Source organism: Lathamus discolor, chromosome 9, assembly GCF_037157495.1.
Source record: "Lathamus discolor isolate bLatDis1 chromosome 9, bLatDis1.hap1, whole genome shotgun sequence".
Lineage (NCBI taxonomy): Eukaryota > Metazoa > Chordata > Aves > Psittaciformes > Psittacidae > Lathamus > Lathamus discolor.
In genome coordinates this window covers 21,655,652-21,889,108 of record NC_088892.1, presented here as the reverse complement: position 1 = coordinate 21,889,108, position 233,457 = coordinate 21,655,652, and the positions used below count along the sequence as shown (strand labels likewise).

Here is a 233,457-nt window from a genome sequence, read left to right as displayed (position 1 = left end):
CTTCCTCCTTTGTACCCTGGCCCTGCACACAGGCACATGTAAACAAGCCCTGCTGAACCCTTGAACCAGGGACTGAAGTTCAACAATTGCTGCTTCTGTTTACTGGCAATCACAGAAACAGCGCTGCAAGAATGACTGGCGCTGCCGTCGTTTCACTGTAACCGTTGAGTCACAGAAGCAACTGGGTTGGAAAAGACTTTTAAGATCATCCAATCCGACTGTTCACCAGCACTGCCAAGGCTACCACTAACCCATGGCACTGAGGGCCTCGTCTACACGGCGTGTGAACACTTCCAGGAGCAGTATAATGTCACTTCAAGGCTTTGCTTACGGAAGCCTTGCTCCCTGCCTGGTGTGGTCTCAGTGCCTGTGCCCCATGGGTGCAGATGCTTCACAGGCATCTCTGTCCTGCTGCAGTGTCTGTGTGTCCACAGTGCCATCTGCCCCGTGGCAGTGTAACGGCCTGGTGGCAGCATCATTTAAAACCAGCAGTTTACATTTCAACATGCTCCTCTGTTATTTCTCTCTTTGCCACTTCGGGGAAGGACGGAGTGAAACAACAGCAAAGCTGCCAGCTTCACCCCCTTGCTCTCAAGCTTTTGTCAGCAGAACGCCATGTGTGTGTGTCAGGAAGAAAAGACCATTCCTATTCCATTTGTTTCCCAGCAAAAGCATGCCAACAGCAAAGCTCAGCCACGCTGCCCTGCCAGGCCCTTCTCATAAGAACACGACGCTGGTGCCGCTCTGAGCTTCCCAAAAGCAGGAGAAAGTCACATTAACCCAGCCAGGCCCGGTCCAGCTGCGATGGAGAGGGTGCCGCTGCGGGAGGGATGCATCCCCGCCTGCATGGGAAACGGGCCCACGCCATGCCCAAGGGCAGAGCTGGAGCTGGCTTTAACTTTACAAAGCCTCCAGAGGCAACTCCAGCCATGCCGATGGGAAGGGGTGTAGGGATCTCAGCCACCCTGCCCTCCGCTGGGGCCGCTCACTCCGGGCTGGTGAGACGAGCCAGGCCAGAAGTTCTCATGAAGTTATAAAGTGTCCTGAGAGAGAATAATCCTCTAGGATCTGGCCCTGCAGTGTATGACTGAGTTCTGGTTTTCAAAGCGCTACCTCACCCTCCCCGCCTTTATTTGAAGAGACAATGTGAATTTTAAAGAGAACTCAGCAGGGAGCACTGCATTTCTTATTCCAAAGCGAGAGAGAAAACGAGAGTGAGAAAGTCTGCGGGGTTAGAGGCAGCTCGCCATTTGTTGTTCCTCATAATCCCATACCTCGGCGGGATTTAAGGAACCTCCTGAAAAACACGGAGGGTTTTGTCCGGTGCTTGATCAAGTCGCTCAATCAAAGGCTGCAGCGAGACAATGGCTCTGCCTGAAATTTTTCATGAGAAAACTCCTTTCTCTTTCCCTTTCAAGGAGCAGCAAAGTCGCCCCGCTCAGAAGAAGAGATTTGTTTCTCTTCTGCAGCATTTGTGCACATCTGGCAGGAGCTCCCCAGCCCCCTCGCCCCAAACCACTCGAGCGATTCCCCTTCCCCGCTCCTCTCCCTTTCCCAGGGGGAAAGCAGAGGGAAAAACCTTGAGATCAGTTTTAAATGGATGCTGAGGGTTGGGTTTTTTCATGGCGAAAACTTCTGACACACACACATGCACACACACACCCCCGAGCTCTCATCTCCCCATCAGTAGTTCTGCCCCCACACTCCGAGTTTCTTTTCCAGCCATGGATGCATGGGATGCTCCCATGCCCCCATCTCCCCTACCTGGCAGGGAGCCGAGCTCACGCTTCCTGCAGGGCTTTTGGCTCACAAAGTCATCTGCGAGTCTCCTCTGTGCTTTTAGGGGGACCCCCAATGTGTCCCTGTCACCATTGTGGGCACCCCTGGGCTGGGCAGAGCCGCTGCTGGCCCGGGCACAGGGGACAGGGACAAGGTGATACCACCCCATAGCGCCGGCACGGAGCCTCCTCCTGCAGATGCCCTGGCATCTTGGCATTTCGAGTTTCCGGCATCTCATTCAATGGAAAAACTGCGGCTCTGCCAGCTTTTGGGAGAGAGGGAAGGGTAGGGAAGGAGAAAGCAGAGGAGACCCGGCTCCTCCGCTGGTCCTTTGCACCTTCCCCCCTGTGCCACCTCTCCTCCCCAGCACAGACCTCTGGCCACGCTGCTCCTGCCAGAGCCTTTGTCCACACATGAAGTTGTGTCAGTTTAATTAAAACCACTGTCAATCCGCTCTAGAGGAAATGGGACAAACCCAGTGAGTCCCCACTGGTGATGCGCCAGCTTCCAGTACAAATCACAAGTCATTCCCACCTGCGTGCGGCGAGCTGGGTGGGTTTTAACTCCAATTGGTGAAGTGGGGCTGTCCCTTGGCAGCAGAGGGGAGCCCCAAGCCCAGCAGAGGCACTGATTACATCTGAAAACCCTGCTGGAGCCTCACCAGGGCTTAAACTTTGGTTCTGATTTAATTCTGGCCCTGGCCACGGGTCTGCCACAGCCCTGCGGCATTCCCAGCCGTCTGTCAGGGAATTTACGGTGGGGGGGTAGTACTTGGATAAAGATTCCCTTTAGGAAAACCTGGCTGAATGCGGTCCTTGGGCTGGCTATCCTTAAGGGTGATTAAATCCTACACTCTGGCAGGAGAGCCTGGGCCGCAAGGAGGTTACAAAGTGCTGAAAGGGAGCTGGACGGGCGTCTTCCCAGCTCCAGCTCATCAGCAGGAGACGGCTCGTTGTAAACCCCAGCCAGGCGCGTTCCCCATCCTGCGGCAGCGCGGTCGGGCTGGAACCAGGGAGGCTGCAGTGGAAACAGGCTCCTTTGATAAAACCCCAGATCCCACAGGTCGGGGGTGTGTTTAATGCGGGACATCTGGCACGAGGATGGGGGATCTGCCAAATGAGGCTGTGACTCTGGGTTTTAAATGTCAATGGCCTGATATTTGCGGGTGAGCAGAGCCGATGTTTCAGCGTTGGCTGACGGCTCCATTTATTTTTACCACTTATTTTTACCCGGGGGCCCATTCACCCCATCCAGTGAACAGAACCCCCGGGGCTGCTCGGCTGGTTCGTTAACTGGGCTTAGCTCCTTGTTGTCTTCTGCAGTGCTGTGCCCGCTGAAGCAAGATGCTGAGAGGACAAGGGGAGCAAGCTGGATGTGCAACAAGGGAGCCACGCAGCTTCCCATGTCCAAACCGGCTTGCAGTGCCCGGGGCTTGCTGTGCAGAGCTCGAGACCATCTCCATTTTAGGGAACACAAGCTCTTGCCTCTCCCGCAGCAGGACAAGATGTGGTCCCAGCTCTGTCCCCAAACACCGCAGGGAGGAGACGTGGGCACACAGAGCTGCGGAGGGGACAGGAATGCGCTCATTCTCGCAGGCTCTCGTGCCTGTGCTTCCCGGCTCTGGCAGAAGGGACCCCGTGGCAGGCAGATGGCTCTGATGCGCAGCGCACTCACACCCAGCGGGTAGAAATATTCCCCAACAGATTCCAGGCAAGTGAACATCAGTCTCCATTGCTCCAGAGCCGGCAACGGCTTCCTCTTCACTCCCTCACTGCAGCTCTGCAGAGAAGGTCCCTGGGCTACCTCTTCCCCAGTGGCCACCACATGTTCCCTGGACCAGCACTGGCATCCTGGATCCCCACCGGCTCACCCACGTCCCTTCCCACAGCCCAGCATCCCTGGGGATGTGTCACTATCTTCCCTACCCCAGGTGGCCACACACCTGGATGTCAGCAAGGAAGCTGGACAACAGGATGGGACCCAGGCCTTTGTTGGTCTGAATTACAGCCACGGTGCTTAATCCATAGAATCCCAGACTGGTTTGTGTTGGAAGGGGACATTAAAGCTCATCCAGCTCCAGCCCCCTGCCATGGGCAGGAACACCTCACGCTTGTCCATGTTGTCCAAGGCTCTGCCCAACCTGGCCTTGAACACTGCCAGGGATGGAGCATTCCCCACTTCTTTGGGCAAAGTCCCACTTAGAGCCAGTGTTCCCCCTTCTCTCTCTCAACCCGTTTTGCCTCCCGTGTCCTGGTTGGTGCTGAAGGAATGAGCCAGTTCTGCTGCCCTCCGTTAATGGAACCCTCAAGGGCTGATGCGCATCCCTGCTGGAGCGAGGCAGATGTCTGCGCATGAAGTGCTTGCTGGACCGGTGCCCAGGTAGAAGCGCTTTGAGGACATTGAAAGGCCCTGGATGAAGCAGTGGCTGCAGCAGTGAGGGTGCTGGAGCTGCCCCTAGCAACCTCACACTGATCTTTATAAGAAGCCAGCTTTGACCTCTCTGCTGACCATCACGGTGCGGCTCCATCCCTGGACAAGCAGAGCTTGACCCGGAGCACAGCACCAATGCTGCTGGTGGAAACAAGGCTCCTGCTCGATGAGCAACTGCCATAGTAGGGATGGACAGCATCAGAGGGGACTGGGATGGTCTTGCTGACAGCTGAGAGCAACGGGGTCTGTTCTCCTCTGGCTGCGCTCCGTGGGTTTTTAGCTGGGTGTTCAGGTATACCCAGATATTACTCATTTTAAGCAGTGCCAGCTGGCTGCATCACCTGCTGCTCTGAGCGTGCCTCTCCCTATCTCCTTCCCATGGTACGAGATTATATCCTGCTTCTCCAGACAGCACTTGGGGTTGTTCCCCTCTGCCCCAGCTCTACAGGGACCGAGGCCACACAGCCAGAGCCACACACAGGGCCATGTCCAGCCATGCTGTGCCGTGCCAGCCGCACGTGCCGAGCCCTGAGCTCTGCCAAGAGCAGGGTCTGTTTTCTCCATGGACAGGAGATAGGAGAAAAAACCCCAACGAGCTTGACTGGTGGCCAGGGAGGTTTAGGTTAGCCACTGAGAAATGCTTTTGTGCAACAAGATCCCGAATCAGTAGCTGGGACAGGCTGCGGAGCCTTGATGGAGGAGGGATTCGGAGAGCAGAGAGAGGACAGCTCGAGGTCAGTGCTGCTGGGCCAGGGCCAGGGTTCTGAAGCTTTTTCCAGTCCTAATCTCTGCAGCTCCAGGGTTTTGTGACCCCCTCGGCTGGGGAATGAGCTTATCCATGGACTGGGAGCATTCCCATTAGCGGGCAAGACCAACCCAAGTGCAGGCAGAGGGTGTGGGCTGGCCACAGCCCAGCTCACAGCACCCACAAACCTCTTTGTGCAGGGCTTCGGTATCAATAAAATAGCGATGAATAAAATAAAATAATGGGTTTTTTTTTTTTGTTCCCCCACGCCCTCGCTGTGTTTAAAGGCTGTTTCAAAAGGGTTTGTAAACACGGAGTGGAAACCGTGTGTACTTACCCGGGTGAAAGGAAACAAAACCTGCTCAATGCCCCCGGCAGCAGCAGGAGGTGTGGGCAGTGCACACCCCGCTCATGGGCTGGAATTGCTGGTGCAGCTTCTCTCCTGACAGTGCCATGCTGAAAACAAAGGCCAGGAAGGAACAGCCCAGAGGAACAGGGCACAGGATGGGTGCCTGTCCTGCTGCTTGAGGAGGGCTCATCAGGCTTTGCCTTGGATCACAAAGTCATTGCTTGCATCCCCATCCCAGGTGTGATGCTCATCAGTGTGATTCCTGAAGGGTGCAACCCTGCCCATTGTCCCAGACCCTAAATGGCAGAAGCAGGACACCATCCATCCCGCAGCAGGGATGCGCTGCATGGTCAGGCACCATCCATCCCACAGAAGGGATGCGCTGCATGGTCAGGCACCATCCATCCCGCAGCAGGGATACACTGCAGGGTCAGGCACCATCCATCCCACAACAGGGATGCACTGCAGGGTCAGGCACCATCCATCCCACAGCAGGGATGTGCTGCAGGGTCAGGCACCATCCATCCCACAACAGGGATGCACTGCAGGGTCAGGCACCATCCATCCCACAACAGGGATGCACTGCAGGGTCAGGCACCATCCATCCCACAACAGGGATGCATTGCATGGTCAGGCACCATCCATCCCACAGCAAGGATGCATTGCATGGTCAGGCACCATCCATCCCACAGCAGGGATGTGCTGCATGGTCAGGCACCATCCATCCCACAGCAGGGATGCACTGAAGGGTCAGGCACCATCCATCCCACAGCAGGGATGCGCTGCATGGTCAGGCACCATCCATCCCACAGCAGGGATGCATTGCATGGTCAGGCACCATCCATCCCACAGCAGGGATGTGCTGCATGGTCAGGCACCATCCATCCCACAGCAGGGATGCATTGCATGGTCAGGCACCATCCATCCCACAGCAGGGATGCGCTGCATGGTCAGGCACCATCCATCCCGCAGCAGGGATGTGCTGCAGGGTCAGGCACCATCCATCCCGCAGCAGGGATGTGCTGCAGGGCTGGGTACCACTCCACCACGAGGAGCACAGGCAACCCTTGCCTATTTTCCCCCCAAAGAGCAAACACTGCCCGTGGGGCCAGGGCAGAGCACACGCTGCCGCACATTCATGGTTGTACCAGTGCTGCTTACAACCCTCCTTTTTAATCTCCTTTCTCCATTCCCCTCCACTCTTGCCCCTCACCCCCCATGGTTTAAAGTTCTCAGATGAAAATATGCAAGTTGTGACTTGCGGGTAGCGAGCAGGGGCTTAGGAGAAGAGTGGGGAGGAAGGAAAAGAAAGAGCGATCCGCTCCAAGTGCCAGCGATTGTTTTTATCCTTTCCAGATGAAGGGAAAAGATCCTGTTATTTGCTCGGCATAAAGTTCCAGGTTTTCAGGGATGAAATCTGAGCGCAACGTGTCAACAGCCTGTGTGAGAGCCGGGTGGATGGCGGCCTTTGTGCTCCCAAACACCAGCGGGGCCAGCGCGCTCGGCTGCAGGGGGAAAAAGGCTCCATTCTCACACTCTGAAGTGGTGGCATTAGATATCAGCAAGATAATGGGCCCAGGGCCTAGCCCTGTTCCTGCTCCCAACTGAACGGCCCCAGGCTGCTGCCTTTGATGTGCTCATTTATTTGCCTTTTCTTTTCACAGATGATATTTCTAACCGATATTGCGGTTTGGTCATAGATTGGGGGAAAAAGGGGGTGGGGGAAATAGAAGCCCTGTTATTGTAATAGCTGATCTGGAGGGAAGAAAAGAAAATCAAACAGAGCACCACCAGCAGCAGAATCAGGCATTCGTTACCCTACAGGTCCCTATTCCCTGCCGGGATGCAGTGATCCCGCATCCCACATCAGCCCGGGCAAACCTTGTGGCTGTTTGGTGCCAGGGGCTGGGCAGTCCCTGGCTCTGAGGCATTTGCACTTGAATCCCAGGGGAAAGGAGGAAGATCCGGGGTCAGGGAGGTGGGCAGTGGCGAGATGCATCCCGGGTGATTGATGTGCAGGACGGTGAGGGGCGTCCTGGCCATGGGGCTGGGAGCGTGTCCCACATGAGGTGGGATGGTGGAGCAGCCCCTGCCCCTTTGATGTGCTGCCCCAGTGAAGGTCCAACGCTCTCCTAACAATGGAAATCCGGGTTGGGAGTGTCCATGGCCTCCAGCCACAGCCAGGGCAAGATGGGATGAAAGTAAAACTGGGGGGAAGAAAAGAAAGGAGGAGAGTAAAGGACTTTTCTTGCTCCCTCTTTCTACTTCCCAGAGCACACGTGGGAGCAGTGCTCAGGATTCCCAGTGCAGAACCCCCCAGGATAAGCAGCGCAGGGCTGGGCACAGCCCCACATCCCCTTCCCCTGGGGAGTAACTTGGGGGGATGATGGGTGTGCAAACCAGGAGCCACACAGCCCTTCACTGGGGGACCGGGCATCCCACTGCCTGTTACAGCCAAGCTTTGCACCCGCGTGGCTCCAGCTTGGTCTGAAATGGCAGGTTCAGGGATCATAGAACCATAGGTTTGGTTGGAAGGGGCCTTAAAGCTCATGCAGTGCTCAGCTCTTGCTGCCGAGCTTTCCCAATGCTTCATCCAAGAGCCCAGCACTTGAAACTGTTGTCTCAGCTCTTTAGAGTTGAGGGCTTTTTTGCCCAAGTTCCAGAGCTGCAGTGGGAAAACTGAAGGCTCACCCCCGAACCACGCGGAGCCAGACGGCAGGAATGGAACTCCAAATACTGCTTCATTTAAACATTCTTTTACATGCAATCTGGTTTCCAAGGCTGCCTCGGAGCCTCATCCCCCAGCTCATACAGTGCTGGGATGACGATACCGCACTTAGAGTGACACGGGCTCCTAGGGATGCTTTATTGCAGGCAGCTTCACCAGCCCCCCCATCCTGCCACAGTACCCCCCAAGGCTTGGAGCAATGTTTTCCTGGGAAAGGAGCCCTCCAGGAGCGCAGTGTTGGGGCTGGGGATGCTCAGTGTTGGGATGTACCTGGGCAGGGTCCCGCGGAAGGGAGGAGGCTGATGGGCGCTGAAGAATCATGGAATAGAATGGATGGAGAGCCACAAACTGCGTGGATGCCTCGGCCGAACACTGCCCAGGGACAAGCAGAGCGGTGGTGGAGATCCCCTGGAAAGGGCAGAGCAGGTTTGGCTGGGCTGACATGGGAAGCATCCCCTCATCCAGGCACCCTCTCAAGAGCACGCTGGCCATGGCTTGCTCTGACCTTGCTTTGCATCCCAGGTAGCAGCATTTTATTGCTCAAGCTTTGCCCCTGCTTGTGCAGCTGGATCGCCTTTGGGTTTCATCGGGAGAATGGGAACAAGGGGGGGTCAGGAGCGAGTCCCAGCCAGGCACTCCCTGCAAACCATCAGCACGACCATCCCACGCTGTCAGGAGCAGGATCAAGAGCAAACAGCAGAGCATTAACCAAAATGCCATGTGAGGCTGCGTAAAAGAGGTGGGAAAAGCCATCTAAACAGCAGCCGGGAATCCACTCACCCCGAAGTCAGCAGACAGAGGAACATGAGGACGCTGAGTTACTCATTTAGAGGCTGGATTAGCAGGTCAGTGCCACAATGACCAGGGGCTTCTGCCAGGCAGTTGCCAGAGGAGCAGTCTGGCAGCCCAACAGGCAATGGCATCCATCAGTGCCCTTAAAAGTAACTCAATTACCGGTATCTCACCTGAACCGATCGTTCCTTGAAGGCTGTAAAACAAGTTTCAGACAAACAGCACAGGAACCACACCAGGGCTTGAGTGAATCCTAGAATCCCGGCCTGGTTTGGGTTGAAGGGACCTTAAAGCTCATCCAGTTCCAGCCCCTGCCATGGGCAGGGACACCTTCCACTGGAGCAGCTTGCTCCACAGAGGGCAGCTCAGGGTCCCCTCCTTCCCTCAATGCTCACCCCCTGCTAGCATCCTATGCCAAGACCGGCCAGCACCCTCCTGGGACACCAGCTCATGCCACCTGCAGCAGCCACTGACATCTCCCCCATGCCTGCCCCCTGCACCAGGGGATGAGCCAGTCCCTGACTCCAGTGGCTTCTGTTTGTCCCTGGGAAAAGGCACGGATTGTTTGTGGTGAGCTCCTCGAGCCTCATGACAGCAACAGCATGAGGGGAAGCAGATCTGCAGTATTTTGCTGTTGAGCATCACCACAGAGCTGGAGCCGGGGCTGGAGAGCAGAGGTTCCCCCCTTCCTCGTTGTTTTTATCCTTTTTAATCTTTTTTTTCCTTTTTCTTTGTTTTTATTTTTTTTTGTTTTTTGTTTTTTTAATCTTTCTTTTCCCCTCTTCTTTTCCCCTTGTTTTCTAAACACTGCATTTCTTTGCAGTCACACATTTGCTGTCTGCAGGGCGGTTTCAATCAACGCACCACAGCTCATATAACCCTAAATAAAGCAGCATGCAAATCCCATCCCCACGTCCGCAGCCCGCAGCCATGCAGTGTTTAAAGGGTGCAAGATCCATGTCTCTATTTAGTCTTTCACCAGCAGACATGTAGCTGCTAAACGTTTGTCTCCAAGCTGCAGCACTGGGTTAGCCCTCACAGCCTGGCTCATTGCTCTGCCTGAGCACCACGGGGCAAAGAAACCCCTCTTTGCTGATGAAGTTTCTCCTTCCCAGAGCATCACAGAATCACAGAGTGGTTTGGGTTGGAATGGGCAGGACCTTGCCTTTGGCCTTGTTGAACTCCACGAGGTTCACAAGGTCCCACCTCTCCAGCCTGTCCTGGTCCCTCCGGCTCCCATCCCTTCCCTCCAGTACATCAACTGCACCACACAACACCGAGGCTGGTGCTACCAGTGTGACCGCTCCTCTCCTCTTGTCTTCCTGCTTCACCACCCTCGCCAGGAGCAGAACAGCCAAGAGCTGCCTGGTCCATGTTCAGCACAGTAAAACCTGACCTGGAGCAAGGGCCCTGCTGGAAGCAAGACAAGATCACACCTTGGTACCTTGGTGGGCTGGCAGCAGCATCCCTCTGCTCTGACATGGTCATGGGAGGCCATGCACAGCAAAGCTGGCATCATCGTGGAGGAGTGTCTGTGCTGGCTGCCGCACTTGGGAGACATTTATCACACACACAGTGACAGGCAATAGCGGCGACTCACGCCACGGGTCTGGCAGCCTGGGGCAAATCCTGGTTCCTTCTGCAGGTTTCAGCTCAGCACTAGGAGTCACTTACGCCGCCATCCTCCCTTGACTTCTTCTTTTCCAGAAAACACTGGGTTTCCTTCCAATGGGAACAAATATACACCCAATCCCGGGAATTTTGCTCGATGGAATCCAGATGACAAGTTCTCAGAAAACACTGTCAGCTGCTGAGATTCAGCTTCAAGAGACATCATCCAACGTTAACCATAAACAACAGGGGCAACAAAATGTCTGGCAGATCTTGAAGTGACACGAGATGCCTGTGCTCCGCAACAAACCCATTTCACACCACAGGAAAGGTCACCACTTTAATCCACTTTGGGGTGGAATGTACACAAACGTCACTCTCCTCAACATCTGTAGTTAAAGAGCCTCTTGCTTTGCTATCCAGCCCATGTTTATTCTCCTGTTTGCTAACGTGGTGAATGGCAATATAATATGACACTGAAGGGATACAGCCTGCTACACGCAGGCCTTGGACTTCTTTTTGGTGATGTGCCTGCAGAGGGCTGGATGGAGAGGGTGCTTGTGCTGCTGGATCCGGCACTGATTTCCTCCCTGGATGTGCAGCATCTCTTGAGAGCTGAAATAACAACAGCAAAGAGGACAGTGAAAGCAAACAGAACCAACTGGCAGAGATCCCCAAACGTGTTGATTCACTGCAAGCAGTTGCTGAGGTCCCTGCTGGGCTCCTACGAGGGAGGAGACAGCCTCTATCCTGGGAGGTCGAGCCCAGGTCAGTACCTTCGTCCCTGTGAGGGTGCTGAGGCGCTGGCACAGGGTGCCCAGAGAAGCTGTGGCTGCCCCATCCCTGGCAGTGCTCAAGGCCAGGTTGGACACAGGGGCTTGGAGCAAGCTGCTCCAGTGGAAGGGGTCCCTGCCAGGGGCAGGGGTAGGAGCTGGAGGAGCTTTAAGCTCCCTTCCATCCCACATCATTCCATGACTCTGCTATGGAACAGTCTGGTTTCCAACACAGGTATGTGCTGGAGCAGTTGGCAGAAGTCTTCTATGGCCTTGCGACCACCGAGGAGTATCTTGAAATAACCCTGAATAGTCCCTAACGGGACCCTTCCTTTCTCACCCAGTGCTCTCAGGTCCCACCCCCAGCTCCCACCCCATTCCCATCAGGAATCATTTCTGTTTCCTCTCCAAACCCTTGGGCCGCAGGGCTGGCACAGGCTTCAAGAGGAGCCTCGCCAGAACAGCTTCACAGGGATGGTGTTAGCCCTTGGGAAGGGCTGTGGGATGCGGTGCTTTGCAGCCCAGAGGCACGGATGCGTCCTCCAGATCCTGGCGTGCTCTCAGCAGAACAACACCAAGATATTTATTTGCAGTAGACAATGGCTGACCAAATAAACTCCATTTGATTAATGCCCACTGCTTCTCGGGGCTTTTTCTTTGAAGGCAGTAAATTCACTGCCTGTGTAAACACGCCAGGGCTGCTCCATCTCCCTGTATCCAGCTCCCATCTACCTCACCTCCAGGGAATGTCCTTCAGTGACATTCAACAAGCTTATTTAGGGAGTTGTTTGTGGGTTTGGGTTGGGGGTTTCCCCTCACTTCTACTTCTTAGTGAGGTCTCCCATGAGCAGGAGCTGAACCAATCCCACTTGTCCTCACGTGAGAGTTTCACCAGGTCCCTAATAGAAACCCCAAATTCCATTGCTGAGAACCAGTGACCACCCTCCAATGGGACGGTTTCACCTCATTGCCCTCTGGCTGCGCATTTCATCCCCCCCTACACCTCCACAGCTGACTCCTTGCTAAGGGAACTAATAATGCACGAGGAGGGTTGCTGTTCTCACTGATCCCCAGCTGAGTGCCCCTCAGCTATGGACCTCGAATGGATAAATCCCTGGGTTTCTGAGAGCAGACACCTCCGGGTGTACGGTGCATGAGCTGGTGAAGCTTTAGCAGCATTTGTCAGTCATTAAGCTGCTGCCCTGCTGGAAAGGTTATGGAAACTCCCACCAAGGCACCCAAGTGTTTGGGGACCAAACACTGTTTCTGAGATGCTTTAGCTGGGGTGAGCTGGGTACCCTGCTGCGAAGGACACGTCCAGTGGACTTGGCCATGGCCGGACCCATCACCAGCTACGTGCTGTGAGGCTGGAAGGAGGCACCTCAGCAGCACGTGTGGCTGTTTCAAGCATTTTGAGGTCTTTGTGTGGTTTCCTGTATTCTGCTTGAGGGACTTAGACATCATCCCACAGCTGGTCCCCACCAGCAGCCTTACCTCGTGCCCCATCTGCCACCGCCTGCAGCACGGCTGTGAAGGTCTCACCATGGATCAGCAGCTGATGAGGAAGCAGGGCAGGAGGCAGGGCAAGGTGACACCTTCTCCCCTCCTGACACAGCAGCCCCCAGTGCCACCACATCAGGACCCTGGCCTGTGCCCCAACCCCATGCCCTCCAAGCCTGGGGAGCAGCCAGGAGCTGCCCTCTGGGTTGGTGGCATCCCCCTTGCCATTCCCATAGCTCAGCGCACGCCGGTTTGACTCAAGAGCAAACCAAACCACCAGAGAGCACAGGATTACACATATTCCTCTTATGCAAACCCTCAGGAGCACCCTGTGTCCAGCTGAAGTGTTTGCAGATGCAGCTGGTGCTCTCAGCATCCTCCATGCAGGGGGCACTTAGATTCACTTGGAAGCCCCAGTGAACCCAGACCCACATCCCTGCTGGGTGCCCGCTCCAGAGTGCCTGAGGCTTTGCTCATGGAGACGAACGAGCAGCTCTGAAAACCTCCCTGAAAAACAACCTCCAGACACTGGATTTCACTTCCCAAAACAGCACAAGCCACCAGCACCAGCTGTTCCCAGCAGCTGGTGAGTGCGCTCCGATGACACCATTCCAGCACTAAACTATTAGTCAATTGATTAATGAACTGGGACTTCCCATCCAACAACAATATTTTGGGTTTAAACTCTAATTTGATGCATAGTTAGTACAGAAATACATTACACACGCTAAGCGCATGTTTGCATCTCATCCCCAGCCTCAGACGCGGGGAAAGGGGCTGCCCTCAGCACCTTTTCAAGGCTGCTTGCAAACGCACCCAGAGATGCAGCGGCTTTGATGCTGCTTAGCCCCACCTGCACGTGGGATGTGGACAGTGGTGGCAGGCTCCTGTCACCCCACTGCTGCCAATGGAGCTTAGGGAGAGCTGCAGCTCTGGCCAGGAAGCAGCAAGGTTAACCAGTACAGGCTTAACCGCCTGAGACTGCAGAAGACTGGAAACCTTCCCCAGGTCACTGGGCCTTTGGGCAGCGCCAGCACAAGGTGCCAATGCCAGGAGGCACCGCCAGGACACGGTGCTGGCAGCCAGGCTCTGCACAGGGACACTAGGGGACCAGAGTCACTGACAGCTCAGGACCAACTCTGGGTTTCACTGCAGGGCTTGAAACCAGCTAAAAAAGGGTTTTTCCAAGTTTGTTTTTCTTCTCCAGATGTGCCTCCATGACGGAACCCCTCTATTCAGCTGCTTTTCCCTGGCTGGGAGGAGTAAATATCCACTGGCAGAAAACCAGGCAGGTATTAACACTGGTGATAGCCTCGCTGGCCAGACGTGGCCACTGCCAGTGCTGGAGCCACAGCACCACATCATCATAGTGCTGGGAGTACAACCATGACACTGCTCCGGCACCTTCCATCCCGCACCACCTAGACCCATAGAAACACTTTATCGTATAGAGGATATGTATCTCATGACCAATACGCATGCTAATATATACCACTACTGCTGCTATTACTGCTACTACTGTTAGAAAAGAAAACTTCAGACAATCTTGCCTGTGTTAGTGTTCAACCTGCGAGCCCTGGGGCAAGGCTCCAGGGACACATGTCCAGGGAAGGCGACAGTGCCCCTGTTCCGATGGAGACATCCCATGGCAATGCAGATCACACTAAGCAGAGGTGGTGCAGAGAAACAAGCAGGGAACAACTATTCCTTATTTCTCCTGACATGGGAATGAAACACTGCCCAAGCTGAACGCCAGCTTTATTCTATCTTGGTGGCCACGACATCCCTTGCCAAACCCTTGTTAAAACATGCGCACAAACCCACTGCAGGGTAAAATTCAGCAGCTGTTTTTACCAGTTATAATGCCTTATGTTATAAGCATGGCAGGTAACAAATTCAAAAGCTGGGTTTTTTGTGATCTCTTATCATAAGTCTCCAACAAGCATAGCTTTGTTAAACAGCATGTCTGTGCAATGGGAAACAGGGCTCAGCACGCCACAGAGGGGTCTCTGCTGAGAAGCATCAGCATCACTCTGTGGTGATGCGGTCAGGCTTTGTGAGACACACAGCAAGGCACACACCATCACCCTAAGAGAGAATGAAAGCACGCTGGCCTGAACAGCCAGTGCCACCATCTCATCCTGCTGCTTATCTAGGGCGGCAGCAGCACACTGAGTATTTCCAACACAGAGGAGAGAATGTCCTTGCGATGGTACCTGGTGAGGCAGAGGGAGCATATAATCTCCCAACAAACCCGGCATCCTGCTCCCACCTCCAGAGGGATGAAAGGAAAATGATCAGAAGGGAAGAAGTGATGGAAATTCAAGTGGTGCTAATAAAATATTCCCTTTGGTGGAGCAGAGGCTCATGGGCACAGCCAGCTGTGGTGCAGAGCGCAGGGTTGATGGGGAGAGCAGGGCCTGAGAGACAGAGGGGATTGCAGTTTGGTCTGCGAACATATAAAATACAAATACACATCTACATCCATAGAACCACAGAATCAGCCGGGTTGGAAAAGACCTTTAAGATCATCAGGACTGCCCAGTCCACCACTCAACCATGTCACTAAGGGCCTCATCCATCCATGCCTCAACACCCCCAGCACTCACCCCAGTGCAGGTAGGATATGAGGGCTCTGAGACCCAGACGCCATCCAGCTCTCTGACCATTAACCAGCAGGTCATGCCGAGGCTTAGCCCAGATCCTCTCCTCTCCATCAGGAGCAGTGACTTGGAAGTGAAGGTCCCCGTGCAGAGGAGTGGGGTGAGCAGCCAGCTCTCCCTCTGCCGCAGCTCCTGAAGCACCTCACACAGTCCCAACCCTTTCAATCAGGGACAACCGGATCAGCCCCACCACTCAGACTGAGCAAAGCTTCTGCTCTCCAAACAACCCGATTGTGTGGTTTGGATTCACCTGCTTTCTCTTGAACACAAAATGGCTTTTAACAAGGTCTGAGACACACACATGCCTAAAGCATGCGTGTGTGTGTATGTGTGTGCACGCCTGCAGGTACACACTGTGGCTTAAGATACTGTGGATATAATCACCCTAGTAAAGGCAGCATCTTAAACAGAAATACGCAACCATTTTGGCCAGGAAACAAACCAAACCCTCCCTGGCCCTAGCCCATCCTTTTAATGAAACTAAGCCAAGCCTCAAGCCTCTCCATGGTGCCCCTGAGCCGGGCACTGCTGGCTTTTCAGGGCTGCCTGCTCCAGGAACAAGGCAGAGCATCACCTTGCACACATAGGAGGCTACTTCCAGCGCACCCTTTATAGAGCAATCAATCTTTATTTTGGAGATAGCTTAAGTAAAGTAACATGCAAAGAAACACATGAGTAAGAGTCTCATCTGCCTCGGGCTTCTGCAAATCCTTTTCTTTTCCTCCCTTGCAGCACAATGAGTTGGATGCTGTTATTCATCCCTGTAAAGCGCTGCGTGTACCTCCATGCCGTCTGTCCTTTGGCTGGAGCTCTGTTTGCAGGTTTCCCGTGGGAAAGGAGGTGCTCCTCTTCTGCAGAGCACAACCAGGGCATTGCACGGGCCACGGGGATGCTGGTGGGGACTGAAGGGCTTCGCAGGACCTGGCTGGGATGCGAGCAGCAAAATCACCTGCAAGTTGCCACAATGCAGGTGGGCTTGGTGCCCATGGGAGCGCATCTCCCCGACAATCCCGGTGCACCACAACTCCTCATCTGCAGCATCTTTCTTCCTGCCGCACGTCTGACTCTCTCTCTGCCCTGTCTTCACCTGCCCTCTGTGTTGTGTGCCTGGCCAGGTTCCTAGCGGTGAGCCTCAAAACTGGAGTTAATACAAAACCTGCTTGAACTGCAGACAAAAACTGTATTAAGTCAAGTAGGATCAGGGGTCTGATACTTGCTGAGAGCATTTCATAAACTGTAGGTGTTCTAAGCCCCACACACATTCAAATGACTCAAGATGAGATACGGTCTGTGACTGAACAGCAAGGGAGACCTCAGTCTTCCACACGTGTGAGGAACAAACCTTCTTATATTAAACAGGGTTATCTTTAAAAAGCACTGTTACGCATTTACTCGTTTACCAGGAACAAACCCCTTTTAGCTGTGGGTTTTTTTTTGTGGGAAGATACCAGATTCCTTTATAAAACCCACTCAAGTCATTTGCTCTGTCTTTGGAAATGTGCATATATTCCAGAAGAGGTTCCACATGTCTTCCTCATTAAGAAAAGGGACACGGAGCAATGCCACCAGCACTGCTCACAGCTTGTGGCCCAGCAGCAGCAGGAGCAGGGTGATGGCAGCAGCAGGCCCGGGGCAGGGGGCTGCATTCCTGGGGTCACTGTTGGAGACTGTGGCACCACCTTTGCTTTGCTGATTTAGAAGCTGCTTGTTTGCAGAGGTGTCGTCCATATCCAGGTCATACGCCAGCTCTGGAGGAAAAGCAGAGAGCTGGTTAGTGTTAGTCACATCCCAACACAGGGCACATTCAGCTCCCACCAATGCCCAAGTCCCCAGGACAGCAGGAGTGAGGAAATCCAGGCGAGCCCACATAGTTCCCCCAAACCCAGAGCCAGCCGCAGGGCTTGCTCACCAAACATCTCCTGGTTGGAGGACGTGAGGAGCTCTGCATTTCTGCGGTCTTAGTGAAGGGTGTGCAAACTATGCTCCTTGCAGCACTTACGACACATCCATCCCATCCCTGTCCACCCCATCAAAGCACTGGAGAGTGTGGAATGCGAATGGATCACGCACCCGAGGCATGCTGGTGTTGCAACACGGGGACTTTGAGGTGAAGCACGAGAGCTCCAACCCAAAAAACATGCCCAGTATAAAGGTTATGATAGCCCTGGCAGAGGAGCATGGCATTCGTGGTCACAGTCACCCTGGTCTCCCAGGGACAGGGAGGGATAAAATAGTCCAGAGAGACCATGTGGAAAGGCAAGAAACCAGCAATTACCAGGGCCAAGAACAAAAAGCTCAAGTTGTTTCAACATCCATTAGCCAGATCCACCTGAGGCATTTGTACCAGCCAAGCATCTGGACTGACTGGGTGTCCCCATGCTTCACTCAAGGCAATGGGTCCCTCACTCCCCTTCTCATGCTGCTGCAGCCTCCCTCTGGGGGCCAGGTTTCTCTCCTGGATGGGACTCATTTAAGCCAGTTCATCTCATCCTCAGAGCCTGGCCTTTGCAAGTGGAGGAAGCCAGTGGTTTCCATCAGCAGATACCCTGGCCCAAGCCTTTCAGAAGCCCCCATGGATCAGCAGCATACTCATAGGTTTGGATCATCCCACCCCACCCCTGAGAAAGCATCCAAAAGGCTGAACAAACACTCTAGCTGAAGAACGCCACGTCAATCCAACGAGCAGCACTGCCAAGGCAAACAGGCAGTATTTCTTCATCAAAAATACCCAACCATTGCAAAACAAAGGCAGAAGGATGGTAGCGTGACAAGTGAGCCAGCCCAGGCCATCACAGAGGGTCGGAACTGCTTGAATGGGAGCAGACATCCACACACACAAAGGGCCAGGGGCCAGCGGAACCCGCCTGGCTCCTCCAGGAGATTCCCAGAGAATCTGTGATTCCCCTTCTCCACGGCCTTCCTGATTTTCTTCTGAAGAGTACAGATGTGCTGCTGTGCTCAGAGCTGCACAGCCATGGGCACAGCAGAAGGTGCCACCCTGAGAGGGATGCTCCAGGAGGCCACCACTGCCTGTCCCGTCCTGCTTTCCACGCACAGAAAGAACACGTCCCTCCGGCACACAGGATGCTCAGGCTCTGGGGCAGTTTGGGAGCAGCCTGGCTGCGCCGTTTTGTTTCCCCGAGCTCGTTTCTGCGGAATAAGTGATTCTGAGTTAATAAAAATCACAGCAGATTATTCCACAGTTGGTTGGCTTACACCAGACCCCTCAGCTCATACAAGGTCCCATCAGGGCAATGATGCCTGCCCTGGTGTGCTTTGGAAAGTGTTTCTACACCCTCCACACCTAAAACCTTAAAGATGCTCCAGGGGGTCACCCTACCATCAGGCTTCCAGGCCAGCACTCTGCAGCCCATCAGCAGAGCTTTTAGGGCAGAATAGTCTCTTATCAGACATCCTGGCAAACCTAGGGAACTCCACAGGAACCCAGTTACTCCTCTTGCCTTCGGTTTAGAAAAGAAAGTTGAAACAAATGAGTGTTTCAGCAAGGTCCTTAAGAGCACAAAGGGGTTTGCCGTTCCCATTTAAGTCTCATTCTGCAATGTAATTTATGAGATGGGAGCTCCTGCTCAGTTTGCAATGCAGCAGCTTGGTTGTGCTGGAAACGTCCAGCCAAGGTGTCCCAAACAGACTGCTTCAAGCACCATCTTTTACCTGGGAATATTTCAGATTCTGAGGTTTCACCTGAACTCGAGTAAGGGCAATGTTTAAAATCACGGCATTCCACCCACATGGGAACGGTGATTCTCTCATTCATCCTCTTCGACCAAACTGAAGAGAACAGAAACCCTCTTGTCATCAATGATGTGAGAGCCAGTTCCCTAGCCTCATTTAACTGCTTCAGAAGTTTAGTGCTTGGGTGTGCCATTTGTTGTCAGTGTTCCTGCCATTGTACTTTCAGTCTTGATGGATTTAGCCATACATCTTTCATTTTGTATTAATAATGGATCCCTAACTATTGCAAATCCCTTTCACTTCACTCCTAATGACCCTTGGTACACTGCAGGAAAGGAAAATAAGCCTCTAACAGACCCAAGGCAGAGACAAGCAGGCCCAGGCAATAGCGATATTACAAATATGTAACAGTAATAATCGTATCTCAAGCCCAGGAATCCAAATTTGCAATTGTTCCTAACCAGCTACTTCTTGAGAAGGTTCCATTACAGTTTCCAGCCTTCCTTAGCATCCCTGGTTAGTCCGGGTCGCTCCTGCATCCCTGCACATCGTGCTCCCATAGCCCTGGCACCACAGATGGAGCTGCAGGACGGGGTGGTGTGGTCATGGAAGCTAACCTCCCACGAACAACATTTCAGTCACTTCCACCCAAACCTCTGCCTTTGCACTGCATTAAAGGTCTCCACTGCTCCAGCTCTGCTGTTCCACTTAATTTACAGCAGTTTCTACTACAAAGTGACCCTTTTGCCTGCAAAGGCTTTTTCATGGGGAGGGGGGGGATAACTAGAATAATCTGTTTCTGTTTATAATCGCTCGGAGTCCAGAGGGTATTCCCAACAAGCTGCACTAATTACACAGTCAATCTGCACTCCTTCTGGCCCCTCTTGTCCTCTGGGCTGCGGATTAGATAATCCCCTTAAAATAATAGTCAATCATTAGCTCTGCTTTTCTCCCCCTTCCTCACGGAGCAGAGCGTGCCGGGCCGCTTCCCGGACTCCTTACACAGCTGGTGAAAGGTCTCCAGCCGAACACAAGCCGGTCCCTCCGGAAGCATCTTTTGTAACAAAAGCCCCCCTAACACAAAGCTGCTGCGCTGGGCTCCCAGGACAGCAAAAGCTTCAATGGTCTCGCAGCGTGGAGGACAAAACCTGCCGCCAGCTCCGCAGCACACACTTCCCACATCCGCGAGGTAAAGCGGCAGCGTTCCTCCATGGATTAGGACTAGAATGCAGCACAGTGACTCTGCAAAAGCTTATTGGGCAGCGATCATTAAAAGCAAGCTTTGGAGATGGACGAAGTGGGGGGAAGTTGGATTTGAGTTGATTTATTAAGGTATAGAATCGTGGAATGGTTTGGGTTGGAAGGAACCTTAAAGCTCTTCCAGCTCCAACCCCTGCCACGGGCAGGGACCCCTTCCACTGGAGCAGCTTGCTCCAAGCCCCTGTGTCCAACCTGGCCTTGAGCACTGCCAGGGATGGGGCAGCCACAGCTTCTCTGGGCACCCTGTGCCAGCGCCTCAGCACCCTCACAGGGAAGAGCTTCTGCCTAAGAGCTCAGCTCAGTCTCCCCTCGGGCAGGTTCAAGCTATGAGAGTCCCACAGCAGCTGGTGAAGAAGCAGCCGGGAGGACGAGCACCACACACAGGCTGGGTTAGGGCAGCATCCCCGTGCCAAAGCCACTGCTGCCTCCTCAAACACCCCTTCTCACCCCTAAAAGGACAACACGGTCTTCAGCAAAGAACTGCCAGCAAATGCCCCTCTGGCAGCAAATGACCTCCGAGAGGACAGTGCCTGGCTCCTGCAGGCTGGCTCGGCTGCTGCCCAGAGCCAGGGAATGGCATCTGGGCTGCACGCCTGCCAAGGCAGATGGCTCCAGCAATGGCCCCAATATAGTAACAGCGTCATAATGGATGGCCAAGCATGAAAACCACTTTGCCATGTCATTTGATAGCTCTGCCAGTGCCCCATGCAGCAGCAGGGTGCGATGGGATCCCCCCCAGGTGAAACTATCGTGCTCAGCAGTGTGTGCTCACCAAACCAGGCTGCCGAGCAGGCCAAAGCGCTTGGGGGGACGTGGTGATGGCCCTTGTTTGCAGATGATGGATACTCTGTGGTTGAAGGGACAAGGGACTGGATTGTTTCCAATCAGCACAAAACACATGGAGCAGAAATGTCAGGGACAAGCAGGGCAGCTTGGGAAGCTCCGGCAGCTCTCGTGGTCAGTTGTGAACATCTGCCTGCATCTGTCCTTCAGGACTGCTCTAGGGAAGCACACACTGCATCCCCAACGAGAATTACAACCTCCGGGGAGTGTTGCTTTATTTAGTTGTAGGCAGCAAGCCTCAGCAGTGCGGGGAACAAGCTGCCAGTGGATGCAGTAGACTCTGGCTGTCTCCAAAGCAAGGCTGGATTTCTTAAAGGGAGAGATGTTTGAGTCAAGGCCAAACCATTGAGTCATTACAAGGGAAAGCATAAGAGCCTGTGACTCCAGAGACCCTGGCTCCCAGCCCTCTCCACCTCTACAGCACCGACCACTTCTTTCTTACAGGGGTTTACACCTGAAGGCTGGAACACTCCGATTTCATCCCAAACTCTTCCTGTTGGAACACCAAGCTCCCTGCCTACCTCAGCCTCCAGTTACCCAGCTTTCTCACACAAACAGCTCATACTCCAAACACACTCTGCCTCCCCAAAGACAACATCGGAACCCATCCACGGCGTTACACAGCCCCGATACAGCTGGGATCCCCAACTCTCTGCTTCGCCAAAACACCTTAAACACTTCCAAAGAGCCGAGCAGGGCTTCATCTCACCAGGGAGGTTTTGCCCTTCGGCTTATTACCACTAGAAACCTGGAGCACCAACAGGTTTGCCAGTTGTGTTCTTGCACAACCAGCTACAACAGCCCAGCCGTAGGTGCGGCCGCGACGGCGTGCAATTAAAGCCCTGAGCCGGGGCTGGCCACAGTGCTTGTGTTGGCACGGCTGCAAGATCACCATGATGGATGCGCAGCATGTGCATGGTCTTGTGCCTCTCCACCTCCTCCACAGCAATTTAAGAGGTGTGGCTCTTGGCAAGATGGATTTGGAAAGAAACAGAAGAAAAAACTCCAGATCAACAGCATCGTCCTGCTGCCGCTGGCAGCGTGGCCAAGGGAGCCTGGCACAGCGCGGCAGCAAGAGGTAAAACCAACTTCCTGGGCAGAATCCCAAGGGAATTGGGTCTGGGATTGCTAATTTGCAAACCAAGACCTTTCCCCGCCCTGCTTGCCTTTTTGGCACTGCCGGCCCACAGCCTGCGAACAGTGTTTGCCATTGACCTGAGGCCATCAGGCACCACCACAAAACCAGCACCAATTTGGGAGAAGTTCCCCAGGATTGAAGCAATTTGGAGGGCAGAAACCAGGTTCATTTGGGGGACCGAGTCATGCACATGGAGAGGTGAGGAAGCTCCATCTCAGCCCCGTGCCAAGGGTACAACCGGGTGCTGCTCGGGGTACGCGAGCTCTGGGAGGCAGCTTGTACACGCACCCGGGCTCCCCAACCTCCAGCACCACCACTGAAGTCTCAACCACAGACACCCGCAAGCTTGCGATGGCGAAAAGAGACAAAACACCCCCAAACCCCCAACACTTCACACGGTACAGGCAGAGGGGGTGCACCATGACCCGTGGTAGAACAACTACTCCTCTACCCCACCTTGGCCAGAGGCTGGTGGCGAGGAAGGGCTATCATTTATAACGTGGGCCTATATCTACTTTGAAAACATACTCATTAAATTCCTCTTTGCTCCTTGGTGTGCTCTAGGTTTACCCTGAAGAGATCCTGGCGTCTGCAATTGCATTAATCATCTTCCCTTTGGCAGCAAGTGAAAGAGTTTCTGAGCCGTGCTCGCAGAGAGGAGCCACAGAAGTGCGTTTAGCAAAACACGCTCATGTAATCTATTAAAAATTAACAAATCTCATTAGCATTATTAATTGGACGCACTGGAGTCCTTGTGCTTTGATGATGAAGCAGCATGTCCCGGTCTGATATCCAGCTGGACTGTCCAGAAATAGAGCTGCTGCATCAAGGAACTTTGAGAGATGCACTGGAAAAGTGTGAGCTAAACATGGACAGCCAACAGCATCTATGGAGGTAGGAGTCAAGAGGAAAACTGGAAACAGGAGAGTATGAATGGAAGTGAAGTATCAAGCAATATTCCTGCAGATCCCCCATGTACCTCAGCCCACCCAGATGTGGAGTCACTTTCTCCCTCTTTGGAGACCCTAAAGATCTAAACCCACAAAGCGATCCCTTCTGATCACTCTGCTATCACCTGAGACATCTCAGGACAGTCTTCATTTTGGGAGGTAACATTCCCAGTGATAGCAGAGTGGAATCAAATGGAATCATAGAATAGTTCGGGTTGGAAAGGACCTCAAGATCATCCAGTTCCAACCCCCCTGCCATGGGCAGGGACACCTCACACTAAACCATCCCACCCAAGGCTTCATCCAACCTGGCCTTGAACACTGCCAGGGATGGAGCACTCACAACCTCCCTGAGCAACCCATTCCAGTGCCTCAGCACCCTCACAGGAAAGAATTTCCTCCTTAGATCCAATCTAAACTTCCCCTGTTTCAGTTTGAACCCGTTACCCCTTGTCCTGTCACTACAGCCCCTGACGAAGAGTCCCTCCCCAGCATCCCTAGAGGCCCCCTTCAGGTACTGGAAGCTGCTCTGAGGTCTCCACGCAGCCTTCTCTTCTCCAGGCTGAACAGCCCCAACTTCCTCAGCCTGTCTTCATACGGGAGGTGCTCCAGTCCCCTGAGCATCCTCGTGGCCTCCTCTGGACTTGTTCCAGCAGTTCCATGTCCCTTTTATGTTGAGGACACCAGAACTGCACACAATGCTCCAGGTGAGGTCTCACAAGAGCAGAGCAGAGGGGCAGGATCACCTCCTTCGCCCTGCTGGTCACGCTCCTTTTGATGCAGCTCAGGATACGGTTGGTTTCTGGGCTGCGAGCGCACACTGCAGCCGGCTCATGTTCATTTTCTCATCGACCAGCACCCCCAAGTCCTTCTCTGCAGGGCCGCTCTGAATCTCTTCTTTGCCCAATCTGTAGCTGTGAAATGTTTCATCTATTTCCTCTAATGACAGAAAACAGCATCATCACATCAAACGGAAGTGTTCTCCTTCATATTTGCTCCCCTAAAAGCTCTCTGGATATGACCAGGACAGGCATCTAAGAAGCAGTCCTAAGGGGAACAGCAATGGTCCCTGCCTTCCAGATGCCAGCTGCTAAAAGCAGCCCTCAAGGCAAAGGGTATTTCTCAATGCTTGACTAGAAAACTCATGGTGGCACTCAGGAACATCTGACATCTTCCTTCATGACTCACTGTGTGCAGAAACCAGGCTTGAACATGGAGAACAGGGTCTGTGGCCTTCGTGCTTCAAGTAGGCAACCAGGACTTTGTGCAATGCCTGTGCTCAGATGTCCCTGGACTTCCATCGCTGACTTGTGCTTGTACAGAAGAAACGAAACCAAAGGCAGCTGGCGCTTTGCTCCCTGAGCACCCACGTGAACAGTGCCTCCAGGAGTGTTTGTGCTGTTTCACTGCCTGGGATCACTGGTGTGGATGGAGAGCAAAGCTCCCCATGCCAGGGGAAAAGAGCAGGGCGTTGAAGTGAGGCAGCTGCCAATGGAAGGGAGCCGAGAGGCTCCAGCACCGGTGGCTTTTTAACTGAGTTAAGCTGCTAGAATAAATAAAGAAATAAACCAAACCCTGGCCCTGCATTTAGCCAATATTAAAGTGACTTGAGCCTATAAAAATGGGGTAATGCAGGAGGCCCTGGGAAACATCACCATACCCGACTTTCTACTTTATATAGCAAAAGAAGGGCTGGATGCCTAGGCTGGAACTTAACAGCTTCAGGTCATGTTCCCTGTGCTGGAAGGAGCCCCAGGAACAGCCGCTGTATCCTGAAACCAGGACCTGGCTTTGTCACGCCTTCTGCAGGGCTGCAGAGAGAGACCTGAATTAAACCCAGCTGCAAAACCAGGGCTCATCCCTGCTCCCTGCCTCCCACCCGGACTGAGGGCAAGCCTGGTGCCAAAGCTCGGGTGGAACAGTGGTGCTGAATGCTAGAGCTGGATGGCAGTGGCAGCTCCAGTGGGAAACCTGGTATCATCCCAGCTGAGAGCAGTGACAGAAGGAGGTGGCAAGACAAGAATGCTCCGAGGTCCAAGTCCACGAACACCTCCACCTCCATCCTAGCGTCTCATTCTCGGCTCACTCTCAGGAATGTCACAATCATAGTGGAAAATCAGAATAAAAAGGCTACGTAATCCAGTTTGTAAATCCCTTGAAAAATACAAAATCCTCTCTAAAACGGATTACAGAGATTAGAGATAAAAGAGTTTCCTGGAAATCAAGAACTGCATTTCAGCCTCCCTCCCCTCCCAACCTCCCATCAAAAAGAGATGAGCTTGTGCCCCACCACCGCCACCACCCCACTCCTCCCTGGCCATCACCACAGCCTCAGGGCACAACAGAAGCTCCCTCCAGACCCTGATTCTGCCCTAAGCACTATTTGGGGGTATTATCTGCTGCATGGACCAGAGCCTATGAGCAACATGCACTGGTGGCAGGAAATCAGCCTGCACCAGCAAGCTGCTCCTGCAAGCTTTGTGCTCCATCCCTTTTCCAGATGGGCTCTGCGGGACCATGCGGTCAGGAGCTGCACTCGACCCTGTGGGTGCCCCACAGAAAAACATTGTCTGAAATCAGGGTGGGCTCCTAAAAATCAATTCACTTGGCTGTGCCAATGGTGACAACGTTATCAATGGGAAAATGGTCAACCACTCACGTGCTGATGGTATCAAAACGTTTAGCAGCCACGGCATTATTATTCGGAGAGATTAGAATCAGTGTTTGGTTTAATATTTGACTCAAGTATCCACAGTCAATGGTGGCAGGAGAATTTTCTGTTGGGAATTGTTATTTCGTGGGAGTTTTTGTGCTGGAACAGGAGAAAAAAGGAGGGTTGCAATATTAGCATTCCCAGCAGAGCACACATTCAAGTTCCTGACCTGTTATTGCTCAAGGCCTTCTGCAGCTGCAGATGCCTGTTTCGAGCTACGGTTAGGTCACTTTGAATGATGCTCATAGAATAAGGATCAAAACACTCAGAGCTTGATCAAAAGGACATTTTATGAACGCTGCAGCCCGAGTTAAGTGCTGATGTGAATACTCACATTTGCCCTTATATTAGCTTAGCTCAGTTCTAATAAAATTAACACCCTTTTAACTAATGCACTCAATTTTTGTTTCATGGGGTTGTGCCTTATGGCTTTGAAAACAAATCCCCCAAACCTCTGCATCGCTCTGGGAATGTTGTGTTGGGATCTGGAAATCAACTTTATAATGACGTAAAGGGGGGGGGGGGGGGCTGCTGCTTTTTATCATTGCTCCGCTTGCTCTAACCTGAATTTACCCACCAAAAGGTTGGGGTTTCCCCACACACACAAAAGAAGGTAACACAGTCGGACTCCCTCTTTTCCCTGTAGGAATTACTACCTGTAAATAAACAGCTAAACCCCAAACTACAAGCACCAGCAGCATCAATGCTCCTTTGAAAAGAGACAAGAGGGAAAACAAAGCAGGGGAAAATCCCATCTCTTTTCTGCATTTCACTCGCACATTAGAGGCAAAACGAACTCACCAGTGCAGGGCAGGGGACATCTCGGTGGTGCAATACAGCCGCTGAACTGCTCTTTAGAGATATTCATCTCAAAAGGCAGAACAGAAAGAACATTTCCCCCCCCCCCCTTATTTATTTATCTTTTTTCCTCGTGTGGAAACACCTTTGCTGAAAAGCACATTGAGATTGTAATTATGGGAAGGCCTCATCTGGTAGATGTGTAAACTCAGCTATGGGCTTGAATTACTGGAATTAGCAAGGCTAATTTAATGTCACTGTTCAAAATAGCTTCGATCTGGAATTTCTTAATGGCCTTAGGAGAAGGAGCCTTTATGCATACTGCAATCTCGGCTTCATTCTTAGCCTAAATTCCTTCTCATAGATTTTGTGAATGCCCTGTTTTGTAGCCAACACAAACTCTGTCCAGTAAAATAATGTAAGGACCCCGAATGAAAAGAGATTAGCTGTTCCCTGCTCCTGTTATTTTAAAGCAGAAATAACTTTGGCTTCTACTGATTCATAGACAAAGCTTGAAATGCAAAGCATGCTCAACTCCAGATTCAGCATGAAAAGGACCTTAAAATATTCCCGAGTGCAAGTAATGGACTTATTAGAGGGATGAAAAGAGGCACTTTTCACAGAACCCCAAGCTCTTTAGTCCTGTCATATCAATAATCTTGCTTAAGAATTTCGTTCTATTTACATTTCTTTCCCTTCCAAACGTCCTGCCTGGCTCCTATGGAATAAAGCATTGATGCTTTGAAAGTGTTAATTTATTGCTGTTACTGCTCGGTGGCAAGTGGTGTAAAACGCCTGCAGATCCCCCCAGAGCGTGAGCACGGCGGCAGGGCGGCGTGTGACGGGGAACGACTCCTGCACTTCCACACCTGATGCCTGAGAAACGAGGAGGGGATTTGAAAGCCTTGCTTGAAAGCATCTTCTTGAAACCAGGACAGTTGATGGTGCTGGAACTCACCGTACCTGCAATCTGTTTGCTTCTCCTTTGTTTTTAACACCCACCAAATCAGTGCTGACAGTGAGAAAACAAGCTTTAGAGCTATCACAAGGGAAATCTGCCTGGCTCTCCTTAAGCTGCCAAAATATACCCTTTGTTGGGGTTATTTTTTTTACCCAGTTTGCTTAGTCTTTGCAGGATGGTTTAATGTAAAACCAGCACTAAGCAACTAGTGGCGATTTCCCCTCTTTGTTTGAAGAAATGGCGGAAAAAGAAAGGTATTTCAGGAAGAAAGTACAAAAGCCTGTGTAGGAACACCAGGAAAGCAGATGGAGATGTCCCCTTCTTAAGGACAGAGGTCAGCTCTATGTCCCTGGGACAGTCTGCATGGGGAGCATGGAGAGAATAGAAGATGTGTTGGACTCAGAACCGACAGAGACCAAAAGACCCCAGAACACTGGGGTAGGATGAGCAGCCATCCCAGGATGGCCACACACAGCCCATGGTACCAGCTAGTGATGATTTTCACACACCCAGCTGTGTGGTTTTGCTCTGGAAAGGCAAAGCACGGCGCCTGCCTTGCACCCAAGGGGCTCAAAGCACACTGCAGGCATTAATTATATCCTCTGCTTTGCAGATTAATTAAGCACCGAAGCCTCACAGTCCCTGAGCATAGCCTCCATTCACTTAGTAGCTAACACTGAGCTGAGGTTTCAGTGAGGCTTCATGAGCACTGATGGGTGAGCTGGGACAAGCACCTGACTGCCCCAAGCTGCTCCACAGCAGTGGCCTTCTCCTCCTTGGATGCTTTTAATTCCCCCAGACACGTCCCAGCAAGTTCCCCTGTGAAGCCATCAAGGTTTTCCTCTGAAAATGCTCTTTATGGCGAGACACAGGCCACGAAAACCAGACACACCAGGGAGCAGGGAGGGTGAGGAACAGTCCTGCCCCACAGCCATCTTCCAGTACACCCTCTCAACTTCTATTCCTAAGGACACCTCAAGAGGTCTCTGCCATTAGTGGTCATTTTTCCCAATGATGACCTTGACAGCCCTGATGAGAATCCCGCATCCATGTGCCGAGAAGCTCCTTAAATCATCCTTGCTTTTTCCTCATGTGCCACAACCTTGGTTTCTCCAGAGGCCTCTCTTGCGATGCTCCAGCACAGCAGCAAACCCCCCTCTGAACCCGTTTTGCTCCATTCAGGCTTGCTGGATGCCTTCATGTTCTTGTAGAAGTTGGTTGAGCCATTTGCCCTGGCCACAGGTACCAAGCAAGGATGGGTTTAGACGAGCCTGCCAACCCCCAAACATCTGACGCTGTCTCTTTAGCAAAAGTAGCCTGGATGAAGTAGGTGACAAGTGCATAAAAAACCATGATACCCGTGCAAGGCAAAGGGGGATTGCCAAAACCCGGTCACTGTACTGCAGCTGCAGCCTGGGAAACCCATTAGGGCCACATGGGGTGTCAGGTTGTGTGTAACGTGAGTGCTGGCAGCCCCGCAGTGCAGCCAGGCAGAAAGTGGGTCCATAGAGACCAGAGTTTCTCAGCACGAACCTGCCTTTGCCTCCCAAAACCTGCGAGGAGCAGGTGAATGGGCACAGCCATACTGAGGCACCCTGGAGCCTGAAAGCCTGAGCTGCAGGTCAAGACAGAGACAGCATCCCCCTGTGCATCCCATCCTGCGATGGGATGCAGTGGGGGGATGCCCAGGTAGGGATTCCTTGGAGCAGGGCTTGCTATAGGGGGTGCATCGGTTTGCTTTTGCTTTAGGGTTAGTGCAATCCTCCAGGGTAGATTTCAATGGGATGGAAGTGATTTCAGAACCTCTGGGCAATCCCACACCATGGCCACAGTTACCTCATATCCTACGGGAGCTGGTTAAGCATTTGTACAGACTGGTTTCTGCTCCTTAATGCACACAACTGGTCAGGGTTAGTCTTACTGCTACTGGTAACTGAAGTCACTCTCAAACCTCCTGCTTTACAACGCAAGCACAGTTCTTTTGGTTCAATGTGTGGAAATACCTCCTTGCTATGTCCTTATTTTGGGACTCCAACTTTTTGTTCATACACAGAGCCCTTTTTCCTTTATCCCCCACCCCCCATTTTCTAATGAGTTCTGGCGGTAGGAAGTTGTTTGTAAATCACACAAGTCTTTGTTTTACTGGAAACATCTGCTTTAACACATTTGTCTCGAAAAAAACACTGCTTTTTTAAACAAAGGTATTAAGCTGCAATGTAAATTGGGCACATCTGTTTATGAGTCACTGCAACAGCACTGCCTCCAGTGCACCAGATCACACGGATCTCCAGGGGCCTGATCCGGCAGAAATTGGAAACCTCCAGCCCGCTCTGTTCCCTTTCCCAGCGTTGCTCTTCCGAGAGCGTTGCTGCCTGATTTCGTACATGAAGGCCACTAAGTACGACAGACCCAGTTCATGTCTGGTAATGGCATTAAGAGCCTGGCCCAGCAGAAACTGAAGTATCAGCACGATGCTTCGCTGGTGCCCAAGCCTACAGGAACCCAAGGACTGAGTTGAGTGCAGTTGTTTGTGTGAAGGATGAAGCTCTTCCCTGTGAGGGTGCTGAGGCGCTGGCACAGGGTGCCCAGAGAAGCTGTGGCTGCCCCATCCCTGGCAGTGCTCAAGGCCAGGTTGGACACAGGGGCTTGGAGCAAGCTGCTCCAGTGGAAGGGGTCCCTGCCCATGGCAGGGGCTGGAGCTGGAGGAGCTTTGAGGTCCCTTCAACCCCAACCAGGCTGGGGTTCTGTGATTCTATGTGTGGGAGACATTTGTAGCTGGGGACTCCAGCACCGGTCCTACCTTTGCCCATGGTGCCACTCCACCCTTGCCACCTTCAGCAACTCAGTGCTGCCATTAAAAGCATTTAGAGAAGCAAATTAGAGGGAAAGACATTGCTGAGGTGCCAGGATCAAAACCTGACCCAGCAGCTGGCTATTCAGTCACTGAAACACAAGGGCCAGCAGACCTGGGGCACTGGTCTAAGGCACAGCAGAAACCATTCACCTTTGTTTTCCGAGAGGCTGGAGAGCATCCCCCAAACCTTCTGGGGTAAATAAAGCAAATGAGGGGTGGGAAAGGGGAAGCAAACCAGAAAGGAGGTGCCCGGAGAGGGCAGAATCAGGACCTCCATCCCTACAAGAGCTGCAAGACCTCAACTGCCCTGGACACCTGCACCCCCCAGTATAAAGCTTTCTGACTGCCATCAGAACCAGGCAAGGAAAGTCCCACCAGAGATCTCAGCCTCCCCTCGGGCAGGTTCAAGCCATTCCCCTTGGCCTGTCCCTACAGGCCCTTGTCCCAGGCCCCTCTCCAGCTTTCCTGCAGCCCCTTTAGGCACTGGAGCTGCTCTCAGGTCTCCCCTTCAGGAGCCTTCTCTTGTCCAGGCTGCCCCAGCCCAGCTCTCTCAGCCTGGCTCCAGAGCAGAGCTGCTCCAGCCCTCGCAGCAGCTCCGTGGTCTCCTCTGGACCTTGACCCTTTTTTCATCTTTGCAACAGAAGAAATGAAGCTGCAAGTGCCAGGAAGGGAAATGGAAGGCGACAGCAGCACAGCAGATGCTCCCTGACAAGTGAGAGCACGAGTGGGGAAGTTTCCCTTTAGAGGGAAGGGGAGTGGAGATTGTTTCAGATAGAAATGCATTCGTGCACATTCCCTGCACTTGCCTTAACAGATGATTTATGTGGTCAACGGAAGAGGAAGAGCTCTTGCAGGCTGCTTTCTGCAGCCACTTTGGGGAGCACACAACTTCTTTCCCTTTGGCTGCAACGATCTCCAGAGCACCAGAAGAGGATGAGCAGCCGGCGCAGTTATCGGGGAGGCAGAGGATATTACTCAGACTCTGATAATAACCACCAGCTCCCACCTGCCAACTGCAGCCTGCCTAACACAGAGGAGTCCGAAAACAGGCTGCAGCAGATGTCTGCCTCCCCATACAGGAAGCATCTCCAGTATCCATGGGACACAAGCAACTCCAAAATAGCTCCGAGTCCAACAATTTTACACAGACTCAAGATACTGAATTAAAACAGGAAGGAGGGAGGAAAAAAAGGGGGGGTGGGGGAAGAGAGAGAAAAAGGATGTGTATCACATTGCAGGTATAATTACAGCTTAGGAATTCTGCTGGGACTGCTGCACTGGGCTGAGATGGTGACAGAGGCCCTGGCAGTGTGTCCAGCTGAGGTCCCATGGCAGCCAGCAGTACCTGCCCCACAGTACATACATCCCTGCACACAGAATCCCAGCCTGGTTTGGGTTGGAAGGGACCTCAAAGCTCCTCCAGCTCCAACCCCTGCCACGGGCAGGGACCCCTTCCACTGGAGCAGCTTGCTCCAAGCCCCTGTGTTCAACCTGGCCTTGAGCACTGCCAGGGATGGGGCAGCCACAGCTTCTCTGGGCACCCTGTGCCAGCGCCTCAGCACCCTCACAGGGAAGAGCTGCCCCATGTCTCATGTCTAACTAACACCTAACGTCACGGCGTATAACCCCCAAGGGGACAGCCAGTCAAGGGATGCAGCAGCATCCTGGGTACGCAGCCATGCACAGGGTCTTTCAGCATCCGAGAGTCAGACCCAATGTAGTGCTTTGGGCCCTGGCTCCTGGCTGCTTGGAGATAGGATACAAAGAAAGGCTCTTGGAGGAAGGAAGGTGTGGAAAGAAAAGGCACTGCCAGGTTTGCATTCAAGATTGCAGTGGGTGCAGACCCAGCATGCCACGAGAGGGAAAGGCAGAGCATCGTCACAGGTCCTGCAGGAAGCAGAATGCAGGAAAAGCAGGAGCAGACAGCAAGAGGTTGTTGAAGATCCCTAAATGTCACTGAAGGCATTTTCTGAACCAAGAGAAGCTGGTCAAGATGCCAGATTTCCATTCCCGCAGAAAAGGGGGAATGTGCTACTGCTCCAAAGCTGAACAAAGGCAAAACCCATCCAGATTTTGTGCTGGTTTTGACAATAAGGCAAGTGAACATACCACTGCAACAAAGTCAAATCAATCCACTTGCATTTCGTCTTTTCCTGTGATATAACTAAACCCATAATCTGAAACAGACTTTCAGACCAGAAGCCGTGCTGGAGCGAAGCTGACGGCGTTACCTTGTGGCACGGGCAGTCAGGCTGTAGCTCCATTTTCCCACTGCAGGAGTAGGGAAAGATGTCTTAATTGAGTTCCAAAACAAAACAGGCCCATCCAAAAGCCCAGCGGCCTTCATTGCATCCCAGATCCAGCAGAGAGGAGTTCGGCAGAACGAAGTCTTCCCATCAGAAAGTTTCCAACCTGCCTTAAACGGTTGGGCTGGAGCACATCATGTACCAAGGCTGAGAAAAGTGGGGCTGCTCAGCCTGGAGAAGAGAAGCTGCGTGGAGACCTCAGAGCAGCTTTCAGTATTTGAAGGGGGCTCCAAGGATGCTGGAGAGGGGCTCTTCATCAGGGACTGTAGCGTTAGGACAGGGGGTGATGGGTTCAAACTGAAACAGGGGAAGTTTAGGTTAGATCTAAGGCAGAAGCTCTTCCCTGGGAGGGTGCTGAGGCGCTGGCACAGGGTGCCCAGAGAAGCTGTGGCTGCCCCATCCCTGGCAGTGCTCAAGGCCCCAGGATGGATGATGAAGGCAGCGCACAGCCCCCCAGCAGCCACTGCTTGGGAAGGAGGACACTTCCCCTGCCGCTCTCAGCCACACAAGGGGTCAGGGATCGGCTGAGCTCCTCCTGGGAATGGGGGAGGCAGCGCTCCATGGACACATCTGGTTCAGTTCATGTTACTGTGGCAGATGTGCGCACACAGGTCAGGGCTAATGCGCCACAGTCGAGGAGAGCTTCTGCCTGCCGGGTGATGAATCCCTTTCTGGAGCACACAGAGCAGTGTTGACTCAGTAACCGATCGTGTCCTGGTAATACACTGACTGATGAGTGATCTGCAGGCCAGAGCCAAACACACACTATTTTCACTTCCAAAGCAAGGGGTGGGGAGCAGAGAGACAGAAATGTGGATTAAAAACACTGAGTCCTGAGAGATGTCTCCGGAGGAGCATCCTTCTCCCTCTTTCCGATAACCTTCTGGCAAGGGCTAAAAAGACAGACTGCTTTCTGTACAGGTCTGTGTTTCCTTCTGCTGGAGACCATCACCCACCAGCACTGGGCTCCAGGATCAGGCCTGTGCACAAATCCAGCATGGTCTCTTCGTTAATGTCATTTTGAGACCTTCATCTCAGATGAGAGTCTCTTCCTCCAACAAGGCTACAACCCATGGCTTTCCAGGGAGCACCACTGTCTGCAAAGATGCAGACATCTTCCAGGTATTAAGTCACAGCCTCATTTAATCAGGCTTGAGGAGTGTATAGACACATATGCTTATACTGATGGAAACATGTAAAAACTCATTTTCAAGACTGCAGTGCCGCTGTCTGCAGCAAGAAGGAACCTGTTGGATCCTGGGCAAGGAGATTGCTGTTCTGTAAGAGCTCTCATTCAACCACATCTAAGTAAACACCAGCTCCCCAGAGCCTTTGGTTGGGGACATAATGCAATGCTGTAACTCGCCCTGCCAGGTCATTGCCACAATGTCCTGCGTAAAAACAAACATATTGGTTCACATTTGAACAGGGGAATGGAGAGGGCAGGAGTTTTAAGGCAGCACCGGAGAACTTCAGCGTTTCCCATCTGCTTTCCTTTAGGGTTCAAGAGTGCTCTGAGAGTTGTACCCAGCAGTATTCCAGGGAGTGTTGGCTTCCATGGTTCACCTAAACACCATCTTTTCTTTTGGACATCTCCTTCAGGGCAAGATGCTGGATGGTAACAGAGCAGGCGCAGTTGAGATCCCAGCCCACTTTCAGTGAGACAGGGCCACTTGGTCCAATGTCAGCTGTGCCTGTTATTCACTTAGTTCTATTTCCCCAAACCACTTTTTGGGCAGACACATGTCAAGCTCCTCCTGAGCCAAGCTGTGTTAAATGGTCCTTGATGGACCTTAGTTCGGTGATTTTGTCTTCTTGGGTCTTTGCATGTAACCTTTGGGTGTACTCACTGTGTGATGTTCCTCCTGTTCAATCCTTGCCGTTACCCATAGCCAAATGCCCAGCATCACGGTGGTGTGTGCCAAAGGATCCCGATCTTGCTGACCCCAATCTGGTGTTCAGCTGGTGGCTGTGGTTTCTCAGTAGTACCACTGAGCAGCAGCTCAGTTATAGTGCTGGCCTGTGTCTGCTGCCCTTTAGTGGTGCCCAGGTGGTCTAAGACACCTGAAGTATAAGCAGATATAGAACCCCAGACTGGTTTGGGTTGGGAGGGGTCTTAAAGCTCATCCAGCTCCAACCCCTGCCACGAGCAGGGACCCCTTCCACTGGAGCAGCTTGCTCCAAGCCCCCGTGTCCAACCTGGCCTTGAGCACTGCCAGGGATGGGGCAGCCACAGCTTCTCTGGTGCCCTGTGGCAGTGGATGGTGTCCCTGTGATGTTTTAGAGCCGAGTGCTGGCACACCAACACCAGTGCTGGGCACATGCTCCAGGGCCAGAACCCTCTCCTGCAAGGCTGAGCAGGGCTGCACCCTACAGCCTCATTTATTACATCCCCGTAATCGCTCTTATCAGCTTACCTGCAGTCAGGTATTAGTAAAAGCCAAGCCACTCATGAAAGGGGCACCCTCTCCTATGGGAAAAGTCAATCAACACGTTATATTGTTATCAGGCTCACAGACAAACCTCTCTTTGTACAACAACCTGCACAGATAGGATGCCCTGACTATCAGTGTAAGGTTATCTTGTTGGTCCATTAGCTAGTAGCACCTGGGCTGCTCCTGTCTGAAATATTTCTTTATTGTGATCCCTTAAAAAGAAACCCAGTTCAACTATTTTGTCACTCACAACAAGAAAAGAAAAGCAGGTTTGTAGCCAAGCCGGGAATTGTGTTTCCCAGCTTTGGAAGAATTCCTGTGTTTTCAGGCACTGAAACCAGATCGATCATCCTTTAAAGATAACTGTGACTATCACTGCTGCAACTGGGCAGATTTTTGCATGCTTGAAATTGGTTTGATGCATTCAGTCGTGTAAAATGCTGCACTTGGTGACAATTGAAAGCTGCATCAGCTCCCAAATTACACTGTTAAAAGGATCTCCTTCATGCACAAACTATTATTCAAACTCACAGCCCGACTAGAGGGTAAACCCTTTGCCAGCAGACTGGCATTAGAAACATCTGGGACTGATAGAAGTCCCAGATTCTCAAAGGAGCAGAAGCATCATTCTGTCTGACCTTCAGTGTGCCTCCAACCCCTCAACCTCATCCAGTCACCCTATGCTGAGCCCAAGAACCAGCCTCATCTGCACTGATCTTGGCTTCCAAAAAGAGGACTGAGGCCAATGTCTGCTCACACTGGGAATGTGATGCATATGACTTACGGAGATGAGGATACCTGGGATTTACACGCCCTCCAATGATCCTGCTTTATAAGAACTTGCACATCATTCTTTGCTTTGGGTCAGAATGGACCCTAAACATCCCAGATACAAATTGCTCAGAGGGACCTGAATCTGCAGCCTTTGAGCACAACACTGGAAAAGCTGCTAAAAACAATGAAAAATGGAAACCAGAAAACTAGGAGCATGGGATTAACATGCCCAGTGGCTTTCCTTGCTGATTTCATAGATGGGGGTTGCATATGAGTAGCTTCTCTCAAAGTGCAAACATTAGAATAGATAAATGCCAGTTCTTCAGCTGGGGATTTACAGCAAGCCACAGCACAGAAGTTACAAGAACCCCTCACAATGTATGCATTATGTGCAGTGCGAGGCCTGGAAGAGCCACAGCAGCACAGACAGCAGCTGAGGGATGCTGGGAACCAGCTCATCTCTGAAAGGCACGATAATCTCCCAGTCTGTCAATAAAGAAACACTAGATCATTTTTGCTGACGTCAAAAGTGAATTAATGAACTTGCCACTCAATTAAGAGCTCCATCCCACTGCTTCATGTGACCCCCTCTCCATCTTTTAGCTTGTATTTGGTCAGTAACAAAGAATTCTTGACTTCTGACCAAATCTTCATTAAAAGGAGACGTTTCAACAAACACAGACACTTGAAACAGAAACACAGGAATCAAGTTATTGCGTGGTTTTAGTTGGTACGATTCCATCTCTTCCGTCGGGATAAACTAGCTGACATTTGGCCTTGTCATTTTTCACCCTGGGACAGGATGACTGTCTTGTAAAACAGCATGTTTCTGCTATCCCTGCTTCAGTCAAGCATTCCAAACACCCTCTTTGGAAACAAACATGAAGAGTCAAATATAAAAGGCACTGCTACAAAAATGAGAGTTTAAAGTCCCAAAGCTTTTAGTAAAACAGGAAAAAACCAATGGAAAGATGCTGCATCAAACCGACACAAGAGCCAAGCACAGGGCACCGCTGCTGAAGGCTGGGCAGAGCCACACGCAATAGATATTGATCGTTTCCAGCAGGACAAACCAAGCCTGCAGGCTGGGCAGTGGAAGGCACGCAGCCACATGGCCTCGAGCCAGCCAAATCCACTCGGGAATGAGGGGAAGGACATTTTCCACCTGCGGAAGGGGTGTTTGGGAAGTCAAGCAGGTATTTGAGAGCATCTCTCTCAGCAGCCAGAGCAACATCCCCACACCAGCACTACATGGAGCAGAGCACTGTCAGGAGATGGCCTGAAGCTATCTGCAGAGAACTGATCACCGTGATAAAGAGTGGGAAGACACAATCTTGTAAACGCTTTAACTGCTGTTGGTCTGTCCTCCAGCACATGCACAGAGTGAGCCCCAGCATACCCCAATCCCTGTCTCTACAGGCCCTTGCCCAAAGCCCCTCTCCGGGTTTCCTGCAGCCCCTTTAGGCACTGGAGCTGCTCTCAGGTCTTCCCTTCAGGAGCCTTCTCTTCTCCAGGCTGCCCCAGCCCAGCTCTCTCAGCCTGGCTCCAGAGCAGAGCTGCTCCAGCCCTCGCAGCATCCCCATGGCCTCCTCTGGCCTCACTCCAACAGCTCCACATCCCTCTTGGAGGCCTCGGAGCTGAATGGAGTACAGTAGAGGGGGGTCTCTCCAGATCTCCTGTGCTCATCTTGACTTTCCAGCAGCACCTGGGCATGGCTGGGCTGCTGGGAGGCAGCACAGAATCCCAGCCTACCCATCACACGGGCAGGGTGCAGAAAACCCAGGGCTGTCCCTGGGGCTGTAACTACAAACTCCTTCTCTCCCTTAGAAATAACCAAGGGCGAGCAGAAAGGCAAAGCCAAGTGCAGGTTATACAGCAGCAGCAGCCAGGCAGGGGAGCTGTTTTACACACACAAACTTGCAGCAAAATCTTTATGTATCGCACACATCTATCTTTACATATCTCATGGGATGAGGCCAACTTCCCTTCCCAGGACAAGCTATTTCTACTTAATTCTGCCAAATCCATCTGTTCCCAAGACAATTGTTACTGCCTAACACAGATATGTTGGAAGGGTAAATCTTCCCCTTGTCCTCCCAACTCCCCCCGGGTTGCTGACTGCTCGCAACATTCCCTGGGTGATGCTCCAGTCACTGAAAGGATTCTTTTCCTCCTAGCAAAGTCTGTGCGATGCCCAGGAGCACAGCATCCCCTCACAGGTGAGCTGGACCACATCACCTTTGCAACCCGCCCCCCAAAAAGCCTGCATCTCCTCACCCCAGTGCCTGCTAGAGCCATCCACCCAGCACAGGAGCCTCTCCAGCTTCATTTATAGCCTTCCTGGCAATAAGCTCGATGGTTGTAAGTGTCATCTGAGTGAAAACAGAGCTGAGCTAATTCATGGGTGGTTGGCTGAGGTGGCAGGGAAGTGCCAGCCACCCACGGCTCTTTGCTTTGGGTGCCCGATGCAGGACAACCAACATGGAATACATTTGCACTGATTCATAATTTGTGGGGGGAAAACGCTCTCATTTCTTCCCAGGCATGATTTGCCATCGGTATGGCAAAACTATCTCTGTGTGGATGGATGGACACAGCTCTATTTTTAGAGCTGCAGGGTCCGGGTGCTCCATTGACCAACAGGATGTGCCCTTCTCTGAGCTGGGAGGTTTGCAGTCCTGTCCCCCCCCGTCCCCCCCCCTTATAACAAACATTATCTGCCTTCAAAATCCTTAACACTTTGCAGATGTGACAAACAACAAAAGACCTATCAGAAAAAAAAGCCTGCCATCTCCATGTTCCCCACTGGGGCAATGTAATAATGAATTTATTAGCATATAGGGCTCACCACCATATGTTTATAGTCACTGACAAACTTGGGACTTGACAGTTTACAAGTATGTTTAAATCATTAAAGTTTAAGTTGACTGTCCAGTTATTGCAAGCTCATTAGAAATGGGAAACAAAGGTTACATTTGATACCGCAGGCGATAAATCACAACTAGGCTGTGTTCGAGACTGACTTTTTCCTTTCTTTTGCTCTTTTTCATCTCTGCATTTTCAAGACCTTTGAGGGGACATCTCAGCGAGGCCAGGACGGAGCAGCTGCTCGCAGTTAGCACCTACACCAGGGAGCAGGAGCAATGCCCACTGCATCCAAGAGACGTAAAGACCTCAGAGGTGGCCAACACCAACCAGACTCAGTGCCACCTCAATGCACACACCTCTCCCCCTCACCAGGGGACCACCAAGTCCATCTGCAAGGCTTGGGAAACCCTTGGGACATCTCCCCGTCACAGGACCAAGCTGAACAAAGCCTCTAAGAACAGGATAGCAAAGCACCCAAACTGTGTTCCCCAACTGCAAACCTCTTAGGGTTGGCAGAGACACTCAAACACGCTCAGAGGGGGCTTGGGGGTTTCACCACTGCACTATGACACATTCATCCGGTGATGTTCCTGCCTTAACACTGCAGAGCATCCAGTATGGATAAACCCAGGGAAGCAGCCACTCAATCCCAGCCACTCCCAGTCCTTGCTGCCTCTATTACTGGGTAAGTACCTTGGGAAAGAGAGAGATAAAGCCACACTAAATGTAAAAGTTCATTTTGCAAACTCTTTCCAGATTTCCCAGCCTGGCATCCTTTCAAACCAGCATGCTAGCCTAAAATTTAGACTATGTGGGAAGGGGAGGGGGGAGCTGTGGGGTGGTTTCTGGTCCCTTTTATTTCGTGCTACGACATGATATGATGGGAAAAAAATTAATTGAAAACTACCCTTTTAAAGTAAAAAGAGACCTCATCCTCAAAAATGTTCAAAGTGAATATTTCCACACCATCAGCAACTTTTCCCGGGCTGGTTTCCAACATAAAACTTGAGCAGATTCACAGTTTATATCCAATACCAACCGAACAGGATTCTGTCACTGTCAGATCAGCTTTGCCTTGCTGCTCTAAAGCAAGACATGAAAACAGAGCCTTATGGCATGGGCAAGTGAGGAAGCACCACAAAGTCTCCCTGGCTGCCTCCGTGGCGCAGCTCTTGTCCTCTGAGGCCAGGCAGTGCCTAGAAGCTGTGTTGGACAAACCTCCTGCTCTCAGGAGCCTGAAAAGGAGCACAGGATCCTGCCAGGAACACAACGCCCCAAAGGCACTGCTGCTTTCAAGTTAATATTTACCCACCCATAGTAAACACCCTCCCAGCAGAGCGGCACAGGGAGAGCAAGTCCTCTTTCCTTACTACATGCTCACATACTGCAGTGACAAGAGAGGTCTAAATGGCCAGACAGGCCGGTTGGTGAGGAGATCAATACAGTGATTAAATGAGGCTACAGAGACAGAAAAAGCAGGAGGGATAACAGACCCGGCTTCAGAGATCACCGAGGGTATTATAGACAAGGCTGTAAGAGGAATCAGAAACACATTTAAAACAGCAGAAAGGTGTGACACAGAGATCATGGAAAATGAAACACGTTATCTGTGCTCTCGACTCGGGATGCTGTGGATCACCTGTATCTCTTTAACATACACTTTGATATTTAGCTTTTGGATGAAAGAAAGTACATTTTATCCTTCTCTGAATTCGATATTTCTGTTTCAGACATGGATTGGAGGGCTTAAAAAGTATTTTCTTTCCCTTACCCAATATTTGAATCTATGTATTTGATATACTTTACATAATGTGTAAATAATCTTCGATATGAAACTGGCATTTAATATTTCGCCTCTCACTTCATTAAGGATATTTTAATTATCCCAGACCAATAGAAGGGAGTTTATAAACATCTGTGCTTCGTTTAAGAGCCCAAATTTGCCTCTTAAACTTCAAAGCTGTAAAGCTGATTTTATCCAGGTTCAGTTGTCTGGTCTCTTGAAGAGCACAGTGTAGCAGCATTAATTGGGCCAGGCCTCCCCCCGCAGACCCACGTCCAGCAGACCCCGCTCATCCATGATGGACACAGCCTCTCACAGCCTGGGCTTGCTCATGGGAGCAAGATGCTGCTGCTGCTGCGATTCCCAGAGCCAGGAGGATGGTGGCAGTGGCTGGTGGGTCAGGGAGAAGGCACACACCAAGAGCACGTGTGACTGCCCAAGTCACAACCAGTCCTTCGCTTTCTCCTCCTGATGGGTGACCACAGATTACCTTTCTAATAGTGTAGCCATAGAATAATAGAGCCACACAATGGTTTATGTTGGAAGGGACCTTAAAGCTCATCCAGCTCCAACCCCTACCACAGGCAGGGACCCCTTCCACTGGAGCAGCTTGCTCCAAGCCCCTGTGTCCAACCTGGCCTTGAACACTGCCAAGTACCTAAATCTGTAAAACGAGCCTTTGTTATCTGTAAAAAATGACCACAGGTTTCTAAAGCCTGGATCTGAAACAGCCATGGCTGCAGTCAAACAATCCTTACACCTTTCTGATGCCCTCCAGAAAGACGAAAAGCTCATCTCTAAGCCCATGAGGGAGGGCAGCCATGGGAAGGAGAGAAGATGGTTCATAGGTTTGCAACCTGTCTCAAACCCTCTGCCATGGGGTGCTCTAAACACAGCCCTGCAAAACCAACCTGCAAAAGCAGCAGCATTTGCTCTCCAGCACAACACTGGGCATCAACAGCCTCTGGGCCGTGGCATCGGTGGTGGGTACACTGAGCATATCCCCGAGAGCAGCTCCCTGCACCATCACCGAGACCTACAACCCACAGCGGGGCAGCCACTGCAGGACCACCATCCCCATCACCTGCTAAGAACCGGAGCTGGTTCCTCACTCGCAGCTCTCCATCCCCAGAGCCTCCGCCACAGTCATCTTCATCATCGCAGTCGCCACTCTCCTCCTCCTCCTCCTTCTCCGGGGTTTTGCTTGGAGCTTTTCGGCGGGGCAAAGCCATCCCTTTGAGCAGCTGAAAGACAAGAGGTGCCACAGTCATTCAACAGCCTCCATCCACCTCCCCTCCCGCTTCATCCCAGGGATTGGGGGACAAGAGGGGGCCAGTGGAGCCAGAACAGTGGGATAGGACCCCATGCTGCTCCACACACCAAAGCACTGATGAGCTCAGGTTCATTCACAAAGTTGCACACAAAACCACAATGGAAGAAACAAAAGGAGGAGGAAAATCCACACTGAATAACTCTGCCTTTTGGTTTCTGCTCTGCAAGCACTGCATGAGCTGGAGCGCCTCTACCAGCCTACGAGACCGCAGCACTGGAGCTGGCTACAAAACACATGTCCAAAGATAGGCCAGATGGGGCAAAACACAGTGCCAAGAGGAAACACGGGTGGGAGCACCCCACGCTGCCCCTTCACGGCATCCAGAGGGATTAGGCACGTTTTAAGGCATCGGCTCCCTCTTCCCGCTGCCTTTTCCCATTTCGCCGTTGCTGAAAGCAGGCAGCTATTTCATCATAAACCCAGCTCCACTTGGAAAAGCGTGAGTCAGGCAGTTAATATATGCCGAAAATGTCTCTCACTACCCCTCTGCTATTAAAAACCTGCTCGAATTTAATCCCAGCATGGAACAAAACCTAAATAATGAAAAGGATAAGGAAGAGCAGATATTGCAAAATGGGAGCTTTCCGCATAGTGCAGGGGTTAGGGAGCTCCATCTCTTGCAGCAATACCCGTGCCTTCCAAGGCATTTTTTAATATCTGGAATCTAGGTTATATTTTTAAACTATTAGCCTCAGAAAAGGGTTTCTCCAGTCTTTAGCTGCTGAAGTTTATACAGCCTCAGAGGAATGCTTTCGGCATCTGGCTCGCCCTGTCCACGGCAATGTCCACATACCTCAGTGTTTATATTAGAGGAGCATAACGTAATGAAAACCAAATGGCTGGATGTGAGACCCCTTTGGGTTCCCTGCCCGCAGCAAACAATGTGGCAAACTCCTCCTTGGCATGCGCGACAACCGTGCTGGGTCCTGCGCCCGTGGCAGGGAGCAAAATGCAGCTCAGCTCCCCAAAACTCAGAGGGCCACAAGGATGAGCAGGGGCTGGAGCAGCTCCCGTATGGGGACAGGCTGAGAACATTGGGGCTGTTCAGCCTGGAGAAACTGCTTGGAGACCTCAGAGCAGCTTCCAGTGTCTGAAGGGGCCTACGGGGCTGTTGTAGAGGGACTCTTCATCAGGGACTGTAGTGATAGGACAAGGGGTAGCGGGTTCAAACTGAAACAGGGGAAGTTCAGGTTGGAGATAAGGAGGAAGCTCTTCCCTGTTCACAGCACCAGTTCAGACTCATTGCCCCATTGCACCACTGCTCTAAAACCAAGCCTGTCATGGTGGAAGGGGACCACAGCCGGTCAGCAGCAGGATGCTCTGCAAGATGCTCGCTCCTCTGTATCCAAGGCATGAAGCAAGCCAGCCTGGACCCCACTGTGCAGCTCAGCAGCACAACTTTCATTCCATACCCAAAGCAGCAGAACAACTTTCTGGCAGAGAGAATTAAGCTTTGGGATATTTTCAGCTTTAATAAACTCAGCGGGTGGTGAGGGAAAATCAGGATTTTTCAATTGTGTGTTCTCCAGCATTAAAGTTACTGAGCATTTCTTGTGGTCCTACTTTTTTCTTGGCATGCCGTAAATTAGCAGCTTCGTTTCTCCCCCTTTGTAGAAACAATAAAACAGGAACTGTCTGAGAAATGCCGCACGGGCCCCGACTTGGGATGGAGTGAACGTGACATCCCCGTGCCATGTTGCCCCTTCCTTTTCCAGGACAAGGCTCCATCCTTGGCCACATGCTCCCCGGCTACTGACAACCACAGGGAGGTTCAGTTGGCTCTAGGAGAAGTGAAGCCTGTGACACAAAACCTACCGGCACCATTAGCAGGAGACCTGGTGTGTGGTGCAAATCCCACCCTGCTCTGGTGGTGCTTCCAGACCCAGGAATGCTGTTGGATGCCTCAACTCTGGCTGCAGCAGCAGCCACAGTCCTGCACATTGACCATTATACAACCTCCCTGATGGTCTGCGCGCTTTATGGAATGATGTTTGGTGGACTGAACATAGATTGCCCATCCTTAAATAGCAAGCAGAGCTGACTGTACCCTAACATTACCGTTTATTCATGTCCTGTGGTTTAAAGCCTATGGTAAGAGGCAGGAAAATACATAGTCTGGTGATCACTAAAGTAGTATGCAACAGAGAGATAACTTTAACTTAATCACAGTTCATCCAGCCATAAGAATTTACAGTTGTATCTTCTACTCTTTGCTAAACCATAATGGCAAAAATACACTGTAAGGTACCCGATGTAAACTACAGCACTAATTGTGGGAGTTCGAGTACGCGCGCGCATCTCTGAGGTGTCTGCAGGGCATTCGTCTCCCATCTCCACAACCGCTATAGTAAGAAACTTCCTTTGCTCCTGACTACAAGCTCCAACGGCTCGGCCCCGCTATTTTATGTTTGCATAAAATCATGGATCCCAGCCTGGTTTGGGTTGGAAGGGACCTTAAAGCTCCTCCAGCTCCAACCCCTGCCACGGGCAGGGACCCCTTCCACTGGAGCAGCTTGCTCCAAGCCCCTGTGTCCAACCTGGCCTTGAGCACTGCAGGGATGGGGCAGCCACAGCTTCTCTGGGCACCCTGTGCCAGCGCCTCAGCACCCTCACAGGGAAGAGCTTCTGCCTAAGAGCTCAGCTCAGTCTCCCCTCGGGCAGGTTCAAGCCATTCCCCTTGGCCTGTCCCTACAGGCCCTTGCCCAAAGCCCCTCTCCAGGTTTCTTTAGCCCTTTAGGCACTGGAGCTGCTTCAAGGTCTCTCTTATAGGTTTTATTTCCACCCAGGTAGGGTGGGCAGTGCCACAGTACCTCTGCTGCCACATCAGCCATCAAGGCATCAGTCCGAGGGACCCCAGGCAGCCCTGGCTGGTGTCCACAGCCATCTGTGTTGCTTGGCTTGTCCTGTGGTCTCCCTACAGCTTAAACCCCAGGCAGACAGGAACGGTGCGTGGAGCCTTTCTGCAAGGGAAACCCCCTAGGGCATCCCAGCATGATTTACACCATTATTCATAACCATACAGTCACCAGACAAAAACAGATGCAGCAACGTGGGGGGATGACTCAGCTGGATTTGGACGGGCCACTGTACGTTGAAATCTTTATCACTCCTCATTCTTTACAACCACTTTGCTCCGAGCTCACCATCCCACCAGCCACCTGGTCTTGTTTTCCCAATTTCAACGTAAACAGTGAGAGCTGCAACACACTTTTCATCATTAATCTCCTGTCTCTGAAAAGAAACCAACGTTGTGTTCCTTGGACTGTCGTACAGGAGCTGTTTTCTCATTCCGGAGGCTACACCCATGGTATTGCAAATATCAGTGTGAGCAAGACCCAAAACTGAGCCCACAAATTCAGATTGAATATCCACAGTGAGCTACAAGCACTGCGCTCCTTTAGGGCAGAAATCCTCCTTTTCAACATACTCAAAAGTAAAGTTACTTTTCAACATACTCGAAGTAAAGAGAACAGGCAAACTGATTATTAAAGGGGAACAGAAGACTTCTAGAAAAGCATCTAATTCCTGCATGAGTTTAGGGGAGGAGGCTGAGTGATATTTGTAATCCTTTGGTGGACAGAGCTGTCGTTTAATTTAGCTTGCCTGACTGAAAGAATTTAACAAGAAGTGTTCCATAGAGTTTTGCTGAAATTCCTCGCATGTTTTTAGTAAGCCCCTGGAATACGATCAAACCTAAAAAGCTGGAGAGGCTGGAGACTGAACTTGAAGCTAAAATAATAGTCAATATGCTTAATAACCAAATATTCCCACCCAGCAGAAAAAGTGCCTTAGTGCAGAAACTCCCCTGGATCCGCAGCCGTGGGTCCATGCGCTGTTTGGCATCTTGCAGGGATGCTGAGCTGGGCTGCAAGGCTGAGTTGGGAGCTCAACCCAGCCGTAAAACCCAGTCCCTGGCTCTGCTAGAAACCCCCCAAAACTCAACCAAACTCACCACAAGGACTGTCCACAACACTTGGGATGCCTTTCTTCAGGAGCCCGGGCAAGAGGGAGTTTGAGAGGAGCAAAGGTGATATTTCCCTTGCTTCACACAAGCCGCGTGCTCCGGCCACATGCTTCCAGGTACCTGACGCTGAACCCCACTGGTTCCTGACAGGTCAGGTTTTTCTATTCTAAATTCCATCCTGCTGAAAACATTGGGTTTGGGGGAGAAAAACCTTGGCTCTTATGGGCAATCCTGACCTTGAAATCTGCAACACTGAGTAATTTATGGGTGGCTTTTAAATGAGGGCAGTATCATGGGAGATGTGCAGATTTTCACACGATGCTGTTGCCTGTTAACAGCTCATTACACTGTACAGAAGTATATTCCCATTATGAAATACAGCTGGGGCTGGTTTGCTCACAGAGGTCATTATCTGATCACAGGCAAGAACGGGGGGAAAGGAGCCCACTGGAAAAGCTGAAGTTGGGGACTCTGTGCAAACTCATGTGTTTTGAATTTTGTGGCCTGATCACGCACAAGCATGCAACAGCAGAATCGATTCTCTCCACTTCCTCTGCTCATGAGCCCTGGAAATAGCGTGGAAAAAGTTATCTTTTACTAGCAAATACTTTATTATTTAAGCAGCCCTTATAATAGGACTCACTGGTGCTGTCTGCTTCCCTATCACCCAGCTCTCGTTGATGCTGCCTCTGGACAGGGGCCTTGGTGCACAGGACCATGCCCTGGCAGAAACTCTCTGCAACATCAACAGCACCATTACCATGTACTTCTTTCCAAGCTCCAGAGAACTTTCCCCTTCTTGAACAGCCACAATTACAACGCCTATTACAGAAAAACTCAATGTTCCTGGCACCAAGCATCAAACACCATTTGAAAACGAGTTGATTTGAGACTTCTAAAAGTAGCTGTAAATAGCAGGAGCTGTACTTCTCCCTCTACACACGTGTGCCCTTTCCTCCCTGCCCTTCTGACCACTACATTAGCCCAAGGACAGAAGAGCCCATTTTGGCACAAGGACACCCATATTGTGGTTTCCTTAACAGCCCTTCCACTTGGATGCACCTTGGCAGCACAAGACGTGGCAGAGAAGAAACCTGTTCCTAATTGTACTCTGGTTTCAAGCTCAGCACAACAAGGAGTGATCGCTAATCAGATGTTAATAAAGTAGGAGCAGGCTTTGGAGCTGGAAAAGTCATTTCAGTGCTTGGAAAAACAACAAATTGGGCACGTCAGCTGTTTTATCAGCTGCTCTAAAGGCAAATCCTGCACGTCCCTTGTGCTGAGGCTTGAGACATCGCAGGTTTTGTACTGCTGAAGCTGCACTCGTCAGACCAAGCCCCAGGTAGCACCTTCTACCTTCTATGGGCAAGGAATCACCCAAGGATGTGCTCTCCATGCACCAGACTGGGGTCACTCCTGCTCTGGGGCTCCACAACAGCCCATGCCAAAGGGTGCCCAAAGGGGTGAACCATGGAACCCCAGACAGATTTGTGTTGGAAGGGACCTCAAAGCTCCTCCAGCTCCAGCCCCTGCCACGGGCAGGGACCCCTTCCACTGGAGCAGCTTGCTCCAAGCCCCTGTGTCCAGCCTGGCCTTGAGCACTGCCAGGGATGGGGCAGCCACAGCTTCTCTGGGCACCCTGTGCCAGCGCCTCAGCACCCTCACAGGGAAGAGCTTCTGCCTAAGAGCTCAGCTCAGTCTCCCCTCGGGCAGGTTCAAGCTATTCCCCTTGGCCTGTCCCTACAGGCCCTTGCCCAAAGCCCCTCTCCAGGTTTCCTGCAGCCCCTTTAGGCACTGGAGCTGCTCTTGGCACTCATAAGACCATCTCCTGGAGCAGGAAAAGCCCTTCCTGTGCATCTCTCGGGGCCTAGCAGCACAGCAGGACCCCCTTTGCTTCTTCACAAGCTCCAGCCAGCGGAGATGCTCTCAGCTGCCTGTAAATCAGTTTTCCTGGTCGCTCTCCGGATAGCACAAAGAAGCTGGTGACAGCAGTGAATTATTGGCCCAAGGGTGGCCCTACTTCAGGGATCATCAGCTTAATTCCAGATTAGCTATCAAAACTGACACCATCCCAGTGGGTAAAGGAAGACAGATAAAGACCCCTCAGTGCTGGCCGTAATTAAAACAGGCCTGCCCTGGCCAGTAAATCTCCCTCAGCAGCAGAAGGGGCTGCCAGGCCGTTATGAATCGCTCTGCTTTGGCGACAGGAGGCCGATGCCCGGGACAGGATGTGGATGTGGACACAGAGGTTAAGCCCTCCCTGGCACGGCGCAGGCAGAGGGATGGCTCCTGTTGCTGTCCCCAGGCAGGGCAGTGTCACTTCCCCGACCCGAACAAATGCTCATTCATCACAGGGCACATGCGAAAAAGAGATGACTCAGGCTTTGGGATCAGCTCCTTCACCTTAGAGCCAGTTCCTTCCCCTTCCACCCCGCAGCTATTTCTGGCTTGGTTTTGTGCCGTGGTAGGAAGGAACAGGCCGGGGTGGGTGCCAAGCAGGGCTGGGGACCTGGGCAGCCCCCATCTGCTTCTGGCTCATCCCCTGAGCCCCACAGCCAGGCTGATGCTGGAGAAACGCTGCTGGTCCCTGAGCTGCTACAGCTCCTTCTCGTCCTTTGCATTTCTGAGACCAAACTATCACCAGTCCTTCAGCATCTCTGCCTACACCACCATCCACCTCCATCAAACACAGGCACCCCTCAAACGCCAAAACCAGTGAAACCCATCACTGATTAAACCACTAAACCAAGAAAGTCACCGGGAGAGCTGTCCCCACCAGGCACATCCATGCTGTTGATGGCGGAAAAGGCATTGCAAAGATGCTCCCTTCCTTGCTACCTGCAAGGCCTGTCTGCCTTGACCCCTTTCCACCCCATTTCCTCACTGGCATTGTACCCCTGCTCCTTCTCCCCACAGTTTCTCAGTCACCTACCAGCAGCCCCAGCTGCTTTCTCTTCTCCTTTCCGCCCGCTTTGCGTCACCAGACAGGAGAACCTGGACCTATCTCTCCACTTGCCAAGCAGCCACCCCTGAGGTGTTGGCAGATGGGTGAAGGAGGGGTGTGGGAGCCTACACGGGCCAGGACCCATCACTGCTGTTACCCATATTTTCCATATTTTGTTTCGTTACGTTGGAGCAGAGCCCTGCTCTGCCATCCAAACACCGCTCAGGAAGGCCCAAAGCGCACGTCACCGGAAGATAAAACGTGAGACAGCAAGCAAAACAGGAGCACAAGGAACACGAAGACAACACGGGTAGAGGTGGAGCGATCAACCACCTCACTGCCACCCCATCCTTCAGGCATCTGAGCAGGGATGGCCTAGAAAGAAGGTGTCTAGGAGGACATGTAAGCATCATAGAACGGTTTGGGTTGGAAAGGACCTTAAAGCTCGTCCAGCCCCTGTGTCCAACCTGGCCTTGAGCACTGCCAGGGATGGGGCAGCCACAGCTCCTCTGGGCACCCTGTGCCTGCGCCTCAGCACCCTCTCACACCACCTCGAGCCATCTATTAAGAAAGCCCCACAGCCCAGCGTGCCCAGGGAACGCAGCAGCGAGTGGGTCCCCGCAGCCTCCTGCCTCAGCCCATCCCGTGTTGGAGCCTTGGGACACTTCCTCTTGGCTCAGGCTCCGGCACACGTGGCCACTCGCCGGCTGTCAGCGGCGGCTGCCTGCGAGACAAACATCTTGGCCTTGGCACCAGGTAGCAAGCAGCGAGCCGAGGGCTGGGCAGGAAGGATCTTTCTCCCCGCTTCTCCTTCTGCCGCACAAATGAGAGGTAAATCCATCCCCACCACTTCCCTCCTTCCCTAAGAGCCCCCAGCAGAGAGGGACTTCTCCAGCCATGTCTTCTTGTGAGCCTTCCACAGAGGTTCCTGCCCGAGCAGCAGCGCCCATCACTCTGCGCTCTCAGGGCTGCTCTTTCTCCCTTTAATTCCACATTCACTTCACCCCAAGACACTGGGATCCCAAACAGCAGCGTCAAGCACTTCTGCTGAGTGTCCCCAGCTCCACGGAGCTGTCACAGGGGCCTGAACAACTGCCTCATAAAGCCAGTCACCCCTTATCAGACAAGACAAACCCAGTGCCAGGCTGATTACTGAGACCGATATCACCAGGGACTTCAATCAGGCAGGAGGAGGCAAACACCCCCCAGACCTGTCCGCCAGGAAGGGGTGAGCAGTCCGTGAGGACCCATGGCCACCTCACCAGGGCAGGTTGTACCCAGCTGAGCCCTGGATGTTCTCCATGGGAGCTGAGGGGTGCCAGAGGCTTCCAGCATCCCGTGGCCACCTCTGCCACCCAACAGCCGCTGCTCATTCCTGCATGGAGAACAGATCCAGGGTCTGATCTGCAGGCAGGATGAGACTGGTGCTGCTGGGGAGGGTGCCCAGCTGGAGCAGGGAGAGCTGAGCCCCAGGCTCTGCTGTCGCAAGTATTTATGCACTTTAAACAGGCATCCAGCTGCAACAGGTCAGACCAGGAGCAATCCTGGAATAGGGTCTCTCCAGCTCCATGGTCCCTAATGTCCAGCTGATGGCTGGGCTGGCTCCTGGGCAAGGTCAAAGCTTTTCTCTGCATTCAGAGTGGCTGCTGCCTGCTAAAACCCAAACAGGAGAGACTTCAGCTTCCCAGACACAGCTTTCCCAGGGGCAATACTGGCACCTAGGAGGGATCTACAAACCGGATAAGGAAATGCTCAGCCTCCGGCACGGGCACTGCTCATACACCGGGGTAAACCCCATCACCGACACACACTGCATCCCACAGAAACAGACCCTTCAACCTCAGCTCTCCAGAGCTGGAGGCAGGAGGAGCCCTGCCCGGCGCGGTTCTCCCACACGGATCCACAGCCACCAACTGAGCAGCTGAAGCTGCTCGGGGTTTAAATTAGGTTTGAAGCTGGTGACTTTACACCCTCCCCCAGTGCGAGCCAACACTCCCGGAGGAAGCCCTGAAACACACCTGCAAGAGTCTCACCCTCAGCGTGTAGGAGCTGCACATAAAGGTCAGCAAACTCCTTCCCCGCTCGTAGGCAGGAGGCATTCGAGGGGTCCTGCCAAAAAAGACAACTTCCTGCCCATCACAGTGTTTCTTGATGGCTCCAGTACCCGTCCTCTGCCTCCTGCCTCCCACCTCCACTGCTGACTGTGCTTCACCAGACAGCATCTTCTCACACGCGTCCTCAGAAAGGCCGGCCGAGCACATTTGCTGCTTTTAAACATTGCTCCTTTACAATGCAGCGCAGTGAGGCCACAGGCAATAAATACTGCGGCAACCGAACCTTCCCCGTCTGCTCGCAGCTTTATACGCTGCAATGGCCATCTCTCGCAGCACGTGCTCCAACGGCACGAGCGCTAAAACACAGGTCAGCCTTTGGAATCAGTCATGTCAAAACCAAGCTAAGAAGTTTGATGACCTGCAGCATTACCTGAGAGACTCCTCCTGAGCCATGAGGGTTATTTACAGCGGCCCCAATGCAGTCAAAGCAGTGTCACTGCGTGGGGACCAGGTTTGCCAGCAGAAACCTGCCTGATTCCAGCCATCTGCTTCGTCAGCAGGTGCAACACGAGGAGGGAGATGACAAATTATTCACTGCCTAAAACGGACAAAACCTCTTGCACCTTCTGGCAGCAGCACAGCGGGGATGAAAGCTGCAGCGCCTGCATTGCCCACTGCCTCCACGGAGACGGGACAGAGCAGCAGGAGAGGGACCAGAGGCAGCCTCGGCTCCTCACCAAGCCAAGCCAGTGCTTCCTAAACATGGACAACCCTTTCCCAGAGCAGGGCTGCTCAGTCGCTTGTAGGGCACAGAACCCCAGCCTGGTTTGTGTTGGAAGGGACCTCAAAGCTCCTCCAGCTCCAGCCCCTGCCACGGGCAGGGACCCCTTCCACTGGAGCAGCTTGCTCCAAGCCCCTGTGTCCAACCTGGCCTTGAGCACTGCCAGGGATGGGGCAGCCACAGCTTCTCTGGGCACCCTGTGCCAGCGCCTCAGCACCCTCCCAGGGAACAGCTTCTGCCTAAGAGCTCAGCTCAGTCTCCCCTCGGGCAGGTTCAAGCTATTCCCCTTGGCCTGTCCCTACAGGCCCTTGTCCAAAGCCCCTCTCCAGGTTTCTTTAGCCCAGACGGCTAATGTCTTTCTGCACACAGTAGTAAGACACCTTACAGTGCCCTCTCCATCAAAGGGATGCCAAAACAGTGAGTGCTTTCCATTCCTTCAATACAAGATATACACAAACCCATAGCAGGCTGAGCAGCCACGATCTGGAAGGGCTCCTCCACTACCTATGCCCAGCTGGTGTTGGGGACTAGATACACATTATTGCCTCTGGGAGAAGAAAATCCCATAAGTGAACCTTGTTTTTACTGCAGACAGAATGGTTTGAAGTGGCAGAATTGCACTGGAGAAATGCCCAGGTCCAACCTTCCCAGCACATGGAGCAGCAAGGGATGGAGTGGGAATCTCGCAGGCATCCCAGCAATGCTCCCAAAGCAAAGCTTGGGAAGGCAACACTAACATCTGGCTGGAGCTGGCCCTCCCTGCCCACAGCAGGTTCCAGCACTGCTTTTTCCTCCCTTCCCCTGAGAACATCATCCCTGTGCTGCTGCACCAGCCTGGAATCATAAGGAACATTATCACTGTTAACCAGGCTTCTTCTCAAGAACAAAAGCAATCAGATTTCTCCTGTGGCCAAGAAGCCCACAGGTTACCTGCCAGGCCTGCTCTGGAGGATGGAGATCAGCTCCCTGAATCCCAGTCCCCTCCCAGTCTGGACCACACGTGATGTAAGTCAAATTTCAGAGCGAAAATCCACATGAATGAGAAACCTGTCAACGACCCCACTAACGCCAGGGATGGCCGCATGGCTTTTACTGGCACCATCAGGGAGGACGCCTCCCTCGGACATCTACTGATGGAGTTACCAGCCTCAATCACAGCAGATGTGATTAACAAGGCCCAGAGTAACTGTAATTAACTGTTAACTTGGCATCAACAGCTCCACTTACACCGTGTTTTGCCGCACAAGGATTCCTCCAGGTTTGTTTCCTCCACAACAGGATAAACTCCAGCGCCGGTACAGGATGTCTGGTGTTTGTTTTAAAGCACCGCTGTGCATCAGCTGCACGTTTTGAACACAAGAGCCAATGAATCCCCTTTAAAGGTAGGGGTTTTCCCAGCTGATTTCCACGGCATTGTTTGGAGTCTGCTCCCTGCAGGACACACCTGAGGCATCTGAATCCCTGCTGGCTCTGAAGCCACGGGGGCAAAGTTGAATCCCTTCTCCTGCACAAGACCGCAGGAACCAGGGAATTCCAGGGAAGGAGAGGGTCAGGCAAGACCATAAGGTAAAACAGGCGAGAAACTTGAGCCCAGCTTACAGCTCTGTTTGAAAACACACACGCAAACACGCTGGGTCCAGTTAATCTCTGGCTGTCAAAGAAACCCCATTGTGGGTGACCTGCAGGTACCGTGCTCCCACAGCAACCCCAACAAAGCCGGCGCGTTTGCAGATATGGTCCTGACGGGCGATAGCTGGCATGGGCACACTTACAGCACTGGGTGCAGTTCCGATGTCCTCAACGTAAGAACATGGAGCTGTTGGAGCGAGTCCAGGGAAGGCCAGGAGGATGATCAGGGGCTGGAGCAGCTCCCATATGGAGACAGGCTGAGAACACTGGGGCTGTTCAGCCTGGAGAAGAGCAGCTGCCAGTGTCTAATGGGGTTACAAGGATGCTGGAGAGGGGCTCTTCATCAGGGACTGTAGCGACAGGACAAGGGGTGATGGGTTCAAACTGAAACAGGGGAGGTTCAGGTTAGACCTAAGGCAGAAGCTCTTCCCTGTGAGGGTGCTGAGGCGCTGGCACAGGGTGCCCAGAGAAGCTGTGGCTGCCCCATCCCTGGCAGTGCTCAAGGCCAGGTTGGACACAGGGGCTTGGAGCAAGCTGCTCCAGTGGAAGGGGTCCCTGCCCGTGGCAGGGGTTGGAGCTGGAGGAGCTTTAAGGTCCCTTCAACCCAAACCATTCTATAGTTCAATGATTCTAAGAAGGAAGGAGAAGGTTGGGTTTAAAAAGCAACCTGACAGTCAGATATGTTCAAATTTCATGATGTTCCTGTTACAGAGGGTCACATTCCCCCTGCTTTAACCAGCCTGGCAAAATCCTGGAATTGCCACTTGCACACGGAGTGGGAGAGCATTTACCTGGCGTGTTACCGAGAGCTGAGGCATGGCTCAAAAGAATGAAGGAGTTAATCTTTAAATACCAGGCCTAGACTTGGTGGAGCTATAGATTATTTGGTGTAGTAAAAGAAGAATTAGCTGATCCATTCCAAAATGCATTTATCATTAAACTGAAACTCTTCTGTCATTTTAGTTAATAGCCTTAGTAAGAAATAATTGCAATGTCTGGTTGCTTTCAACAGCGTGTGGTTTTAATATTCTAATTGTTACAAACTGTTTAATAATGTTCACAAAAGGCGTTTCCAAGTAGTTATTGTCTTTACGAACATTTCTTTTGAGGACCTGATGAATTCTATTGCACCTCTGCAGCACTCCAGACATCGCAGTGTTAGCTGACTGCATTTCAAAGGGGGAAAATAACAAAAAGCAACTTGTTTTGGTGCAACGGAGGGGTTGTATTTTCAAGCGTTAAGTGTTGTGCATCACTTGGTTTAACAATCTGGCAGCTTGTGCATTTTTCCCATTATGATGCTGCTTCATCTGGTCGGGAAGCTGAAATACAGTGGGAGCAATAAAGCTCACAGAGCCTAGCAGGGCACAGAGGAACAGTATCCCACCAAATCCCTCAAAGTCACGGAGCTTGCTGAAGGGGAAATACAGGCCTGAAAACCCCCCAGCTCCCCGGGGTCTCCCATAATGAACTTAACAGTTTCCCCTGCTTTGAGCTGCCTGGGACAGGGTCTGGTGAAGCAGCTCCTGGGGACCCCATATCTCCCCCTTGGGAGCTGCCCCGTGCCCAGAGAGCAGCGGCTGCAGTGCTGGGGCAGCCCATTCCCAGGTTCCCTGTGTGCCATGAGTGGGATCCGGATCCCACCCTGAGCATCACCGCCCGTGGTGGGGTTTAACCCCCATGGCCGGTCCCTGATGCTCCATCACCCTCTATTTAGAGCAGAGGAGCTGCGAGCGGCTGAGGCACAAGGGCACCGCGCTGTTCCCAGCCCTATCTTGTTTAGATTTGATTCCATCAAGTTGTGGCCTTTTGGCCTTTTTCCAAATTAACTTCTGGGTGACCTCCAGCCTGCCCTCTCCCAGCGGCCAGGCCGCAGGGAAACAGCCCATTAAACCTACAAACAAATATAGGACACATGGGTTGATCAAACCAGCTCCAAGCGCCTATTTAAACACCAGGGCTTGCTTCTCTGTAAGCTTCCAGTCTAGTTTGTCCTTGGGCATTTGCACCTCTGGGCCTCCTTTGTCTTTTCTGCTTCCTTGCCGCTAAAGCTCCGTGGTTTATGCCTTGTAAAAGGTCTAAGTTTTGTTCTCATCCCCCTGTAAACCCCACAAAGAAGGACACGAGGCTCTTTCACACAGGGCTCACCACAGGACCCGGGTCTTTACACCAAGCACGTGAAGAAAGGCAGCGAGATCCTGCTTGGGGAACAGCTGTAATGCTCCAAGAAATTGTGTGCTCCCCTTATTTCCAAGGAAATAAATCAAATGGGGTTTCTCAGGGTCTGTGAAGGCACATTGCCTGGATTCCAATCCCCAAAGGGGTGTTTTTTTTCAAGAGCTTATATGGTAGTTAGATTTCTGGCTAGAGAATATGCAATATGATAAAAACACAGTCCCTATACGGGGCAATAAATTACAGATTGTTTGATGTGGAAACCAAGGAACTGTCAAACTCCAGTGTATCTGAAATATTCTAAATGAGCCCTTAACTCGAGTGTCTGGAAATGTACAATATGTTTCCAGGCCCTTCAATCCTGTAAAGATACATCTCCCCCAGTTAAACTTCCTTTTATGGATCTTATTGCTCATTTTTCATGGGGTTTTCCCCCTGTCTTTTCTTCCAAAAGTGCCCTCTTCCTCCTAGAGATGGTCCTGTGATAAATACCAGCATTTATCTAAGCACAAAAAGGGATTGGAACCGGGCACAGGCTTAAACAGGTAAGGACAGGGTAAAGCATCTGCTGTGAGCAGAGCCCCATAGCACTGCAGAGAGCACACGAGTCAGCTTGGGGTGCAGAGAGACAGGAAGGAGGACCAAGGGGGTGACATTGGCTGATTTGGTACCCGCGGTCTCTATCCCTGCTGTATCCTCACACCAGCATCACTCAGGTCTGCTCTCCAGCGCCTTTCTTGGAGGAGGAGGATCAATAGAAGGTCACCCATGTGGGAGGGCACCCAGGACATGCATATGTCTCCAATCTCCATGTATATGTTAAAACCTGAAGCTCATCCCCATCTGACAGCCATTCAAATGCCCCTGTGGCGGGGAGAAATTCAAATGACCAGAGGAAACAGCTCACCTTGCGCACTGCTTTTTGCCTACAGATGCTACTGAGTCGCAGTAAAACCTGAGCAAGACCTTGTCCTGATACCAAATGACCTTTCAGTTTCAATACAGTTTCACGCGTAGGATGAGTGAAAACCCTTCTAGCTAGAAACAGACCCCATCCACTCTGGGAAATAAAAGTCAGGAACCGATTCCAACTCATTTTCCTGGAGGTGACCCCTGGCCTCCCAGCTGAGATAACAACGTTAATATTTATGGATGGGCTGCTCATGCCTCTGGGCAGACAGCAAAAATAACTTAACCCCAAACTTGGTGGGCATCTAGCAGAAGTTATAAAGGAAATTAAACCAATAACCCTTATTTCCAATATAGCATGAAAAATAGCACCAGCCACAGCCACACGTTCGGGTGAAACAGAAATAGGCTGGGGCCTTGATAAGGTGAGGGGGACCCATCCTGAAAGCCCTGTCTTGGGACAGCACTACTCGTGCTTTACTCATTCATTTACTTTAGCTTGATGAAAGATGCTTGAACCAAACTAATACAATCTGGCACATTTTTCCTTCCCTTTCTCTCTGGATTAGGTTTTCTATGCTGCAGAAGCTCAATGAGAATCCATCATGGATGTGCGCCCTTACCCGGGTTCAGTTGGAGGAGACATGAACTAACAAGTGAGAGCAGGATTTCCACACAGAACGTATTTGCCAGGCTCAAGTGAGCTCAAAACCATGGCGTGCTGCTAAAAGAGCACACACTTTTCATCAGTATGAGCAGCCAGCAATAAATTGAAGCCAAATCACTGGCAAATTACAGGCATTAGCAAAAACTTACAAGTAAAAGCTATGGAACCCTACAAAAACCTCACCACCTAGCATGGGTCCTGAGCCTACCCAGAGCCGCAGAACCCAAGCTGCATCTCCAACACCACACACTGGGAGGAAGTCATCACATGGTCCTAGGTTCATAATTCACTGGTAGTCCCACAGGGGATCCAGTTTACAGCTCTGAGCACCGCAAACACTTGAAAGGATGGCTCTTTCCTCCTAAAGATTCTGGATGTTTGAAAGCCCTTTGGGTTGAGCTTGGTGGATGAGGAGATTCTCACCCTTTCCCAGCCTGGAGTCCCCGCTGCTTCCCAGATCTGACGCCAGCACCTGAAAAACACAACTGCAATCCAGCCAGAGCTGCTGCTCCTTCCACATTTCCTACTATTCAGTGTTCAAGATGCATTCCAGATGTGGAGGAGAGCACAAAACTTCAGTAGGCCAAGAAAATGAGTGTGATGCTGAGCTCTGACACCCAAATCCCAGCTCTGCAGTTACTTTCCCAGTGAATAAGCCACTCACCACGGCCCGCAGACCCTCCGCAGGAATAGCTGGGTTCATAACTAGTGCTCACAAATTAGTTTCTCCTGATTTTATTCTCACCTCTCCCTCCTTCTCCAACACAACTTCACAGGAGGGTTTGATACCTTCCAGACTCCCATTTATGCTGTTTAAACCGAAAGAACTCACCTGCCCCCCCCTATAACACGTTCTAATCTGATGCTGCACACCGAGGAGGGGAAGCACTGGGAAAGGCCATGACCGAGTTGACCATGTTCACCCCTTACCACTGTTTTTCTCCGAGCAGCAGCTGACACTCTGCTGCTGCAAACAGCTGAGTTCAGCCCGGCACTGTTTACCCAGGGTCTCTCTCATTCCACAGATCTCCACTCCTCAGCAGCCTGAACTGTTCAGCAAAGACCTAACTTGACCCAATCTGGCAGCCAGCATTTCACAACCACTTTATGTCAGCAGTTTCAAGTACACTAATAACCGTGTTTTGTTCAGTGCGACTTTCTCACTGTGAACGGCAAAATATCATTATCACCTGCAGGTTGAAGCCTGCCCTCTACCCCATTTAATAGGGAGCTGATGATGCTTTTTTCTCCCCCCCCCTCCCCGTAACAATCATGGGCTGTTGGCAGATGGCACAGCTTGGCACAGGGAGGCACAGCAGGATGCGCTGCCCACATCGGCTCCTGCATGTCGGGGTGCTCCCAAGGACCCCGCATCCCTGGCTGCATCCCGCTCCCAGACAGTGCCTAATGAGGCGTGCCTGTGTCGGAGGGCACGGGGGTTAAACTGGGAATTGCTGTGAAAACAGTCCCTGGCAGTGGTGGAGCAGGAAAGCAGAGGTTAGCAGAAAAGTCGCTAAGCCAGCAACTCGGAGCGAGCAGCACTCGCAGCCCACCCGGCCGGGGAGCTAAGCTGGGCTTAACCCTGGAACCCATCACTGCCCAAAGCCTTGTGCTGGAGCAGCCCTCAACAAGGTCCCCACCAGTCAGAGCTCTCTTGGAGAGCCTAGGCAGCGCAGCTGTATTAACAGCCAGCGTTACCACCCCTGTATTTGCCCTGCGAGGTCCCAGTGCTGTGTACCTGGGAAGCAGAGAGGTCCAAGCTAGCAGCCCATGAAAACATTCCCTCTCTGAGTTACTCCTCGACGCAGAGAGCACAGCAGAGCCCAGAGGCAGACCAGAGCTCGGCTGGCTCTCTGCAGAGAGCTCTGGGAGGGTAACGATTGCAAGCTGAACGCTGCACCGAGGTGCCACCTAACCCCTTGGCAGCAGCAAGCCTTGTTCACAGGCTTAATGTGGCCTGGCACAATGGGGAGAGACAAGATGCTGCTTGTCCCAGCAGGGATGCCAGGTCTGAGACGGTGGGAAAGAAGCAGCGGGAAGAGTCTAATGCAGCTCTGCCATATCCCCACTCGACATAACTTGTCCCAGCAGTGACTGGGAGTGGATGCCCAGGGAGATAGAGCAAAGAAATGGGTAACCCTCCCAGGAGTACCAAAGGGGACTCCTCCAACCAGAGGAGACACGGAGCACAGGCCACACAAACCCTGCCGGCGTGCATGCATCAGGACCTGCCACTGCTGGCAGCCTGGAACAGTGCAGGGCTGAGGTGGCCCCACTTCATACCCTGCTGCTGAGGATGGAGATGCCTCAGTGCCCCGCGTTGTCTGACCCAGTGGAAGGACAAAGTGATTTGGAAACCACCCAGTCTGGAGCCGTCGCTGTTGGCACAACAAACCTGGTTGATGTGTTTCAGCTTGTCAATAATCTGGCTGATCACCGGCTCGGGACCTTTCATCTTCACCTCAGGATTGCCAGGCTGAGCTTTTGCTCCGTTCTTTGTGATCTGGGGACTGTACCTGTGGGAGGGAGGACAAAGGAAGCCACGATGTGATGGGCTAATATAGAGGAGATGTTTAAAATTCAGTGCAAACAAAAGAAATCCCAAGATAAGCACCAGCCGCGTCCAAAGCAGAGAGCACAAGACAGTTAATAATGACAAAGAAAAGGCAGAAGATTCCCATAAACATTCCTGCTCTGCCTTCGCAAAGCAGCGAGATGATGTACTTGTATCACTTGAGGACAATGAAGTCCTTTCCAGTCCATTAGTAACCAAGGAAGATGTTAAACAGTATACAAGAGGGATAAATATTTTCACATAACTTGCACCCAAGAGTCCTAAAAAAGCTGGCTCAGAAATCCTGGCTTGCTCATGTTTGTTTAAAACGAATCTTGGCAGACCCAGAGACTCCAGTACAAGAGCTGGAGTGTTGTGCCCACAGCCAAAAACTGAGTGGGATGACCCAGTTAACTCCAGCTAATTAACATAACATTTCCCCCCCCCCTTGCAAAGCGATGCCTGGCACTGATGTGTGATTTCAATAATAAAGAATTAAAGCATCAGAATATAATTAATGCTGTCAACATTGCTAATGGAAAATAGGTGTTGTCAAACAATCCTGATTTCAGCCTTTGATGAGATCCAGCCTTGGGGATCAAAGTAATTGCTTAGGCAGAACGTACCTTGACTTTGGTACAGTGCTGGGCTCTGCACAACCTGGTATCTCCATTTACAGGGGTACTGTGCAAGCCAGGAAAGCACCCGGACAGCAGGTAAGGGGCTGGAGGTCTCAGATGCAGCTCTCCAAGGCAGCCAAGCCTGTGCTCAGCTTTCTCATCAGCAATTGGGAAAGAAGCATAAATTCAATGCCGCAAAATGTATGGAATGGCAAAGTTTATCAGAGCGATGGAAGTGAGGAGGAGAGGAGGGGTTGCTGCATGCTTGCCTGTGAAGGAATGTGCTTCTCCGCTCAGTATCTGGGTGGATACTGGATCCTGGCTCATGATGCTCGGGATGTGAAACAAGCACATCCACACCAAGCTCCAGCTCAGCTCCAGGACCAGAGCAAGCGGCTGCCACCACTGCACAGCGGCACAGCAGCGGCACAGAGCACACCAGTGCTATCTTGAGCTGTGGGTTAATGGTATTCACTGCAGCCCCAGGGATGGGCCACGGCACTTTAAAGCACAAAACAAGTCCTCATCTGCAAGAGCTGACAGTCCGGGCACGTGCTGCCAAACCACAGCACAGCCTATGAAAGGGAGATCACCCAGACAACGCCAGTTCATCTCCTACATCTCATGTCTGTATGGAACTTCCAGCCCCAGTGACTGCCTCCCTGTGTGCCAGCTCCCTGCTCCCCTGCCCACTAATACTTCATCCCCACACTGCTGGGCAAGCTCGGATGGTGACATCCATTTCACACAGGCTTTGGGGAGGAAGTGGGAATTAAAGGAGGGGAGGGAGATGGGGAAGGATGGTGAGGCCAGCTATGGGAAGATGCTTTGGTGGTAAGAACAGCAAGAGGCACAGACCATGGAGCCACAATGGCTTTGGGGCACATTGAGGGTTTGGAGGATACACAGGGGGTTGGCCCCACTTAAACTGAATTAGGAATTCAGGCTTAGCACAGCCTGGTTTGTGTTGGAAGGGATCTTAAAGCTCATCCAGTTCCAACCCCCTGCCATGGGCAGGGACACCTTGCACTGGAGCAGCTTGCTCCAAGCCCCATCCAACCTGGAGTGACAAAGAAGGATGGGAGAAAGGAAGTGTTTGTGCCCCTAACAGAGAGGCATGCACCTATACCTATTCCTGTTTCCGAACATAAGGAACTTGTCCAGGTACAGGAGAAGCATTGCTGCAAAGCAGAGACATCACCTTGAGTCTCCCAAGCCCCACCAGCCCCTCAGCACCAGGGCAGCTGCCTGCAGTCCCCCCCTTGCTGCAGCACAGTACTCAGGCACAGCACACCAACTCCAGCAGCTCTGTTCTCCCCCAGACACCTCTCCCCAGGCTGGGGCCTCCCTGTTAGGACTCAACATTGTGCAAAACACACACTTGAAAACACATTTGTAACAGTTGTGATACCCCGGGAAGCACAAATCACAGCTCTACCTGCGGCACAGAGCTCCCGGCTCACAGAAGCACATGCACACACTGTTAGAGACTTGTTGTAGGCTGACAACAAAGTGACTGGGAGAAGTGGGGCCAGGGAGTGCCCGGCTGGATGCTAGCCTGCAGCAGCCCATGCCCACAGAATCACAGAACCATCGGGGTTGGAGGGACCTCGAGATCATCCCATCCAACCCCTGCCAAGGCAGGGCCACCCAGAGCAGGGAACATGTCCATGGTGGGCTTGGGGTGGCTCCAGAGAGAGAGACTCCACAATCCCCCTGAGCAGCCTGTGCCAGTGCTCTGACACACTCAGTGCAAAGAAGTTCTTCCTCGTGATGAGGAGAAACTTGTGGTGTTTTAGTTCATGGCCATTGCTCCTCATCCTGTTGCTGGGCACCGCAGAAGAGTCTGGCACCATCCTCCTGGTACCCACCTTTGAGATACTGATCTGCATGGATGGGATCCCCTCAGTCTGCTCTGCCCCACACTAACCAGGCCCAGCTCCCACCATCTCTCCTCATGAGAGATGCTCCAGGCCCCTGAGCATCCCTGCAGCCGCCGCTGGACCGTCTCCCTGCCCAGCCGGCCTGGCTGGGGGACCACATGCTCAGAGCGCCATCTCGTGGGCAGACGCTGCTACTGCACGCACAGACCCCTCCCGGCTCTGCGAATGCTCGGGCTTCACTTACAGCCGGGAAATAAGGCACCGGGAGCAGAGCATTAAACCTGCTGCTTGCTTGTCACAGTCCCTCAACGCCACCGCCACAACCTGATGAACACATCTGGCCACTGGACATAAAACAGCCGCAAGACGCATGACTTCAGATGCCAAAGGAATCGCCAGTTTTGGTGTCACTGCGAATTTAACACGGGACGCTGATAGAACGTGAGTGCATTGCCCAAAAGTCTCCTGTGGTTTGAGAGATTTAACTAGCACAGGGTTATAAAAAGCAGAACCAGTCCCATTTGGTGCACACTTAAATGAATACGATCTCTCTCCTAAATTGAGTTCCATAGCAACTCAATAGCTTGGGTTCGAGTGGGCAAAACCCCTTCTGAAATCCATGCAACGACTGCCAGAGAGGGTTTCTGTAGCCTGTGCAGTGTTGTACAGGAGGAAGGAACACAGAAGTACTCCGTAACTATGTGTCCACATAAAACTGCTCCCCAGGAGGGTGGTGAGGACCTCAGATCACCCTCCCCAGGGGGACAAGTCTACCAGAGAAACCTGAAAGCATCCGCAGAGGATCTCTCCCTAAACCAGAGATGCTGGAGCAGCAGAGTGCCACCGCTTGGACCTCCCCACTGGCCAGGTCCCAGGGTACATACTCAGCCCAAAATGAACCATTTGCACCATTACACCAGTCTGGTGAAGCAGCGAGGCAGTGGGCACTGCAAGCTGCACATCTCCAAGCACGAAAAGGAAGAAGAAGATGCTTCAGATACACTGTGTCTGAATAGCCAGACATGCTCCAGTGTAGCTTGGGTGCTCCACGACACCCCTGTGCTACTAAGCTGAGGTGTCCTGGTGTGCTCAGTACCAGGGGGACACCAGCTCCCACTGGGCTGTGCCGTCCTTTGCCCCAGCACCAGGGCCCGGTGACATGCATTCAGGCATGGGATGCAGCCAGCCAAAGGGTTAAAGGCTTTGAAACGCAGCTTCAGTGAGGGAAGGGCATTCCTGAAATGCCAGAAAAGCTGGAAAAGGCAGCTGGCACCCCTCCCTGCAGCCCGGGCCAAGCAGCCAGCCCTTAACATGGCAGAGAGCTGCCTTTGCAGCCCCCATGGAGCTGGAGGATAGGGGTTCCTAGGGCAGCTCCCATGCAAGCTCCCCTGTGTCCCACCAAGCTGCTGCACGGCTGATGGGCTAGCAGGTCCCATTGCAATGCAAAGCCAAAGTGTCACCTTCCTCCCACCAGCCACAGTGCAGACAAGGAGAAACCTCAGAGCCATCTCGAGCTGCTTTCAACGTATGCCAACGAAACAGCCCCTTCCACGGGACACTTGTGCCACTCCACAAAGCCCATCACATACCTCTGCCATGGTGATAATCAGCACTGAATAGCAAATGTGCGCAGTGGTTCAAGCCCACCCCATGGTCCCGGGGGGTCCCTGCACCAAAGGGGTATCAATGTTGTAACATGAGCATGGTCTGGCTTCCACTTCATAAGCAAAGCCCAAAATACATCCCTCTTTGACGTGTCCTGACGTCAGCCAGCAGCATCCCCCTGCCTGGGCTCCCTGGGTACGGGCTCTTGTTGGGGACGTGGTATTTTCCACAGACAAATGTCACCTTGTAAAATGTGCTGATGAGCAGCCCCGGCTAAAAATGGCTTTAAAAGACAACCACCTGGTGAAAACACCAGTGATCCTCTGCGGAACAGCACAACTACAGAGCCTTCCTGCTCCTTCTCACCCATAAATGCCCAAGTCTGCAGGCAAACGAAGGGATTTTCTCCTTCTTTCCTCACCCCCATCCACAAATGTTTGGTCGTTCCAGCTCTCTCCAGGCTTTCATTTCAGAGCAAGGAAGACAAGATGACAAATGCTATTTAAATAGGTGGCAATGAATGTAAAACGCGTGTTCATCCTACTCGGCCACGCTAGGCTCAGGGGTGAGTTATGGCAATGCCTGACGTGTGATTTAGAGAAAGTAATCCTGCAAGTCAAACAGAAAGAATTACACCTTTTAGAAGCAGGAAAGTAAGTTTGTCATTCAAATCACAATTAATTCAGGCTTGCCTTCCAGTTGCAAAGTATTTACTCAAATGCAGCTCTATGGTTTAACCAGCGCAGTATCCCTTGCAGGCTCTTCCTCTACTATCTCTTCACTGAATGATAGTTGGTTGAGGGATAGTTGATGGGGGACAAATACAACAGAGACTGCTACAAGACAGGACTGCAATACAAGAGGTTTCGTCGCACAGGATTTAATAACTGAGGATGAGAGAACAGAATTTGCAGCACCTGCAATCCTCTGAAGCCACCCTGAATCTCAAGACAAGGCTTACTACAGGCCATGCAGGCTGGCGACCCTGAGTCCTCAGCACACAGGAGGAATAAAGAGGTGTAAAAGGGGAGACAGGAAATAAAAGTTTCTCCTATACACTGCTGGCACAAGCCTAATCATATCTCCAGCCACTTTCATGGGTCTGTGAAGCTGGGTGCAGTGGAGATGCCCACATTTCATTCTCTGGCCTTGCTGCCTTCTGGTTTAGTGGGACAACCTTAATGTCACATCAGTGGTACAAGCAGCAGGAGCCAAAAGGCTGCGAGAGCTGCTTCCAACACGCTCATCCCACCCCACAGACAGCAGTGAGCCCATAAGCCACCAAGAAGAGCTGATAACTTCTGTTCCTAGCCTGCAACACGCGCTCGGTTGCTTGCTCTCAGTGGGTGCTTGCGGGCAATTTACACCACATGAAGCAGCTGCTTCAAAAGCAACCAGGAAGATCCAAGGCTCTCAGTGGGGAACACTCTCACCTAAGGAAAAAGGAGCTCTTTGCTGCTGGATTTCCAAACAGCAACACCTCACAGCCTGGTCTCACCATCAGGAGAGCTCTCTGAGGTCCTGCTGCATCAGGTCCCTGCCGAAGGGAAGTGCTGCCTCTCCCCAGCCACCCTACGCAATGCAGCTGCACAGTGTGCTGCAGATGCTGGCTTGGGTATAGAAGTGAAGTCTCAGGTAACCTGGTTCTGGGAGATGGGGCTTGAAGAAGGAACAGCAAAAACTGGCATCTTCATAGCAAAACAATGCGAGTTTGCAGGACGAAAGGACAGCCTCAAGTCTTTCTCCATTCAACTTCAGGTGAGTAAAGCTCAAGACAAACAGATTATGGAAAAATGGGCCAAACCTGAGACCAAAAGCAGGATGAATAGAGGAAGATTCATGACCTTCCATTCTGAAATACTCCGGAAACAATTCTGGCCACTGAATTCGCCACTATCCTTTCATTCCAGCTTACATTTGCTACAGAGCTTGGGAGGTTACACAGCCTCTTTGGGGACACCGCTGTATCAGATATTCCTCAGCGCTGCCAGAAATAACCAAACCCTTCATGAGCTAAAGGGTTATCGCTGGCATGGAATTGCCTTTGTTCCAACTACAGAACCGCATTTTTCTCCCTTGCTTCCGATTGTGCTTTCATTGTTTATGAGTTGTATGATTAAAACACACCCCGGTACAACGGCAACAGCAGGGAAACCCGATGCTTCAGACTCAAAGAGGAGAATCTGGCAAGGTGCTAAAACGATATTGATTTGGACCCGGTGTAAAGCAAACAAGAGTTATGCTGGTGACTTAGAGCGATGCACAAGTTTGTCTTGAGCAATTTGGAAATGGCAGTATCTAAAGCTTAATGTGCTTACAGGTTTTGCAGTGGGCAAACGTTGCTGCTCTGTTCAGAACAGCTTGAAAGGAGTGTTCTCATGTAAGCAGATGATTAAAGTCTGAGAATCTAGATTTTAAGAGGCTCTTAGTATTAAATGCTGCAAACCCCTGATATTATATATAAGGCTCAAATCACCTTTGAGATTCAGATGCCTAACTCCCATAGAAACCGAGTTGGGTACCTCAACACACGCTTGACTTAGCTGTACTCTTTAAATGAGCTAATTTTCAGTCAGAACTTCAGTGGTAAGAATCACCCTCTGGTTTTTTCTCTGAGCAAGGATAAGAGAGGCTGGAGAACATCATCTCAGCATCCAACACCACGAACGCAGGTGGGAGGACGGGGCAATATGACAGAGGTAAGGAAGAGCCCTCTCTTAGGCAGGTTGAGCCCTCCCTTAAGCTGTTGCACATCCTACACATCCAGCCCTCTGCTACCTCAGGGAGGTGCCTGTCGATTGATGAAGCCCAGGAAAGCTGCAAAGACGTGTTCAGGGATGCACAGAGGGAGAGCCAGCAGGTCTGTCCCCAGCTACCACAAACACCCAAAGCACTATGACCCCTCCTAGTGCTCACAGAAGCAGCTCTTCACTGGTGGTGGAATGTGCAGTGTGTGGCTTTTGCTATGAACCTTTGTGGCGTCCCATAAGAGCGCAGTGTGTTTTTTCACCCTTTGAAAAGTGTGAAAAGCAGGAATGCGTTGCCTTTTGTTTTTTCTTCCCACTTCGGCTTATGTTCTTCAACCACACAGCACCAACACAGCAAAACACACAGGCACTGCTCTGCATGACGCGGAAAATAGACCTTCCTCGTACAGGTGCCACTGTTTGCAAGTGGTTATTTCAAGGCACCATGTCCTAAACCCGCAGAAGGGATGGTGATCAAACTATTAATCCCCAGAGCAAACCTCAGGGAGGATGAACTCTTAGAATCATAGAATCATAGAATAGTTGGGGTCAGAAAGGACCTCAAGATCATCCAGTTCCAACCCCCTGCCATGGGCAGGGGCACCTCACGCTAAACTCTTGCCATTAGATGGTCCAACAAGCCAGCTGCATCGCACTGGAGTTCCAGATGAACATGTCCCATGAGGGCAGAGGGAGTTCAGGGTGCGGAGGAAATGAAGGATGGATCAAGGCTCAAACTGGGAAATGAGACCCATCAAAAGGCTGATAACAAAGCCCTGGAATACACAGGACGGTAAACACCAATTCAGAGGAACCACAAGAGGAGCACAGGGTTCAGAAGGGACTGTTTGTGTCGGACAGCAGGATACACACTGTCAGCGTTCTCTTGCACTTGAGCGCACTGGCAAAGGGCTGTGAAGTTGCTATTCCAGGCTTGATTGAACATGTTACAGGAAAAGGGCTTGGAATAACAAAGTTTGTTGTGACAGAGGGGTCAGGACACAGCTAAACCAGGAGGACTCCTCTCGAAGTTAATTAACACTCAGGTACAGCATTAAAGATGTGAGAGGTGAACAGACAAACCCTCCAGGAGCACCACCAAAGCCCAGACATGCCCATATGGATGCTCACACCGAGCTCACTGACACAGCAACGCCCAGGCAGTTTTATCCATCATCTGAGCAGCACCAGACATGGAAGCACATGGAAACACAGCATCCACCCAACCATTGCTCTCCCCTGGTCTCCACCTGATGCTGCAAGGCTTCCAGCAGCTTCCTAATCTATCCCTAGGGTGGGCACCTCCTGTTGCTGTAGGAATCATAAGGTGTCTCCCTCAAGCCCCAGCTGCCACCCCACAGGGACATGAGTGGTCTTAGATCTGCCAATGGATACCCCAGAGCACACAAGGTGCAGCTGAGGCAACTCAATCCTGTCCTGAGGCGAAACGTACCCAGCCACAGCAACCGTGCAGGGCAGGTCAAGTGCAAGGCACGAGTGTTTCCTCCAGTCCAGCCTTTCAGTCAGGAAGCTCCGATGTGCAAAAGCCAATACCCAACAAAGCAAAGGGGGAAACATCGAGATACGAAGTGGATTTCACATGCACAAAACCTAGAAAATCAGACCCTTCTTTCTGTGGCACGTGTGGAACAACGACCTGCTCTGAAATTAAAGCCAGATATTCAAAACCCACCAAGTTTCTTGCAGGAAGCGGCACGATGGAGCTCTGTGACCACCAAGTGCGCATCAGAATTGCTATAGGCATGCCAGAAACGCTCCCGCACGGTGCTCATTCTCAGAGCAGCTTGTGACAGGGTTCCTCCACAGCAAGCAGCTGCTTGGCTCCCTCTTGGGGAAAACACTGACATCAAGAAGCTGGTGGTTACCGTTACCTTACATGATCCCGGTTTCCAGGAATACTCCCAGACTCTCTGAAGGAGCCGTCACACTGGGAAGTCTGAACATGTGAAGCAGGCAGGTTTGGCTCCACGTGAAGCAGTGCAATGGCTCTAGAGGCCAGTTTAACTGCTTGTTTGCTTCTGTTTGAGATGGTCTGCAATCGGGTTCTGGTAGAGGAGCTCCAAGCCCCTGTGTCCAACCTGGCCTTGAGCACTGCCAGGGATGGGGCAGCCACAGCTTCTCTGGGCACCCTGTGCCAGCGCCTCAGCACCCTCACAGGGAAGAGCTTCTGCCTAAGAGCTCAGCTCAGTCTCCCCTTGGGCAGGTTCAAGCCATTCCCCTTGGCCTGTCCCTACAGGCCCTTGTCCCAAGCCCCTCTCCAGGTTTCCTGCAGCCCCTTTAGGCACTGGAGCTGCTCTAAGTCTCCCCATCAGGAGCCTTCTCTTCTCCAGGCTGCCCCAGCCCAGCTCTCCCAGCCTGGCTCCAGAGCAGAGCTGCTCCAGCCCTCAACTTAATCCTCCACTTAAAGGGCCTGAAATCTTGGTGCTCCCTTCATGCACACACACTCCATCCTCTCCCTGCCTCTCCTCTCCATGCACTGTTGCACCTATGTGACCTGCTGCATTGTGCCACCAATACCACTGTACTGCAGCAGGGACCTCAGAGACATCTTATCCTGTTAGGCTTAGGACTGTGGACTGTCCACCGGCATTCTCAGCAGAAAGCTGTAGGTATATGTCATCTAAAGCTATGGTTAACCTGCAAGTAACTCTGAACTTATGTTTGTAGGAAGGTCTGGACTCCTTTTTCCATTGCTGCCACTTCACCCAGTTGTGGCATCAGCAGGACCTGGACCAGACACTGGTCATGGCCCCAGTGAACTGTCCTGACCAAAGACCTCATCCTACATCCTCCCCTGCAGTGTTCATAGCACTGCTTAAGAAGTTGTAATTAATCAGTGAGACAATATTGAACTAATCTTGTTTTTTCCAACTGAACTTCTCTCTTCGGAATAGAAACTCCAGATTTCCCAGGTATGAGTACAGCTAGAGGACACAGTTTTCCTTAGGCAAAGTGAGTGAATTCTATCAACTGTGTGATTTTAGATGCTTGTGCAATTTTGTTTCAAACTATAGCTTGATGCTCTTCTAGTCCCTTTGGTGTTCTAGGTCAGTACTGTACATACAGGTTAATTACCACCTGAGGGTACTGAGCAATTAGGCATAATTAATATCTTAACATTGCACCACTTCCTGATCTTACTGCTATTCCTTCCCTTCTGCAAACTGCTTAATAGCAAAAGATGATCTGCAAAAGTGAGGGTGATTAGAGCAGATTTATGTATTATCCTAAAAAAACACTCCCAAGTTCTATTTCCACATTCTTTAACATTCCCAAGGGGCATTTTTTTGCAAGAAAAACTTTCATTTCTATTAACACTTCCTTCCTCCTTATGCTATGAATGCTGTGTTTGCCTCAGTGGTCCTGACATCTAGCACAGAGCTACAGCCAAGGAAAATCCCAATAAGATGGTTTTCCTTCTCAAAAACCCAACAAGTGGTCTTCACTGTCACTCCCTGGATGGCGCAGGGATGTTCCTGCACGGAGCCAGGTTGGAGACATCCCCATCCCAATGTAATGCACGGTGGCAGTGACCCCATCACTACCCTTCACACCACAGCGCACCCTCCTGCTGCCCTCCTCTCTCTGGCTCACTGCTACCAACCCACCCCAATCCAACCCAGGCACTGCTGCAGGGTTTCCAGAGCAGAGTGCAGCAAGCTCAGTGGAGGGCAGCACACAACCACTTCTCTCCATGCAGCCTGCGCATCCGTCTGCGCTGCGGCACAGGTGGGTACCAGCTCTGCAATGGGGTTTTTAAGGGAAGGAGCAGTGTCCTGGTCACTGCCTGGTTAGCATAAGACAAGCAATGCAGTGGAAGGGAGATGGGATTCACCTCTCCACGACTTCTTGTCCGTTCCAGCAAAGAGTGTCGTTCTGCACAGCAGAGCTGTGGCTGCAGATGTACTCTGGCAAACTGCTGTAGAAACTGCCGTGGGACTTCAGCTTCATGATGAGCTCCCTGGAAGAAAGGGGGAAAAAATGGTGCTCAGCTAAAAGAGGAAAAGAGGGAAAGCCTCTTTTATGGTGCACTTTATCCACACAAACATAGCATGAAAGCAGTGGGTGCAAACAAGCCATGAAGCACTGGTCTTATTTCTGATCTCAAGCAGCATTTGGCGTTCTCCCCTGATGTCATTCGGTCAAGGGCTGAATCCCTGCTTCTTAGGGCAAAACTGGCTGTGACGGGAGGCAGCAGAACCTCGGCCCAACCATGCAGCACACCAGAGCCACATACACCCTCTGTGCCCTCACTGCACCTAGGGAAAGGTGCCCCTGGCTCAGCCCATGGGGTGCACCTGAGCAGCAAGTGCCCAGGCTGCCAGCAGTCCTCTCTGCTCTCTAGGAAGCAATGGAGGCCCTTCAGGAAGGGACAGCCTTGTCACTCTGCCTGCCTGACATCAGCCATTCAACACCCCTGCAAGGGCAGGAGACATTTCTGGTGGCAGAGCAGAGATGCTCAGCACAGACCTGTACAGACAGGTCATGCTGGGTTTCAAGTTGCGCTGTCGAAGGACCTCTGTCCCCTGCAGGTCCCCTTCAGTGCAGAGATGCTGACCCCAGGGACTCCCACAGCCACCAGGAAGGGGACAGGGGCTACAGGGGTGGGATGTGCCCATCCACCGCCCAGGTCAGTCCCCTCTGGGGCACTCAGTAGCTGTCACTGGGAAATACTGGCAGATTCAAGTAGGTAAATGGCAGGAAAAGATGATCATGAGAACAGCAGGGACTGGAGGGAGTAAGACTTGGCCTCACGGCCTCCTGGCTTGGGCTCAGCACATTTTCTCCTTTGGCAAGTGCTTATTTCTTGGCCTCCTTCCTCTCTGGGGGTGATGATGAGGGAGCAACACCTCTTGCTGGCAGCACTGTCAGGGGCATCCCCTGGGTGCCCGCAGCGGTAGGGCTCCATGCACTGCCAGCTGTGGGAGGCTGCTGTCAGACAGAGCAAGCTCGGGCAGGCTGGGACCAAGAGGAGGCGCCCAGCTCCCTCCATCCCTCGACCCCTCTCTTTGCTTGGGGATGCCGGGGGGTCCCCTCTCCATCCAGCCGAGGCCCCCGGCTGCCAGCTGGTGGCAGGCGAAACAAGGAGAAGCAGCGCAGCAAAGGCAGCCGGTGCTGCTCGGCTCTGCCCCTCCGCTAAGAGCAGCCTGCGGGATGAGCCAAAGCACGTCCAGGGGCTGGGAGCTCAGCCCACAACCCCCTGCATGGACCGGAGGGGTGCTTCAGGCATTCCCCTCCTGCATGAACCATCCCCCGCTGCATCTCCTGCACTGAGCTTACAGCGGGCCAACCAACACCGCTTTGAAAGCCAAACTGAGGCAAGACCTGGGTCTTCAGTTATGCCAAACACTGACCAGGACAAGTCTTACCCTGCCCATCAAATGCAGCTCTTTGCATCCTAGGCACTGCTTTGCTCCCTGCCCCACAGACCCCAGCAGTGCTGCGGAGAACTTCCCTTGGAGCAGAGCTCCCCACCGGGCAGGGAGGGGAAGGAAAGGGGGCAATTCCTCTGTACCTGCAAGTCTGAGCTCACAGAATTCATTGCAGCAGGTTTCATTGGACTTCCCGGTCTCAAAGGACATCTCTGGCAGAGCCTGGGCTGTGTAACCCTCCAACGTGTTGAGACAACAGAGGAATGCAGGCCCCAGTGCTGTATCTTGTGGGAAGTGCAGCAAGAATGTGGCCCTGTTACTCTTTAAAGAGAAATCCATCCAACTCAATCTACCCCCGGCTCCGAAACTTGCCAAGCCTGGTTCTCTTCCACAGGGATTTTCCTTGTACTCAACCAGCAGGAAAGGCACCGCACACTTCTGGGTGTGCTTCCAGATCCAGGGGGGAGATGCTTTTCCCTGGCACACCAATGTGAGCTCACTGAACTACAGCTTCCATTTACAGAGGGCAGGAGTAGAGGGTGCAGCGCCAGCAGTGGAGGCACCTGCTTCACTTGGGGAACAGTCAGGAAAAGGCTGTTAACATCCCTGAACTACTGTGTCCGGCTGCACAAGGAAGCAAAATGAGTCCTCCTTGCCTACACCCTCAGTGTTACACACAGCATTTCAGCCTCAAGTGACCATTTCCACCTGTAACTACACCTAAGAGCATCTCTAACACTGAAGCGCCCAAGAAACCCAGAGAAGGCATTCGCTGGGTGAACCTGGGTGCAGAAATGCAGAAGGCAGTTTTGCAGGTTAAAACCAGACACACTGGGTGAGAAACCACATGGAGACACCTCGCTGCACTTCGGAGCCAGCCACAGAGCAGCGCTGGTGCTCAGAGCCAAAACCAGCGGCAGGGTTATAGGTAAGGGAAATAAGGAGCTTTTCCATCTGCTTCCCCAGGGCCACGCTGTACGGTGACCGCTCCTGCAGGCCGTGCAGGCACCGTGCGCAGCCCCGGCGCTCACCTCCTCCTGCTCGACAAAGTTTCCTCTTGCTCGATGCGAGTCGGCTTCAGGACTTTGCTGTCGACGAACAGGTCCCCGGGGTAAGGAGCTGCTCGGTACTGCCTCTGCTGAGCGTGGCCGCAGAGCCGGCTGAGCTGGAACACACAGACACGGCAGCATGAGGGAGGGATGGGACCAGGAGCACTGCGGGAGCACTGAGCTGGGCACTGGTGCCTGCCTGTGAACCGCTCTGTCGTCCCATCATCCCCATCTCTCACAAGCATCTGAAGGCAAACTGCTGCCCTAAGGACAGAATGCCACTGTTGTACAAATACCATGTGGGAGGGAAGGCAGGAAACTTCAGGCAAGATTTCTGCGCATCAAAGTGCCCCTGTGGCCATCGAAGCCCATAGCAGGACATTACTACATGTGAGATGATTCCGAACCCAGGTAGGATTAAAATGTAGACTTCCAAGTTGCAGGCATGACCACGCAAACCTCCCTGTGTCAGATTAAACCCATGCTGGCAGGTGCTGAAGGTGTTCCCTGATCATCCCTGGCTGAAAGCCACAGCATCTCAAGACTCTGTGCTCCACCTCCCTAGCCAGGCTTTTAGGTAACACTGAAGGTAAATCCTTAGACCCTTAGAGTGGGCTCCCAGGTGCCCAGGGACAAGCATCATACATATCATCATCAATGAAAAACCATCAGGGCCCAAAACACAGCAGTGTGGCTACAGCTGAGTCATAGCATGGGAGGTCTTGATTAACAGGGCTGTGTTAATGACACAAATTAGCTCATTAGCATAGAGATGATGGTGATAGTGAGGCAGTGGTGAGGGAAGCGATCCGAAACAACTCATTACAGCTCTCCTGCATGGCACTGTCCCGAGACTCAGCCAGCAGCACCATGGTTGCCGCTGCAGTCCCTGTTGCACGTGGATTTACAGCAGTTTCCTTCCAACTGCACCCCGTCCACCCCCCCCCGAGGCACTGCTAACACTCAGAGACTCACCTTTAGAACCTCCCTGTGCTGTTCTGCAGGGCTCAGCGTGCTGGGTTCTGACTGCCAGGACCACAGACACCGCAGCTAACAGCAACCCCACTTTCCTTGAGCCTCATCCCATGCCCATGTCCAGGCTTGGGACAACCACGTACCCATAAAATACCTGTTCCTTGAAGCACCTCATTTATCTTCACACCACACTGAGCCAAGACAGCTAGCTAAACTCCAGGTAGCTGCATACCGGAGGCTAAAAGCACACTCGCTGCCCAAAGCTGCAAGCATCTGATGTGTAAAGAGAAGAGATTAATTCTGTTCTATTACATCTTGCATTTGAGTGGGCAAATGAATTAGTAATGTCACCTCTTTCATTATCGAGAGCAGCCCAGTTTGTTTGCTCAGGCTGCTGTCCACCAAAGAGTAAAACAGAAACCTCCTGGGAGCTGGGCGCTGCCACTTCTGGTCCATGGTGCGGTGGGAAGAGATGCTGCCACCGGTCCTTTCTGCCCCTGCAGCTCCCTCTGCCGAAGCTCCTGTAGCTGCCCGGGGAGCAGTTTCTGTAGCATCTTACCTCTTTTTGTCTCCACTGCCCTCCCTTGGCTGTGTTTCCTCTCCACCTTGCCAAACCAAGTCTTGCAGAAGAATGCATCTGCCCTACTGCCTTCCCTGAGTCATGCAGCAGGCTTGAAAACAGGAAGGGCATGAGAAAAATGCTACATTTTGGGCTGTTTTCTTTGCCTTTGGGGTTTTCCTATCATCCCTCATTCCCAGGTAGTCCCCTGATGCGGGCAGTCAGGACTAGGAGGAAATTACAGGGCAGCAGGAGAGCTGGACAAGGGCATTTGGGATACCCAAGACTCCACTGCTGCAGAATGGGCCCACACATTCCATGCTCTGTGCTGGCTGGTGTGCATGGGCTGTAGTGGGCAGATCAGCAGGAGACTGTGAGGATGCCCAGGGGTCTGTGGACCTTCCCCCTCGAAGATGCCCACGGAGAGATCACAGATGAGACCTGCCGTGAAGCCACCCTGCGGAGGCACAAGGTACACAGAGCTACAGGACGGCGAGCGCAGAAGCAGCAGTGCCACAAGAGCGTCATCGCTGCAACCACGCTCTGCACGGGCACGAGAAGCAGAGGAGAGGTGGGAAAAGGTCAGATAGTTTAAGCTGCCATTTGTGATGACTCCCTTTGGTTCTCCCCAGCTCTGTGAAAAGCCCCCCCTCCCCTTCCCAAAGCCTGCCTTTCAGCTGGTGAAGCCTATTGAACCCCAAGAGAAGAGCCAGTCCAGGATCAAGGATGCTGAGATGCACTGAATGAGTGGGGAGGGCCGGAGCAACAGTAGGGACAATGGCACCCCCCAGAGTGTGCTTCCAACAGCAAAGCAGCCGGGCAGACCAGAGCTGCCTCGTCTCCAGAAGGAATTACAGCCCCTCTGCTCCCAGCTCCAGCAAGGAGTGATGCAGCTCAGCCGCACCCTCACAGCCCTGCACGGCCTCTGGGTACCACAGGCTCCTGCAAGGGATGAAACCATAAACAGGCTGCCATGGGTCAGCAGCTGAAATCTGACGGTGGAAAGTTTGAGGAGAGCATCCAACTTTTCACTAACTTATCTATTGAAGGACCAAGTAAACTTTTCAGGAACAAAACCCAACCGTGCAGCCCATCTTGCAAAGTCACGGTGAAAGCGATTGTCACATTTTAGTCAAACAACAACCCGGCTGCGATGTGAACTTTAACTAAAGTGAGAACAGGCAGCAGTAACAGATTGCAGCTCATTTGCAGGGCCGGCGTGGCGTGTGCTCTGCGAGGGGAGAGAAGGATTTCACAAACCATCTGCCAAAGTCTGCTCAGCCACAAGTGGTCCGAGGACAACAGCTCAGAAACCCTGTTTCAGTCTTTCCCCCCTTTCTGAGTCCCTGCTGCAACACATGAACCCAATTTCCCAGTCTCCTCCTATTTTAAAGCAAGCTCTAAGTTTAACAAAGTCCACAAAAATGCCCCTGTGGGGCAGACAGAGAAGGATGACACAAGCCTCAGAGCTTGGGAAGGAAAAGGTGTGATGCTGCTGCGGTTTAATCCCAGCTGACAACTAAGTACCACACAGCCATTCGCTCCACCTGCCCCTCCATGGGATGGGAGAATTGGAAAGAGATAAAAGCCAGGGTTGAGGTAATACTGATTTCATGATTGAAATAAATTAAAATATAATAATAGTAACCGTAATATTAATAGTTGTAATGAAAAGGGAAACAACAAAAAAAGAGGAATAAACTCCTCCAAAACCAAGTAATACACAGTACAGTTGCTCAGCACACACTGACTGATACCCAGCCTAACCTGAGCAGCGATCGGTACCTCGCAGCCAACTTCCCCCAGTTTCTAGACTGAGCATGACATTCCCTGGTATGGAATATCCCTTTGGCTAGTCCTGGCTGTGCTTCCTCCCAGCTTCTTGTGCCCTTCATCACCAACAGAGCATAGGAAAACAAGAAGCCCTTGATCAGGGTAAGTGCTACTGAGCAACAACTATACCACCAGTGTGTTACCAGTGCTATTCAGCCAAATATAAAGCCAAACACAGCACTGCACCAGCTATGAGGGCATTAACTCTATCCCAGCCAAAACCAGGACTGAGTTACTGCTAAGCAGCAGTTTACTCAGTAAACTCAGTTACTACTGAACAGTAGAATGTGGTTGCCTCCTGCCACGCAAGCGTAAGTGTGAACTTCAAAGCAAATCCACAGAATGGCACCACTGGCTCCTCTCCTCGGGCTCCGTACGCTATCAGTGGAATCCTAAATAGACGTAAGTCCTTATCTAAAGTATACTCAGTGCAAGAGTCTCTTATTTCATGCCACACACCCAGTCCCAGAACCTGCTGCAGTCTGAAACATCAGGCCACAGAAAGAGGAATAAATCAACCAAACGGCAGCGTGGGTTCAGGCAATGGGGATTGAGGGTTTGCTTGCTTTTAAGAGAATCTGCCAGTCACCGATAAACCCCCGCGAGGGGACACAAGCAAAACCCCCCAAAGCCCTGAGCTACAAACACCAATACTGTAACAGCCGAAGCACCATTTCCCTGCCCCAGCTCATTAACAAACCACTAATTAGCCAGTTTCATCAGCCTCCTCCTTGCAAGTGCGACCCAGGCCATGAGGGGAATGTTTTGCCTCCTGCCAACCACTCCAGTTCTTTATTCCAGGCGCAGGGAAAGCCCATGCCCACAGGTCAGCAGAGCTCCTCGGGGATCTAGCAGCTCCCTGGCCAGCAATCCTTATGTCCCCATGCCCGAAGGGGAAGCAGCTGGTTCCTGATGCCCTTGGGAGCTGCAGGCCGTGGAATGGCTCCGCTTTAGTGGGAACATTGATTTGAGAGGAGCACAGGGATGACACTAATGGAGTAGCACTATCAGCCTGCTTTAATGCTTCCCCATTAATTTAAAGTAAGAGGTGCCAGAGGACTGCATGGAGCTTGTTTGGGACCATGTGGAAATGACACAACATGAGCAGCAGGGACCAGATCAGCCACCACGGCAGCTTCCAGCCGGCTCAGCTCCAAGGGTAAAGCACAACAATGGTCCATGTAGGTGCCTGCAAGCCAACAAACTGGGACCACTGGGCTAGGGTTAAACTACAAGGCCAGGTTGGACAGGGCTTGGAGCAAGCTGCTCTAGTGGAAGGTGTCCCTGCCTGTGGTAGGGGTTGGAGCTGGATGAGCTTTAAGGTCCTGTCAACCCAAACCAATCTGGGATTCTAAATCATGTCAGGAGAGTACTGACCGCAGCAGCAGGTTCTGGGCAAAGCATTACAGCCTCAGTGCAGCTGATGGAGGGCAAAACCCCCATAAGCACCCCCAACCCAGCTACATCAGGATGGGATCATTACCAGCACAGGGGCCACCAGCTGAACCCACTCCACTGCCCACGCACGGGGCAAAAACCTCTCACTTTGCACATTAGCAAGCAAATCCAGGGGGAAAAAACTGGAGAGCAGCACACGTGTGATCCTCAGCACCAATCTGGGCATCGCTTTGAAGAGTAAGAGCGTTTTCAAGGTAATTTTCCAGAAGATTTACAAAACCAGCTAATCAACTTCCCCTCGGAAGAGAAGAGAATGCATTAGACACCGCTGAATACCTGCTGCTGACGCCTCTCATCCAGTCCCTGAGCTCCGCTCTGCTTTAATGGAGAGCTTGCTTCATCCGACCTTTGCTTAAACTTTACATGGAGTTTCCATTTGTCTCCTCTGTGCACTCTTCTGCTTATGGATTCAGTCTCCAGGAAGACACAGTATTTCTTTCCCCTCGAGGGGATAGCTTCATTTTTGAAGATTTCCTCCTGCAATCTTCTCTGCTCTCTGGAGTTCCCAGATGTCATTTTACACCTATTCCCGAGTTTCCTTTGGGAGAAGCTGCACATGAAACTGAAAAGCGATTAGCTCTTCTAATTGATTTGAACACAGCCTCTGAAAGGTGATTTGCTATGGTATGCACAGAAGAGACAGCCTCAGACCTCAAGAAAACCTGCTGCCTTCAACTGGTGCCCACGAAACCCTGAGCATCGTTCTGCAACGGAGCCCAGTTTGACCAGTAAGACTCAGCAACACAGCTGCCTGCATTGGTGCTTCTTCCCCAGTTCTTGCAACAACCTACTCTGCCACACATCGTGCATGTTATTAGCATTATAAAGAACACACTTGCACCCTGTTTATCTTCAAAGTAACCATAAAAGGGAACTTACAGTCTATTACTGCTATAGAAACCCGCTTAATTAAATTCTAAAGGGCTTAAACCAAAACTATACATTGAGATGATGTGGGATAGAACATAAACTTTTTAATAGGAGTAACCAAGCACATTCACCATCTCTACAGGTGTAATAAAAATGCTAATCTATGGTAATGTTTAGACTGTGGTTAATGTTTCGTCGTGTTAATTTCCCCAGGGCTTTTATTAGGGATTTAAACCTGCCACAGTGGCCCAGGGATGGCACTGCCTTCCACAGCATCACGCCACGCTCCCCAGCCAGAGCTGACAAACAGAGGCGAAGCAGCACTTAGCTGGGACCAACATTCCTATTATGTGCTTGTAATCATTATATACATTTTGTCAGGAAGATGGCAAAGAGACAATTCCCCACTCCCTCACTCTTCTCACAGCAGAAAATATGATTACGGGCATAAAAAGGCATTTACAAGCCTTTATTTTCAGAAGCACATCATTATTAACTAAGCGATGATTGCGCTGGTTCCAGGCACTCGAGCAGAAGGAACAAACTGAGCATGGTGACACAGATGTCTCCTACATACATTTCACTGAAATTCCTCATTAATGGAGTACTCGGTGTTATTAATCAGCTCTATAGGATTCCAGCCTCCATTATTCAGACATCACCTTGGAGGATTACATAGGAGACAACATCTTCACTCACTCACTCACTCAGGCGGAGCAGCAGGAAGCACGGGAAGTGACCTCCTCCTCTCCATGCCCAGGAGAAGAGGCTTTAATAATGCATCACCTTTAAATAATGCAACGCTGTAACGTGTAAAATGCACACAGACACTAATGCTTAAAATAACAGAGTCCCTGTCACACCAGTGCCCGCGGTGACACCCCCCACGTGCTGCCAACACACGCTTCACATGCTCAGGAGCAGTGGCCCCACCACGTTATGATGAAGGCCATCACCACCAGGTCTTCAAACTCCTCCACATCACAAAGGCATTAAGGAAGCGTTTTTAGAAGGAAATATAACCTCATTTTTATAGCCCGTCCTTCACGTAGAGCATCACAAGATGCTGCAGCATCAGAGCAGAAACACGGGGCCCAGGAAGCACCAATAGGTGCCCCTTCCCTGGCCCCATTTCTTCTCTGCAAAGACAGCTCTGACCACCAACAGAGAAAACAAGAGAGGGCTCAAGACTTGATGGAAGAGGGACTTTTTACAGTCTTGTAGAGACAGGAGAAGGGGAAATGGCTTTAAGTTGAAAGAGGGGAGATTTAGTTCAGACACTACGAAGCTCTTCCCTGTGAGGGTGCTGAGGCGCTGGCACAGGGTGCCCAGAGAAGCTGTGGCTGCCCCATCCCTGGCAGTGCTCAAGGCCAGGTTGGACACAGGGGCTTGGAGCAAGCTGCTCCAGTGGAAGGGGTCCCTGCCCGTGGCAGGGGGCTGGAATTAGGTGATCTTTGTATCCCTTCCAACCCAAACCACTCTATAATATATTTCTATGAAGAGAAGCAAAGGAGTTTTGAAGGGCTTGAACCCTTGATGCTAACTGCTGAAGCTGGATGATCCCCACATGCATCTCCCCCTACTGCATCAGGGTTCAAATAGCTTAAATCAGACTGCAGTTCCACCACTGCTCCCGTTAGGAAATGCCACCCTGTCCCCAGGAGGACCTGCTGCCTGGTGCTCCATACATGTGCTACAGCATCCAAGGTACCTCCAACACTGCATCCGACCACATCCTGACCCCTGTGCAGACCCAGCTTCTCCCAGAGCAGGATGCCCTTTCCTCAAAGGAGCCGTGACCTCAGCTTGAGCGGAGCCCTTTCAAACCTACATAAAATAATGCAAACAAGATGTTGTTTCTTCCTGGCATTCCCAGCATGCAGCGTTTCACCCACTGAAGAAAGCTGCTTTGTGTTTGAGCAAAAGGCTGTTTATTGTTATTTATAGGTAGAGAGGAAGTCAGACTAAATGAGCACAGTTGTTCTTTCTGCTTTTATAATCCACGACATATAATTACAGCACAACTTTTCAAGTCAGTGTTTCCCTCCAGTGTTTTGTTAATCCGTATTTAACGCTAAACGTGGTATTTCAGGTATGATGCTCTCACCTCAGCCACACACCTCAGGGCAGGAGGCTGGTGCCCCAGCCATGGCCCAGACCAGCTAACTGGGACAGGCAGGAAAAGAGCATTTGCTTCATTTTCAGCAGTTTGCCCAGGCAGAGACGTTTCCTGGATCACTAACGCACCCATTCTGGTTTTAAAATAGATCTGCACAATAGATACAGACAGAAACAATAGAAAGAGCCAATAGAAACAGCTCGAGCTGTTTCTCAGACAAGCAAACTCAAGGCTTTGTTCTTGGAAGGAGTCATCAGCCTTGCCTAAAGGTGACAACAGAGCCAAAGGGAAGATGCAGGAGCAAAATCCAGAGAAAAGCAGGAACACGATAGACTGACCAAAGCCAGGGTGATGAGTGACAGTACCTGGAGCCAGGCTAACGGGGAAGCTCCAAGTCCCCAGCGTTCTGTGTGGCTGATGTGGGAGCATGGCAGAGGCTGCTCCTGATCCGGGCTGCTGCTGTGTCTTCTGCACCGTGATTCCCCACAGAGGCTGAAGATATTCCAAACTCGACTCAGTTATTGCGACACGAGCACCAAATCACTCAGCTTGCCAGAAGATGCTGCGAGGGCTGGAGCAGCTCTGCTCTGGAGCCAGGCTGGGAGAGCTGGGCTGGGGCAGCCTGGACAAGAGAAGGCTCCTGAAGGGGAGACCTGAGAGCAGCTCCAGTGCCTAAAGGGGCTGCAGGGAACCTGGAGAGGGGCTTGGGACAAGGGCCTGTAGGGACAGGCCAAGGGGAATGGCTTGAACCTGCCCGAGGGGAGACTGAGCTGAGCCCTTAGGCAGAAGCTCTTCCCTGTGAGGAAAGAGGCTTGGGCCAAGCTGGGCTCCGGGCAGGCACCCGGTGCTTGTTCTTCTCTTCCCTGGTTAATGGGTTTCCTTCACTGATCTCTGTGGGGTTTAATATTGCTCCATGTTTGTGCCTCCGGCGCTACAGAAAGGAACAATCCCAGGGAAAGGAATCCCCAACAGCTTAATTTGCAGAGGAAAAGCAGATACCTGCCACCAGCATGGGACGGGAGCCAGCAAAGCCGGAGACAGGGCCTGTAATAGGTTATTTAACAGCAGCTGTGTCAGCTGGGTTGCAAATGTGGTCAATACCTACCAGTCCAGGTTCCCCCCTGAAGCCATCAGCAGAGATTCATTCATTCTTTGAGAAATACATCCTTTAATAATGAAAATACATCCTTTAATAATGAAAACGTTACTGCCTGACTTTCTTCTTGTCGTTTTTTTTAAGCCAAACCCATTCAATTTTAGAAGTATAAAGCCATTAGGATGTGTCAAGCAGCAATTAGCTACTGTACACTGTTTATTCTTGAGTATAATCTGTGAGTAGAAGGGCAATATTCTTAGAAACGCAGCATTAACTTGTTCCTCAATGACTTTAATGCGGCTCTTTTGAAATTGCTGCTCATAAAATCTCAGGGAAAAAGAATTTCCTGATGATACCCCATCTCCTCAATTAGTTCTCTATCAGCAATCCAATAGCAAGCGTAGTATTTATTTAAGAGAGAGCACACAAGGCTATAACTTTAAAACAAGCAGGTAAAAGCAATGCCTGGCTTGCAACCTCTCAGGTATATGCAGATTTGCAGATTTATACTTCAATAAATGCTTGTACTGAAACCATCCCGAAGGCTTTTACACCGCTAATAGCATTTTCCCACTATAAAATGCCATCCCCACTTCCTGTGCTGAATGGAAAACCCTGGCAACCCCATAGGGTTTGGTACCTGAAATCCCTCCCCACTTGCCTGTCCCTTACAAATGACCACAACCCTACTTATTTTAACCTCCCCATAGGAATAACACGCACTCCCCACCAGAAGCACACTTCAGCTCCCTCCATCCACCTTGCCCTTTCCAAAGCCCAGTTTCCGCTGAAGAGATAGTGCTGCAGGCACCAAACTCACCAAACCGTTTGAATGGGTTTTAAGCCACTGAATATCCTCACAGCGGAAAAAATTACAAGTGGGGTTTTTTGCCACAGCATCCTCTGGTGAGGTTCTCCCCATGGGAATGCCGTGGGCTTCCCCGAGCAGAGCTGAAACTAGAGGTGTAATAGCTGTTATGAACAGGAAGTGGTAAAAATACCCCCACACAGCAGAGAAGACCAGCTTGCTCCAAGCCCCTGTGTCCAACCTGGCCTTGAGCACTGCCAGGGATGGAGCAGCCACAGCTTCTCTGGGCACCCTGCAAAGTCTGCTCTGAAGGTACCAGATGCTCAGTGCTACTTGCCCCTGACAGTCAGTCCTACCCTAATCCAGTTAAAGGTCAGCACCAAGATCATTTACCCAAAACACAGCAGACAAGGTAAAACCACTCCCGTTAGATTTTTGCTCATGATAAAGGAATTACATTTTTCCCAGAGACAAATCAGGCTTATTGAGAATGTAAATCATTCTTTTCTGCAAAGACAGAAACATCTGCAGGGCTTTTCCACCCGCTTTGTTGAACCACTTGTTCATACACGCACTGTGGTTGGTACAATTGAATTAAAGAATGATTTACAGCATTAGATGAGCTTCTGCTTGATTGAGAATAGCTTTATCATGGCAATTGCTCTGCACTTTTAACCTCGTTACAATGCTGTATTATCTGCCTGATAAATATATTAACGTGACTCATTCAACAATAGGCTGTTTGCAGACAGCAAGGAAATTAATTCCAATTTATCACAACACCTTTCTTAATGCTGTCAAAGTGAGTACTAGGATTTGATTATGAGAAGTGAATTCCAATAAACTGATATGCAACAATTCCAAAAGGAGGGGAGGGGGAGCACTACATTAGAGGAAAAACAAAAAAATTACTATTTTTAATGCCTTTGTATATGTATTTTTGTGCATCTTCTGGACTTTCCACTAACCTTGCAAGCTGGAAGTTGGGCATTGCCGCAGCTTCCTGAAGAGAAACATCTTGCACCAAAACCTTGAGGTAGGAAGCGCTACTGAAGTGCTGTCTGGCTCCTGACCAGCAATGGGAACTGCATGAAGCAAGGCTGGAGATACTCTGGTCATTTGTCAGCATCTTCTGGGCAAACCCTTCTGTGCCCATCTCCTGTGAGCTCCTGGTGCTGGTCAGAGCCATCCCAGCCTCCGCTCCCTGGTTTTGGGGCTGTCTCTTGAGGAGGAGACAGAGGATGGATCACAGAATCCCAGCCTCGTTTGTGTTGGAAGGGACCTCAAAGCTCCTCCAGCTCCAACCCCTGCCACGGGCAGGGACCCCTTCCACTGGAGCAGCTTGCTCCAAGCCCCTGTGTCCAACCTGGCCTTGAGCACTGCCAGGGATGGGGCAGCCACAGCTTCTCTGGGCACCCTGTGCCAGTGCCTCAGCACCCTCCCAGGGAAGAGCTTCTGCCTTATCCCCAACCTGAACCTCCCCTATTTCAGTTTGAACCCATCACCCCTTGTCCTGTCACTGCAGTCCCTGATGAAAAGCCCCTCTCCAGCATCCTTGTAGCCCCCTTCAGACACTGAAAGCTGCTCTGACTTAAATACCAGCACAGGCAGCTGAGGTGTCTACAGAAATCCCTGCTCTCTGGTGCTCTGGAGAGTGGCAGCATGAAGTTTATTTGTGCACTGATACAGATCAGTAGGTGCAATCCAAGAGCTAATAAGCTTTAGGAAGACATCACTCACAGCACATCGGTCACCCCCAAATTACCCTCAGTAACCACCAGGCCCCCTCACGCTCTCCAGGTCGGTGGCTAAGAGCATCATCCCTACCACCGCGGAGAGCGCGGAAAGAGAATGAGGTGGGGAAATTGATTGTGTTTCAGAGATGCCTCTGCACAAAGCGCTGCTGAATCCCCACTGCCACAGCTTGCTTTTTCCTTTTTCCTCCTTTTTTTTTTCCTCCTTGTTCCTTTCTAAACAGAAATAACTCTGCCAAAGTAGCTGTAGGCTATCAGCACAGCTTCCTGCAGCCAGCCTGCTCCAATGAGTCTCTAGCAGAATAACGCAGTTAGCAGCAAACTTCACCCTCCAAGAGCAGGGGCTGAGCCCTCAGGGGGTTATTAGTGGAGCAACACAAGAGGTAGGGATGGGAAAGGCCACTGGTTCATTCTGCAGTAACACAAAGAGGTCAAGAGGACTGCTTGAGAGGTCTGCTGGCAGCAAGGGGGGCATCGCTGCAGCGGATGGGGTTGGACTGGATGATCTCCAGAGGTCCCTTCCAACCCCAGTGATTCTGTGGTGCTGTGAAAACCTGCCTCAATTGCTCGTTGTAATCTTTTTCCTTCAGTTAAGTGTGTTTGTAGGGGTGCATCTTTCACGCCTGGTACCTCGAAGCCACTTTACAATAAGATGTAGAAATGATGTAATTCACAGCACACAGGCAGCGAATTCAGAATGAAGCAAAACGCTCGTTGCAACCCACCACTGATCCTCTCCAGCGCAAAACAAGATGCCTCTGCTCCACCTGGGCAGCTCTGGGCACTATTGCTGCTTTGCAGAGGGCTGCTTTTAAGTTTCTGGTTTGTTCTTGGCTCATTCATCAGCATTGCTAATAGGAGAGTTAGTGCTAGTTTTAAGGCAGCAACACTCATGGGGGTTACTGTCACTGGGAGTAAACTCAGCGTGGTTAAGATGAAGGATGCCCGGCAAATGACCCCGGATGGAGGTCGTAGTGGAAACTGCAGTCACGGATAATGAGGCCAAAAGAGGGCTCAGCTTAAAAAGCATAAAGAGATGAATATTGGACTTAGCAAGGAGAAAACTCTGCAGGAAAGGAAATGGGCCAGAATATATTTTGCTAATAAGACATCTGTGTTAATCGAGGTTGCAGAGGCTGCAGCAATCAGAACAGCGACTGAGGAAGCTATGTCCATGGGGCTGCTACTCGGAGGTTTTAGCTCTGCTGAAAGATGTGTGGCCAGTTTAAGAGCGAATCCCAGAGGCAGCTCCCTGATTCTCCAATAAGTGCGGAGGGCAATGGCTTGTCTGCAGGGACAGTCTGGACCAAGCTGAGTAAAAGGAAAGGAGGTTCATGGCACGGATGTAGCTTCTCTGCAGGCTCCTCGGGAGGCTCAGCCCTGACTTAAAACCTCCTGTTTCTGCCATGCATCAGTTGGTGGCATCTTTCAGGTGACCCAAATCTGGATCTCAGCAAGGACCCTGAGTATGAGGCTGGTTTAACTATGAAGGAGTTTCAGCCGCAAAGCTCAGCTGCAAACAGCCCCTAGCAAATGGGCTGTGCCCCATTCCCAAGGGACAGCACCTCTCCCGCGGCTCCTGAAGCAGCAGAAGCCTCCACATACCCAGAGGGAATTTTCCAATGCTGTGATCTTTGGTTCAGCCTGAAACTCGTGTTTTTTCCACTTAAATCCAATCCGTTTCAAGACCTCACCTTATATCCTTGATCATTACAATTTGTTACTAAGTGAGACAGTTTGAAGTTTCAAAGCCCAGTGCCCAAGGAACAGACACCCCATGTACAGCCCCTCCTGCAATGCACACAGCCTGGACCGGATGGCACGGTCATCAGCTCTCTCCTCTCCAAAATATCCCATGTCCAGCAGCCAAATCCAGCTGCGATGGGAGCCAGGAAAAAGATGAGAAATGAGGAAGAAGAAAAGATGCTCTGTGCAGTGACAGAAGCTGCATAAGGTGGTCAGGCATTGGAGCAGGCTGCCCAGGGCAGGGCTGCAGTCACCGTCCCTGCAAGTGCTCACACACCGTGGAGACAAGGCCTCAGTGCCATGGGTCAGTGGTGGCCTTGGCAGTGCTGGGGGGTGGTTGGACCGGATACTCTTAAAGGTCTTTTCCAACCGGGTTGATTCGATGTTTCACTATTGCAGAGCTGTGCACCCTCATTTCCAACTGGTAAGACCACATCCCTCACCACCACCTCCACCAGCTCTTCCTAATAATGCCAGGGCCTGTTGGAACCAAATATCTTTTTAAATGCTTGGGAGCCCATTGAACAACGAATCAGCTCCTCCCCTGAAACTAGGCAGAGGCCAAGGCACAGTACATGCAAGCAGGTACACAGAACCAGTCATTACATCTCCATGAGATCTTTGGGCTTGCTCTGACTTCAGCTCAGAAAAGATGCAAGACATCCCACCACGTGCGACCTGCGAACCAACACATGATGTGAAGTGAGATAAAGCCAGGCTCAGTGGGCCATGTATGAGATTCCCTCCCAGAAGATGCAGTAGCCTCAAAAGCTCTTTCTAAGCTGCACAGCAGGGATGAAGTTGCCACCAGCTGAGTGATCTGCCTCTAACTGAAGCCTATGAAAGGATTCGTGTGAGCTTCATTGCAAAGCTGGCTTGGGCATTAAAGGCAGTGTCAAAGGATGCCCCCCTTGCTGCTGTGTGTATGTGCAGGGAGGAGGGGAAGCTGTTAGCAGCTACCTTCTACTTTTCATTTAACAAACAGAAAGCATCACTGCAAATTGCATTGCAATGGCACAAGGAGCTAGAGGACAGAGCACGTCCAGTTGAAGTGACAGAGGGAGAACAAAAGAGGAGAGGACAATATAAAAGTTTACAGGCAGAAGCAAAATCAAATGCTATTTCAAATGAAACCCATGTTGATATTCAATGCCAGAGGCAAGGGGTGGTCCAGAGCATCCATGCCAAAAGCGCCTTCCAAAAACGAGACGCAGGCCCTTAATTTGCTCCTCTGTAATTCAACATTAAACCAAAGATTCAAGGCCAGCAGCATCATGCTGGATCAAAACTGTTGAGACTGGGTTGCAAAACTGCAGGCATGAAGAATTTACGCCCTTATTCTTTCAGCGCCAGCCAAGCTGCCAACAGCATGGGGGTTTCTATATGAAAATCAACACCTCATAGCTCAGTGCCTTGCCGTGTGCTTCCCAACTGCCAGAAAATCTTTACTATCTGAAACCTCTTCAGACAACTAACCATGATACAGCTGAGGTGCTTTCATCACCTTGCTGATACTGTCCTTGGTGAGCAGGTTGGTTGTTTTCTGCCTGTAGCAGGAACAGGGGCTTGCTTTAACCTCTGCCTTCTCAGGCACGTTCCATCACCTCTCACAGAATGGTTAACAAAAGGAGATGCTAAACGCACCTTGGGATAACTGCGAGTGGGTCTGAGCTTACTGAACACCAAATCCTCCCCCTGTTTTTCTAGCTCTAAGTGAAAAATTGAGCTGGCTACCAGTAAGCAATAGAGAACAGCCTGAGGGTTAAACTTGGCCAATAAAGAAACTGAGAACACAGAGGCTGTACACCCAGCCCAGGAGTGACGCCAACAGAAAGCAACCTGCATCAAAAATAGAGAGAAAACGACCCCGGTGTCTCAAAGGGAACGACTTCTTGAACAGCGCTGGAGTTTCAAAGCTTTCCTCACAAGTCTCTAACACAGAAAGAAATCCATTAGCAGGCAGGAAAAGCTCACTGGAGCTCCCTGCTGCTGTAACCCACCAGGCAAAGCAGCCTCCAGGTGAGCCAGCTCCAAAAGCAGCTCCCGGGCAGCATCCAAGGAAAACCACCCTTGCACGGCTGTGCTCACAAATGCACTGAGTCACTGTCTATGGTGACAGTGACATCTTCATCCCTGGGTGCTAAAAGTCCTTTCACCTACCTGTTCTTGATTTGCAGCCTTGTGCGTCTGCTGGTACTGCAAATTCCTATACACTAGTTTGCAACAGAGCAAATTGCTCCTCTCTGTGGAGCTATAACAACCTGTGCCAGCGCCTCACCACCCTCTCAGGGAAGAAATAATGCCTGAGAGCTCATCTCAATCTCCCTTTTCAGCTTGAAGCAGGCATAGCAGTGCCCTGACTGGGGATTACTGGCAGGAGAAGGAAATCACTGCATTCATGTGCTCAAGGCCAGGTTGGATGGAGCTTGGAGCAAGCTGCTCCAGTGGAAGGGGTCCCTGCCCGTGGCAGGGGTTGGAGCTGGATGAGCTTTAAGGTCCCTTCCAACCCAAACCATCCTATGATTGTATGATTCCCAGACACATCAGCTCCACAGCATCTTCTGTGCCTGACCCTACACTAACACACAGAGGCCCTGCCAAGGAGAAAATCTTGGTGTTCAAGGCAACTTTAACTCCATGTCCCAGTGCAAACACACCACAGCTAAAGGGCAGGAGAAATCCTGCCACCCGCATCCGAAGGGCTGGGCACGCAGGACAAAGAGGTTAATGCAGCCAGTATCCACACCCCTCTCTCTGATGAGTCACGCTTGCAGCGCATCCTCCTCCCCACATGCAATACATGGTACAGCCTCACCACAAGCCACCCACCTGTTTCGGTTCGTGTCTCACCATGCTGTGAGCTGCTGGTGGGTCCCACTCTGCTGGGATGCGTTCAAAACCTTGATGGGTTACAGGGGTGGAAAAGAGCGTTAAGGGAAAGATACTTACTTGCATAAATAACCCTGCTGCCTTCACACCTCAATTCTGTAACCTTTCCAAATACATCTATAGAGCTGGCTCAAGGTACAGAGCTCGACCTGTTCAGTGGATGAGGAACTGATGATGGTAACACCCAGAGCTGGGCTCAACAGCTCGATGGCCAAGTGGAGGGGATGGTGAGGCCCAGGGTGCCCAGAGAAGCTGTGGCTGCCCCATCCCTGGCAGTGTTGAACACAGGGGCTTGGAGCAAGCTGCTCCAGTGGAAGGGGTCCCTGTCCGTGGCAGGGGTTGGAGCTGGAGGAGCTTTGAGGTCCCTTCCAACCCAAACCAGGCTGGGATCTCTGATTCTAACCCCAGAGGAGATCAACTATTGGCTACGTAAGACACCCAGATCTATTGTCTCTCTTGCACTTCCAACAGCAGATAAAGCACTAACTTCAAGAGGGGTGGGATTGAATATTTGATGAAGTTTATGTGTAGCGCATCCCTCCGACTGTCTCTGTGCTAGAGAGCATGAACAGACTGACTGAAATCACTCTCCTCTGCATTCAGGATTAAAATAGCCACAAGAGGTGGATGTACCAGGCACATTTTCAACCAGAAAAAAGACAGTAGATAGGAAAATTAACAGAGATACAGCCCTAGACAGAAATTTCCCCACTCTGCCCTGAGACTCAGCCTCCCCAGTGAAGTGTTTTAACAGCACATTTTAGGGATAAGGATTTTAAACAAAGTGAAGAAATAATAAAGCTCTAACACACCCCATCCATCCCTGGCAAATCGGCTGTTAAAGCAGGGCTTGGGATGGGAACTGCCTGCTGACATCGTAGTGAATTCACTCTTCCACATTGCTGTGTACGGAGCAGCACAGCACCAGCGCAGGCTGACACTGAGACGCACGCCTGCAGGCCCACAGCATCCAAAAGCAGATCAACTTTGACTCCTCATTGCTGGGACTGCAGAGCTCCTCAGAAACCTACCTGGGGGCCCTGCAACACCTCTGCAGCTCAACTCGCCTGCCCTTGGCAGCCAGGTCTGCTGCAAGCTATAGAAGGGGTCCATGTCCCTATTCAAATGCCTGCACCCAGTCTGGGGTGGGTGACAGGGGACGGAGGAGCAGCCACTTGGAGGAAGGATGCTTGGTCAGGTAATGCACCTGAGGGCCTGAAATACCAGGAGGGAAAACTACTGCCACAGAAGTGCCACCAGCGCTGTGAGAAACCAAAGCAGCCCGTAGGACAGGCAAGGACAGTCGTGTTGCTGTTCAGGCTGTAATCACTGTGGGCACGGGAGAGAAGTTTTCCATAATTCCAGAGGATTTTAATGACAATTAAATAACCTGTCATTAGCCTTAATAACATACAAGTGCATTGAACTTTGCCTACAGAAGCAGTGGTGGCCAAGGTCAGTAATAACAGAGGTTGATATGAGGAGCCAGCACAAGAGCAAAATCCCACATTTTCAAAGACAACTCTCGTGACATTTTAGACTTTGATGTGACGATGATGTCTAAAACCAATCATATTTACAGGATAACAGTAAATACAACTGTTTGCTACTGATAGAGTCTTTGAAACCCAATATGTGCTGATAAGATTAACGGAGAAACTTCCATTCCAGCACAGCTAAAGAGTAAACCTGTATTTTGGCCCTCACAGGCAGAGATGCTCACTCCAGATCCCAGGTGCAGACCAGCCATCAGCATCAGGCATCTGCGGGGCTGGAGCTCAGGCTGTCAGCACTGCCGGTGCTGTCTTAGTTCTCTATGAACAGCTCAGACCTTCACTCATAGAAGTTGCTCTGGGCTCAGATTTGACAGAAGAGCCTCAGCTGAGCAGCATAGCGTTTGAAAAGTAAGCCTGAAAAACCCAGTGGCCATTTTCTTTCAGTGCCAATTGCCAGACAATTGGCTGGCTTGGCTTAGAATTTCTGTTCCTCTACACTTCTATAACTAAAAACTGCCTTAGAGCAAATAAAAGAATCACTAAGTATTAAATAACTGAGAGGAGTTACGTTTAGCTGAGTACCTACCTCTATAGGGCAGTAATGAATCCAAACAGCTCTATAAGTAGGAAAGCACTGAGTGGTTTTGCAATGCTCAGCGATTTCTTATTTTAAAGGAAGTCAATGTTCTGCTTTGGCAGAGGAAGGGCAGATGATGGCTCTACTGCCATGGCTTGTGTTGACCTCAGAGGCACTCCAGCTACTTGTTCTCCCACAAACACCTTCTCCATAGGCAGATCAAGGTCTCAGTATTCAATAATATAACTGATAGTCATGTTCCTTTACTGTGTCCATGGACATCTTTAATAAAAAGGAGGAAAAACACTTCTCCTTTGAGGACTGTACACCAATGAACATGGGTCTACTTGCAAAACTTGCCATACAGCGTGTAAGGGTTCTGCTCTGCCTTAGCACCTACAAAGCAGAGCAGGTTTGCTGGTGCATAGCATCCTGGATGCTTTTGCTCATAGCTGAATATGTCAGCTGCTCTTTGAGATCAAATAGGCTCACACTACAAGCAGAAATAGGTTTTGTTTCTTATTGCCTTGGAAGTCCCAACTGGGCTTAGAGCTGAGCTGGGTGTTCTCTCTTGCATACATCATTATCACACCTTTAACATGCCTTCTCCATCTCACCTGACCTCAAGCTAAACCTACAGTTACATCTCTGCTCCTCTGCTGTTCCAGAGAGGGTTGGCAGGTTCTGACTGATAGGGGAAGGTCCTGCCCTGGCTCCATGGCAGCAGAAGTTAAGCCCAGAAGAGCCACCACCCTTGGACCCTATCAGCTGGTCCTGGGGACATGAGAGATGCTCGGCAGGCTGCTGTGAGGCAGGGGTTTCCTGCGGGGAGGGGCTGAGGCCTGCAGGCTGGAAGCAGTGTCCTGCTCTATACCCTGGAGCCTCACGTGCTGCCCATGAGTCCTGCCTGCACGCTGCGGTGGTATGCCTCAGCCCGTCACCAAGCAGAGGTGGCACACAAGATGACACAGGAGCGTGCTGCTGGCTGAATGGCACACAACACAAAATCCATAAGCTGATGCTCCCATGGTCCTTCTCCTCTGACCGCCCCAGGCCCCACAAACCCCAGTTTCAAATGCTACCAGAAGTTTTTGAGAGGTGGGGAAGGAGAGAGGAGCTGGTAATGGGAGCATTTAGGGTTTGTTGGCTGGAGGAAAGGGGGAGGTTGGCTTCAACACGTAGAGCTTGTGGTACACAACAGCCCTGTTGTGGCAGCAATGGAACTACTCACAGTTGTGGAGAGCTTTCCTTCATTCTTCTGCACGTAGATGATTGCATCCCGTACCAAGGAGAACAGGTTCAGGAGGACATGCTCCATGTCATAGATGCCATGCATGCCTTTGGTCAGCCCCTCCAGAGCCCTGATGTACTCTCTCCAGTGGTTATCGATCTCTATGACACCCGCCAAGCATCCTTGCATCACCACGGCACAGTAGCTGGCACAGGGCTTGGCCAGCAGCAGCCCCTGGCAGTGTGAGCAGTACCACATCTTCAGCAGCGCTCGGCCACAGTCCTTGCTGAACTTCAGGTGGTCAGTGGTGTTGATCACCTCAATCCCCAGGTTGAGAGCCTGCAGAAAGGCTCGGGTGGCCTGCAGCGACTTGGACACCTGCGTCATTATCATCTTTGGGTAGTTCCCAAAGACTTTGAGGTCTCTCCGGGCTGCCCGCAGGCACTCAGCCATCTCCACGGAGGGCTCGGGGAAGCCGGGATTCAGCAAGTGAGAGTAAACCAGAGGAAATAAACTGTCAAAGAACTCATTGACCATGTCATTGACACTGAGGTCAGAGCCCAGGATGTACAGAGAGACATCGGTAAAAAGTTCTCCAACAAACTTCAGAGCTCTGGGCCCCATGCTCTGGTAGTGGCTCCGAAACATGCTGTTGGTGAAGTTCCTTGCGTGCCGCACTACAATCTCAAAGGCTTCTGCAAAACACAACAGAAAAGGAACGAGTTATGAAGAGATGAGCTCAGACACAGGGATTGCTGCTGCAAAGGCTGGTCCCATCCTGCCCACTTTGTGCCACACACTGGCTGGCAGCCGTGCCTGCTGCAAACCCATCTTCAGGGGAAACCCATGTGTTCTTTAACACCAGCTCCATTTCTAATGGCAAAACTCTCTGATCCAGTTAGCATTTCAGCTTTTAAAGGAAATATTGATCCCACCAAAGGGATAGACGGCAATTTCTTTCTCCCTCCCTTACACATTGATTTGATATTAACAGGAATCCTATCTCCAGACTTAATTTAAGACACAGATAAATGGCTGACAAAGTGACCAATGTTTAAAATCAGGAAACAGTAAATGCTGACGTTCCATTATGAAAAGGAAAATATTTATAGGAGTGTAATCGCACCCAGGATATTTGGACTCTACCCCCAGCACCAGCCCTGCACGAAGTGTCCTCAAAGCCATTTGAAAAGCCCCTGAAGCCCTGAATCCATCAGGCTCACTTCAGCTGAACATCCGAAGTTGCATCTGCCCTGGGACATGTGCTGCTCCGTGGTCCAAAGTGATGCTGAGGACCAGAGATGCAGCGTGAATGCCCAGCCAGGACCACTTTCACACAGCAGGTTGTGCCACACTGCCCCATGAAGCTCGTGTTTTACACAGGGACCATCAGTTTGCTAGGAAAAGCCAGGCTGCATTTTCCCCTCTCCACCTTCAAAGACTTGAGGACGTTCTGCCTATTCCTCCTGCACGGAGCAAACAGGAATGCCTCCAGCAGCAGCAGTTACTCCCTTGATTACAGCCCTTCTCATCAGGCTTCCAAAATATCAATACCCATATGTGTAAAGACAACATCTCAGGGGAGACCTTATAACCATCTTATAGCAGCCTTCCAGTACCTAAAGGAGCTACAGGAAACCTGGAGAGGGGCTTTGGGCAAGGGCCTGTAGGGACAGGCCAAGGGGAATGGCTTGAACCTGCCCGAGGGGAGACTGAGCTGAGCTCTTAGGCAGAAGCTCTTCCCTGTGAGGGTGCTGAGGCGCTGGCACAGGGTGCCCAGAGAAGCTGTGGCTGCCCCATCCCTGGCAGTGCTCAAGGCCAGGTTGGACACAGGGGCTTGGAGCAAGCTGCTCCAGTGGAAGGGGTCCCTGCCCGTGGCAGGGGCTGGAGCTGGAGGAGCTTTGAGGTCCCTTCCAACACAAACCAGGCTGGGACTCTGAACATACCGACACCGCCCCCCAGTTTGGGGAAGCCACCAGTGCAAACCAAAGTCTTTCTCTCTACCAGCCTGTGTCCCCCTCTCCAGGGTTCTTAGCTAACATGCTAAGAACAATGAAGAGCCTCTGAGCTGACGGGTCACTGACACCCAGCCACGTAACAGTTCCCAATTGGGTCACTCTGGAAACACACATCCAGGCTCAACTTGCATGGAGATCACCATGGTCAATAATTCAAGGGAAAGCTTAATTTTTAAACCCCTCAGTGTTATCTTTCCCATTTGTTACACTGGGGATGCAGCTGAGCATCTCCAAGGGGGCTCAGTACTAACACCAGTTTGAGCAACACCAGGCCTTGCTGCTTGCCCTGCAGGACCACTCACGTTCCTCAAACACTTCTGAATCCATCACATCTCCAGGATTTCCAGCTTTTGCTTCCTGGTGCATTCTATGCAGGAGAGACAGGGACTCAAGCTGTTTGCAGCCCTTACACCAGCATGCAGAAGGCTGTGGTGTAAGTGGTGAGACAATAGAACAGGGTGCCAAGAGAGGTGGTAAATGCTCCATCCCTGGCAGTGCTTAAGGCCAGGTTGGACAGAGCCTTGGGCAACGTAGTCTAGTGCGAGGCATCCCTTCCCCTGGTAGGGGGTTGGAACTGGATGATCTTAAGGTCCTTTCCAACCTAAACCATTCCATGATTCTATGAAGCCGGGATCAAAGCACAGCTATACTTTTGCCAACAGTCTCCATCCCATCTGGTGCCTGTAACCTCCCAGGCGTGCCACTGAAGCATTTTGCCCACAGCACCCAACACCCACACCAGGACTGGCCCAGAGCAACCATCTGCATTCCCAGACGGAGCAGCCCTTCGCACCAGCACAGACTGAGGGATGCAGCAGAGCAAGGACAGAGCCCTCCCTCCACGCCTGCCTGAGCAGCACAGCAGACACCTCACTCCTCACTCCCTACAGAGCACTGCAGATCTCTCCATCAGTGCCTGACACACACGAGGGCGATGTGCAGCACAGCAAGTTCTGCTTGCACTGCTATTAAAAGTTTTAGAACAACAAAAAAAGTCTCTTTAAATAGGGCACATGGATAACGAAACTTTCCCCTCCTTTATCCTCAAGAGCCCCAGAACAGCTTTCACCTCAAAGCGCACAAAGAACTTTTTGGACCAGTGTTTTGCTGCCAGCCCCGCAGCCGGTGCCAGAATTGTCATGCTGTGCTTCACCGTTCGCCTTTAACCTCCTCTCTCTTAGTTCCCTTAGAAAATGTGATCCCTCTTCCCTTCCCTCGCTCCTCTGTGCTCTGCAAGCTCCCCTCGGAGCCAAGAGACTCTTTGCTGATTAGAAAACCAGTCCAAGCTCCTGTGTAAACCTCCTACAGCGAGGAACGCTTCAGAAAGGAGCCGAGAACAGTGGCACAGCCCAGGAGCGTGCACACAGAGTCCCACTGCTTCAGAGGTCACGGCATGCACATCATTTTTATCATCATCACTGGCTAAGTGTGTCTATTTTATGTGCCTTGGAGCTTTGGCATATACCCATTAGAGAGTGCAACAGGCACCATAAAAGCACATGAAGCCTCCCTCTGCCCTATTAATACATGCAAGAAATAATAAAACTCAGGAAATAAAAGGAGGATCTCGTACATCCAAACCCTCTCGCACCCAACTGCCCCATGGCTGCTGCATCTGAAATGCTCCCTGCAAAGGGCTGGCTGCAAGAGCATTCAAGCCTCAGCAGCAGAAGTGACCCATGGCCAGACCCTGAGTGCTTCAAAGAGGAGGAAACTGTGTGGGTCTGTCCCCTGTGCTCCCATGAGTGAGTCTTGAGTGGAGATGGAGGGAACAGCCAGTTACAAAGCACCACTGGCTTCTGATCCCCCACAGCATCCCACAGCCTGGATCTGCTGCTGGTAAATCCTGCCCTTCTCCTAACATGGCACTACTGAAACACCTGTTTCTGGAGGACAACTGAAGCCTTTCTTTGTTCTATTATTAATTTCCTCTTTTCATTTCAAGGATCATTTCAAAAGCTGCAATTTAAGAGCATCTGGTTCTCAGGTCTGACTGAAGCAGAGTAAATACCTTCATAGCGCTGATGAAAGAGATCATCCAGTGGATGATCAAAGCTCCTCCAGATCCAACCCCTGCCAAGGCAGGGACCCCTTCCACTGGAGCAGCTTGCTCCAAGCCCCTGTGTCCAACCTGGCCTTGAGCACTGCCAGGGATGGGGCAGCCACAGCTTCTCTGGGCACCCTGTGCCAGCGCCTCAGCACCCTCACAGGGAAGAGCTTCTGCCTAAGAGCTCATCTCAGTCTCCCCTGTTTCATCTGGAAGCAGGCAAAGCAGTGCCCTGAGTGGGGATTACCGGCAGGAAAAGGAAATCACTGCATTCAAGTGTTCAAGTGAAGTGCTCAAGGCCACGTTGGACACAGGGGCTTGGAGCAAGCTGCTCCAGTGGAAGGGGTCCCTGCTCGTGGCAGGGGTTGGAACTGGAGGAGCTTTAAGGGCCCTTCCAACACAAACCAGTCTATTTTTCTGCCCCTTTTCTAAAGCTAGGCAGTTATCTCCCCACATTTAAAACCTTATCTTGACCACATAAAGATAAGCTTTTAAAGTGGAAGAACTACAACATGTTTGTTATTCCATTAGTAAAGACAAGGCTCAGTTTTATCTTTTGGATGCCAGCCAGGCAAGTCATCATAGACAAGTCTGCAGCATCACCATGCTGTTGCTACCTCCCTATAAAAGCTTCAAGGCCATCTCCTCCAGGACCTTATGGCAGAGTGGCAAACGCTCCCAAACTATCCCGAACTGTAAAACAAACAAGCTGATTTCCATGCAGCAGCTCTCCCTTGAGCTCAGCGTGGATCCCTGCATCCAGCTGAATTCCACCCTCCGTGCATGATGCATTTTGTGATTCACTGCACCCGTCCCAGGGTGCTGCTGCTCCCATGTGCCCCGGGCTGCAACATTATACACAGCACTGCCCTGTGCTGCGCTTGAGACCAGTTCCAAACCTCAGGAGCTCTACACAACAAAACACACTTTGAATGCCTTTTAGGTGTGAATGTGCCTCTTCTGCCCCAATAAGTCTCATCTATGGATGCAACTGCTCCAGGGCAGCAAATGAAGCAGCTCCTGGAGATCAGTGGATTTGCTGCAATTCCTCTCCTTGTGTCCCTGGTCTGCTCCCAGGACTTCTTCCCTGGAGGGTCCCTACTCACAGGACCTGGCACCAAACTCTCTGTGCAAGAAGGCATAGCAATAACCACAGGAGCTGGAGAGCCTCTGGCCTGGTCAGACCTCTCCTGTGAGCAATTCCTGCTCTCTGGCACTTCCCTGCCGATGGCCTATCGATGCAAATCCCTCTCCCTTCACTCCTTAGGACACAAATCACATCAGCAAAGAACCAGGCACTGGAATCCCTCAGCCCATGGGAATTATTTCCATCCTGAGGCAACAGCATGGGTCTGCAGGCAGGGCAGGGGGAGAGCTCCTCAGTTAATCTGGTCCTAACACAACTGCTGCATCCCCTTCAGGCTTTCTACATCTGTACAAGTGCCACTCAAACCATGCTCAGGCCCTCAGGAAAGAACCCACCAGTGCTCCCAGATGGGAATTCGAACGGTCCTCAAGGAAACGCGACAAGGTTGGGGTTGTGTAAAAAGCCTTATCTGACACAGCAATAGCTGCAGCCCCGCTTGGAGCCAGCTGAGGAGCCATCAGCATCCCCCTGCGAGTGAGCTCGGAAGGGGAAACGCTTCTTTAACAGCTCAATGAATCAGACAGCTTCAGACTCATCACAGCAGCCCCTGCTCCTGCAAGACACAAAAGGGCTCACCAAGAGACAAGTGTTTGCAGGAAGGGGCTGGCTGCCACAGGCGCTGCTGCTGAGCGGAGCCGCGGGTTGTTTTTCAAACAGCAGGTAATATTCATCTCCAGTCTTGGGAAGGTTTGCCATATATTGAGCAGAGAGGGAACGAAATCCGAGAGGTTTTCCCTTGGCAGCAACAAAAGCAGACTCCGGATTTGTTCTGTTTTGATTTACACAATACTGCAAGACTTCAGCAACATTATCAGGACACAAAAGCTCTTCTAAACAGCATAATTACTGTTGTCTGAGGATTACAAACCCCATCAGCTGGTGCCACTGCTGTTCTTACAGGGGTTTGCTCTGAGCACGTTTGGGTTGAGAGCTTAGGAAATGCTTTTTTTTTGCCCCAACTATGACAGAGCTTTTTGAATTACTTTTACAATATTGTCACTATTAAAGTTATGGACTCATAAGCTCGGGAGCTTATGAGATTCGCTTCGAAGTGTTAGCAATAAAAATTAGAGCAATTCAGTTACCCTCTTCTGCATTTTAAGCCGTCAAGGTTTGCACTTTGTACCTTTGCTCTATTAGACCAAGGGAGGAAAGGTCTCAGTCCAACCTTTAAATGAGAGGGGGCTCCTTCTCTTCCCAGCTCCATGCCCAACTCTCTCGCTCCCATGGGAGTTAGGTTCCAAAGGCAGTGCTGCTCACCAAAGCCAAACCATTATGTTCCTGTCAGAGAAGCATCTTTTCCTCATTAGCTGTGCCTATCAAAATACCAAGCTCCAAAGCCATTCTTTTTTAATTGTTCAGCTTATTTAGTGCCCTGTCACTTTGAAACACACTCCCTGAGGTTTCTAATAAAAACGCTGTATTCTGCATCTCATCATACCCACTTCCAAACACCCCAAAACCACAGTTACATCCTAGGTAACAGTCCGACTGCTGAGCAATTAGTCACACTGTGCTTCACCCATGTATTATTTACATCCCATGCACAAAACCTTTGCTAATGCAGACAGCAGAGCCCAGTACCACAAGCTGCTGCAAGCCAGAAGCAAGCAGACAAGAAACACTGTTCCTGCAGCTCTTCAGCTCCAACCAGTCCCAGCCTGGACCAGCCCTGCCTGGAGGGGGTCTCATGCAGCATCCACAGCTCACAGCAGCAAAAGACAGGGTCAGGGATGCTGGAGCACAGGGAAGGAGCTTTTCTTTTGCTAGGCACCAGGATGCCTTGAGAGATTCCCTGGGGGCACTCAGAAGTACATAGTCTAGCAGAAGGTGTCAGGTTAGAACTGGTCCTTCCCAATGCAAACCACTCTATGGCTCTGTGAGCACACATTTCAGTGGTGAAACCTACACTCTAAGTGAAATTTCCAAGAAACCCCCAAACGTCCCACAGCAAACACCCCTCAGGAATGACTCTGGAGGAAAATCTCTTCCGGAACTTCGTGCTTGAGCACATGGCTGTGGTGCTTGTGATGAAATATGGGTTGCACTCCTGTTGTGCGATTTGCTTTCCCTGAGCATCAAGGGATACTCTGCTTCGTGCCGTGACAGATGTGTGAATGTAGAAGAGATTCCTGAAAATTTCATGAGGACGAAGCTAAAAATGCAAACAGAGCTGGAACAAATGGTGGATGACGAGGATTCCTTCTCAAAATCAAGGGGAAGGTGAGGAATAAGGGCCCAGACAAGCACATTCAAACCAAGCCCTGGGAGCACAAGTGGGAAAAGCAGAGACAGAAGGAGGCAAGAGGCTCCTGCAGCGAAAAGGTAGCTGTGTCGTGCTGGTAACCTGTTACCAGGATAGATAAACCCCTCCTCATGCACCCCATCCTAGTGCTGAAGCCCACGTAAGGGTTGGGGTTCAAATCCAGGCAAACGGGAGAGCAGGGAATAAACTGCTGTTCCACAGGGCAGAGGCTGATGGGATGAGAGTGATGTTTCCAAATGCTTCCAAACCCTTGGGAAAGGAGCATCCCTGCCCTGGGTAACCAAGCAGGCAGGGGTACGTCAGACCCAGGTATTTTACCACTGCAAAGCCACATCTGGGGTTATTCTGGGTTGGTTTTACTTTGAAACAGAAAAATAAAGAGAGGAGACGCAGGGAAAGCAGCACTGGGTCACCTCCCAGCCACGTTGTACTCATTGGAGGCTCCAGCATCAACCTGAGAGGGTTATAAAGATATCAGAAAAGCCACATGCCTCTTGAAAGATGACTGATGAGCCACAGTTCAAGCAGAGAGCAAGTGAGTCCATGCGCTCTCTCCCATATCTAGAGGCCAAGCGTTTCTAGCCACCAGGACACCAGTTTGGAGATCGCCTCTGGTTATGTTCAAGGAAAAGTTAGAAGCAGGTTCTGAAAACAACGCACGTTGAGCAAATTCCTTTATTCATCAGAATAAATGAGGACGAAGCCTCTTGGTGAGTACTCAAACACCACAAAACCCAAAGTCTTTGGAAGTGCATTGGTCTCAGTAGCTTTAGAGCAAGGCAGCCCTGGGTGGGTTTTCCAGGCTCCCTTTCATTCCAGAGGGCTTTTATCAGCCTGTTAAGCCTCCAACAAAGGGGAGCAGACTATTTATTTGAGAAGCAAATTCCTTCCTCTGTAATCTCCCCCAGCCAAATTCCCTTTAAAGTTATCTGAGTGTCTGATGAAAAGCAAAAGGCAGAAGATCAGCTCTTGATCCCTAGAGTAACAGGAAGGACTTGCACTTATTTAAGGGCATCTGTTGGCTGGTTTTAAGTCACTTCAGCCCCTTTATTTCTGATTTCAGGCTCCCTGGAACTTGGGAAGGATAGGGATTTCCAACACGGGAATCAGACTGTGCATCATCTCAGTAGCACAAGTGCAACCGGCTCTTCCAGTGCTCCCCAGGAACATCCGACTCCTTGAGCATCTTGCTCAGCACAGGGCAGGGCACCCAACGCACATCCTGCCTGAGACATCACAGGACACCATACGCACACCAGCACCACCACGACGGGGCTCAGGACACCCCAGACACACAAACCCGAGGCACTGATTTCATCCATACAAAAAAAAGGACCTACCCATGGTCCCTGTTTCCAGACTTGGCACTTCCCAAAAACTGGACTCGTTTCTTCCTTCCTTCTCTGTGGTATCTGGAGCAGAGCTCCCAAAAACAGAAGCTGTTTCGCTGGTTTATATTGTCTTCTTTGCCCAGTTGTAGGTGGTTTGTTCATTTGAAGGTGGTTTGTTGGGGGTTTTGGTTGGGTTTGTTGTGGAGTTTATGTGCTTGGTTGGTAGGGAGGCTTGGCCGGTTGGCTTTGGGGGATTTGGTGGTTTTCTGTTTGTTTGCTGAGGGGGTTTGGTTGGTTGTGGGGGGTTGGTTGGGGTGGGGTTTAATGGGTTTTCTTTGGTTGGTTTTGGTTTAGTCCTTTGATGCATGAACACGTCCCTGCTTATGGAAGAAGCAGAAGATGAGACACCACATCCTGGTGGCACCAGCTGAGCCTGTGGCTGGACCGCAACCAGCATCATCCCACGTGGCTCCTGCATCCTGCTTCCCCTGGCTCAAAGCCCCGTGCTGGTTAACACTCATTTCAAAAGGAAGATGTTTCATTGTCTCCTTACTCCCCCTGTATAAGCGAGGCAGCATTGGAACAGAAGCACAAGATGATCATCTGGTGTTCAAGAGCCAAGCGCACAGCCAGCGCTGCCAGGAATCGAACCGCGGCTCCACCGCCTGCTCCAGAAGGGCTTTCCTTCAGGAACGTGAATAATCCCCTGCAAAGTAATGGCACTGTTCATCTCTGCAGAGTTCCTCACAGGCTTAAATCCCTGCTGAATGGGGCAGGCACGTGCTCAGCTGCGCTGCTGGTGCAGTAGAATTCAACTTGTTCTTTTCCTAAAGAGGAATACGGAGATGGATCGATAGTTACCAAAAGCTTGATGGCAGCTGGTTGTCTCGGCAATAGAGCAGCCAGAGCTCAGGCCTGGTTTAACACATCATCTCCAGATCAATAGAGCTTTAGATTTATAACTAATGATAACAAAAGGAGCAAGGACAAATATGTTCGGGGAAAAAAGGAACACTTTCTCCAAAGGGTCCTTTCAGTGTAATCCTTGCAAAGACTGTATTTCAAAGACTGGAAACCAACACATAGTGTGTTATCTAAGGAAGCTGATGATTCAGCTTCATCATTACAATGTGCCAGCTCCCCTATTCTGCAGCTCTCCACACGTAAGCATGTGGACCTCTTGGTAGCATTTGTGTTAGCTTCTCCCAACTCCAGAACCATAGAATGGTTTCGGTTGTAAAGGACATTAAGATCATCCAGGTCTAACGCCCTGCCACGGGCAGGGACCCCTTCCACTGGAGCAGCTTGCTCCAAGCCCCTGTGTCCAACCTGGCCTTGAGCACTGCCAGGGATGGGGCAGCCACAGCTTCTCTGGGCACCCTGTGCCAGCGCCTCAGCACCCTCCCAGGGAAGAGCTTCTGCCTTAGATCTAATCTGAACTTCCTCTGTTTCAGTCTGAACCCATCACCCCTTGTCCTATCACTACAGTCCCTGATACAGAGCCCTTCTCCAGCTCTGTAGCCCCCTTCAGACACTGGAAACTGCTCTGAGGTCTCCACGCAGCTTCTCTTATCCAGGCTGAACAGCCCCAGTGCTCTCAGCCTGTCTCCATACGGGAGGTGCTCCAGCCCTGATCACCCTCATGTCCTCCTCTGGACTTGGACAGCTCCATGTCCTTCTTATGCTGAGGACACCAGAACTGCACACAGTGCTGCAAGTGGGGTCTCATGAGGGCAGAGTAGAGGGGCAGGGTCACCTTTTTCCATAGAAAAGCTACCACCAGAGACTCCTGAACCTGACCACTTCCACACAAGCCACTTCCTTATTGCAAATGTCATGTTTATTATGGAGCCTTCCCCAGGGTGAAGAAACACTGGTCAGAAAGGATTCTAAATCCTATCTCCTGACAATTTTCCAATGACTGTGCGTGTTAAAGTGATGCCACCACAAATAGGCTGCAAGAGGTATGCTGGAAAATCTATTAACTCACTGTAAATCTGTTCAAGTTGGGAATTCATGCCTTGCAGAATTTCACCATCAGTCCTGAGAATTAGTTTATTGCTGGACAGGGAGGGAAGAGCCCGTGAGGGTCATTTCAAAGACATACAGCACCATGGCCTGTCTGAAAAGGCTCCAGTCCAGGTATTTAATGAGGTAGTGAGGCTTTGGGTAAGTGTTTGCTTCCCTTTCTAGAGACACGCTGCTGATAAGAAAAGGCACCACCTTTTCCTAAACCTTCCCATTGCTTCTCCTCCCTTCTCCAGTCTCTCTCCTTTGACAGTGGAAGCACTGACACATGGGAGAGGTTACAACAACCTGGGTACAACTACTCACTTGCTTTGGGAATCAACACCTGATATTTCTTTATCTATGGGGGAAAAAACCTCAGTGGGGAAAGAGCTCAAGGCTCAAACACAGAGATCTCACTGCCGCAAGCCCCCCACAGCTCCTGCCAGGAGCATTACCCCATTTGTCTATCAAAATACATTCTCCTATTTGAAGTAAACAGCATTATTCTACACGTCTTCAAAGTTTTCAGCTTTTCACACAAGCCCCAAGCACGCTCCTGACCTGAAGGACCCCACAACAGCCTCACCCTGAGCCAGGCCAGAAAGGGCAAAGCACCAGGGCAGTTTTGTCCCAGGTCGTGGGTACTTGGCCACCCTTCATCTACAGGTGCCCTAGGCCCCTTTGGTGATACCCCCCCCTCCATCCGTCAGCTAACAGAGGGACCTTTGCAGGCAGGGAAAGAGCTGGGGCGAGCAGAGGAGCAAAGATGCTCTGCAACATACCCCCCCCCACAAAAGCCTTCTTGGAAAACACGCTTGACCACACATTGCAACACTCCCCATGTGCTTTTCCATTACAAACCACTTCAGAGATTCCCTTCTTCAGGAATCTGTCTTCAGAGCAGATGAAATCAGCCAAACCATCAGCATCCCCAGCACAGAGAAGGGCTGCTCAGCAGCAGTTGGAGGATCAGTCGAAGGCAGAGCTAAACTGCTGCCAGTGCTCAGATGGACGGACTCGCTCTGCTGCTGACCCTGCTCCCAAACACGGTCCATTCACTGCAACAGACTTTGGGAAAGCTCCTCCTGACTTCCAGAAGCAGTGGCTCAAAACAGGTCCATACGGACACAAACACAGCCCCTCCGTGAAGCACAAAGCATTCCTTCCATTTTCCCTTGCCCCTCCACTCTTGCTAAGCCTGAGTTTGCACTGCATCCCCTCCCTGGTACCGATTTGACGGCATTTTACATGCCCAAGAAGCCTGAAAGTGCAGTAAAACCACAGTGACAAAACCAAAACTGGCAATGGAAAAAGCAGCTCCTGCCCAGGGTGGATGTTAAGAGCTGTCTGGAGCAGAAGCCATTAAGGTTTGCAAACACAGAGCTCTCTGCTGACTCTCCCCAGACAGCAGTCCCCCGCCTCAGGCCAGACAAAGAGGCCACATACACCAGGGCTGCAGAATCTCCCCATAAACACTCTCATTTGAAGCCAGTTTAACTGGGAAAAGGTCAGGACCAGTAACAGCACAACATGTGTTACCGGTTAAACAAAGTTAGCAGCTATCAGTTAAACAAAGAGCACTTAGACACAAACCAAATCAAAGATCCTCTGTGTTCAGGCACCCAGCTGCATCTCCGATACCCTCCTAAGCCTCTGTGTTACGCGTGCTGTCTCCATGAAGTCTGCATTAAGGTTTTAATTGCACATGAATGAACCAGCCAGGTAGACTCAGCTTAAAAACGTGGGTAACAATATAAAAGGCTGAAAGTGGCATCGACATCTCCGCTGCTCAGAGCAACTGCTGTGCTCCTGACTCCCTGTCATCAGGTACCACCTGAATTATTGCCCAGTTTCTATATCCAGCCCACAGACTATCTCAAACAGAGATATCGATGAAGCAGAGCTTTATTGAGAGCGCTTGCTCTTTGCAGGGTGAATGTTTCCATAGGACATCATCTTCGGTGTGTAAATACCATCTGGCGTCAGAGTGGCGTATTCCCCACTCCAATAGGTGATATCGGTAGCAAAGTTCCCCCTTGGACAAAGGCTGACTCTATTCCCAAGCACTGGAATTGCTCTCACGTCTTGCCCAATCTGTTGTTTCCCTGACTCTCCAGCTCTGGACAGGGTTTGCAGTTAAAAACCAAACCAATTCAGCCCTTGCTGCTGTGGGAAAAAGCTTGAAGCTGTGACCTGTAGCGCTGGGAGAGGAGAAAAGCGAAGGAAGGCAAACCTCACAATGCATCATTTTTCCCACTTCCCAGTTTTAATGCCGATCACATTGTTCCTAGGGTTTAATCAGGATTTTGGAATGCCCTGAGGTTGTGGGAACTAGAAGCCACATGCTTCCACTCAGAAGAGACAGCAAAACACGCTGCAAAAGCATCTTTCCTATGAAGACACACTCGTGTTTTACCCTCATCTTTACCTCCCTGCCAAGACAACAACTCACCAGCCTCCCAGAGGCTTACCAGCGTGAGATATGGGGAAGAGCCACAAAACCTGCATTTTATCCTCCTTTTCTTTCCCAAACATCAGGGCGACCCCATGCTGATTTGGGGGGGTCCCAGCCTTCACTTTTGTATAGTACCAAACCCCCCCCCTCAGTGTTAAAGCATGGGGAGCTCACTCTTCCCTGCTTCCCAGGCTGATGGACTATTTACCCCCCAGCCATAACAAGCAGCATCTAAGGCCAAGATGGGATTTCAAACAGCCCCTAAACCACAAATGATTCCTCCCAGATGCAGCGCTGGAAACTCCAACGCGTTTCCCCCGCAGGCTGAGCAGCACCGGAGCCGAGAACCCACCATTCCCAGCACTGGGATGTGGATGGTTCCCCCCAGAGCAGCAAGATCCCAGCTAGGAAAGGAAAAATCAAGAGAAAAAGCTCATTTTGTTCCATCCTGAATGAATTATTAGCTACAGTGCCTGTCCTAAACAAAGCTTCTCTGCTGGGCAAAGCCGCAGGAAAGCGATGAAAAGTGGACATGGAAAAAAGGAGTTAGGAAGAGGGAGGTCTGTCTTTAGCAATGCTACTGCATTCATCTGCAAGCAGCAGGAAAAGAAAGGGCAAAAGGAAAAAGAATTCCAGGAGATGTCGAGCTTTGTTATTCCTCCTTGAGCTTTGCTGCTGCAGATTTGACAGCAGAAAATGGGGAGTTAAAGCTGAAAATCCCTCATGTATGCACAGTTATTCCAACCCCACCGAGCCATTACACTGCGGTGTCATCCCCACACAAACACCCCGGGCAGGGAGGTGTAGCTGTAGCGTAAGCAGAGCCAGCCCAGGCCTCGCATGGAATATATATCACAGCAATTCACTTCCACACATAACCATCAAATACCTGATTTCATGAAGAGAGAGGTCAGTGACACTCACTGGAGAAGGTGCGCATTCCTAAAGGTACTTTGACATGGATTTGACCGCACACACTCCTCCAACAGCAATACAAGGGAGAAAGGGTCTGGCTTAAATCACCAGCCAGGCAAACCCCATGCCATGTGTGGAGGGCATCTGCAGCCATCACCCCATGCCACATGCAGAGCGGTCTCGGCATGGATGGGGTGCATCCATGGGATTTCTTTGTGCTGAGGCTGGATGGCAAAGCCCAAAACTATTTGCAAGTTTAGCTTTTGGTGCTTTTATAAGCCACACAAATAGAGCATCGCTTCCAGTCCTCACCGAGTTTGGTGGAAGGGGACCGGGGGTCATCACCGCTGGTTTCTTATGTGTCTGCTCCCAAAGCTTTTCTGCCCACCAAGAAAGTGAACTAGACAGTGACACGAGGCTGCAGAGCATTCCAGCCTTATTTCCAGGAAAAGGCTCATGAACAGGTTCATCCTGAAACTGTGGGGATAAGAACATGCCTCATATTCTGGTTTCATGTTCACAGAGACCCCACCTGTGACGTCCCAAGTAGGTGGTAGGAAAAGCAAGCAAGCAGAGGCTGAACCGCTTCTCACCCTTTGCATTCCTGTGCAAACCCACTCCTGCAGCACTCCACTGCTTCCAGCCCAGGCTTCCAGCTGTAAAAACCCTGTCTGCAGAGAGAATTAGGCTGGATTTATTGCAAACACCTCCTCTGGACACTCATAAAGCAATCTGAGAGCACCTAATGGATTTAGGATTTAGTTAAACTAGTGCAACACAGTAAGAAGATGAAGAGTGTGGTCAATCACAGGCAATTGAGTTAGAGCATCCCAGAAAAGCTGCCAGTCATCGGCAGGTCCAAAAGTAATAACCAAGCAGGGAAAAGGGGAGCAGAAGCGCAGGGCAGAGGAGGGGGCTTCCTCCAGCAGAGCCTGGGGAAAATCTCTAAGGAGCTGCACCGGGCATCACAGGGTCACAGAGCTGCCCTCACCCTCCTGCTAACAGCACCCTGCCAGCCCCATGCATCCCTTGGGAAGGCTGGAGAGAGACCACGTCTCCCACGTGCAAACCACTACCAAGGCCAGATTGGACACAGGGGCTTGGAGGAACATGCTCTAATGGAAGGTGCCCCTGCCCAGTGCCTTGCCACCCTCACAGGGAAGAGCTTCTGCCTCATATCTAGCCTGAACCTCCCCCATTAAAGTTTAAACCCACCGCCCTTTGTCCTATCACTATCAATCACGCTCCTTCTTGCACCATTTGTTTCTGAGCAAACACTAATAACCTGCCTCTTTAATGCACTGCAACTGCGCATCTTCATTCAAACCAGTCCTATTCCATTTCTATTAGCTCGTACCGATAACATCTCAGAAGCCATCCATATTCCTCAGCCTCAGACTAATTATTTCTCATACATTTTTCACTGTGAGGCTTCTCCCACACCCTTCCAGATCCACACGAGAACACAAGTATCCAAACACCTTGCCTGTTGGAATTCCACAATACCAGCCCTGCTTCTTGCTTCGGTTTGGCTCAAACGTGGTGATGCTGCCAGGCCTGGACGCCGCCAGCAGTGCCTCCCTTCCTGTACAGTCTGCTTTATTGACAATTCAATCATGTCAGGTTTGCACCAGCAGCCACACTGATTTGATCAGCCATCATTGGATTTACAATATATAAATGACGGCACTGTATCTGGCCCGTGTTGCCAACAGCTGCCCGGGATCGATTTATATTCTACTAGCAAGGAAGAGAAATTGCAGCACGATGTAGTGCTACAGCCTCAGATCAATAGCAATTTTTTTCTTAACGACACGAAGGCCAAGATAAGGACAGCATAAGTCAAAGGCAGACAGAGCAAATTTGCCCGATATCCCTTTCAGTTCCAGAGGTACATACGCGGGATATGTAACATTAAAGCTGAGGGGAACATTAGCAAAACACTTTGACTTACAGCCGCCTTACAAGGTTGCCCAACGTCCCCACTGTCCCTGGGAACTGTGATGGGCAACATGGGGCTGCCTGGCCTCAGTGCCTGCAGGCTGCGGCTCTCCAGAGCCTGCAAGAGCAATGCCGATGGTGAGGGACCCTGGTTGGGACTAACAGCAGCAGTTGTGGTTACTGATGTCTGCCCCATGGGCACAGCTTTGGTGGTACCCAGTGCACTGACACAAATATAAGGATGGGGAAAAAACCCAGCAAATAGCATTTGAGGCTTCTCCTAGCTCTTCTCTTCAGGTTTAACCCTTCTCTTTTGATGGCCCAGAGGCAGTGATAACGGTGTGCAGTGCCATCCCCCACCCCTTGGCAAATGATGCACCTACCCCCAGGCATCATCCCAAAGTGACCACTATGAGGGTGGTGGGACACTGGTACAGGTTGCCTAAAGAAGCTGTGGCTGCCCCATCCCTGGCAGTGCTCAAGGCCAGGTTGGACACAGGGGCTTGGAGCAACCTGCTCCAGTGGAAGGGGTCCCTGCCCGTGGCAGGGGTTGGAGCTGGAGGAGCTTTGAGGTCCCTTCCACCCAAACCACTCTGGGATTCTATGATGGGCACGGATGAAGGAGTGAAGGTATGCACTTGTTTAGATCCTGCTCCCCACTCTCTACCCAACCAACCTGACCCCGTATCAAAGACGGCATGTTTAGCCTGGCAGAAAGGGAAGCCCACCTGATGATGTGCTCCTGTCCCAGCAGAGCTGCACCACAGCTCAGCCACGCTTCCAGCACCAGAGAAAGCACCAGCAGGATCTGGGCATTCGGAGATAACACATCTCTTTCTTAAGGTCCAGCCCATCACTAACAGAAAACTCCAAATTATTCCAGTAGTGCCAACATCTCATAAATCCAGCTGCTCCTTAATGAGAAATCATTTATGAGTGAGCCCTTTCCTCCTTAACTCTTCTGCAAGCCACAGGAACAGACACTTCCCAGCCCGAACCCTCCCTGCTCAGGCAGCTTCAATTCCCATTCCTAAGTGGCAGCTGGAAAGCAGGGCTCTCGTGATTTATACCTCTTCTGTACTCCAAGCTTGGATAATTACAACTTCTGTGTGCCTCATGATTAATCTATTTGCACTGGGTGAATTACAAACCCAAACACATTTGGAAATGAAAACTCACATGCTGGCTCCAGTACAGGCAACGTGACAGGGCAATGGGGGACCAAGTATGAATGGTCCCCAGGCTGCAGCCGGAAACAACGGTGCCTGAGCTCATCCCTGACATCACATTTGGGAAAGGCAGTTCTAAGTTCTCTCCCTCCTCATTTCTTTTCTGGAGGCAGAAAAGGGCAAAAGCACTTAGATAGTTATTAATTTATATGACCTTGCTGTGTATGCGTTCCTCGTCTCTTTAACATGCATTTAAAGCAGCTGGTGGAAAAGCACCTTTTAAGCAAGGTATGCACACATCACACAGGAACAGAAGTCACGTTTTTAAAGAAATAAGTGGGAAGGAAACCAAAGGCCTGCTGATGATTACTCCCATAGGATGAAATGCCTCTCTCCTAACTGGTGTAGGCTTTTGCGTGTTGTGAGCTTGCCCACAGTGCTGACCAGTGCTGAAGACAGGACCAGCTTCTGGCCACAGAGCCTGGTGTTGACCAGCCCTGAGGCACTTCAGTTCCATGGAATCCCAGCCTGGTTTGGGTTGAAGGGACCTCAAAGCTCCTCCAGCTCCAGCCCCTGCCACGGGCAGGGACCCCTTCCACTGGAGCAGCTTGCTCCAAGCCCCTGTGTCCAACCTGGCCTTGAGCACTGCCAGGGATGGGGCAGCCACAGCTTCTCTGGGCACCCTGTGCCAGCGCCTCAGCACCCTCCCAGGGAAGAGCTTCTGCCTAAGAGCTCAGCTCAGTCTCCCCTCGGGCAGGTTCAAGCCATTCCCCTTGGCCTGTCCCTGCAGGCCCTTGTCCCATGCCCCTCTCCAGGTTCCCTGCAGCCCCTTTAGGTATTGGAAGGCTGCTATAATCTCGCCATAGCACACACAGCATTTGGACTAACAGTGGCGTTTTTCCTCCCCCTCATTTCAAGATCATTACAACCCATCCTATAAATCAGAGTGTCCTTTAAGTGCAATTACTCTGGAAACAAATGCCATGCAGTGGTGAAACTTCTCATTTGACTGTGGCCACGTTCCAAGAACGACTGTAAAATGTTACTTCCACTCCCAAAACCAAACAGTGATTTAATTGCCTCAAAGGACGAGACAATTCCCAATTCTGCCGGGAGATTACTGCTCTGGAATAAATATTTATTGATAGCCACATTCCCTCCTACTTAGTCATTTACTTTCTTCAAAATATGCACATTTTAAAAGGGGTTTACTTTTCTCCTGCATCATAAAAAATGCAGGCTGCATTTCCCATTCATGAGGGTTTCATTTTTAATCTGCCATCTCACACAGGTTTGGCCGCATCTGCGGGGGGGAAGGCAGGAGGAAAAGAAAACTTGGTTTTTAGAAGGAAGATTGAGAGGGATTGAAATAAACTTGGTCTCCTCATCGTGCTTGCCTCAGAGAACCCCACAAGTCCTTGTGGCAGCAGGTAAGTGAATACCTCCCTACCCAGCCTTGGGTACCCACACTCTGTCTCCAGTCCTGGGACAGCTCTGGGCTAGCAAAGGAGCAACTAAGGTGGGTTGAGATGCCTTCAACAAAGAGGTGAGGACAAAAGCAGAGGAAGAGCAGCAATGTGTACACTGGGTATAGGGCAGAGGAGAGGAAGGGAAAGACCAATACCTGCTCTAGTGGAAGGTGTCCCTGCCCATGGCAGGGGGTTGGAACTGAATGAGCTTTAAGGTCCCTTCCAACACAAACCATTCCATGAATCCATGGCCAGCATCAGGAACCATGTGCTGTTTGCTCATCCTCCACCTTTTCTGGGTAAAGACATAACCCCACAGCCCCAGCCCTCATCTCTGCTGCTGCACAGCACTGTTAACTGTGACCTGTGATTGTTTCCTCTGCTTTGAGCAGGAAGGGAACCAGGAACTTCTATACAAGGTTATTAATTTCTGTCTTGTAATCCCAACTGAATGCAAAGAGCTCAGCAAAGCAATGCGCAAAGCAACAAGCACACCCCAGCTGAGCCCCCCCCCCCCCCCAGGTATGAGGAGAGAGGAGACCTGCCTCTCATTGCATCCCTTGCAGGATAAAGCATGAGGAGCCTTCCCTCCTTGTGTACACACTCCCCTCTGCTCGCAGCTCAAGAGCGTAACTCTTAACTCAGGCTCAGAGATGAAGAGTGAAGCAGATACTGCACAGAAGTGGCGGTGGTTACTTGTGGAGATCCTTCCTGCAGCTGATGAACTAGAACTGTTCCCACTGTGTGCTCTCCTGCTGCACTGACACAGCAGGCGTCTTCCTGCTTTTCCTACATTTCCTCCAAATCCTAAGCGGATGGGTTTGCTGGGCAGTTACAGTCACCCAACTCCGCCACATTAGAAGCAACAGGAACTGTAGCCCAGCCCCAGAACCCACCTTGTCCTTTATAAGGCTTCTTTCAACAGACCTCCAGGATCTACCTCTGATACCAACAGGCAAGTGATGCAAGCCAGCATGGCTGTCCCAGGCATCCACAGGGAAGAGTTATTCCAAAAGAAAACAGGTTTTCTCCATTCAAAACAACATAAAATCCCCAAAATAGGAATACAGCTCATTCAGTCCAATAAACCCCATGTGCTGAGTTACACCAGTACCTGCAAGTTCCCACTGACGAAGCCTCTCCACTGTATTGCCACACTTCAGATTTGTTTTCCTATTAGGAATGAAAGGATCTGGGGCTAGAGCAGGAGTTTGGCTGCCAGCACTGCCTCTGTCAGCAGACACTTGTCTCTTCTTGAGCTTACTGATGAACAGACAAGCTGTGATTTCCTGGACCCCAGCAACTGCTCTTCACCATCTACAGACACCCAAAGGCACCCTCCAAAGGAACATGCTAATACCTGTCATTCAGCTGAGAAGAAAGAGGCCCTAAAATGTCATTAAGGACAAACAACCCCAGCTCTGTGGAGGGGGGGCTCGAGCCGATGACTGACAAACAGGCAGCTAGAGAAACACGAACTTCTCATCAAGATGAAATGTGTAATTGCACACACAGGATGCACATATGGGGCACTGCAGCACAGGCACCATCTGCACCAGGAGGATATTTTAATTTCACTCAGAAAAGAGGGGGGAAAAGGAGCATTTTATCATTTCCCCTCTCTAATTTGGAGCTCTTGCATCAAGTTTTACTAACGATTCAGACAACCCTGTGGTGTGGAAAGCCTTCTTCCTTGCATGCTGCTGAAATGAGGGGTTTTTCAAAGGGGAGCTGGGATTTTGGAATAGCACAACCCCACAACCACCGAGCAGCAGAAGGGGACAGGACAGTGCTGAGAATCAGCTCCCAGACAAATGCTCTATTTGAAACTCATGAGCAGTGGGGCAGTTTCTCCCTTCTCAACAGGTATTACTCAACCAAGGCCAATACAGACAATTGTGTGGGGCACAAAATAAGGATAAAGGGAGGAAGAGGAGGATGATGGCTGATGTAGCTGACATCCAGCATGAATAGCTGCAGCCCAAACCCCAGGCCACATTCTGCTCTGACACCAGCATACGTCTAGCCCCATCAGACCAACCTCAATGCTCCAGAGAGATCCAATTCCATTTCAGAGCCAAAACCAGTTTCAAACAGACTTGAGCATAGAATCATAGAACCCCAGCCTGGTTTAGGTTGGAAGGGACCTCAAAGCTCCTCCAGCTCCAACCCCTGCCACGGGCAGGGACCCCTTCCACTGGAGCAGCTTGCTCCAAGCCCCTGTGTCCAACCTGGCCTTGAGCACTGCCAGGGATGGGGCAGCCACAGCTTCTCTGGGCACCCTGTGCCAGCGCCTCAGCACCCTCCCAGGGAAGAGCTTCTGCCTTACGTCTAACCTGAACCTCCCCTGTTTCAGTCTGAACCCATCACCCCTTGTCCTATCGCTACAGCCCCCCATGAGGAGCCCTTCTCCAGCATCCAGTAAAACTGCTGTAATTAAGCAGCCTTTAGGAAGCATGACTTTGCCGGCAGAAGCAAAGCCAGTGCCTGCAGTCCCTATTAAAGTTAGCAATGCCTATCTGAAGAGAAACTGCTGCCCCAGGCTGCTGGCTCTTTTCCCCACCTCCGCCAGCCCCTGGTCCCTGCCAGGCTGTGTATGCTATTGGGATTCTCTTATTATTTTAACTTCTTTCCATGTGATACCTCAGTTGAAGTGTAACCACAGCAAGCCCCTTCAGCAGGTGAAGCGCAGGCATCTGTCAAAGTGACAGCAGAAGCAGTGTAATCCCTCCAGAGTGGCTAAACCACATTATAAAGCATGTGCCTCCCGGCCACTGCAGCTCCAGCATACAAGCATGGAGCAGGAATTCCCAGCTGGAGCTGCCAGGTGAGATGCTGAGGATGGGAACGTTTGAAGGGGCACACAGTGTTACCTGTATGGCAGTCCCTCTGCTCTCCAAATGCCATCACATCCCACAACACAATGTGTCAGCAAGCTGATGCTGGAGACGCAGGAGAGAGCCTGAGGTCCTCCCCAGTGCACACACAGAGGATGCCTCCAGAGGCAGCATGGGCAGGTTGGAACCTCACGCACTGGGGACAACATCAGTGCACATGGAGAGAGGGGAAAACAGCTCAGAGGAGAGCTGAGGTTGGGACAGACATCGTCCTGCTCTGCAGCAGAGGGTTTGTGCAGCCACCCAAAGCAGTAAAAGAAAGTTATTAGGCTAAAAATCAAGAGCATTTAATAAAACCAAGGCAGCCTCAATTTATTTGTCTCCTGGCATCTTAGACTGTAAAGCAAGACTGGGGCTGGGGTTTCCAGCCTCTCCCTGCAGCTACCCAGACTAAGCTTTTGGTTTTGGGGAAAAAGAACCCAAACCCACTCTTCTTTCATTAACTGTATAAAACTAAGAGCACGGACCCCCCTTTACCAGCATATCAAGTGCTGGATGAAAGCAACCACTGCTGTTGACCAGCGAGCTCTAAAGTGTCCACATAGGGTTGAATTCTTTTCTTCCCAGCTACATTTGTACCAGGACCCGACTTCAGGAACGGTTCAGTAATTTCAGAAGGAATGCTCAAGCTGGGAAAAGCAGGCTGGGAACAGCTTCAGAGCTGTTAGGAAGCCAGTTGGGACTTGGGATGCAATCTGCATTTGAAGCCATGGGAATGACAAGCTTTGCTAAACCCTGACCTTGACAGCCGTTGTGCGTTCAGCAGGGATTTATCTCGCTGTCATGTAATGCTCTGTAATTATCTAGCACCCAGCTAGTTGCCATGTTGTAGCCTACAGTAGTTAGAGAACCTAAATCTTGGTTTATAAACCCTTCAAAACGGCTAAAGAGCTGCTACACCTCCACCTACCTGCAAACCAGCACAACAGAGGAGGGGATGGGGATACCCAGACTTCAGACCACCCAAAAGAGATGTTACATGAAGAGAATTCCCATCTCATACGTTTCCACATCCCTTAACCTTGATTCCTATCCCTTAGCCTTGATTTTTCATTGCAGAAAACACTGACAGTGAAAACTCACAATCTTGTGTAGCCAACTCACCGGTGTGCAAATTGCCTCCGAAAGCACAGCATCGGGTCTGAGCATTATCTGAGCAACCTTATCTTCTCCTGTCTCCCTGCAGGCACCTCCTTCTCCCTAACACGAATCCATGGAAAGCCCCAAGTGCTGCGGCAGCCCGATGGTGGGAGACGCACCGAGCACACAGGAGTTCTGGGAGCTGGGAATCACGTCTGCAGGTGGCCACCACTGCCCCATCCAGCACCAAGCAACTGTTCCACATAACCCAGTTTAAAGTGGTTTTGATGGGCAGATGTTTAGGGAGTCACCTCCTCAAGCTCACCAGAGGCCGATGGGAGAGCTGCTTGGGAATGATGCTCTAGGACCACATACAGGGCTGTGTGCCAGCGTGCTGGTGCTTGCTATGGGCCAGCCCGGGGCACACCTGAAGACAGATATGGGACACCTGTCTGAACAAGGAGATGAATTAGGGATGCTGGGGAGGGTCTCTTTGTCGGGGATTGCAGTGACAGGACAAGGGGTAACGGGTTAAAACTGAAACAGGGGAAGTTCAGACTGGATCTAAGGAGGAAATTCTTTCCTGTTAGGGTGCTGAGGCACTGGAATGGGTTGCCCAGGGGGGTTGTGAGTGCTCCATCCCTGGCAGTGTTCAAGGCCAGGTTGGATGAAGCCTTGGGTGGGATGGTTTAGTGTGAGGTGTCCCTGCCCATGGCAGGGGGGTTGGAACTGGATGATCTTGAGGTCCTTTCCAACCCAAACCATTCTGTGATTCTATGATTGGTCATGCTTTACTCCACCATATCACATCCTTTCCCCCATTGGACAGATATATAGCGTGTTCCTTGCCATACAACCGAACGAGACAAATCAAGCTGCTGTTGGCTTTGTCAGTCTTGCCCAGCAAAACACAGCTACGCCTGACATAAAATTCACTGCGTGAATTCTGTGCTGGGCCAGGAGGCACCCGCAAATCCAGGTCTCTCTCCTGGCTGTGATCAAAGCCCCTCCAGTGAGGAGCCACGACAGCCCCACAGTCACTTCACAACAGCCAACCTGGGGCTGTGAGCAGAGGCGAGCTGCGAGGCGCCTGAGTGTGAGATCAAGACAAGCAGCAGCAGCGAAAAGCTGGGTGGGTTTTCAGTTACTGCGTGCACTGTGCTAGAAATGAGACAGAAAGGAACAGTGCTCTGTTTTGATCATGAATTAAACACGAGAGGAGAAGCGTGCTTTTCGGGAGGCACTGCTACAGGAAAGCAAATGATTAGTCACGTAGCCAGGAACAGGCTTAGATCAGAAAGAGGTTTACACACAAACCAGGCAGTTCAGTGCAGATAAGTGCAGAGTAATGATGACTTTGATGAGTCTTTATCACACATGGCTCTGTGTCAATGACTGCAAGAGGAAGCTCCACTGACACTTGTGTGCATCATTAATGAAGAATGAGAAATGAGAACATAAACATCCTGATGCTGAGAATGAGCACGAGGAGGCTGCATCTGAGGAAACTCGGTCCCAAGGTAGGAAATGCACTCCACAAAGCAGCCAACGCTGGAAATGGTCATATGTCACCCCAGACAGTGAGTATTTTTACATTAGAGTCATGCATGTTCAAGGCATTGCTCATCAGAGGATGGTGTCAGAGGCAAAGATTCACCACATCTAATGATGTCGAGATGAAGTTTAATATTTCAGTTATGTGCACTTGGATATTACTATACCCTGTGAGCCCTACATGCCCTAAACCGTTTTTGTTAACTGATGCATTCTGCACTGGTTATCATCTCAAGCTGGTTCTCTTGATTTAACTGGTGCCCCCTGTAAACTTACTGCCCCAAGTTAATTCAGTAAGTTGAACAGAAAAATTCATGCACAGTGAAATCAATGGCAAAACACCTCTGCATCTAAACCCTGCAACGCTGTGCATGGATGGGGAATGAGGGGGAAGACATCTTCGCACACAGCAGCACTGATAAAGAGAGACCACGATGGGCAGAGGAGGCACACAGCGCACAGCAGAGCTCCCTCTGCCAGGACCAGCCCGGAGGTGGGCTGGGGCAGCGCACTGGGCAGCATGGGTGAGCTGGGATCTGCAGCCCCTGCCCTGAGAAGGCAGCAGGACCAGATGGGCTCCAAACAGCCTGTCCAGCTTCAACCCATCAATGAACAAACTGGAGAGGTCACAGCTACACAGGAGGCTCCTAAGGGGCGGGTAACTCTTCCTCCCCCCTTATGCCTGTGTTTGATGTCCAGTGAGGAGCAGAGGACTCAGGAACACCACGCTCCTCCAGCATCTCAGCACACTGAATTCCTTACAGCACCTCCCTCATTTCACACTGTATGTTCACCCTGTGAGTATTTACAGCCTCTCCCAGCACTGAATCACAAAGGCCAGGCCAGGCCGGGCCCCTTTGAATCACAGTTTCTATTTCTATACACAAATACAGAAGAGAGGTCTGCAAGGCACGGGCACTCGTGAGACCGAGCACAGCACCAGGCACAGCTCTTCCCAGCATCCCACTGCCTTCCCACATCATCCCTTTTCCTGCCCTTTAAAGCTCACGAAAAGATGACACAGAGAGGCACCTGGATGGCAAATTTGTGCCAAGTGACAATCAGGTGGGTTTAGTTTCACAGCGTCCTCAGAAGCAGACCCAGACCCAGCAAGGGGTCCACAGATCAAACCCCAAGGCTTTAGGCAGAGCAAAGGCAGGGACATTGCTGCAGACTGACCACTATTTCCACATGAACTGAGGGACTTGGGAAGCCTCAGAAAGAGGTTCACACATTCACACATTCCCATGGGAAGGGACCCTGAAGCAGGGTGTGATGGTGCTGGGGATGCTGCTGGTGAATCCCAGAGACATCCCAGAATCCCAGCAGGCAACAAGGCTGGCTCCAGGGACAGCACAGACCTGCAAGCCACTGTCCTCTGCCACCCTTGGTTAACAGCATTAGAGGGGGCATGAAAGCAGCCTTGGCATGAGACACGATCAGCTGGGTTTGGCAAATCACCTTCCCCTTGGTCTCACTGCTTAATGAATAGCAGATACCACAAGTCCCAGAGAGGGCGGTTGTTAGAGACATTGCAGCTTCAGAGAGGCTATTGCTCCATCCCTGAGGAGCCAGGGAGCAGCACAGGCTGGCCTGGGGCTGGCCTTCCTTCTGGAAGAGGGAATTGTCCTCAGCCCGAATACCACCTCGCTCGGAAGAGGGGAAGTCAAACATCTCCCAGCTTCCTAGAATACAAGATACTCTTGGCAAATCAGAGAGATGATGCAAAGAGCGCAGGGATGCCCTCCACCAGAACAGCAGGAGCTCCGTGGACCAAACACCAGGAGGACAGGAGCACAGCAGCAAAAGCACCCAAGGCTGCTTATGGATGGGGTAAGAACATGCAAGCGATACAAGTGGTGCCGCTGCGTGCTGCATAGAAGACAGAGCCTTGGGTGACATGGGAAGGTGTCCCGGCCCCACAGGATGGGAACCCTCCGGAACCCATTAGCCAGGGGGTAAGATGAGCACCAAAGGGAGCATCCAAAAGCCCGGTGACAGTGTTAACCCTCACATTAGAAATACTGTGCAATATTTCCGCACCACCACCCCCACAGACACAAGGAGGAGGCCAGGCCTGCTCTGCCTCATTGCTTTTACTGTCTCTTTGGTGGAAAACACAGTTCCATGAAGGTCTGGGGGTGTTTCGAGCGCAATGCCAGTAGTAACAATGCCTTCAGCCAACTTGTCCTACACATTTTAGCTCAGCAGCAGCAGAGTAGCAGCATTTACCAGAGACATACACCCTAGAGATGCACAAACACACAAATACACTCTATGGTTAACCGGTACCTGTTGTCCGAGCTGCTTTGTGCTCTCACTTACAAACATGAGCATCTTGGTTCCAACTCCTTTAGCTTCCTTCCTGCCCAGCTACACCGGGCAGATCAAACATGACTTCATGTTATAGTAATTTAATCAATAATTCCTAATTACGGTAATTTAATCACTAATTCCTGCGAGGCAGGCAGAAGTTGAGACGGTCCCCATGCAAATGTGAAGTATAAAGCAAAGGAAAGGGATTTTCACTACATCGCCCATTTCATTTCCATGTCATGTAAAGTGGTTTGCCTTACTCCTTCTCCCAGTCACCTCCTGCTGTTAATGGCCACAAGCAACGCAGTGCCCCTTCCCTTCCAGGGTCTGATTCCAGAGAAAACATTTTCATTCCTGAAGGTGAAACGCGAGGTGTACTCTCCTCTGACACTCATCTTTACGGCTGTCTTAATTCCGTAGGATTTATAGTCTCCACTAAAAGCACACGGAACATAATCGAAATAGATTTGCAAAGATATATCGGGACTATTTTAACCTCTCTTTCCTTGCGAGCCATTTATATTAGCTTATTCTAACATGAGAAAAAAAGAGTTTTCACACTAAAAGCTCCAGCAGCAGCTTTTTAAACCTTAAGAAGAGGCTTTTGACTAAAGAAAACCCAGAGTTGGTGGCAACAAAGGTTTTCAGCAACCAGGACCTGAGGGAGGGCTTTCCAGCCACACTTCCCCATTCCACCCAAATGGATCAGGCTCCCAAAGGCATTAACACTTCCTTGAAAGTAAGTCTCAAAACAAGACGCACAGTTATAGGGCTCCTCGAAAGGTACGAACCGGACACTGATGAGCGCACGGGGGACAAGTGTGACCCAAGCGAGGCCAGAGGATGGGAAACCAGCATTTTCCAATAAACAATTCCTGCTTACAGGAGCCCCACTGCGCTCTGCAGGGACCAACGCTCCTCCAAGGCCGGGAGCCAGCATGGACAAGTGGCCAGCAGGAGTGACAGAGGTGAATTTAAATTGTTAGGTAGAAGGGGGACGAGATAGAACCATAAAGCCCCAGCCTGGTTTGGGTTGAAGGGCCCTCAAAGCTCCTCCAGCTCCAACCCCTGCCACGGGCAGGGACCCCTTCCACTGGAGCAGCTTGCTCCAAGCCCCTGTGTCCAGCCTGGCCTTGAGCACTGCCAGGGATGGGGCAGCCACAGCTTCTCTGGGCACCCTGTGCCAGCGCCTCAGCACCCTCTACCCTACTATATAGCATCTATCAGCTAGGGAGGCCCAGCACCACCATGACTGGCTCTGCAGGCACTGAACTGCTCCCACTGGTTTTCACTGGTGTCTTATGGGGTGGTTTTCCTCCAGAAAAAGAGTATTGAGACAAAAGTTACAGTTTGAAGGATGCTGCTCCCAGTGTTAACACTGCAGCAGTAGGCACATACAGAAACACAATGAGAGCCCAGTCCTGATTTATGTTTGATATTCCATTTAACCGAATTTTGCAACAACACTGGTTTTGTTATTGAGAAATGGACCTCCCAGCATGCAAAGATGTGTGGAGGAATCAAATGCTTAAACTCTGTCTCATTTAGCAGTGACACTTCGGGGATGAACAATAGCTTCAGACATACACGCGCTTGTTTGGCTGCCACAGACAGGAATTGTCAGGGCAGTTTAGAACAAAAGAAATGACACATCAAAGCAAATCCATAGTTCAGCTAATCAAAATGCTACGCTTTAAATATTCAGGTTGGTTTACACCAAAAGGCAGCATAGATCAGACAGCAGACAAATCGACAGGCAACCTAAGATGTGAGTGGCATGAAGGCAAAATAAGGATTTTCAAGTGCATTTCCCTCTGCACTTTATCAACCACCACCTCCGACCCCAAAAAAAACCCAACACCACTGCAAAAAGCATCTCATTGGCCTCTTTTAAGCAATGAGAACATTAAAGCCACCTAAATCATTTCAGCTAACAAAGCTGGCTCAGCGTTTTGCCCTGCTCAGAGCAGCAGAATTGGTCACCACATTCCATAACCAGCCCCTGCTAAGTCAGACAAGCTTCCAGCTAGTTTTCCCACTATGTTTTAGCGAGGTGCTGGTTTTCAGCTTCCAGAGCCCAGAGTGGTATCGCTGACAGGGAATGGAAATGTTGGGTACACCTGCAAAGCTTTAACTCGCTTTCTGCAGGTAGGCCAGGGAACAGGAACGCGAGGGGATGCATTTGTTGTCTGTAACACAAAAATGCACTTTTTACCTGTACATGGGTAAAGGTATAGAGAGACCTTCAAGGATGCTGCAGCAGAAGCCTCTGGGGCAGCAGCACAAGAGGGACGTGGAGCTGCTGGAGCAAGGCCAGAGGAGGCCATGGGGATGCTGTAAGGGCTGGAGCAGCTCTGCTCTGGAGCCAGGCTGAGAGAGCTGGGCTGGGGCAGCCTGGGGAAGAGAAGGCTCCTGAAGGGGAGACCTGAGAGCAGCTCCAGTGCCTAAAGGGGCTGCAGGGAACCTGGAGAGGGGCTTGGGACAAGGGCCTGCAGGGACAGGCCAAGGGGAATGGCTTGAACCTGCCCGAGGGGAGACTGAGCTGAGCTCTTAGGCAGAAGCTCTTCCCTGGGAGGGTGCTGAGGCGCTGGCACAGGGTGCCCAGAGAAGCTGTGGCTGCCCCATCCCTGGCAGTGCTCAAGGCCAGGTTGGACACAGGGGCTTGGAGCAAGCTGCTCCAGTGGAAGGGGTCCCTGCCCTGGCAGGGGTTGGAGCTGGAGGAGCTTTGAAGTCCCTTTGGCACAACCCAGGCTGGGGTTCTGTGAAATGAAGACACCAGACTGCTCATTTTCTGAGTTCCCTGCAGGACTCTGCTGCTTGCAGCCATCCTCCTGCACCCCCTTAGCATGGGTTTCATCAAGCCTTGCTCCCCCCCAGACCTCTCTGCTCCTACCAGCCTGAAGTTAGTCAAACTTGTCAGAGCAAAACCCACATCATGCAGGCACGAAGCTCCCTGTGCTTAGCTGCTCCCAACACAATGCCCAGCTGTGCAAGCTTAACATTATCTCTCACATGTTAAGTAAGCCCCAGTTTACTATATGGTTTGATTCTATAGAGATGTTGTTAGCCTTATACATTCCTTTATCATCTATTGCCAGAATAGTTCCTAGGTTGCAAAGAAAACACTGCAAAGGGAGGCTTTTGGCCTGTGTCCTGTTTCTCCCTGCTTGGAGCTTGAAGTGCAGTGCCAGAGTGCATAAAACCCCACTAAGCCCAGCAAAGATGTCAGCCCATTTGTAAACCTCACCACTGCTCATGTTCTGCAGCCTACTAACCTGCAGATAAGCTTCCTGGAGAAAACATTAGCTCTCCTGTAGTCTGCCACAGCACAGGGAGCTGCTGTATCCTAGAGGCACAAAGAAAGAGCTACAAAAGGTCATGCCCACACTTGTGAAGTACCAAAGGAGCTGGGCTGCACGGTCCAGTAATGAGCTGGGATGCAAACAGCTGAACCAGAGTTCAGGGGAGCACTCCACAGAGAGGAGCAGCATTAACTGCCTGCAGGATTGTTTGCTATATGGAAAGCATACCGTAGCATCAGGTATCACCGTGTTCTGCACCTGCCCCTTTTAATCCATCTTTCAGCAAGTCCCAAAATCAGCCCCCTACCAGGCTCTTTATCCCACATGAAAAGATGTATGAAAATACAATCATAGAATCATAGAAGAGCTAGGGTTGGAAAGGACCTTAAGATCATCCAGTTCCAACCCCCTGCCATGGGCAGGGACACCTCACACTAAACCATCCCACACAAGGCTTCGTCCAACCTGGCCTTGAACACCACCAGGGATGGAGCACTCACAACCTCCCCTGGGCAACCCATTCCAGTGCCTCACCACCCTCACAGTAAAGAACTTCTTCCGTATATCCATATAATGCCGTACTTCATAACACACTCACAAACAATAATTCAGTTTACTGAAGTCCCTGCTTAAGATGGGGGTTTGCAGACCCAGCCAAGCTTTCTGCTCCTCAGCAGGGACAGCACCGGTTCTGGTAGGAGGGGATGTGCACAGGCTGCAGCCCCCAGTCCAGGGACAAGCGGATGCGTAAGAAGAGCTGCAGAAGGAAGCATCAGAAGAGACAGCAGCTGCCTACAGGACAGGCACTTGACAGGCTGAAAGATCAGGGTGTTTCTACAGGAGGTTTGTGCTTTAAAGTCACCGTGCTCTTGATTCAGCAGCAGTAATTCACGGCAGTCTCAACTCCCAGGCAGCAAAGCGACTTCAGCACCAGGAAGCTCTTGCTGCATCTGCAGAAATCACGCCGCAGCATCCATGTGTCCACCCGAATGCCAAGCTCTGAGAGCAGAATGCATGTGCTGCTCATTGCCTCGGACACTCAGCTCCTGTCGCACTCTACAAAAAGGCTGGATTGGTGCACTCAACACTTAAACACCACCACTGAACATCCCATAGATATCGCTACATTGAGCGCTGCTGGGCTCCAGTGTCAGCTGGATGTGAAAACAAACGTTATCCATAGAATCCCAGACTGGTCTGGGTTGAAGGGACCTTAAAGCACCTCCAGCTCCAACCCCTGCTATGGCAGGGACCCCTTCCACTGGAGCAGCTTGCTCCAAGCCCCTGTGTCCAACCTGGCCTTGAACACTGCCAGGGATGGGGCACAGCTTCCCTGCTGCTCAGGCAGATGGCACGGCTGCTCCAGGGAGAGCTTTTGCTTTCTCTGCCATGACGAAAGGCGCTGCCTGTGACCAGCCCTGTTCTCTGCATGACCAGAGCTCTCCTGCCCCAACCCCACAGTGCCCAGTTTTCCAGCATCCAAACCAGGCCCCTCTGCCTGCAGCAGCATCCATGCAGACGGAGCCATGAGCATTGGTCTGGTAGGAACACAAACCAATCCTGCAGTTGGGATGCAAAACACAGGTTTCAAACATCTACCACGTTTATATCACAGCTTATTTGCACTGGATACACGGCCAAAAGGGCACTCTCACCACATACATGTCATTGGGGTTCTTGGTCTCCCACTTGAAATGACTGAAAATTCTCTAGTATTAGGAACTATACGATTCTTTTAATCTTGAACTTGTCTCCCAAAGAGCTAAAGCAACAAAGACACTGCATTAAGTCACTGCATAGCTCTGACACTGCCCCATTTCCAGATTGGACTGGGGTTTGATAGAAAGACTGCAGTCTCCTAAAACAATGAAGCAATGCTACATTTGGAAGCATTATTAGCCTATTTAGTTCTTTATTAGCAGAGCCATTGAGAGTTACAGCCCACAGCAAAGGGCTGTTCAATCAACAAGCAGCAACTGAAGTGAAAAAGCATTAACGTTACCAGCGAGGCAATTACTGTAACACGAGCACAATTCCCATGCACCTTTCATTTCTGCCAACACAACGGATTCGCCAAGACGTGGATCCCTGTTTCATTAAGTTGATATGATTTGTAATAATAATATGAGGTGGGTGAAACAGAATCCAGTGTGGTAACACCCGAGCGCTGCTTTCCCTTGGGGATATCAGTATCCAAAGTGGGGGTTCCGGCAAAGCGTGTGTAATCTCAGAAGCCAGTGCTCCTATTAAACACTTAGCAGGGCTCCAGGAGAAAGACAATACCAGAGACAACAGTCTGAAGGGAGATAAACATCTCAGTTTCCCCCTGAGGAGCTGAAAGCTGGTTTAGTTCCATTTAACATCTTATCTACCTGGAATCCAAAGAGGCAAGACAATGTCATCGCCTCTGAGGAACAGAGCAGCGGCTCTCCCATCCCAGCCAGCTCCATCTATGAGACCTGGGGCAGGCGATCAGTCTGTGATGGCGAAACATTCCCTAGGGTCAATCTCCCTGCTGCTGTCTCCGGTCCAAGGGTGATGCTTTCCCTTGGCAGTCCTAAAGTGCAGACCCAGGGGGGTGGGATGCTCCAATCCAAGGAACCAGCCTGAGCTGCTTCTCCAGAATTTTGTGGGATTTTTGACATTAGGCAGAAGCTCTTGCCTGTGAGGGTGCTGAGGCGCTGGCACAGGGTGCCCAGAGAAGCTGTGGCTGCCCCATCCCTGGCAGTGCTCAAGGCCAGGTTGGACACAGGGGCTTGGAGCAAGCTGCTCCAGTGGAAGGGGTCCCTGCCCGTGGTAGGGGTTGGAGATGGATGAGTTTTAAGCTCCCTTCCAACCTAAACCAGGCTGGGATTCCCTTCTTTTTAAGGGAAGGAAGGGAAAGAGAAGAGTGAGCACCCACAAAACAAGCTGTTGTAACTAGAACACAAAAAGAGAAATACGAAGGAGATTTCGGTTAATGGGATGAAGTCTACTACACTGCAATCACTAACAAACAACCGGATTGTGTCAGGACACTGGTTATGTCCACTCATCTCCTAATGAAAACTGATCTGAGAACTACGGAAGTGCTGGTCACAGCACTGAGCTTTTGACCTCAAATATGCTGCTGTTCTCGTATAAAGCTACATGTTCCCCTTATAACTCACACTGGCACCCGCCCTGGCCCTCAGATGAAACAACAGCCAGAGGACAACATTTCTGTGCAGCCTTCCGATGCTGGAGGTGTTGTGTCATTCCTGCCCGCATTCAGAAGGTATCACGCAGGAAAGCAAGAGGAAGGGGAAGTGAGACATGCACAGCCTCAGCCCTTCCCATAAATTCCCCTCTAGGATGCCCTGGAAAACTTCAGCTCGGTCCACGAAGCAGGTACCCAGGTCCACAAAGCAGGTACCCAGGGCCACAAAGCAGGTACCCAGGGCCACAAAGCAGATACCCAGGTCCACAAAGCAGATACCCAGGTCCACAAAGCAGATACCCAGGTCCACGGAGCAGGTACCCAGGTCCACAAAGCAGGTACCCAGGTGAGGGTGGCTCTCCTCAGTCACAGTAGCTGGATGCTGACAATCTGGCCTTATGGAGAACAGAGGCTGTGACGTTTGGGTTGTGCTGGAACAGATGTCTCCAGCTAAGAGGCACTTTTGTGTCCAGCTCTCACACTGGTTTTTTCCTGGACTCCCTGCACACAGTGCCACTGTTGCCGTTATATGCTGAAAAGATTTACAAAGGCATGACAATGAACCCTGGGTAGGACTTTGTGAAGCAGGGGAGGGGGGCCAAAAGAAAGTAATTCCATGTGTGGAGAAGAAGCTGTCTCCTTTCACTGCAGTCAAAGAAACAGAGCAACCGGAGGATCAGCTCTGAAGTCGAGTAAGATGAATGGCAACTACAGCAAGGGCCATAAAAACACCACCAGAAAGCAAGTTGCCATAAGGGAAATCCCCAGCTCACCACCCGTCCAGCAAGGGAAGCATAAGAAACTCAATCCAAACATGCACAGCAGTTTGTTTTCTCAGGTGCATCCTAAATACAAAACCAGGGAGAAACGCAGGAGCAGCAGCAGCACCCAAATTAAATCCCATCTACAGTGTAAATAACCTTGCTTGATGATGGAATGAGTTGCATTGCTTTAGATCAACATAATCTGACCTTAAACAGTGAAATGAACAGCCAGAAGCCAGTGCTCCCCCTTCCCTGGGGCTGCAGCAGCTTCTCTGCAAAGCCTTTCTCAGACGCTCAGAAATGCGATTCCTCCTCTCCATCCTGGTGCCTGGCAGAGATCGTGCTTTGCTTTCCTGTGCACCACTGCAAACAGGTTCTTAATATCCCGGAATTAAAGCATGAAAGTGCTTCTGAGGCACTTCCGTGTTGTCTGGCAAGCAAGTGGCTGATGCGCAAGCTGTCAATACAGAGCCATTGTTATTCATTTGACAGGAAAGCTACAAACTAATGCAAAAAGTCCAGAGGAGGCCACGAGGATGCTCAGGGGACTGGAGCACCTCCCGTATGAAGACAGGCTGAGGAAGTTGGGGCTGTTCAGCCTGGAGAAGAGAAGCTGCGTGGGGACCTCATAGCAGCCTTCCAGTACCTGAAGGGGGCCTATAGGGATGCTGGGGAGGGACTCTTCATCAGGGACTGTAGTGACAGGACAAGGGGTAACGGGTTCAAACTGAAACAGGGGAAGTTTAGATTGGATCTAAGGAGGAAATTCTTTCCTGTTAGGGTGGTGAGGCACTGGAATGGGTTGCCCAGGGGGGTTGTGAATGCTCCATCGCTGGCAGTGTTCAAGGCCAGGTTGGATGAAGCCTTGTGTGGGATGGTTTAGTGTGAGGTGTCCCTGCCCATGGCAGGGGGGTTGGAACTGGATGATCTTGAGGTCCTTTCCAACCCTGACTGTTCTATGATTTTATGACTCTAAAACCCCCAAATTGCTTCTTGCACCCTGGCAACCAGAAGTGTGCGCTCACCACTGACCAGTGAAGATGCCTGCTGAGCTTTCAGGTGACCACCTGAGAGCTGCCACCCTAGAGACCACCCCAATGTTTCCATCGCTGCAAAGCAGCGGCCAGCAGAGCCCCACGGCTCAGAACCAGCCTTTCCTCTGAGCATCCGCAACGGTGCACTCCTTCGTGCCAACACAAAGCAGATCCCACAGGCTCCATGCACCCTAAACAGCAAAGGGGAGGTAATCCTTGCAGTTAAGTGTTTATCTAGGCCAGCACACAGTTACAGCTCCCCAAGGAAGACTCTGCCTTGGAAGTGTGAAATGTTAATGCCTGCAAAGGGTGGATTGGCAAACGCCTGACTCCATTTGGATCTAACCCTTGCTAACACGGAAAGGGAATACCTAAAAGCTGTGCCATGCACCCAGGGACACCTCTGCAGTTTTCCTGACAAAAGGAAGCGAAATGAAAGCAGAAGAAAGCATCAGTCTGACCTTACAGCTACCAATTGGATCTGCCCAACTCTGCTTACGGTGCAACAGCAGATGGTATTTGTCTTTCCTTAAAGAAAAGATCCATGCTTTAGGGAACTGCATGCAAAAATCCTGCATCAAGAAGGGCAAACCTGCCCCTGTGAGAGACAGGGAGCTGGCTTTTAAGGCAGCATTTTCAAGTTGAGCAACCTGCACTTTTCTGTACAAGGAAATCTCAAAACTGCCTCCTTGCTCTTTGCTCTACCGTCCTATTCACCACTCATCCCGGCAGCCCGCAACAACCGTCCCGGTACAGGTCAGGTAGTGCCCCAGGGCAGCAGCACTGGGCAGCTCAGGTGCACTGATGTTCCCTAGTGCAAACCAGCTCCTGTTTACTGAGCTGGTCCCTTAATCCAATTGAATTCTCCAGCATCACTGCACTTCCAAACAGCCCTCAACCCACTACACCGCCTTGCCTATGAAACTGCTACTAAGTGATTAAAACAAGGCTCCTGCCTACTCCCCAGACACCTTGTATGTCAAACATGTATTAAACTGCTTTGTCAATCTGTAATTATTCAGCTCTTGCAATCATATTAGACAGCCCTTCTCTTAATGACTCATTAACATCTTGTTTGGAGTAATGAGCAGCTTCTGCAACAGCAGGAACGTTGCGTTGGAGTTTCTGAAGTTCGCTCCACAGCGCAAAGGAGGCTACAGCGCTGCTCCATAGCTGTGGCCGACGGCAGGAGGAGGGAGAGCTTGGTACAGGAAGTCTTGCTGTGGAAGTCATGGCAGAAGAAACACTTCCAGCCCTTTCCAAAGGGCAGTGAGACAGTAACCAACTACACCTCCACCAAACTGGTCCAAACCTGCTCCATGCAGAGGACCTCTCAACAGAATGGTTGCCAGAAGTGTCCAGTTGCACCTATGTGTGTCATGAATATGCCTGGTGTTGGCCAGCAACTATTACAGCCCCTGCTATGTCCTACTATAGTTGATGAAGGGCTGTGATAGAATCACAGGCTGGTTTGTGTTGAAGGGCCCTCAAAGCTCCTCCAGCTCCAACCCCTGCCACGGGCAGGGACCCCTTCCACTGGAGCAGCTTGCTCCAAGCCCCTGTGTCCAACCTGGCCTTGAGCACTGCCAGGGATGGGGCAGCCACAGCTTCTCTGGGCACCCTGTGCCAGCGCCTCAGCACCCTCACAGGGAAGAGCTTCTGCCTTATCTCCAACCTGAACTTCCCCCGTTTCAGTTTGAACCCATCACCCCTTGTCCTATCACTACAGTCCCTGATGCCGAGTCCCTCTCCAGCCTCCACCCAAAGGTCATCATCTCCTCCAAGCAAGTTAAGATAGACCATGATAATATTCCAGGAGGCTAAAAAGGCAAAACCTACAGACTCCTGCAGCAGCAAGCAAGGAAAAATAAGATGCCCGCTGGCTGAAAATAGATTTAGTGCCCAAGTATTCCCCTTCACATTTACAGCCAAATGGGAGCCTGATGTATGGACATGCTGTAAGGTCCTGGGCAGGAAACCATTCCCACATGGCATCCTCTGCATGCTCTTAGACTGCAGACACACAGCACAAAATAGAGATGGACACTTCTACGCAGGGTTGCATTACAGTGAAGGAGAATTCAGCCCAACAGAACCACCCTCCTATGCTACAGGCGTTTAAAAGCTTATTAAAACCCTGGCATGACACTCAGCAAGACATTATTATAATGCATGAAAAAATACCACTCTGTTTAAGGACAAAGCAGCTGCATTCTGAAGGAGCAGCAATGGCTTAGCCTAAACCGTCATTGCTACTAGGAAAATAAACAAGCAAGGACACTTCATGCTGTGCATTAAGCATTGCAACCTATCTGGGTGACACCACTGCACTGAGAACAGGCTACTCACTTTCCCATGTAATTCGTTTAACAGGCAGCTGAAACCATTACAAAGACAAAAGAGAGGGTTTATATTCTGATCATTTACGTTTTATCTATATTAACAATCAAAAGCATCATAAGCAGTGGAGGAACTGTTGTCAGACATCATTTGGATGATTTACATCCTTTTAAGTGTATCCAGTGTTCTCATACCATTAGAAGCAGGGGGAAATTAATAGAATATTAATGGCCAAGCAGCCTCCCAGTACAATAACTATTCCTTTTCCCATTCATGTTATCAGCCCACACTGTAGCTCCGTTTCTTCTTGAAGAACTAAAATAGGAAAGTGAATATACTAGCTGACTAAATCTCCTCCCATATTCCACCAAACCCAAAGGGCTTCCACACACATGGCAAAGGTACCGATTGCTTTGCCTTTGGGTTCTTCCTTTGACCTCTTTTTGCTGTGATGCTGAGAGCACAGCTCTTCCCATGCTCATCACTATACACCTTCCTTTGCTTGCCCTGTGTGTCCACACTCAGCTGCTGTCCCCTCTTTCACACTGGGATTGCAAACCCCAGAAAGAAGCAAGATCAAAGACAACAGCACCACTGGGTACAAACAGTTGGGTGTGTATTTATGATCTGATGCTGCATCATTGTCATTCGGGTGGACAAGTATCCCTAATCCTCAATTTCAGCAGTGAGAACTTGCACCATCATTCCCGTATTCCTGACGCTCCCTGACAACCCCTTCATTTCAAAGGGCAAAAGGAAAACCAACATTGCAGAGGTCAGCACGGACCAGCAGGACAGCCCTCTGGTACTTTGCCTCCCCTTGTACTTTTGACTAGGTCTCCAACCCTGAAGAAGTGCACGCATGGTAAAACCCACCTGCACCTCCACACACTTCCCAAAGCAGCACAAAAGGAACAGTATGTGCTTTGCTGTACAGGTCTATTTCTGCATTAAGCGGAGCAGATGAACTCAGGACACCACTGAAGAGCAGGGAAAGTCATAGTCCATTAACTATAATTAGAGGAGAGACTAATTTATGAAGCAGATAAACATGGATGTATAAGTTCTCTCTATACAGTAAGCGCACGGAAGGCGATGCCTTCTGAAGAGTTTACATCATTCCCTGATAATCAGTCACAGAATCCCAGCCTGGTTTGGGTTGGAAGGGACCTCAAAGCTCCTCCAGCTCCAACCCCTGCCACGGGCAGGGACCCCTTCCACTGGAGCAGCTTGCTCCAAGCCCCTGTGTCCAACCTGGCCTTGAGCACTGCCAGGGATGGGGCAGCCACAGCTTCTCTGGGCACCCTGTGCCAGCGCCTCAGCACCCTCACAGGGAAGAGCTTCTGCCTTAGATCTAACCTGAACTTCCCCTGTTTCAGTTTGAACCCATCACCCCTTGTCCTGTTGCGACACTCCCTGGTAAAGAGTCCCTCTCCAGCATCTTTAACGCAGATTTCTCTCTCTTACGTTACTGCTGTTCTTCCACCATCTCACCCTTTCCCCCCAGTGTCAGTGTCCTCTGACAAAAGCCCACCACAAATGGGAAGTGCCAACAGAATTCGTTTTTCAGTCAAAGTGGAGTTGTTGGTTCCTCTGCAACGTTTTACACTTCAGAACACGTCAGGACCGTCAGAGTCCATCAGCAGAAGCAAAATCAGAGCTCTGCTGCCCTGTTAATGCTGCTTGACCTCCTCAAGCACCTCGCTCAGGGAGAGGGAGACCGGGCACTCTGCAGGGAGTGCAACAAGGCCAAGGAGGGGAGGGGGACAGGGAGCTAAGCTGAGCATTAGGCACTGGCAGGGTAGAAAAGCAAACAAGGTTGAAATACAGGGAGCATGGAACCAGTGCCTCTGCCTTAGGAGAGCTGGATGCTCTTCTGCAGAAGGGGGATGCAAAGCCTGGAGGAGAGCAGGGAGGTGAGACTTGCTCCTCAGTCACTCTTAAACCCCTTCTCTACCACCTCTGAATGCAGAAGTGGCAACCCCAAACTGACTGCATAGAGGATGGAAGCGCAATGTTCACTCCATGCGTCTCCCAAGGATTCCTTAAGCCTCCCTTCAGCGCCTCATGCAAGACAAGGCAGGGGGTCACGGGCAGAAATAACACGCAGGAGTCCTGTTTTCTGTCCCCTTTCACCACTGAGCTTACCTGCTGCTGTTGTACTAACACCTCAGCTCCAAGACATGCACAAACACCCCCCCCCACCCCAAAGCCTTTAAATCCAGCATAGCGAGTTATGTGCACTTGCAGACCTCTACATAGACACAAAAGAGATGTATCTGTGCTTCCCCAGGCCAGCATGGGCAGAAAGGCTCAGGCACACGAAGCACTGGCCATGAAGACACCAACCCTGCTTCCCCAAGAGTTTTTACGGACCTAAAGATCTAAGGGCTCAGGTCACCACCTGCCTTCATCATTTCGTGCAGCCAAAGCTGATGTAGTGCCAAAACCCGGTATTAACAGGGCAGAGCAGCTCCAACCCGCAGCAACTCAAAAGCATAGATCTGGTACAACTTAAACATGAAGCTTTTATTGCCCTATGATCGATGCTACAGAACTGAGTGATGCTTTGTCCACCAAAGGGTGACATGGGGCTACTGCAGATCTTCCCTGTGCCAGCTCCTTGCCACAGAGAATCACAGAATAGTGAGGGTTGGAAAGGAACCTAAGATCATCCAGTTCGAACCCCCCTGCCACGAGCAGGGACACCTCACACTAGACCAAGCCACCCAAGCCTCATGAGAGAGGATAAAAAGCCGCTCTCATATTCCACAAGCAAGCTCACTTTAACTCCAGCTTTTGAGTCCCTTCCCCATCTCTGAATGAACGATCACACTTGAGAACAGGACAATAGCTTCCAACAGACATTTAGATTAAATATTATAACTAATTATAGGCAGAGCCTGTCACAGTTGCCTACTGCTTCTGATCTTTGGACCCTATTCCTACTCACCTGTGATTTTGCCAAGCTCTAACCATCTGGACTGCAACTTTACACGCCTCTTGTCTGCCTCGGGCTAGTTTGCACTGCAGGCAAAATGGTTCAAGTGTTCCTGAGAATAAGGCAGATGAGAAAGATTTCCTTCTCTCTTTTTTGCCTACAGTAAGGCAGCCTGGTGACCTTCTCTTTAATGAGCTGAAGCACTTCCCAGCCTTTGGAACAGAACTCAGCTTTTGACAGGATGGGAGCAAGTCTGCATGAACATGAAGAGCTGTCACAGTTTGGGGGTGCAGGCTGAGGTTAGGGGTTGTGCTTTGAGGAGAGCAGGAGAGCTGAAACCTTCTTTTGTTTTCAGCCTTTAAACCTCCTGCTTTTTTAAAAGAGAGCCCAGGTTTTGGTGCATTATTCCTCCTTGTTATGAACTTAAAGGCAAAGTTGAAGTACTTCAGTACTTAGGGAGGTGATCCTACAAGGACACTGGGGATGGACTCTTCACCAGGGACTGTAGTGATAGGATAAGGGGTGATGTGTTCAAACTGAAACAGGGCAAGTTCAGGTTAGATATAAGGAAGAAGCTCTTCCCTGTGATGGTGCTGAGGCACTAGCACAGGGTGCCCAAAGCATCCACCCCTGGCAGTGTTCAAGGCCACGTTGAGCAGAGCCTTGGGCAACATGGTCTGGTGTGAGATGTCCCTGCCCATGCATGGCAGGGGTTAGAACTGGATGATCTTAAGGTCCTTTCCAACCTAAACCAGTCTGGGATGCTATGATTCTACTTGGAAGTCTGGCGCTGCTCCCCCAGCTGCTGGCCTTGCCAGCTCCAGAGGTCAAAGGATGTGAAGGGTACAAAAGAGGCCATACCCAAACCCAAGGTCTACATCCTGAATGTGTGTTGCTACACAGCACCGAACACAACCAGAAAAGGTCTCAATTAGGCTCCCTCTGAATTTCAGGGGGTTTATCTGCGGAAGAAACATGCACTGAGCATCACAAACCAGCTCAGCACTGAACATCAGCCCTGAGCATCACAAACCGGCTCAGCATTGAACATCATCCCTGAGCATCACAAACCAGCTCAGCGCTGAACATCAGCCTTTAGCATCACAAACCAGCTCAGCACTGAACATCAGCCCTGAGCATCACAAACCAGCTCAGCACTGAGCATCACAAACCAGCCCAGTGCCGAACATCATCCCTGAGCATCACAAACCAGCTCAGCGCTGAACATCAGCCCTGAGCATCACAAACCGGCTCAGCGCTGAACATCAGCCCTGAGCATCACAAACCGGCTCAGCACTGAACATCAGCCCTGAGCATCACAAACCAGCTCAGCACTGAACATCATCCCTGAGCATCACAAACCAGCTCAGCACTGAACATCAGCCCTGAGCATCACAAACCGGCTCAGCATTGAACATCAGCCCTGAGCATCACAAATCAGCAGGAAAATCAGTGGAATTGTCAATCCTGTAAGATAGTCAATCCTTACAGAACTGACAGTCTTGAAGAATTCTGGCCTAAAGTGTTAAAGCATTAATAACCAGGCATCAAACATGGAGGAGACACAAAATGACTCATTAAGGACACTCACCCAGTGCCCTTACACAAGAAGTTGATGGAAAAATACACGATGCTATAATGAAAGGCTGTATTCTAATGCACAGGACACAAGAAACCAAATAGGGGTTTATTCCATAACCTTCATGGACTTCTCGCCCTCAGTACTGTTGTTCTCATTGCCTGCTAGCTGTTGGCATGAGACAAATCCAGAGGAATCAGCGTGCGGCTGAAGAGGTTACTCTCTCCCAGCTCTGTATTTTCAAGAGGCATTTCAGGAGCAAATATTTACGTGCTAGTGAGCCCAATTATTTTCCATGCTTATGTCACAGCGAAGCATCACAAGCTGGAGGGAGTAAATGGCTCTCAACCTCTCACCAGTTCAAAGCCTGCCTTCCCATCTGATGCGAAGCATTTGCTTTGACTTAATACTAGTAATGCAGTGAGCTTTACAGGGCATCTTCAAGGTAAAAATCTATGCAAGCCAGTAAAAAAGAAAAATGGCATTTTACTGCCTATTAGTTCAAGAAGTAGATTCTAAATCACATCCCTTTGAAAATGAAGCATTTCCCCAAATGTCAAACGCGCTGCTTGTTCTTCACTGCCAGCACAACGTGAGGTACAGGGCTCGTAATACCATTTCCAGGCTGTTATCTAAACAGCCTATGAACAAAGCAAGAGAGGGGAAAAAGCATCACCTCCAGCTTTAAAGCTGCTGCAAATTCCAACACTCAAGAGCCATCTCTCAGTGAACACAGAGAACAGAAGAGCTCCTCTGTATGGAAACACAACTTTAATCTCTCTTCAGGAACCGCAAAGCTGATTCCCAAGGGCAACGGAGGCTACAGCAGCACAAGTGCTTCTCAAGGCAGAAAAAGGGGGAAAGGTCTGCAAAGCAAAAAGCAAAGACAGGGAGGACCACCGGTTATCAGCCTGGCCTCGCAAGAGGCTGAGCAGGAGACCACCACCCCCAGTGCATTCATTCCCTCAGCCAAAACAACTGAAATGAAACAGGATGTGTTTTCTATTGATGCATCAATAGCAGGAACCAACTCCTCCGTGCAGCAAACACTTGAGGCAGAGGAAATGCTGTGCAGGAGATCCAACATTCTCCTGGTCATTTCTTTTCTTTAGACGAGAGCTTTATATTTGATGCTTTTTAGCTTCTTTACTACCCAAGAAGAGGCTGAGCTGCAGAACCACTCCGCAGCTGAGGGGGTCAATGCACTACACCACCCATGGAAATCCTTCTCGGGGCATCTCAAAGGTCTCCGGCCAGCTCTCACTAAGTACAGGGTAATTCCCAAAGGTTCCATAAGGAGGCTGATCTCAGCTGTGCAGCTGGGCATCAGGGGCCAGCACTGCCCTGACAATGACAGCACGAACAATCACCTTCAAAGCCTCATCCAGAGGGAAGCTCTGCACCTCAAGTAGCCACTGAAGCTATCTCTAGTACATGGTAGCTCGCACCCTGCTGTGCTCTGGGCTGGATGGAGGACCAACGCCACTGTTCTCTTTCATTCAAAGAACTATTTGCAATTGAGGAGTACTTAAGACCAGTTGCCAGCCGCCTTACATGGAAGGCTGAGCAGACTGGAATCCTTTCCTCATGCAAAGGCAGGAAAAACACCCATGCCATTTCAACTGAATTCCTTGCAAATTCAGTAGCAATTTGATTTTGTTGTTTCAATGAGGCAGATTCCAGAGAATGCATTGATCTGATCAGCCTTCACATTCCTGACTCCCCTTTCGGTGACAACCAGTTTCCTTACAGGCATTATTGGCTGATTCCATTTCCTTTCCCTAACGAGAAAAGGGGCATAATTTTCCCTGTAATCATAGCAGGAATTTGAGCAATACAAACATGCTGCATTAGTGCAAGCTGCTTTTCACCAACTCGCCTCAAAAAGAGGGAATTCCAGAGCTGGGAGCTGGAACCCTAGAGGCAGCCATACCGTTCTCTACAGCTTTGTGACCCTCCATCCGATTTCCTGACTTGAGGATGACAAATTTGGGAACGAAACCAGCAACAGAACCCGGTTACAATTGCTCTGCACCGCTGATTGGTTTGCTCTGTCTCAGGGCTGGGCTTTTCTACTCTTCGTTTCCCAGCCGACGGGTCTGTGTGAGATGGTTTTTCCCAAACCCACATTCAGATTATCAGGTTTCCAATTAAGATTTCGTTTTCAATGCTAACAGATTAAAGGTGGTGCTTCCTACGTCTCATGGCTCAGAGAAGATGCACTGATTCCGACATGCGTTCCTCCGTAGAAATGCAGTTACATCCACACGTGAGTGTTTTCTCTCTCTCCCATCAGCACCGCTCAGCTCTGACCCACCACTGCTCCATGGGACAAATGGGCCCAATCCAGCATCACATCAAACCTGTGTGAAGAACTGCTGCACAATGCAGCACCGACAGAGTCATTCTGACTCTCAATGCTGGATTTAGCAGTGATTCAGGTAAGTGCATAAATATACCCTGGAGTATTTTCCTGGGCCTTCTTAGGATAAGATCTGAGCATGCCAAGGTATCACCATCCCACCAACACCACTTCCAGGCACTACAGCAGAGGGGAATCAGCCGAGCTGTGAAAAGTCAGACCAAGACATTCCTATCACTGTAGAACATTTCAAGGATAAAGCCCAAAGCTTCAGAACTGGATTGCCAGTGCCTCCAGTGCATCCAAAAGTTCCACAGGCTTCTCTGCAGTAGATAATGCAGGAGGCTCTGCCAGCTACGCACACTCATGTGGAAAGCTCTCATCTGCCCTATTTGAGCGGTGTTTTCACAGATTAATATACTTTCACAGTAAAATGAAGGGTTATAAATTGCTCAAATTGATTTCACATCAGCACTGAAGTCAGAGTGAGTAACACACCTGAGGTGACCCCGTCTGCTCAGGGGAATGTGAAACCACAGCGTATCGACAGCGTAATGGGCTCCGCAAGAGTTCATTTCCCTCCGATGAGATGCACCATTGGCCATTTCATTGCTGGAGCTTATTGCTGCTTTAAAAGCAAAATGTTTTCTTTACGGAGACAGTCCCTGCCTTTACTGCCGGGTGCTGCCTTCTCCCCCCTCCTTTCCTGCACAGCAAATGCATTTTAAACACTTTGCACAATGAAAATGCCTCTATTTATTCTTCCAGGCCAAGAGATGGAAGGTGTCACCGTGCCCATCTCTGCACTAGAATTACAAAGGGAAAAAAAACAGACAAAGTGTAATTTGACTGGTTTATAGTATTAGGAGGCATTTAAGAATGTTAATACTTGAACTGTCAAACGATGCAGCTCTGAAGGTAACTACAGAAAACAGCCCACTTGTAGAACAGAGGAAACCAGGGAGTGAGGGCTCCTGCATATCTCCCAACTCCTGCTCCCACAGGGAATGCAGGCAGAGGATCCTGTTTTGCCAGAGTAGCTGGGACAGAGGCAGCACCGCCAGGCTGCACCATGCAGGAGACACCGCAGGCATCTCAGCATGGCCACGATGCTCCTCTGCAGAGACCCTGTCTGAACATGTCCCCATGCAAAACATCCCCTCTCCTAGGGGGGCAGAGCACCACATGGAGTAAGTGGGTGCAGCCCCATGGCCAATGCCTCCCTGCACCCCGCAGAAGCAGGGGAGCACCATCCCCTTTCAGAGCAGAAAAGCAGCAGCAGAGCTGGCAGGGGCTGGTACCCCAGCAGCAGAAGACAGGTCCACAAGTACCGAGGAACTCCTCTGCACACTTTGGACTGGAGACCTCTAAGCCCAGACACCAAGCACAGTGTTTAAAAGCTGTTGAAGCAGCACATAGGCAGTTCCTAAAAGCCCCCTATTAACCTCCAAGCCTCATTTCACTGATGAGGGGAAGGGCATCAGCATTTAATTACAGGGGAAGAACAGAGGCAGGACACCGGGAAGGAATGAAGGAATCTCAACCATACACGTTTCCCTATGGCTGCACCCTTCAAGCCATGAAGGGCCCAAAAGCAGGGGCTGATGGCATCTCTTACCATACACTTCACTGCTCCAGAGATGTGCCGGGGAGTTGATGCTAGCCCTTTGCAAAGGGCACAACACAGCTTCCTCCTACAGCAGCCAGCCTCTGGATGCCCAACATGGGCACCCCACAGGGTCTGCATGGAAACAACGATGGGAGCACGAGAGGCCATCGGTGTGGGGCTGTACCGCAGATCTCAAATGAGGACGCAGGAAAACAGCAGCAAAAGCCAACAAGCTCCATCCTGCAAGGAAGGGCCCCAAGGATGCATGCTGAGCTCTCCACCAGCTGTGAGCAAGGACTGTGCAAAGCTCTCTGAGATGCACCAGGATTCTGGAAGACCAAGGGAAATGTGACCACTCTGGTACAGACTGAAGCAGAGGAGAGGGAGCCCAGGCAAGAGAGCAGCCCCACATCTCAGGCTGAGCATCACAAGGAGCACTGAGAGGCAGCAGCCCCATCCAGCACACCCAGAGCCTCATAAGCTGCATGCAGTGCCATGCTGGCATTGAAACTCCAGGCAGCAAGAGGAAGAAACAAAAGCAAAAGCAAGCATCTTCCCAAATCTCTCTTCCCAGCAGTGTGCACGCAATACTTCCAAAGCCATGGTTTATGTGGCTCAGGAGGGCAGTTTCATGCCCTAACTCCTGCATGATGGATTTTACAATTTGTTAAAGAAACTCATCAATCCTCAGCAGTCATTTTTAATGCCCAGAGCCTCCACAAACTCCTGCATTTTGCTGATCCCCCAATTTCAAATCACTTGAAACTGCTGCTACGATTACAGCTCTGCTCCTAAAGCTAAGCATTATAGCCCACTCCAGACTCCCAGCTTCGTGTGCAAGTGTAATAAACAGATTAGCTGTGATTTATGAACAGTAAGTTCTGGTTATTTGAAAGGAAGCATTACTTCCCTATACTGATTCTGACAAACTGGGAGCTCTCATTATGCAGACAGCTCTTCCCACCTACCTGTAATCATCAGTTTAGAGCATCATCGCCAACCTGGGAGATGCATCACCATAGCTTTCCACTGCAAACTTGGTGTATCCCAAGCATCTGGCAGGAAGCAGTGCCAAAGGCAGGACGCCAGCCTGGATTGACCCAGTGACACCAGTGCTATTTTAACACATTAATAACAAAATCAGCAACAAAACAAGAAGCTTTCAAATAGGAGAACTGCTACTGTATGGATGGCAGCAAGGAAGGAGGCAGCCAGGCTTTAGCAAGCAGAGGAGTAACTAGGAGCAGGAACCATAAGATGACACAAAGATCTATTTGTGGTGCTTGTTTGCTTGTAAAGTCTAATCAGTTTTAATATTCTCTTTCCAAAAGCTGAATTCCTCCTTTGAATCCACTCTAAAACATCAGCTTCATCTTTACAAGCCCCCAAGCAAGAGTTCACATTTTCACATGCACTCTCACAACACACCTACAGCTTTGAAGCTGACCACCCCCCGCTCACGTGAGACTTGGCTACTGCTGAGCATCTGGTTTTACATGTATTCAGTTAACCACAACCTGCTGAGCATCTGGTTTTACATGTATTCAGTTAACCATAATCACTTCTCTCCTGCATAGAGAAGCTGTGCAAGAAGCCTCCTCCCCACACAGTGGCCCGCAGAATGGTGCTGTGCCGAAGTGCTGCTGCCAACACCTGGGAGACCCTCCTGCACCATCAGACTTCATTGGCTTAAAGACACTGGAGTATTAAACTATCCCAAACAATAGGGCATGACTGCCTGGCAGCTCTCGTACCAGTGGACCCTTCCCAGCTGCACTCCCACCATGGTGCCCATTTCTTCTCACCTAATGGATGCAAAGCGCATCTTGGACTCACCCATCCAAGGCATGATTCTTTCCTGTTAGGGTGCTGAGGCACTGGAATGGGTTGCCCAGGGAGGTTGTGAGTGCTCCATCTCTTGCAGTGTTCAAGGCCAGGTTGGATGAAGCCTTGGGTGGGATGGTTTAGTGTGAGGTGTCCCTGCCCATGGCAAGGGGGTTGGAACTGGATGATCTTGAGGTCCTTTCCAACCATAACTGTTCTATGATTCTATGATTACTAAAGATCAAAGGCTTTATATACTGAAACCTCTTCAATAGAGTAAGATAAGTCTCAACTCCCTCACCTTGCCTCTAAAGCAGTAACCAGCTCGTGAGCAGGGAAAAGTCTTGAAGGATTCTGAATCAGAAATGTGCAGAGACAATCACTGATCTTTTATCTTCCAGACTTCAAGAGGAACCCAATTCTTCCAAGAAAGCCCAATAAAGCCCAGACATTCTCATCATACCAAAAGAAATAATTCAGTCATGCTTTAGAGGCCTCCACATTAGGGTTGGCTATTCGATACCTCTGTGGCTTAGGTGTCTCTAAGCTGATTAGAGATAACCTGATAGAAGCTTACAATGTCAACAGCAGCTTCTCTCCCAACAGGTAGGAATGGACAGAGCAAATATCTGTAAGTAACCAAAAGGGGGGCTATAGGGATGCTGGGGAGGGGCTCTTCATCAGGGACTGTAGTGATAGGACAAGAGGTGATAGGTTCAAACTTAAACAGGGGAAGTTTAGATTGGATCTAAGGAGGAAGTTATTTCCTGTTAGGGCGCTGAGGCACTGGAATGGGTTGCCCAGGGAGGTCGTGAGTGCTCCATCCCTGGCAGTGTTCAAGTTCAGGCTGGACGAAGCCTTAGATGCCATGGTTTAGTGTGAGGTGTCCCTGCCCATGGCAGGGGGGTTGGAACTGGATGACCTTAAGGTCCTTTCCAACCCTAACTATGCTATGATTCTATAAGGTCAAGAGAAAGAGAGGGGAGAAAGGTGACTGGCACGGCAGGTTGTTACCATTTGCCACAGCAGGTCAGTTGCAGTAACTCAAAGGTTAGTTTGGAAGAGAACTCCAGAGCAATACTATACGGTACTTGCCAAAAGACCCATGAGCAAGTTCAGCTCACATTCGTCTCCACAGTATGCAACAGAGCTGCTGTCAGCTGAGAACCCAAGCCAGCAGGTAGGCACATGGGCAGATACCAGCACGGATACACTGCATGAAAGCAAAAACACCTGCCCTCAAAGACACTCTGGTGTAAGATTTAAGTGCAGCCAAGGCAGCTACAATCCATTTCAACGCTGTCAAATGCAGTGAGTTTCCAAAGGATTAAAACACTACTTAAATAATCTTCATCGTTTAAAAGACATCTGTAAGAGAGGTCCAGGAGCTAACTGTACCAGTGAGACCGAGTGAAGGGAGGAGTCTTTGGGCTGGGATTTTTCCTTCTTAACTGCAATAAAGAAAAAGCCCAAGGCTCTAAAATTAATAATCCAATAAACTTTGCTACGTGAACACTGTAACAGATAGGCCTGGATAAGGGTTTCTGTAAATGCCAGACAATTTCCCTTGATCTTTATCAGCAGCGAGGCTGCTCTAGCTTCTGCGGGAAGAAATTCAATTTGGTGCCAAATAACAACATCTGGGTGAGATTTCACTTGTCAGACCAGCAGTCCCTTCAGATGCCAAGCTAAAAATACTCACATTCATTCTGAAGGATTTCACATTTGTATTTCTATTTAACATGAGCGGTTAGGGTACGTTTCATTCCACCATCCTTGCACTGCTCTCTAACGCAGGGTATTACACATCCTCTGTGCAGGACCCCCAGCAGAAGCCAGGAGTAAGTCCCAACACCCAAAGCCACAGGGCATCTGTCCCCAGCTTCGAGCAAAGGCACCATGCAGAAGCAGGACCTGCAGGAGATGCTTGGGGACCACGGTAGCCTCCAATAGCACTCCAGGACTGCTCCAGCATCACCCCAGTAACTGCATTCAGCCCCAGGCACCCCCTGCAATGGGCATCCCACACTCTCCACCCGTGCCACAGCAACAGCAGGTTTGCCAACCTGCAATGAGGTGTCATAGCACGTACCTCGGCAGTGTGGGAGGAAGCAAGGAGCACGCTGGTGGGATTTGGTTTGAGACACAACAGCCTTAGTGATGTCGTGAGATAGAAACCTGTCCCCTACCATCCGCAGGGCCAAGAAACAGGAAATCAGACTGCTGTATGTTGAATCCACCTTTTACAGCTGGAACAGCCTCTGGCACTACAGCCATCAAACCACTCTTGAACAAGCAGCAATCAGCATATCCGCCTATTAACAAAGTGGTTTCCTATAGACTTTGAGGCTAAATTGAAAGCTAACAAATAGTACACAATTTTCAAAGTCCAATGCATTGCTCTTCCAAGTCCAAACCACTTTGCACAAGGTAATTAAAGGAGCTCCTCGGTGGTTCCAGCTAGGAATTCCTCTTCTTCAACGGATTGCAAAAGACCTTGAAAATTAGTCAGAAGCATTTTTTATGAGCAGCAGTGGTCAGGAATTCTTCCATTAAATGCTTTCCATCCCTACGACCAAGAATGGCAATTCTGCATACCAAGGCTTCCCAGAGTAACATCAGCTCCCAAATCCCTGCACAGGAAAAGGGCTCTCACTGCCAGGGTGGAAAAACAAAAGGACAAACATCAGAGCAAGGGATTCAACTCCCCCGAAGGGGCAGAAAGCTCCAAGCTAGAGCACCCAACTCTGCTATACTGTGCACAACCTGTAGTAGCATAGGGTGTCATTCCTACATGCAGTAAGAGTTCTCGTTGCGATGTGTGTGTTAAATGGTAGGGCAAGGAGGCAGCACTTTATATTCCAGCCAGGTTATTAATCTCTGAAGTTAGTCCACATTTCCAAGGCCTGGAAAACGAATCTCTCCGTAGTTTTACTCCATTCTGTTCAGAGGAATTGGAACTTAATAGTCACTGCATTGACAAGCATAGGGAAAAAATACGCTGTTAACTCCTCAGCAATCCAGTTGATCTCACACTGACAAAGCACAACACATTAGACAGCATCAGGCAGCCGTGGACCAGAACACAGCTTTGCCATGATCTCTCGGGCTTCAGCAGGGTTTGGGTCTTTTTATTAATGATGCACAGCCAAAAATGAATCCATTACTCTGCAAAAATAGCAGCATGAAGGAAAAAAAGCCCCACTTGACTGCTCATGCCTTCTTTAAATACAGGCAGAAGTACCATCAATACAGAACAATGGAGCCTCAATAAGAAAGCACTCAATAACCAAGCAATCATTTCATTACCACTAACCGTGGATGGAGCAAGCTTTGCTTGTGTAAAGGCCCTACAAAACACTGACTGCAGATTTAAGTGACATGAACTCATGTGCATCCACAGGAGAACGGTATTTGTCAAAGCTTAGTTTTGCTAAAAGGACGATACATCACATTAGAAGACGCAAATACATCAAATTATCACCAGAAAAGGAAGAGAGCTGCCACCATAGCGTGGCACCAGGTCACCAAGCCCTCACATACCCCTGGTGAGCCACAGGGATGGCACTCGTGAACATGTCAGCCTCTCTCATGGAACAGCCAACTTTGGTTTGCGGGGGATAACAACGATCAATGCACACGCTTCAGTCAGATGCTTACCAAGCATTACAGTGGGGTGACAACCAGATCACGTTACTGCAGGTTGGGCCTGGCAGAATGAGCCCAGATGATGCTTGCACAGATATATACATTCCACTTGCAGAGGTGGAGTCTTTAAAGTTACAATTGCTGTTTCAGTGACAGGAATATTTAGGACAAGCCTGCCAGAGCAGCCACATCCCAGATCAGGTGTATTATTTATCAGAAAGTAGCATATAACTCATACAATCACATGAAAACCAGAAAACTTCCAGCCACCCGCACTTCTGATTGCGAGATGCTGAGAAAGAGCACCAAAAGCATCTCGTCCTCCCTGGACCACCCCCAGCACCCACCTTGGAAGACAGCAGCGTTCTGGATGACAAGGAACTTGAGCTCCATGCTGGCAGACTGCAGGAGCTGCTCCATGGTCAGGCGGGCTGTTGCCTGGTACTTCTCCTCCATCTTCCGGGAGCAGCATGTGGAGCCCTTGGGGATACACACTTGCAGATCAGAGCCTGGAGAGGAAGAAGGGCACAAAATTTGCTTGAGGGGTTGGAATTAGCGGGAGACAACAAGCTCCATGCATTGGTATCACTGCAATCACCGCCTGGGCAAATCGATGACATTCCTGGGATTGTCCTGAGCAAGCAGCTTGGCCGAAGGAGCAGACTGATAAGGCAGAGCCAGGATTGCTGAGCAATAGCCCCTGGGAGCTTGCTTTGTACTCCTGCCAGCACGCTGCTGGCCGCAGCTCCCACACACTCTATCCACCAACGTGCTGGTGCTGAGCAGAGAGATACAGAGCATCACCCTGCTGCTCCCGCACGCTGACCAGCACACTGGTAAGGAGCCAGAGAGATGGGCTCAGAGATGAGGAAAGGAGCCAGGATTTGGAGCTGTGATTTACAATGAACAGAGCAGCAACAACAACAGGACGACACAAGAGTAATTTACCATTTTTTAGTTCAGACTTCTAAACTGTACACATCTCCTGAGTCCTCCCAATTCCACCATTCCATCCTCCCAGTTCCACCATTCCCTCCTCCCAGTTCCACCATTCCCTCCTCCCAGTTCCACCATTCCCTCCTCCCAGTTCCACCATTCCGTCCTCCCAGTTCCACCATTCCGTCCTCCCTTCACTGCAACAAGCCCCCTCCACCCATTCACCAGAGGGGTAGAAAAGCCAGAGGACAAAGGCAAGAGGAACACTGATCGCTCTAGCATCTCAAGCTGTAACGCAGAGCAGTGGTCAGTGATGCTAAACTTTGGCTTTTAGACATTCCCAAAGCTTTTACTCCTGGAGGTAGTAGACAAATTTTAGGAAAAGTGCTGTTAGCCAAAAATAAGTCAAATCTAGAAAAAAAAGAAAGAAAGAATACTCATTGTTTGGATTCAGACAACAGGAGAAGATGGGACAGAAGAACTGGAAATAGCAGCAATAAGAAGTCCCATTCTGGATCAACTTTCAATAGCAAACCATGGCCCCATGAACACAAGCAAAGCAAGGAGCTCCTATCAAAGCAAGGAGCCTTCATCATGCAGAACACATCTAACCTGATGCTGCTGTTAGAAACTCAAACAGTAAGCAACAACTCCATTAAAAACAGCTATCCAGGACCAGGCACCAGTGAGGACCTCACAGTTCAGTGCCTGCCATCTAAAGTGCATCGTGCTCAGAGCAGGAACAGCTCCCTCCTAAGCTCAGTGATGCCCAGAATGAGGATTAGGAAGCAGCCCCCAAGCAAATGACTGACAGCACAGGCAGGGCAAACGCTCCACATAGCCCTGAGCCTTCGCCCTGCCTTCCCCTTTGCCTGAGAAGCCTTTTTCCCCTCTGTAAAAGTCACTTTGGTAATTTACATCTTTGCTATGGAGGGATCACTCACCCTTTCGGGATCTCTCCTTCTCAAGAGTCTTTTAGCACATGCGCTCTCTCTCTAATTACTACAAAGGGTCAAGGCACTCTTGTAAGCAGAACAGGATTAATATTAACATCAGTTCAACCGTGCACCTCCTGAGGAGGAGTCATGCACACCAACGAGGGAACACCAGCTGTCAGGAGCAGTGACAGCAGAAACCCTCCTGCCTTCAGCCCCATCCCTTCCCCAGCAGAGCGAAACGCTTCATCTGCGACGTGAATATCACACATGGAAATGCGCTTTAACCAATGCACGTCCTGTCATCACTGCAAAACAACGCATGGCAAAGGGAGAGAAAGCCCACAGCACCATCCCGGCTGCCTCAGTTTCCCCTTCTGCTCAGGGTGTGCAGCACAAGTTTCTCCATCAGCAAGGCCAAGTTGGACGGGGCTTGGAGCCCTGTCCTAGTGCCTGCTCTAGTGGAAGGTGTCTCTGCCCGTGGCAGGGAATTCGAACTGGATGAGCTTTAATGTCCCTTCGACGCAAACCGTTCTATGATTCCCTTCTCCTGTTTGGAGGAAGGAAGGGGAAGAGGGGAGCAGGCACCAAGAAGACAAGCCGTATTAGCTCACAGCCCTCGAAATCGCACTGTAATTTGTCACAGTAGTTGTCCTTGCTTGTGACAGGGGAGATGGAACTGGATGAGCTTTAAGGTCCCTTCCAACCCGAACCAGTCTGGGATTCTCTGATCAGTCCCTCTGGAGGAAAGAAGTCAGCACCACTAACCTAAAGATCGACTCTCAGTGGCTCATGAACTCACCTGCTCCAGAGGAGCACAGTGACAAGCATTTCACGCATCAAACCCAAAACCACAGGGACCATAAAACCACCTAACAGCAAGACACGGCCCTAATGAGAGCAGCAGCTCTGTAACAGCAAGTTAAAGAGGTTTTTTCAAGTCAAGTCCAAGTCAATTTACACCGCAAAGAGGCTTAGCATGGTCCCTTTAACACTGCAATACAGCCAGAAATTCCTTGTTAATACAAAACTTATTTCCTCCTACATTCATTATATTAGGACACATTTCAAATGAAGGGGGGTAAAAAAAAGCCTTCCATAATTAATGGAAATTCCAATGTAGAAAATCCGAGAGCTGGCAATTAAGAGATCCATGCAAGTTCAAGCCAGGGATAGGAAGCAGCAAGGTCATCTCCTCGCATCCCATCCTTCCTTTTAGCTATTAAGCCAATTTCTCCCCTTAAGTGGATCTTTATTGTTGTGAAGTAAAAAGACAGACATGCTGCACCAAAGCCATCGCAGGGGAGGAGGAAAAGCCTGGGAATTAACTCTGACTGCTTAAAACCTTTTACAGACACAGCCAACTAACAGCAGCGACCAAAACATCATGGTAAATGCAACAGGTCAACACAGGCTCTTACAAGCTACCAGGGACAAGGTCCTCCTTGGCACAGAGTGCTGCTACAGAGGGCCAGGGAACAAGGGCCTGACTCCCATCTGTCAGCTATTTGCTGTGTTCGGCAGACCCAGATGGTGAGCAGACCCTAACAGCTCCTTCTGGAAGTCCCAATGCTAAGGAAAGGAGGGTTTGATGCCCAGGACCCCAGTTTATTCATACCATTGCTTGGAGGTCCCCTCTTCTGCACTCACACTGCAGCATCACCCAAGAGACCCAGATCCTGCATCCCAAACTACGTGTGCTCCAAAGCACGCAGATGCAGAGACACGGCCACCGCAAGCCTGCGGACCAGCCACCAGCATGAATTAAACTGCCACATGTTCTGCCTCCATAAATGCAATCCAAAATGTCCTGTGAGTCATCAGATCCTACCCCTGCCTCCCAATCCACCTCCTCCAAGCATTTTATCTAGCACAAACACCTCCAGTGATAGCTCCAACTTGCCAGATAGCAAAGCCCATTCAGCTGCCTAATGGCCCTTACTGTTTTATCTCCCAACCTACTCACTCCCCCTTTACTTAAGGGTTCAAGCCATTCCACCTTGGAATGCCAGTCTCATCCCTCGCAAACAACCTCCTCCTTTGCTATAAATCATCACACGTTCATTTTTGGATAGAAGCATCCCACGAATTCCTCCAACAGTTTGATGAAATGGCATTTGGAAGCTCACATCCCAGTCTCTGCAAGGCGATACCAGTGGGATGCGAAGCTCAACACCCAGCTCCGACGGGGGAGAAGGAGCTGGATGCGGCCCCTTCCATCGGCTCATGGGTGCCAGGCACCGCTGTGCCATTTATGCTATCTTGGGGAGCCGCAGTGTAAATGCTGCAGCAGTTCCGCACCCGCTCCTACCTGACAGAACCAATCTCTACAGCTCTGGTGATTCCAGCACTGCTCTGCCGCTTCCTCCTCCTTCTCACAAAGGGAATTTCTCCTGAAGCCCGGGTAGCAGTGAATTTAAAGCATTAAATTTGACTTTGGTGCACAGCTATTCCCAGATAGCACAGCAGAAGTGAAAATAATGTCATAGAATCAGAGAATCAGCTGGGTTGGAAAAGACCTCTAACATCATGGAGTCCAACCATTATCCCAGCACTGCCAAGCCCACCACTAAACCATGGCACTAAAGGCAAACTGATGTCTCCTCATGGACATCCCTCATGATCTCCACTCACAGACAACCCTCATTTCCTCTGATGGCCACCCCTCGCACCCCATAGCTGCCCCTCACTGCCATCCCTCATCTCCCCTCACCACCATCCCTCATCTCCCTTCACTGCCATCCCTCATCTCCCCTCACTGCCGTCCCTCATCTCCCCTCACTGCCATCCCTCATCTCCCCTCACTGCCACCCCTCATCTCCCCTCACTGCCATCCCTCATCTCCGCTCACTGCCATCCCTCATCTCCCCTCATTGCCATACCTCGCCTCCTCCTCCTCAGTGGGTTAAATGTCAAACTTCAGTGGATTAAATGTCAACCCCCCCCCCGCCCCGCTCCTTGAGATGCTGTGCAGGCGGTTGTGAGCTCCTTCGTGAGCCTGAAGGATTGCATTTGGATTTCAGCATCCCAAGATAGCTCCAACCCTGTCATCAGACCCTGACGGAGGAGCCGTGCTTCCCACTGGAGCACACGAGCCTGCCCACCCAGATCCCATGGCAGCTTAAATCGGATCCACATTCCCCCAGACTCACCCCGGGCATTGCCTAAATGAGAACCCATCCCTGCCTCGTGTTCCACCGCCGCAGCCTCCTCCACAAGGAGCAGCAGAACCCTTCGCTTCCTGCAGTCGGGAAACGTCAGAGGGCTTCATCCTGCCCTCCCAGCTCCCCAGTTTGTTAATGGCACCCATCAGAAAGCTGCTGCTTTCCTCTCCCTAATTGTCTCACACTCAGCATCATGCTTTAAACAGATCAAAGCAGTGATTCGACCTTTCAATACAGTGGCCTTCCCCCCAGCCATTTCAATCATTCCCCTCTTTTTAAATCAAAACCCTGCTTTTAAGTTATGTGGCTACGAGGTCACGCATCTCCCACTGGCTTTTAATGCTCAGCGTCTGTGGAGAGGGAAAGAAATGCAACTGTTGAGAACCCAGGTTAAGTGCTGATCTTTTTCAAACCTAATTAAAGAGATATAAATTATAAACCAACCTCATCCAATAGGTGATGCAAGTTGGAACAGTATGGGTACTACATGGGATATTTAGTAGTGCTTAATTAGCCTTTCTTTTCTATTCCATCTTGCGTTTCCGAAGGCCGCCTGACTCGGGATGCCTCCCTACGCCCTGCAGGGTTGCCGGGCAAATGTAACACCGTAACACCACGTCTTTTAAAAGAAGAAGTTGCGGAGAAAATAGGTTTGACAGAGTAGAAGTTTCCTTCTAACGAATCTATCACGATACTATCATCCAAAGGATGGAGCTTAACTTGCAGGCACCCACTCACCACGCATAGTTGCTACGCTCGCACACACACACACACCCTACAGCCATTCCAAAGGCTGGGAAGAACAGCGTTCAGGATGTTGTTAACGTTAACCCTTGGGAACGAAGATAAAACGAATGATCTCGCTATAAAACCACTGCCTGCGGAGGTTACTGAGTTTTAGGTGCTCTCTGAACTAGCAAGAGAGCAACTTGCCAGCCTGAAATAATGAAGAACAGAAAACTCAATTAGCTAGCAAGCGAAGATCTGAAACCAGCACGCTCAGCTGAACGGAAAGGCTGCACGGGGAGCAGAATCATTAGTCCCATTCAGGAAAAACAGCATAAAAGAGTAGGAGTACAAAGGGAACCAGCTCCCGAGCAAAGGTGCATTGAATCCAGCGGGAAGAGCCGGGGTGTTTAGTTTGTGTGTTGGCACACAGCAGCTGCCAAGAGAAGAAAAGAGAGAAGAAAGCTTGACATGCTCAGGCAGCCGGTTGTAAAGCTTTACACCTCAACTCCAACAGCAAAAGGTTCGTGTCCTCTATTTTCTTTGGGTGAATCCATATTTGCTTCCATCAAAGAGAATGAACAAAAAGCCAGAAACTGCACTCTGCTGTGGGAGGAGGAGAAGAGACGCGCTGCAGGTATCTCTGCCGAGATGAATATTCCTCAGCATCCACACAGCCCAGAGCAGACACAGCTATCTGCTCTCCCCGAGTCATCGAGGCAACAGCTTGCCCCTTTCCCCTCCATCCACACGCACCAGCCCCGTTGGCTGGAGTGTCACCACAAAGAAATCCAAATGTCAAGGAGGAGAGGAGAGCAGACAGGGAAAAACCTGAAATTCCAGCTACCGTTTATACATGAGAAATTATGCAGGGAAAAAGACAAAAGGAAGAAGGAAACCAAGAAGAGACTTCAGTTATTAATGAATGCAAAGCTCCCCCAGCACAGAGCTGCGGGTGGCTCATGAGCTGGCATGAAGTCTCAACTCCAAAAACCTACTAAAAGCACTCTGCCATCACCCTGCCTTCACTCCTCTCCAGCGCAGGGCCTCTCATCTAGCTCGAGTCGAGCTGTTGCCATGAATTACATCCTCCCACCGCTCCCAACAGTCAGCCACAGCTGACAGTAGTTCAGTCGTGCTGCTCCCCACCTCCAAGCATGCCAAAGCATGCTCCAGAGCTACAAAAACCCAGGCCCCAGGCTTTAGGACCAGAGGAGACTGAGCTCCTGCTCACTGCCTGATGCACGCCTTCAGCTAGAATTATTCCCAGAACATTAGCACTGCTCATGAAACAGCACGACTCTTCCCTCCCATTTATCGGAATTGCCTTTTTCCTCATTCAAAGCATCAGCCTGGTGTGGCTGGATCCTCTCCAGGGAGCGCTGCGCTGACGTCCCCCAAGCCCATGCACCACCGATCCAGTAAAACGGAGCCGCGGGACATTCCTCCCGCGTGTGTTGCGACTCAGCAGTGTTTCCTCTGCTTTAATGCCTTGAGCCACAACGGCTCCTAACGCAAAACGCGGCTTCCAGAAGTCAGTTTTCTGTGTCAAAACCACCCTGCCACGTTTGAAGGTTGTTTCAAGCCTTAAGTTTCTCTGGGGTGAAGTGATCTATAAGCAGAGGTTCTCAGAATTGATCCTGTGGTGATTTGTGGCTGGGAGCTTCAGAACTTTTCTAATTGACAGATGTATGAAAGGAAGAGAGCCATAAACAGAAGCCTGGGAAATAGTCCTTGAGTGATGTTTCCCTATTACAGAGATTTATGCAGCTGCTACTAGGAGAAGCGAGCGCTCTGAAGTGTAATTACTACAGAGTCATGCGAGATGGGCCAGATCCAAGGTATAAGCAAGCACTCATTGCTTTAATTATGATCAAGTTTATGTACTTAGGCAAACGTAAAATCCACTTTCGATTTGATATGTGGGAACTTTATCACCATAACAAGCTGGAAGCGTTCACTTGAAACACCAGCCCTGTTACGAGATATTGATCCAGCCACCCACAGGCTCTGCAGAGAGGTAAAGGGCTCCTTCCTCCTCCTGAGCATCATTGGATGCAGCTGGGGCTCCTGGAGGAGCACCACCAACTCCAGCAACCTGAACCCAGCTGGGAAAGGAAGTCTCCAAGCGAAACCACCCACTGAAATCACAGCCTGGGTCAGGATGAAGGATGCCACTGGCTCCTGCAAAGGACCCACCACGGTGCAGCCCCCAAGCTGCAGCAGCCCCCCACCACACGCAGCACAGCCACTGCTCACCCCTCCATCACATCTGCCTGTAAATATACGCTCCAAGAAAGTTACCTAGGGATCAAAACAGGCATTCACTGCCTCCCACAGGAGGAAGGGAAGGCATTTCTCTGATTACAAAGAACAGAATCTGTTGTTTTAGTGGCGATAAGAGCAGCTCCTTCCCCTCCCTGCAACTCTCCATCCAAGCATTTAATCACAAAGTATTTCCAGTGCTCCGTACTGACAAGGAGACCGAGGCTCTGCAGAACGGAGAAAGAAGAGATGCTGCTCCCGCAGCTAGTCCAAAGGCCACATTAAGAGTCTAATATTGTACGGGAAGGGGGTGCAAGGATAGGAAGGGATAGGGGAGGTACTCTCACACCAGGACTTACATCCCAGCTCTCCTAAATCTCACAGCTGTTGATGACTGGAGGCATTGCTACAGCCCTAGAGCCCGAAGGATTTGGGATGTGCACCAGCAGACACCCCAGCTTCCAGTCCCACCTTCTCGCCTTCCTCTCCTGCACTGCAGCAGATCAGCGCTGAAGCAACTCTGCCCCTGACTCCTGACACAAGAACCGTAACTCAACACATGGTTATTAGAAGCAGCTACCGCTGGCGATGATCTCATTGCACCTCCCCTGCCCGTCACGTTTGCCTGCTATCTCTTCCTTTTCCTACTTTGATTAGAAGCTTTCCAGGGCAGGCGTTCTCCGCTGCGTATTTAACCCAGCACAACCACCCCAGAGCTCCCCAGGCAGCTCTATAACGCAGCCAGCAGAACCTCATCCTTCTGCGTACACACAGGCACCCACCCAGAGGAGCCCACACTCCCTCCCTCATTACCAAAAAGCTGCAAAAGGAGCTCTAAAAGGCAGGAGTTCAAGTGTTTCACTTACGTTTTATAATAGGAGCAAGGCATATATACGGAAAGCAGCCTAGCAGGGTGTAGGTGATGAGGTCTGGTGCGGTACCACCTGTGATGCTAATTGCACAGCGGAGTAACACCTCGCCCGGCTCGGTGCTCGCCCTCCGTTTCCAACCTGTTTCCCCGAGCCGTGGCAGCCCCTGAGCCCGGGCTGGGGGTGAGAGCCCTGGGCTGCACAGCGCCGAGATCCCAGACCCCGATTTAGGGCAGCGCGGAGCCCGGCACCCCGAGCCCCAGCTGCCGGGCGGCGGAAGAGCCGGCTCCGCACCGTCCCGCTACCGCGCAGGGACCCCCCCCCACCCTTCCGCACCCCTCCGCCGGGGCGCTGCCGCAGCTTCGCTGCCCTCCGCGGCACCGGCGAGCCCTGGAGGGGAGGGCTGCAGGCCGGACGCCACGGCGCGGGGCGGTCTCACCTGGCACTGGGCTCTCCGGCACCCACTTGGCTCCGGGCTGCAGCGCCTGGAAGGAGGCGCGGACCGGGCGGCAGGCGGCTTCCCCCTTGGGCTGCGCGCCCGCCGGCGCAGCGAGCAGCGCTGCCAGCAGCAGGAGCGCTCCGCCGCTCCCCGCCATGGTCCCGGGCAGCGGGGCTGCTGCGCTACTCCGCGCCCGCGGGCATCGCGACCGGCACCGGCACCGCCGCCGAGAGCAGCCCCGCGGGGCGCCCGGAGCGCCGCCACGGCTGGGCTCCGCCCCGCCCCGCCCCGCCGCGCTCCCATTGGTCCCGGCACAGCCGGCTCCGCAAGCTGATTGGTGCTCGCTCCGTCAGCTGCACACTTGCCCCTTGCGCGGCAGTTTCCATCCCGCGCGGCCCGCAGCCATCAACCACCGGGACACGGGGATACGGGACAGGGGGACAATGGGACACGGGGACACGGGGACAATGGGACATGGGGATACGGGGACAGGGCGACAATGGGACATGGGGGCATGGGGACAATGGGACATGGGGACACGGGGACATGGGGATACGGGGACACGGGGACATGGGGACGGGGGGACACGGGGACACTGGAACATGGGGACACGGGGACGCTGGGACATAGGGACACGGGGACACTGGGACATGGGGACACTGGGACATGGGGACACTGGGACACAGGGACAATGGGACATGGGGACACGGGGACACTGGGACGCTGGCACCCCCAGCCAGGCCAGCACAATGCAGCTCCGAGTCACCATCAGGAATGGGTGGCCATGCACAAAGAGTTGTGCGCAACAGCTGCGCTTGATGTCCAAGTGGAAACCAGTGACGTGTGCTGCTCCCTATGGATCGGTGTTGGGATAGATCATGTTTAACGTCTTTGTTGGTGACATGGACAGTGGGATGGAGCACGCTTAGCGAGCTTGCTGATGACAATGAGCTGTGTGGTGCTGTCGGCATGCTGGAGGGAAGGGATGGGATCCAAAGGCACCTGGACAGGCTGGAGAGGTGGGACTGGGCAAATCTCATGGAGTTCAACAAGGCCAAATTCAAGGTTCTGTCCTTGGGTCAGGGCAATCCCAAGCACAGACACAGGCTAGGGGAGACTGGATGGAGCAGCCCTGAGGCGGACTTTGGGGTGTTGGGTGAGGAGAATCTCCCCATGACCCGGCTTCATTGTGTGCTTGAGCCCAGAACCCCCCCGTGTGCTGGGTGCACCCCCAGAGCGTGAGCACAGCTCAGGGAGGGGATCCTGCCCCTCTGCTGTGCAATGGGGAGACCCCCCTGCAGCCCTGATCCAGCTCTGGGGCAGCAGCACAAGAGGGACGTGGAGCTGCTGGAGTGAGGCCAGAGGAGGCCATGGAGATGCTGCGAGGGCTGGAGCAGCTCTGCCCTGGAGCCAGGCTGAGAGAGCTGGGCTGGGGCAGCCTGGATAAGAGAAGGCTCCTGAAGGGGAGACCTGAGAGCAGCTCCAGTGCCTAAAGGGGCTGCAGGGAACCTGCAGAGGGGCTTGGGACAAGGGCCTGTAGGGACAGGCCAAGGGGAATGGCTTGAACCTGCCCGAGGGGAGACTGAGCTGAGCTCTTAGGCAGAAGCTCTTCCCTGTGAGGGTGCTGAGGCGCTGGCACAGGGTGCCCAGAGAAGCTGTGGCTGCCCCATCCCTGGCAGTGCTCAAGGCCAGGTTGGACACAGGGGCTTGGAGCAAGCTGCTCCAGTGGAAGGGGTCCCTGCCCGTGGCAGGGGCTGGAGCTGGAGGAGCTTTAAGCTCCCTTCCAACCCAAACCAGGCTGGGGTTCTATGATGATTTCAGGCAAATAAACCCTGAATTCCAGCCGTGCACACTGGGCTGGAAGGGCCCACGCTGCTCATTCCTCAGCTGTACAAAGCAAACCCAGCAGGGTGAGGAAAGGCTTTATTTTAAACAAAGCAAGGGCCACGTATGAAAAATTGCCAAACCGGTGCTCAGCCCGAGGTGCTCCCCTGCAGCCCGCACGGAGAACCAACGAGGGAGCAAGTATAAGCACAAGAAAAATCCATGTCAGATTTGCAGTGCAAACACAGGATCAAATCATCGCTAATGGCTTGCTACCAGGTCTTTTTCACCCTGGAATTCTGAAGAGGGATGACAAATGAAAGCCCAACCTGGGTGTTTGTTCTAAGAAAATGCCTGCCAGGAAGGCATTGTTAAACTACATTATGGATATGAGACTAATAAGCCGGAATGTGCAACATGTCTCGCTGGTGAATGGATTGTGGGAGCCTGTTGCTGTCTGCAGACCGCGCTATTTATTCCCCGTTTATCGTGTCTGCTAAGCGCTGCTGACAAGATTCCCATTAACCGGCCAGCAGAAAGGCCTGGAATTCACAAGAACCTGGAAATCTCATTTTGCTCTGGGGCGCAGGTGCTCCACAGTGCAAATTGTGCCTGATTTCAACAGGGGGAAGGGCAGGAGGATGCTCAGTGATGAGGATCCATCCTTTACACGTTTCCATTTCTCCCGGTCCCTCACGTGCAATACCATCACACGTCCTTCAGCTCATGCAGCTGCATCGCACTGCGCGGTTAGCGCATCTTTTGTGCATCTCCCTCATTGATTCAGTGATGGATTTGTTATGTTTATGCAACAGTTTGGGGTGCAGGTGCTGCATTGCTTTAAGTTAGGAATCAATGCGACCAAATTGCCAAATACAAAGGCTGGTGTTTGAAAGCGCGGCTTTACACACACTATTGCAATCTGTACTGTATTTATGAGCTGAATTACAGGCATCTAAAAGGTATTCACGCACCTCCTGGGTTCATCTTCAAACCTCTGTGTGGATTGCATTTAAGTACAGGAGGCTTTTACCGTTGCAGGTAAGTACACGGATGCTGTCAGGCATGCCATTAGAGCAAAGAATTACACACGGCGCCAAAGAGGCGCATGCAGGGATCTGCGCGAAGACGAGCGAGCGCTTGCAGGTTTCAAACCAAATTAGCAAACAACATTAGTGCTCAGCACTGGGTCTGGCTTCCCAGTGGGATCTGTCATTATCCTGACGACGACTCCGGGTAGAAAAGGAAGTTTATTCATCCACCAGGAGTCACGGCAGAAGTGAGGTAGCGCTTGTGGAAACATACAACAAAACCGAGTGGCAGCCCTTTCTTTCCGGCACTGGTTTAGGTTAGAGCCAAAGTCCACTGGCAGGCAAAAAAAGAACCCCCGTTTTACCTGAGGACTTGTCCTAATGGTGCAAGTGTTTTGCACTTGTTTCCCCCAGTTTTCACTCCAGCATTACTGACTTTCCTTGGGGTAATAAGCTCAAGGATGCAGCTGGGTGGAGATGGGGGGCGAATCCCATCCCACCTATGGACCAACAATATCGTTGTGCTCCGTAGCACCCAAAGGATGCTCTCCATCCTGGTGCCTGCAGAAGCATTCCCAAGGTGAAAACTGCAGACACTTTGACCTCCATGAAGACTGCAACAACCCAAAGAAAGTCTGAAGCTATTTCCCTGAGCCCTGCCCATCCACATCACTTGTCCTTTTAACGGCTGAGGGTAGCGATTGCAGGTTTGTCCTGGAGGAGAAAGCAGGCGACTTGCTCCAAGATCAGAGGCAAAGTCACTGAGCTCGTTGTGTGCCAGCAGATGTAGTAAAAGCCAAGTTGTCTCATATCCAGGATGATCATTTCCCTTGGTATAACTGCTCACACCGTAAAAAACCCACTTCATCATCTACCTGCTGCAAGCCTGTGGGTAATGAGAGGCAGGACTGTGTGTAGCTGATGTGATCAAATGCTCTTACGAAGCTCTCCACTGGGAAAACCCTGAATCAATTGAAGCACCAAGGAGAGGCATAGGAGGGGGCCTCGGACTCCCCAGTAGATATGCTCACCAGGTTAGCAACTCAGTCCACTTTGCCACTGCAAAAGGGTGGATGAGCTCCATGGGGACAAGGCCAGCAGAGCTGTGCCTATAGCAGAGGGAATCACCATGGGTCTGGGGGGAAAAGCAGACACCTGGAGCATCTGTTGACACACGTGCGTGTTTCCAGCACATACCTGACCGCCTGCATGGGCATGTTTGGCCTGGCTTCCTCACCCCTGTTGCAATCCCTTATGCTGACTATGGCCCAGCTACATCACTGTAGATCTCCTATGTCCTGCTGAAACCAGAGCTGCAGGGAGTGATGACTTCTCCCTGTCAAAATGACCCTTTCCATCTTATTCTGCACCTTGCAGAAGTTACATTTTCAGGCGTTCATAAAGGTTTTGTGGAGGAGGAGAAGGGAGAAGCTCTTCACCGTATAAAAGTACTCACACATTGTCTGAAAAAGACAAGCACATTTGCCACGGGGCACTGGGAGGAATGATGGATTGCCAGGCAGCAGACATCCCTCCCCCCTTTGGCAGGACATTGTATTCCATGTGCCATATTGGAATGCTGATAGATCCATAAAGCATTAGCCTTTTCCTCACCCCAAAAAGCAGTGGCTGATAAATCACCAGCTCTCCGGAGTTTGTTGGGAACAGATCATACAGCAGAAGCAGTGAAGCCTTCAGAGAGATGCATCACGTAAAGACGCTGCAGATGCCAATAGAGCTGTACGTCGAGAATGCACAGACAAACCACCCTGCCGGTCCAAGTGGGAGATACTTCAGAACTGGAACTGTGTTCACAAGAGTGTACCAGTTTCTGTCACACTCATGTCAGAAATGTCTCCTGGAGCCTTGGAAAATCTCTGCCCTACAGTCCTAGGGATCTCCTCTTTCTTTCATGAAGTGTTTGAAGAGTCTTCTCTCCCGCATATAGGACACAAAACTTGCTGAAATTACAGAATATTTCATGGGTAAAATTCCATCCAGATCCAAACCTTTCCAAACCAGCTTGTAATTGTGGATAGGACACAGGTTTTGCAGGGGCAGCTTGATATACAGCCAACTATTGTTGGAGAGTCACAGACTGGTTTGTGTCGGACGGGACCTTAAAGCTCATCCAGTTCCAAACCCCTGCCATGGGCAGGGACACCTTCCACTAGAGCAGCTTGCTCCAAGCCCCCTCCAACCTGCCTGGTTATCTGAAGAGTTTTGCATCCTTTGTAAAACCAAAGATGCACAGACACAGCCATTGCGGCTTAAAAGCTTTTCTACACATCCCCATCACTGGAAGACCCCAGAGCATAGCAGAGGGTGAAACAGGCAGTGTGCCTGAGCCACGCTGCTCACAAGACACAGCCCTCAGGGAGGAAGGATGCTCGCAGCACTCCTCCCCACTGCCCAAACTGCAACACCCGGCTCTCCTCCAGCCCACAGCGAGTGGGGCCGAACATCAGCAGAGCTCCTGAGTGCTTTACAGAGGGAATCAAAGCAGAAAAGATGGGAGAGGACTATTCACCGTGCACTGCTGCCTCTGCTGGGAGCACAGGGCAGACGTTTCTCAAGCTGATATTTTCATTTATCATCTCCTGGTGATTAATCAACTGAAGAGACGCTGCCAGGAGGCAGCCCAGAAGGGATCAACCCAGAGCATTCATCTATGGAAATGAAGCGCTGCCGACAATTACCAGCGCAGGGCTGTCACACCATGGGCACCCCGCTCACAGGGGAGCTGCGATGTAGAATTACAGGGCTCTGCTGTGAGCTGGCTCTGCATGGAGCCAGCAGCCTGACAGATCGGTGCCTCCAGCCCTGGGCTGAACCCTGCAGAGATGCTGCACTTCCGATTCCATCACAGGCTCAGCAGCACAGAGCGAGCTCCGCAAGGACCTGCAGCAGCAGGCGACGTGGTCAAAGTGCAAGCCTGGGTCATTGCAGGTAACCCAGGTACGAGGTGTGTGGCTGCACGCACCAAGGGAGCCCCGTTATAGGATGTGGAGAGCTTCGGGATGGGATTTACAGCAGAACCGACAAATATTCTACTGAATATATCAACTGCTCCCACTCCAAAGGAGGCTGGGATGTATTCAGGTGCCTTTCCAGGAGTGCTTTTGTCCTGTGCAGTGGCACCACAGTAAAACTTGATTTATGCCTTCTTACATTATCTTATTGCTTAATATTATATGCAAAAACGCTGTGAAGAGGTATAATGGAGGAGTATTTCTGCTGGGCTCATGCAGAAGGTGTCTCCAGCCGCATGGTAATGAGGTGCTTCCAAAGGGATCAGGAGCGTTAGACTGCTCCTCAAATGCTGCTTTGCGGGTAGAGGAGCGAATGGGTGACTCAGTGGCAACTTTTATACCCAATAATTCAAGGAACTATAGGGACACAGTGTTTCTGTCCGTCACTGATGAGGAATCATTGCTGGAGCCAGTGGATTTGGAGCAGCCCCAGAGAGCCATGAACCCTGGCAAGGGAGGACACCTTGGAACAGAGCAACGTGAAGCAGCATGAAGAGCATCCCTCAATGACAGGGTGGCTCCGGGGCCAGTGATGGGCTCCTGCACTGCCCAGGTACCATTTGCAGGATGGAGATCTCTGTTCTTTGCTGTGTGTCTGCCCAGCACCTTCTTCCCATTCAGGCTTCCCACTCTCCTCTTTCTCCTTTCTCACCAAGGAAAATTCATTGCACATCACAGTAAGGATCAAAAACTGCAAACCAGAGGAGCTTCTGCTTCTTACAGCCACTTCCTCCCAGTGCCCACAGACACCTGATGTTGCTGTGAGCCCTATCCTGCAGCTGGGGGATTGGCCTGACGTTCACTGGCCACACATTCAGCTCACAGCAGGGCACAGCACCAACCTGCCCCTCTGCTGCAGGTGCCTGCTGCTTCCAGAGGCTCTCTTGGCCTACTGGGGCTTTTCCTGCTCCAGGTCTCCCAGCACAGACATCACATCCGTGCCCAACGTGGCTGCCTGTATGGCAGAGCCCACCTCCGCTCCCTTGTCCTTGGTCCCTGCTCCAGCCCATCGTGACCTTGCACTGATTTGGTTTTCTTCAGCTGCAATCATGGCCTGACCCTTCCAGAGGCGACGCCAGCAGCAGCTACACCAGAAGCCATCCAAGTACTGCTCCCAGCTGGCCAAGCTTGGAGCTCGCATTGGGGTTCCTCATTATCAGCATCCTCACTTGCATCTGCGAGGACATGAACAGACCTCAGAGGGCTCACTGCATCCTCCTTGCACGAGCCAAATAACCTAATAAAAAACCCCGGGAGATTCAACACTCACCCACTTGAAGGCATTTCCCAATCCACAACTCTTTATCCCGCTGGATGCTCAGCCAGGTTTCACCTTCCATGGAGGACAGCATATCGACAGAAGGGAAGCTTCCTTTTAAAAGGAGCCTCACTGGACATCCACATTTGTCTCCTTTCCAAGCAGAATAATGAGCCCCCTTACATATATCTGGTTTTAAAGGCTAAATCATTCCTGCACACAGGGCATCCATGGCAGGCCTTGCAAACAGCTCCTGGGGGGTTGTTTTCTATGATTACTATGAAACGTTAAGCAGATAAGTGTGAAGCAGACTCGTTTCTCCTGACTTTCCCCCACCCTTTAAATAAGACTGGAACACATGGAAAACATGGAAAACCTGAGCTATGGTGTCTCAAGTAGAAATGCTCCTCAGCTGCAGGCATCTCTCTCTGTGTGCATGTTTTGGGGACAGGATGAGGGCGAAAGGGAGAATGAGTTGCTGCGCTCCATCACTCATCCTGTGACTGGTGTAGGGCACTTCCATAGACTCAGGGATTACTGCAATTAGGTCAGAACTCCACTTTAATGAGGAAGGTATAAAAGCTGTTGACAAATTACTCTAGAGGGCTTGGCCAGCAGTAGAGGAGGCAAAGAGAAACAAGCCCCAGCTTGTGACTGTGAGTGCTTTGGGGCTGTCTAAATCAGTCTCATGGTACAGGAGGTGCTGAGGACCAGGCTTGGAGCTGACGCTGCCCAAACACAGGACCCAGAGCATTAAAATGCGGAGGAGAAGAGCTGCTGGGACCCAGGCAGTGCTTGGTGGGCATCTGTCTGCAGGGGAACCCGAGCGCAAGTGCATTTCAGGACCTCATCTTAACCTCAGTCTAAGTGCGAGCATTTAGAAGCAAAAGTGACCGCCATGCATTATTCAAAGGGCTGGTTTAGGAGAAACTGAATAATTCAAACAACACATGCTTAAAGCCAAGTGACTTTTCCTCCCCCTGCCCCTCTTCCTCTCACTGCAGCTCCTCTGAAGCCAGCAGTAAACGTCCTGCTGACTCTGGCAGAGTGGAGCGAGCAGCATTTGGATCTTACCAGCAGGGCTTTGTCCCCTTGTGTGACCTGGGCAAGAGCAAGGAGGAAAATCCCAGGGATAAAGAGGTTTGGCTCTGCTGAAAGCTGCTCTCACAAAGAATTGCAGGCAGTGAGCGGTATTTAGGGCGAGTGGGGCTGGCTTTGGTTTAGCTGCCCCTGAAAGCGAGACCCTGGTTCAACGGGGTGCATTCAGTCTAAGGGCAAAGATAGCTCCTCATTGCATGATACAAAGCCTTGAACTGATACGAACGCACCCTGCCAGGGCAAGCAAATACATAAAGGGTTCGCTTGGCTCTGCAGGCTTTCTGCCAGACAAGGCATTACCAAGTGCCAAGGGGACACAGACCGGTTCTCACTGCAGGCCATGGTGCTAACCAAAATCCTGCCACAGAGAGGGCCTGGGCCCCACCACGGGCACAGCACCAATGCACTGCAAACTGCCCGGCAGCGTCTGACCTTCTGGGACATCGCCCATGGAATGACTTCAATCCAAAGTGATCTCATTGAAAGCAGGCGTGAGTGCAAACCCCAGCCTGAGCCCCAGCCTGGTTTGGGTTGGAAGGGGCCTCAACGCTCCTCCAGCTCCAACCCCTGCCACGGGCAGGGACCCCTTCCACTGGAGCAGCTTGCTCCAAGCCCCTGTGTCCAACCTGGCCTTGAGCACTGCCAGGGATGGGGCAGCCACAGCTTCTCTGGGCACCCTGTGCCAGCGCCTCAGCACCCTCACAGGGAAGAGCTTCTGCCTATCCAGGTAGGAGTCTTAGAAGTGAGAAACCTGAGCACAGAAGCAGTCACTGACAGTCTTGGTGCAGTGCATCAAGCATCAGCCATGCGGTGCTACAGGATGGAAGAAACACAGGCAGAGGTGAACACTGAAGCGTTGGGGATCCATAGTGCAGCAGCTCCATCTCAAATGCCTTCAGCCCAGCCAACCCTGGGAGCTCCTTCATTGCCTTGCTCCCGCACCTCTCCCTGTGCAACATGGGGATAATGTTTTTTCTCTGCTTTACCAAGGAGAAAACTTCGTAAGTACACCAAAGAGATGTCCTGATAGAGATGCACCAGTAGGACAGATCCAATTAGTTCACCTAATAGTCTGGCAGGGTGAGATGGGCCGAAGCAATTGAGCACAGGATTTTGCCCAAATGAAAGAGCATTCCCGTAAAACTGAGAATGTAATTTCACAATTTGGGAAGAAAACCGACAGTCTTTGGAGAAAATGAATAGCTTTTGACTGTGTAACATAAGCTTACCTATCAGTGTGGAAAAAACCTGTATAAAACATTAACGAGACAACCCTACCCCTAAATGTAAGAATAAAACCTCCTTGGATTTTTCCTTATTACCCATCTGTGCGCATCTTCAGACTCCCGAGAAACAGGGACTCTCCATGCTCCTGACAACCTCAGCAGCTCCTCAGACAGCAGGGAAGCAGCACACTCCCTGCAAGCTGCTGCCCACTGCCCCATGGCACTGAGGCCTCGCCTCCATGGGGTTTGAACACTGCAGGGCCGGTGCCTGCAGCCCTGCCCTGGGCAGCCTGTTCCAATGCCTGAGCACCCTCTGGGGCAGGAATTGTTCCTCAGCTCCATCTAAACCTGCCCTGGGGCAGCTTGAGGCCGGTTCCTCTCAACCTGACCTTTGCCTTTCAGGATGCCAAACCAGAGGCTACGCACACCCCACAGCAGCTAAAGCCATCAAGCACGGTGTTAACATCACCTGGATGCTCGGCCTCCCGAAGTCCTGAAGCATGGCAGCTTTGTCAGCGCCGGGGTTAAAGCCACCCCAGCTCATGGGGACACCTCCCACCTCCCTGCTGTCTCTCCCCAGCATCACTCACTACCATTTACCCCTCGGGCCAGGCAACAGGACAAGATGCTCCGAGAAGACACTCCTCAGCTGAGCAAAGACCCACATCTGATGAGATGCTTTGTGGCACCCGGTGCGGGAGGGCAAACGCTGAGCCCTCCCTGATGCACAGAGATATTTACCGATCCTTAGCTGAAAGCAAAGTGCTTCAGTAGCTGCTGCGAGCGTAGGAAGTGAGTTCAGAGACAGAGATTCAAGCAGTGTGAGCAGTGAGCACAAGTGCAAAACGAGAGCTGCGCCGGTGTTTCTGCGCTGGATCTTTGATGCAGATTGATCAGGTTTGGGTCCTGTTTGGGCTGTTCGCATCCCCCATCAGCTCTTTCTGGAATGCTTCTGTTTGCTAGGTTGCAACAACAGCAGGAACGCTAAAGTTGGTCCCACGATGAGTGCAATTCCTGCTGTCAGAGAAAACCCGCCCCTCTGCTGCAGGTGATAGGGTCTGCAAAGGGGATTCATCGACCCAGGCAGCCCCCCAAGCACACCCATGAGCTCGGCAGCACCCGTTTACAAACCTGCTCAGAAATGCTGCCTATGCAGGCAGGCAGCTACAAATGCAGCTGCAGGTGGAAGCCCTGGACATTTCAGTGGCAGTTTTGACCTTTCATTGCGGGACAGGCGTGAAATGTCAGCATCTGCTGTGGAAACACAGGATAATGATTAAATTAACAGCACTCTGCAGCTCGTGAGCATGTGGTAGCACAGCATCGCACCAGGATGCACTGGGATGAAACCGTACTGAGCTTCATGGTCTGAGTTAAGGACAGCAACTGCCTGGGCTCAGTCCCTGCTCTGGGCACCTGTATTTCAAGGATGGATAGCCCATAGCTGCAGCCTGTCAGCTCAGGGGTTGCCATATCTATATCCACTGGGTTGCTATGGTCTCTAAACGCATCACAGCCTTTCGCAGAGGAAGAGTCTGTAACTACCGTGGAGACCTCAGACCATCCCTTACGACTTGCAAGAGCTTCGCTGTGTTACAGCAGAACAAGCCAAGGTCAGCTCAGTATTTAATTACAGGTCTGAGGTCCTTTACACAGGTTTGTCCAAGGAGTTCACCTTTTCCTTGTTCTGATTACGAAGCAGGCTGGATGTCCCTGCTGTGATCGCGGCCCGATGTCTTCTAAGAGTCCAGAGGAGGCCACGGAGCTGCTGCAAGGGCTGGAGCAGCTCTGCTCTGGAGCCAGGCTGAGAGAGCTGGGCTGGGGCAGCCTGGAGAAGAGAAGGCTCCTGAAGGGGAGACCTGAGAGCAGCTCCAGTGCCTAAAGGGGCTGCAGGAAACCTGGAGAGGGGCTTGGGACAAGGGCCTGTAGGGACAGGCCAAGGGGAATGGCTTGAACCTGCCCAAGGGGAGACTGAGCTGAGCTCTTAGGCAGAAGCTCTTCCCTGGGAGGGTGCTGAGGCGCTGGCACAGGGTGCCCAGAGAAGCTGTGGCTGCCCCATCCCTGGCAGTGCTCAAGGCCAGGTTGGACACAGGGGCTTGGAGCAAGCTGCTCCAGTGGAAGGGGTCCCTGCCCATGGCAGGGGTTGGAGCTGGAGGAGCTTTGAGGTCTCTTCCAACCCAAACCAGGCTGGGGTTCCATGGTTTCTTTTTGCTAGGTTAGGAAATTGGTGCCCTCTCTGGGTCCCCCCCTGGCTCCTCCTCACGCTGGCACCAGGCTCTGCTGCAATTCATTGCACCTTCAAAATACCCATGATTAAATGTTGAGACCCAGCTCTTTCCCAGACCCAAGCCTGCGAACACCCAGGGCTCCTCCAGAATGGCTTAAAATGCCCACGGACACAGACTGCCTGACCTGGCTGCTTTCAGCTGTTTGTTTCACCTGTAAATGCATGACCACGGGGAGGGAAAACCAGGGCAATCGCGGTATTCCTTGCTTTCCAACAGGCTGGTGTTGCTAACACGCAGCCTCTTGGATGCTCGGCTTTAGTGACCATTTTTTAGCATCACCCCTTAAGGGTTAAATACAGCAACTTCCCTTCAGATCAAAAAACCTATGGCACCAACGTCCTTGAGCTCTCTGCGGTTTGCCCTGAACTGAGGCCGGTTCATCAACCACTGCGCAGAAACCCCCTCCGAGCCAAGCCCCGTGGAGCTTTGGCTCATTCCAGCCGGGATGGGCTGCAGTGACCTGACAAACCCCTGCAGCGTGGTGCAGCCCGGGGGGCTGCTGCCCGGGCTGGTGCCTCTGGGACTCAACCCCGCAAAGGGGATGCGCTGCCCGGCCCTGCTCCTGCTGCAGCGGTGACAGCGCCGGGGAGCGCTTTGCACACCCATCACAGACGCGTTCATCCTCACCCGCTGCGGACCCCTCGGTCTGGGGGGGGGCCGAAACCTGGACGGGGCCGCGGGCAGCAGCGAGCGCTCCGCAGCGCGGAGGGGAGCGCGCACCCGCTGCGAGCCGGGCTCTCGCTGCGCTCTGCCCAGCAGCCGCCTGCCCTCGTGTGGTGAATGCGAAACGCGAGGATGAGGAGCCCGGACTCAGCCGACGGAGGTGCTCAGCACGGAGCGGGAGCCCGTCGGGAAGCACCTCCCGCTGCCCAGGCCCTCTCCCGCTGCACGCAGCGCTTCCTCGCTCGCTTCCCTGCCTGTTTCCCTCCCCACCCATCAGCTCCCCCTTCTCCCGTAATCCCCAGGTATCCACAAGGAAGCGCCCCAACAGAACCCAGCGCAGCACCGGAGCAAAGGCTCCAGCATCTGAAATGGGGAGAACCTGCTCCAGTGGGAGGTGCCCCTGCAAGGGGCAGGGGGCTGGAACTGGATGAGCTTTAAGGTCCCTTCCAACCCAAACCGGTCTATGAAAAGCCCCATTTGAGTTCAGTTTATGGGCAGAACATTGAGCAGTTTTCTTGAACAGCTCTGATAACCCTTTGCAAGAGGATACAGGCTCGGTCACGAAGGCAATGGCACCCATGTCACATACAGGGGTTTCCAGGCAGCCTCTTGAGGCAGCCTCAGCTTATTAAAGGGGATGAAAGCTTTACCCAGAATCAACGTGATCCAGAATAAGTAAAACCAGGGCAAATGACAGATCCTATAAAAGAATCTTCCCCACTCCACCAGCTCTTCTTTTAAACAGCGATTTACGGGCATCTTCCAAATCAGCACTGAGAAACCAGCCCTGATGCGAGACCAGGCTGCATCGAGGAGCAGAGCGCACTGCCTGCACTGTGACAGCCAGGACAGTAACTCAACGGGTGATGCTGCGAGGCCAGGAGCGAGACGGCTCACAGCCAGCCCTGACACAAGCACGCAAATGGGGCTGCAGCTCAGACATGATCCTTGACATGCCAACAGGACACAGCACAGCGCGTCCTGCCTGGGGCTTGCAGGAACCCAAACCCCAGCAGGATAACGTACCTGTGCATCCGCAGTGCTTGCGATGGGACACGAGCAGAGTGGATCTGGTTCTGATTGAAACCCAGGATCAGCTCCCACAAAGACAGGCGGGTCCCAGAGGTCCTGCACCATCGCTCTGCCTGCTTTACCCAAGCCCCTTCACTGAGCTCTCCCGTTTGCAATGCTCCTCGATGGCAGCGGGCACAGCCAAGCTCCGACAACTCCTCCCCGTCCTCTTCACGCAGCTCCAAAGCCTCCACTGGGCCCCTGGGTTGTGCCAGCCCATTGGAAAATGAGGGGGGAAATGCCATAGATGGCATTAGCCTTGGTGGCACTCGTGTTCTATAGCCTGAAACAGCAGCAGCGTTTTCACCCTGATACCCAGCTCTTGGCAGCAATGGGTCCCACAAGGAGCTCTTCCTGCGAGCACCGCAGGCAGAGCAGCCGCCTGAGCAGGTCCACGGAGCAGGATGCTCACACAGCTCCAAGTCCACATCCCAGGAGTTCTGAGCCCTGCTCATCCCATCTCCCACCAAGAGCCTTCCAGCAGCCGGAGCGTCAGCACCACAGCATAAACTGCCCGAGTGAGGAACTATTAAAGGCAGCGCTGCAGCCCTGCCCACACGCCAGCGGAGGCTCTAATTCCATTTTATCTGCTTGTCATCACCTCCTAAAACAAGCCAGGCCCATGTCTGAGTTGGAGAGGGAGGCGTAACCGGGTAAGAGAGATTTTGGTACACAGGAATCCTTCTGAGCAGGGCTGTTTACAGCTCTGCTGCTTTGGGAATGGCCCCTCAGCAGAGCTGGGGCAATGCAACAACCAGGGTTACTGCAGTTAACTGCAGATGAGGCATTAGGCAGTTCTTCCCTGGGAGGCAGTGTTCAAGGCCAGGTTGGACACAGGGGCTCGGAGCAAGCTGCTCCAGTGGAAGGGGTCCCTGCCTGTGGCAGGGGTTGGAGCTGGAGGAGCTTTACGGTCCCTTCCAACCCATTCTAGATTCTGTATGATGCTATATATATACTTACATATGTACATGTATGTACATATGTATGTAAAACCAGCACTGGTGATTTCCCCTTTGGTTCAGTGCTGCAGTTCCCTACATCTTATAACATCCTTTGGCAAATGAAATGTCACCTTTACACGCAACACTTCCAATGGGAAAGGTGATTAGCCGGATAACTGGTGACCCCCATCGTGCCTGCAGACGTACAGCAGCTTAAATCCATAGGAAATGTAGAAAGCCAAAGGGAACGCAGCGCGTTATCCTGGGGCGTCACTGCAGGGGATTTGATAGGGGAGAGAAGCGCATCCTAGGAGGAGACCAAGGATGGATGCAGCACACGGACGGATGGAATCGCTCCCTCAGCCAGCAGGTCCGGGTTGAGAGCCGGTTTGGATGCAGACAGCCCTTCAAGGACCAATAGAAGCAAATCAGAAACACACCTTTCTGTCAGCCGTGATTTGAACCCAGTAACAGATGGAAACTGAACCCAGGTTTTATGGATGCGCTGTGACTACTTTGGACAAAGTAACTTGGGAGCGACAGGAGATGAAGAGCAGCAGCGAGCACAGGGGCTGTGTGCTGGGAGAGATTAGAAACGCACACCTGGGCTTAGGGCACTGATGGAGACACGAACGTGCTACAAAACACACCCTGAGGACCAGCAGCAGCAGAGGATGCTTTAAAAAGCAGTGATAGCTCAGAAGTACTGAGAGCGATTGGAACAAGTTTCTTTTAAGAGGAAAGTCCCCGCTGGATGCTCCGAGAGATAAACACTGATTACAGCTGGGAATACCCGCACGTGTGTTAAATAACACAGAGTTGTGTGGCCGGAAGGGGATGGAAGCGATCCGAAATATTCCCAATCCATAAAAAGCCCTCTGGAGTGTGCAGATCCGGAGTTGCCTCTTTCCACGCGGAGCCCTCGCTCCCATCGCCGTGCGCTTGTCCCTATTTATAAACTTCCAGTAGAAAATGCCTGGTGCCGAATCCTTTCTGACGTCCCGCTCCCAGAAATAGCCCCTGTGACAGCTCCGGGAGGAGCCTCAGCCCCTCGGCACCCACATCCAGCGGCTGCGACGCTTCTCACGTATAACAAACCCCAACCCGCCTGGTTTAAGCGGCAGCCCCGCAGTGCCTGCACCGGCACAGCCACAGCAGCACCCGCGTGTGGCCGGGGAGATCTCGCCCCTTTCCCCCTGTGCTGCAGCAAAGGGTTCATGCAGCCCCCAAACGGGGTTTGGGAAACAAGGAGGGAAGCTGAGGAACTGGGGGCCGGATGAGGGACCTGGGTATTCCTCCAAGCATTTCCCACCCCTTGCCTCCCCGTGCAGGTTTACCGCTGCAGGAACACTCATCCCACATCCACAGCTCCGTGCTTGGAGCAAAGTGAGTGAATTGCACCCAAACCACCCGACCTGCAACTCGGAACAGACGGTGCAGACACCGGCACTGTTAACAGGTAGCTCTGGCCCTACCATGGTGTTCAGACACCCTGGGATAACACCAGCACCTTGCACCGAACACCGACTGCGGCACCGAAGCCCCTCCAGCACGAGCCTGATTCACCCAGTAAGACTGAGCAAGAGCATCAGGCACACAAAGCCAGGCTTGGAGCATCTCACAAGAGCACATTCACACAGTAGCAACCTTGGGTTTGATTCCTGGTGTGAACACATCCTGATGCTTCCCACTCAGTTGGGGTACGATGCTCCACCGTAAACCACCATTAGAATCATAGAATAGTTAGGGTTGGAAAGGACCTTAAGATCACCCAGTTCCAACCCCCTGCCATGGGCAGGGACACCTCACACTAAACCATGGCACCCAAGGCTCTGTCCAACCTGGCCTTGAACACTGCCAGAGACAGAGCATTCACAACTTCCCCGGGCAGCCCATTCCAGTGCCTCAGCACCCTTTCAGTAAAGAACTTCTTCCTTATATCCAATCTAAACTTTCCATTTCAGTTTGAACCCGTTACCCCTTGTCCTGTCACTGCAGTCCCTGATGCAGAGCCCCTCTCCAGCATCCTTGTAGCCCCCTTCATACACTGGAAGCTGCTCTTAGGTCCCCACGCAGCCTTCTCTTCTCCAGGCTGAACAGCCCCAGTGTTCTCAGCCTGTCTTCCATATGGGAGGTGCTCCAGCCCCTGATTGTCCTTGTGGCCTCCTCTAGACTTGTCCTAACAGTTCCATGTGCTTTTTATGCTGAGGACACCAGAACTGCACACAATGCTCCAGGTGAGGTCTGGATTCCATCAGGTCCCATGGACTTGTGCATGTTCAGGTTCTTAAGATGCTCTCAAACCAGATCCTCTCCTAAAGGATTTCCTATTAGCACAAATTCCAACCCATTTCTCCTCGCTGTCAACAAGAGGTGCAGCCAGAAGGGCTTTGCACTCGGGGAACATCTTTGCCTTCTGTCTGCGCGGGGATTTGAAGCCCAGATTACAGCGCTCCACAGCACAGGATTACGACTCAGCCTCGGATTAGGCTCTGGGGCAGAACATCACCAGAGCCCTTGCAGGAGCTCTGCGGATGCACTTGAACAAAGGACGGACTCCTCCGCCTGGTGTATTCCCTGCTGTGCACAACCACCCCTGGACCAGGTCTGGGCAGACAGGGACAGCATCAAGGATCCATCGTGGCCTCAGGCTGGCTGCATTGGTGACCATAAACCAGACCAGCAAAATCTTCCTATCGGATCTCCAAGGTGCTGTCAGAAACCCCCTGGTGCTGCCCATTTAACCAGAGCTGTTTGCACTGAGCAACTGCAGCAACCACGAGTTGTGGTCCTAGAGCAAGTCTCCAGCAGCTCTGCCCTCTTCAAACTGGATGCTTACATGCACATTAAGAAGGCAACTGGAAAAATAAGCCATCTGAAGCCTAAGCATCCCAACAATCCTCTTCCTGAGGCACCCAGAGGTTCCCCTTAGCTCATAACCACCCCAAAAAGCAAACCACAGAGCAACTTCACACACTCGAGCAAGGCAGCAGCCTCAGTAGCACTGAGCTCCCACAGGCACATCGTCGCTTGCAGCCCCACAACACACAGCTCAGGTCCAGCTCCCCTCTTTGCCAGGCAGCATCCAGACCCCTCGAGCACAGAACACATCTCAGCTTGTGTGGCAGAGCCCCAGCTCCCACATCCATCCTGCCAGCTCCGGAGTTGGGACACAACAGGGTCTCCCTGTGGTCCAGACACGCTGCAGCTCCCATCCCAACTTCCAGGCTCAGGCAGGCAAAGAGTAAACCCAAAAAGGAGCGTTAGTATTCTTTAGGGTCAGTGTTGAGCACCATCACTTGAGGGCATCCTTCTCCTGGAGGAGAAACACCCCCGTTCACAGCAAAGAGCCTCCTTGAAGCATCAGCAGCAAGAAGAGGTTTGTAGTAGGTCCACCTCGAGGAGGATGCTGGAGCAGGACAAGGCAGCAACCCAAAGGGTCTCCGGCATTACCTTTGTCTCCTGCGACCACGCTTCAGTGAGATACATCATTAAACACAAGTTTAACGTCAAAATCTCTTTATTGGCAAGTCCACCACAGTCAATCACACGTTATTACAGAAACAAGCTCCCACAATGTCCTTCCCTGGACCACTGCTTGGTGTTGGCTTTGTGGGGTTTTTTTTCCCTTTCCACGGTAGACAAACCTTAGTATCTGGAGCAGTTTCTTTCTTCCCATCCCTTCAAGCTGCGGAGTCACCAGGGAGCCATTACAACGACTACAGCCTCTGCTGTGGGAAGTGAGGACTGACAAGAGCAACGCTGTCAGCGATGAAGGTCCTGCGGTTTACAGATGGATACCGTGCAATTTTTCTCCTACCAAACTAATCAAAATTGCATCGTGATCCACCCGACAACAGCAAAACAGAGCTCAGCAAAGTGCTGGCCGGGTTGGGGCAGCGCAGCCTGAAGACAAGTCCTCCTTTCCTCCACAGGCCGGGACAAGTGCAATACTCTACATATAGCTACAAGTAATGCAACAAATCCCCACCCATGGAGAAACCAGCGCAAGGCACCTTCACATCTTCCATGGAATACAAAAAGAGGGGAGGAAGGGAAGCTTCAAACCCCATCATCCACCACAGATTCACCACCACCACAGTCAGTTTTGCATGGATTTGCACAGCAATCTTAGCAAGCTGGGATGCAAACCTGCAAAACTGACTGTAATCAGCACCATCTTCTCCAGAGCCTGCCCCTAGCTAAGGATGCGCTTTATCTAGCAGTACTGTAAGTGCCCACATTACAGTAGGTCCGATTCCAAGCTACCTGCACTATGAGCACTTTGATACTGCTAGGACAAAACTACTTCCCGAGCAATGCCTTCAATAAGAACACCACTTGAACTAGAACTTGCTGGGCTAGAGCCGGATGGATGCATTGGGGGGGTTTTGGATGTGCAGGCAGCAGCTTGTGCCAGAAGGAGCATTTAGGGCAGTAGATTCTACGCTACTTCACTAACTGCACTAGATGCACCTTAACACAAGAACCATTCGCAACGCAGCTCTAAGGTGGCCAAACAACAATCCTGGTTACATCCATGCCCCGCTCCCGTCACCGCATCGCCACAGTAATGCCAGAAGTGCTTATACTGCAGTAGATCCTGAACTCTACCTGCACTGTAAGCACTTTTGCACAACTCAAGGCCCATCATCACCAGGGAGAAACTCTTCTTTAAAAGCTCTTCTTGTTTCAGCACAGCTACAACATCACACAAGTGCCTTGACTGGAGCTCGGGAGCCAGTGGTACCTGCCAAGAGAGAAGACCAGTGTTAACGATGGACTAATGTTAATGGTGCAGCACACAGATACGGATTTGCTACTCGATGTAGCAGAGATGTTCTTATTGAAGTATAAGGGGAGAAATGGGTTCAGAGTTTGGAGGAGGCCACGAGCACACCAGGCAAGGAAGCGTTTGCAAACGGGAACCAAGGTGGAAATGGCTTCTCCGGCTCCCAACGGCAGTGACAAAGCACTGCAAGAGGCACCAAAACATCCCGTCCTGCCGCTGCCCTGTGCTCAGTGCCTCGTTACTACGGCACGTGAGACCTTTGACTTGACCCTTCTGCCGGAGCTTCACCCAGTGCCTTGCATCACCCACCCAGCACAGTTCTGACACGCGATCCCGCACCCCCCGCACCGCGTAATGCGCTATCTGTCCCCCAGATGATGCCGGGAGCTGCGTGCGGCACAAAAGCGACAGCGGGAAGGGGAATCGCACACATCCACACACACGCGTTTAAACTTCCCTCCGCGCCACGCCGGCAGCGCCCGGCGCTGCGGACCTGCCGACCTGGGACGGCTTTTCCCGGGACACCCAGCGCCGCCCCCCCCCCCCCCCCATCCTCCCCTCTTGCCGCCCGCCCCGCAGCGGAGCCGCTCCGGGCGCTGCCCCGCACCGACCCATCCGCTCGGGGGGGCGGGCACCGGCAGCGCTCGGCCGCGCTCGCCACGTGCACAGCGGTACCAGCGGCACCCCCCCCCCCCCCCAATACACACACACAGAGCGGGGGGGGGGGGCACCCGGAGCATCCCCGGGGCAGGGGCCCGGCCACGCCGCACCCCGAAGCCGGGCAGGGGGTGTGGGGCGCCCCGCCACGTGCTGCCCGCCCCGTCCGGGGGGCCGCGCGGCGGCGATTAAAGCGCAGGAACAAAGCACGGTGGGAAATGCAGTTCCCCATTCAAAGACCCAAAAACGCGCCAAGCCGCCCGAGCGCCCGCTTCCCAACCCCCGCCCCGAGCCCCGGTAACAACAGCGCCCGCCGCGGGTGCCCCGGGCCCGGCGCTCAGCCCCGCCGAGGGCGGCTCCGCACGGCCGCGGGCGGCCCCTTTGTCCCGGCCCGACGGGGCAGCCCGGCTGCCTCCAACCGCCTCCCCCCCCCCCCCCCCCCCCAACCTTCCTCCCGCCGCCGCTCCCCCCCCCCCCACCTCCCCCCGCCTGCTCTTGCCTGCGGCCGCGCGGCCGGACGGGCGGGAACGCGTCGGGGCGCGTCCGAACGCTGCAGAACGCGGTGCCCCGACGGCGGCTCCGCCGAGCGCGTGGCGCGGCTCCCGCGCGCCCGCCCGCGAAAGGGAGCGGGGGGGGGGGTGGGGGGGGAGGTGGGGGGTGGGGGGGGAGGGGGAGAGAGTGAGCAGGAAAGAGCGCGCGCGCACCCGCCCGCCGCGCGCGCCGCCTCCCGGCCGGCCCCGCACTACAACCCCCAGCGCGCCCCGCGCGTCGCACATGCGCCATGCACCGCACCACACACACCCCCCCCCCCCCCGCACCGCACCGCCCGCCGCCATGTGCTCGCCGCGCGCGGGCCCCCCCCCCCCCCGCACCAGCCACGCGACCCAACACTCCCCCCCCCCCCCCCCCCCCAAACACACGCATGGTGCGGGAGGCGTGTAACTGGGGGGGGGGTGGACGGGACGGGACGGACACGGGGCACGGACACACGCACACAACACGCGGGGTCCCCCCCGCACCACAGCGGCCGCTCCTGAGCCCCACGTTTTGGCCTCCCACCGCGGCCCCGTCTATTGTTGGTGCCGCGGGACCCACGAACGGGACCCACACACACACGCACACAGAGACACGGGGTGGGGGGGGGGGGGGGGGGGCCGGGAGCCGCGGGCCCACGCGGAACGCAGGGCGAGCCCCGCACACTCCTACAGGTGGGTGCTGCTGCCCGCAGCCCGCCGTGGGGGAGCCGGGTGCGCATCCCCCCCGCGCAGGGCTAACCCGCGCTGCCGGCGGGCGAGGGAGGGAAAAGCGGTGAAACCGACAAGAAAAGGGGGGGAAGGAAGGAAGGAAGGGGATAAAGCCCGCAACGCGTGCGGAGGCTCCGGGCCCCGCGGGCCCCGCGGCGGCGCTGGGGAAGGGGGAACGGGAAAGAAGCGCGAAGGGAAGGAGCGGGGCCATGAACGCGTTACCTTTGAGCCCGAGCGCAGCCCTGGAATAAAAAGGGGTTTACGAAAGTGGCGCGAAGACAATATCATGTGATCGCGGCCAGGGCGGCTCCTTCCCGCACCGACCAGCCAAAAACAGAGCGGGGAATAAAGGGGGGAAGAAAGTACATCCGCTCCCCACGCCATTAGCATAATTAATTGTGTCCTGCAGCTGCCGCCGCCGCTCCCCGGCCAATGGCAGCCACCGCCGGCCGGCCTCCGGCTTCCTCCCGCCCGGGGAGGATGGCGATGGCCGAAGACCTCGGGGCTGGGGGGGCCGGAGGCGCCCGCAGGACGGCGGGGTTCGGGGGGGGGGGACAGCCCATGGGGGAGTGGGGTGCTGCGGGGGCTCCCCTCCGTGAGGACGCAGCAGCCATGAGGCCGTGCGTGGCCGCAGTCACTCGGGACCCCCAGCTCGGCGCCTGGGGGCGGTTTGTGCTCGTTTTGGGGTGAAAAGCCGCAAAATGGTGTGTGAGCGCTCCTGGCTTGGCCTGTGCCGCGGCAGGCCTTGCCCACGGTGCCAGCGGAGCCCGCACTCCGTGGCCTTCCAATGCCTGAGCACCCCGAGGGGTCTCGATACCCCTGTGCTCACCCCGACGGGTCTTAATACACCCCCCGAGGGGCTGCAGCACGGACCGGCCGGCACTGGGGACCCCCGGCCCCGACACTCCGGGCGGCCCTTGCAGGAATGCCAAAAATGTGCTAATTGTGCCCTGGGAGCAGGCGCCTTCCGCAGGGATTAGCAGGCATCATCGTTAAAACTAATACCAGCGATCACCAAAGCGATCGATAGCGAAGTTTTGCCGCACTTTCCTCCAGTCCACTCTGTTCAGTTCGTGGAAAAAAAAAAACAACCCACTGTGAGGTGCCTCGTTTAACCCTAATCATCGGTATCTGGAGTTAGAACAAAAAGGTCCCCATGGAAACCGGGCAGTAATCTATCAGTATTGCGTTCGTTACACAACGAGAAAAGGGCTTTTGTCCCGCCTGTATTTACTACTGTTTAATTTCTTCTTTCACACTCCCCAGCCAAGTTCTGTCAGGTTTGAAGGGCGAGTTGTGCCGAGCTCCCCGACTTTCCTCCAGCGCGTTGTGTGTGTGCGTGTGAGGCCTAAAACAAAGCGCTCCCGGAGCAGGACGGGAGGGCTCTCCGCGGGCAGCTCCATGTCCGAGCCTGGCTTAGGATTTGTTCCAGAAGCTGCAATTTGTTTCTTCATTATCAGTGGGAATGCGCGGCCGGGTTGCGCTCTGCAAACTTCATGTTGTAACGCCGGGCGTAGATACGGGATTTACTGACTCCTGGTTGGGAGCTGCGGAGAGGGTTTGTGTAATGGAGGATGCAGTGACATTCGGAATTGGGGTTTTCTCCTGGTGCCTTTCTGAGGTGCCTGAAAGAGAGCAAAACGCTCAACGTGAATCCAGCAGTTCAGTGCGAATGCGAAAAGAGAGCAAAATGTTCAGCGTTTAAATGAGTAACTTAGCATGGGTGTGTAAGTTTGTTATCAATCCCCCTGCAGAAATGGGATAGGGAATTGACACAGGAATGAGAAACACAAAAGCATCTTGGTAACTCATACATGCACAACAGGACAGAAAACATCCCGAAGTAAAAGATAACTTCTTGGCTAACTGTGAAACAAAACTTGTTAGAACTTGTAGCAAATGAGCACTAAATGTGACACAAGTGCTAGAAAACTGTCTTCTTTGTAGGAGAAACGAATCATTTTGTATCGTGTTGTTATTATTTAACATAAAAAGTTCTACAGTGAGTGTCACTCAAATCTTACAGGCGAATGAAGTGAGTGGAGCAGCTTTTCCTCAACACATGCTGCAAACGGATCCTCTCTTCTCTGTCAGTTCAGGAAGAAATGAGTCTTTCAACAAAGAGAGCTGAAGATGGTGAAATAAGTCTACATGAAGCGTGGCACAGATAAGATTAAATGGTATTTTTACATCCTCCTGCTGACCTTTGACTTGTATTTTTGTGGATCTTGGGAGTTCTGGGGGGGTTGTCTGCAAATACATCAGCTGCTAAGAAAAGGAGTGCTCCAAGGAAGAAGCGCCGGAGCCTTTCTTCATCTCTGCCAGGGCTCTGCAGAGCTCAGGCGTTCCTCCCGCGGTAGCTCTGTGTGTGGGGACGGCCTGGTCGGACACAAGTGGTTTATGGGTTGTAAGGTGGTGCTTGTAAAGCACGGTACTCGCTGTTGGGGAGGTTTGGTTCCAGGTTGGGAGCATCGGTAGTTAGACCAAAGGGAGGTGTGATCCCCACATAGAGATACACCCCAAAAAGTGTGCTTTCCTGAGGATCACTTTCAGAATTTGTTGTGAAATTAAAGAGCTCTTCTGCCAGAAAAGCAGAAATGGGGTATTTTTTATCTGCGCTGGGATTACGTTCATGCGAACATGGCAAGGAGGTATTTCTGTTTCCTTCATTGCACTTTTCAGGGCTGCAGGTAATTCGGTTCTGTCTCTTCTTGGTTACTGATTCATTCATAAGCCAACAACTATGTCCAAGGATTGCCCTGGACTGTCTCCTCCACTCCTGTTTCCCTCCGGAATCAGACCTATTGTCTGACCTTTTCCAGCGCAGTGAATTCTGCTGGACTATCCAGATGCATAAAAGGAATTAAAATCAGGAACAAGTATGAGGGGTTTATCTTTGTGGCACAGAGAATCACTCCTTCAGATCAAACTATCCCAAGCTGCGCATTGGTTGCTGCATGGGGAGATTTCTGTCAGAGGTGTAAAATCTAACTTGTTTCTCAAAACTCTGGGAATAGTTGGAAGTCTTAAGGAGGTCTTCTGCTAAGCGTGCAGAACAGCAGCATGAAATCAGTGTCCAAAGCCCTGATTTACAGCCAGGTCTGGAGCCTTTCACACGCCGTGTTTTGTATTTCTGGAAGAAAATGTTCCTAGAGATCAGGTCACCTTAAAAAGAAGCACAAAATGCAAAGGAATATTTAAGAGGAAATGCTGTCATCGTTAGCTGCAGTTGTCCTGGTCCTGCAGAGGCTGATCACTTCTCCTGTGAATGCTCACAGTCACTGCTTGGGTAGATCTTCGGGGTTCCTTAAAGATGTGTCTCCTGCACGCTTTGGGGTTTCCACCTAACCCTGAGTTATCCATCGTCTGCTGCTGAGCTGCCTTTGTTTTAAAGCATTCAGCTGAAAAACATGTACAGGGAAAATGATTTCCTCTTATGACAGAGTAAAAAGAAATACTTGAAGATTACAATGTGATTTTCCCCTTAATGTCAATGAAAGTCTTAAGTCAAGATTAGTTTTCTGAATGATTGCTATGTATTCATAATTCCCTATGAAAAATTACTGATAATAGAGGATTTGTTACAAAAGACTTCACTTTTTTGCCACTGTGTTAGTAAAACATTTGAAACTGCCCTTCACCTTGTAATTTCTATTTAATTTACTCATGAAACCATTGAATATAGAAATATATGATACGAATAAGCTGTTACCTTTCATTTTGTTCTGCAAAACATGCTTATAAACACACTAAATCCTCTCCGAAATAAGACCAATTCACACAGAAAATGAGAAACGAATGTATGCTGAGGGCATGGACTTCATGGCTAATTTTGATAGTTTTATCACAATATCGATTGCTGCGATAAATAATGTAACATGTGCTGTATCCCTGATGTGCTGTATAACTATACACTAATAACACTAGTATAACTATAATACCTCATAACTAATAACACTAATACCTCAAACCTGTCTTTTAAAGACTATTTCTTATAAACATTTTTATTACAACAAAATGCCAAGCACAGAAGCTCTTTCTCATAGTTTGTTCAGTTTGGAGCTGTGTAAATGTGCTAACCTTGGCTTTTAGCTTCCCAATCCTTTCCATTTCTTTTGGATTTATGTTCTTTTCTAGTGTACTGGAGTGAAATTTCTCTGCAGCTCCTTTATATAGTTTTTAGAGGGTTTGATCTTGCAAGTTGCTTCTACATCCATGCACATCAGGGGAAGTTAAATGAACTCATCCCTTCACAGTCCTGATTCCTTCTGTTTCATTCCATTTTGGGGTGGGTTAAATCCTGAACTTTGGATGTAAGCTAATTGAAAAGGCAGCTACTTGCCTGCCTATATGACCATGTTGTGTTCACAGGATAGGGCCCTATATGATGCTGAACTGCTGTATTGGAGACATTCCTCATATTAACATGTATTTTCCATTTCAGATTCTCTATAGATAGGCTGTCCTGTTAGACATATCTTCATGCACACTACATATCCCTCTGCTGTTTCACTGCGATCATGGATTGTACCTGTCCCAGATTCCTTCCTTGAAGTCTCTGTGCTTTGCTATTTGCCTTTCTCATCAGGTTTTTGTTGTGTTACAACTTCTCTGCTTCAGTCCAAACGTCCACATTCTTCCCACAGACAGGCTTCCCATTTTGCCAAATATTACTGGCATTTTGATAAGTGTTCTTATCTGTATATATTACATGGCGTTTTAACTCATGCATGCACATTAATGATGAAGGACACTTGTCAGTGTTGTAACAGAACACAACTTCCCCTTTTGTCACATTGCTGACCAGATTTTCTTTCCCCGCAGCTGGCAATCACAGTATGTTGTGAACTGCCTCGATTTTGTGTAAACCTTCATTTTTGAATAAGCCACATATCCAAATATGTGCTTAAGCCCTTAAAGCTGTGTGAGTAGCTTAAACGAGGGTGTGTAGGTTTGCAAACTGAAAGCTCTGTCTTGCAGAGCAGTAGCATTTCCCTCAAAACACATTGCAAAGGCAACCTAGAGACATTTTAGGTACATTCTGGGTAACGCGGAGATGAGGGATCCTGCTGATTTTCCAGCCCAGTCCACATGTGCAAGGGCAGGGAAGCCTTCGATCCTGGTCCTGCACAGAGCTCTGTACAGACACTTCTCCTTTGAGTCAGAGGAACAACCAGGACTTCATTAAACATCTTCACTGCGTAAATTTAAGAATATGCTCAAGTCATTTCTAGATGAGACATCTCCCTCCAAAATACACTTCCCTTACAGCACGTGACATCTTAGAAATGAGTCAATCAGTTGCAGTTTGACCACAGGTGACACAGAAAATTCATCATTTGCAGAGCTCTGTTACTGCAGGATACAGAACACGTTGCTCTGTGCAGCCCATAGGTATTACCAGTGTTCGATGTAAGGACCTGATGAGAAGACCTGGAGCCCCAGAGCTCATCCTCATGTTTCCATTGCGTCACATGGTCTGTACGTTCCTCTTCGTCCAAATGTTCCTTCTCAGATAAAGGAACACGTTTACCTTTCCCCTGTTGATCAATGTTTCCCCTGTTACCAGTTTGTCATACACTCTGCGGGACACTTTGGGCATTGTCTCTGACAGGTAGCCTCTAAAAGGAGGTAGAGGAATGGGTAGTTCTGCCTACAACATCATGCACAGCCAAAAAACCAGCTGGTCCCCAGTGCTGAATTCCTACAGTTGCATGTGGTAGGAAACACCAGGATTCTTCTCTGTTGGCAGGCAGGAGCTCCCAGGTTGCCTGTTAAATGCACATAAATGTTATGAGGCAGGCTCCATAACCCACCTGCAACTGGCAGGATGCTTGTCCTTCATTAGGGTGCTCCAGCACCCAGAGAATCCCTGAGGCCCTCTTCTCTGCAGCATCAGGTTGTGCTCCAAGAGCTCCAATGATCAGTGTGCCTTCAAGAGCATCAGCTGCACAGAAGCAGATGTCCTAGACAGAAACCAGTGTATGCAGCCATTAAATTCAAAATCTTGGCCGTTAGGCTGAGCTCTTCGCAACAGGGCAACGTGAAGTAGTTTTTACATCCATATGGGGGAGGCATTTCATTATGCAGCTGGTCAAAGTTGCCCTTCCGTGCTTTCCCTCCCAAACAGTTGTGCAGGAGCTGGGCAGCGCTAGAAGGTCCGGCTCAGAGCAGCTTTCCCTCTCACAGCAGCATTTCAGGAACTCAGGGAAGAGCTGAGTTTACAGGGCAGTTAAAACACACAGAGACCTCAGGCAGACTCAACACCAGGATGTCTGCTCCAGCCCACAGAGCAGCTCAGGATTAGAAGGGCATAAAACCAGCCTAAACCTGCTCTATGTACCCAGAGCTATGGCTGGAGGCATAACACAGAATCTCACCCTCATCCCAAGGCAATGCTTTTTCTTCCAGTGCATGTGTTGGGCATGCTCCAGGTCCCTACTGAGGAGATAAAATGTATTAACAGTAGTTTACCACACTTCTGCATACTTAAAAGAACGATGCTGTTATGCCGTGCTCAGAATGTTCTGCTGGAGAAGAAAAACATGACAGGAGGTAAACACACCTCAGCATGAGGGAGAACGTGTAATTTATCTCAGCACAGTGGGGAAAACGTGCTTGCTTTGAGTAATAAAGTCCACAGATCCAGCCAAGCCTGGAAGTAAGGCTCAGGATGGACGCGTACCGGAGTTCACACACAAAGATGCAAAGATGGGGGGTTTGGGGCAAAAATACTTTCCTTTCTAGGAGGGAAACTCCTTCTGCATCCGAGTGCGGCAACTCTATGTCTAACCGAGGAAAGCGGGTGGAATTCCCCCTCCAGAACCTGTCCCAGCTGCGAAAACCTCCAGAAAGCAGCTTTTCCTCGCTGCCAGCAGCAGCCAGTGTGGCTCTGCCCCCAAGCTGCAAGCAGGTTGAAGTACAGCGCTAAGGAAGAAAAGACAAGTGTCCCCAAACCCCGAAAAATACCCGCTCGCCTTAATAACAGGGGGAGAGCGCAGGACATTGAGGGTGAAAAGACCCCCCCACACACCCCGAGCCTGGGGTCCAGGTGCCGGGAAGTGGTTGCAGTTGTGGGCTGCTGGTAGCAAGGATGTGCAGCAGCGTCTCTGCTGTGGCGACAGCAGTCCAGGATCCGATGGCAGTCCAGAACCTGACTGGTGGCAGTCCAGGACTGAGGGCAGTCCAGAACCTGATGGCATTGCAGAGCCTGATGGAAGTCCAGAATCCAGTCGTATTCCAGAGCCTGAATGCAGTCCAGAATCCGATGCCAGTCAGGGATCCGGCACAGCAGCAAAAGCTCCTCTGCACAGCTGAGAAGACTGGCTTGAAGCCACAGTGATCTGGCAGCAGATGAAGTGCCCGCTGCTGCCTCCCCTTTGCCTTCGAGCAGGAGGGGCTGAGACCCGTCCCTGCCCCATCGGATCTGCAAAATATCATCCCTTTTGTCTTTGTCTTTTCCTAGAACTTAGCAGTTGTCCGTTCTGGGAAGACACCTCCTTCCCCTGTTTGCATATCTACTCCTACTGTATAAATTAACCTATAAAGTCTATTTCAAAAGCAACGCTTCTGTGGTGTAAGTTCATTAACCCAAATAGAACATGGAATTGATGTGCATGAAAGGTATTTTTTCATGTAAATCAACTATCTCAAGACACCAAGTTAATGTTTAAGAAAGAGGTTACTGTGCAGGTCATTACATTTCATTATTTTCTGGTTAAACATGAGCCATATGCAACCAGCTGAGGCACATTTGCAGTTTACATGGCAGCATTGTCAGCTTTGCAAAAACAAGGGAAAACATTCCGCTTATTGTGACTCAGCTCTGGACACTCGTTATGTTGTACCTTTCATAACGTTTCCCACCAGTTTTCCCAAGGAGAAAAGTTAAAATCAAAGCCAATGGGTAGAAAGTATTGGAGGCAGGAACCCTGAAGAATTCACACTAAACTGAGTGCATAAATAAGTCACCTAGTTCCCAAACCCTCCTATTGCATCTGTCCTTTTGTTAACTCTCAGAGAGAAATCACCCATTATTTTCTTTAGATTTTCATGGAAATACATAAGCCAGTTCTGCAAACACCTAAACACACAAGGAGCTTTATTTAGGTGAGTAAAGTTACTCGTCCACGTAGGTATTTGCAGGATGAGCCTTTAAAAAGTACATGTCAACTGAAGCTACTGACATGTATAAACTCCCCTGATCAATCTGTGCTTGCCAGTACTGACTAGCAAAAACGTGGCATTCCAGCACAAAAATGCCTTCGTGCCACATCAAATGGCAAAAGATTTGTTAACTTCTGCCTCCTACAGGACTGAGATCGAAAAAGGGGAGTTTAATACCACAGGTAGGGCTCAATCAAACCCCAGACGTTCTTCAAACGACTTCACCCTCGTCACTACACTTTTTGTTCACAAAATACTACATTGAATCTACCACAATTATGTTTTCTCCCATGCAGCGGGAGATGCAAAAATCAGATGAAACTGAAGAGAATCAAGTCCGAGAAAAGAAGCTGAAAAATTAAGTGTTAATACAGAATTATAAAGCAAAATGCAAAATGTAGAGCAAAAGGAATTTGCTGTTCTTTTTCTTTTGAAGTTGCAAAACAGATTCATTGAAAAACTTGGGGATAAAACAAAAAAGTGCTCAAAATTGAAGGGCTGACAGCCACAAAGCACCCAGCCCACTGGGGTCTCCTCCAGACCACCGTGTGCTCTCATCTAAGCTGAAACACCGCAAAAGCATGGCAGCAATAATTCTTAACACCCAAATCATATCTGTCAGCAAGAGGATGGTTGTAGGAGTTCCTGAGCTCTGCCCAGGAGTGAAACTCCGGCTGCAATGTGTTTTATGCAAAGCCAAGTCCATGCCATTTCAGCTCAGAAATGCTTTTGTGGTACCTCGTGGCACGGCGCTGGGTCACGACCCAGGTCTTGAGAAGCCCCAGTTCGTAGATGTTGGTTTTCACTGGAGCTTTGTTTACCCTGGACTTAGATATTTTGTATTATTAAGAATCTGTGGCTTATGAGGACATTCTATTTATCTTACCAGTCTTTTTTGATGGAAATGCCTGAATTTTCTTGGAAACAGGGATTTTATTGTGGATTCTTGGTGCCCCTTGGAGAGGCTTATTTTTCTGGACAATAGTTTTCCTTAGTGTCACTACCCTTTTGATTTCCCAGTGGTCACAGGCTCTCAAGGTCGTGCAAAGTGCATCCTTTTGTTAGAATGGACCCAGGATTTTGTATAAAAAGGCAGCAAGAAGATCTCTGTTCAGTGACTGAAAGTGTATTTTCTGCCACGTACCCCTGCACTAGATTTTGACTGTTTTGCTTAAAAAGAAATGTGTAATTTGGAAGAGGTAAGGTTTAAAGGCAGATTACAAGAGTATGCTCAGTAGGTATGTGTTTGCTAATTTATCACATATAAAAGTGAAATGTAGATTCTGAAGCAGAGTTTTCCACGTGAACCTCTGTAATTTAAACATTCAATGTATCAGAGAGATTGTACCTCACACACAATGCAATATAAAGGATTAAAACAGTGTGCCTTTCTGGGTTGTTTATTTTGGTTTAGCTTTCCTTTCCTTTCTGAGCTACTCATTTTGTTAGATCCTATTCTCTCGCATTCCTTCTGAGGAGTGGCTGCATTAAAACACATTGATGGATGCTCTGGCTTGTGGCCTCACTGCATTTTGTGAGGGTGCTTTGCTTGTTTAGAAGGTAAATAGTTCCTCTCTGTACTCACCAGAAAGCACAAAACTCTCCGAAAACTGAAGGTTCAGTGAGAATAAGATGAATTCTAACATAAATTCCCCTCTCTGTGTTTGCAATCTTCTTTTGACCCTCTGTAACATCAAGTTTTGATTAAATGTGGAAAAAAATACATCAACCTTTAACAGCGCTTCAATCCTTTCACTTTACCTTTCAGTACAAGATTACACAGAATTCCGTAGAAATGTCTTCTCTGCTTTGTAGGAAATATATTAAATCACTTCACAAACTGCTTGAAAACATGCCTAGGAATAAGCACAGTTTATCTTCAGCATGTTGTAGCTGCCTGAGGTGCCTCAGGGCTCGAGAGGTCGCTTGTAGCTTTGGGCTTTTGACGAAGTTGTGAGCACGCCTGTTAGGCTGCGGCTTTTGTTCTGCTGCTCCGGCCAGCTTTTGCATAATCCCTTTTAGCAGTGTGGTATCATCTATTCCCACTATAAAATCTACAACCAAAAAGAGCACATACATTAGGAACTTCAAAATGGTCGCTTTGGGGACAGTTTGGTTGTGATTAGTTTATCTATTTCTACAGAGGTGACCAACAGTTGCAACATGAAATGTATCAGCAGCATTAGCATCAACCCCACAAATAAATTCTCACAATCAGTTTAATTGCTAAATTACACAATTTAAAATCATCTTAACCCAAAGAAATACTTCTCCACATTCCTGATATGAATGTAGCTCTTAAGCTGCACCTTTTTGAACTGTGTATTCTTTTTCCTCTAAATATGCTTTTGCTTAATTTTCTTTAAAGTCTTTAAAAAGAAATGAGAAAAAACAGTTGATTTCCCTTTTGCTTTTTCCGACCTGGCTCCATTAGCACAGCACTTTAACTCTGCAGATCTCTCAGAAACATTTACACACACACAGAAGTGTGCTAAGTCTGTATTTTACCTGAGCCCAGTTTTAGGAGCTGATTTTCTTAGAGGAAAATGTAATGACAATGTTTTGCCCAAATGACCAGGCGATTCCCTGATACAAAGCTGATTAAAGTCAATGGAATTTTTTTCCCTTCACTGATTTCAAGTCAAATTAGAAAAAGTCTTTGAAAAAGACTTCAACAACAAGAACTTGCTTAAATTTTGTATAACGATTTCTGACACAACAGATTATTCTCAGAGACCGAAACACAAGGCTCACACTTCATTTTATTTCTCTTTAGTTTCTGTTTGCTCTTTCCCCATGTTTTGCAGTCTTCGGTGGCAAAAGGGCTCTGAGCCCCCACAGCCGCTTTGCTTAATTAAGAATTTAGGAGCAGAACTCTTTTACTTTTTGTCTTTTTACTTGAAATGTTTTCAGGTCAAAGTGGAGCTGATTCCCCAATTAAGCTCTTACACGCTGCTACGTTCTAGTAGCGATAAAGTTAGAAAGCAACAAATGCACTAAATCCTCCGCTCCTGACAAATCAGTTTATTTTCCCATCTGCTCCTATTTGCTGGGATCACTTTTAAAATCTCCCTCTCCGATTCCCACAGAGCAGTTGAAGGATTTTCATCACCTCAGGGTTACATATTTCATTTGTAAAGAGATGATGAATTCTTAAAAGCTTCTATTTCACATAGGGGTGGTTTTTAGAGAATATGGAATTTTCTTAGAAACCAGGATTCCTTTTTAGTTTAGATCTTTTCTTGAGCTTCGGCTGATGCAAGCCATAGGCACAAACAGCTGCACAAAGGAAACTGGGATTTTATTGTGCATTCCTGGTGCCCCTTGAAGAGCTTATTTTTGTGGACAATAGTTTTCCTTCGTGTCACCACCCTTTTGATTTCCCAGTGGTCACAGGGTTCCAGGGTCGTGAAAAGTGCATCCTTTTGTTCCTCCTCGCCTAAAATTCAGTATAAAAAGGCAGTTAAAGGACCTGAAAGTTGGTTAAGGCATGGAGGGTGGGTTTTGTGGCAGAACTTAAGCTGCATGCTTTGTCTAATTACAGTTAAGATTGCAATTCCAGAGAGAAGATACCGTTAAAGACACTTTTAGAGCAGCCAAACATTAATAAATAGATATTCATAAAGTAAGAGAATTAATCCCAGAATATCTCCTAAAATGATCACCAAGCAACAAAATTCCAGCGTTATTTTAATATCTATAATTAGAATTGGTTTAATTAATTTTCTTTTTTTAAATGGGCTTTACGATGTAATTTTGCTGAGAAACACTAACAAATCATTATCTACTCTTCCAGCTAAATCATGGTTCTTCAGGACCCTCTGCTTTTTCCAAAAGACTCATGAAAATTGAATTGGTGGCAGGAAACTTAACAGCCAAATTTTTTCATGAAAGAAATATGCACAGTTCTTAATTCTGTGTGCTTCAGTGTGCAAACACAATTACTTACACTAAATGCATTGTGTTATTTGCAATAGTTTATCCGTTGAACATCCTCAGCATGTTCCCATCATAGTTTCAGGTTTTATGTATGTGTATGATACAAGACAGCTCTTTAAGATGAGATGCAGCCTCAATTTCAAGGTTTGGGAATTTGTGGCTTGATGGTATCCTGCCCTGGATAAAATCAGGACTGTAAAAGAAGAAAGCAGATGGTGCTCTCCCCTCTACATGCACATTTAAGGAGCCTAATGCCATTTGCAAGGTCCCAGCAAGAGCAATAGCAGCTACTGTGTGGAGGAGAGTGGAAGAAGTGCTGGAGCAGGGCTGTGAGGGGTGGGGAAAGGATCAAACACAAGGCTACATCCGGCTGGAAGAGCGGAATGTTGCTTACTGATACCGAAGCCTGGGAGAAGACACCTGATTTATTTATTGATGCACTGGAGCCTGCGGTGCTGTGTCAGACTCTTCCCTGCTTCAGGAGCAAGGCTGAACACAGTCTTTAAAGAGAGAAAAACAGTTATTTACCAAAGTAAACTCTTCCATGAAAAGCATGCCATCTCTGAGTGACTGTTGCTCAGTTTAGTTTCCTAATGAAAAACATATTATGTGTGAGAAACCTGGAACAGTCTAATTTGGAACAGCTTCATGGCACTTGTCAGTGGACTGCTGCATGTGCCCATCTTCCTTTTTTAGCGAAATTTCCACTAGGCAGGCAGAGACTTCTCTTTTCCCTTCTTTTTAGGAAAAGACAAGGCAGACAAAATTTTGTCTTTCTTTTGAAATGACAAAATTTTTAGGAAAGGACAAGATAAAGACATTTTGCTTACAGAAAGAGCAGGATACATTTCCCCATATAAACACTGCAGTTTGTGAATGAATGGGGTTTGTACTGAAACGTATGCCAAAGCCTTTGAAATCTTCCCTGAAAAACCAGATGAGAGAGTGTTTTAAAGATCTTTTATGGATCCCTTACACTCCCTCTCCTTTCAAGGAATTCAGCCCTGCATTCTCAAGGTGGGATGCTGATTTTTCTAAGAGCAAAAGGAGGGCACCTGGAAAGAACAAACTCTGTGAAGTATTCCATGTCCAGAAGACATCTTCATTCTTACTGTTCAGAGATCTTGTTACCTCAGAAATGGAAGGTATTTCTAATATACCAGAATTCAACTAAACCCATTTGTCTATCAGCTGCTGGAATGCTCACATATTGGCTATATCTAATGTCAGACTGGTGAGCCACCAATACATTGGCATCAGAGTCACTGATATTTAATGCTAGATCTATTTTCTCTGGTTCAGTGTAAGGATGACACTCATACAGGAAGATAATTTTCTTTGCAGTTGGTGACTATGACATTTAGTGAATGAGGATTTAACTTCTAATGAAGCAGCAGTGAGTGGCTGCTACCAAAGATCTCATCTTGTTTGACCACAGGGTTTTCCTAAACTTGACTTGCCATGTCCATGTGCCCATCTCAGCCCCGAAACTCCAGCAGCCTGAAGGATTATTGCAGGTGGATCTCACAAAACAAGCAGAAGCTAGTATCAGAATAAAAAATACATTTGGGGACTAAGAGTGGTTAATTTCTGCTTCATTTGGCACTTCCATTTAATACAAGAAAAGAAGCTGAAAGAATTGAGGGAAAGCACATTCCAACGAATGCAGGTTTGGCTCTTGCTCAACATAGACCAATCACTAACTGCTTGATGAAAATCGGAGGTGCTCCATTCTATCACGGTGTTCCTTAGATCCTTGGCTACATAAATGCTGAGGCTGAAACGCAATAATGTGTCGCACAGTTCCATGATATAGAATCACAGAATCACAGGCTGGTTTGGGCTGGAGAGACCTTAAAGCTTTTTTAGTCCTCATTAAGATAAATCATGCAAGTACTGTACAGGGTAGCTCAGAGGTATAATACCCGTCATGTAAGAAAGCCCATTTTTAGGGCAAGCCTGAGAGGACAGGCTGCCAGTCCCAAAGGCTCAGATTGTGACCAGAACTTTTGCAGTTACAGAGCTGGGGGCATCAGCACATGGCTGAAGAACTGCTGTTTCCACGTGGCCAGTAACAGAGGTCATTCTAACTCACACTGGTTGCTTTTAACTCGTATAATTTACCTCTGCAGTAGAAGAGGATAGAACTGCACAGAGCACCTGGAGCTCTCCAGGAACAGTGGCTTGACATCTCTTTCAGTTAGTATTTAATGTTTAATTTATTACACTTGCTGCACTGGAACTCAGCATACTTTTACTTTCCTTTTTCCTTTCCTTTCCTTTGTTCATTCTTTTCCCTTTCCTTTCCTTTGTTCATTCCTTTCCCTTTCCTTTCCTTTCCTTTCCTTTCCTTTCCTTTCCTTTCCTTTCCTTTCCTTTCCTTTCCTTTCCTTTCCTTTCCTTTCCTTTCCTTTCCTTTCCTTTCCTTTCTCCTTTCCTTTCCTTTCTTTTAATTTATCCTTTTTTAATTTCCTTTCCTCTTTTTCCTTTCCCTTTCCCTTTCCTTTCCTTTCTCATCCTTTTTTCTTTAATTTCCTTTCCTTTCTTTTCCTTTTTTCTTTCATTTCTTATCCTTTTTTCTTTAATTTCCTTTCCTTTTTCCTTTCCTTTCCTTTTTCCTTTCCTTTCCTTTCCTTTCCTTTCCTTTCCTTTCCTTTCCTTTCCTTTCCTTTCCTTTCCTTTCCTTTCCTTTCCTTTCCTTTCCTTTCCTTTCCTTTCCTTTCCTTTCCTTTTTTCTTTCATGTTTTATCCTTTTTTCTTTCCTTTCCTTTCCTTTCCTTTCCTTTCCTTTCCTTTCCTTTCCTTTCCTTTCCTTTCCTTTCCTTTCCTTTCCTTTCCTTTCCTTTCCTTTCCTTTCCTTTCTCCTTTTAGGACTTCATACTGCCTTCGATTTACACCACTCCTCCTCTAATGTCAGTGAGAAGTGTATATGGCAACCAGAGAAGACACCCTCTCTGCAGCATTTGTATTTCAATTCATTCATACTCACACCATAGAGGAGCACCTCAATAAATAATAAAGCATCTCTGAACTCATTACTGCCCAATGGTTTGGTTTTCGTTAACTGAATTATTACTGCAGTTACTCAGTTATTACCTTTTCTGATCCACAAATACAAAATCTTTGCCCAAAATCTTGTTCACATCTAGTTTATACTACTTATAAAAGTTTAAATTATACTTGGATTATCCAGTTCTGGGAACAGACTAACTTTTACCATCATCCTTGTCAATATATTTCACCTCATGCAGTTGTTCTTATGGGATTTTAATGCAAAACCAGATAAAATTTGTTACTTTTCTATTTCTAACAGTGGGCAAAGCAGGTTTCATCTCCTCAGTTCAGGGCAATGAAACAAACCTGAACAAATAACCCTGTGTAACTCAGATCATAATGTACTCTGAATTGTTCACTCTGGGAGGTTTTGATTCATGTCTTGGTACAGTTTTAAGTGATGAGGATTTTGGGATACCCTTGAAGCTGTTACAGAAGTTTGTTTCTCCAGCAAAACTTGTAGGATTCTGTACATTTGTATGCAGATAATGGACTGTGACTGGAATTTCAGGAAACATAGAAACACAGAATGGTTTGGGTTTTCTAAAGGACACCAGTGGAAGGAATCCCTGTGGGATGCAGGGGCAAGAAGGTGAAGTGTCCGGATCTGTTATGGAGCAACAAAATGTCTGAATCCATTACAGAGTGCCAAGGAGAGGTGCCTGGAGCTGTGACGCAGTGATGAGATATCCAGAGCTGCTATGGAGCAAGGAAGTGTCCAGAGCCATTACAGACTGACAAGGGGAGGTGTCTGGAGCAGCCGTTATTGAGTGACAAGGTGAGGTGTTCAGGGCTGCTACGGAGGGACAAGGCAAAGAGGCAAAGTGTCCACAGCCATTATGGAGCAATAAAGTGAGGTATCCAGAGCTGCTATGGAGTGACAAGGTGAGGTGTTCAGGGCTGCTGGGGACCTTTTCTGGCTAAGGCAGTGGCTTGCCGCAGGTTTCTGTGCATGGTCTCCCTGCAGGCATGTGAGGTGATGGCTGCTCTCATCCCCAAGCCACTCTCCTTGCAGGGACACCTCAGGACAGCCCTGGCAGCACATCGCTTTGGGGCTAATTCACATAACCCCCCTAAGTTTATCCATCAAGGAGTCATGGGCTTCACTTGGCTTTCCCTCTCACTTGCACTCTGTGAAGAGCTGAGTGGTTTAGAATTGAGCAGGGCACTCTGAGCCTCAGCAATCCATATTTACATGGGGGCAAAGAGGGGTGGGAAGCATTTAAAAATCACTTGGTTCAAAGGTAGTGGCTGGTCTTTGCCTGTCTGTCAGATCTCAGAGGAGTGAGTGGATTTTCATGGAGGAATTTCATGGAAATTAAATCTCTACTGGAGTGATCCATTCAACTACGAAAGCTTCAGCCCAGTTTTGTGTCCTGGATGAATGCCCTGCTGAATAGCTTGGTGGGGATGCAAAAAGCCACCTTAAACTAGGGAATTTTTTTCTGCTAAATTGACTTCAAAGTAGTAATTAAACAATAGCTAGCTTAAAAAAAATAATCAAGTTATAAGAAGCTATAGGAGCATACTACCCACGAAGCAGAGGCTGTATTTTGGGAGGGGACAGGGGGATGGGATGCTCAAACTGGCAAAGCAACTGGGAAAAGGCAGATTGCAAGAACCAAAATGGGTGCAAGGAAGTAAAATGATTTGCACAGATTCAATCTACAGTTGAGTCTGGAGCTGGGTAAGGGGAGGCAGGAGCCAGACTGCTGAATTGTGTGGGGTATTTTAAGCAGAAGAATCCCATTCAGAGGCTGAAGCAGCTTTCTTTGGCCTTTGTCCTATCCTGTGCTTGAGGTTTGTCTTCTCCAAGAGGCTCTGCATAGAGCTGAAGTCTGCAGAGCTCACATTCAGCTCTTCTTTTGTGGCCAAAGGCTTCCTTGCTGTCAGTCTTCTCCTTCTCCCTCCTAAGCCCACAGTCACCACTGCACTCTCTCTGTTTATGATTTAGAAGCATGTTTGTCTTGAAGCTAATGAAACCAAAATGACACCAAAGGAAAGCTAACCTCCTGCCTGACAGCACTGGTGAGCAGCGCCAAGCTATCCCCTCCCCTGCAGTACAACTCTCTCACTTGCCCTCACTTGCACCTACTCTCATCATGTCTGTTGTGCAAGGAGAAACCTGGAAGTTTATAACCTCATTTCATTTCAAACCTCTTCAGAGAGGGTGGTTTGCAGCTTCCCTGGGCTGTTTAAGTGCTTTTGTGGCTTTAGTCCCACCTTATTTGGTGTGTAGAGGATGTCACCAAATTAGTCTATGAAAGAATCATAGAATCTGAATCCACTGGGTTGGAAAAGACCTTTAAGATCATCAAATGATCATCTTAAAAGAGAGAGAAACATGAATTTGGCACTATCACAGTTGCTGGATTTTTACAGTGTTTAAGGTAAGGCTTTACTATTTGAAAGTGAAATGTCCAACACAGCACTTAATTGGATTAACACATTTTTTTCCTACTCCCAAGGCATTTATGAGAATTCCTGCTCAGGTTCAGTCCCTGGAAGCACTGCAGTGTACACTGCCAGAGAAGCTGATCCATGGGTCGTTAAAGTACTGTCCATTTCTGACTTGTGTCGAGTGAAACCATGTTAAATAGTACTTACGATAATGACTTTATAGTCTTATTAAAGCTAACTGCAGTCCTTAGGCTAGACTATCAAATTTAAATATTCCCAGTGTCCCAAATGTTGTACTGTTAGTGTGGTACTTACTGCTAGAAGAAAGCTCATAAAACATCATTTGCAATTGTTCCATTGCTTTTCAAATATACTTCACAGTTTATTTGCACTGAGAATTGCTTTTCATTTCTTAAACCTGAATTTAATAGGTTGCTGATAACCACAGTGTAGTGTTATGAGAGGATGAGCTAAAAACCAGCAAGAACCATTGGAAGCTAACTGTAAAATGATGGTGAGTTTTAGCCCACACACAGATCCTCTTACTGTCAGAAGTCTTTGCTACACCTCTGTCAGAGGGCTGGCTCCCTGTCAGGCAGCAGTTCATGTGATAACTAAATTTTGCCCTCTCCAAGATGATACGAGAGTATGAAGGCAATACACGTTACTGTTCAACAGCTCTTCATAAGTACTGAAAATGGGAACAAGATTCAGATGCTTCAGTGCTGCTGGGCAGGTATTTAATGGCAAACCACAAAGACTGTGCAGCAGTGCTAACATAATTCCTGGGAAGTCCACAATTTCATAGATGTTGCAATCAAACACAAAGGCAGAGCATGTGTTTTGCTGCTGCTTTTCTGCCTCAGTGCTCCAGACAACACTGCTGGAGTATAAGTAACCAAAAGCTTCAAAGGGTGATTTCTATCAGCTCAGCTTGAAGGCAGCAGCGTGTAGGACAGAAGCTGGCCGCAAGTCACTCATGGCCAGTGGCTATGTAAGGGATAGTGGTGTGCTGATCACTGATTTTTCTGAATAATGGAGAATCTCCATGCTTCTTCCTGTGGAGAGCTCAGGGCTCTGGGAAAGCTCCCTTGTGTACTAGGTGGGTTTCCAGCATCAAACTGCTCTGGATTGTAAAACTGCATAGGGCTGCATGGCCAGAGAAGGAGAATCCCCTCTGTGACCACATTTGTCATTCCCTGGCTCCAGCAGTAGTGCTGGCCTGAAACCAGTCAGATCAGGCTACTGAAAACTAAAACCTCACCATCACCCTCGCAGTTAATGAAGGTACAGATGACCACACAACTCCTCCTCTGGGAGGCAGAAGGATATAAATTCTCTGTGGCAAAGGACATAAATTACACATACGCAAGAGCCAAGTCTCAAATCATGCACCACAGAACATCCACCTCTTTTGAGAGAGCTTGACCAAAAGTGTGGCCTGTTCTCTGAATACTTTAATGCTGAATGTCATTCTAACACTCATGTTTTACATAAATTCTGCGGGTTTACTTGCCTAGTGCAGGTGTTCCCAGAGGTCAAGCTTCAAAGCCATTGCCAGGGCTCACAAGGGAGTGTTTTCAGTTACATTTGACAGTGATTTCTGACATAAGAAAAGGTGAACAGTGTTTGTTCATCCAGAAAGTTTAAGAATCATAGAAAGGTTTGCGTTGGAAAGGACATTAAGACCATCTAGTCCCAATCTCCCTGCCATAGGTAAGGGAACTGCTGGTCTAAGATATCTTTGTTGTCTGACTGTAAAGCATATATTCTGGGTAGTTCTAGCACTTCAAAACCCACAAGGGTGTACTAAATCCATAGCAGTGAAATCCTTTTTGAGATGGAAAGCTCAGGTCTACAATCTGAGACTTGTTTGTTTATTGTTAAGGAAGTGCTGACGCTTTTAATAACATATTGATTTCAAATGAGGTGATCTTTTCCATAAGCCACAGATGGCTTAAAACAGTAGCTCCAAGAACCATTCAGTGCCTTCAACCAGTTTAATTCAGAAACTTAAAGATGGTTATTGTAATGACAGTACCATCAGCTATTTCTGTGTTGGTATGTTTTTAGCAGAAAAAAAGTCATGTTAAAATACTAGAACCCAAATGGTTCCAATGCCCTTCACTGATCTTTAAATGTATCTTACCTCTAGCCTCAACAGCTTGCATGTTCCAGTTACTGGTTGTAACTACAAACATCTGTTGTGTATCTAAAACAAGAGTACAGTCTGAATTGAATACATCATAAATCAAAACAAGGAGTATTTGTATTAATCCTTTTCACATTTGTCTCAAAATGTGCCATTACTTTTGGAAATAAAATCGTACAAAATCCAACACTCCTGATGTTAGCAGTGAAGTCCACCTGGATAAACCAGGACAGCATTCATGCTTAACACAGTGCTCTCCATTTCATAAAGAAAAATCTGAATGAGGAGTTATTATTTTATACCTCATACATGATTTAAAACTCTTACTTCTTGTTGGCATTCTATAGAATCAAAGACTCATAGAATGGTTTGGGTTGGAAAGGACCTTAAAGCTCATCCAGTTCCAACCCCCCGCCATGGGCAGAGATACTTCCACTGGAGCAGGTTGCTCCAAGCCCCGTCCAACCTGGCCTTGAACACTGCCAAGGATGGGGCAGCCACAACTTCCTTGGGCAGCCTGTTCATAAATACTTGTATAACATTGTGGCTAGAGGCCTCAGAACACATCAGAGTGCTATTACACTAGCTGCTGTGTAAGCCTGTAGAAAGAAACAGCTCTTGCTCATAAGCAGTGAGCTGAAGTAGCATTCTTCTTAAAGTGACTTGTAGCATGAGATCCTAATAACAAATACAACATGTATCATGTGAAACCTCAACATACATAATCACTTTTTAGTTGCCACAGAAAGACAAACCTGGACTTAGGTCGGGGCAAAGCACTTGTTCATGTATTAACAAAGCATTCACTGTTGTTTTGTCCCCAAATAACAGAAGAGGGATATGAACACAGCACAAAGAAAATTCATACACTGAGATGATGAAACTAAACTGGTGTCTTCATGGACACAGCCCCCAGTGCACCCTGCAGCACCCCACAGAGCCAACACGCTCCTGCACTGGAGCTTCTATTTCAATTCAGTTGCTATGAATGAAGGAAGGAACCTCTGTATTTTGTAAGCCTGGAAGATGAAAGAGCTAATTCAGGCACGTGAATGCTGTACCTTACACATATCTTTATGCTAAAACAATATGTGGTAAAATAATTGAGGTTTCAGTTACTACTGGCAACATTTGTTCTTCTGAAGCAGATTTATGGGGGCTTGTTTTGTTCCACTTTAGGTTTAAAGCCTGGATATTTCGTAGCTGCTTCAAGAATGAAAGAATGTAAAATTAACAGCCTTGTACAAACCCAGCAAATGCAATCAAGTATCCAATACATATTGGCTGAGAATTATTCCAGACCTTAAAATTGAGCTTCTGTTGTACAATAAAAGCAGAGAAGAGACTTGTTTGCTGCGGTGTAAAAGAAAAGAGCTCAAAGCTTGTTGGATGCAAGTTCCCCAGGCACAAGCGTTTGATGTCCATATTTGACTACCAACAAGGACAACATTACACATTATCATTTGAATGCCCATTAATCAAATTAGAAGAAGGTTTTTGGTTTGTTTTTTTTTTCTCCTGTTAAGCTAAAACTGAGGGTACCTGCAGGACAGCTGAGCAGTTCAGGATTCTCCTTCCCTGGGTCATTTTCCACTCAGCATCAGTCTTCTTGTTTTATCTCGGTTTCTCTCCTCAATCCTTGCAATCACCTTTTTGGGGATATTCTTAAAGCAAAACTGGCAGAACTTGTCTTGAAATCTTAACCTGTAAACATGTTGCCTTTGTTCACAGGGTTGAAAGCACTGTCCAAATTGAACACAAGGATAGTTTGAGCAAGTAGCCAGGGTTGAGCTGTCTGTGCTTAGAAGCTGCCAGCACTGAAGTGATGGCGTGGGTCTCACCTTAGTTTATTTCAGTTACCTCTTGTACCTAAAACCAGATTGCAGAAAGAATAAGATTTGACCAACTCCACTTGTTCAGATTGTACTTAAACCATGTAGCAGAAACAACAGCTAGATGTTTTTTAGACGTTTCAACCTATTTCTAATATGACTTTATGTAAATAGCTCCCCCCTCTATATTCTAACACACTTTATATATAAATGTTTGGGGTTTGTTTTAATCAAGCACTGCTTTGTGGGAAATAAATGAGGTTTTATTACCCACCATTGTAACAAAATACCCCTAAACTTAGCTGCACACACTGAAGTCACTGTAAAATGTACTCCACTACAGCTGGGCTATAGAAAATCAACAGAACTGATCATGTCTTTGCTGAAACATGAATGGTTTCTATAGAAGTCTGAGGTCTATAAAGCAACTGGGTTAATGCTGTATCTGTGAGCAAATGACAAGCTCTAGTTTGTAATTTTAGTCTTTTTAGAGTCTTGATTATGACATTTCTTGTTCTCTTGAACTGGAAGAAAGTAAATAATTGAGTTTGTGAGTGATGAGCTGCCAACCACAGGGCACTGAGAAGTTGTGTATGTGGTGGTTAATGCCTGCTGGGCTCCCAGCCAAGATGGTCAAAATACTATAGCATAAAGTTAGGATCTCCCTGTGTTATTGTTTGCTCACTGTTATCAACTGGCTGCTCATAACCTGGCATTAGGAATTAAAAACAAAGCTATGATGCTCCTGAATGTGACCATGATTCATGGGATCTCTGACTGTAAAACACCACAATGATAAAACATGAAGTCAGCTGGATATGGTGCTCCTAAAACTCATTATTTTGCCTTGCTGAGACTTTCAGTAAAACTAAGTAGGTAAGAATTCAGTATTCATGTGAGGTACAGCATCCCCAGGGTGCTCTTAAATGCTGTGGTGCAAGAGAATAAAGCAACTGGCTATGTTAAGTTCCTTTGGAAAGAAGGGAAAATACAGTTGTGCTTGGAAAATCAGACATAATGGAGGAATAAACATCTCCATCTGGTAATGCATACAAAACACTGCCTGAACCTCCATCCTGTACCCACACCTTTGGCTCATAGCCTCTCATGGAATCAGTAGGGTCCACCACAGGAAGCTTGTTCTGCCCAGTTCTGCAGGTGCCAGGGTACACAGCAACACACTGTACAGCTTCTATTTCAAATAAAAGCACGATCACAATTACCTTTAGTGATGCATTTTCAAACCGTCAGCTCTAAAGCTCCTTCTGCAAAGGACAACAAAAACCTTGCCGGGGGAAACAAAACCAATTGTCATGGGAAGGAAACAAAATCACTGGGAAAGTTTTTTCATTCAAAAAACAAAGCAACTGTCTTTGTGGCTTCCTCCCCCCAGTAGCTTATACTCACTAAACATCCACTGCAAAGGAAAAACCAAGGAACACCAAAGAGAAATGTTTCCCTCAAGGTGTTTTCTGGAACTAAATGAAGAGACAACTCTTTACTCATAGAGTGCAACGTAAAAGGAATAAAATAACAAGATGGCAGAATAATTTCTGTAGGGATAGAAGTGCAAATAAACTATAGATTATGATGTAAAATGGCAGCATCTTGAATATTTAAATGTGTATCAGTATTTGAGTTTCTCACTATAGTATAATGCAGATTCAGTCAACACACTCAATAGGAAGATGACTTCTTGAAGAAAAACTGTTATTTTTGTTATTTGCTGCATTTCAGAAAAATAAGCCATGTCCTAGAATGTGATCCTTGCTTCCCATTTCTCTATTTCATTATTATGGCAATTCTAGCTCATGGCTGTTTCCTAAACCAAAGTGATGTTTTAAAATGTTTTAGCCATGGGGAAAATGCTTTATTGGTTTGATTTATTCTTGCACCAGTACGATACTCAGCTTCAATTTGCCTCCTACCATTGAGCAAAACATCAGGGCTTTAAAATCATCACTACTCCACAGATACAACAGATCGTACCAAACAGTTTTGCTGATACAACCTGCTACAGTACAATTTTTCTCAACACAGAACAGTTACTCCCCCTCATGAATTGCGCTCCCCTGTGCTGTTGAAGCACACTGTGTGCACTCTGTGTATCTGTTAAGCTGCAGTAAACAATTAGAGCTGAGATCACTTCATTACTGTTGCCATTTTTCTCACCTTGTACCTGTTCAAAGTGACAACCCACTTTCTCTAAGGACTTGAATTATTTTGCTACAGTAGCAAAAATAACCTGAGAGTTCCTCTGACTGCGAATGGAAAGCTGCGCCCACAAAACCTCCAATCCATCCTTCCCAAAGGAGTAAGACCCTTGTGGACATGAACCCAACTGGAGAAACCAGTATCAAGGTAATACCTCTGTATCTCTGCCATATGGTATTAGTAAAAGCTAGGAAGAAAGTGTAAGATCACAGTCAACGTGGAAACCACCAGCAGAGCGACAATATGCCATGCAATGATAACTGTGCTTTTCAGCTGAGGCTTTGCCAGTATAGGGCATTCAGCAGGGATTTGTACTGATCACTGTTGGCTCCAGCAGTTTCTTGCCCTTAGCACCTCTTTACCTTAGTTTCTTGCCATGCTTCCCTCTCTTACCCCTGTTGTCTTGCCCAGTTCATTTCTCTTCAGCAACTGCTATTCCCCCACCCCTTCTCACACAAAAGTACCTGGGAAGGTGCTTGGCTCTGGCTGTCTTCTGTGGCTTATTCCCCTTTCCGGTCTGTAATCTCTCTGGCTGAGACCTTGCTCTGCTGCCTCAGCACAACTGGTGATTATTTTGGTTGTCTTGAGTCCTGCCTTTAAAGCTGTGACCAGGGAGCTGAGGTAGAGCCTTGGCTTCTCCTCAGTGTGAGCCCAAGGACAGGGTGGGCTCCCATTTGGGCAGCCAAGGGAACCATGACTGCTCTAGCTTTATCAGCATCATAAAACGATTTGGGTCAGAAGGGACCTCAAAGCTCCTCCAGCTCCAACCCCTGCCGCGGGCAGGGACCCCTTCCACTGGAGCAGCTTGCTCCAAGCCCCTGTGTCCAACCTGGCCTTGAGCACTGCCAGGGATGGGGCAGCCACAGCTTCTCTGGGCACCCTGTGCCAGCGCCTCAGCACCCTCACAGGGAAGAGCTTCTGCCTAAGAGCTCAGCTCAGTCTCCCCTCGGGCAGGTCAAAGCCACTCCCCTTGCCCAAAGCCCCTCTCCAGCTTTCACCCTGTAAGATTTCTTTCTCCTGAGGCAGCTTTACACTACTTGACACAGCACTTTAAGGCACAGCCATCCCTAGCGCCCTCCACTCTGCCACATCTCCACAGTGACACAGGGCGCTGAACCACACCATACTTCACTGCCTGGGCCCGCTCCCCGCTATCACCAGCCCTATACGACCAGCTTAGCGATGACCAAACCCCCCGGTGCCGCACCGGGTGCTGGACGTCCGCTTTGACACCCACTCTTATACCAACCCCGGAGCCGCGCCCGAGGCTCGGAGGGGCCGCCCCCCTCACCGCGGGGCCGCCCTGAAGCCCTCCACGCATGCGCACATCCGTCGCCGCACGCCTGCGCGGTGCCGCCGCCAACGGCCGCGGGGCAGCAGTGTGCATGCGCAGCGCTCCCCGTCTGCCCGCCCGCCGTTCCCTCGTGCTCCCGCCAATCGGGCGCCGCCCCGCAGCGTCGCGCCGTCGCGGCCCGAGCGCGCCGTGCGTGCGTGCGTGCGTGCGTGCGTGCGTGCGTGCGTCCGCTTATGCGTGCGTGCGTGCGTGCTTGCGCTCGGCGGCGGCGGCGGCGGCGGCGCAGCGTCCCCTGCCCCGAATGAAAGGGACGGTCCCGGCGAGCTGAGCGGCCGCGAGCGACCGGTGGTGACGGGCCGCGGGGTGCGCCAGCGCTGCGCCTCTGCCCGGCGACACACCCGCCACACGGGTGAGTGACTGACTGAGTGACCGCCCGGGTGCCCAACCGCCTCGCTGCCCGCCCAACTGCCGCCTTGCCGCCCGCCCGGGGCAGGCACCGAGACCCCGGCCCGCCCGGCCGCAGCCCCCGCGACCCGCGGAGCCCGCCCTGCCCCTCCGCCGCTTCGCCGCCGGTGCTTGGGCCTCAGCGAGCTGCGCACCCCCGGGCAGGACCCGGCACTCAGCGCTGCCTGCTCAGGGGGCGACCCCCGGTGCCGTTACCCGCCCCCCGCCCCCTCCCCGAGTCGATGGCAGCCGCTCGCTCCGCCCGCCTCGGCCCGCTCCCTCCTTCCCTGGAGGATCCGCCCCCCCTTGTCTCCGAGTCCCGTTTCCCCCAAAATTTGGTGATCGCCCTTCCCGGGAGCCCCGCGCCCACCGAGCCCCCCTCGGCAGCCCCTCCGGCGGGGAGGGGGGGGCCGGCTTCGCTGGTGCTTGTGGCCGGGCCTTTGAGAGGGGAATGGCAGCGATCCCTCGCCGAAGGGCGCCGCGCTGACCCCCATCGTACCCCCGGGGAGGCGAGCGGCAGAGGTGCCGGTGCCGTTATCGACCCATCTCTTGCTTCCCGCGGAGCGTGGAAACTTTGCTGTGCTCTTTGCCCGATCCCTGTCGCTGCGGGCTCCGTGTAGCCTTTAGTTAACCTGCTCTGGTCTTATTGTTCAGACTTCCCAGCGTTGGGCCTTCCCCTTGCACCCACCTTTACCCCCTTTGGGTTTTGGGTTTTTTTTTTCCTTTAAGGAAGTTACATGGAGAAGTTCTTATCCCGCTTCTTCTAGTGGCTGTAGAATGCTGTGTGAGCTTAACTCTTGAGTAGGGATTTCCGTGGGACTTGTGACTTTGGGCTCTCAACTGCAGACCCCTCTTCCTCCACAGCTTCACCCCCCTTCTCCAAAGTAATGCCCCCAATGATGGGTGATTGACTGTAGAAACTAGAAAGCACCTAAAAGTTTCTTGAAGAGAGAATCTGGTAGTGAGCATCTTGGGAAAGATGAACACAAATGTTTCCTGAGAGCCCAAACCTCTTCAGTGTTGGTATTTTACACCACTTGTGTACTTCTCTTGGAGGTTTTCTTTCAGTAAAAGTCGTGATTTTAAAGTACTATGAATCTGGAATCACACAGCAAACCCAGCTTCCCATGGGAAAGCACAGTGTGGGGGTTACTGCCCTTTGTTGGGAATACAAGTGGGGCTTTAACTCCTGGAAACAGGTGGAAGCTCCTGAAGTGTATTTAGGCAATAAATAGAAATCAGAATGCAGATTACTTTCTGTTCCTGGATGCTGACCGATGACTCCGGCACCGAGGGCACCCTTCTTTGCACTCTTCTTCTATGTTCCAAAATCTATCATCTAGAACTCAGTAAACAGGGTGCAAACTGTAGGGGTTTGTCAAACACTTTGTTTTAAAGGTAAAAAAGAAAGGTGCTGTTGGGGGAAGCACTGTGCAGAATACCTTAGTAGACATTAAGAAATGTGAATGTAAATGAACCCCAATTTTGGAGGGAAGAGTCACTGAATGAGTTTCTTCTTTTGTGACTTGAGGGTAGGTGAAACTTTCCCTTGTTTTTTGAGACCAAGCCTATGGAAAACTTATCTGTATGTAATCATCTGTGGTCTGCGGTACACGTGTTCAGATCTGGTCAGGATCTCCCAGGCAGACGTTCCATAGCACATCGCTTTCTGTGATCAAACCTGTGAGACTTTCTCTGACAAACGAGATTCTGGCAACGGGATATTTAAATGCTATTTTCGAAGTCTTTTATTCACTCGTTAGCTTTTAAAACATGGAAAAAAAGAACTAGTGAGCTGTTTGGAAGGTGCGTTATTTTTCTTGTTCCGAGGAAATGTAGCTCAATACTTGGCGAACTGGATTGGTTGCTTTGGGGTGATTTAACTCGAGAGATGAAAACTGAATTTGGAGTGTTTGTGTTCAGAATGGCTCTGGGTTTGTAGCAGAGCTGCGTAACTTGGTTCTTGTTGTCAAAAAAATGGGTATTTTTAAATGGACAGGGGAAGAAGTAGATTTTGGCACAAGAAAAGTGATCACAGGGGAGTGTTTTCTCACATTTATGGGCAAACACACATAGTTTAGGGAGAGGTTTATAACTGAAATGCATATGAAATATTGCTCATGCTCATTTATTTTCCTGCAGTTACTAGGAATGCAGGAAAATAAATAGTGTTAATATCCAGTGATAATACCCAATGGTAGAGAAAACACTAATGCAAAGAGCACAGGATTGGAAAGAAAACTTTTAGATATCCTTGTAAAATGCTTCCGGAGTAATCTAATGTGATGGGGAAAAGAACGTGGGTCCCCTTTCTGGTGTACCCTGATGCTTTTGGTCTGTTTGTGTTACAAATAATTTTTCGAGTGTTAAATTATTTATAATTGAAGAAATATTCCAAACCGTAGTATTTAGGAGTTTATTTTGATTTTTTAATACCAACATCGGTGCACCATCAGGTAAATATTGGCATTAGTTTTAACCTCACTGTAAGCCTTAAAAAATCTAATGATGCCAAAGTACTTGAAGAAGTTAGGTTCTGTCAGGCTGTTAGTGCATGGGAAGGCACGGAGCTGAGGGCAGCTGACTGCAGCCAGCTGTGAGGAGGTTCTTTAGCATCTTGGTGCTTGGAAAGTTATTATTCTTTAAATGAAAGATGATGAGAGTCACTTAATACATTTTTATGTGTTCTATAAATTGCTTGCATTTCCTAAAATATGAATTTGCTTATTAAATGGAAGGATAGCTGGGTTTTATAGCAGAAATTCTTACTACTTTAAGGCAGTAGAACGTGTGTGTGTGTTCAAGTAAACTCCTGATCTTCCTTTTAAGAACTACTATCACTGCTGTCAATAGATTGAAAATACAGTCTGAATATAAAATGAAACAGCCCCAAATGATCGTGTGTATCAGATTCTTAATACCAAAGCAGAATTTCTTGCGTTTTAAATTTGTAATGTATTTTTAACCCATCACTATGGGATTTATGTTAAGCCTTTTAATGTGACCTGAAAACAAAAAATCTTTGTGATACTATTTTGCACGTGTCTTTTGTAGGGTATTTTTTTTTCCTGCTCCTAAATGTTATTTTTGTTTGAGTTTTAAAAATTATGGTTAATAATTTTAATTATTATTTTTTAATTAAAAATCTGTGTAAGTTTCCTTCCGGAACCATTTCTTCTTTCTACGCAGAAGGGATTACAGAATGGTGTTGTTTTGTTTTTGCTCCAGAAGAATACAGTATAGTAATTCTTTTGTGTTTGACACTTAAGGACTCTCTATTGGCACTGCAGAAGGGTGTGACCAGTTGATCCAGATTGGCACATTTTTTTGTGCAAATCAGCAAGATCTGGAATCTGTGCATTCTTCTTATGAGTATGCGTCACTGGCTTCTACACTGCTTTCAGTTAGGAAAGACAGCAAATGAAGCTGTTGATCCAGCAAAGGCAGTAACAGCTACAGGACACAGACACCTTTTGATGCAGGAGTTTCATAGTAAACATCACAAGACACACAGTTCAAACTGAAAGCTGTTGAAATAGGAGAGTGAGATTGTAGTGGGACTGTCTTTTAGCAAGATTAGATGCCAACAGTAACTTAATGACGTTCCTCTGCCTTCGATTAGAAAACCAGTGAGTGATGCGAGCGTTAGCACCGGGAAGCAGGCAGGTTTGCCTGTGCTAATTCCAGAGCCCAGGCATGCATTTTGGTGCAGATTGCCACTGTAGCATGATTCGGATGTATTGCAGCTCTGCAGTTCTTATGAATGGATTTTAGGGTTGTTTTTCCCAACAGAAATATCGAGCTATATAGTGACTTTTCTTACTTAGATGAGTCTAATGAAGACAAAGGCTGAGGAGGATGCTTTCATTGCAGTTGTGGCAAATTCTGACAGTAAAGCTGAGATTTCCAAAGTGAAAAGCTGTAAGAAGGTCTGTTTGGAGAGAATTATATTTTATTTCTTGGGAAATGTAGGAGCAAATGAACACAAACTACTTAATACTGGTCCAAACAGCACATTAGATATTTCCTCTTTTAACCTGCAGTGTCTGCCTCTGGATTGGGACCTCGGTGTTATGGTTTAAAATGGTAACAGGTGAAAAAGTTTGTGGTTCTTGTTGGGTTTAATCTTCAGTTACTTTTCTGATAGCAGCTCTCATGCACTTACTGGAAACTGGAATGATATTCCTAAATTGTGGATCTTGAAAAGGCTTACATTACAGCAGGGTAATCGGAGGTACTGCCAAAATTTGGTACCTAATGCTGTTTGACTGGCCATGATGTATCTCTGCAGTACCTAAAATGCCCAGGTTTTATCTTGTCATCTCGTCCTCATCTAAGGGTAATAACTCCTCTGCCCTGAGACTTTGGGAGCACTCATAACGTGTTCTGGACTCTGGGGTTTATCTTTGCTTCTCTTGTAGAAGTTGGTCTCATGAATTTTATTGCATGTACAGGTAGTGCATTTTCTAGAGATTCCTTTGCTGTAATGTAAAACTGTAAGAATGAAATGAAAGACTTGCAGTAACCTTTTTTTCTCCCTAAAGACTGTGTTGTATTTTCCACTTTTGTATTTTTTCTACTCTCCCGTAAGTTTTGTGTTAGCATCCAGAGTTTTATATTAATGTTAAGACCTTTTTTGCCTGAAGAATTAATTCTGCTTGCTCACGCGGTATTTTCCCAGCTTTTTATGACACTGTATGTTTATTTGGATACCCTGAAGTGGCGTTAAGAAAAAAGTAAAGAGGGATAGATCGCTTTCAAGCAATCAATATTGTATTTATAAATGTAACTTAAATTGCCTTTTGTTGATGTTAACGTGCTCATTGCGCCTTTTTTTCCCTGTAGCTTTGAGCGGATTGGAGTGGCATTCTGAGGTCATTTAAAATCATGACAAGCTCAGTTGGACAGAAAAAAGTCTCTTCAAGACAAAGGAAGTGTGGGTTTTGTAGATCTAATAAAGATAATGAATGTGGACAATTATTGATGTCAGAAAACCAGAAGGTGGCAGCACATCACAAATGTATGGTAAGTTACCATAGGAAAAAGAAAAGGAATGTAGGGAGCTGGTAAAAGACTACAAACCAGTGACAAATTCACCCAGCTCTGCCTTTGGCACAAAGGATTAACCACTGTAATTTGAAATATTGGTGGGTTTTATAGATGTGGATGTTCTGTATCACTTATACCCTTAAAACTTAAAAAAATGGGTTTTGTTTTATAATTTTAGCTGTTCTCATCTGCATTGGTATCTTCACACACTGATAATGAGAGTCTTGGTGGATTCTCTATTGAAGATATTCAGAAAGAAATCAAGAGAGGCACTAAACTGGTAAGTCTCTATTTTTGGCTCTTGAAAATGAAAGACAATATTTTCTTACCTTCTATATAGTTTACCATGAAGTTGTTCAGTGTATTATATATATATATATATATGTGTGTGTGTGTTTTCTGGTTTGCTGTTTTCCTTTTATTTTTTAAGTGCTCCCTTTGTCTGTGTTCTGAGGCAATAGACAACTTCTAGAACATGTTGAAGTAAAACTGGTCTCTGATCTATGAACAGAAACCCACAGTAGATATGATTATACTGACATTGAAATGAAATTTCAGTGTCTGTTAACTAACCCCTGAAGTATCTTTAGGAAAGGATAAAAAATAGCTTGTTTATTCCAGTCAAGTTCTGGTCTCATGTAAGTATCTCATTGTAAGAATTGTAGCTTAATTATGGAATTATTAAAAAATAAATCCAGAATTATTATTTTTACGGTCACTTTTTTCTTCATTGGCAAATGTAGATGGAGCAGATAAGCCAGTTTGCAGACTCATTTACAGACTATGCCCGTCTTTAATGGGCTGCGTATGAACAACAGCATTCCTAAATTTATGTTGCTAATATATTGAATCTATTTTGTGTTAGATTCCAGAAAGAAACCCACATTCTAGGGACCTCATGAGGGTATTATTGTGCCTTTATCAGTATTAGGTTTTGCTGCCAAAATCTGTGTTTAACTACCAAAGTTAAAGTACTTTCATTGCTTCCTTTTATATGATTTAATAGATGATTCTGTGAGTACAGATGAACATAGATATGTAGGTACATAGTGATTACAGCTCCACAGGAGAACTGAGCAGCAATGACTTTTTATAATTCCCAGGAAGCTGATTCATTATTTTTTATTCTTTTTCTTTTTTTTTTTATTTAGACCCAGTTGTTTTCCATTTGGCTTTTTAAAAATACTTTTAACAAATAATCAATTTGTTCCTCACATTAAACATTTTCAGCTTAGTTATTTAAAGCACTCTAATGCATTCACCAGGTCCTGGTCTACGAAGAGTAGTCCCAAGTATTATAGTAGAACTGCAATTGTATAATAATAGCCTAATATTTCATCCAGTGTTTCAATTGAATCCTTTCCAACACGGGGAACTTTATTTGCTCTGTTTAGCTGAAGCATAAAGAAGTAACTATTCACAAGTCATTTATGGTGTGGTTGGGAATTTTCAAAGAACATGGTATTAAATGGAACTAGAGATTGGAAAGAAACTTTTTTGATTCTTGGGTCTCTTAAATGTTTGGGGGTTTTTAAGGTTCTTTTTATGTCATTGGTGATTTCTGTCTTTCTGCTTCTGAATCTGTTTATGTTCCTTCACTGATGCAAGGAGCAGCATCGTGGATGGATGTATGCTTGGAGCTCAGTAGCTGTACATATCAGGCACTTTGTCCAGCTTTCTGCAAAAATCCTGGGTCTGGTTAATCCACTAGATTCATAGTCCTGAGATATTTCCTATGTGGAGAGAATTTACGAGACCATTTTAGATCCTAATTTAAGTGCTTTATCTCTGCCTGTAGCTGTCAGAGAACTACAGCTCTGAATCCCTCTCTGGAGGATTCTGTCTTTCTCCGTTGACCTGTATGGGAAGCTTTAAGTGAAATGTTTATCGTTAGCCCAGCTACCCCCTCTCAGGTCTGCTTTCAGTTCCAGCCTGTTCCTTTATGTGGGAGCACACTGAGCAAAAATATCTCAGCGTGGTGCACTGGGTTAAGTAATTATATTGGTAGCTTGGACTAAATTTGTCTGCTGACAGACTTTACGTAGTTGCCTTCCTTCAGGAGGTGCTGCTGTTGACCAGGTATGTGCTGGAAACAGGCTTGGTCCTTACCAAAGTGACAGTGACTGACGTGTAGAACCTTTCTGGTAATATGTTTCTGTCTGAGAAAAGTTTGTGGGTTTAAACCTTAATAGGCAAGTCATAAAAACTGAAGAACTTGTCTAAATATTTGGCAGTACAAGTCACTCGTGATATTCTTGCTGTTAGCTGTGCATGGGAGGGCTTTTTTCAAAGGGCTTACTTACTTTGCAGCTTGTCAGACTTCACATGTACCTGTTCTAGCTTGGGAACGATTTAATCTCCTGACAGTGACCATTTGGGCAGCAGGACTTGTACCAAGGGGATAAATATTTTATTCTTGTCAGGAAACATAGAGCAATAAATCAATATAAAAATACCTGTGGTCTGGTTTGGTCATACATCACAGTGTTCATAAAAAGAAAGTTTTCTTTTAGTCATTTCTGGCCTTCAGAATACTCTAGTACTGACTAAAATGTATTGGATGGATGTATTTTAAACCTCGGCTTTTATAAAGAGCTTTGATCAGCTGTGGTTTTATTTTAAGCCATAATGTATAACAAATTTATGAGGTGAAATACTCATACAAATTAGATAACAACCGAGGAACGGTATGTAGCTAGACCATTTCTGAGCTTGCAGAGGAGTAAATGGAGATGATCCAAGGCTTTGACATTTTTACTGTTAAGTTTAACTTTGTTAAAATTGAAAACCAGGATGGCGATACATAACATTGATGGGGTGTTTGGCATATTTGGGACTAACAAGAACTTGACTAAGCCAGTGCTGCGGACAGGAAGTATATTCCTCGAAGACAGGGTTAGGAGCATGATAGTTGATGTATCCTAAGCAATGATGACTCTACTACAACAAGAACTAGTTAGCAGGAAAGAAGAGTAAAGCAGCAGGCTCCCACTTAACCTTTTCTGTAATATAAATCTAAAGAACAAAATTTAGTCTAATTGAAATAAATTCATTGTATTTAGCAACTACTTCACTAAATTCAGTGTTTTGGAAATGACTTAAGGTATGGGAAAAAAAGAGGTAAACTTGACTGCTGAGACTAAGGTAGGTTTGCAGGTCATTGGCATTTCTGACTGCAGGATTCATTGCCAGATGGGTGTCTTTTTAATTCCTTCTACCTTCATAACGTAATTCAGAATTCAGTAGGTACAATTCGAGTTGTAACTTCTGAAACAGTTGGTTTCAACCAACAGCTTGTCCTTGGGAGGGCGTTATTTAGGTGAGCAGCTGTGTTGCTTTCATCACATCATCAAATACATTCCATGAAAGTAAATTACTTATTTTCTTCACTTAATTGATAATCTGATGGTTAATGGTTAATCTGATAATGTAATAAGATGGTTCTGGCACTGTTGCAGAATTGCAGCAAATTTCTCCTTGATTAAAACCACCCAAGAGCTGGAAGAGCAACACCAAGTGCATAACTTCATTTATTTTGTCACCAGGGGTGATTACTATGTTGGTTTTGAACTGAGAAATAGTAAGCCAATAGTAACATGAATTGTGCTTTCTTGTTCTTTACAGATGTGCTCTTTATGCCATTGTCCTGGAGCGACCATTGGCTGTGATGTGAAAACATGTCACAAGACATATCACTACTACTGTGCTTTGCATGATAAAGCTCAGATAAGAGAGAAACCCTCACAAGGCATTTACATGTAACTATTATTTGTTATCTTTACTTTTGTATTTATATTTCACATTCTTTGTTTTAAAAAAAGAAACAAAACCCCAAAGAAAACCCCAAACCCCCACTTTGGAATCTAAACAAAACTGTTTTAAAGTTTTCTAATGATGATTGTGGCATTCAAACTAGTGATGTGCCAGAAAAGCGTATTTTCACTGCAACATTTGTCTTGGAAGTGGGAGAAAAAAAATGTACTGGCATTTAAATTTAAAAGATGAGTAAATAATCTGTGAATCGTGACTGACTTGACAGTTTTCAACTACTTTGTTTATAGGATTTTATGTCGAAAACACAAGAAAACTACGCATAACTCTGAAGGTAAAATTATTCAATATAAATTTTTCCCATTGTAGAAAGATACTTGGTTACATTGAATTTTTCTGGAGAATAGAAATGTTTTCAGGAAAAATCAGAAGTACGTTTTTTTTTTGAGAAACAGTGAGTTTGGAAGCCCATCTGATTGCTGTATTTTCTCTAAACATTATTGGTCGAGGTAGAGAAAAACCTCCCAAACCATCAATTTTAGGATGTTCAAAAGATTTGATGTTCTGTCAAAACAAATTTGGGGTAAAAGTAATGCATTCCCTTCTGGGGAAAAAGCTGGCTTGTATTTGTAGTTAAATATACACAATATTAACATCTAAAATATATTGTCAGGTCCCAGCTGATTTTTGCTATTGTTAATATTTCTAAATGCTCACTTTAAAGTATTAAATAGTTTAACTCTTCAAATAAGAAGGAGCCAATAGTAAATGCAAAGGTTTGTGATCAGATCACTTACAAATATAGTTCTGAGTCATTCTGATAAACAAAAAAAGCTGTGAATACATTCATAAAACCTGTGCCTCTTTGCAGAGGAGAGTAGCGAAATGCATGAGGAATGATATGCCACAAACGTAGATAAATCGTGTGGTCCATTGCAATTCCAAACTAGTTGTGCTGTTGTGTATTTATGCAGGGATTTTTCCTTTTCCCATTTTTTCACTGTATCTGAATTAGGTAAGCAAGCAGTTGTTAGGTTACTTTTTGCATTGCTTTCGATTGTAATGCCATCAGATGTAACTAACATGTATTTGACTTCATTTAGTGAAGATCACATTCATAAATACTTCAGTCTCTCTCTGCCAAATGTATTTTTAGGTTTTAATGCACTACTTTTATGCTCTGGGTAGCAGATATATTAATGGTAGGGTTTGGATGTTAGGTCAATGTTCAGAATGGTGTTGAAGGCAGTAGAAAATCCCACATGAACACTTCATTTTTTGACTGTTTACATAATTATTGTTGTGCACTTTGTCTAAAACACTCTTTGATTTTGCTATTACTAGGTTTAAATAAGAAAAGCAGTATGCATGTTGTATTAGTTCTACAGAGAGACAGGGCCACATTCTCCTGTAGTTGGCACTTCGGTTTGGGGTTAGAAACAAAATATCAAAGGCATTTGAGTCCAGAGAGAGATTAACCACTTTACCTGGTATTTCAACAAGATCTTTTATATTACTTCCCAAATGGCTCCATGTTGGACATTTACCTAAAAATGCCTCCAATTCTGTATGGAGCCCAATGCCAGTGGAAGAGTTCTGTGCTTGGAATTCCTTGCAGGATCTGAACTTGTGCTTTCTTTAAGAGTTTCCAGAAAACCATGATCTCCAGTGCTACAGTGTCATTCTCTAACAGCAAAGGCTTTTCAATTTTATATGGATATATTTGGGAAGATGTGGGAAAAAACTGCTAGAGGCATACTGGCTGTTTTCTTAAGTGTTGATGATGGCAGTTTATGAAAGCATTAAACTAGATTCATCCAAAGAGATTCTTAGATTGAGGGTTAGAGAAGGAGGAATAAACACCGTCATTCAGAAAAACCGAGGCCAAAGAACCCAATAGTAACGTATTTAGCATTGAACTTTGCACGTATTTTTGGTTTAAAATGTTTAGTTCTAGAAATACGTGTAGCTGGAATTCACTCCTTTGTTTTCTGGGATTTTTTATGTAATATTTGACTGGAATTTTACCCAGTATGTTCTAAATGTTCCAAAGAGTATGTTCTCTTTGTAGTCCACATAGTTGAGGGAACTGTACCCATAGGATATAATCACTTACAGTTAGGGATTTGGTAATGCCAAAACCCAGGTCTCTTTTGTGATAGACCTCCTTTAAATTAAAAGAATGTAAAAGTACATATTGCACCTGTCTTATGGCAATGACTTACATCATTGTATAGCAACGGTGTTTTGCTCCATTGAAGACTTGCCTTTAGAAATAAGCCGTGTGTTTTTCAGAGTTGATGAAGGAATTTTGTTTCTTAGTACTTAAATGCTGACATTTCCTTACTGGAATGGTAACCAGATGGGGAGGTTAAGCTTTGTAGATGTATTTTGTGGGTTCATTTCTCAAGGAAAATGTTAATAGCAAAGAGGAATTTCAATGTGAAAGAATGGTGGAGTGTAAAACCAGAAAGGTTTTACTCTTGTTTTTGTTTCATTTTCCTGCATCCTTGCTCTCAGCAGTGTTTTCATAACAGAATAGTTAAAGCTCATCTGTGGTTATGTCACTCAGTGTAGGTGCACAGAAGCACTGGAATTATCAGTCCTTTTAATGGAAGCTTATTGCTTCTGCTCTGGGATGTAGTTTGTTTCTGCTTTTCTCTTGGTCAATGTAGAACATCTCGGGGTGGTGGTGGTGGTGTGTGTGTTTATGCTTTGTTCTCTGTATCCAGATTTAATTGTTGCAGTCCAAATACTTTTATTATATCCCTTCTGCTAGTGAATGTTCAAAGAGTTTTGGGGAGGGTTCAGTTTGATGCAGTCCGGAAGAGTTCATTTTCTGTAGGCTGTACTGTTCCTAATAGTAACAGTACAGTTACTAACACAGTGAGATGTGTTTTTTATTTCCCTTCCCTAGAAAATAGGTGCTTTAGGGGGAATAGTTGTTCAGGTCTAAAATCTGGCTGATGTCGCTTTTGGTAGAAGTTCTAGTTTAAAAAGAATATCTATTAACCATTTAATAACGGTTCAAGAGAGTTTCTTGGGGCTGCATGGGAATGTGGTTGAAGGACCTGTGTTAGAATTAAAATTGCCCAATCAGAACCTAATAAAAAGGACCTTTTAGATGTTATTTATTGCTGTCATGAAGTTCAGGTGGCACAAGAATTCATCAGACTGAGCATCTCTCTACTCATCAAGACAAAATTAATGAGCAGTGGGAGTTCATTTTCATTTCACTGACAGGAGCTGCTGAACTACCTCCTGTTTTTCTTTGAATAGGAAAATATGAAACACAGCAGGAAAGTATTGTGCTCTTAAATTCATTATCTATTACAGCAGGTTGTTGAGTTTGTCTCATTTATCTGTATGACCTAGCCTTCAGATGATGTAGAATGGGAAAACTGTATTTCTGTGTATTTCCTTTGCGCGTGTGTGTTTGCGTGTGTGTGTATTTCAGAGTGATTCTTCTATGCTGTGTTCCCAGTAACTGGAAGAAGGACAAAGTGAGCTGCTCTCACACTTTGGGCCAGGCTGGGAGGTCAACAGATTTGCAGCCACCTTCTCAGAGGAGCAGAACAAGTTCCTGAATGCTTCATGTCTAGATTTGTGTCTGGCTGGTTACAAACCTAACAAAACAATCTGACCTGAACTCCAAGGAGCAGTTTAATTTGGAATTTAGGCAAGCCATCCATGTTTTCAGTACCTAACAGGTTACAGGGATTGGTGCCAGTGCTTTCAGACTATCACAGCTAACTGTAAGCTGAATTACTGTTCAGTTTGATACAATTGCATTTATTCTCTTTGAAGAATAGAGTATTGTTGAACCGAGGCTTTGGAACTGTTGGGATTTATTCCAGTGTACTGGAAATAGTCGTTGAAGAGGTGGAAATCTGGTATCCTTGTTCCCTGCAGGTAGGGCCGCACCGGCCCCTGTGGTGAATTTAGAACAAGTTCAGATGATCATCAATAGTTTAATATAAACTAAGATAAGGGTGTACTTTCATTCTGCTGTGACATAGCAGTAAAATAAAAATAATGAAGAAAGCAATGTAACTATCTATTGTGAACATTAAAACAGATGCTTGGGAACTGCAGGGTCAGAAAATAAAGTGTCCATAATAATTCCTACTGTAGCTGTCCTCAGCGCCTCAGGGAACTATGTTTCCACAGTGGAAATAAGGACATTCCCTGTCTCAGCATCCTTTTCATGTTATTCTAAAGATTAAATGTGAAATCTATGCTTCATATACTACTGTGCAAGTTGGGTGAGGGTAATATTTCTCTGTGAGACCTGTATCAACCCAAGTACTTTTTCAAAGCACTGTAAGCCAGAGGCTGGCAGGAAAAACGGTTGCAGTCTTTTGTCTTTATAGTTAGGTAACATCCTGATTCATCTGTGGATCCTTTAACCAGGGCTGGTTCATAGTTGCCTTTTCTGTGTCACTGTTCACAACATAAATCACCTAATGTTGTATGCATTAGTGCGGTCAGGTATAAAAGTGTCTGCGATGTTGCAGTTGGGTGTCATTTCAGGTCTGCTGGTGGATGGTAACAAATCCTTCCTGAGCTCTGCTAACTCAGCCTTCTTGTTGCCTGTCTTCTGGAAAATGCTGCTCTGAACATGGCATCAAATGTATGCAGTGGGTCCAGGCAGTAAGTTAGCCATCTCCTGTGCAGTCTGTTCCAGACTAAAGGAGGGATTTTGCAGAAGCACCACAATGGTGTTTTCTTATGGGAAACCCCACAGCTAAAGGGGAAAGATGTAAAAGTAATGTGGTGAATGGTTTGAGGACCTGCCCTGTGCTGTTTACGTTGTAATTCTCCTTCCTATCTAAGCAAGAAATAATACAAATAGAAACTTTGTCAGCCAACTTCAGCTTAACAGGTTTCTCATACCAGTTGTCACAAGCTTTCTGGTTATGCAGATAGCGTGTTGCCTGCCTTCAGTCTTTGCCAACCATTAGATGCTTGAAAAAGCATTTAAATTGTATGCTCATGGAAGATTATTTTATTAATTTTCTATGTTACATATACTTAATTAAAGAAATAATCTCTACTTCATAGCAAGGCTACTATTCAATCAAAACCACCTTATGGACAAGAGTCATCACTTCCTGTATCTGGTACTTCTGGATCATATATTAGTGATGGAGCTGAAGGGGTAATACAGTGTTTTTTCCTCTCCGCTCTTATTTTCTCCATTTTAAATATGTTTCAGGTAACTTGGTCTTTTTCCATTAAAAAGAAACAAAGCCAAAAAAAAAAAAGCCCAAACAACCTAAAAATGATATTCAGCATTCTGATTATTCATTTCACATCATTTGCTGATAAAAGCTGCTGTTATTTCATGATGGGTTTAACCGATAATGAATTTGCTTGCAAGGGGGTTTATGCAAATCCCTGGTTCTTATTAATGCTTATAGATGCATTCATGTTTTTATTAATGACTACCGGGACAATAAGGTTTTGCCAGGTTTTTTGACATTTCTTTTCAATTTGAAATGATTATGTTGCCACCTACGGTTCATTGCGTTGCAGCCCTATTTCAAGCACATCTTTCTTTAACATGCTCAAGAGCTTTTTTCTTTCTCTGGATTGTTTCTCTTCTAAAAATCCAGTAAGGTTGCTTTTGTTCTCTGTCATTTTTAGCCTGTTTTATCCCAAATGCACTCGAAACTTAAAATACACATGTGTGATTGCAGATTTACATAACAGCTTGTCTGAGCCACTTCCTCGCGTGGCATTTTGGCTTCTTTTTATGTCAAGTCCTACTTGCAGATATATTTTGCCAGTCAGTTGTATTTGTTATCTTCCTGGTACAGACTTGGCCCCTTTGCTTCTGGCTCGCTTAGTCTGTTGTTTAAGGTAGTGTAGGAGGCGGATACTGAGAGCAGTATTAGCCTTTATTGTGTACATCCTCTTTTTATTTGCTCTTTCACAACCTTTAAATCACTTCATTCTTTTATTACTTTGTTTTAGCCTAGCTTTTGGAAAAGGGTGATTCCCCGCGTATTTTGAGCTGATGCAGTATAGAATAGATGGGTGGTATCTCCACCTCTTCTCTGCCAAGCCTTACTGTAAGCAGCAAAACATCCTGATCCTTTTTCCTTCTAGTCATGATCATAGAATCATAGAATAGTTAGGATCAAGGAGAATTTTTAGGTTTCTCACTGAAGCTGAGTCTCCCCATTAACAGTTTGTGTGATCCGGCATTTTGTGGTACTTTGTACCGCTCATGGATTTCTAACATGCGCATCTGGGGCTCGCTGCTACTCATCTTTTCAGTCATCTGAATTTACAGTATCATGTTCTTAGGTGCTTTTTAAAACATAGGATGTTTCCTCGTGATTTCTATCCCCACCCCTCCTCCTCAGACCATATTGCGTATCAAGCTTGGTGTTCCAGATACAGCACTTAGGGACTTGTGAAGGAAGCTCGTAAGAGACCTCCTTTTAATACTTTAGATAAAGTTATGTTGAGACTATTGTGATGCTTTTTAACAATCGATGCAGTGATGGGCTATGGGATGGGGGCATTTGAAGGACATCTAGGGAGTCTCAGGGGATTCAGAGAAAGGGTGGTATCCATGAGAAAACGTCATCTGGTCAGGGAGGTGTTGAACAACTTTTTGTGTTTTCCTTAGTTCAAGCTGACATGAGAAGTTGGAAACACCCATCCATCAGATGCCAGGGAAACAGGGTAAGAGCTGGCAGTGGGCTTGAGGGGAGGGATAGGGCACAATCCAAACAGTGTATTGAACAGTAAAGACCATCCAAGGCAGATGTATTTTAAAGCTGTACTGTAGTTCATAGTGCTGTTAAAAATGAGAGGTACTTAAATGGCTTGAGGTATCAGTTTTGAAGATAGATGTAGTAGAGCAGATCCTCCCATCTCAGTGCTGTTAGTGTGTAGGTCCATGTCACTCTTAGTAGGAGACCTAAATCTGAAGGAGCTGTATTTGAACGAAGGGGTCAGGTAGCATCTTGATTTCAGTGAACTCTGAACTTCGTGTGGAACTGTTAGTTTGGAGCACAGAGAAGGGGTTCTCCTGTGAGGAAAGCCCTGCAATGGTGACGGGGTTTTTTATCTTCCACTGAAACAATCTTTTCAAAATAGAGCATTTTTACCTTTCAAATATTAAATTAAATATTCTAGTAATTGTAGACTAAAAGAAGCACTTGTAAGGAGGTTGTGACATCTCGTATAAAACATGGGTTTTCATAATGTGTGCTTGGGTTTTAGCAATTAGAATTCACTTCCAGTTTTGAAAGCGTGGCTGTGGAGGGTTCAGGATGTGCTTTAATGTTATTAGCAAATAAGGGTGGACTAAGAGGTGGAAAGCATTATGGTTGACAGGATTGATAAAGAGCTTTAGAAAACGTAAGGAATGTTGATGAATGGACTGCATTTGGCTTCATCAAATACAGTAGGGAAATCCGTGGAATGCTTTTGGCAGGAATAGTTTTAACTTCTTACTGATGTTGTTTAAAGGGTCACGAATTCAATAGTCATATTTTTGTAAGGCTTTTCTTCTGGTTTACTTACAACCATCTGATTTCTGTCAATGTAAAAGCAGAGAGCAAAGATCCACAAATTTGGTTCAGTACGTTGATGAGGGACAAGATAAGAGAATTCTTGTCTTTGAAGGAGGTTGTTAAAACTTGCTGTGTGCAGGCTGAGCAGTGTGATAGCCGAATTGCATCATCTTGCATGGGGAATTCAGCAACTAATGATAAATGAAAAGTAATACTAGTAACTTCTGAGAAGGAAAGGGGAAATGCATTGTTTCAGTAGATAATCCACGTTGTCATGGATTCTGTTTTTTAGAGTAAAATAACTGGTACTTTTATCATCTGATTGGAAAATAATAGTATATATTAAAGCATGGGAATGTTGTAATAGATGGACTGATGTATTTCAGTGGCAACTTGGGAATATCTGTATGTAGCTGAATGATCTGTCATTGTAGGAGAGAAAAATTTGCAGATTTCTGTTCACTTACTCAGTTTTTGCCTCTTTCTGCTTATACAACAGAGTAAAGCTCTGGGGGAATGAACGTGTTGTGATGCATCTGGGTTAGTTTTCTGTCCTTCATTAATGAATGTGCAACAAGCTATAGCTTTCTTGGGGATTAGCAAAAGATGCAGTAGGCTGAGCTTAATAGGATACACTCGTATGCGAGGCCTTGGGCAGTAGTAATCGTCTCCTCCAAGCTGATGGCTGTGGAGTGTGTTCAAGTCTTTGACTTCAACCTTTAATGCAGTTGAGTCAGGAAATAGGAATTTGATTTGATTTTTATGTGATAATAGATAAGAAAAACAAGTTCTGGAGAAGCAGCGTTTAGTCTCAAAATAGGACGTCTTGTCTGGATCCTGAGGCCTGGTACAATGGTAATAAGTGCTATGGCAATGATGTAATAACAATAACAATACAGTTAAGTGCCCCATTAATGTATAAAGAAGATGTTCCAAATCCTCTGATTAGGAATTCCTTTTGTTTGGGGACTCACAACTGATGTTTGTGGTTTGGATTTGAGAAGCGAGTTCTTTAGTGAGGGGTGTGTGTGTGTGTGTGGATGCTTCTGTGAACCAGTCTGCTGAAATAGATTGCGGTTTGAGCAGAGGTCGGGGTTACGTACTAAAAGAATAAGCATCCTCCTGTGAAAAGCTGATGATCAGGAAAGCTGTTAACTACTGAATAGAGCTGGTTATTTCCTATTAGATATAACTTAACTACATCAGACTGGAAGCAAGCTGAAGTTTGCAGAATTGATCTGCATTAACTGTAGAGCTTTGAAGTATCGAAGGGGGGAGTCTGTCAGAATACTGGGCTATGCTGGAACTGCTTGAGTGAGTCCAGAGGAGGCCATGGAGATGCTGCGAGGGCTGGAGCAGCTCTGCTCTGGAGCCAGGCTGAGAGAGCTGGGCTGGGGCAGCCTGGACAAGAGAAGGCTCCTGAAGGGGAGACCTGAGAGCAGCTCCAGTGCCTAAAGGGGCTGCAGGAAACCTGCAGAGGGGCTTGGGACAAGGGCCTGTAGGGACAGGCCAAGGGGAATGGCTTGAACCTGCCCCAGGGGAGACTGAGCTGAGCTCTTAGGCAGGAGCTCTTCCCTGGGAGGGTGCTGAGGCGCTGGCACAGGGTGCCCAGAGAAGCTGTGGCTGCCCCATCCCTGGCAGTGCTCAAGGCCAGGTTGGACACAGGGGCTTGGAGCAAGCTGCTCCAGTGGAAGGGGTCCCTGCCCATGGCAGGGGTTGGAGCTGGATGGGTTTTGAGGTCCCTTCCAACCCAAACCAATCTGGGGTTTTGTGATGCAGCAGCTGAGGTGACATTTTCAAAGGCACTCGTCAGACCTCTTTGGTGTGTCTGTATTAAAAATATCCATTCTTACATTCTTAATGGTCTGTAAATCTTTTATCCGGAATACTGTCAGTGTGGGTGATTTTCTGTAAGCTGGTAGCTGCTTTTAGCTGTTGATGTAAAAATACACTGTATTAAAAGGAAATCTGGGTTTTGTTTCATGGAGACAAAATACATTTCAGTATTAAAACTTGATGTTAATGTTACAGTCAAAATGGGTGAATTTTGTCTTAAGTCAAAAGGTATCATTTAATATAAAGCAAAGAGAGAGGTGTTATTTGGATACACTGGCACAACATCAAGGGCAATTTACACTGGAGTTATGCATCTTAAATTAAAAGCTTATTTCATGGTTGAAAACATTTTCTGATTTCAGTGTAGTTTAAATGCATCTTATTCTCAGTGGAGGTGAATAGATGTATCTGAGGGCAGGTTTGGGGTCTGAAAGCAGACATTCTGTGAAATGCTAAACCTTCCTATGTTGTAAAGATGCAAAGCTGTGTGATCTGTATAAAGAAGTAAATGCAGGATCTGCAGTTGCATGTTTGTCACAATTGGGGGAAAGCTGCTCTTTTTATTTCTGGTTAAATACAGGAAATACAGGTTATGTCTTGTTTGTTGGTTTGGTTTTGCATAAGATCTTTTAGAATCTTATTTGATGATGTTTTCTAACTTCTAAAGCAGATTTAGAAGAAAGTATCAATGAACACGAGTTGGAGCCTTCACCTCCCAAAGGAAAAAGGAGGGGTCGTAAGGGAAAGCCAAGAAAAACAAACTTAAAAGGGCAATCAGAAGACACTAGATCTACGTCCTCACATGGCACAGATGAAATAGAAAGCAGTTCCTATGTAAGCAGTAAATATGCTAAACTTCTTAGAAGACAGAATTGTGTATTTCTTCTCTGCAAATACAGTTTTTCTTAAAGCTTGCATTTGTCTGAGCCTCCAGCTGGTGGCCACAGGCTTTTAAAATGAAACCTGATTTGTAACCCAGCAGTATATTTTAGTAAAATGTTTTTCTTTCAGAGAGACAGGTCTCCCCACAGAAGCAGCCCCAGTGATACAAAACCTAAATGTGGATTCTGTCATGCAGGTGAAGAAGAAAATGAAGCTAGAGGAAAGCTTCATATATTTAATGCCAAAAAGGCAGCAGCGCACTATAAGTGCATGGTGAGTAACAGCGTTGTTGCGAACCAGTCTATCACGTGAATCTTGTCTGAATTGCTGTTTTACATTTTAATACAGGACCCTCACATGTAATTATGCATGAGGATTGTCTGTGTGCTGATGATCTCTTTAAGCACTGAAATGTTGCAAAGTGAGCAATTCATTTATTTTCACTGTGGGCAATATGGATAAAAGTTGGCTACGTGCTAAGAGATGGAATTAGCTCAGGGAGATGCTTTAGCTTATTAAATATGCTCCCTTAACATCTAAATGCATACACAGTTTTTACAAAGGAAATCAGAAAACAGTTTCAACTAAAAGAATCCATTACAAAAATAAAATCCCTTTACTCCACAGGCATTCAGACAAAATCTGGGAAGAATCCATGAATTTCATTAATTTACTGACCAGTGGATTCAGAAGTGGGACATGGAAGTTCTAGAAAACCCTCCTTGCCTTTAGATGATCATATTTGGAGAGCAGTCAGCCTGAAAAGTATCTGCTAATTTCCATAAGCATGAGCAGATATTGCTAGTCCTATGAATGAGGTAGGGCTTTGAGTAACAAGCCTCAGCGGTCCCTGTTGTACCTCAAACTGAACAAATAGTCCAGGCAATCTGTGGAGTATTGTCTTCCTATACTTGAAGCTGCTGTGTACCAGCAGCCTTGCGTCTTCAAGTGTTCTTCACTGCCTTGTGTACCTGAGCTTCGGTTTTAAGACGGTTTAAACTGAATATGCCAGGGCGATGTTAGTAGGGATGGTACTTCTGTGCTCTGTTGTCAACCCTCAGGACTCTTCAGGTACGTTGGTATCAGCTCTGCCATGAAACTGAATTATAACTGTGTCACAGGGAAGGAAATGGAATATTCCCAAAAAGTTGAGCCATGTGATTGATAATATTGCCCATTTATTACTCTGTGTTTTCAGCATGTCATTGTTTTTTGTCTGCTTCTTTGTCTTTTAAAATACGTTTCTCCAAGGCAACAGTTAAAGCAAATGGGTAGGTACCAGGAGGAGTACTCATCATACTCATTACTCAGCATGGCTTTTTTCCCTAGTTTGGTAAACACATGCTGTCTGAAACCACAGAAGGGATGTTCAGTACTCTGTTATTCCAATACATAGGAAAAATCTCTAATCACGCTGGTGACCTGAAGTGATTTTTGACTTGCTTGTTTTACAGTTGTTCTCTTCTGGCACTGTCCAGCTAACAACAACTTCAAGGGCAGAGTTTGGTGATTTTGATATCAAAACTGTACTTCAGGAAATCAAGAGAGGAAAAAGAATGGTATGTATCTGCAGAATGGGATTCTACTAAGGTGTATATGGCTTTGCCTCCTGCCTTTTGTGAAACAGTCTTTTCCATCTGTTTTTAAATGCAAAATCAAAATGTATTGTTAATGTCACAACAGGTAACCAGGTAGGCATCACCTTAAAAATTAGTGGTGGTTTGGCATATGGGATTTAAGGTTCTTTATGACAGTGTACATAGTAAATTACTATTAGTCTTTCTGTGATCATAGGATAGCAGCTTTGGATCCTGTGTTTCTAACAGCACAGTGTAAAACTACACATAAACTTGGAGAATATGTTCTTGCAGTGATGTGTTTCCGCCTGTTTTGATGTTTCAATACGAAAATGTATTAAGGCCTCGGAGGTGAGGACCTTGGTAAAATGTCACATTGTATTTTATTAAGGTTCAGGTTGTTTCTAAAGTGATAAGAAGAAGTAAAGGGGGAGGTAACAACCCCTAACAATATTGTTGCTTGGAAAAAGCCATTGAAGATTCCCCATATATTAAGACACTAACTTCAATACTAATAAAATGGTCCTGGAAGTGCAGTAATACATGTGATTTTCAATGCAATGGACAGCTAAATCCTAGTTTTCAGGGTTTAATATGTTAGTATTATATAATTTGTTTTCCTGTCTCTTTGGTTAATTTTATATTGGAAGGATGATCTGCCAGAGAAATCACTCTGTTCCAAAACGGTAGTCATAAATACGAGGAACACTAAACTGAATACTAAGAGGTGAGAGACTAAAAGGCTGACCAGTGCCGTTCTCTTCTTTCCCCTGCACAGAAATGCACACTTTGCAGCCAGCCTGGTGCTACTATTGGGTGTGAAATTAAAGCCTGCATAAAAACATACCATTACCACTGTGGAGTAGAAGACAAAGCTAAATACATTGAGAATATGTCACGAGGAATTTATAAGTAAGGACCTACGTCATTCTTGAATTTATATTGAAAGTGAAGCTATTTTATGGCACATTTTCTGCCTAACTTGGCTAGTTAAGTATATCATTGAAAAAAAAAATAATTTCATTTTAATTGGTATTTTTAAGTAATTACTGACTTTGCAAAATACTCCGTGAAAATCTGTGTAGTAGAGTTGTCATATGAGAAAATGCATTTACTTGTATTGTATTTTCCTCCTTGGTTAATCTGTGATTTATCTTAAGGAAACCCTGGGCAATTTCTGTAATGATTTTTCCACGTTGATGTGTCTTATAGCTAATTGGGGGGGGGGGCGGTGTTTGGCTCTGAACTGCTGGTGTTAGTGGAGTTGCCAGAGTGGCTTTGCCACAAGAGGGCATTCTCCGAGCAGTGCAGCAGCAGTTCTCCAAACCCAGCATCACCAAAGTTCTGTTGCCTGGTTTTCGACCTTGTTTTCTTTCTCAGTTTAACTGATGCCTGACTGAAAACCGTGAATGAGTTCAAGGAGTTAGTGACAGACTTGTAGCACATCTCCAAATGACTTGAGAGGAAGGTCAGGTGTAGATACTTTCAGTCCAAGTCCTAACTGTTTTCCTTTGTTGTACTAGACTCTATTGTAAAAACCATAGTGGAAATGATGAAAGAGATGAAGAGGATGAAGAAAGAGAAAGCAAAAGCCGTGGCAAATTAGGCACTGACCATAATGACATTCCTCAGCAGCAGCTCAATGGAAACTAGGTATGGAAGTTCCTCCTGACAGATCTGTTACCGAGACCGAAACGCAATATACATTTAATGTAGTTTATTGCAGTGAAGTATTTAGTGTATGCAGAGAAGTACTTTTTATTGGCAGACTGTAGAAAACTGGGGAGGATTTGTTGTTTCTTTTAAATCCAGCTGACTTTGTAACAGTCTAAGAAGGGAGGCCCTCATTTCTATTGCTAAATCTAGCTGTAATGTCAGAGCTGCTGAATGCTTTTCTGTATGATTTTAAATTTACTATTGTTTTCATCGTTTTTTAAACAGGTTCAAGGGACAGAGTTATAGAACTGGGAATGGCTAAGACATCATAACTACTAATTCTTTTAAATTGTTTTCTAAACTCAGAAAAGGGTCAGTGACTTTTTGCTGCCCACCTCTGTTAGAAGTTTCATTGAACTGCCTGAAACGTTCATGTGTGTGAGCCTTCAGTAAGTGGCAGAGTTTTACATGTCAATATTATGTAGTTTGTAGTCTGCAGTGTCTGGAAAAAAAAAAAGAAACACTATATAAATGATATGTAATATGTACAGTGTCAAAAGTTAAGGCAGACATTGAAATGAAGTAAGATCTATATTTCTGGACTGAATAAAAACCTTAAGATTTGGAACGTGTAAGTTGTTTAGTGGATTCATGCAACGAGGGAAGGTCTTAGCTTAGCTTAATGAACAACATGGACAAGCTCGTGGTGGCAACAAGCTGGTACGTTGTGAATTTTGCATTCTCTTCATACACAAGTTACGGAGGCTGTACATGGGAAGGCTGCTCTCTGTTTTTGCTTGCAAAGCACACGGTAGAAAAGGACTCAGTGTACACCAAATCACGCTTGAACATTTCAGGTTGTTCCTGTTGTGATTGCTCATTCCGCCCAGCATTGTTTGCGGGAGATTTACTTGAGCAGCTGTTGGTTCTGAGCTGTGAGCTTTAGAACTCATGCCAAAGGGCTGTAGTTCATTCTTTTCCCCAAGGACCCATCCCTTTCTGTGTCCCTGATTTACAAAGAACACTTCACCAAGTGTGATTAAAACCTTACTCTACAAATGTTTGGACTCTGCAGCCCAATCTCTTTTACTTCAGAGAGTTACAACTCTTAACTCACTATGGAATTTAGCCACCGTATCTGACGTCCATACCTCAAGTGTTCTGTGGTGTGTGGAACACTTCATGTTTTGTCCAGAATATGCATAAAGGTCCCATATTCTGTAAGAAGAATGAGGAAACAACCTTTTTTTTTTGCTAGATTGGTATTTATTTTTTAATCTTATGACCACTATATGAGAAATTTTGCTTATCATCATTATTGTTTTAGTGATTATTTTTTCTCTTTCTGTCAAGTCAACAATCGCATCATGGAATTCTACTTGCTAGAGTTTGATGTTCCTGTAGGGAATAATCAGATCTAGACTATACCAAACTTAACAGGTCAGTCCTGTGACTGCTGTCAGAACACCTTGTCATTTCTAATGGCTACTAGCTTCTTCAATTGGTCTGTTAAAGCACATGCTCAGACTTAAATAAAACCAAAAAGCTGAACCTAGTCCACATGTTTGTCTGTTGCTATCGCATCACCTTACTTGTTTGTTTAGGGGTTTGACTTGTTTCACTCTGAACTCCCAACAAAACTCCTGGATTTGAAGGAAGGAAACAAGCAAAAGACACTGATTTGACTATAAACTGCTACAGTTCTTCTGTGATTGGTATTGCAAAACCAGTTCATTTGTAACACGAGTTTCTGTAGCATTTTTTTACTTGTATTTTTAAGAGATTTAACGTGTGTCATTTGTCTTCTTATGCATTCCCTTAATGTCTTGAGGGACTCAATGACTGTATATTGGAGTTTCTAACATTTTACCTGTTAGAATTCAATCAGTTCTGTTTGCTTTCCTGGAGAATAATGCCGTTTGGAAAGAACTCTTTGCTGTGTACAGAAAATATTCAGTTCCTGCTCTAAACATGATGCCATTGATCATTTTTCTTTTGTATTTGTAACTTTCACAATTAAAAGCGTGACTTGAATTGCAATGACAGATCGATTATTGCCAGTGTCTATCGAGGTGTGCTGTTTCTCCTAGAACACGACCGTTTTTCAGCCACTCAGAACAGTTTTAGAATGCAAAACGCCATCCTTCAATGTTGAAATGACTTCTAGATGCGTGCCTCAGACATGGCCCTCCCATGGTAAAAAGGCACTTTGTTTGCAGCTACTGTATTTTAACTGCGGTTGCATGGGGTAGATCTGCCAGCATACTGATTGTATTTGAGACTGAGCTCTTAATTCATAGTGTGTCGGTTGCTTGGTGTAATATTCAGTCCAATCATTCATCTCGTAGGAAATAGATTACCCCATTCCATGCCTCGAAGAACCAGAGCAGCACTTTACCTTCGGGTAGCAGAGAAGTAAGTGGCTGGCTTACCTGTTACCTCTTTGTGCTGAGATGGCTTGTCTCAAACTGTCATTAATTCATGGAAGCAAAGTCGAAAGCAAAACTCTTTCTTATGAGCCTCAAATGTGTCATAACTGACTTCAACTCATGTATGCTGGGTAAAAGTGCCTTACAATGTACAAATTGTATTTATATGTTCCCAAGTAGCATCACCTGCTGGGGAGTAATTCTGTCGTGGAGTTAATATTTAGAAGAAATGTACCTCAGCAGTGTATTTACTGTACATCTCTTACATCCTTAACTGTAGTTTTCAAAAGCATGACAATGTATGATAGTATCCAACATTTACATCGTTTTTTTTAAGACGAAATACTGCCATTACTGTCTTTTTATGTGTATTTTAGCTTGGAATTTCAGACGGTCTGTCTGATGTTTTGGGTTGGTTTTTCTTTTGGTAAAGCAATGTAATCTTTGCAAGCGTATATTGAAGATTCTTCTGGAGCATCTACCAGAATGTTAGAAGTAAAGAAAGTGCTCTATAGGTGAAATAGGTATGTTTCAATTAGCTAGGTAATGCAGTCCATTTGTTACCGAGAACTTTCTTTAATAGGCACCTTCTGCTTTCATCTCGCAATCTGAGAACTCCTGAATTTAACACGACTTGTCTTAGGAAACTGGTTCCACTTTATTTTTGCCTTTCTTTTTGGCCTTTGGGCATTTCTTTTGCTCACAAGAGTAGTTTGTGCTGTTTTAATATGCCTGGAACCCTCTGAGAAAAGAGGTTGCTCCCCAACTCACTGTATCTCTGTATGAAGAGATCTCCCCAACTCACTGTATCTCTATTAACAGATCTGTGGTTGTGCTATACCAAGAAAGGACTGTACCAAGGAAGGACAGGCATCAGAAGGATATTGTTCAAATAACTGAGGATACAGCTGGTGTCATGCCAGAGTCTCACACACCGTAGCAGTAAGCTGGGCTGTCTCTCCATTGCAAGGAAGGGTGAGAGGCTGGTTCAGTGCAGCGAGTTAGGATGAGGTAGATGATGTGATCGAAAGCTCTCCTCCTTTCAGCAGGGACTGATCCACAGGAGGTAGGTTTTGTGCGAAGGCTTAGGGAGTTACACCCACATTCCACAAAGCCCCATCTTCATGTGCAAAGAGCTCTGCTGATCTAGGATGGTGTGAGTGTACTGAATCTGGCCCTAAAATGTGGAATCAGGGAGGAGAGCTTGCTTCTTACTGCTGCCTGTGTGAAAAATAAACTGGTGTTAAACCAGAGTGAAAGATGAAGAGGTGATAATCTGTGTGAAATATCAGACTTCTCTGGCAGGTGATAATCAGTGCATTCCAAAAATATTAATATGTCAAATCAGACTGACAAGAAAATTAATCCTCATTAGATGAAATTAATCTTAAAAGAGAAAAGAAAGTACATTATAGCAAATAGGAACTCTTCTTCCATGTCACCAGACTCCACTGTATTAGTGATGGGGGTTAAAAACCAGAACACAGCTCTTGATCTCTATACTCATTGAGGCAGTTTCTATATATGCATATATATGCATATCCATTAGCCAGCAGTGACATCTCAGCCCTTAAAGAATCCTGGAGAACTGTTGCTTGTCAAAAAGCACTCAGGTTAGCCTAATGTTTGCAGCTTTTGCTCTAACATACATTTACAGTAGGTGTAAAGACAAGGAATGTATGAAAGAGGGTAAATGCATTCCTATCTACAATGTTATGTATATTTTGTTCCTGTTATATTGGCTTTACTTCCAAAGTTGTAGTTTGCAGTATTAGTTTCTTTTTATTGGTATCCTTGCATATATATATTCAATAAATGAGTTATGAATTTCATCTTTGCATATCTGTCCTTTTTCTGAATGTATCACTTCTACAACTGTCATTTTAATGCATAAATGCTGTATTTCCTATAGAGGTTACAGACCCAGGAGCGTTTTACCAGGAGAGAAGTAAGAATGCGTGCTTTGTGAGTATGGCACTTAGTGATAACTCTTCATATTGGTGTATTCTTAGCATGGTGCTGCTCTGCATTTACAAGTTAATGGGAAGGGGTTGACTCACTGCAGGGTCCCAGTCTCACCTTTCAAGAACTTTTCTCTTTCAGAGGTGAATTAATTTAGACTGAGATGCCAAGGGACTGCAGAGTGCGTCCTGGTTTTGGCTGGGATAGAGTTAATTTCTTCCTCGTAGCTGGTGCCATGCTGTGGTTTGGATTTAGGATGGAGAATAATGTTGATAACCCACTGATGGTTTTAGTTGTTGCTAAGCAGTGCTTATACTAAGTCAAGGACTTCTCAGCTCGTCGTGCCCTGCTAGCAAGCAGGCTGGAGGAGCACAAGGAGCTGGGAGGGGACACAGCCACCACAGCTGACCCCATCTGCCCAAAGGGATGGTCCAGACCACATGCTGTGAACCCTGACGGCTCAGCTTGTCTCTGCTTCCACCCGCCTGTTAGAACTTGGGGTCAACTGTTAAAACTGGAAGATTAATGGAAAAGAGAAACCACTGGTAAGCTACTAAAAGAAAGATCTAAGTGTAGTTTGTCCTACACCAGCGTAACAAGCTTCCAAAACAGGAGAAGCAGTGGACACAGCTTTGCTTTAAGTGACTTTCCGTAAGGAAGCAGGGGAGCATGCTCTGACACCAATTTAAAAGTGAGGTTACAAGAACCTGTTTCGAAAACCCTACTCTGAGTAATCATTCATCACCCACAGTCAGACTGCAGGGGTGAATCGGTTGGGGTTCTCTACACTTCTGCTCTGGTTTGATGGGGTTTTTGTTTCACTGTAGGGAGCACCAGACCTGAGCTAACTACTGACCAGGTAGAAAACAATCACAATTCAAAGTTAACTCGATAAATTCCAAAGAGTTAGAATGGGATTCACTAAATCCAGGGGTGGATTTGACAGAGCATGTTTGTCCACTTCAGCAGAAGCAACATCAGCTGAACAAATAAATACAGGACAGGCTGCAAAGGCAGCAGTTGTGCAGACAAGTTCTCTTGGAGTTACAGCCAGGCACCAGCTGAATGTGACTCAACAGCATCCTATTCCTGGAAACAACACAGATGATGTTGAATGTATGAACAGGAATGTAGCGTGAGATGCGTGACGTGGTCCTTCTTCCTCGTGGTAGTAAAAAGCCTTTCTTGGAATGTGGTGTCCAGTTGCACTTCATGGAAAAGTGGGGCTTTCCATGGGCATAACCAGAGGAAAGCAATGAAAAGGGTAACAGGGTGGATGAAGGGGCTTGTTTCGAGTTGGGGGGAGAGACATGGTTTCAAATCAGTAAGAGCTACAAAGAAAGAAGGAAACACTTTCCCTCACTGCTGCAGGTAGGACAATGAGGTTACATTTAGCTTGGACATCAGAATGGGCAGCAGCAGGAGTTCAGCTCTGGAATGCCTTTCAGGGCTGGTTGTGGGAGCTCTGGAATCTGAGATTTTAAAGGAAACATCAGTGGGCATCTTGTGGGGCCGGTGCAGATGTCGGAGGCGCTGGGGACCCGAGTGCCTCCTGACTTATGTTTTGCTACTGAGGCCTTCTGCAAGGCAGAGAACTACTGTTCTGGAGCAGAGCACCACGGGCAGAGCTCCTGAGCTTGACCTCAGGGCGCACAGCCATGTGTTTGCTTTATTCATCTTTTAAAATAGCTCTTGTGGTCATAAGAGCATCTGCAGGAGGCTGCCTAGTTGCTATGAACTTCCTGACACCGCCCAGTGCAAGGCACTTTCCATGCTCCCATTCCAAAGTGTTGGGAGCACTGAAACCCTCCAGCTTTTGAGTGAACGTGTCCCACACCTTGCATGTATGTCTATTGTGTGAGAATAGGTGGAGTGACAGCAGTGCTTCGTATGAACCTGTGTGTGGGATTCGTGCACGCAACTCCTTGATGCTTCTTAACTGCGTGCACACGTGGGATGCTGCAGTCTGGAGGGACTGATCTCTTCGCCAGTTATTGCAGCAGGTTATCTTTAACCTTTCCCTGAATTATTGCCAGAGGTTTCTTACTTCAAACCCGAGTTCTCTGCTTTTATTTTCCCCAGAACAACATTCCAGCTGAGAAGAGAGCAACCAGGGCTGGTGCTGCTGGCTTTATATTCCTTGGATAGACGTGCAGGTTGCTTGGCACACGTGCAATGCCCTATTTCACGCTGCTGGCCAAAGAGAATAGCCTATATCCCTGTGCAGAGACTCCCATTGAGCTCCTGCCTGCCCATGGAGGGCATTGCAGGAAGAAAACTCCCTCCCTGACCATATACTAAAAATAGGCTGATGCTGTGCAAACACGCGGCTGTGAACTTCCTCATGGCACGCAGCCGTGCAGCTGCCTGACAGTTTGAGCCTGGATACCTCTCCAAAACAAGTCGCTGAAGCTAAACACAATCAGCAGCACTTTTAGTCGCGTTACTCCCTGCTGCGTTGGACCGGTTTTAGCTTCTTCCAGAGCAGACAGCAAACTTGGGATCTAAGTTAAGTTGGTTTTTTACTTAAACCATGGTTAAAACTGGTGCTGGCAATGCCTGAAGTCTGTAGAGTTCAAAGCAGGGAGGATGCCTTTAATCTAACCCTGAAATAATCAGCTGACACATCCCAGAAGTGCTTTCCTGCAGAGTTAAGAGCTGCAGTTGTTGGGCTGCAACAGGTTTTGAAACTCCAAATTGCTGTGAATGAAACACCCTTAAATTCTGCTTTACCAATGTGAAATGGGAAAGGCAGTTCTCTGCTTTAGAAAGGATAAATGTCAGGCTGGGGGCAATTGGACTGAGAGACAGAAGTGATTCATTCAGGCTTTGAAGCCCATGAGTTCTCTGGGTTTGCCATCTTTTCCAGTGACTTTTACCCACTTCTTAGTGCCAGCGTTTTGCCCTAAAAGAAACCACATCACGTTCTTTAGGTTTTGACTACAAAGACTGCCGTTTCAGTCGATGTTTCAACTGAAGTATCAGGCTTCCTTGTTCTCTGTTTCAATAGCTGTTGATTGTTTAGACATAACAAGATTCATATTTGCCTTTATAATGATTGCTCACTTGTAGCAAGAGTATTTTCCGAGATAGTTATTAAATCTGTGGATCATTTTCAGCTATTGCGCAGGAATCACTGAAAACACAGTAATTTTGCGTAGCTGTTTGTTCTCTTTATGTATTGTCAAATACTCTGCTTTATTTGCATCCTCTGTATCCCGTTACCCGATTTGTGCTGCAGTTAAACAGAAGATCAATGTCATTGTACTTATGTTCTTATTAAGCTCTCATCGATAGCAGGACCACACTAGGCTGTATGTTTGTAATTTAAGATGTGCTTGGCAGGGGTTCAAAGAGACAGGAGCTCTTGGAAAGCCTTTCTGGTGCTGCCCAACAGTATTTACATCAGAAGGGAGCTGTGGTTTGGGAAGCTTGGCCAGACTCAGAAGCAGCCAAGCAACCTGAGCCTTGGTGAGTTTAAAAACTGTGGAAAACATGGATTAGCCCATCAGCTAACAGAGGTTTATTACTTGAGTGGCTTGCAGTTAATAGATAAAATTAAGACAAAAGTGTTATTTGAAGCAAAATCCTCCTTGTGTCCTCTCTGTTGAGCACTTTATGGTTTCTGCAATAGGGTCAGTGTCTGGAGCCAGATGGGTTCAAGAAGCATCAGGCTTATTCTTTCAGCTCTCTGGAGAGCAGGTTCAGAGGAGGTCCTGGCCTCTCTGTCCCAAAGCAAGGCTGTTTTCTCCCCTGAGAAATGCTCTCCCCCTTCCCATCCTTGTCTCGTGCGGTTTTTGGAGGGGGGCTCTCAGGCAGGATTATGGGTGGGTGACAGCATGCAGAAATCATAGCTCCCTGCTGCCTTGCAGGTCTGATGTGAAGGAGAGGGGAGTCCTGAAGCGCAGTTCCTGGTGTGTGCTGCTCCTCTCGGTTTCCCTTGTGCTCTACCTGGAGAAGATGTCTGGGATAGTTGAGCGAATGCCACAATGCAGGGCATGGGAGGCAGGGCCCTGCCCCTGAAGCCTTTCTGCACTGGGACAGCGCCAGCTGGATCTGCAGTACAGCCTTCTATCAGCAGTCATCTGCTCAGGGTGCTGCCTCCTGCTTGCTTGTGGCCTTCCTCATTCTTCTCCCTGTTGCTAAAACAGTCTTGCCACCTCTTGCCTTCTTCACGCCACAGCCTTTTGGCCCCTTTGTCTGTGCTGGTATCAACAGGTTTAATTTGGTTCTTAAATGATCTCTGAACTTGGTTCACTTGCGTGTAGCTGCGCAGGCAGCTCAGTGAGACGTGTGACACGGCTATTGTCCTACAGCTTTAGGAATGCTTCCTGAGTTTGCAGGCAGGTGGGTGAAAGCAGATTTAACTGTTCATTACTCAGAAAGCAGCTGAGCAAGGAGGGGAATCCACATCCCAGAATCACAGAATCAAATTGGTTTGGGTTGAGGGGACCCTAAAGCTCATCCAGTTCCAACACCTTCCACTGGAGCAGCTTGTTCCAAGCCCCTGTGCCCAGCTTGGCCTTGAACACTGACAGGGATGGGGCAGCCACAGCTTCCTTGGGCAGCCTTTTCATAGATACTTGTATAACACTGTGCCCCAGAGCTGGATCAGGGCTGCAGGGGGGCTCTCCCCAGAGCACAGCAGAGGGGCAGGATCCCCTCCCTGAGCTGCTGCTCATGCTCCGGGGGTGCAGCCCAGCACATGGCGGGGGTTCTGGGCTCAAGGACACACTGAAGGGAGCTTCTCATCAACCAGATGATGAGATGGGTAAGAGGAGTAAAAGGAGGTCAGGGGCTTTATGGTGTCCTCCTGGGTTTTCAGTGCTATGTGACAATATCTCTGATAAACACTGGTGGTCCCCTCGTGTGGCATCAGGGGTGCTTGGTGAGCAGGAAGAGGAGCAAGCCCAGACCCCGGAGCTGGGTCACAGCAGCAGGACTTGGGCTACTCAAAGTCTTGGGTGCCTCCAAAGGTGCAAGACCCCCCAATACAGGGTTGTGCTTCGGGTCTGGCAGCTCCGCTCCAGTGATGGGATCTGCTTTTGCTTGTTTTGTGCCATTTTCAGCTAATCCGTGTTTAAATCTCTGCAGGCCCTCGGGCTGGCCCTTGGCACTCAGTAAATCCTGTCAGCAGGACATCAGCGTGTCTTTAGGTACGTGTCGTGCCAAGTGCCAGCCTCTCTCTGTGTTGTGACGGACACTTGTGTCTGGTCCTGCTGAACAGGGAGCACTGGGATAATTCCTAACGGATGTTTGCAGACAAAAGGCGATGAATAGCACAAGTAACAGCACAAAAGGTTGGTGTGCTCTGCAGCAATCCTGTTGCTGAGGATGGCTGATGTTCTGTTGTGTCATTCTTGTGTCAGTGCCCATTCCTTACACTACTGAATGAAGAGCAAAATGTCTCTAATTCCTCCAAGCCCTGCCCAAGTGTAACTTTTCTGTACAAAGAGGCAATGATGTACATAAAGGATGCTACCTGCATCTCCAGAGGAATGCATTGGCTCAAGAGGGGTTGATAAAGTACATTGGCATTTATTAGCTGAGCAGAGAGTGAAATCTTGGTAACTTCTCATCATCCAGGGACCAGTCTGGAAAGAAGTAAGTAAATAGACCCCGCTCTCCAAAATCCGTGGATACTGTCCCTGGGAATCACTTTGATGACTAATTTCTGCAAAAGTCAACAAGACAAAAGAACAGGAATAACATCATTTTAAAGGGTATTTTGCAACAAACAGCACCTATTCTGAATTCCTGAGGAAGGGTGAGTCTCCGACTTGTTTTGGTACGTCTGGCTTCCTCTCCCGTTTGAAGCATTAGGCTAGGAACTGATTTTAGGCAAGTTAAACTCCTAGTCAGAGTGGTGGGGTTGCTTGTGGGGAGGATGGGATGCTTGGAGGCTAAACTCATGTGGTTTATGCTCTATAGATCATCCAATTAGATACTGCTTTTTGATTTTCCTCCTGGTGGATGATGCTCATCTCAGGACTGGGAATATTCCATTTTCCCCTATTCTCTCTGCACTGGTCATAAGGGAGTCCTGGAAAATCCGTTGTGCTCTTTGCTTTTTAGGAGCTTTGTGGGAAGACCCCAAACATCAGATAAATTCCCTGTGAGTCACTTGGCACCAACAGCAAAGCTGGGAGGAAGAAATGAGGAAAAGAGGGGAATCGGGGAATGGGGGTGACCTCGAGAGCTGACTCAGAATGTGCTATTTCAAGTGCTTCCAAACAGCAAACCCTCAGCTGTTATCACCCGTTACGTTACTCCACCACTGGGGCACGTGGGGTTTAAAAGTCTGTTCATAAAAGTCTGTTAATAAACTTACGTACAACTGCTGCCCACACAGGTCACAAGTCACCAGGCCCAAGCACTGAGACGCGCCTGACTGGCAACACGAGGACAAAGCAGGTCTGAGATCAGAAATCTACTGGGAGACAAGACATATTTATTTGAATGAATTTGCCTTCCTAAAGGCTGTGTGCACCAGAGACACCAGAACATTGACTCTCCCGCCTTATGCACCACCCAGCCAGAAGATGTGCATCTCCCAGGTACCCCTGAACCCCCTTCTTTCCCCCTGCAAAGCCCCTCTGGACCAGCAAGAACAAAACTGCTCATCCCTAAATCTGTTGCTGATCTGGGCTAACCAGCTTCCTGTAGTATCAGCAAATACTTCTGCTTTTGTAAAGCTGTGCTTCCCTCTGTAACTGGATGCCAGCGGGACCAGGAATGCTTTGGATCGAGGAATGTGCTGGTTGGCGGGAGGAACAAAGGAAGTGCTCACCCAGAAGGGCAAAACAGGACTAATGCTTTTGTCTGCTGGGCACAGAAGTCAAGCCCACAATTTTTTCTTGCCCTTTGCTTGCCTTTGGATGACGCTTTAAACAGCTGACATGGGTTTCAATCATTAGTGAGGAATGGGCTCAGTAACAGCCGTGCATTGGGTTGCATCCTTATACCTTAGAGCAGCCCCAGTGCCCAAAGGGGCTCCAGGAAACCTGGAGAGGGGCTTGGGACAAGGGCCTGTAGGGACAGGCCAAGGGGAATGGCTTGAACCTGCCCGAGGGGAGACTGAGCTGAGCTCTTAGGCAGAAGCTCTTCCCTGTGAGGGTGCTGAGGCGCTGGCACAGGGTGCCCAGA

At 49.3% G+C, this 233,457-nt stretch overlaps 2 protein-coding genes and 2 long non-coding RNA genes across 8 annotated transcripts; 2 read left to right on the top strand and 2 right to left on the bottom strand.

Annotated features, from left to right (window-relative positions):
* Positions 1-15,975: 15,975 nt before the first annotated feature.
* GPC3 (glypican 3) lies at positions 15,976-153,248 on the bottom strand. Of its 2 annotated transcripts, none has more exons than XM_065689799.1 (8): positions 152,995-153,248; positions 144,008-144,169; positions 92,465-93,159; positions 73,036-73,169; positions 70,468-70,593; positions 59,598-59,718; positions 41,831-41,990; positions 15,976-17,118 (listed from the first exon to the last, which is right to left on the bottom strand). In XM_065689799.1, exons 1-8 carry the CDS (start codon positions 153,149-153,151, stop codon positions 16,946-16,948), a joined length of 1,728 nt encoding a protein of 575 aa, XP_065545871.1. In that variant the 5' UTR covers positions 153,152-153,248; the 3' UTR covers positions 15,976-16,945. The 2 variants fall into 2 exon arrangements, with proteins under 2 accessions (XP_065545871.1, XP_065545872.1); XM_065689800.1 differs by lacking the exon at positions 152,995-153,248 and adding an exon at positions 101,283-102,100 and having other exon boundaries at positions 144,008-144,085.
* A 22,042-nt stretch (positions 153,249-175,290) lies between these two features.
* Positions 175,291-199,165, bottom strand: LOC136019348 (uncharacterized). Its single transcript, XR_010614829.1, has 6 exons — positions 199,126-199,165; positions 196,886-196,947; positions 195,373-195,699; positions 193,828-193,890; positions 184,047-184,339; positions 175,291-175,744 (listed from the first exon to the last, which is right to left on the bottom strand). It is a non-coding gene; the product is annotated as an uncharacterized LOC136019348 (long non-coding RNA).
* Positions 199,166-199,411: 246 nt separating this feature from the next.
* On the top strand, positions 199,412-226,181 carry PHF6 (PHD finger protein 6). Of its 3 annotated transcripts, none has more exons than XM_065689630.1 (11): positions 199,412-199,579; positions 204,460-204,639; positions 204,842-204,943; positions 208,288-208,421; positions 208,725-208,768; positions 218,476-218,639; positions 218,817-218,960; positions 220,142-220,246; positions 221,043-221,176; positions 221,788-221,917; positions 222,206-226,181. In XM_065689630.1, exons 2-10 carry the CDS (start codon positions 204,502-204,504, stop codon positions 221,915-221,917), a joined length of 1,095 nt encoding a protein of 364 aa, XP_065545702.1. In that variant the 5' UTR covers positions 199,412-199,579; positions 204,460-204,501; the 3' UTR covers positions 222,206-226,181. The 3 variants fall into 3 exon arrangements, with proteins under 3 accessions (XP_065545702.1, XP_065545699.1, XP_065545700.1); XM_065689627.1 differs by having other exon boundaries at positions 218,473-218,639; XM_065689628.1 differs by having other exon boundaries at positions 218,473-218,639; positions 221,788-226,181.
* A 4,097-nt stretch (positions 226,182-230,278) lies between these two features.
* On the top strand, positions 230,279-233,005 carry LOC136019661 (uncharacterized). 2 transcript variants are annotated; one of them, XR_010615000.1, is made up of 3 exons: positions 230,279-231,467; positions 231,898-232,078; positions 232,664-233,005. It is a non-coding gene; the product is annotated as an uncharacterized LOC136019661 (long non-coding RNA). The 2 variants fall into 2 exon arrangements; XR_010614999.1 differs by having other exon boundaries at positions 230,279-232,078.
* The last annotated feature ends 452 nt before the right edge of the window (positions 233,006-233,457 follow it).

What these genes read in the sequence shown, in the direction of transcription:
- PHF6 (XM_065689627.1), top strand. Translation starts at nt 204,502, where the DNA reads ATGACAAGCTCAGTTGGACAGAAAAAAGTCTCTTCAAGACAAAGGAAG. An exon ending in CAGCACATCACAAATGTATG is followed by an intron (nt 204,640 to 204,841) that starts GTAAGTTACCAT and finishes TTATAATTTTAG; the next exon opens with CTGTTCTCATCTGCATTGGT. An exon ending in ATGTCACGAGGAATTTATAA is followed by an intron (nt 221,177 to 221,787) that starts GTAAGGACCTAC and finishes TTGTTGTACTAG; the next exon opens with ACTCTATTGTAAAAACCATA.
- GPC3 (XM_065689799.1), bottom strand. Translation starts at nt 153,151, where the DNA reads ATGGCGGGGAGCGGCGGAGCGCTCCTGCTGCTGGCAGCGCTGCTCGCT. An exon ending in AAGGAAAGCTCTCCACAACT is followed by an intron (nt 73,170 to 92,464) that starts GTGAGTAGTTCC and finishes TGTGTGTTCCAG; the next exon opens with CTCAGCCGGCTCTGCGGCCA. An exon ending in CCAGCTCCGGTTCTTAGCAG is followed by an intron (nt 17,119 to 41,830) that starts GTGATGGGGATG and finishes CTTTTCCTCCAG; the next exon opens with AGCTGGCGTATGACCTGGAT.